At 43.9% G+C, this 288,358-nt stretch overlaps 1 long non-coding RNA gene across 1 annotated transcript; it reads right to left on the reverse strand.

Moving 5' to 3' along the window:
* Nucleotides 1-8,570: 8,570 nt before the first annotated feature.
* LOC144761567 (uncharacterized) lies at nt 8,571-232,657 on the reverse strand. Its single transcript, XR_013595791.1, has 4 exons — nt 232,529-232,657; nt 232,285-232,384; nt 179,502-179,541; nt 8,571-9,652 (listed from the first exon to the last, which is right to left on the reverse strand). It is a non-coding gene; the product is annotated as an uncharacterized LOC144761567 (long non-coding RNA).
* Nucleotides 232,658-288,358: the final 55,701 nt, after the last annotated feature.

Below are 288,358 nucleotides of genomic sequence, written 5' to 3' on the forward strand. Positions count from 1 at the left end.
AAAGTAGGCTAGATTATTTATAGTGATATGAGTTAAGTTTCCCTTTCGTTTGTGTGGGGGGTTTGATGTTTTTGTAATTGTTGAGGAAGTGAGGGGAGGGTGTGCCGTGGTGAGCCTTTCGGAAAGCGCGAAGGCGCATTGCTCTTGACATTTACCCGACGGTCTGCCTGGATCGTGGAAAGCTGCTCCACTCCACACAGTGTTCAGGAATTCTGCACTTGTGAAGACTGTGGCGGGTTTACCCTTTCTCGCCTATTCAGCACGACACCCCCATTGAACACAACAACTTCAACAGCGTGATTTCACCCCTACTCAAGGGTTCAAATTGACTAATAATTGCCACTACAACGTGCCGCCTACTCAAGGAAAATAGAATCATTCACCTTCAAGAACTTCAGGTACCAGCATCCCTGGCGACTTGACTTGCATAAACCACACCCACTCAGGGTGTTTCCAATTCAAATAAATGGCGTTTGAATTATAAAGGTGATGAAGGCATGTTTACTGTGTGACTGTCCATGAGGAAGGGGCGTTCTGGCCCCGAAACGCGTCGGACCTCAATTATTTTGATTGGAATGCGGCTGAGAAGTTGATCGGGAGCTGCATTAGCCCGGAGGGGAGGGTGTGCCGTGGTGAGCCTTTCCGAAAGCGCGAAGGCGCATTGCTCTTGACATTTACCCGACGGTCTGCCTGGATCGTGGAAAGCTGCTCCACTCCACACAGTGTTCAGGAATTCTGCACTTGTGAAGACTGTGGCGGGTTTACCCTTTCTCGCCTATTCAGCACGACACCCCCATTGAACACAACAACTTCAACAGCGTGATTTCACCCCTACTCAAGGGTTCAAATTGACTAATAATTGCCACTACAACGTGCCGCCTACTCAAGGAAAATAGAATCATTCACCTTCAAGAACTTCAGGTACCAGCATCCCTGGCGACTTGACTTGCATAAACCACACCCACTCAGGGTGTTTCCAATTCAAATAAATGGCGTTTGAATTATAAAGGTGATGAAGGCATGTTTACTGTGTGACTGTCCATGAGGAAGGGGCGTTCTGGCCCCGAAACGCGTCGGACCTCAATTATTTTAATTGGAATGCGGCTGAGAAGTTGATCGGGAGCTGCATTAGCCCGGAGGGGAGGGTGTGCCGTGGTGAGCCTTTCCGAAAGCGCGAAGGCGCATTGCTCTTGACATTTACCCGACGGTCTGCCTGGATCGTGGAAAGCTGCTCCACTCCACACAGTGTTCAGGAATTCTGCACTTGTGAAGACTGTGGCGGGTTTACCCTTTCTCGCCTATTCAGCACGACACCCCCATTGAACACAACAACTTCAACAGCGTGATTTCACCCCTACTCAAGGGTTCAAATTGACTAATAATTGCCACTACAACGTGCCGCCTACTCAAGGGAAATAGAATCATTCACCTTCAAGAACTTCAGGTACCATCATCCCTGGCGACTTGACTTGCATAAACCACACCCACTCAGGGTGTTTCCAATTCAAATAAATGGCGTTTGAATTATAAAGGTGATGAAGGCATGTTTACTGTGTGACTGTCCATGAGGAAGGGGCGTTCTGGCCCCGAAACGCGTCGGACCTCAATTATTTTAATTGGAATGCGGCTGAGAAGTTGATCGGGAGCTGCATTAGCCCGGAGGGGAGGGTGTGCCGTGGTGAGCCTTTCCGAAAGCGCGAAGGCGCATTGCTCTTGACATTTACCCGACGGTCTGCCTGGATCGTGGAAAGCTGCTCCACTCCACACAGTGTTCAGGAATTCTGCGCTTGTGAAGACTGTGGCGGGTTTACCCTTTCTCGCCTATTCAGCACGACACCCCCATTGAACACAACAACTTCAACAGCGTGATTTCACCCCTACTCAAGGGTTCAAATTGACTAATAATTGCCACTACAACGTGCCGCCTACTCAAGGAAAATAGAATCATTCACCTTCAAGAACTTCAGGTACCAGCATCCCTGGCGACTTGACTTGCATAAACCACACCCACTCAGGGTGTTTCCAATTCAAATGAATGGCGTTTGAATTATAAAGGTGATGAAGGCATGTTTACTGTGTGACTGTCCATGAGGAAGGGGCGTTCTGGCCCCGAAACGCGTCGGACCTCAATTATTTTAATTGGAATGCGGCTGAGAAGTTGATCGGGAGCTGCATTAGCCCGGAGGGGAGGGTGTGCCGTGGTGAGCCTTTCCGAAAGCGTGAAGGCGCATTGCTCTTGACATTTACCCGACGGTCTGCCTGGATTGTGGAAAGCTGCTCCACTCCACACAGTGTTCAGGAATTCTGCACTTGTGAAGACTGTGGCGGGTTTACCCTTTCTCGCCTATTCAGCACGACACCCCCATTGAACACAACAACTTCAACAGCGTGATTTCACCCCTACTGAAGGGTTCAAATTGACTAATAATTGCCACTACAACGTGCCGCCTACTCAAGGAAAATAGAATCATTCACCTTCAAGAACTTCAGGTACCAGCATCCCTGGCGACTTGACTTGCATAAACCACACCCACTCAGGGTGTTTCCAATTCAAATAAATGGCGTTTGAATTATAAAGGTGATGAAGGCATGTTTACTGTATGACTGTCCATGAGGAAGGGGCGTTCTGGCCCCGAAACGCGTCGGACCTCAATTATTTTAATTGGAATGCGGCTGAGAAGTTGATCGGGAGCTGCATTAGCCCGGAGGGGAGGGTGTGCCGTGGTGAGCCTTTCCGAAAGCGCGAAGGCGCATTGCTCTTGACATTTACCCAACGGTCTGCCTGGATTGTGGAAAGCTGCTCCACTCCACACAGTGTTCAGGAATTCTGCACTTGTGAAGACTGTGGCGGGTTTACCCTTTCTCGCCTATTCAGCACGACACCCCCATTGAACACAACAACTTCAACAGCGTGATTTCACCCCTACTCAAGGGTTCAAATTGACTAATAATTGCCACTACAACGTGCCGCCTACTTAAGGAAAATAGAATCATTCACCTTCAAGAACTTCAGGTACCAGCATCCCTGGCGACTTGACTTGCATAAACCACACCCACTCAGGGTGTTTCCAATTCAAATAAATGGCGTTTGAATTATAAAGGTGATGAAGGCATGTTTACTGTGTGACTGTCCATGAGGAAGGGGCGTTCTGGCCCCGAAACGCGTCGGACCTCAATTATTTTAATTGGAATGCGGCTGAGAAGTTGATCGGGAGCTGCATTAGCCCGGAGGGGAGGGTGTGCCGTGGTGAGCCTTTCCGAAAGCGCGAAGGCGCATTGCTCTTGATATTTACCCGACGGTCTGCCTGGATCGTGGAAAGCTGCTCCACTCCACACAGTGTTCAGGAATTCTGCACTTGTGAAGACTGTGGCGGGTTTACCCTTTCTCGCCTATTCAGCACGACACCCCCATTGAACACAACAACTTCAACAGCGTGATTTCACCCCTACTCAAGGGTTCAAATTGACTAATAATTGCCACTACAATGTGCCGCCTACTCAAGGAAAATAGAATCATTCACCTTCAAGAACTTCAGGTACCAGCATCCCTGGCGACTTGACTTGCATAAACCACACCCACTCAGGGTGTTTCCAATTCAAATAAATGGCGTTTGAATTATAAAGGTGATGAAGGCATGTTTACTGTGTGACTGTCCATGAGGAAGGGGCGTTCTGGCCCCGAAACGCGTCGGACCTCAATTATTTTAATTGGAATGCGGCTGAGAAGTTGATCGGGAGCTGCATTAGCCCGGAGGGGAGGGTGTGCCGTGGTGAGCCTTTCCGAAAGCGCGAAGGCGCATTGCTCTTGACATATATATATATATATATATATCCGCACTTGTGCTCCTGCTACCACGCCACGCCATCAATCCTCGGCTGACAAACGAGCAAGAACACGGAAGACCCAGAGTGCAGGTGAGTTTTTTATTTTACAGTACACCACGCCAGGATGACGTTTCGCCCTACACAGAGGGCTTGGTCACATGGCGCACTGAAAGAGTTGCGTGAATTTAAAGTGCTAGTGCAGTAACAACGACATCAATGATTGGTTGCAACTTAATTAGTGAAAATATGTAACACATTTGTTAAAGCAATCATTTAAAGGTGCATAAACGGGCAAAAAAGGCAATCTTAGGCTACCTCTTGATAATATCTGTTTGAATACAGTACTCTTTATCCGATAATATATGTAAGGTTATAAGATTATAAAGTTCGGAAATAGAGAGTCAACTGAGAATTCCCACAGTGCAAAATTCATAATGTTACACAATTCTGTAAAGATTTCATGTATTTACAGTTTGCTCACAATTGCAGCCGCACCGCTATACAAGATCTGGCTATGATGTACTCTCTGCATAAATGCAATAGCCCCTAGTGTACACTGTGAAAGCCCTCTAACTTCCTTATAAAATATATACAAAAATTTTATCTATATACATCTATATACAATAGGTATCTTACATAATATTACCAGTAATCACCTTGGAATATTAGCTGGTAATATAGAACCGGATAATAAGGAAAAGAGGCCTGAAATGACACATGTCCTAGATTATTAGTGCCAAATATGCCCATGACGTTGTTACTAACATCCTAACAAACAAGTGAAAATTTAAAAAGAAGAATCAATTCTTGCTAAGTTTGAAATTGTAAGGTACAGCTTTAACACAACTAATGGAGATCTGTTGCAGTAACTAATAGCATGGCTAAACATATATATGTTAAAACTTCATGGCATAAAGTACAGACGCACAGCCAGCAACATGCAGCACAGAAATGGGGGGTATCAGTGAAAACTGAGGAGATAGACAGGACTATAGACATGTATAACAGTCCTCCGTGGAATTGAGACCATTGGGGCTTTTGCTGTCCATCTCCAGGATGTATCTGGTCTCAAGAGCCCTTAAGATCCCTTCTCGATTGCCTCCCCTCCTGAGTGGACCTATAGCGTCAATAGCATAATATTTAAGGAGCCCACTGTTATTATTGTGGAACTCCTTAAAATGCCTCGCTACAGGGTATGTGGCATCATTTGTGTTGATTGCCCGAATGTGCTGGAGCACCCTTTTGTGTACCTGCAATTTGGTACTGCCAATGTATTGCAGGCCACACGGGCACTCCAGCACATATACCACATACTCTGATTTACAGGTTAACTGCTTAGTAATTTTCCGGGGCACTGTAGAGAAAGCTGTCAAGAACTCGGTCTTGTTGAGCCCCTGGGAGCAAGCCTTACAACTAGAACACTTCCTGAACCCGCGGCTCGCTGCTAGCCAGTTTTTAGGTGGGATCACTTCCGGGCTGGATTTAACCAGTGCATCTTGCAACGAAAACGCCTTCCTGAAAGTGATCGCAGGTCTGTTAGGCATGTGTTCTCCTATCACTGGATCTAAATTAATAAGATTCCAGTGTTGGTTAATGATTTTTCTCAGCGCCCCATGCTGACTGTTATAGGTCCAGATGAGTCTGACCGGTTGTTCACTGCTGGCTGCAATGGTTCTCTGGGGTTTCCTATGGGTCAGTGCATCAGTACGGGATAGGACATTAGCTTTCCTAATCGCTGTGTCAATGAGATGTTCTTCATAGCCCCTAGCAAGAAACCTTTGTTTGCTCGCTGCTTGTGCCACTCTGCAATGAGATTCTGTGCTACAGACCCGCCGAATTCTAAGCATCTCCCCGTAGGGGATGCTGCGAATTAAGTGCGGGGGGTGGTGGCTTTCAGCATGCAAAATAGTATTGCCCGCAGTGGGCTTTCTATAAAGCTTGGTTTCAAGTTTGCCCTGACTAACCTCCAGAGTGACATCAAGGAAGTGTGCTGTTTCCTGACTGATATGCGATGTGAAGGACAAGTTATATGCATTATTGTTCAAAACATCAATGAAACTGACAGCTTGCTCATAGGTTCCTCGCCATATCATTAGGATATCATCGATGTATCTATACCATCGAATGATATGGCGGGTGCAGATGTCTCGGTGAGTGCCATTGAGGACCTGTCTCTCCCAATACCCCATATGCAAACAGGCATAGCTAGGAGAGAAACAGGCCCCCATGGCAACCCCTCTGACTTGTTGGTAGTAGCGATTCAGAAACATGAAATAGTTGTGATGCAAACAAAAACTAATCATGGCAAGCAACATCTTATTATGTTCAAATAGTTCTATTGGTCGCTTGCCAAGAAAGAACTCTGAAGCCCTTAACCCATCTGCATGTACTATGCTTGTATATAAAGATGACACGTCAAGGGTAATCAACAAGTAATCATCACACCACTCTAAATCAATCAATTTCCTCATCAGATCACTGGAGTCCTGAATATATGATGGCAACGCCAACACATGCTCCTGGAGGAACAAATCAATGTAGGTGGTGGCTTTCTCCAGCAAACCCCCGCACGCCGAGATGATGGGTCTACCTGGCGGCTTGTTCGCGTTTTTGTGTACTTTTGGGATGAGGTACAACACAGGGGTGATGGGGTGGTCATTTTTAAGACATTTTAATTCGTCCATGCTAATAAGTCCGCTGGAACGCCATCCCATCAGGAGAGAATGAAAGTCTGTTTGCGCTTTCCTGAGTACATTTACATCACAATGTCTGTAACATTCCGGATCATTTAGTTGGAGGTAGGCTTCTTCAAGATATAGTGCTCTCGGCCAAAGCACGATATTGCCCCCCTTGTCAGATTGCCTGACTATCACATTTCCATTCGCTTTGATTTTTTTGACCAATTTCTGATAATTATTACTGCCCTGATATTTGCTGTAGTTAGATTTCAAGGTTTTCGCGTGTAATGCCTTCACCTGTTTCACAACTGCATCCTGAAATATATCTATGTTGTCAAAAGGGGTAACAGGGGTGAACGTGGAGCGGGGCTTGAGATTGCTTAAGCTACCAGTATGCATGTTATCCTGCCCTTGAGTGTTATGAGAATTTGGAGCTTCTGCACGCAGGGCTGCCAGATCCTGCATGAGAGGAACATCGTTCACCACTAGTCCCCCGGCAATATCTGTCGCCCCTGCCTTTTTACCTGCATTGCGCGATTTATTGTTGGCGAAATGCTTTCTTAGCTTCAATTTACGTGTAAATTAAAAAAGATCTAATCTGATGTCCACGTAATTGAAACTACTGGGGGGGCTGTACGACAATCCTTTAGATAAAATGTTAATTTCCAAATCAGAGAAATTTGTGTCAGTCAGATTAATAACCGATAAGCCAGTGTCCTGTGTTTGCGCCAGAGTATTTATTTGAGTCGTGCTAGTTACTGCTTTTTGTTGGCATTCCACCGTCTGTAATTTCTTTTCTTTGGTTTTTCGTTTGATGCGGCTTTTTCTTTGTTCCCGCCGTATTGCGTTTGGGGTTTTGTGGACGCTGGAAATCTTGGGCGCAGTGTTTCGCGCCTGTCCTGCCGGACACATTCCAATTCCTGCTCCATAGTTAACCGTGTAAACCGTGTAAACCCCAATTGATCTGTGAATCTACCGGCCTCTGCTTCAGACCCGCTATCGATGTATATATATATATATATATATATATATATATATATATATATATATATATATATATATTTATATTTATGTATATATTTATTTTTCTTTGTACTTCCAAATATATAAATATGTATATTTCTTTGGGATACCAATAGGTAGTCTATGTTTAGGTATAGTTGTCGTTGTCCTGCCTTCACATGTGCCTTAAAGGGTGTGGGGGGTTGATGTTTAATATAGGTTGTTAAGTGTGTAGGCTAGGATAAGGTTTGTTAGGGTAGTGTTAAGGATAATTAGGATAAAGTAGTGTTGTATAGTTAGGTTAAGACTTTAGCATATGGTAGTTAGGCTTAGATTTAGTTCGTTTCTTGTTAAAATAAACGTTTACCTTTTTCTAAGTTGTAGTGTCAGTATTGTATAATGTGGATCAGAGATGTATTTATCTAGGATTTTCTTACTAATAATCTGTTTTTCCAACTTGATTAATTGCACAACACGTGTGAGTGGCTTCATTATCTTGGGACAGTGTACAGCCGTACAGCCTATTGATTGTAATAATCATACATGAAAGCAATATCGAATTCAATATGTGCCTTTTGTCATTGCAATGGGATAGTGTGCTAAATAAGTTGTCCTGTACAAGAATATGGTGGGGCATATTTACAAGGGAATGGTGGAGCGTGGCGTCAAGCACAAAATGCTAATGCCAAGCCAGTCCAAACACACTGGGATGCGTTATATTTACAATGATACAGCGCACCTCTCCGTTTTCCCAAGCACCAAATTAAGTTGCATAGCTCCAATGCAGGCACCCTTGCACCGTAGTGCAAGGGTGCCTGCGTTGAGGGAATTATTGTTTATGTGCAGGAATGTGTATCAGGCATTGTGTCCTACATCCAGGTTTTGACATTTCAATGCCTTTCAAGAATCCAGAGTCTGCAGACATCAAAGTTTCAAATCAACTCTGTATTTGATGTAGAGGCTGCACAGGTTAGCCATTGTTGACACCTGTCCTGTTTCATGGTGAAAGAAAACACGCACCTGGCAACGAAATGTGCATTTATTTACAAGAGCAGTTCAATTTGGGTCACACAGGAACAGTTCACCGGATAACAACCCCAAAGGATGATTCAAGCCAGTGGAATTCCAGACAGAGTCCTTGCGGGTAACATGTCATGGGATATGTTGAGGATTAGAAAATTATCAGTCATGAGGATGATCGCAGTATCATTGGGAACGATGGGGCACATTGGCAGTCCACAAATGTCCAAGGTGAACACTGCAAAGCCATGATGAGGACAGTGGCAGATGAAGTTTACTGGCATGTTGGTGAGCACAGGGCTAAGCAGAAACTGAACATTTGACATAGACGAATGCTACCGCAGATTTTTCCTTTGGAAAGATGTACTGCACACATCTTCCTCCTCTGATGTGTGCAGTATTTCCTGTGAGGGTGGTGGTATACATGCGGCAGACGAGGTGGACACAGACACATCAGGAGCAGAAGATGTGGATGCTGTGGCTGCAGCAGCATTTATCTGTGCCAACACATGAGGCATCACTCCAGCGAGGAGGAGCTGCTGGTTTTACAACACAGCAGTAACGTAGCGGTGGTAGGCAGCAAAGGCTGCCATGTGGGAGTCCTAATCCGCTCCATGGTCTCCAAGATATTTCGGATTGCCCACTGTTCATTGACCACCTAGCTGGTGCTACTTTGCCTCTGCCTCAGGACACCAGTGATGTCAGCCAGGGACTGCTGGAGGCCACAGAACAGAGAGAAGGTGTCTCTAATGGCAACCGAGGTGTCCCTAATAGGACTAAGGCAACCAACTACCCTCATCTACTGTGGCTGCCACAGTATCCAACCCCACCGCACCTAATCTGCCATCTCCCACTGGACTCCTACCACAAGCAGTTAGAGGGAGACTTGTGGTTCCTGAGAGTCCAGGGAAGGGGCTGCAGTGGTAGGTGGTGCCTGTTAGTTATTTGGCAGGGCATATGGAGACACCACAATGCTGCTGACCCTCTTTGGGTCCGGAGATGGTATTCCTGTGGAGTCCAGGAGCTCTTGGAGGGTGTTGTGGTCGATGGTTGGAATATTTCATCATCATCACTATCATTGGCGATGTCTGGTACAGGGTTCTGACCAGGAGGTAAGGTTTCATCCTCTGCAATGGAAAGGGCAAAAACTATTGTTGCTGTCTGTTACATGTTGACATGTTGTTAAGTATTTGACCATCAAAGAGCATGACACTTTCCATTTTTCTGTGATACATGGTACACCTGTTACACTTAGCTGTGGATGGCAGTTTACGCTGTCCATAAATGTTACATGTCAGGAGTTCAGGATTATGACATACCACTGTGTGCCAACATGGAGTGGCTAAGGCCTATCTTAGTTCTTATATAGGAATCATTGACATCCATTCTATTTCATCATGTGCAGAGATGGTCATCTGCAGGGTGTGAGACATCTTAATCATTTCTTCAAAACACTTCTATGTGTGAATTGATCCCTCTGTGCGTTCAAGACAAAGGTCCAGTCAAAAAACTAACTGCCAAACACTTATGTTACCAAAATCATGGGTGGATTATCCTGTACCTATTACATTTGCTTCATGTATGGCTCTCCCCAACGGACTGATATTGCAAGCTGTAACGAGGTGACATATGTCATGCCGCGCCTCAGATGATGGATTTAATTGGGATGGTGAGATGTAACTACAGAGGGTCTGTTTGGCAAAATTGTGACAAGACATGGTGCTGCAGACCCTTTATCAATGCAAACCAGCATATTTCCATATATACAGGACAGCCACATACTAAGAATAAGCTTGCCCTCTCATTGTGTTTTCCCCTACATTGGCAACAATGACAACAGGTAAGCAGCAACACAGACAACTCTGAGGAAGGGTTCAGGAATGGCTGCTTTGCTACAAAGCTGACCTTTTTACAGCAGCACAGGGGTGTGCACAAGGATGTAACACACTCCATTGTGTATGTCCCTCCCAAACGTTTGTGAATGTATGCATGTTGACACAAAACTATCTGTGTGCATTTGCATCCTGCCATGTTTCACTTTACCTAGGGCCCATGTTCCATGTATGTTCTTAGGTAGCTTTCCCACCTAAACCCAGGGGCATAAATACAAGCCGATAATGCCACCAGACCATCACTTTTAGTGACGGTCTGGTGGCTAAATCCACTTATCACTATTTGAAATGCAGCGTAAGCCACTGAATATTGGATAACGCCACCTTGTAATTTAGGCCCCTTCACACGCTTCACTTAGCATGAAAGGGACGTGCAATGGATGTTTCAGTGAGCATTCCACAAGAACAGCCATTGCATTTGTATCATATCTACAAGGCTGGGCCACAAACCAAAACTGGGGATAGGTAAACACTGGGCCTTATTTCCAAGCCCCTTGTGCTGCCATTATGTCACCTTTTACCATTTTGAAAATGGCCCACCAGTAGCGCAAGGGGCTTGTAAATTAGGGACCAGTTCTTAGGATAGCGAATTGGGAACAATTTTCTACGCAGTTTTTTGCTCTTTCTGCTACATGCATAGGAACAGCAAAACACATGTAAGGATTGTTTATTTGCAGGAAGTGTCCCTTCCTGCACATCAACATTTGCCACTGCAGCTCAAACGCCTAAACAACATGGCACAAGGTTGGCTACGCTGGTGGTAGTCAATTTTTTAAACAACAACACCAAGGGACATGCAGGGGCGCATCGTATTTTTGTGCATACAGCACATCCCTGGATTTTTATACTGTTGGAGCACCACATTCCAAATGTTGTTGTAACACTGCACTCAACTAGATTATGGTATATATGCCCCATAGTTAGTACAGGAAAGCACCATATCTTGACAACAATGCAAATAGCTGCTATTATAATGTGTGTTAATATAAGCTGACTATAAAACTTGCAACACTGCCTAATGCAAACATTTGTGATACAGACACAACTGTTCACTTGATATTGTTTCTACGGATGAAGGGCTTATTTACAAGCCCTTTGCACCGTCGGTACGTGATTTTTTCCCGTGTTAAAAGTGATGCACCGGCGAAGCAAGGGGCTTGTAAATAAGTCCCACAATGTGGGAGAGAGCTGAGGCATAGGTGCCTGGACTTTATGTGACATATTCCCCCCCTTGTTCCGTGTTGGTACTTACCCTGTTGTTGATGTAGTTGATACTATCCTGTCATCTACTCCAACCACCGATCCCTCACAGATGACTGCAGACACCTGCTCATCCAAGGGATCGAGCTCCTCCTGGGGGGCTGGACTCCCACCTCTGGTCTGCAATGCTGCCTGTCGATTGCTTGCCAGTTTCTGCTTAGTTTTTCGCGTGGCATCATGCTACCGCTTTTTGCAGCATGTCGCTGTCCTCTTAACTTCTGCAACAGAGTAGCATTTTTGGTCCCCAATGACACCTTGGAGCCGATGAGCTGGTGTGGATTCTCCGTTACGCCCGCAATCAGGATCTCATAATCCTCCTGGCTGAATCTGCAATTCCTCTTCTTCTTCTCCCTCGTCTCTGACCGGTCATCCTGGCTGTTGTGTATGGGTGGGGGAGGGGGGGTTTGGAATGGTTGTTGTCCTGTGCTGAACTTGTTCATGGCTGCTCCATTCTGCATTCAGATTAAGTAACAAAGAGAAATGCCAATACTGATACCTCTTTCAAAATCCTAATCTGACAAAAAATGCATAGACAACTGTACAATGCATTTGGTGCTATTTAATAGCTGTTTTATTCGCAAAATTATTTTTACAAATTCTTTAGAATTTCAAAAACATTTAAGACAATATATACAAACAATGTAAGTGGACACAAGAAGAAATGCACATAAATCATACTTATACTGTCATTCAAACTAATTCAGTCGTTTCACAAACACACCTCAAACATTCATCCTGCACAGTGCTAAAACAAAAAGGGATTGAATACACCAGTTGGAAAAACACTAGGTCTGCCAACAAATAATATTGAAACCATTGGTTGTTTTGAATGTTTTAAATACACCTTAACCACAAACATATGCAAATTTGGATTGAATAAATGGTATGGTGTAATGTTGCCACAAAAATTGCAAGACAAATAATTGGCAATAAGGGCAACTTGGCAGACCCGATGGTCTACCCGTTTCGAATCCCTTAAATGGGTGGGATTCTCCTCTGGACCAACCACACTGTGGAAAGAAAAGAAATAAACTATGTCTCAAACCAGTCTTATGTACATTAACCAAAAAACCTGAACACCTAAAACACCAGAGTATAGCTTCAGCTTACCGAAGAACGGAATATTTGTCTTTTTAAAATCCATACAAGTAGTCTCATCAACTTGTCCAAAGGATTCTTAAAGAGGAAAGACAAACAGAGTGGGGAAACCCAATGAGTGTGACCGTATTATATGTTTGTCCCTAGCGTTATGAATCATGTGGGCAAACAAACGGCTTACCTATTATAAACTTGCAGTGTCCTGTACGGGCTGGGATTCTAACTTCGAACAGCATGCTTCCCTCTGCGCGGTGTAATGTACCCTATGGGCATGAGGAGAAACCATTATTATCAATATATCAGTCCTTATCTCACGAGAAAAAGCAAAGTCATTTATTCACGTAAAAACGTGTAGCCAGAGTTTAACAAAAAGGCACGACGCACTGGCTTACCTCCAAGCGTCAAAGGGCGCAGGGAAGCCTGGATCTTTCCTCTTTAGCGTTAGCGGATATACAATCACCAGTCTGGAGGAGAACAGGGAGGAAAGGATGTTGTTGAAATCTATGTCTCTCTTCACTGATCGGCAAAACCACCCTCTGGTGCATATCCGGTAGTGACTTACCGATTTTGAAGAAGCCTCGAAATGTGTCGACAGCCGCTGTCTGGATCAACCGCGGTCCATAGTAAATATGAATGTCGCTTGCGACCTGCGCATGCATGCTGGGAAATGTAGTATGCCGTGGCTTTCTCACGCATGCGCAGTAGCATTGCGCTCTGTCGGTCACGGAGAATGCTCCAATTTGTGCATGAAAAATGACCATGCATTATCCTGGGCATCCAAAAGGGGCCCTAATATTTCAAATATTATATGCAACATTAATTGGGGCTTGGATAATGTTTCGTGCCATCCAGAGCGGTCGCAATAGGACTGTGCATTGTACAAAGGAAACTGGGAATTGTAGTCCCTCCTTCCAACTGGCGTATTTAGGTAGATGGTATCTTGCTAGAAAGAGATTTTATATTTATTGATGGTAAAAAAGGGGGCCAAAGGATGGTCACAGGGATAGAATATGATGGTGTCATATAGTTACTGCTTACCTATATACCGTGTTAAGTTAGCATGAGCTTATTAAATGTTTAAATGCCATTTTTCCTTTTGCTGCTTTTGCACACGATACATAATTGTTATTTTAGCTTTCAACCTAGAAGAGTGTTGTGATTTACATGAGAATAATATGTTATTGCTCTGATATCAGCTTTGTTTGGTAAAATATGTCTGTACAGTGAGTGCTGAAGCCTCCAAGGATAACTCGACACAGTGTTGTTGTGAGGTCTGATCTTCGCACCTTTCTAGACATAACATGAATGCAGCTGCTGCCAAAATCTGGCTTTACGCGCGTTTTATATTGCTTTGCTTAGAGCACACGAGACACACTTGATGGTGCTTCGCATGCAGAGAGCTGGTGGAAGATGATGTGATCCTCTGCCACTGAGATTTTGAGGTATGGGCCCGCCCTGCTAAAACCCAAAGAGACCTTCATAGATATAATATCCTATGCTAGTTAGGGAGGGTGAGAATTAGGTGTTGCTAACTCCTATTCATTTCAGCATTTTAGCATGCTGTCCCCTTTTGCTTTCTATGAACTAGTAACTATGCTGATAACTTTGTTTCTTATAATATGTTTGCTTGTATTATATAAGATACTGCGTTTGAGAACCCTGCATTAGTAAATAAATATTTCAAATATGCACGTGTCCCCTTTTACTCCACCTTCTAGTTTGTAATGATTGTATAGTGAAAGAGTGTTCATGTGTTCCACGATACCTGAGGTATTCTAAGTTCATGTTCTGGTCTGTCTAAACATTGGAAGTTTGTTATGACCAATGAGACACTGTAGCTAGCTCGGTAAGGGGATTTTGGGTACTGAGGTGAGTTTTGGGCCACCCTAATTCACTGAGGTTCCAAATCTCTATGCACAGTTCTGTAGGAGAACGGAATTCCCACTACATGGCGCCCAACGTTGGTGGTCTTATATCATGACACTCGAGTAGTATATCATTCAATCCTTAACCCCTTCACTGTCGTTACCGGAAAGGGGAACAGCCTTTACGACGCGGCTGTTACACCGCGTGCCGTTACAACGCGGTTTCTTCAACGCAAGTCGTTACCACGACTTGCGCTGGAGGGCGCTGCAGGACAAGGAATTTTTTTATTTACTATCCAACACCTTCCCTACTGTACGCAGGCTGGTGTTAGAATAGTAAATTAAAAAATTCCTAAGCCGCACCCCTCCAACGCAAGTCGTGGTAATGACTTGCGTTGAAAAAACCGCGTTGTAACGGCACGCGGTGTAAAAGCACACATTGTAAAGCCGTACAACCTTCTGGAAAACGGTGGTGTCGGACAAAACCTACCTATTTTTGAAATAGGTCTTTTCAAGCTTGAATCTTTCTAAAACGGTTTCTTTGAATTACTACCCAGTTGTGCTACAAAGTTTACTTTGTTTTTCTACGTTCTTGTGCAGTCATGACCCAGCGAGTTGACATTCCCCAGCATAGTGGTGTTGCGGTGCGCAATCATTTGCAGACTTACCAAGTACCCTTGGAAGGCTTGGCTGTGATATTGGTGGTGAGTGCGGATGCCGCTTACCCATACGAACTGTTTTATTCGTGGGTGACGTTTCCGGCTGTGGACGCTACTTCTAGTGTGTTCCACACTTACACTCCCGCCGCTGTACCGAATGAGTATACTCCGTACGGGGCACAAGAAGTACCTATCGATACTTGGCAGCATTGCGTTTGGTTTGGTGGCGCCCTACCCCATTCTTTGACCGCTCCGAGGTTAGGTCCATTGTCCATTTCACGCGCTAATTGGCCTGTTTTGGCTGGATTTACTCCTCATCCTCAACACGGCAATTGTACCCTGGCGGAAGTTTGTAGACTACATGTTGTCTCGATTGCCGTGATTTGAGCTTTGGTACAATACATAGCCCGTAATCTTCCGGGTGGGCTCCCGGGGGGTGCGGCGCTTCCAGCCGGACAGGGCGGATTGAAGCTCAGTCCTGTGATGGTCAATGCGGTGATGGGCAAGCGTCCCCAGGAGAAGGATGATTTTCCTTTCTGGCTTGCCGAGAAATTTGACCAGCTGGAAGCAGTATTTCCTAATACAACTCCTGGTGACAAACACAGGATTTTAACAATTAGTTTACCAAAGGATTTGGCCCCTGAACTCGGTGACTGTGAGACCTGGGGTAAAACATTTGCGGCGGTCTATGCGAGGTGTTATGGCACTCCGTCTATGGCTGTCCTGCCTACGATCATTAAACGTGTTCAAGATGATCACGGACCGGAGGCAGCGGTTGAATTGGGTATGCGCCTCTGTGGCTCCTTTGATATAGTTTGCGATCCCATTCTTGCTAATGTCAAGGGGATGCAGTGAACTTTCAGGTAGCTAATGCTTTGCAGGCGATTCCCGATGCCGATAAACCCCGACAGTTGGCGAGGATTATTGTGGCCTCTTATAAAACCGTGTGTCGCAATAGCAAGGGTCTAAAACCTTTTTCTGTCAAAGAGAAAAAGCAACCCCAAGGGCAGAATTCGGAAACAGAAGTTCAGCCCAAGTCCAAAAAACAAATTGGCCTAAAAAACAGAAACAGGGAAAGCAACAGCAAAAACAGCAGACACAGGAATCTCGTCCTGCGTCTTTGTTACCTGCGCAAACAGACCGTGTTTATGACTTGCACGATCGCGCGAAGATTAAATCACCTGATCGATTTCAGGTTTCTGATCAACGCTCTCCTCGTTCCTTTCAGGACTCATCGGCCTTGAAGACCGGTGGTGGAGGAGGCGGAAGGGGTCGGGGTGGTCAGCAAGGACGTGACCAGCCCCGCCCGACAGACGGTGCAGGAAAGCAGGATGGCTCAACGCCGAAGAGACCGCAGTTTGCCAAGAAGAAAGTCGCGGCTTTAATAGTGCATCGATATGCCACAAATAGTGAGAACGCGGCTTCGGAATCTGACATGGGCTCTGACCTTGCTGCACAGCGCGGCGGAGATTACCATTGTGAGAGAGGCCCTGCGTCCACTACTGAAGGTGACAGCGACTGACATTTATGTTGTAATAGAAACAGCTGATACTAGAGTTGCTCCCCCTGATAGACTTTTTGAAATTGTCCTGTTAATCGAAGGTGACATACAACGTACCATAAAAGGGGTATTTTGGGAAAATCTTTCGTCTACGTATGACATTTTGCTTTCGGAGGCTGACTGGCCCCCGCCTTTTGTTCTCGCAGCACCGCGAGGGGAGGAGGTGATCCTCCCCAGTTTCGCGAACACAGTCTTGAAAGAGCATGCGCTACATTTTGCAGAAGAGTGGGCTAAGGCTCTAGCGCCGGCTCTGTACCGCAACCAATGTGGTTGGGATAAATTGTCCCCAAACCACGAGATTCCTTTACGGTCTCAGCCGCAACCTCAACCTCAATATCCCATACGTCGTGAAGCCAAGGCTTCCGTCGCGGCAATCCTTGAACAATTGGAATATCAGGGAGTAATTGACACGTGTGTGTCACCAATGAATAACCCTCTTTTTACTGTGACCAAACCTGACGGTTCATATCGTTTGGTGTTGGATTACAGGCATTTAAACTCGCATTGCCGGAACTGTGCAGTACAGAATACTCACGGCTCTGCCCTGGTGGATAGTCTTGTGCGTAAGCGATTTAAGACCACGCTTGACATTTCCAACGATTTTTATGCCCATCGATTGGATGGTCTAAGTTCCCAATGGACCTCCTTTACATGCGGCGGTGTGCAGAAACAATTTCGGTGTTTGCCTATGGGCTATAAGAATAGTCCTGGGATTTTTACCGCCCGCATTGTCTCTCTTTTGGAGAGAATCGACCCAGATGCATGCTCGTATGTGGATGACATATATCTCACAGACGACGAAATTTGGGAGCATCTGTGTCGAGTAAACAGTATTATTTGTAACTTTGCAGACATGGGTTGCAAATTTAACTTTGCAAAATCGCACATTGCGGAGTACACAGTGTTGTTCCTGGGCTACGAGCTCAACAATGAAGGTAGAGGTTTGGCTCCTCACTTCCTGGAGAAATGCGCACAACTGCACGCTCCTACAACGCTGAAAAAATTACAGTCTTTACTGGTTTTCTTACATTTCGGGATGACTTACATTCCGGAATATGCCCAGCGTATCAAGCCTTTGTATGCTTTGATACAACCAACTTTTTCCAAATCTTGCTGGCTGCCTGAGCACTCAGCCATTTTGCAATCCTTGCAGGCTGATCTGCTCGCTTCTAAATTCTTACTGACTCATGATAACCACACCAACCTGGTGATAAGAATTATCCCTGGGACAGTGGGTTTCACGTGGCTTACTTTTAATGAAGGAGACACTGTACCTATTGCTTACAAGTCACACTTGTACACTTCGGCTGAATTGCGATTTTCCACTGTGGAGAAAGTTTTAACGGCTATGCAGATGGCAATTCTTAAAGAACGTGCCCTGTCACAGGGAAAACGCATGTTGGTTGTTACCCCGTGTCCTGCCTTGGAGGCAGTTACGAAGGCCAGTGTACCAAACTCTAAAGATTTGCACCCTCGGTGGATTCAATGGGCTGCGTCCTTGACATCTCAGGATGTCACGTTTATTTTTGCCGCCACTTTACGGTCGCAGGAGTACTTACAGTATGAATTCGTTCATCCGGCTCCTTTAGCAATGCGACCTTTGGAGGATTTCCATTGCATCATTTACACTGATGGTTCGGCGCAGGTTGCGCATGGCTCTAAACACGCCTACGTTTCCGCATGCGCCATTGTGGTCGGTGCCATGGTGAACGATGAGTTCCAGTCCAGAGTTGTGCACCCACAGACTCTAGGGGACTGCACCGCACAATTGGCGGAGCTTCGTGCTCTCTTGCTCGCGTTAGAGTACGCAGATCCTAGTGTGACGACTCTTATTGTGAGTGATTCCTATTACTGTGTCCAGTCTTACAATGAAAACTTGTTCTTTTGGATTCAGAATGACTTTCGCGATTTCAAGGGTAGCACAATAAAACATAAAATGATCTGGGTTCGAGTGGCTGAGCTCAAAGAGCGGTTGCCACTCGTGTTTTTGATTCATACTCTCGGCCATCAGCGTGTTGGAGTTCACGCTGTCGGTAACTGGCTTGCTGATGAAGCAGCGAAATCAGCGGTATCTACATATTTAGTTGCAGCAGTTACACAGTCCAAAAGTAAGATTGATAATGACATCTTGGCGGCAGTAGCTGCCACTGAGAAGGGAGGTAAACATCCTACGGGGTTCCCTTCGAAGTACACATACCACTTAAGTCCCGATAAGGTTCCTTTTGTCAAAATTCTTAAAGTTGGAGAACGTTTAATTCCCAACTCGGATCTCAGGGCTAGCTTGATTACAGCGGCGCATGAAGGTGTGGCATCTGCGCATGCGGGCGTCTCGGCCACTGTAGCTCAATTACAACAACGTTTCTGGTGGCGGGGACTGTACAAACAGACGCGAGACTATGTCCTTCAATGTGACATTTGCCAGCAGATTAAGCCTTCGACTGCAGCGCGTCCGCCACAGACACAGTTGTACATATCTAATAAACCACTAGGTTGCGTTTATTTAGATCACTGCGGTCCTTTTTCTTCTGATACTGCGTATAAGTACATCTTAGTAGCAGTTGATTCATGCACACGCTTTGTGTGGGTATGGCCCCATCGCAGCGCTGATTCACGGACTGTCATAAGAGATTTGCGTGTCTTTGTAGGGATTTTTGCCTGTGGTACCTTCCATTCGGATCAGGGTCCGGCTTTCGCCTCTAAGGCGTATAAGGATGCCATGAATCCAAGTCAAGTTTTTGTCTCCATACAGACCTGAGGGTAACAGTGTAGTGGAACGAATGAACCGCGACTTAAAGCAATCATTGACAGCTCGAGTTATAGGCACTGGCAGAAACTGGCTGGCCCATCTCAATGGCGTGCAGCGTGCTCTTAATAATCTCCCTAGAAGGTCTCTGGGTGGGCGGACCCCATACGAAATGCTCTTTGGTATCAAGATGTTTGTCCCGGACCTTGACGGTCTAGACGGCGTGGCCCGCGCCATAACCTTTGACGTAGATGAACATTTCAATGTTTTACAGGATCTACAAAAGACCAGAGACAGTCTTGCAAAGGAACATTTGCCCTGCACATCGGATGATGCGTTGCAGATCCCGGTAGTAGGCTGGCTACCCCAAGTTGGAGAACTGGTTCGAGAGAAGATCAATAACAAGAAAGAATTTGGTCCTTCGTATCGAGCTCTGGTTCCTGTGCTTGGCGTGAAGGGCACAAGAACAGTCGTTTTACCACCACTTCCAGGTCCTAAGGAAAACAGGTTTATCTCTATTGACAATGTTAAGATACACAGAGTGGCCGATTCTTCTTAGTATGACTCCGGCGGTCTCCTGTCCTTCGATTGTGAGACATTCTGTTTTGGCCACTGCTTCTACTCCTATGCCTGAGGTGGCCCTCGAGATGCCTGCTGTTTCCAGTCCTTTATTAAGTACTTTACCTATTGATCATGTTGATGAACTTGATTACACTTACCCAACTGACTTATCGATGCCTGATTTGCAAACACGTTTGGCAACAGAATCCAGGTTCTCTTTTGACACTGTTTCACAAAATTCAAAAAAGCCCTCACGTTTTGCAATTTATGCCACGTTATTTAAAAAACATTTTTAATCCCCCCTTGGACATATATTTGGCTGGTACTTTTTTCAGTTTACCTTTTTATGTCCATTGGTTTTGTGTTTTTTTTTTTTCGCCTTGTCGATGGACACTATGTCGAGGAGAGAACATGCATTCGGCATCTTAATGGAACTTTGGCCCCCCTTTCCTCGTCACATTCAGCACACAGACTGAAGAGAGACTTGAATTTTGTTAACATCACTGCTTGGCCTGTTCTTGATGGGATTGTGTGGGATGCGGTTAAGTTTCAAATCCATGGCCCTAATGAAGTGGTTAATGTCCCCAATGTGCTCACAGTTAAGATGGGGGATGTGGTGAAACAAAACATACGTTCTGATGATTGGGATGTTCAGGCCGTAGAAGCATTATTCTCTGATTTGAAATATTATACTGCCTTTGATGCTGAAGATTTATACTTAGATTCTGCTAATTATGGTGAATTATTTTGCTTCCAACATTTTGGCAACCATTTTCTGTATAAAACAAGTTCCAGAAGGGGTACTGTAAATTACACTCAGTTGGAACATTGCCCAGCTCCTTTACAAGGCAGTCTGAGTACTTTCTTGAAAAAGTACACTTATTTTACCGACTTTAATCAGTCCAATCCTGAGTCTTTTTATTTCAAAATGACACAGAAGCCCATGTCCAAGGTTAGACTTACCGATACTAAATTGTTGTATTCGAAGTCCTTTCTAGACAAGTTAGCTGTAGAGGGCTACGAGCTATGGAAGGAAAACATTGACCTTAAATCAGTTTGGGGTTCTAAAAGTTGGCAGGTACAAGGCACTGAGGCTTTGCACCGTGCATGTCTCATCCCAAATCATATGTTGTTTTTAAATTCTACCATTTCACAAACAACATGCTTTGGATTGGCTACTTCTAAAACATTAAATACACCTGTTGTCCCTGATTTAGAAGAATATTCCGGTTGGAATAATGTTACACAGTTTTCCATTAAAGAATTGCAGGCCCTTTTGCAAAATGCATCCTTTAACATTTCCAGTTTGGATCCAAAAGGTTGGCTGCTGTGGCACAGAAGTTCAGATTCATGCCAACATCGTTTTCTGGGTTTAGCTGATGGATTTACACAAGTCAGGCCTGATCCCCGCTTTGATACTGACCATTCTGTCACCACTTATTCAGTAGGAAAGTTATGTCAGAATTGGCTGAAACATTCTACCTTGGCTGCGGTTAAACTGCATCTATCCAAGCTCACTGATGATGTAGATTTAAACGATTTCATTAAAGGCCCGGCTGTAGAAAAAGGGTCGGGCAGATCAGGTCAATTACCCCTTTTCAAGGTTTGCCCGGCGCTAGCCGCCTCTCACCCAACTCACGGTTACCAAATAAAGAGGCAGGCGCTGGAGACTGGAAGGCAGGAAACAGGAGTTCATTCCGACGGAGCAGAGCACGTCAAATCAGACAACAGGGTATCTTCTCGAGGTGCTCTAAACGCATCCTTGATGCCTGGCCTCCTATACACAGGTTTATTGCTTTATTACATGAAACACATTCTTGTCAATACTTTGATGTACGGAAAGACATCCTCGGAATCCTCACTTTGGGCCTGTTCCCACACACATTTACAGTAGAAGTCCCCACCCCGGTCACAGTAGGTGATGACTATCGCACACCAGGACATTCCGTCGATTCCCGGAATGTGTGTCTGATCGGATCTCATGGGGTGGGAGGGGCTTTGATCAGTCAGAGATCCTTTGAATCGGGGCAGTTGCTTACTGTAAGGGGGCCAATAAATGGTATCCGCAGGGCCAGGTGGCACCCTGGGAACGGGCAGGACGATTGGGCACAGAGGAAAGGGGGTTCATAAAAGGATGGGGAGGTGTTGGCCGGGAGCGGAATGCATTTCCGAGGCAGAGTTGCGCTGAAGGGGAGTTTTATGGTTCAGGTATGAGAGAGAGCGGGGGCTATCAGCGCGCGGGGGATGCTTGCGAGGTCAGAGAGAGAGACGCGCTAGCTAGCAGCGCTGGGCAGGGAAACCATGGTTTTTAAAATGGCTGCCACTGACGCGCACGAAGGTGCCTAAAAAAGGGACAAGATGGTGTGGCCAATGTTTCATGATTTTCACTTTACGCTCAACAGTGGCTATGGTGAACATAAATGAACGCCGCTTATGTATACCGATTTTAGTCATTTTCCACAGTCCCCAGTTTTTATCATGAGTTAGTTCATTTCTGTTCATGTCTGAGGTAAGGACGTACAAGCTGACATTTAGTTATACTAATAAGGGAAGTATGTGGCTGGGCTGTCTATTGAGGTCTTTGGTAGCCCATATGCATTACGGACAGATGGAAATAATCCTGCTATCAATGCTGACAGAATCGTACATAACCACATGTAGTCAATGCGATAGGCGAGGAGGCAGTGCATGCAAAATTACATTAGCTGTGTCATACGTTAGACCTTGGGGACGGGGACATTATTTAGACGATGTAGGAAATTCGTTCGAATACAAACATGATTTCATACAAAAATGTTCTGGCAGAATAAGGGCTATTATCACTTGAGGTCTGGACTCCATGGGGATCAAAACTAGACAGTATGTTCATGTGCATAACTGGTGTTCTACAATCATCATGATACAGAGTTAACGCTTTCTTAGTTATCCATGTACAGTTGAAAGTGACCGATGTAAGGTTTCGAAAGCTCAATTGGGTGATAATCAATACAAGTGGTTGGGAGAGAAATTCAAATTAATACAAGTGTCAGTCAAGGGGTGGCAATGTTCAAAAAGCGTTCGTCTTTCCAGTGTCTTATTACAGCGAGCCATCACTGGTAGGCTCTCATCGTTCTTCTTCTTTCGTTGGCACTGTTGAGCATCGGCGGTGGAGCTATGCGTCCAGCTCTAATGCAGATTTCGCGTTGCAGGGTGTGGCCACTCTTTGCTCTCGGACCACAGTCCTGGTTGTCCTGTTCCCTAACTAATCTATCATAGGTACCTTAGGTGGGGTACCCGCATTCCGTTCTTCTTTCGTGACAAACCCTACTCTATCTTTGTGCTGTGCTTCTTCTTCAAGTGAAGTTCAAAGAAAAAAACTCCGTATGGAAAAAAAGGGGCGATGGGGGCGTGCTTTGGGAGGCCGAGGGAAGAGAGGGTGGAGTGGGATCAGATCTGAAACGGACCAAGGAGGGCAGAAATTTCAAGAAAGTGGGCCCATCAATCGGGCACAATGGGCTGGGACTTTCGGCACGAGCTCATCAACATGCAGGGGCTTCTGGACAGCCCTTCTTTCCTTCACTTTCCACGTTGAGAATGGTGCCTCGTCCCGCAACTCTTTGCTCTGTGGCTCCACCTTGGTCGAGGTCATAGATACTCCCCGATCTGCAGACAGGCTGTGCGTCACGTCCGGCCCCTCTCCTCCGACGACTGCACGTTATCTTTAAATGAGTAAAAAAAGTCTTAGAGAACTGACAGGGGAAGACGTTTACACATTTTAATTTCTCTCCCAACCCCAAGTAGTTGGGGAAACGTTTATCGGTCATGATAGGGTGGAGGCTTATTTATCCTTACGACGGGGTATGCTGTTAATTCATAAATTATTGCTGTGGTGTAGGTTTGCGAGCAATTCTACGAATTTCCATAATCATGTCTGTTAGGTGTTGATTCCTGTTACATTCGAAATCATGGCAAGGAGTCTGGTGTCTATCAATTACATGGTCTATTAAATTCAAACCGGCTCCTCCGGTAGAGACTCGTTTTTCTAAAACAAATCCTCTTGAGCTCTAATTTTCTTCAGGGTCTGCTAATTTCATGAGAAAGTGTGAGGGGCTACTATCATGGGCTTATAGGTACCTTTTTCCAGGGAAGGACACACGTTAAGCATTTTTCTTTTCTGAAAGCAACGGCTAACTTTGATCAGTGTTAGACGATTTGTTTTTAAAAACAAGGTCATCAGCTATAGTCTTTAAGATTTTCTGGGACGGCTGGAACAGAACTGGGACCATTCTGGAAAAACGGGGACGTTTCGGACATTCTACTTTTGTGCAATGGGCGGTGGTAATCTGAATGAGGAAGGTGGTGTTACTAAAGCACTAAAACAAAAAGCCACTGACATATAGTTCCCTTTTAAGGGTCAGATTAGGGGACATCAGTCGTCTCACCTGTCCTTTCTTTCTCAGCCAATTAAGTTTCATCATTTTACAGAAAGGAGAGGCAGTAATATGGCAAAATACGATAGTTTTGTTTCTGTCAATTTGTTCGAACACTGTCGTGTCTAAGGCCAATTATACCTGTACCGGCGAGGTACAGTGTCGCCATTTATTCAAAAGGGAGCAAAGGAGCCCTCAGAGGGAGAGAGCGTCGTGCGCACCAAATAGGCCATTAGTACACGTACAACATAAGGAGAGAGAGAAAAACGTGTATGATAATAGGTTATTCAGTGCACACATATATAGAACAATACGGGTTGGTTTCACGTATAAAACACAGGCTGAGAGAAAACATAAATTCACAGTTTACGTACACACAAATACCGGATAGGGTGCGACAGTACATACATCAAGTGTGGAACGACTCCAGGCAGCGGGGATTGACGGCACTGCCCTTCTCTGGTTTCACTCCTTCCTTCGGGACAGGAGACAGGCGGTATCTCTTCCCCCTTATCAATCCACGTTCTCCCCTGTTTCCCACGGGGTGCCCCAGGGCTCCTCCATCAGCCCCATTCTTTTTAATGTGTATCTTAGACCTCTGATCACGTTAATAAAGGCACACGGGTTAAAAACAATTAATTATGCAGACGACACCCAGCTCATTCTCTCTTGGGAGGGAGAAGACTCTACCCCCCTGGCAGCCTTTCACGACTGCTTAAGGGAGACGGCTGGGTGGCTACTCACTAACTCGCTGCAATTTAATTCCTCCAAAACGGAGGTTCTGTACTGTGCGGGAAGCCGCATTCCCCGGCAATTCCCCTGCGATTTCTGGCCCCCGGAATCGACAGATAAACCTCGGCCAGTTACATCGGTCCGTAATCTAGGAGCCACGCTGAATGAGAAAATGAACACTGAAACCCAAGTTGCAAAAACGGTGGGAACTTGTACAGCTCTCATACGTTCCCTACGCAAAATTATGCCACTGTTACCCGCTCAAGCTCGGGAGCAGATAGTCAGGTGTACCATCCTCAGTCGCCTGGACTACTGCAACGCGCTGCTTCTTGAGTCCCCAGCTGCCCTGCTTGACCGACTTCAACGAGTTCAGTCGGCCGCAGCCAAACTAGTTCTAGGCTGGACTAGGAGAGCTTCCGCCACAGCGGCCCTAGCTGAACTACACTGGCTTCCGCTTAGGCAACGTGTGGCCTTCAAGTCCCTCTGCCTGGTATTTAAAGCGCTCCACGGAGCTGGACCTAAACCTCTGCAGGCTATGTTCACATGGTACATCCCTTCCAGATCTCTACGTTCTGCCTCGGCTCGCCTGGTGTTTGTTCCTAAATACAACAAGGTCAGGACGGGGGGCAGATCGTTCAGAGTCGCTGCGGCTAAATTGTGGAACAGTCTTCCTCCTGATATCCGGCAAATCTCACAGCTCCTCCCCTTCAGGAAACGCATCAAGACGTGGTTATTCCCTTAGAATTTCCACCCCCCCCTTGCTCCCTGCTGTTGTTCCCCTGAGGTACGAGTATTCGCCAGCGCCAGGAAACCTGCAAGGTGTCAGCCGCGCTTTACAAATGGAGAAAATAAAAATAAATAGTGTGAAAACCTAAGACAAAACACAGAGCTATTTTGGGCAAAAGGACTTTTTCATGCGTGTTGCGCATTCTCAGTATTTCATTTAATTCATTTGGGGGTCGTGCTCTTTATTCTCCTTCCTTCCTAATAGTGGACAATTTTTGTTGGTAACCTCGTTTTTGAAAATACTTAGTCCCTCTTAGTTGGTTGGACACTAGTCCAGTCGTGCTTATACTCACGGTGAGGCCTTCCAACATCTAGCAAATGATGATCCAAGCTGAGGTAAAGGAGGGGTGTCAGTCGGACGTGTAATGATACAATTCTGATTTTCCTACGAGGATGGAAGAAGAAGGGGTAAATCTAAAACATAACAATATCCCTAATTTCTGGGCTGAAGGGGATTTGGGATGAACCCCAACCCGGGGTACTCTTGACTTCTCTTATTTAGTCAGCACGTAAATTGACTCACTGGTGCGCATTATTTTGGGTGTACATTTGGGATATTGGTTCGGGTCCGAGGTACTACGATAACCCTTCAAGTTTCTGGTGTAGGTCACTCTCCCATTCACTAGCTCCAGAGAGGGAGAGAGTCGTTCCTAGGTAAGGTAAGTGCTATATTCTTTTCCGTCCTTCACATGCAGGTACCATGTTCGGGCTTATCTTTCTTATTCCATTAACCGCTCGATCAACACCTCCGTCATACAAAAAGCATTCTTTTATCGACCCAGACGTGCGCCACACATACGCATTCATACCATACAAATCAGGGCCCATGCGCACATTCATACCATGCAATTTTCATGCTCTCAGAGATAGCTCCTGCATATAATGTACCATCTCACAGAGCTGGCCTATTTTCCTCGCGTAGAGCATGGTGCGTTTTAGGTCCTCTCCATACTTCAGCTGAATTTCCGATGTAACCTGCAGAAAAAGAAAAGAGGGGGAGGGGGCAGTGTTCAAAGCACATCAGCGCGCATAAACATAAAAAATGTTTTTACCTACCACGTACCTGACTTATCTCTGTGGGATGCAGTCCCTTTTATCTCGGCATTGAAGCCCAGAGGAACCGGTAGTGCGGAAAAGATAACCAATGACAGGCTGTTCATTACATAGGTCGCCCGAGGGCGGTAGTACAGACCGCGTGTAGGGAGGGGTCAAAAGCCAGGGGCATTCGGTATAAGGTGGGGGGGGGTGACGGATTCACGTTTTCATTTGAGGAAAAGAAATGGCCTACGGTGGTATAGGGTCGTTCCTATTCGCAGAGCGTGGTATTTAAAAACCCTTACCAATCAAAGTGACTGTTATGATGCTAGTTTCATATATTTAAAAAACTTTATTGTGGAAATGTCAGCATTCAAATAAGGGCCCCCAACCATATAGGTCGGTTACGGAACAGACGGGAAACGCATGAGGTAAGGAGAGATTACACTGTAGTATAGAAGCAAGTGAGTCATTTAATTGAAAAAAGAAAAACCAAACGTGACAAACGGTTGCAGGATCAGTGAAGGTTGATTTTATAATTGAAAGTATAACAGGATCAGTTACAATAAAATCGTTCATACGCACACCATGGGCGAGTATCATGAGTAACATTACTTCGAAGCTATAATAATACAATAATCAAATAGTGAATAAAAACCAATATCAGTAGGGTTGTCCGCATGCCCAGTCAGTACCCTTCCCCGCCCGCCACGTGCTCAAGGACCGCTTACATATCCCATAACATCAAGGCTACGTAACTAAAACGTCATAAGGAGTTGCAAGTCCCGCTTATACTGGCGCCATTTTGGGGCGAGGCCGGGTGGGTCCAGAGTATAGTCCAAATGCCTCCAACAACTAGCGGCCGGACCAGAATCCCTTTCGGCAGTTCAAAAAAGTTCGTTAGCGCCAACAGAAAGAACAGGCTGCATGAACCGTGACTCAAAGGGGAGGAAGGCAAAAATCTTCCCTACCGGGTCACGCTGAGGTCCCACCGGAGCTGATCGAGTGTCTCTTGGTAATTCAGACAAAAGCTGGCGTCATCATGAGAGCACCATCCTCTCGCGGCAACGTCGCGGCCACTCCGGAGAGCGGGACAGCAGGCGTATCCCTCCACCAATGCGCTGAATCAGCCTCTCTCACGGCACCAGATGGGGATAAGGCGGCGGTCACCCGGGGCAGTGGCATATCCATGGGGGATAGTCGAGCAACAGTGGCGGTTGCCCCCACCGGAAGCCCGCGGGAGTCGAGGGCCAACGACTCTCGTAGAATCTTTAAAACTTGGACAATGTCTTCAAGAGTGTGGCTCATGCCCGAGCAGGCAAGCATTCGAGTTCCAGAGTAGTCCAGAGTCGTTCTAGTGGACCAGGCCCAAATCCAGGGAGCCGGCCGCCATTTGGAGCGTTCCGCGGCAGCAGCCGCTCTTCACCCCGGCCACCGGGTCGGGTCCCCCGGCCATCCAACCGAGTGGAACGCCAATGGCAGTCCTGGTACAGCCGTCCGGCAGGTGAAACGCTAATGGTTGTCCTGCTGCAGCTGACCGGCGAGGGAAACGCTAAGGGTCGCCCTGCTGCAGCTGACCGGCGAGTGAAACGCTAAGGGTCGCCCTGCTGCAGCTGAGGAACCTCCACCTGGGGAGGTGGGGGAGGCCCGTTCGCGTCGCCTCCCCCCAGGGCACCCCACGCCATCTCCTGGCGTAGATATACAAAATGGCCGGATCCACGACCCTGAGTTTAAGAGTCTCATGCTCGATCGATTGAGTTAGCCAGGCCCGGCAACGGAGGAGGGTGCGGGGGGTGAGGAGAGCCATCAGCAAGGCATCCCCCCGCACACAACTTGTTGGGCACCACCTCTGGACGTCCTGGGGACGGGCCTCGGCGCGTGGTGTCGCCTCCGGGCTATTCGCACAACGGTCCTCCACCCCAGGCCGCCACCGATGCTACCTCGCCGGCTGAGGGCTTTTGTAGACTTTCTAAAGCCCAAAAACCTACTAAAAAGTAGCCCAAAGTAGCCCAACATTGCTACTTTGAAAAAGGAGGGGCAGGGACAGCGTCAAGCAGACGGCGAATGCATTTGGGTTTGTTGTTGCAGCCGTTTGTTATGTAAATAGTTGTTTAATAAATAGTTGTATAATAAAACGTTTTAACATGTTACTTTGCTGGAGTGTTGTATATATGTATAATATTTGCATAGGGTTTGTCGTTATTTGGGCGGGGTGGGCGGTGGAGCTGAGCTGTCTTGCAGTCATCATGGCGTCGAGTTCGGCTCTTCTCACTAGTTTCATATTTCTCATGAGGGGTTGTTCCTAATGTTTCTTTTTTAGCAAGGTCAAAAAGAGATCTCATCAGTGGCCTACTGATTTTGCTCGATTCCTTTTGTTTTTCCTAACGATTTTTATGTTATTGTTTGCTAGCACGATACAGCGGCTAATCCGTATTTTTTATATATATGTCCTTTTTATTAGGGGTGTCCTCCAGTGGAGCCGGATGATCTACCTCCAATAAACGGTCCGGGCTGAACCAACTACCAACAAACGGGGCAAAGATAGGCATGACGGGTTACAAAGGGGACAAAAGTCTGCACTACCTATCCTTCACTATCCGCAAAGACTAAACAGAGTATTGCGACTCTGTGCTTATTTGTGAATAGAGAATAACCCAAAGAGAACCAATTCCGAACGATCAATGTTCGGTCAAACAATCAATCAAATGAGGGATAAAAATAGGCACGACGGATTACAACGGGGGCAAAAGCCTGCGTTACCTATCCTTCACTATCTGCAAAGACTAAACAGAGTATTGCGACTCTGTGCTTGTTTGCAAATAGAGAATGATCCAAAGAGAACCAATTCCAAAACAGTAAATGCTTGGATAACAATCAATCAAATGGAGAGGGAAGTAGGCGCGACGGGTTACAACGGGGGCAAAAGCCTGCGCTACCCACCCTTCACTATCTGCAAAGGGAGAATACTCCTATCCTTCCCCGTTTGTAGACAGAGAATCTCTCAGAACCAAACAATCAAATGCGTAATACTAGTATTTTCCAATGACAATCAAACAATCAATTCGCAATTCGTCGTGTTACACGACCTTACCCGGACCGCATGGACAGTTTCTCGTCTTCCGCTTCCAGCGCCTGATCGTCTTCTATTCTCCGTAATTGCTGTGGCACTCCTGATGGTTCCCAGTCAGGACCGTAGATCACTCAAGAGAGGTCTGCTCGGAACCGGTGAAGTTCGGATGATCGGCTGCCAGACGAGGGTCTATCGGGCAGGTGCACTTCCCGATCGTTTGCAGTCATTCACTCCATCGTCAGGACCTCTTCCACTGGATCCACATGTCGCTGATTGGCCCCACGTTTGGGACGCCAATTGTAGAAAAAGGGTCGGGCAGATCAGGTCGATTACCCCTTTTCAAGGTTTGCCCGGCGCTAGCCGCCTCTCACCCAACTCACGGTTACCAAATAAAGAGGCAGGCGCTGGAGACTGGAAGGCAGGAAACAGGAGTTTATTCCGACGGAGCAGAGCACGTCAAATCAGACAACAGGGTATCTTCTCGAGGGGCTCTAAACGCATCCTTGAGGCCTGGCCTCTTATACACAGGTTTATTGCTTTATTACATGAAACACATTCTTGTCAATACTTTGATGTACGGAAAGACATCCTCGGAATCCTCACTTTGGGCCTGTTCCCACACACATTTACAGTAGAAGTCCCCACCCCGGTCACAGTAGGTGATGACTATCGCACACCAGGACATTCCGTCGATTCCCGGAATGTGTGTCTGATCGGATCTCATGGGGTGGGAGGGGCTTTGATCAGTCAGAGATCCTTTGAATAGGGGCAGTTGCTTACTGTAAGGGGGCCAATAAATGGTATCCGCAGGGCCAGGTGGCGCCCTGGGAACGGGCAGGACGATTGGGCACAGAGGAAAGGGGGTTCATAAAAGGATGGGGAGGTGTTGGCCGGGAGCGGAATGCATTTCCGTGGCAGAGTCGCGCTGAAGGGGAGTTTTATGGTTCAGGTATGAGAGAGAGCGGGGGCTATCAGCGCGCGGGGGATGCTTGCGAGGTCAGAGGGAGAGACGCGCTAGCTAGCGGCGCTGGGCAGGGAAACCATGGTTTTTAAAATGGCTGCCACTTATGCGCACGAAGGTGCCTAAAAAAGGGACAAGATGGTGTGGCCAATGTTTCATGATTTTCACTTTACGCTCAACAGTGGCTATGGTGAACATAAATGAACGCCGCTTATGTATACCGATTTTAGTCATTTTCCACACGGCTAATGGTAAATCTAAAAGATGGATATATGCGATTTACAATGAAATCTGGAAGACGTCACAAATTGAGGCGGCTACACGCCTTAGAGCTATTGATCAAGCTAATTTAGAAAAAGTACTTGCAGTTGTGGATAACAGTATTAACATGCTTTCCTCCCGCATTTACACGTTAAATAACATTGTGTCTGCTGTTGTTGATATTGTGGAGAAGTGTGGCTCACTGGTTAGAGGAGGCAGACCTGGAAGCAGAGGTCAGCCCGGGACCAGGGTTCAATTCCCGGCTCGGCGGGGTCTTGAGTCCTAAAATGTCCATGGACTCGACAATTCTCGCTCCGGTGCCTACTCGATTCACGGGTTCACACTCTGCGACTCTGGGCAATAGCTTGCTTAATCTCCACAACGGCCCCTCGCGGCGGGATGCCTGGCTTTCACCTTGTGGATACCCTGCCGGGGTTATCTCACAGGGGAATACCAGGATGGGTTCCCTAAGCAAGCGCTTAGAAACCGCTTGGTGATTTGCGCTATATAAATTCCTGTACATTTGATATTGTGCAAGATGAAGTGTCTGTGTTATACCATGGTCAGAATCAATTGCGTTCCATTATGCAATTTGCGTGGAACCTGCAGACGCTTAAGTCTGGGCGGGTGCCTTGGTCATACATGAACGTGTCCTCCCTTTTTGCCCCTTTTAATTTAACTGACAAGCAGCGCATGCTTTCAATGCGGGATGCATCTTTTTCCATGTTACACATTGAGAGATTGGAGTCTTTGCCGTTCTCTGTGGCAGAAGCCACTGCTGCGACGTGGCTTATCCACGGGTTGATTACATTACCATTTGCGTTGTACAAATTTACAAATTGTATGCGATATATCGCGATTGGAAGATATGAACCACTAGGTAGTTCGTTTCTCCATGAGGCGTGGTTGCTTCCATTCACTTATCGATGCCTGAAAGACGAGAAAGAAGTTTATCTTAAAGGGGAGGACTGCACAGAAACACCAGATCACTCATTAATTTGTAGACACATCCAATTGCACGGTTCTTGTAACCAGGACCGGCCAAATTTAGCCTGTGTTTTGAAAGGTACTCCAGTTCCCGCTATCGTTCCTACTTTCACATTACTGGCAAACGGCAGTTATTTACTGTTAAATAACGAAGACTGTTGTGGGTTAATTAGAGGTATCACTTATGTGGTAACCGTATCAGAACGTGTGGTGTGTTGCAAAAACGTTCTGAATCCTCCTACACATGGGAATTCAGATGTTTCCATCTGGCCGCGTATCCCAACCTTGACAGCAGAGTTCAATGGTAGGAGTAGAATAAGAGCCCTTTTGTCTCAAAAAGAGGTGGCCCTGAGTTCGGCTCGAGAAACATTTGTCCTTCACATAGCTAACACGCGCACAGAAGTGCAAGAGCTATTAAATACTGATTTGCCATTGCATTTCAGTGAGCTGGTTCATCAAATCTTTAATGCCTCCTCCACTTCTGGCCTGGCACATTTTTTTAAAATAGTTAGCAGTGGTCTTGTTACTTCGTTCGAGAAAATATTTGGAGTCATCCTGCTTTCTTCCATTCTATATTCTCAAGCCTGTTTGGTGGCTTTCCGGTTTTGCTGGCGCTGGCTGCAGGCGTTCTGGTGATATTTTGTTTTATTAAAAATGGATGCCCGTCCTGTGTTAGAAGCCGCACAGCCCCACCTGGCACTGTTTCGCAACCGGATGCTTGAATACTATGGCACACTGCCGCTTGCGACTTTAAGCACGGCATTTGGATTGTCGTTTCGATTTTCTTATTTCACATGTGTCCAGCCTGTGTTTCATTGCCTGAGCTGCGATTTCGACTGGGCCCTTGATTTGTGTCTCTGCAAAACGGTGTCTCCTGGCATCGATTTTAATCACCTGATGAGTCCCGTAGTTACTCACGAGTTGGTTTGTTCTGGCGATTATGGCCTTGGCAGCGATGCATGGACTAATGGGTCATTGGAACATACTCGCAGCAGCGCAAGCTTTCTTGGCACAGAGCTATATTGAAAACCCACCGAGTTGTCCTCTGATGATGCTAGAGGCTCCGGTGCTGGAGGAGCACGTATGTTCTTTCCCACTAATGAATTGGATGGCTGAACTGTTTTCGGATGATGATAGTGATTTCATGCTGGAGGCTGTTGCTGCATATTTTGCATATTCAGTCCTGTCCTAAAAAACCTTTGAAACTTTTGCTGATAGCCCGTTCATGATTACAGGTTTTTTTGGACCTTTTGCGTACGAAATATTTTTACAAACCCAGACCTATTGACTTGAGTGAAAGTGAATCATGGATTGGCAGGCTGAGACCTTTTTAATTGACCTCTATATGGCCTTTTCACCAGATTTTGAAAATTAACCTAGCTCATTATTATCGAACTCTGCTTTCGTGATGTGCCCCTATTCTGGTCTTACCATTCCTCATTTTGTCCGTGCTCAGATCATTGGGGGGGTGTCATATAGTTACTGCTTACCTATATACCGTGTTAAGTTAGCATGAGCTTATTAAATGTTTAAACGCCATTTTTCCTTTTGCTGCTTTTGCACACGATACATAATTGTTATTTTAGCTTTCAACCTAGAAGAGCGTTGTGATTTACATGAGAATAATATGTTATTGCTCTGATATCAGCTTTGTTTGGTAAAATATGTCTGCACAGTGAGTGCTGAAGCCTCCAAGGATAACTCGACACAGTGTTGTTGTGAGGTCTGATCTTCGCACCTTTCTAGACATAACATGAATGCAGCTGCTGCCAAAATCTGGCTTTACGCGCGTTTTATATTGATTTGCTTAGAGCACACGAGACACACTTGATGGTGCTTCGCATGCAGAGAGCTGGTGGAAGATGATGTGATCCTCTGCCACTGAGATTTTGAGGTATGGGCCCGCCCTGCTAAAACCCAAAGAGACCTTCATAGATATAATATCCTATGCTAGTTAGGGAGGGTGAGAATTAGGTGTTGCTAACTCCTATTCATTTCAGCATTTTAGCATGCTTTCACCTTTCACTTTCTATGGACTAGTAACTATGCTGCTAACTTTGTTTCTTATAATATGTTTGCTTGTATTATATAAGATACTGCGTTTGAGAACCCTGCATTAGTAAAAAAATATTTCAAATATGCATGTGTCCTCTTTAACTCCACGTTCTGGTTTGTAATGATTGTATAGTGAAAGAGTGTTCATGTGTTCCACGATACCTGAGGTATTCTAAGTTCATGTTCTGGTCAGTCTAAACATTGGGAGTTTGTTATGACCAATGAGACACTGTAGCTAGCTTGGTAAGGGGATTTTGGGTACTGAGGTGAGTTTTGGGCCACCCTAATTCACTGAGGTTCCAAATCTCTATGCACAGTTCTGTAGGAGAACGGAATTCCCGCTACAATGGAAATGATTTGTTTATATGATGGTTGCCCATGGCACGATGTGTAAGCCATAGTTAGATGATGTGAATAAAAAGATGGTATGAATGAAAAGCCACAGTTATGTAAGAGCAGTGGCTCGGAGGGTTTCGCTGAATTGGAGTAAGAAGCATTGCTGATGAAAAAACATAGCTGATGAAAAAAACATGCCCAGAGCCACCAAGTGAACATAATGCAACGTCAGTATTTACAATTTGTATATTTCAGAAATCTCGTTAAGGCCTGACACAGCAGTGTCGAATGTAACGATCAGAAAAGCCTCTCTCTGGGATAATTTCGCCTCCAAGTCACCACCCCGGGGGATCTCGTTCAACCTTTGATATTACTGTCCATTTTAAATCTTTTATTGCATGTCCTTTTCTTGTCCAATGGTTCACCAGTGGCGCTGTCTCTACCTTGTTTTTGAGACGCGATCTGTGTTGGATTATTCACTGGTTTACTTCTTGATTGTTTTTGGCAATATAGAGTTGTCAACATGGGAATGTTATACCATAGATCACATATTTAGTTTTACAGTTACTGAAGGAGTCATGTTTTCAAGAGATTCCTCTGTGTGAAAAAACTGAGCCTTCTATTGTGAGATCACAGCAGACACATGTGCCGCATTTGTGATATCCCACAATTGGGGCGAGACTCATCATTTGTCTCAGTGAGGGTTGCGGATCTTTTTGGATGGAAGCTCTCACGATATAGTTGGAAATACTCTTCTCTTTTTTGAATGCAAACAGCGGTGGTGATTTTAGACTGGCTTCCAAGTTCTTCACTAGATGCCAGTTTTGGGAAATCACTTTCTTCAATTTATTAGAGTTGGGCAAAATGTGGTTACACATACTTGTCTTTGTACCTGCGATTTGATCTTTCTTTCCAGGAGGTATTCCCTAGGTGTCCATCTTGCGCGTTTCATTGCGTTTTTTTTTGGGTAGCCGCGCAATTTTGGTGCCAAATTACCAGCTTGTAAATTGTAATCCTCATTGAAAAAGCAATTTCTCTGGATTCTTAAGAACTGTCCGTATGGTAGGTTCTCACGCAAGCTTCTTGGATGGTTGCTAGAGAACAGCAAAGCCTTATTCCTATCCGTTGGCTTGGTGTATAACGTTGTCACCAACCTACCCTCAGCTGGATATACTTCAACATCTAAAAAAGGGATTTTGTCTGATGATCTTGAGATGCTAAACTGTATATCTGATGTTTTTGCATTTAACCAATTATAAAAAAGAGTCAGTTTTTGTGGCAACATTACACCATAGTATTTATTCAATCCAAATTTGCATATGTTTGTGGTTAAGGTGCATTTAAAACATTCAAAACAACCAATGGTTTCAATATTATTTGTTGGCAGACCCAGTGTTTTTCCAACTGGTGTATTCAATCCCTTTTTGTTTTAGCACTGTGAATGTTTGAGGTGTGTTTGTGAAGCGACTGGATTAGTTTGAATGACAGTATAAGTGTGATTTCTGTGCATTTTTTCTTGTGTCCACTTTCATTGTTTGTATATATTGTCTTAAATGTTTTTGAAATTCTAAAGAATTTGTAAAAATAATTTTGTGAATAAAACAGCTATTAAATAGCACCAAATGCATTGTACAGTTGTCTATGCATTTTTTGTCAGATTAGGATTTTGAATGAGGTATCAGTATTGGCATTTCTCTTTGTTACTAAGAGGTCCATTAGGATGGCGGACAGACAAAGTCCGTCCGCCATCCTGTCGGGGGCCGGTACCGTCCGCCACAAGGGCGGAGGAACCGTGCCCCCAATTAGGATGCATCCGCCACAGTGGCGGGTGCATCCCGCATTTTTTTCATTGCGGCAGAAGGTGCTTGAAGCACCGACCGCCGCAATGCAAAAAATGCCCATTGTACATTTCAATGCACAACATGACAGGCACCGCGCGGGGCCTGTCACGGTGTACATTGAAATGCTGGGGGGTACCATAGGTACCCCCCTTGTGCATCCCCCAACCCCCCTTCAACCTGGGGGCCCGCAACGGGTCCCCAAAGCCAAGACCGTATGCCTTTCCGTGGCGGCAAGGCATTCCTCACCGGCCATCCTCATATGGCTGGCGGTGTCTGATAGACACCGCCATCATATCAGGCCTTTTCCGCCGCGGTCGCAAGCCGACCGCGGCGGAAAAGCGGCCGACGGTCTTCCCCTCGGCCACGGTCCCCCCGCCATTGTAATATGGCGGGGGGAAGAAAGGTGACGGACGGGCAGGGATGGCGGACGGATCGCCACCGCCTGCATGGCAGTGGCGATCCGTCCGCCATCCTAATGGACCCCTTAATCTGAGTAGGCTCAGCCTTATTGATTAGAGCCAAACCCTGTTCTGCCATTCTGCATTCAAGTTTTTTTTTCGTTAGCGATGTATTTGTAAGCTTTTTTTCCTTCTAGATGCTGAAAAGTGATGTTTGGCTGACTAGTGCAATCCTTCTTGCCGCTAATTGGCCTGCCGGCACTTTTTTCAAGCTAAAGTGCAGTTTTTTTACGCATTGACACTAGCGTAATTTACCCCAGTCGCTACCTGATCCTAACGCCACGTAGCGCTGTATTGTAAATACGTTGCAAACATGGCATTAGGATTTGGCGAAGAGCAGCAGTAAAAAAAATTGCCGGTAAGCACTGTGAAAACTGCTTAGCAACAATCCATGTAAATATGCCCCAAATTTGTTTGAGCGCTCTTTCTCCTAACACCAGTGCTGTTCTCTCAAGAAATAACATTCTGAGCTTTCCGTGGAAGCTTAAGAACTTTGACAACAAAATCATACAGAAGTTTCAATAATATTTATACGGTTGCATCACTAATCAATTACCGAACTTGCCAGGGCAAATTATAGTCCTCTGTCACGCCATCCCATCGCCTGCCCTCCATTTACTACCATAAATGGGAGATAAAATAGAACATTTTTCAATTACATTTTAGCGCTAGATTTGGTAAATTGATTTTGTTTGGTTTCGCATTTTTTCAATTGGATCTGGTGGGCTGAATTCCTAAATTTCACGCTCTGCGAAGATCTGTGTCCAGGCCGATGAGAGTCGCCTTGTTAAATAGGTTGTCGGTGCAACCCTAGCAGAAAGAGATTAATTCAGGAGGCTGGCGCTTTCGCATTTCCCTCCTGTATTTCCTCCTCAAGTTAAGTTCCTCCTGCCTGGCCGCCTTTGTTTTCATTAATAGCTGCATAAGTCTTGATATTATAAAGTATTTCTCGCAAATAAGAATCTCAGTTTAAGTAACTTCACGTTTTTCCTTAAGATCTCGGCTGCCTGGGCCCTTTCCTGAAAACGGAAGTGAAGTCATGCATCCTTTGACACCCAGTGACATCTCACTGGTTGCCAGCCTTTTAGCACCTCGGCAGCTTCCTGTTTGTCGCTTAAGGGTTAGAGGTAAGGAGGAAGAAGAGAAACTACAGAAAGCAAATACGGTTGACTTATATATGACCCCACAAAGGCATCTGAATAACGTGAGGGTTGTACTGCCCTTATCGTGGTATGTCTGCTGCTGATTTCAGTGCTTAATTTGAGCCGGTGGTTGCTGGTGGGGCCATTTTTGGGGACCAACACTTATTTTTCCTCATCAGACATTTATAGAGCACAAAGGAGGAAAGAACACACACTGGGGGGGGGGGGGGGGGGGGGGATGGGGGGAGAAAGAGAAAGGCGGAAAATCTTCATAAAGGGAGAAAGCAAGAACCTAAAAAGAGTGAAATGAAGGGGCAGGGGATTATCTGGTAGTAGTTTAAAGAGGCATGAGGTGAATTCCAGGCTAGCAGTATTAAGTGCATTGACGTATAGTAGGGCTCCGAATTCTGAGCAGAGCTTTGGACACCAGCACTCATTGTTTTGCAAATTTAGCACTGGCCTGATTTGTACACATTTATGCTTTATGAGGTATGGTGAAGAAGTGTAGTATTGTGCTCTGCTTCTTTAATCTTATAGCATTACATACAGTGTACCTTTGCATAGCACCATGGTAATGGAACCTGGTGATTGTAGTGTGGTTTGTTAATAGAGCAGTTTGAGTTGACGCTGCATGCTGGATGGATAGGACCTTTTACTCTTGGAATAAACTTACTTCTTTCTCAACGCTGGATCCTCATATTCATGAATAACTTGATTTTACACACTGCAAAGGTACTTTACAGTTAAGTCAAGTCAAGTCAAAAGATCTTTATTCGGATTGTAGAACATCCATAAGAGTACATGTCAAACACAACAAAAGTAATAACACAGTCATAAAAGATAAAATATAGACAGTTAACATCCTGCAGAGTTACAAATTCATAACAATAAATAGCTTTATCATGTGCAAAAGGCAACCGCTAGTGCAAAATGTACAATGTGCAAAGAAGCATAATGCAAGTTACTCAGTCAATAAGTTAATAGCACAATTATAAAAAAGAAATATAAACAAATAACAGCCTGCAAAGTTACAAATTTATAGCAATGGATAGCTTTATCATGTGCAAAAAGGCAACCGCTAGTGCAAAATGTACAATGTGCAAAAAAGTGCATAGTGCAAATTTTCTCAGTCAATGAGCAGAGAAGCACGGGACCGGACAGCAGCTTTGAGAAAGCAACTCACTCTAAAAGTAGCTTCGTCCGTTTTTAACATCAATAAATCTTTAAAAGCTAATTTAAAATCCATCAGAGCATTTTTTCTACAGTACGGTATTAAAAAGTGCTTAGTGTGCATTCCATAAAAACCACAGAAAAAGGTAAAGTGGAGCAAGCTTTGTTTTCCACCAAGGTTACAGGGACAGCTTAGATTTTCCACGTGTTTATTGAAGCCTAACGGGAAGCAAAGTAGATTTATAATGCTTCCATCCCTGAACCGAAATAGCAAGCTCCTATTCCACCTGCCTAACTTTATGCGGAGATAGCCCTGAGGCAGGGCATGCGGCTTGTCACATGGCTCCATAAGGGAAGTATACCTTATTGTAGATGGCTTTGCCAAATCACACCTTTCCCTCTCTTTACAATAAAAATCATACAAAGCCCTTTTTATTAAATTCTTGTGCGAGCAATCAATTAGTTGGGGGGAGGTAAAAAGATGCCCCTGCCCCAGGCTTAATAGGCTTTTTCCACAGCCTTAAACCATGGTATAAAATTGTCCCTCTCACATTTTAAGCAGTCCGAGATGATGTCACGGGACAAAGAGGCAGCGGAATTCCTCCAGATTTTTATCCAGAAAAGGGCAGCTCTGGATCTTATAAAGTCCTCTATATAATGGAGGTTTAATTCCCTGTGACACACATAAGTTGGGGCTGTGATAACCCCCCCCCCAAAACCTTCCGACAGAATCTATTTTCTTCGATCTGTAGTTGGGTACAATTCGAATAACCCCAAACCTCAGCACCATAGGTTCCTACGGGTAAACATTGTGTTCTATAAATTTGTAACAATGATGTGATCACATCTGCCTGGATGGGTTGGCGGAGGGAGATTAAAGAGTTTATGGCTTTACTCAATTTGTTCCTTCCCTGGGCAACATGAGGCTGCCAAGATCCGGTATTGGAGAACAACAAGCCAAGGTAGGGAAAAGTGCAAGTGCTTTTTAAAATATTGTCCCCTGACAGAATCTGAGTTATTTTATAACTTTTTGGGCCGCATGTCATTATAAATGATTTCTTAAAATTGGTACATAGGCCCAAATCTGCCATATATGTGACAAAGCCAGAAATTAAAATACGCAATGCATTGGGTGTGCGGCCCATAAGGACCGCATCATCCGTGTAGAGAAGTGCGGGGATGGGTTTGCCATTTACTTGTGGGACATCATTAGTAAGATTGCTCAAAGAATTACTCAATTCATTTATATACAAGATAAAAAGCAATGGGGCCAGGACACAACCCTGTCTGACCCCCCTGCCAATTAAAATATCATTAGAAACTTTGCCGTCATTGTTAATGCGAACGCGGGCTTTCAAATTGCTATGAAGGTGGGCCAAAAAGTAAACTAAAGATTCATCTAAACCATAGTTCAACAGGACTGACCATAAACGGGAACGATTTGCAAAATCAAAGGCAGAACTTAAATCCATAAACCCAAAATATAAAGGGGATTTTTTGGCAATTGTGTATTTGGCCATAAACAGGTTTAGGTTTAGACATTGCTCCACCGTACCCACTTTACTTCTGAAACCTAACTGGCACGAGTGTAAAATGGTGTTTTCTTCCGCCCAGGTTCTGATTCTATTAAAAAGGACCCTGTCTAGAACCTTTAGCGTATTGTCAATTAAAGATATGGGGCGGTAGCACCCAGGGTCAAGTCTCTCACCTTTTTTAAAAATTGGCACAATTTACTAGTAGCACACTAGACCATGTTACCGGGACAGAGGTGTGAGATACATTATTAAAAACATTGCATAGCAAAGGTGCCCAAAAATCAGGTTCAGATTTAATTTGGTCGATGGATAAGCCATCGGGTCCGGGGGCTTTGTTCCCAGCACTTTCAGTAATAGCATCCTCCACCTCCAACAACGTGATGTTCAAGGGCCTAACTGAAAAAACAGTTTCTGAGGGGTAGCCAGAGGCATCATAGATCTTAGAAAAATGGTCAACCCACACATCCCCTGTTATGTTACAATTTGTAGGGGTGATGTTAGAGCCCAATGATCTCAGGTCTTTAACCGCCCTCCAAAACCCAGCTACGTCTCTTAAAGCTGCTGTGCGAACAAGGGAGTCCCAGTGGTCTTTTAGTAACTCTTCAGATCTGATTCTTAAGGTGTGTTTATATCTAGATCTCAGAGTCCTTACCAGGGCCAAATCACGCGGTTCAGCTGAAAGAGCGGCCCTAAGTTCCCGATTGGCTTTGGAGCATGAGGTGTCGAACCACCTTGGGTTACTATTATTATGGGCTAAGACAGGTTTAGAAATTTCCTTTTTTATGGCCTTACAAAGTTCACAAAATGAATTAACAATATCAGACCCAGGGATGTCAGTTGATAGGCAAACCGGGGCTAATATAGGGTGTTTTTTAATGACTCGAGCTAAAACGCCCTGGTTGTCTATCCCCTTCCAAGCCACCCTTAGCCTGTCTGTCGATGCCTTTAGGTTTTTTGGCCCAATTTCCCCTATCTTCCCATGTTTTTTAATGGATTTAAGACAAATTAAAATTGGGTAATGGTCACTATATATAGTTTTACCAACCTCTGATTTTAATAAAAGATCCCCGAGAAGAGGAGAAATGAATACATAGTCAATGGTGGTTGAACTCCCACGCCCAATATAGGTAGGAACAGGTACATTATCCGCTCCAGTGACTATGTTCTCTATTACATTAACTAGATCACGTGTAGCTAGCAGATTTAATAATTCATCTCCTCTTTTGCAGGGTGGAGTTCCGGGTGGATATGCGCATTAAAATCACCTCCTATGCAAATGCCATCAAACCTACCATATTTTTGTCCATCCACAACTTCGTCAATGAATTCGAACAATCTTAGGAAGTTGGTGTTGGGATGAGTTGTGAAATCGTTATTGTAGAAGTTAATAAAACATACCTTTATCCTACCAGTATATCTCAACGCCATGACATTTTTGTTGTTTGTCTGCAGTAGTTCGGTTTTGGCTGCAGCAGTAATTTTAACCCAAATAGATAAGCCCCCGCTGGGGCGACCCATAGGCGGGGAAGGTACAATTAAGTTATGGCAACTGTATCCTTCATGAAGCAGAGAACTCGTACACCAAGGTTCCTGCATCATTAGGACATCAAAATTGGATACCCAATCAGTCCAGGCCTTAATTTTCATTTTCGCGTTGAGACCTGCAATATTCCAACTCAAAATAGAAAGTTCGTCAGACAATATGGGGGAGATGTGACCCTGTGCACCTATTGAGAAGTCAAATGTCGCCCGGGGCCTACTGGGTAAATTGGGCAATGTTACAATAGGACAAATTGACGAATTCCCTGCAGTAACATGCATATTGGTGTAATCACTGACTACAGTGTCAGTTGAAATAACTGATGGTCAGTCCAGGCTACCTGTTTCAGCTAATGCAGTAAATCTATTATAAAGTAAAAAAGGCGGTAGGGCTTGGCGGAATGATCTTGGTGGGGGCCTATAGAAGTAGCTCAAGGGTAGTCGAGTAACAACAGTAGATGGGCCCGGGTAAATATTGTTATTGTTGAGTATAAATTTAGCAGTGCCAGGGTGCCTAAAATTGACAACAATACAGTCTCCATCGAAATTTTTACAAAGGGGGCCAAGCCAGCTCACTCGGCCGGCAGACAAAATTTCATTTGAGATGTCATGGCCTACCCCCTTATGTTTTGTCAGCCAGTCAATGCACTTATTGTGCAACTGGACCCAGGACTCGCCTTGTCCATCCCTAAGTGGTGGCGCGCCTGCCAAAACTAAAACATATGGGCAGGCGTCAGGAGGTAGATGGAGGGCAGGTTCCTGATGTTTTATGGGTCTGCTAACAGCCGGTTGTCCCTTGCCGCCATTGCTGCTACTAGAGGCCACCAGTTTCACATTAGTAATGGTAGTGGTAGGGCCCTCCTTCCGTGTATTACTAACTATAGTAGTAGTATGAGAAGGGCCAGCTGCTACGGGAGGAGTGGGCTTAGCTTTTGGGGCAGGTTGAATTTGCTCTACAGTGTCACAACTAGATGTAATGTTGGGTGTTGGTGTGCTACTGGTAGTTTTAGGCCCACCCTTAGATGTTGAGCTGCGGCTGATAATAGGCCCACCACACAAGATAGCCTTACTAGCAGACTCTAGATCTTTCAAAAGACGATCACCCCTCATTTGATCAAGGCTAATCACCCCTTTCCTTTTTACATCTTCCTTTTTTACAAGATGTTCTAATTTACCAAGTCTTTTAAAAACAGTATTAAATTGTTTGATCAATTGACTTTCCAATTGTTTAAAAATAGTATCAACAATTGTCTCAATAAAGTTCCCATTGGGCTTAGATTGAATGATACTTTCAGTTAAAAACTCAGTCTGTGTACCCACTGAGTTATGGTCTTCAGTAGAGGTGGTTGGGGGAGCGGCCACCTCTACAAGTTGCAAGCTTTCTATATTAGCTGTATCACCCCCAGATTGTTGATGCTTCCCTCTGGTCCACATACTCTGGGGGGTTGGTTGATTCTTGCTACGGGCAGGTTGCTTCCTCTTATTTGCTGTAAGTTTCAAGGGGCCCCTTTTCCTTTTTCCGTCAACAGTCTTGTTGCTTGGGGAAGGAGAGGCGATAACAGTCTGTGCAACGGGATCAGGCTGGGAGTCAATGATTATAACTGGGCTGCTGCCCCCAGGCAACACTTCCAGCGGGGTAGTCTCGGTAGTAGGCTTCAAGATAGTAATTGCTGGTGAAAGCGGTAGAGTGTTAATAGGGCTTACTTGTGATGACTGCAGGTGACTGGTACTACAGCCCAATGACATCCTCCTCTCGGTATTAGCAATTTCATTGGTGACCATATTAAGGGCGTTCTCCAAAAAGCTATCAAAGGAGGGGTGCGAGGCAGAAGGGTCTACAGAAGCAAGCATTGTAGAATTGGTGTTACGTTTCCCCATGGTAACTTTTCCCAGGCTCACCTCTTATGACACGTCTTAGAGAGGTGGCCCGCCCGACCTCTGATGTCCTCTGAGGACCTAAGAGGGCCCGCCCTTTGCCCGGGCTTTGCCTGGCGCCGCCCGCGCGCGTCCGCGATGCGGAGGGAGCTCTCGCTGTTTAAGCGCCTCCGGGCGCGGAAGAACAGGAAGTGGGCGGTGCTGTGAGCTGGGCTCGCTGGGAGCTGTAGTTCCCCCCCACGTCGGCCGTGCAGTGTGGAAAACAACGGCGCGGGGAAACAGACAGCGTCAGGGCCCCAGAAGCGAGCGCCGTGCCAAGTGTGGCAATGCAAGTAAGTCTCCAATGTCCCCCCTTTACAGTTCATGTCATTCGCTAGTGATATCATCATACATTTGTGCCCAGTAATGCATGTGCTAGGTACAGCTGAAGGGTGCATGCAGCAAGTCGGCTAAGAATTGATCAGCTTTGGAAGGATCAGGCACCACAACCTGAGGCGAATGGACAACAGAACGTATGGACATTTACAGCTTTGAACAGTCAATGTCATTAGCCCAATCAGAGTCTATGCTGTTGGATAGATTGGATAGAAGCCCCAGAGTAGTTTAGACAAATACCCATTTTAAGCTTTTCCTTCCGTCATGATGTCTTATTATCTTGTAACTGCTGCGTTGTAATTCTTGACTGGTTTATTATTTTTCTTTCTTCTCTTTATATAGATTTTTGCAAGAAAATGGCTTGTATATGAGTTTTTTCTGGCGGTTTTTATGAGCTACTGAACTTTACAAAAATAATCATAGGTTGTCGAGCCTTTTAAACTTTCTCTTCCAGATGCTGCCTTTATTAACCTTGAGATATGGGTAGCCATGGAAGTGCCAAGTGTACAAAAGGGTAAGACAGAGCTAGCAGATTCTACCTGTGGCTACCCTTCATTGATGTCTATGCTCTTGTAGTCATCCTGTGCTTATCAAGGAAGCAAAAACTGTGTTAAGGCACCATCAGTGTGAAGTCATGATACCCACTGTACCATGTTTCAATCACCCTTCATCTTTTGCAGGACCCACATTGTATTGTCCACCGTGCGGTTGTATATTTTACACATATATGCCACACTTGCTGGTTTCAATGTGTCCACCTTGTGGTTGTATATTTCATACACAAAAGTCACATTTGCTGGTTTCAATGCCTCAAATTCTATTTGTGATCATTGTAGTTGCTAATGTAGTGACATATTTCCTCGCTTGTTGCTTCATTATAACTCCTAATATGTTTTTCGCTGTTTGGATACTCAAAAGGTTTGACAGTCTACTAAAACGGCGATATCCATTGATACTGCTTTGTTTATGAATGCAACGTAATAGAGGTTTTTAGGCTTCCAAAGAAAGCTTCACACTTGACATTTGCCTCAAGATGGCCGCCACTTTGACACACATTTGTTACAGGTATTCTATCTGCTGGTTTATTCAACAACAATATACCATCAGAGTTCCAGTCTCCATTATTCCCAGTCTTTTCCCAGTTCTGCCCCAATGAGTCGCTGCATTAATTGCTGCCTTTACATTGCTTTAAGATAAGGGCGAATTTGCATTTTTGTTAATCAAAAGGAAATCAATTTTGAACTATCATTGGCTTTGCCTTTATAAATACTGTTAATGTAATTGCCTATAGCCTCATTTGGTCATCAACATTTCCTTTATCTAAGCTTGCTTATCAACACGTGCTAAACACCAAAGCATACAATTATAAAAAGAGTCACACAGATAGCTAAATGGTGCGATGCGCCACGACCCTCTTACCATTGTTTTTACCTTTGTTACTGCTCCTATAACTCGTTATGTGCTGCTTCAGCCTGAATGTGCATCTATTTTCCATTAGACGTGTGGGACTGGCTCATCTTTGAATATTTTGATATTCTCAATGCAGCATTATATGTTGAGATGCTGATGCACGCCTTTGCTCCTTTGCGTCCTACATATTTAACTAGAATATTTGTCCTGCAGGTCCATGTCTGGATTTCTTTTGCTTATACTCAGCACCAGAACTCTTTGACGGAAGGATAAATAGCGACTGGAAATTTCGGTGTAAGGAACAAAGCACTATCTGTCATGATGTCTACATCTTTGTTCAATGTTATAATGGTTTTCTGAGCCCCTGGGCTACTCTGAGGATTAACACAAGGTTGTATGTTATACATCCAAGCTTCTGCTTGGCCACTGCAATGTGTCTCAGCTCATGCTAAGAGGACCTTCCCTGTCACACATGGAGATTTAGTGATCTTCTTGCTGTGGTGCGAGCTGTCTCATATTTACTGGTTCCTTTATTCGCTCCACACACAGCATGCCAGTGTCAATGGTTTTGGCTGAGATAAGGGGTGCCCCAGGTCTAGTGGTGATGTTGAATCCTGACGTTTTTGTCACTTCCCCTGCTAACATGCAGCGGGCAGCATAACATCCAAAAATATATGGTGCCTGCAATGCTGGCAAATACAACAGCTGCTTTGTGTTCTCCAATACCCATATGCATGTGGAAAGTGGCAGTGCTGTCACGTCAAACCAGTCCATTGGATGTCTCTTCTCATGGGAGGAGACAGCCAACCTTAAGAAGATGCCCGGTGCCACGGCTGGATTCTTTTCTCGATTTTATCTTACCAATCTTTAGAGTCCTCGGTCGACTGAATCTTTGTTGTCTGCTAAGAAGTGTAAAGGGAAGATTTCCAAAGTCATACGCTATGACAATTTTACAAACAACCAAATCAATCCAATTTCGAAAGGACCACTGACCACTGGATAAAATGTAAGAGATTTATTACAAAGCCAAAAATAATTGAACATACAAACACCTCAGCAAGAGGTTCCAGAAATAAACCGGTACTAATACAAACATAATCCTACGCAAGAGTCTCAGACGACTCAATATAAAGAGCAAGGTTAATTCCAAAAGCGTCAGGCATACAATTACAGTCCTATCTTGAATCCTCGACTGCATTTGGTCAAAGAAAGAAAAGGTTAGTCTGTCCCTACACTAACTCTAAGGTGACATCCCTACTTAGCATTCCCTCCCAGACAAGAGAAAAGGTGTCAGCAGTGAAGACTTCCTAAGAAGTACACTCACTTTCCATAGGTAGGTAATCACCATCCCCAGGTCACATATAAAAAGCAAAAGGTTCAGGGGTGAACCTGCCAGAAGGGCCAAGTCCAACAGTAGGTAGCCTAAGCTACAGAGCTCGTTCTAAGATGCTCCTTCCTACACCCCTCTCCTGCCTGTCTCCCTCAAGTCTATTCCAAATCTGCTCTCTGCCTCGAGATCTGCTCTAAAGTCTGCCCTCCTCCCTCAGGGTGCTGTCCCTAGTACAAAATCCCAAAACAGTAAACACACCCTAAAACACACCTCTTCAGGCAGGTGCTTCCTTGTGGAATTTTGCAGTAGGCCTTCTGCTTCCTCCAAAAACCGTTGCTGTGTCCTTGGGTCCCAGGCACCTTCTCCGCCAAATGCAACAGTTGTGCATTCTGATTCACTCCCTCTGTACCCGATCCTACCAGTCTAACACCTAAACAAAGGATTATTCTACCTAACGAGCCATGTGTCCTTGCACCTGCAACATAAAGTGTATGAGAAAGAACTCTTATACACACACAAGATACAATTAAAACCTAACTGAGGACGGAACCTTCCCAAGGTAAAATACGTTTCAGGTCTACAATGTTCAGCTAAGCTAAGAAATTGCAGTTAGGCCTCTGCTGGCTTTTCACGTCTCAGGCCTTTACACCTTTAAATGCATTTCTAATACTACAACATACACATTACATTTTAAAGTCATCCTAAAGCATTATCATTGCATTTCTAAAACATTATTCTTTCTCATGTTAAAGCATTATTTTATTCATTAGTAGCCAGCCTACACGTGCAACTTTAATATGGCACGTTAATCCTAATGCAACATTTTACACACAAAGCATTAATCTCTGCATTACTTAAGGCATTTCTCGGTTAAAGCACTACATTAGTCTCCAAATAATATGAGCGCACATCTACAAATTGCGCAGATCCCAGCTTAATACTAAACCTTCAAAGTCACACATTAACCTGGCCCTCTAAATATGCGGGTGCTGACTACTGGTGATTATAATGCACCCCTACAATTTTCAGAATAACATGGCGCTCTATCACCGGTCAGGGCCATTCACTCTTAGATTGCCGACAGAGAGTGGTTGCTCTCTTTGACAGCAGTGTACTTCTCTACTTTGTATTGATCACTCTGGCATACTGTCACTATCTGATCTGGTTACTTGGTGATGCTGGCAGCCTAATTTAGGACAAAGTCTGATATTTGTTTCCTTATGTCACTTCTCAAATGTGGATTTAAAATCTGCAGGCATAACTGTACCCAGATGTACAATTTTGCATGCAGAAATTGAATGCAAACATGCTTTGGCACATTTACTTTTTTTCTATTTCTCCACACAGATCAATATTTGTGCTTTGAATAAACGTCTTCCCATCCAACACCATCTGCTTTGGGGATGTCACCACCACATTCCTACGATTCGTCGGCCAACCCCAAAACAAATGTATGAATTTGAAATATTCCCCAACTCCAAGGAGATAGTATCCTCCCGAAAGGGTGACCTGCTGCACAAATGCATAAATTCTGCAATAGGAAATCCAATTTGCAAGAACAAACGTCTTCTACTGCTATTTGTGTGAAATAAGAATGTAACGTTATCCTCGCGTTCCTTTTTGCACACCTCAGTTGATTCTAGGTCATCAAAAGCATTTATAAATCAGGCCATCAAACAACTCTTACAATCCCCTTCCTTTGTATAATGACTCTTAAGTGTTATTTTCTAAAACAGTGTATTGATCTTTGCTGTGGAAGCGGCATTAAATTACGAACGACTCCCTGTGGAAGCTTCCCAAATGTGTCTCATGTTAGCCAGAATGGCACTTTCAGAACACATTGCATCCAGATTTTTCGTAGGATTTAGTGATACTTAAGGGGATTTCAGTACATCCCATATTGTCACATCGGCTTACCAAAGAAGAGGGTAATACACTGACTCTAACAAGATTACAGAATTCGATCAAGTGGGTAAATACACCATGTTTCCAGTTCTAAGGTTATAATTTGGGGTATATCAAAAAGACATGATCCCATATCGCATAGTAATTTACACATAAAGGGTATCCCAAAATATTAAGGGGCAGATTTACAATAAGTGGCGCATCCCTGCATATCAGCAGGGATGCACCACTTATTGTGCGCCGCGGCTCCGCCACTATTGGTGCGCCGCATTTACAATGCGGAGCACCATGGGGCAAAAACTGCACAGATACGTGACCCATCTGTGCTGTAAAGGCGGCGCATTGCTGGAGTTGCATCGCAAGCCCGACCCAGCTCCAGCAATGCTCTGGGGGGCCCTATCTGTCCAATGCTGCGTCAATCCTTACGCCTGCTTCAAGCAGGCGCAGGGTTTTGACGCAGCATGGGAACAAAAGTGACTGAGTGAAATCTTGTAGATTTCACTCAGCCACTTTTAGGAGGCGTTCCTGCGCCGGAACGCCCCGCCTCCCCCTGCGCAGGAACGCCTCCTTCTGGCGCAGGGCTTTACAACGTGACGCATCTCCCAGATGCGTCACGTTGTAAATACCCCGCACCATGGCGCATGTTTTGCGCTGCCGCTGTGTCACAAAAGTGACGCAACGGCGGCGTAAAGGAGGCGCAAGGGGCTTGTAAATCTGCCCCTAAGTGCTTGGGTGGCTCATCAACCACATTTGCTCCATTTTTTTCAGTAGATTTTAATCTCCTTAACCACTGAGAGTGTTCTCCAACGAACGCAAGACCCTACTTGATACGTTTCGCATGTGCACATTAAAACCTCAGTACCTTAATTTTAGTTGAGTGTTACTTATGTCTTTCTTTTAGCAAAATAACATATCATTACAAAAAATAGGCAATCAACCTGATAGCCTTGTTTTGTGTTTTATTTTTTAATGAAAAGTGAGAAAAACTGAAAAATGAGTGAAGTCGATGCCGGGAAGGGAGAGAAAAAGGCTCACAAAAGTCTGTTACTGAATGTTGCCAGTAGATTACTTTCTACAAACAACACCGACGTTATTTTTAGATTTGTAAAAGACATAGCTTTTGAGCGTTCCAAGCCAGGTCCAGTTGATTAAAAATATCCAAATATATCATCACTTTTATGGGGGAAAATGTATGGTTTGGAGAATATCCGTTTATAGGTTTTAGCATTTACTAGAAAGTAAGAAAAATGTGGGAACTCAGAATATGTATGGATGTAGACGCCTAATTTAAATTTTTTATTAGTACACACAGTAGCGTTCTGTACTTATATCTTGTTCTAAAAAAGTACGAACTTATCAAACAGAAATAACTGTGTTCATGTGGAGACTCCGGGTGTGTATCTGTTATACATTTTTTTTTTTTAAAGAAGTAACGATACCCAAGACAGTGATTTTTATATTTGCTTGTGACCATAATTTACTCCAATCCAGTTCTCAAGTTAATGTTTTCATCTACTGCTTCATCAGTGGGGTACATTCTAGGCCTTTCATACAAGTTGAGACGGAAAAACAATGCGGTAATACCACACTTGCAATTACTGAAACAGTGGGACACACCAACAAGCATTGGCAAAGCCAAAAGGTCTTGCCTATTTGAGAGCTATTGTCTTTGCCAATGTCTTTTTAGCCATGTTGTACAGGAAAGTGGCTGCTGTTCAGAATGGCTAAAAGTTAGTGCCGTGGCCAAGAATAAAGTGGCATACAGGACAGTGGTGTAGAGGACAGTGGACTAGAGTGGCATAGAGTGGAGTGGCACAGTGTGGCATAGAGTGAAGTGGCATAGAGTAGAGTGAAGTAGTGTGGCATAGAGTAGAGTGGAGTGAGTAGCGGGCAGTAGAATGGCATAGAGTAGAGTGGAGTGGCATAGAGTGACAAGAGTAGACATAAAGTGGAGAGTGGAGTGGCCTAGAATGGAGTGGAAAGGCGTAGAGTGGAGTGGAGTGGCATACAGTTGGGTGGAGTGGCATAGTGGAGTGGATTGTCGTAGAGTGGAGTGGAGTGGCATACAGTGGTGTGGAGTGGCATAGAGTAGACTGGCATAAAGTGCGGTAAAGTGGCATTGTGTGGGGTGGAATAGAGTGGTGTGGAGTGACTACAGTAGAGTGGTATAGAGTGGAGTGGCGTGGACTAGAGGAGTGGTGTACAGTGACATGGAGTAGAGTGGAGTACAGAGGCATAGAATGGAACAGAGAGGCATAGAGGAGAGTGGCATATAATGGAGTGGCATGGAGTAGATTGGAGTGGAGTAGAGTGGTATGGAGTGGATAGGGAATACTAACATGAATGAGGTTGGATATTTTGGAAATCTTACAAAAAGTCAGTTTTTACAAGATGTCTGAATAGTATGATGCAGAAATATTCTCAGGTCGAAACCTAGCTGCTGTGTATGAACAACAACTGAATTTAAACCCGCGAATAGCATGTGGGCATTACATCCTATGGTTTAGACATTCCAATTAAACCCCACTTTTGGACGCATTTCAGTTGAATCACCCATTTGAATATCTCAAGGGCAGAAAAAATAAACAAGGAACCTCGTTTAGTGTTTTGTGGTAATGTGTAATCCTCTGATTTGTCGAGAACAAACTAGAAGGTGACGTTTCCTTCACCATATGCACAGTATGGAGAGGACAATTCACATGTAGTTTGCCCTCCAGATACCGAAATGTCTCCAGAAATGCGAGGATTGGTCATTACCACAAAATTGTAAATTAGATCCACAGATAAAGTACCATTTAAATAAATGATCAGTTTCTCTCCAAAATGTATAGTTTTGCTTTGAAGTACGTCCTAATCCTTAATAGAAAACCAGACTAACAAATCATCAATTAAATATTTGTAATGAAAGTCCTACAGACAAGAAGAAGAGAATCAGGGAGTGAGAGTATTTGCCTACATTTTCATTGACCAGATCAGAATGTTGTAAAGAAAGGACCGCATAGGAACTGGTTTTCATGAATGTGCATGTGAAGGACACCATCACCGAATTTGTGATGCAACTTTTGCAGAGCACATTCAAGTTAATATTAAATGGTTAGAGTCTAACTGCTAATATTATATGGAATATTATTAATATTATCAAGTTTATTAGAATTTACATTTCATGTACACATTAAAAAAGAGAAAATATCAATACATACATTTCATATCACATACATGCAATACCTTAAAACGTCTTACTTTTATCAATATTCTTTTAAAACATGCTAATGTTACACGAGAATTATTCTAAAGAAAAATGAAATTTCATTAGCAGCCCCAACCTTACAAATAAATTTATCATGGAATCATGGAAAAGAGCCCCAAAATAGTCTTTGAATTTTAAAATATTTAAGACATAACAGGAGAACAAGAGACGATAATGTATCGTTTGAGGTTTTGCACTTGCACCCACCTATATTTTTGTTCTATTCTGGAGGAAAAAGCCTCAGTCTATCTAGTATAGGCCTATATTCAAGATTCAGGGCAAATAATACATTATTACCAACAACTAGTGTCTTTTTTACGATCTTATCCACTCTATTGGAGATTGGAGTGAATCGAGCCGGAAACAATATCGTGCGGCTCTGAGCAGCTATAAATCTGCTATTCGGGTGGCAAAAGCGGGATTCTTTGAAGAGAGAATAGGCTCTGCGGCCAACTCTTCTAAAGAGTCGTTCAGGGTCATAAAGGAACTACTGAATATCCCCGAACCTCAGGTCATCCATGAGGACCCACGCAAAAAATGCATAGAATTGGCCTCTTTTTTTAAAACTAAAATCGACAACATACTGGCTTCCCTTCCCCGCCAGGGGGAGGTTTCTTCCTTGGAGGACAACTTCAGTTCCCAACTTAGGATGCGTTCAGTGGAGCTGGCCTCTCTTGGTCCGGTCACGATGGAGGAAGTTCTTTCGGTTTTGAGGACCATGAAGAGTGGCTCCCCGAAAGACCCAGCACCTATTAAATATCTTAAACAGGTGGCTTCTACCATCGGTGGCCCAGTGACGGACCTTGTAAACTTGTCCCTTACTCAAGGGATAGTCCCCCCCAGTTGGAAAGGGGCGGTGGTTAAGGCTCTTTTGAAAAAGCCTAACCTGGACCCCGCCGACCTCGCCAATTTTAGGCCGATCTCCTTGCTGCCGGGTATTAGTAAGGTGGCTGAGAAGCTGGTAAACAGTCGACTGTCGGACTTCCTGGAAGCTAACTCCCTCCTGGGCGATTCCCAAACGGGTTTTCGTCCCGGTCAGGGGACTGACACCGCCCTGCTGGCGGTCGTGGAGAACGCAAGAAGCATTCTGGATTCGGGGGGATCAGTGGCAGTGATCCTCCTGGACCTCAGTGCTGCTTTTGATACCGTGGACCATCAGGTGCTTCTCCAACGGCTGTCAGGGGTGGGGGTCACTGGTGTGGCTCTCAAATGGTTTGCTTCCTTCTTGGAAGGTCGGACTTTTGAGGTGTGGGAAGGCCATGGAAAATCATCTACAATCCCTCTCCAGAGTGGGGTGCCACAGGGCTCTTCATTGAGCCCTACTTTATTCAACATCTGCATGGCCCCCCTGGAGAGTGTGGTACTGCCGCTGGGTATTAAAATCATCAGCTATGCTGATGATACTCAGCTGGTGGTTGGCCTCTCCCAGTCGGCGCATCATCCCGACCGGCTGCACTCGTGTCTGCAGAAGATCTACACGTGGATGTGCAGCTCAGCGCTAAAGTTAAATGGCTCCAAGATGGAACTAATGCTGCTGGGGAACTCCTCTCCATCTTTGTCCCCCAGCAGCTGGCCTGACTGTCTGGGCCCGGTACCCACCCCCAAGCAGGAGATCAAGAGCTTGGGTGTGTGGCTGGAGCAGGGCCTCTCGTTTAAAACTCACGCTAAAAAGACTGCTGGCGTGTGTTTTGGCCTGCTCCGCTCAGCCCGGAAGATCTTACCTCTGCTTCCAGCGTCCACTAGGAGGCTCCTCATCCAGGGATTGATCATCTCGCGGCTGGATTTCAGCAACGCGTTATTCCTGGGCGCACCTGAATCTACCCTTAACAAACTGCAGCAAGTGCAGAATGCGGCCGCCAGGCTCTTGACGGGTCTCCCCAGGCGCCAGTCTGCTCGCCCGGCGCTGAGGGCTCTGCATTGGCTCCCTGTTAGGGACAGGGTGAAATTCAAATCACTCTGTATAGCCCATAAAGTTCTGCATGGGGTAGGCCCACCTATTCTGGGGGAGATGGTTCAGCCTTACAAGGCTTCCCGCTCTCTTCGCTCCGACCATCAACATCTTCTTCAGGTCGGGAGGGTGAAGAGGGCTAGAACCGGTGGCAGAAGGTTTTCGATAAATGTGGCCACTTTGTGGAATTCACTGCCCCTACAACTTCGCTCGGAAGCTAGTCTTCTCCGGTTCCGCAAACTTTTAAAGACGTTTCTGTTTCCTGTTTAACCCTGCATTATTTTTTGGTAGCGTTATTATCTGGCGAGCGCTGGGATGCCTATCTGGTAACCAGGCGCTATACAAAACTCAGAATAATAATAATAATAATAATAATTAACATTTTCTCACCCCCTTCATAATTCAAAGCCACCATAGAATTACAAAATATTTCAGGTGTGTGTTTTCTTTTAAGTGAGTCTTGTTTATCTCACATCCAAGAAGGTGAAATTTATTCCTGAAGATTTCCTGTTTTAAGACAACATTCAATAACTGGAGGCTATATTTTGAGGGCAGTACAAAGTCTATGACCCACATTTCACTAACACGAGCTCTAACTGACGCTTGACCGTTACTGCACAACATAGAAAAAAGACAATACCTGTATCTCTGCAGTTAATGACTGACAACCACACTCCATCATCAGTGCCTGGGTAGCAGTGCTCTGGGGCAAACCAACTGCTCTCTTTAGTTGTCTCGTCTCTAATCTATGTACATTGGCAGTTGATTCCAGAACAGTTACAAAGGAATCTGACATTGGAGAAGGACTCATCTTAGGCCTTTACACCTGTAGCAGTGGTTCTAGCCACAGTACAGGGTGGTAAATCACATTAACCCATCCCATCAGCATCAAGGCATTAGAAGCCATAACTTCCTTGCAGTTTTTCCAATTAAAGATATTTTTAAGAAAAACTGAAAAAATATTTATGTTCTTTAACAGTAACCTATAAGTTACAACGGTAACAAGACATAATATCGAAGTAAAAATATAGAATGAACATAATATCGAATCAAAAATATAAAATGGGCAAAATATCGAATGGACATAATATAGTTGTAAAAAATATCGAATTGAAGGTAAGTAATATCGATTGTCAAAATATCGAAGTTTAAAATATCGAAGTTTAAAATATCGAAGTATATAATATAGGCATGAAAATATATCGAATTTTTAATAATATCGATTTTTTAAAAGTGTTTTGTATGTTAGTATATGTGTGAAAAGTGTATATTATTTTTGTATTGTATGTTTAATTTTTTTAAGTAATGAATTTTATTGTATTTAATTTTTGCGTAATTTAATTCTGTAGCGGGATGTGGGTTTATAGGGGAATAGGGTGGGAAGTAATTTAAATATATTAAATTAAATATACATTTTTAACAATTATTCATTATTTTTAATTTAATTTTGCTTTTTAGTTCTGTAGCGGGTTGTCGGTTTATGGGGGAATAGGGTGGGAAGTAATTTAATTGTTGTATTTATTTATTGGTATTTATTTTGAATTTATTGTTAATCAATTTTTTAATTGTTAATTAATTTTTATTAATTGGTAATTAATTTTTAATAATTGATACATATGTTGATTTTATTAATTTGTTTTCCGTAGCGGGTTGTGGGGTTATAGGGGAATTGGGTGAGAAGTAATTTAATTGTAATTAAGTGAATATTTTTTTTTTTATTTATTGGTATTGATTTTTAATTTATTGTTAATACATTTTTAATTGGTAATTAATTTTTATTAATTGTTAATTCGTTTTTATTAATTAATTCTTTGATAATTATGATAATTGTATTAATTTATTTTCTGTAGCAGGTGGGTTTATAGGGGAATAGGGTGGGAAGTAATGTAATTGTAATTAATTGCATATTAAAAAATACTTTTTGTGTATTGATAATTAATTTACTGTTAATTAATTACTAAGTGGTATTAATTTGTATTAATAATTAGTTAATGATATTGAAAATTATGTAGTTGTTAATTAATTATGAATAGGTAATTGATTTTTAATAACTAATATTTTTTTGTATTTCTAATTAATTAATTATTACATAATATTAAATTGGTAATTAATTTTAATTAATGTTTTATTGGAATTGATATATTTTTTTTTTATTAATATATTAAATCATTACTTTTCCTACTGTTTAACTCACTGGAGTGGGAATAGTAAGTTTTACCCCTACGCTATCCAACGTTTTCTCTACTGTTGCACTCACTGGAGTGGGAATAGTAATTTTCACCCCTAGGCTATCCAACGCTTTCTCTTCTGTTGCACTATCTGGAGTGGGAATAGTAATTTTTTTCCCTCCCGCTATCCAACACTTTCCCTACTGTTGCACTCACTGGAGTGGGAATAGTAAATTTTACCCCTACGCTATCCAACGCTTTCCCTACTGTTGCACTCATTGGAGTGGCAATAGTAATTTCTACCCTCCCACTATTCAACGCTTTCCCTACTGTTGCACTCTGTGGAGTGGGAATAGTACATTTTACCCCTACGCTATCCAACGCTTTCCCTACTGTTGCACTCATTGGAGTGGGAATAGTAATTTTTACCCCTACGCTATCCAACGCTTTCCCTACTGCTGCACTCTCTGGAGTGGGAATAGTAATTCTTACCCTCCCCCTATCCAACGCTTTCCCTACTGTTGCACTCACTGGAGTGGGAATAGTCATTTTTACCCTCCCACAATCCAACGCTTTCCCTACTGTTGCACTCACTGGAGTGGGAATAGTAATTTTTACCATCCCACTATCAAACGCTTTCCCTACTGTTGCACTCACTGGAGTGGGAATAGTAATTTTTACAGTAATTTTTACCCTCCCGCTATCCAACGCTTTCCCTACTGTTGCACTCTGGATTTGGAATACTATTTGTTACCCCTACGCTATCCATCGCTTTCCCTACTGTTGCACTCTCTGGAGTGGGAATAGTAATTTTTACCCCTACGCTATCCAACGTTTTTCTCTACTGTTGCACTCTCTGGAGTGGGAATAGTAATTTTTACTCCTACGCTATCAAACGCTTTCCCTACTGTTGCACTCACTAGAGTTGTAATAGTAAATTTTACTCTCCCGCTATCGTATGGTAAAAATATTGTATATTTTTTATTAATATTACGTTAATATATATATATATATCCATTAAAAAATAAAATCGTATTTTTTTTAACTTACATTAATTATTTATTAATTTTAAGGTTATTTAAGTATTTTAAGTATGTTTAAGTTAATTATATTTATTATTTCATTAATTTTCAATTAATTTTAAGACATAAAAAAATTTGATATTTTGACTAACTATATTTTTTACAACGATATTTTTGATTCGATATTATAGTACTTACCTGTTTGTAGATAGGAATTCGATATTTTTGCATTCTATATTTTTTCGTCGATATTTTGGTAGGTCTATATTTTGGTATTCTATATTATGTCAGTGATCCAGTTACTACATATGGACTAAGTCAACTTCTTTTACATTTCTCAAATATTTTTTGACATAATAATTATCAATATATTAGCACTACAATGTTCCTCCAACAAGTAAACTTGACGTTGGATACCTGCCTTGGCGCTAGCCAGGGCCACAAAGTCATCACCAGACAAAACATGAGAGTAGATCGAAAGTTAAAACACCCCACACCTGAACCATACCTTTACAAGAAGAATGCAAAGAGAGCAAAGTTAGTGTTCCCTTTACCCTTTCATCCTCCTTACATCCATCTTTCATAAATCCTTTCACCCTTCTATCTATTCATCTGTCAATCCCTTCACCTTCACCTTTACATCCGTCCAACCATCCTTCTATGCAACCTTTCATATATCCTTTCACACTTACCATCTGTCCATTCATTCTATTATCTTTCAATTCTTCCACTCTTTCATCCATCCATTTTCCCATCCATCTACCATTGTTTCACCTTTTCACTCATCCTTTTATTCTTTTACTCTTCTATCCATTCATTCTTTCGCCCATCACCTTTTCTTTATTTCCTTTTGTTATTCTTTACTTTCTACCCCATGTTTTGTCTTATTCTTTTTTCTTTCTTATATTTCTCTCATGCACACTTTTTCATGCTTCACTCTCTCTTTGTGTTCTCTATTTGTTCATCATTCGCTTTCATGTGCGCTGCTGCATGCAGCACACATGAAAGTGACAGAATGGCATTTTATGTACAGGAAGGGACACCTTTCTGTACATAAACAAGCAATCGCATTTTGCATTTTCCCTGTGTGCTGCACAGGACAGCACACATGGAAAAAGCAAAAACGAGGAGAAATAATGCATTTCAGCTCGTTTCGCCATCTTAATACCAGTTTTTACCTGGTCTTAATTTTGGCGCTGCCTCCTATGTATGCCACCCTTTTACATAGGGGGCAGCGTCAAAATGAACAGGTGTTTTGGTGGAACACCCACCGCAACACCCACTGCCCAGCCCAGTCACACTAACCATAGCGTGAAAGGGGGCCTTATGTACAAGGCAGTGTTAAACCACTTCTGACTGCCTGGAGACCTACAATCAAATGTGACCTGTAGATGGCTCATTCTTTTGTCATTTTCTTGACCATTTGAATTATTTAAAAATTATCGCCTTAAGATTGCTCTATGGCTCTGTAAGCTAGAGTGTATCATGTGTGGGCTGTGGTTACATCTAAGAAAAGTTGACATAGTGAAGATTTAATTCTGAAATAAACAGCACTACTAAATCTTTATATAATATGGATTACTCAATTGTAATTCAATCAACTTTCTGTAGTGAGTGCTACGGGCCTCTGACTTCTAACAATAAACTCTGTAGCCGCTGTCACATTGACACTAGACACCCACTTACATCATTTGTATATTAATGGTCTTTTATTGTGGCATGTGGAATGGTGGTAATGTAAAGTGCTGCATGTTTCCAATCTCCATTTAACTTGTGGGCAGAAATATCATTAAAACATGGCGATTACAGAACCGTTCTTAGAACAGATTTTGCCACCAAGGCTGTGTTAGATTTCCAGAAAACTGGATCACATCATGTGTCTGGAGCAAGAACATCTCTGTCTTAGTGCTTTGCCGAAGTTTGAAGCCTATTTGAAAGGGATTGAGGCTGAAGATGTCACACGTGCCACTTTGGGAAATAGCCTAATATTGTTTCTTCTATGGTGCCTTTGCATACCATCCACCCTCAGTGCAAGGCGGCTTCTACGTATTTCTGGAAGGCGACCTAAATCCAAAACAGTCCTTGGCAACTGAGAAAAATCAGCCGGTGGGATGGGTGAAGACAACCACCTCTGGAGAGGAGAAGCAAATGGTATGCACAGTACAACTGCCCAGCATCTACAACGTAGCACATACCTACCAGTACGTCTCAGCCAATGATCAGGCTGAACGTTTCTGCTCTGCATGTTTCTAGGACCACATAGGGCTTCTTTTATGAGGTTTTGCCTTAGGGCAGCGTAGCAGGCTTCCTCCTGTGCTGCCATAAGGCAAAAAAGGGCAGGAATGTGCCGTAACGATCAGATACAGCACATTTCTGTCCATTTTCCTTTTACGAGCGCACAATGGGCTGCAGTGAGTCAACACATGCACATTTGCACAATGGTGCAAGGGTGCCCGCATTGCAAGGATGATTATTTTTGTGCAAGAAGGCAAACCTTTCTGCACAAAAAAAAATCACAAGAGGCTTTTTTCTCTTTCTATGTGTGCTGCAGAATGCAGCAGCACACATAGAAAAAGAAAAAAGAAGTAAAGATATCTCTCATTGTTTTGATTTGATTTGATTTGAATCATTATTTGTTAAGTGCGCGAATGCCGTGGCGTCTTGGCGCTGATTGGGGTACATGGGCATGAAGAACCGTGAATGAACTGTTAGATCGTAGAAAATAACCAAGTTTTCAGCTCCTTCCTAAACCTCGAGAGGTTCGGTTGGAGTCGAAGTGTGGACGGCATCTGGTTCCAGAGCTAAGCCGCACAGAAAGACAAAATACGGCCTCCTCCACCTTACCTTTCGGATTTTTGGGCTACAGATTAGACCCATTTTTGTGGATCTGAGTGTTTTGATGGGAGAATACCTAGATAACAATGTCTGTATCTCCCCAGGGATTCCTCCATAAAGGGCCTTATGCACCAGGCAGAGGGATTTAAAGCCAGCTCTTTGCTGGACTGGGAGCCAGTGCAAAGTCCAAATAGCATCCGAGGTGGTACGACCCTTGGGATATTCAGAAGCAGTCTAGCTGCAGTATTTTGAAGGAATTGCAGCTTCCTCCTCTGCGCCTTGTCGATTCTAACAAAGAGCGCGTCTCTTACTCCTACCCTGGGGAGGCGTACGTTTTTGGCGCTGCCTCAGAGTTACTATTTCTCGGAAATCTGGGGCAGTGTCAAAAAGCCATGGATGTTACTGGAAACGCCCCCAGCAACACCCATTGCACGTCCCTTTAACACATAAAACTGTGTAAAAGGGAATGATATTTACGAGTCAGCCTTATGCCAAAAAAAGTGGCTCGGTGCTGCTTGGTAAATATGGAGTGAGCAGGCTCCTGCGCCACGGAACGTCACAAAAAGTGACGTTCCAGCGGCGCAAGGGGCCTCATAAATGTGGCCCATAGTGTTTGAAGGAAACACATTCCTCGTTACTGTGCCTTGTGACTCCCCAGTATGTCCCTAAACATCTAATCAATCAATCATCGCATTTATATAGCGCACTACTCACCCAGAGGGTCTCAAGGCGCTGGGGGAGGGGGGTCCGCTACTGCTCGAACAGCCAGGTCTTGAGTTGCTTCCTGAAGGCGAGGTGGTCCTGGGTCAGGCGGAGGTGGGTGGGGAGGGAGTTCCATGTCTAGGCGGCGAGGTAGGAGAAGGACCGTCACCCTGTGGTGGCTCTTCGGATGCGGGGGACGGCTGCGAGGGCGTGGCTGGTCGATCGAAGCTGGCGTTTGGGAGCGTAGAAGTTGAGGCGGCTGTTGAGGTATCCTGGGCCTTGGTCGTGTAGGGCTTTGTGTGCGTGGGTGTGATGGAGCGGGATAGAAAACAAAAATTTGTTTAAACCCATGAAGTCACACTTCCATAAATAAATTAATAATGCTAACAATTTGTGATATGTGTGTGCTAATTCAACCTAGTTTAAAGTTGCATTTACACAGAACACGCGGGAAACTAACATGTGTGCTCATAAATGTGCATTATGTTGCATTCTCATGTATGTGGAAAATAATAAATTAATCTTGTCTATTGTCATGTCATAACTAATAGCAGCTGTTTTTGAAATAATGGCATGTGCTTATTGCTTCCCTTGTCTATGTGGTGTCACTATATTCTTTATAGGTGCATAAAGAACTCTGCTGGATTTATGAAGACTGGTAGATATAAAATGCTGCTTTATTTGTGCTTTACTGCTAGATAATTTAGACTAATGGGTTAATAATTAGCAATGATGGGAGGCAACAGAACAAACTGTATTTCTTTCATTAATTATTCTTTGTGTTTGTTTATATAATAGTTTTACAAATGAAGCTTAGAGATGGCTGCAGGAAAATTAGTACCCTTTTAAAAGTGACGCAGGGACAGTGGCGCAGAAAATTGACGCTCTTTGAAAAGAGGCCTAATGATGAAAATGGCTCAAGTGAAAATAATTCTGAGAAGGATGGAAAAGGCCTCTGAGCTTTTATTTTGAAAGGTTTTGGATTGAACTGCTAAAAGATGACTTTTTGGAGAAATTTGCTAACGTTTACTAACGTGCCACGGGAGTTCAGAGCTGACTGGCTCAAGGTTAAAAAGGAAGCTGTCGCTACAAAATGTAGCAGCCTAAGGAGAAGCTGCCAAGACTTCTACATGAACAATGGACTAGTGAATTTGCCCGGGCATGTAAGAAGGAGGTGTCACAGTTTACTGTGGTACGAGGTGGCTCAGCCAATGAAGAACTAGAATTCGTCTGCTGGAATGTGAAAAATAGTTAGCTCAGCTAAATTAGGGTATAAGAATAGGTTCAGAGAACACATAGTTGGCTTACGCTCGAGAATTCTGGAGGACGATGTTATGCTGATGGACTTTACACGTGAGGACAGGAGTTTTTATTAATTACTTTATTACTAGGTGATGAGGGTAGTGACAGAGATATAGTTAGGATTTTGGAAAATGCTTAGTTTTACTTATTCCTGCTAATGAATAATAATTCTTGATTTATGCTCTTTTTATTAATACTGAATAAATCTTTCTTTATGACATTTTCTAATGCTTGTTTAATAAAATACCAAAACCTAAGTTTTTCTAGATGTGTTAAAATAAACTTTCTAAAATGACAAGCTGGTCTTGATTATTGCAGATGGTTTAAACAACTATATTTAGATCTTATCGCCTCATGATTCAAGCGCTCTAATGTTGTTATGGGCCTAGTGTTGTAGTGAAAGTTTTGTGGTAGTAGATAGTGTCATTTGTGCAATATTTTGGTGAGAGCGCTGGATCAATTTCTGGTAGCCATCGGACGGTTTATATATGTTGTTTTTGACATACATGTTACATGCATGATACATATATGTTGGTAAATTCATAGGATTAAGTTTTAACACATGTTGAGTTTGTTTTATTTTGTGCTATGTGTGTACCGGTACAAAAACTGTGTGATGAGAAGGTAGTCATGCAGAATATCTGATCTGTTTCTGTGATATCGCCGAGTATCACTGTTGGTATCGCCGTGTACCAGAAGTATTGTCGCCGTGCAATACAGTGTTGTCGCCGTGCAGCACAGTTTTAGGGCTAGGTCTGAATCTTGTATAGTGAGGATTTTCTAAGAAATCAAAGCAGCATGAGAATAGGGACAAAGCGCCTTCCATAAAACTCACTGTGATAAGAGTATTAGTTATATTCAAGCTTGAGTGAAGGGCAGGGTAATGTCGGTGCATGATTATCTATAAACAGGTTAGAGTCCTGTACGGGTACATGTTTTATATCTATAAACAGGTGAGAGCCCTGTACGGATAACGGTGTTATTTTGCTAACGGTGCATGATTTCTATAAACAGGTGAGAGTCCTGTACGGATTTCATGTGTGTCTGAAGTTAGGGAATTTTCAGTGTGAAAGTGCGTGATTGTTTTGTAAGGTATGTTCAAGTGGAACTCTTAGATACTGTCACTTCGCGGTGCGTTCAGAGGAAAATGAGTTCATATTCTTACGTGTTAGAAGGGTAGGGTAAGAGTTGCTCTACTGGCAAATGGAAATTATCCTTAGTGTGAATAGCGCCGACTATTCCGAAGTGTGGATACTTGAATGTATGTAAACTATCCTAATTAGAGAAGCAGACAGATGAGTTTCGTTTTATGTATTCACTAAAATGTACCAAAAGTAATTTTAAGGTACTTAGGAAAGTTCAGGATAAAGTCTGTACCATTCTAAGACTTTTTATGATGTTGTGCAGTGTTTAAATACATTTAAAAGCTCTGCACGCTAATAAAATTCAATTCAAAAGTGTTCAGCATAGTTGAAAAGTATAAAAAGGTGAACTATGCTAATTTAAAACATTCAGGAGCATTTTAGAATGTTCTGTGTTAATTAGGCTATAATTAAGGTATTTCACGTTGATAAACATTTTTAAGCAAGTAAAAAGCGATTAGTATTCATTTTATAAACATTCCTCGCTCTAAATATAGTAATAAACTGTTCTCCGTAGTTTAAAAACATTAAAATGTGCCCCGAGAGAAAATTGTAAGGGAGGGGCTGGTTTTGCGAGTGAAACCGTGTGGGGAGAGACTGAAGCTGCAGCAGCTCCCTACGTCAGAGTGGCCGCGCTCTGATTGGGTAAGGCGTCCGGAGCGTCATAGTAAAGCTAGGCTCCGATTGGTTAAAAGCCAAAAGCCTCACAACAAAGCAGTGAGGGCATTATATTGATTTTGATGATTGTATAATTATTAATTGATGTATAACACCACTATTATCCAAATTGTTTATAAATTCAAGTGTCCCCGTTTTTAAGATCTCTTAACCCCTTCAGTGCTAATGACAAGGGTAACTCGTCATGGAGTTTCCATTGATTTCAATGGAAAGTCAATGGAAGTGCATCATGTGCCTTAGCAGCCAAGTGGTTAATTGTAAGCAATTTCACAAGTAAATAATGCCAGCATCATAGTTAAATTAAATTATTTCAATTTTAAAAGTACCCGATTTGTTCTTTCCTTCGTTTTGATAGGGTTAAAACAGCTGAACACGAAGGGAAGAGATTAAACTAAAAACAGAATTGTAAACGAAGGAGCCGCCTTTCTATTGGCTCAGGCCCCGACTCATCATAGAATAGCTGTGCACCCATTGGTTGGTGACGCGCAGCGTCATAAGGGAGCCGCGACCGGATTGGTTGAGGCTCGAGTGTGGGCTTTGTAATTATTGCCTGCCGAGAACATATTTGTATGGGCCAATTCCTATAAGGATCACACACCTGAGTAAAGAGATAGGTGTCCACTTTAATTATCCCTGTTGTAGTCGTGGGATCGTTTTAGAGGAAAGGCGTGTTATGACTAATGCTAACAAATAAATGCATGCTATAAAAATTATATACACACAAAATTAAAATAAATGAAAAGTAAATGCGCGCTGTGTTTATAGAAAAAGACTGAGCGCGAGTACGAGGGAGAGCTGCCAGCTGCAGCGGCTGCTTGCGTCAGCCGCCGCACTGCCATTGGCTAGAACGCCGTAGCGTCATAGGCAGACCCGCGCTGTGATTGGGCGAGGATTAGTGAACTGTGTCCTGATTGGATGAGGCTTCGTGGGTAAATGTCCCCGTATTAAATGATTATTGTTGGTAATGATGGGTAATTTCGAGATGTGTACTGGCCTCGGGCGTGGCATATACAAAGTGGAGCGCATGTGGAGGGAAACTGACTGCGGCTGTAAAGAGCGCTCGTCATAGAGGGAAACGCCCTTGTTTGAGCGCGTCATCAAAAGGCCGCGCACCGATTGGTTGTTGACGCGTAGCGTCACACAAAGGCCGCGACCTCATTGGTTGAGGCTTAGTGAGCCTCGAGGTCGTCTAGGCTTGACTAAGGAAGGCTCCGTGAGCCGCGCTGGGACTGGGCGAACTTCTCCCAAGTGTAAACAAGGAGTTGACTGTGACGTGTGTTGTCACGAGCTGTGATCTGATTGGTCAGACCTTCGTGTGTAAATATATGATTAGATTTTATCTTTAATTTTCAAAGAGAGTGTTGATGCGCATAGTGAAATCGCGCTAATAAAATTAAAATTTCCGATTAGGGGGACTGCCTTGAAAGAGACACTGCAGTGTCATAGATGTGGCTGTGACCGGATTGGTCAAGACTTCTGATTGGTTGAGCATTGTGTAGCCACACGTTGATTGGCTGAAACACTTGTGCTGATGCACATTGTTTACTTTTTGGTAAAGATTTAGATTTTCCACATTATAAATGCCCAAAGCTTCATTTTAAGCTTGATATTTACAACAACATTTTGCTATTAAATTAGTGAATAAATATAGTAGATATATTAGGCTAATTGTATCAAAGGAGATTATATGTTGGTATTATTGTTATAAATAAAAATATTACATTGCTACTGTTTTTGCAAATTCATATTTTTCTTTACAGGTTAATTACATTTAGTGATACAGGTAAATTAGGAGAAATATTAAATTGACCAAATTATAAAGTTTTCTACACCTGATAGTGTTAAATTAATTAATTAATTGATCAGCAAACGCTGCAAGGCAAATTTAAGAGTACATTTACCAAATTAATTAAAGAAAATGTCTTTCTTATACAAGAAAATGAAAAAGGTTGTAGCCAAATGTGAGAGTAAATTAAAGATTCCCAAATTAGTGAAAATAAATAATAAAGGTGTCAGAGTAGAAAATGTAGAACAGTGTACAATTGATGTTGTAAATATGGATCAGAACAGAAATTCACGAAGACCCCTAGAGCAAATTAATGCAACGCCAAAAGTGTCAGATCAGATTGATAAAGTGCCAGCTCAGACTTCTACTAAAATTGTTACGACAGAAAAGCATGATGAAATGATTGGTACATCTGGAATTAATATTCCTGATCATGTAAATTCATCAAATGATTTAAAAGAGTCCATGAAAATTATGGAAACAGAGATAGTCCCTGTACTTAGGAAAGATGAAATTAATTCCGCAATTTTAAAGGTCCCATTAATTGAAAGGGTTTATTCTATTGTACTTGAGATTGAACTGGTAGGGATCAAAACTCAGCAAGAAACAGAGATGACTTCAGTTCTGGTAAGTGAGAAGTCTGACATTGACCTAATTGAATTGACACAGTCAGACGAGTCAAAATTATGCTCAAATGAAAAAGAAACTGAGATAAATGAGTTGAATGAACAACTACAAATACAGCGACAGGTAATAATTCAAGAGATTGAGATGGCTTCATTGCCATTGCAAATTTTTGTTAATGAACAGATAGAGAATACAGATACAGGATTAAATAAAGAACAGGAAAACAGTCCAAAAGGATTAAATGCACTTCCAGAATGTTGGAATAAAAATGATGTTCTTTTGAGTGAAGACATCAAAGTAAAGGATACAATTGATCAACAGATTGAAACATTGACTTCTGCAGGTTCGCTTTTCAGAAATGCAAATTTAATTAGAAGATTGATTGATGATATTCAATTGGCAGAAAGGTTTGCTGGCGTGATATGTGCAGCACACAAAATAAATGATGAACATGCTTTGAGTTCACTAATACTAACATCTGTAGTTGAAACATGGCAGGTAGTCAAAGACTTACAAGATGAAGCAACTCATGAGGAGAAAAACACATGGTTGAGAAACACATGGTTGAGTGCAGATTTTAGACAGCGAGATGAGGATGAGATTTTGTCACACAAAGATGACAGAGTAGTTTTGCTAAATAGCATGATTACTGATATGGACAATATGTACCATAAAATTGCAGAATTTCTTTACCAGAGGTGTCTGACTTATCTGCAAGTGAACACAATTAAGAGATCAATTGTGAGATTGGGAACAGAATTACAGGAGAGTGGTTCATTGACCAGATTACAAACGGATTTCCGTGAGATGTCACTGAATGACAAACTGTGCTACATTTTTGTGATTTACTGTTTGATTACAAAATGGTTTGAAACATTTCAGATGCGACATGATGATAAAATTACTGTTGCAAATTTAGCAGATGGCAAAAGACATATTGAAAACAGACTGTTTCATTGTGCAGATAGACTAGAAATTTCAGATGTTGAGGAGCATGAGAATGTTATTATAAAAGACAGAGATGCAAAAATGTGCCTAGCTGCAGGTACAAAGTGGACAGATGTCCTTCCACTTGTTTTGATGTTTCTGAGAAACACTACTGATAAAAAGACAGATTTAAGTCCACGTAATATTATGATGGACAAGGTAATGAGACAGACATTCATACCAGAGAAGAGAATGATGACTATCAATGATGGCATCAATTTGGAGAACTGCAGGAATTTATCAGATGAAATGATTTCTGTGTTTGATAAAGATGAAACTGAAGTGCAAACAAGAGAAAAAGAGCAAGTACTTGATCTGTTACCAGGAAAAAGAATCAGGAAAAAGGTTCGTCTAAAAAGAAATTGTCTAGTGCCAAGGAGGCAGAAAAGGAGGCTAGTCAGTCTTGTCACAACAAATGCATGGAAGTGCAAAAGACTGAAGAGGTGGATTGACACTGGCCATACTTTTCGTGTATCTACACCTGAAAATCCTGATGAGGATAGTGTCACAATTGATGATTCAGATTCTGAAAAAGAGCCTGAAGAGAATCCAGATCTTGAAGATCGACAAGTTGGTCGACATCTGGTAAACAAGAATAGAAAACAAGCCTTGATTGAAGAAGACTTGAACGTTGTGACTGAAGACTCAGAAAATGATGGAAATCTGCCAGAAAAAGAAGCAGAAGAAGAATGTGATCAGATTGTGATTCAAGACCAGGAGAGTATTGAAAAGCAGAAGAGTAGCTCTGAAAGCAGGAACAGGAATTCTGAAACTGGGAAGTTGAAGGTAATCGAAGAAGAAAATGAATTGCCAAGTACCAGCTACAAAGATGACGTTCCTAACGGAGTGAAGCTGCCGAGTAAAGAAGTACCTGAGTCTGAAGTTGAAATTTCTGACACTGAAACTGATGAAAGTGATGAAGATTCTGAAATAAGAAAATTCAGAAAAGGAGCTTGGAGAACAGAATGTAATGTGACCAAGCAAAAGAAGAAATTACTAAGAAAAAGTGATAACTGGCAAGGAGAAAATGAAGGCCTAAAATTCAAATTGAGATACAGATCAAAGAAACAGATTGATGAAAAATCAAGTCAAAGAGATTATGTAAAGAAAAGTGAGGCAGGAAAGAAAATAGAAGTGATACCTGTAATGGAGGTAAATAGTTACAGTCAGAAAGAGATTGAAGAGAATAGTGACAATGATTGAAGTACATACCTGTTAAATTTTTAGGTTTTCTGTTTTTGGCATAAGGCTGAAGAAATCTTGTTAGATGACACAAGGTCGAAGAAATACTGTTAGCTGAAAAATTAATGTGACATTAGGTCGAAGAAAAACTGTTAGAAGGTTTAAAGAGTATAAAAAAAAAAATAAATAAATAAAAAAAAAAATTGAAAAAGGGGGGTGTTAGAAATTTTTAGAAAATTTAGGTAAAATTTTTAAAATTTTTGTTTTATTTTTCTTTGCAAGCTTAATGAAAATACATTCTACAAGCTCAAGATGCTTAATTTTAAAAATGTTGTAAGATGTCTCTGATATATATGCTCCTAATAATTCAGCTTTGGTTGATTTAGGTGGTTACTTTTCCTTTAGAAATTAACAAAGAGAAGTTTGAGGTCAATAGGACAAACAAAGTTTCAGCTAGTCAAGACAAACATAGTATAATACTGACATTTTATTAGTTTAAGTTTTTGCAACACATTTATTGAAGCTTAGTTGTATGTTACACAAGAGAAAGAAATAGAACTAGAGGGGGTTCTTAAATATATATATGAGAATTGTAGATAAACTGATGAGATAAGTCTTTAGAAATACTAACACAGGTGAAATTGAATCATGTTCATCTTAGATAAAATCTTTGCTAAAATAGTGGGTGGTGGTGTGGTGATTTGTTAATCACCAGATGAGGGAGTTGATGGAGCGGGATAGAAAACAAAAATTTGTTTAAACCCATGAAGTCACACTTCCATAAATAAATTAATAATGCTAACAATTTGTGATATGTGTGTGCTAATTCAACCTAGTTTAAAGTTGCATTTACACAGAACACGCGGGAAACTAACATGTGTGCTCATAAATGTGCATTATGTTGCATTCTCATGTATGTGGAAAATAATAAATTAATCTTGTCTATTGTCATGTCATAACTAATAGCAGCTGTTTTTGAAATAATGGCATGTGCTTATTGCTTCCCTTGTCTATGTGGTGTCACTATATTCTTTATAGGTGCATAAAGAACTCTGCTGGATTTATGAAGACTGGTAGATATAAAATGCTGCTTTATTTGTGCTTTACTGCTAGATAATTTAGACTAATGGGTTAATAATTAGCAATGATGGGAGGCAACAGAACAAACTGTATTTCTTTCATTAATTATTCTTTGTGTTTGTTTATATAATAGTTTTACAAATGAAGCTTAGAGATGGCTGCAGGAAAATTAGTACCCTTTTAAAAGTGACGCAGGGACAGTGGCGCAGAAAATTGACGCTCTTTGAAAAGAGGCCTAATGATGAAAATGGCTCAAGTGAAAATAATTCTGAGAAGGATGGAAAAGGCCTCTGAGCTTTTATTTTGAAAGGTTTTGGATTGAACTGCTAAAAGATGACTTTTTGGAGAAATTTGCTAACGTTTACTAACGTGCCACGGGAGTTCAGAGCTGACTGGCTCAAGGTTAAAAAGGAAGCTGTCGCTACAAAATGTAGCAGCCTAAGGAGAAGCTGCCAAGACTTCTACATGAACAATGGACTAGTGAATTTGCCCGGGCATGTAAGAAGGAGGTGTCACAGTTTACTGTGGTACGAGGTGGCTCAGCCAATGAAGAACTAGAATTCGTCTGCTGGAATGTGAAAAATAGTTAGCTCAGCTAAATTAGGGTATAAGAATAGGTTCAGAGAACACATAGTTGGCTTACGCTCGAGAATTCTGGAGGACGATGTTATGCTGATGGACTTTACACGTGAGGACAGGAGTTTTTATTAATTACTTTATTACTAGGTGATGAGGGTAGTGACAGAGATATAGTTAGGATTTTGGAAAATGCTTAGTTTTACTTATTCCTGCTAATGAATAATAATTCTTGATTTATGCTCTTTTTATTAATACTGAATAAATCTTTCTTTATGACATTTTCTAATGCTTGTTTAATAAAATACCAAAACCTAAGTTTTTCTAGATGTGTTAAAATAAACTTTCTAAAATGACAAGCTGGTCTTGATTATTGCAGATGGTTTAAACAACTATATTTAGATCTTATCGCCTCATGATTCAAGCGCTCTAATGTTGTTATGGGCCTAGTGTTGTAGTGAAAGTTTTGTGGTAGTAGATAGTGTCATTTGTGCAATATTTTGGTGAGAGCGCTGGATCAGGTGAGGAGACGGAAGGTGATTCTCTTGTTGACCGGGAGCCAGTGCAGGTTTCTCAGGTGTCCGGAGATGTGGCTGCGACGGGGGATGTCCAGGATGAGTCGTGCTGAGGCGTTCTGGATCCGCTGGAGTCTCTTCTGGAGTTTGGCGGTGGTTCCGACGTAGAGGGAGTTGCCGTAGTCCAGACGGCTGGTGACGAGGGCCTGGGTGACCGTCTTCCTGGTCTCGGTGGGGATCCACCGGAAGATCTTACGTAGCATGCGCAGGATGTTGAAGCACGACGAGGAGACGGCGTTGACTTGTCTGGTCATGGAGAGGGAGGAGTCCAGGATGAAGCCCAGGTTGCGTGCGTGGTCCGTTGGTTTGGGTCCGCTGCCTAGGGCGGGGGTCCACCAGGAGTCGTCCCAAGCGGCGGGTGAGGATCCCAGGATGAGGACTTCCGTCTTGTCCGAGTTCAGTTTCAGGCGGCTGTTCTTCATCCATTCGGCTACCTCTTTCATCCCTTCGTGAAGGTTGGCTCTGGCGGTGGCGGGGTCGTTGGTGAGGGAGAGGATCAGCTGGGTGTCCTCGGCGTAGGAGATGATGTTGAGGTGGTGCTGGCGTGCGATGTCTGCGAGGGGGCTCATGTAGACGTTGAAGAGGGTTGGACTGAGCGAGGAGCCTTGAGGAACGCCGCAGATGACTTCGGTGGCTTCAGATCTGAATGGAGGGAGGCGGACTCTCTGTGTTTTTCCGGCGAGGAAGGAGATGATCCACTCCAGTACCTTCTCCTGGACTCCGACGTTGCTGAGGCGTTGTACTAGGGTACGGTGGCAGACAGTGTCGAAGGCCGCGGAGAGGTCGAGGAGGATGAGGGCCGCTGTTTCTCCGTTGTCAAGCAGCGCTCGGATGTCATCGGTGGCTGCGATCAGGGCGGTCTCGGTGCTGTGGTTGGTCCGGAAGCCAGAATGCGAGGGGTCGAGGGATCCGCTCGTCTCGAGGAAGGCGGCCAGCTGCTTGTTGACGGCCTTCTCGATGACTTTTGCAGGAAACGGGAGCAGCGAGATGGGGCGGTAGTTCTTGAGGTCGGTGGGGTCGGCCGATGGCTTCTTGAGTAGGGTGCTGAGTTCGGCGTGCTTCCAGCTCTCCGGGAAGGTAGCGGTGTTGAAGGAGGTGTTGATGATGTCCCGCAGGTGGGGTGCGATGACAGCGTCGGCCTTGTTGAAGACGTGGTGAGGGCAGGGGTCGGTCGGAGATCCGGAGTGGATGGAGTTCATCGTGCGGACGGTGTCTTCGGTGCTGATCGGAGTCCAGGCGTGGAGGGTGGTGGTAGGGGGCGGTGGTTCGGTTGTGTGCTGAAGCTGTTGTGTATGTCCGCGATCTTGTTGTGGAAGTAGGAGGCGAGGGAGTTGCAGAGGTCTTGCGAAGGGGTGATGTCGTTGTTTCCGGCGTTGGGGTTGGAGAGCTCTTTGACGATGTTGAAGAGTTCCTTGCTGTTAACAAAACGACTCTGTTGCAAAACCAAAACATAAGGGGAAAAACAATCTTGTTTATTGTATGATTCATAATGTAGACGCAATCTTGTCTGAGTAAATATTACACATAGCCAAGAGCCGCCATCTTACACGCGTGGACGTTAACTACTGATCTGCTGCACTCAGTAAAAAAATAGCAGGGCTCTGGCAGTTTTTTGATGATCAGACAGTGGTTTTAAACCACAGATCTGTCGTGTAGATCAGGACTGTGACGATAATGAATAATGCATCTCGTACCCTAATTCAATAGCAAAACCTTCTCGAATGCATTCATATTAATGCAGTTCAATTGATTCCTGCCAAATGAATGCTGTGTGATTAATTGCATTTGAATATACAAATATCATCATGTACAGGCGCCTTTGCCGCGCCGCCCCTGGTTCAAGGACAAAGCGTAGCTGAAAGAAGGCGAGCTCTCCCAATCACGTCCGAGGAGACCACAAAGGAAGAGAATTTTTACACGCGAATGGCAGTATCAAAATGGTAATTTTTTAAAAATCAAAGTGTCGGGTGGATCATCGGTTTAAGCACCAAACCATGGCAACTCCTCCACCCCCTTGGTTTCCATCACCTTCCCATTTTGAAGAACCTTATTATAATAACAATCATTAGGCCATTGTTTATGAAAACAAGACCACCTCTCCAATGTGCTTCTAAAACGTTTATTTGAAAGCATGCAGCAAAAATGAGTGGCATCAAAATTCAGATTACTTTCTATGAGGTCTGTTTATGGGTCTTTGTTTTGGTGGTCATGTGTTCTGCCTCTGTCAAACTTCCTTACCTTTTGTATCGAGTCTCCCTTTTTACAATCAAGTTAAACACATTATGGACTGTGTTTTATTGGTAATTTGTGTAGGCAGCGCTATAGATTAGTGTTAAGTGGAGAATAAAAGGTGTTTTTTTTTGGTCAAGTAATTTGTAAATATGATGTACATTGTAAATGATTTTCTTATTTACGGGAAATGGCCTTTATAATGCGGGCTGAGCTACACATGCCATTTCCCGCAAGCGGAACCACGCTTGATGTACCCCGCTTCTAGAGGCTGGGGTGGGCGGGCACCGGAAGAGGAAGGATCGGGAGAAGTTGTGGTGTGGTAAGTGGGGTTTGGGGTCGTTTTTAAGGGTTGAGGGTTCTTTTTAGGGCTCGTGGGTCAGGGTAGTTTTTAGGGCTCGGGGGCAGAGAAGTTTTAAGGGCTCAGGGGGATTCAGGGTAGTTTTTAGGGCTTGAGATAGTGCTGGGGGGTCGGGTAGTGTTAAGGGTTTGGGATGAGGTAATGTTTAGGGCTCGAGGGGGGTCGGGTAGTGTTTAGATCTCGGTGTAGCGGTAGTGTTTAGGGCTTGTGGGTGTCAAGGTAGTGTTTCAGACTCGGGGGGTCAGGGCAGGGTTAAGGCTCAGGGGGGGTCGGGTAGTTTATAGGGCTTGGTGGGGAGTGGGGTAGTTTTTATGGCTATGGGGCAGTCAGGGTAGTTTTTAGGGCTCGCGGAGGGTCTTGTGGTATTTAGGGCTCAGGGTGGGGGCTGGGTTGTGATATTTACCACACATCCCTTAACCAGTCATGCCTTTACCACAAAATTGTATGGTAAAGGAATGCGTTGTTCAGACGCATTAGTTGTTGGGGCAGCATTGTAGAGGCACACGTGGTTTAGCCATGCCTGCCTCTGTCATACATCCCTCATTTACAGTACAACAGAAACAGTCATGATTATCCTGCAAAATATAATGGGGTTACTTGTTTCAACTACAGCAGTAAGAAGGGCACATTCAAAGGCAACGTAGATGTGACTGTTTCAGCTCAGGCTGTATTCATGGACGTCAATTTGCCAAAATCCCAAGGGTAGTGGAAGTCCCATCACACTTTGACCTTCACTTTCACTCACACGCACATGTTTACACATACACACACATTCACACATACACACACTCTGTCTCACTTAACCACTCCCTCACCCACAAGCACGCACACAACATACATTAAAAAAAAAATTGTACTTACCTAAACTGTCAGGGAAGGTCATATTCCAGCTAATTGTATTGCATTTATTTTACACTATTGGTGAATATTTGAATTTTATTTGCTATTAGTGTAATATAAAATTGATAGAAAACAAGGAGAGTGGAACCCCAAACTGACATCCATAATGATGAGCTGCCCCTGTGTACCTAGCACTAATTTTGCCACCTCTGAGGGCAGTGGTCACAAAGACAGACCCCTGGTGACCGCTAAATGACGTCCATGACCTTAATGTGATTGATACAGGAGATTGTAGTCGTTATATGTACCAGCAGGGACAGGGGTGCAGCCTGCATTGCCAGTGTGGCAGTGGCATAGATACATCTTTGGCCACCTGTGGTGGTCCCTGCGTTTGCTGCCCGCGACGGTTGTAGGTAAGAGACGGGAGGGCAGGGGGGTGCTACCATCTCTCACGCCGGTTGCAGGTAAGAGTGAGGGATGGGGGATTGCTGGCAATCCCTGCATTTGCCAGTTCGGCCGCAAGTAAGAGAGGGGGAGGCCGCCACCCCCAAAACTTGTGCCATCCGGGGCAGACGGCCCCCCCCTTCCTTGCTAAGCCACTGCAGGGTGGGAAAGGGGCAAGTTATAGAAAATGTCTGGTTCCAGTTGCAAACAAGTGGTTTGAGTGCCTGTCAGGCATAATCATGTTGCATTGATTCCAGTGCAGTGCCAAACGGCATATGTGGTAGCACTATACATTGGTCAAATCATGGAGAAATAAAATGGATAATTCACAGAAGATCGTGCGTTAGAAATGCCAAAACGCTAATAGGATAAACGTACCATGGCTTATCATGCGGACTCAAGTGCTTCTAAAAAAAATGGTCTAGTTCTCTTGAAAGAGATAGAAGGACTCTGAAATAGGTGATATTTAATGGTCCCTTCAGGAATCTGTCGGATAAATAATTAGCTTGAACAAATGCATGCATACAAATAGCAATTGTCAGCCCACGGTAAACAGCAGGATTCCGGTAGTTAGGTTCCAACGTAATCGTCAATTTCTGTGCCTTTTGTTCCATGGTCTGCAGGAATAATCTGATGATTGCACGGCTTATCTAAGTCAAATGATTTAATTGGTTCGTGCTAATGGTCTCACAAATTGTTTAATGTAGATTTTCAAATCCCCACCAACCTGCTCATTGTGAGAAACACCTCAGTTTTGCTGTGTGGGTTCTAAAGCATCTTAATTGATTCAGCCTCCTCTCTGTGTTTTTTTCCAACGCCTTTTCCAATCAGACCAGCTGTGGCTGGAATTAGGAAGTATATCTTGCCATGCCTTATCTTTAACCTTTGTCCCAGTATGTTTGCTGCACGGGTGTGCTGCTAATCTGTCTCTCCTGACAGTTCTGTTAAAATAGACACACACATATCTCTCCTTAAGCTATGTCAGCTATTTTCCGCCTTCAGCCATTGTGCAGGCCAGCAAGGAATACAGAATGCCATAAAAGCATGAAGGTGCTGTGTATAAAGAGCAAATAAAGATTAAAACCTTTATAAATTCAAATGTATACCTTTATATTAAGTTACCTTAAAATGGTATCCTAAAAATAAAAGAGTGAAAGCTGGTAATTATGTATTATCCTCACCATAACACAAAAACATCTACTAGCTGGAAACACTCTGCTATTACCTTGCATACCTGAAAAGCTTCAATGCGAAAAATAAATCTACCCCTTGTCATCATACTAAAGGAATCATGATATTTCAATGAACTCAACCACATCCTTGTCATTAACCTGGCAGGCCACCTGCTTTCTAAAATAAGCTGTCTATCTTATTCCACATATCATTCTATGTTTACAAAACTATCTGAGTCTACCTTTAAATGAGATACAGTGGATTATAATATTCACAGAAGTTTACCTCACCAGGAACGGCGCAAGGATGTTCGATGTTCCAGGTAAAACAGTTTGGTATTGGAGAGTTCCCCATCCACAAAGGAAAGAGCATGTTTTAGCTATTTGTGGCCACCAAACGGCAGCAACCTTGCAAATGTGTTAGACCTAAATATGTTGGTTTTTTTTTATTTAAACAATTAGCACAATACAGTTTTTAAATAATACATCTGCAATAATCGATCGCATAGAATAAGAAACTTGTTCATCATCAACATAGCCACTTCACCCTTTGATTCATGTAGGTTTATATTCGTCACCACTATCTTCGCTAAATATGTTTTTTAAACCACTAGCAATTAAATTCTCTTGCAATATTTAGTTTTATTCAGACAGACACTTCACTTTAAGTTTCTAAATTACCTTTTGTAGTGTTTTAAATCTGATACACATTCAAATGTGGTGCATGGGGCAACATTACTACTTTGTTGAAATGCAAGGTATAATAAAAAAGTGATCAAACTAACAGCTGCAGAATTTTACTCAAGAGAAGAAGGGATAATGCAATGCACAAGCCTGACTATGGCTCGCCTATTCCACAAACAAAGCTGTCTCCTCTGCACAAGTTCAGTTGGTGTCATTTGGGTACTCCTAAGAGGGATATTGAAAGTACAAAATAGAGGAATTAGATTCCCCAATTACGTTGCATTGCAGCCAAGGGAGCTTTGGGAGTGAGGAATCTAAAATAACATTGGTCACCTGAATATAACACACAAAGAGTCTGTGGCCCTGGTTTTTTAAAAGGATCCCCTAGCTGGTCCTTAAACACTCCCAGATGTCGTCTCTCAGGGTAACTTGCAATGTCCTTAGAATTATCAGCAGGCCCTCACAAACCTTCCACCAAGTCATTGAAATCTGTAGTCTGTCCTCAGAATTTCCCAGCCCACACTCAAACACCTCTGACACTCTCTCAAACTCACTGAACTGGCCAGCAGTCATCCTTAGTATCCCCTCAGAGACCTTAAGGCTAGGTCAACCTTCAGACAATATTATTTTATCATTAGCTACCTCCGTCAGCCCTTGGCCTACATTCAGACACACCCAGCTTAACAATGGATCCCACCACATGTTCTTTAAGACTGGCTGCACTCCTTCAGGCACTAGACTCTCTAATTCAACCTTGAGGCATCTCCTTATTACTCTCAGAGCCCCCTGCCCAACCCTTAGCTATCACCAGCAGGCTTTCAGCACGTCCCTTAAACACCTCCAATTGCTATTTAGACACTCCCAGCTGGCCTTCAGCGTGACTTGAGGCACTATAATCTGGTATTACACAATCCAGATGTGCTCTCAGAATTCCTTGTTGTGTTATTAGAATCCAAGAGAGGGTCAGCCCCTCAGAGTCCATTAGAGTGCCTTCAGATAAATCCAACACCCAAGTCAAGAGGAACTGAGTCTGTCTATAGTCAGCCCCAGCTGGTTCTAACCCTTCCCCAACCATTCCTTTAATGTGTTGTCAGATACCTCGAGCAGACTCTCAATAGAGTCTTGGCTCAAACTCATCGACCCTAAGTTAGGCTCAGGGTTCACCTCCAAAGACAACCAGCTCCCAAGAGAGCCATTCAGCCTTTAGAAAGACTTACTAACTTTTTACATCATGGTTGTGCCTGGTTTGTAGTGCTGCCACGATGCAAAATGCTAGTAGATATTTATAAAGCCACGCAAGGGGTGATTTGAGCCGACTTGTGTAACTTCGCAAAGATATCTAATGCAATGCAGCAGTTTGAGCTGCATTGCAATTCTTTTCATTCTGTGAGGAATTCCATGGGTGGAGCATGGGTGTTCCCGTGCATCCACCCATTGATTTCATGCAATCCCAGATTTGCAGAGGTTTTTAAACCTGGGATTGAGTGAAATCGCTACACCTCCCAGAGGATGGTTTACGGAAGAGAAAAATGTGTTTTTGCTCTTCTTTATTTCCTCTTTCTATGAGTGCTGCATTCTGCAGCACACACAGAAAGAGAAAAAAAATGCTTGAGGGATTGTTATGTTGCACGAAGCGTATTCCTTCCTGCACAAAAATAATTCTTCTTGTAATGCATGTACTCTTGCTCCATTGTGCAAGGATGCCTACACTGGTGCAAGGCTGCCTGAAGTGTGCCAGCACAATGAGAGTGCAAAAGTGTACCAGTAGATATGGCGCATTTATGCTATTTCCCATTGCGGCAACGCGGCACAGCTAGTTGCCTTCCTGCATTGCATTGCGTGAAAGGTTAGTAAATCTGGCCCTCTGTTTTGGTCCTCACACATCATTTCATACCGGTATTCATAGACTCTCAGAGATTTGTTTTTTTACTCACCAAAAATATCCTTGTTTTCAGTTGCTGAGGGAGCAGTGAGGGACAGTGCCCCTCCCTCCATGCCTTCTAACTCCATTTTGTGAAAATATTTAGGAAGAAAGCCTAATAGAGCTGGGTCCTGTCTGGAATATTAACCGTGAGATTACCAAGTCAAAAAGATGGCTCTAAGAGTAGAGAGTATTTTTCCTAATATATTGGTGAAAGAGCCGATTATGCTGAATTGGTAAAGAAAAAGAAGTTGTCTGCTATTCATCATATCCTTTAGCTATACCTAGCTCTCCCTTACAATTTGAATCCATAAACTTTTCCAGATTGTTTAGATTTTATGTCAAGACCGGAGGCTAACATTATTTCAATCTCTTTTATTTCCACCACTCACTGCAGCCTATTTAAACAGCTTAGAACACATACCACCAAAATTGCAACATAATGAAAAGGCCATGACCCTTTGTCCTCTTCCTTCATGTTTGTTGCTGCTGCTCCAGCAGATAAGTACATTTCTCATAACAATTTGGATTGAGCATGTTTGTCTGATGTTTAAATGGTGAAATTTGAGGCTGTATGTTGATGTTTGATGAGGATTGTTTGAGGAAGTATATTGTTGAAGTGTGTACATATATAGTAAGCTAATATTTCATTTTAAGTCTGAAAGAAATGTTGGAGCAATCGTTAGGAAAGTGCTCTGGTGTAGGGTGTAGTATTTAGAGCTTAAAACTTAGGATTTACATGGGTAATTTAGGACCGAATTATGAGTTTGGCAGTCCTCCCGCGGAGTGCCATGCCAGTGCTCTGCGGGAGGACCACCAAACCCGTAGTGACACTGTCCGCCGGATTCCAACGTAAATCCAGGTTGGGCGGAAGGTGCTACTGCGGTTCCTCGTTGGTGCCTTTCTAATGTTTAAAGGAGAGCCTTAGAAAGGAACTGGCGTAGGGCAACCGCAGCACGTTCCTGCATGAGAAGAAATGCACCATGTCGTGCCTTTCTTCCTGTGGAGGAACTAAGGGGTGCAATACCACAGGGACACACCATGTACCCCCCTGCATACACCATCAGCCCAAAGAGGGAGCTCCTGCCTCTCTGCCACCCTTTCCATGTCTGAATTGGGGTGATCTAGTGAGCAAAAAACGATGGATTTAGGCCCAGATCTCTGTACTGGGGTGAATGTATGACATTGTTCTGCATTCTGTCAACCAACTGTTGTTTTTGCATTTGTCACCCCGAGTAGGACTGGTATGCTCAGACGTGAGTCCCGTGCTCTTCAGGCCACTGGAGTCAAGCTATCCTGGTTGATGACGGCTGATAGCCAGAAACCGGTCCTAGGATACTTGATTCCGGTCCAGGGAAGACATGGCTTTTCAGTTCGGGCTGGACTGTTCCCATGAGGCACAGGGTCAAGGCTGATTTGCATATGGCCATGTCTGAACTGGGGTGGTCTGGTGAGCAAAAAAACGATGGCTTTAGGCCCAGATCTCTGCACTGGGGTGAATGTATGCCATTGTTCTGCATTCTGTCCATCAACTGTTGTTTTTGCATTTGTCACTCCGAGTGGGACGGGTATGCTCAGACGTGAGTCCCGTGCTCTCCAGGCCACTGGAGTCAAGCTACCCTGGCTGAGGACGGCTGATAGCCAGAAACCGGTCCTAGGATGCTTGATTCCAGTCTAGGGAAGACATGGCTTTGCAGTTCGGGCTGGACTGTTCCCTTGAGGCAAAGGGTCAAGGCTGATTTGCATATGGCCATGTCTGAACTGGGGTGGTCTGGTGAGCAAAAAAACGATGGATTTAGGTCCAGATCTCTGTACTGGGGTGAATGTATGACATTGTTCTGCATTCTGTCCATCAACTATTGTTTTTGCATTTGTCACCCTTTCCATGGCAGGCTCATCACCATGGAATGGCTGGCGAAAAAGCAACTCATAATAGTTTGGAGGTGCACAGAGGCACTGCCATCATATTACTGTGCCTGACCGCTGTGACACTGCCGCAGGATCACGGATCCCCGGCGGTTGCAGCAGTCCTGTGGCACTCCGACCACCACATGTAATGCGGTGCACGATGGCACAGTGTGGCGGTGGCAGGACTGCCACCACAGGTTCGGCGGTCCGATGGACTGCCAAACTTGTAATTAGGTCCTTCTTGGTTTTTTTTTAATTAGTACCTTCAGTAATGACTTTGCGGTGGTTCGCGAGGGCTCTCTTGCATTCGAGAATTAGCTCGCACTTCTGGCTGCGGGCTGACAGGGTGCCAGTAGGGCATGTCTGGGTGTACAGTTGCCAGTACATATTAGGAAGTTTACATACTTGTTTTTGGCCGCAACAGGGATCGGGCCGACAATCACCCCCTTTATTGTTGACATTGCATATGCGTAATCATCCATCTTGTACAATCACAAAAGTAGACAAAGGACTTCAAATAAGGCACTCCCACCTCACGTATTATGTTGAGAGCGGGTGGCCATTTTAGCTGGTTGGGAAAGGTACGTGGAAGTTAATAGCATTCATGAAATGACAGATTGGGATAGGTAGACACGTATTAACATCTGATTAGGTCAAATACGAACAGTCAGTCAGGCAATTCAGAGAGCTATTAAGGGCAAATCATTAACATTTGGTTGGTGTCGTATTGATTTAGAAATTGAAGTGAAACTTAATCCGGTCATTCAACTTAGGAAAATGCTAGTTACGGTTGGAGTTTAATTCTAGAAGTGGTTTTAGTTAGAAGTTTTAGGAGAATAGCAGAAACAAGTGGACAGAGTAGTAAGGAGATACTTTTAGAGGACTAAATAAGTGGTATGCTGCAGAAGTTTTCAAATGATGTAGATGTAAGAATTGAGAAGAAATTAGAGACTTTATTAAAGAATTAGAGTATGTTGTCTGATGAGAGGTTTTGGTCGTCTGGGGAAAGCTCTCAGACTAGGAGAGGTGGTAAAGTGGTAAAGTCCCCAAGAAAAGGAAACACATTGGGGCATATTAGCAAGAACCTCGTTAAAATTATCACCATTTTAGCGGCAGGACATCTAACCTGTGCTTTTATTGGAATTCTATAACGCATATTAGCAAGCCCATTATCGCATATTTAGCGGAAGTTTCCTGCCGCTAAAACGGCGATAATTTTAACGAGGTTCTTGCTAATATGCCCCATTGAGCCTAATGTGACACAGAGTAAGAGGAGAAAGATTACTGTGTTAAACTGTGGTTTTTGTGATTGCACAAAACATAGAGGTGTCGAGGATACACAGGGGGACCAGAAAAAGGTCCCAGAAAAAATAAGAAAGGTTTTAAGAGTGCTCGCAAATACTCCTTTGTACAATGTGACAAGTCTTCTGGGAGCGCAGACGTGGAGATAATTTGTTCATCAGAATTTGATCTGATAAGGAGGACAGGATTGTGAGACAAAAAGCAGGTCAGGTGGAGAACACCGTGAGCGGAGATGATGGGGTTTTGACTGACCCATTATGGAAGTTCTTGTTTGATCTCATGTTAAAGCATCCGCTATCTCCAGAATGGGCTCCAGCAGCACATGTCGCAAAATATGCGCAAACATGGTTGAGGAAGTAGATACCTAAAGATGTTCCATTACGTCTAAGATCTGAATGTCTTAGGCCTAATTTAGTGAATAAGGTTATGATGAAACTTGATTTGGATGCAGTTTTTTAGGTTTTCTGATAAATACAGTTGAGGGACAATTGAGATTGCCAAAGGAAAAGTTTAAAAGATATAAGGATTTTGAGTTGGGAGAAAATGTTGTTGAGAATGTCGGCACGTGTGGTAAATTTGTTGTCCTCTACAATTCAATCTATTTTTGTAGGACCTTTGAATTATCATGCACTTAAGAGATTAAAGGCAAAACACGTGAGGCAGGGATTGAGATATTCAGAGGATATTGTGCTTTCAGAGGAAGGCAAGGAGGAGCTTGGTTTGTGGTTAAGAAAAATGGAGGCTTGAAATGGGAGAGCTATTTTTTAAGCAAATCCAGAGATGAATATTGAATCAGATGTGAGATTGGCAGGATGGGGAGGACGTTCTAGTGTGGTTTCTACAGGAGAAAACATGGTCGGAAGAGGAAGGCAAGTTACACATAAATTGCTTGGAGTTTCTAGCAGGGTCCTTTGCAATAAGGAGTTATACGAAGGACAGGGTGAAGTGTTTGAATCTTTTGCGGATGGAAAATGTCTCTGTTGTAAGATATGTAAAGAAGTCAGAAGATCTTGCAGATTTGGCCACGGTGTTCTGGGAGTTTTGCTTGAGACAGAACATGGATGTGCGGGTGGCACATATACCAGGGTTGAGCAATTGTAGAGGCAGATTGGTTCTTGAGGAATTACTGCAAGCTATTAGACTCTAGACAGAGCAGTTATCAAGAGATCGATGGAACATTGGGGTTATTTTCAGGTGGACTTGTTTGCAAACAGATTGAATACCCAGGTGAAAATGTTTTTTATTAGGCATCCAGATCTGGAGTCAGCGGGCGTAGATTCATTCAGACAGGATTGGAGGGACCTCAATCCTTAGGCTTTTCCTCTGTTTCCTATGATACCTCAGGTATCAGTGATGGTACGCAAGTGGAACAATATGGAGGTGGTAATAGCACCTCTTTGGAAGTCTGAGATCTGGTATCAATTACTTTTGGAGTTGTCAGTGAATTATCCAATTCTGTTGCTGATATTTTGGGAAATTTTAGTAGGTGCAACAGGCGAGTTGCACAATCTGGTTTTGGAAGGTCAGTTTGGGTTGATGGCATGGAAAATTTCAGGTGAATATGGGAGGTGCTAGGCCTTTCACAGGGAGCAACAAATCCTATTAAGGAGTCCTGGGCGTCAAGTACTCGGAAAATGTATAGATTGGCATGGCAAAAATAAGTTTGCTGGCTGTATTTATTGGCCTTCCCTCAGAAGATACTGAATGGCTTTTTTTTTTTTTTAATTCTTTTTATTAAGCAAAAAGGAAAACAAAAGACAGTACAAAAAGAACTCAACTCTCAGGTGAATACATTCAGTTTCAAAGCATGGATTTGAATCGACACAATACAGGATCTAATAACAACGATCAGTAATAGGGTCAAGGGGAGTCCTGTTCTCCTAGGCCTAAACTCGTCGCGGGTGGCTCCCAAATTTCTCCACGATGGCTATTCCACGCTCCCCAAACTTTCCCCCACTTCTGCGGACATCCCCTAGCCACATACACCGATCTCTCCCGAAACATGTACCAATCAAGATCTTCCGCCCATTTATTAATACGGGCGGTTGACTGGCCCCCCAAAGTTGTGCGATATTATGTTTGGCCGCCATATAGGCCAGGTCACCCATTGTTTCTGGTACGCACCCAAGTCGGTCAGCTCCCACACATTCAGCAGACATCTCTGGGCCTTCGGTCGCATCTCCTCACCCAGAACGTCCCTCAACTCCTTGTGGACTTTTGTCCAATACACCTGGATCGCATCACAATGCCAAAGGATATGCATCAATGTACCGACTTCACCGCAACCTCTTCTACAGACTCCACTCTCAGCTCTCCCCATTCGCACCAGACAAGGCCTGTTAAGTAGGATCTATGCAGTATCTTTAATTGGACCAACCGGAGCCGCATCTGGACAGAAACTACCTTAGGGGACGACACTGCCTCCGTCCAGTCCTCATCATCAAACTCTAACCCATCTGCACTCCACTGAGCCCTAAGCTGCGTCAATGGGTCCCCGGAGCTGTTAACTAGTTTCCTATAGATCAAAGAGATGGTCTTCTCAGGAATATGACCATCCAACACACGGTCCTCAAGAGGATATGCCTCCGGAAGCCCGCGTCTTTGGGAACATGCGTGGCAAGGGCGTGTCGAACCTGCAGATAGCGAAAATACTCGTTTTGATGTAAACTATACTGCTTTGCAAGGGAATCAAACGTGAGTACCGAGTCTTTCCCCCACACATCTTTGATCTGGGTGATCCCGATGAGGTCCCATCTGTCGAATCCCTTAGTCCTCCATAAGCTGCCCAACCCATCGGAATTTAAGAGGGGGTAGCGAGTGTCAATCTGCCCTCCCACCCCGAACACCTGTTAGCTGTGTGCCACACCCGTATCGCGTGTGCGGACGGGCCTGTCAAAGGAAACTTCCCGGGCCTGGCGTATAATGCTCGATCGAACATCCCGCCCGGGGCCTGACCCCGGTCCATAGCATATCCCGGATCCCCGGGGAGTCTGTAGACAATATGGTTTACCGCGGCCAGCTGTGAGGCCCAATAGTACTTCCGCAAATCCGGAAGTTCAATCCCGCCGTCATACCACAGAAGGGTCAGCTTATTGAAGGCGATTCGGGCCCCACCGTCCCAGAGGAGCCGTTTCTGAAGAGCCTCTATCTCCCTGAAGTATGCGGCCGGCACCGGGTCCATTGAGTTTTGCAAGGCGTACAAGAACCGAGGCAAAGCCATTATCTTAAAAAGGACTGCCCTCCCGAGCAGGGAGAGCGGAAGAGCCTTCCAGCGCTCCACATCATTCCTGCACCTACTCAGTGGGGAAGCCAGATTATTATCGTATCGCAATATCGGATCAAGCATGATAAATATAACAAGATATTTGAACCCTATCGTCTCAATATGGATAGGGCACGTCGCGGGGATCGCCGGCGGGTCTCCCACCAACACAAAGAGTACCGACTTTGCCCAATTAATTGCCAACCCAGAATATCCACCAAAAACAACAAGTACATCCAGGAAGTTGCAGAAGGAATCCCTAGGGCTAGTGAGATAAAGCAGAACGTCGTCTGCATACAAGGAGATTTTGTCTTCCCATTCAGGCGTCCACCGCAAACCCCGTATTGATCTATCCCATCTAACCCAGGCAGCCAATGGCTCCAATGCGAGGGCGAAGAGCAGCGGAGACAATTGGCACCCCTGTCTGGTTCCCCTCCCCAACGGAAAGTCACTGGACTTACAGTTGTTGATGACCACCCTAGCCAGGGGGTTTGCATACAGCAAGTGTGCCCAGCTGATAAACTCATCTCCGAAGCCCAGCTTAGCCAACACTGCAAACAGATACCCCCACTCCACCCTATCTGAAGGTGGGTAAGGACTAAATCTTCAACGAATAAGTCCTCAGCCTTCTCGGGAATACCAACTATCCTGAGATTGTTCCTTCGGGCCCTCCCCTCATGATCGTCAAGCTTCCGGCACGTGAGTTCTCCGGCCCTCATGAGCTCCTGTATCTCCCCCTGTAGCACTGCCACATCATCTGTCAAACTCGTTGTTTTAATATCCAAGGATTTGACCTTCTCACTAGTTTTATTGAGATCTGCACGAATAAGATTAACTTCAATAGTTACTTTCTCGAGCTTATTATCAAGCAACTCAATTTTTTGTCCCAATGATGTTTTCACCCCATCTATCGCTGCCATAACATCGAAAAGCGTGGGCTCTATCAGAGGGCCGGGCAATTCCTTCCCTGAATCCTGCGACTTCTTAAGGTCCTGTGGGGATCCCCTGGACGTCGTGTAGCAGTCTAATTTATTGGACTGAACATATCGAGTTCCCCTAGAGGACCGAGACTGGGATTTCTCAGAGTCTGGTTTAGATGCCATCCCGGAGCTCCAGGCAGGGCTCTCAACAGCTAGCCAAAACGTCAGAGACGCACACCAATACGTCTGCTTCCTCCACACACCGGCCCACCACCTCACACAGTCTCAGTGTCTACCTTTACCTCAGGGTGTTGGACCGTCCCTCAAGCCACACCACTCGTCCTGCACCGGCCGCCCCCAGGTAACAATCGTTAGCAACACCGGCAGGCTGGGGAGTCCAGGTCTCTACAGTGCCCTCTCAAATCCTCCCTTTCTTTCTTGCCGGCTGCCAGGGAAGAGAGGGACTCAGAGCGGGGCAGGACGGCCAATCTTCTTGCACTGCCACTGAGGCAGTAGAGTGCACACACGTCCAGTAGGGCAGTGACCCTCACTTCTTGCGCCCTCTGGGCCGGTCGGAGTAGTTCCCAGCCGCAGTAGGCTCAACCGCCGGCAGCGTCCCCGGAAGCCTCCCAGCACTCTCTTCTCCGGGGGCTGCGTCTCTCAGTCTACCACTCCTGCTCTCGTTCCCACCGCGGAACTGGAGCCGAGTCCGCAGCACACCAGACCCATGAAATGGCCCTCTCGTGCCCCCGTCTCGATAAAATCAGCGGCTTCTCGCCGGTGCACCTGGGGCACCCCGACGGCCGGAGAGGTGGGAGCAACCGAGGGGGGGGTCCACAGCACCATATACGCGGGTCAGTCTCCCGCTGCTGGCACAAATTCAACATTCCCAGGATCCGGTCGGCCCTGCCGGTGTCAGACACGGCTCCTCATCAGGTCTCCACCAGCCGCACCCCCCACTCGAGCCTCAGGCTCAGCACTCCACAGGGCCTCCATTGGGCACGCACTTCGCTCTGGTCCCCGACCCCACAACGGGACCGGAGGTACATCAGAGGGTGGTGCGTGGGATCTCCGCCGATCGTCGCTGCCCACCACTCCGGGCACTGAGCCAAGTCCACCGCACTCGGCACCTCAAAGGGCTCTCACAGCCTCACTCGGCGCTACTAGCGGGGAGCGCAACCAGGGGGGTGGGGCGGTAGGGCCCACGCCAGGTATGTGTGTATATTCCGCTTTACTCCCGGGCCAAACCCGCGATCCTCTGTTCCGGCCGGCACTTCAGGTTTGTGGCCGCGGCTGTTGTTCGACTCACCGCCGGCCGCATCTCCCACGCCAGCCCCGGGCTCAGCAATCCAGAGGGGCCTAAATGTCCACGCACGTCGCTCCGGCCCCCGACCTCACAGCATTGCCGGAGTTGCTTCAGGGGGTGCGCTGGGTCTCCGCTGGACATTAGGTGGCACTGCGTCTCAGGAGTGAGTCAGGATATGGGGGCGAGGATTTCGTCCCGACGGAGCTGCTCACCTACTCCTCCCTGAATGGCTTTTTAAGTCCAGGATCCTGCTGGCATTGTCCTCATCGGTGCCAATATGTAATCAGTCCAACCCAGAAGAAACACCTAATGCAACAAATCACCACTGCCACTCTAAAGGTGGATGGTCACTATTGCTTTCCCCCTGTTCTTTACAGTCAGCACTGCTAGGTTAGTATCTTGGCACAGGAAGGAGCCACAGCAGGTTGGGTGACAAGGCGGCCATTATCTTAGAATCTCTTTAAATACTTTGAACCAGTGTCACTCACTATAATCACCTTTGCCAGGCAAGTCTTGCTCCATAAAGACTGTCATCCATTCCAGAGCAGTTCTTCCACCTGCTCTACCTTGGTTGAGTTCTCTGGGTCCTTCCTCCCATGGTAGAAAAACAAGCCCTCAAAGTGGAGCTGTACCTAATTTTCTACAGAAGTACCTTTCCAAAGGTCAGCTAACTCTGCTCCCTCTTAAATTATACATGTATGAAAAGAGTAGTTCCAAAGTACCTTTTACTGACCTTTAACTGGGAAAGACAACAATGAGATTTACAGTCTAATAACGATATGTTTCTAACCCTCCCCTAGATAAACATTGTATAACCAAACGGATAAAAAGTTATTCTGTGTGGGTAGTAAGAGCTTAGAATACATTTTCACACCAACCGAGACAAGCTCAATCCCTGGGTCACTTGTGAAAAGGATTGAAATCACTTTTGTTTTGCTGTTTTTCACAGCCACTACCATAGTTGTAACAGCATAGATACTGATCATTATTTACAGGACATACACATTAGATTTGACACTGAAATTATAACATGTACCTTACACACGTTGACGAAAAAAATCACAGAAACAGAGAAAATGTTGAATTAACGGCCCTGTAAAAGTGTGCTTGATTAGATAGAAACAGTAGGATTAACCCCTTCGATGCTCATGACAGAGCCGTTCCGTCATGAGCATCGATTGGACTGTGCTCATGACGGAACCACTCCACATGGCACCCACCTATGGGGGAAGCGCTGGCGCTCCTCCCATGGGCAGCCCATCAACACTTCCAGGCAGGGATGGCAGGGGAAGAGTTTCCGCTGCCACCCCGACCCCCCCTCGGCGATCCTGTGACGTCAGCGCGCAAAGCGCACGCCAACGTCATCAGGAAGCGCTGGACGCCTGGAAGCCATTTGCTTCGAGGCGTCCAGGAGGAGCAGAGGTGAGTGTTCTTGCTCCGGTGAGGCGGGGGCGGGGCATTTCACGGTGCATTGAGGCATCGGGGGAGAGGAAACAGTTTTTCTTCTCTCCTGTCGTGGGTCCTTGACCCACCCACGCGAGTGAGGTATCATTTTTATCGGGAGACCTGGGGCAACCCTAGGTGGGAGGAAATGTGTGGATCCACGCAGATTCCAGAACTTTCCCACACAGAAATTTGAGAAAAGGGATTTTTTTCAACAAAATTTGCGGTTTGCAGGGGATTCTGGGTAGGAGAATGTTGGGGGACCCCTGCAAGCCATAGCTATCTGGACTCCCTTGGGTGTCTAGATTCTAGAAATGTGTGGGTTTGGTAGGTTTCCCTAGTTAATCACCGAGCCCCAGGCCAAAAACTCATGGGACCTGCCTTGCAAAAGAAGGTTGGATTGTGATAGGTAATTAAGATATCGCCTCAATAGGTTTGCCTTTCACGGGTCCTTGACCCACCCATGCAAGTAAGGTAACATTATTCTCAGAAGACTTTGAGAAATGCGGGGTGGGTGGAAATTTGTGGATCCACGCAGAGTCCACCACAGAAAGGAGTGGAAAATGTTATTTTTTTGGACAATTTATTAGGTTTGCAAGGGATTCTGGGTAATAGAACCTGGTGAGAGGTAGTCAAGTCACCCCATCCTGGATTTCCCTGTGTGTCTAGTTTTCAAATATGTATAGGTTTGCTAGGTTTCCCTAGGTGCCGGCAAAGCTAGGGTTAAAAAACTACAGCTAGGCACTTTGCCCAAAAAGGGTCATTTTTCACTGTGAAATTGTGGTGTGTCCACGTTGCGTTTTGCGATGTTTCCTGTCATGGGCACTAGGCCTACCCACACAAGAGAGGTACCATTTTTCTCTGAAGACTTTGGGGAACGCAGGGTGGATGGAAATTTGTGGATCCACACAGATTTCAGAACTTTCCACCACAGAAATGTGAGGAAAGTGTGGGTTTTTTGACAATTTTTTAGGTTTGAAGGGATTCTGCATAACAGACCCTGTTGAGAGCCAGTCAAGTCACTCCATCGTGGATTCCCATTGGTGTCTAGTTTTAAAAAATGTATAGGTTTGCTAGGTTTCCCTAGGTGCCGGCAGAGCTAGAGTTCAAAAACTAAAGTTAGGCACTTTGCCAAAAAAGGGTCATTTTTCACTGTGAAATTGTTGTGTGTCCACGTTGAATTTTGCGCCATTTCCTGTCATGGGCACTAGGCCTACCCTCACAAGTGAGGTATCATTTTTCTCTGAGGACCTTGAGGAACGCGGGGTGGGTGGAAATTTGTGGATCCACGCAGATTCCAGAACATTCCACCACAGAAATGTGCGGAAAATGTGTTTTTTTTTTACAATGTTTTAGATTTGCAAGGGATTCTGGGTAACAAAACCGCGTGAGAGCCAGTCAATTCACCCCATCCTGGATTTCCCTGAGTGTATAGTTTTAAATAATGTATAGGTTTACTAGGTTTCCATAGGTGCCGGAAGAGCTAGGGTTAAAAAACTACAGCTAGGCACTTTGCCAAAAAAAGGGTCATTTTCACTGTGAAATTGTTGTGTGTCAATGTTGCGTTTTGCGCCGTTTCCTGTTGCGGACACTAGGCCTACCCACATAAGTGAGGGACCATTTTTCTCAGAAGACTAGGGTGAACTCGGGGTGGTTGGAAATTTGTGGATCCACGCAGATTCCAGAACTTTCCACCACAGAAATGTGAGGAAAATGTTTTTTTTTTTATAATTTGTTAGGTTTGCAAGGGATTGTGGGTAACAGAACCTGGTGAGAGCCAGTCAAGTCACCCCATCCTGAATTCTTCTGGGTGTCTAGTTTTCAAAAATGTATAGGTTTGCTAGGTTTCCCTAGGTGCCGGCAGAGCTAGGGTTCAAAAACTTCAGCTAGGCCCTTTGCAAAAAAAGGGTAATTTTTCATTGTGAAAATGTGGTGTATACACGTTGCGTTTTGTGCCATTTCCTGTTGTGGGCACTATGCCTACCCACACAAGTGAGGTACCATTTTTATCAGGAGACTTAGGGTAATTCAGATTTGTAAAGCAACTGTTATTACCTATTGAGTTTTGATGCATTTCTGCCTTCCAAATGAAAGACAATGTGTAAAAAAGAAGTCATTTTGAAAAATGACTGATAATTCTCATGCTAGTATGAGTATTCCCAATTTCAGAAATGTGCAAATATCTACTGTTTTTAAAGTCTATATTTTGATCCCATTTCAGAAATACATAGGTATCTTTCATACCGATTTTTCCATGTATACATTTTCCCCGAATAATTGCTATATACCCGGTACATAATAAAAAACCATTGCAAGTCGCTGCTCAGTTTTTGGCTCTGGGTTCGTCGAGTTCTTGATGAACCTACAATTCCTATATATCCCTAGAACTAGTAAGGTCCTGGGGATCTAAAAGCATATTGCTTTCAAAGAGCTTTCATAAGTAGAAGAAGTTACAGGTGAAAACGTTGATACAAAAGGCTGTTTTTTAAACTAATTTTTCATTTTTCTTATATTAACTGTTAACTATAAAGAAACCTTGAAGGATCTACACAAATTACCCTTTGCTGAATTTAGAATGTTGTCTACTTTATTAAAATGTATAGCTTTCCAGGATCCATTATTGCTTTTATACCCATTTCTACCATTAACTGGAAGGGGGTTGAAAGCATAAAAAACAGCAAAAATAGGCTATGTTCCAGTAAAATGCCAAAACTGTGTAAAAAAGTTTGGTTTTCTGACAAAAGTCTGTCCTTCCCTAAAAGCTGGGAAATGGTGATTTCAACCCCACAGCCCTTTTTTTGATACCATTTACAGGGAAAAACCAAGACGTTTCATTTGCAGCACTTTTTTTCCCTTTTTCCCCCAAAGAAACAAAATGTTGCTGTATTTTGACTCATAGCTGGGTCCCCTCCAGGGGAATCCACAAACCCTGGGTACCTTTACAATACCCATGGAAGAAAAGGACGCACATTTGGCGTGGTTACCATATGTGGTCAAAAAGTTACAAGGGCCTAAGCGCGAACTACCCCAAAGAGCCTAAAAAAGGCTTAGCACAGGGGTGGAAAGGACAAGCAGCAAAGGGATTAATCAAACAATAATAATAATAACAATATGTTATAAAGACTAATGAGAAGTTTAGCATTTTTATTGGTTTCAGTTGCAGAGTGTTTTCATAAACTCGACACTGGTGCAAATCAATATTGATAAGGGGTGCATGCTTGAAATTTTCAGTATAAGTACTTAACATCATAAAGAACATATATTAATGAAAACGATTTTGTTTTAATGTTTTTTAGAATAAGTTCACATGTTGCTACTTTTTGAAAATCGTGTGAGTAGGTCATATTTAGGGTCATTTATTTTCAATATAATAACTACTGACAAAACTATTATTATTTCTTAATATGAAAAATTTGATTTTACTTTCTTATGGTTAAAATAATTATTAATGAGTAAATTCACTAAAAGAAGATTATTCTAATGCATTGAAATTCTCATGCTTAGGCTGCATTATTTGATGGCCTAGTGAAATGAGCGTTGACTTGTCTCTTTCAAATGCTTTTCTAACTGTTCCTGCCTAATGTAACAATTTGACTATGAATAAAGCCGTATTCCTTGTGTGTGTGAACTGGTAGGCACCGATCCTTGTACTGTATGCTGAAAGAGCTACAAATATATTTTTCTTTTTGCAACCAACCTGTGAGGATGGCAAAGACTGTGGTTTCTCATGACTAGCTTGGGAAGTAAGGCTGGAGGAGCAAATGATACCTGACAAACGGAAGATGACCACACAATGGACAGACCACTGTGGTTCGATTGCTGATGTCACAACTGCATCATTGATACTATAAATACGAACTAACCAAAGAATGGGTAGAGACGCAGATAGAAGAGTTCTCTTAGTTTGGGCTGGTTTTGTTCAACAACTTGGGATGCTTTTTCAGCTGCTGCTGTAATTGCCAATTGATTTGGACTACTTTCCTTGCTGACAACCGGAACTTAATTTTAAAAATGTTCTTTTCCAATGAACTTTCTTACTGAACTCTTTTAGACTGATTTGGTGAGATACTACATCTGAACATTCCAGATTTTGTTCTTTCCCCATTTTCATAGACCATTCCCTAGAGGACTTTAACTTGACCATTTATCCCTTTTCTGGATGAAAATGTTCCCCTATTTTTTTCCTTTCAAACCATCCTCCTACCTTTATTGGTAGTGGGAATCTGAAATGCCCAAACTATCTTCTTTGAAAACCATTGATTAATTGTTTAATCCTACGCGCTATTTGCATTCTAACTGAACTACTTAAAATGTTGCTTGTATGCATTGATTTTGGATCATTAATACAATAACTACATTTTCCAAATGCCTGAGTCTGTTATTATGTCCTAATGTTCTTTCTTGAAACTGTGCTATTAGATTTGATTCCAAACCCGTAACAGAGATAGTCATAGATTATTTCCAGAACACCAAGTTCTGCGTCATTTGGTTTGTGTTGTGACTGCAGAGCTATTGGTTTTGGTTCATTTTGGTCAGACTAAACTTCTTTAGGAGGTTGGGTATTCCAATTGCAATCCTTTATTTTTACAATATTGTTCTGAGAGTAGTTTATTTGAACCTCATTTTGAGCTTGTGAGTTGGCCACTAATTAATGGTCCTCACTGAATGGCTAACTGGGGTCTAGACATCCTGAAGTCTCACCTCTAACTACGACCTAAAAAGACTTATCAGAGGACCAATGCCTCAGTGGATATAGAGTAAAATCTATGTTCAGCAGAAATACCCTGAAAGGATAGTCTTTTGGGCCCAGCACAGTTTATGAAGCAGAAAAAAAAGTTTCAGCTGCCACACAGTCAACTTGGATGCCCTGTGGTAAAGGCTACTCACTTCATATATGCATGTTCCAAATGCCACCACTCTTTACTTCTAGCACATTGCACCCCCTACCATATATGTAAACCTGGAGAGGTTGACACTTAATCTTGCAATATTTTTATGTAATGATTCTTCTTTTAGGATTTTGGACATCAGGATATCAGACTTAGCAAACAACAGTCTTTACTTCAGTGGTGATTTTTATGCTCTTACTTTTTTATAATGATGTATCTTTTAGAGGCTGCTTTATGTAAATACCCTTCTGCAAACTAACTATCCTCCATGTGCTACATGAGTCCACACATGTATTGCATAAGATAAACTATGAAAATGCTAGATGTTTATACTCTGGTTATAGAAAGGTTTCCTGTAAGGCATCTTGTATGTGCTGTAGCAAAAACAGAATGATTTCCATGCTTGGCATACCTCCAACTGACCTTAACAAATACAGTCTTATGCAGCCAAGCAATGCCAAAATCATCACACATGTATGTTGTAACTAGGTAGCATACAGCATTGACTTTAATTTCCACAGTGCTTAGGTCTTTCGTCTCGCCAATGGGGTGGGTCATATTGCATTGTCAAACTAAAGATAATACTAGGTTCTGGGAGTACCAAAAGAGACCTTCTACCGGGAAGAGGGTGACTGAAGTGTTCTAGGGCCTGGTGACATTAGCTCTGTTCTTGGATCAGAAGGCAGTGCTTGTTATGAAAGACAATGTGGTGACAGAGGCATTTATAAATCACAAGGAAGCAGCAGGCCCAGACAATCAGCTTTCAGGATGTGGTTTTCTGTAGAAGAATATCTTCAATCTCTGTAGTGCTACCTCTAAATGAGCAAAAAATGTACAAGTAGAGAGATTAATATGTTCTTACTTGCAGGGCTGCTATTAGCCTCTGATTTATGCAGGGTGTTTTGCCTCAGTGTTAGAAAGCTAATAATAGACTTATTTGCCTCTCCTGGGTATGCTCAATTGCGGGGTTTTGATCCCATATTCCAGGATCTCGTTGCATGGGTATTAGATGCTCCAGCTCTCCTGAGCAGGCTGCAGCCTGATTTCAAGATTTCCCAATTTTCATTAACCAAAGGAAGGCAGAGATAGGGATGGCAGTGGTGCTATCACAGTAGCCAAAAAGCACTTTCTTCCAATTATTGATTCTGATGCAAGCCGTACCTGTGTAGATGCTGCCTGTCCTCTAATTTCCAGTACATCTAACACGTTATTAGGAACTATTCCACAAATTCCTGGTTTGGTTGATTTGCAGATTAAACAGTAGGGTCTCTACAGGGAGGTTTGCCCAGGGAACTGGTCTTGGTGGTACATAAAGCATGTAGGTCAGATACGCTTTGATCATATGATAATCATTTGATATCTTTTCAGGTATGTTTGCATCAACTGGCATATGGCACCTAAAATATTCCTACAGAATTTCAACTCTACAATTTAAGTAAAAACTTTTATGGAAGGGTCTACAGATGGGGAGACCATGGAGGCCAAGCATATCAGGGGTTTGCTATGAGTTAACTAAGAGGAATTCCATTGATGCAAGTCCTTCTAGATCATCCGTTTGGAAACATTAGACTTACCTCAAGAGAACCAAAGGTTTTTGAAGACAGGGCCTTAAAAGGACCTTACTCACACAAATGTGGTTGATGTCCAATCCACCATATTAAAAGTGCATTATAGCCTATTGCACTTGTTATACAGCGGGACAGATATCCATCACATTATAACGGAATATCTTGTCCGTCACATTCAATATAGGGCCCATAATCTTTCTTTTGGTGGACCAGGGCACGCCATTACCAGGTCCAAATGGATTAGGTCTACTATCACATGTCTATGCTCCATTGCTGGTTGTTGTAAGAATGAAGGCTTAGTAGGGAAATCTCAGCTTATTGAGCTGGGGTGTGGGTTGTCCCATTGATAAACTTTTTCAAATTAGAAATATGTGTGACACTGCATACTATTGCGGGGCACTATTATTTTTAGAGATCCAAAATGTTGATGCACTAAAGATTGGGGTTGGGGTACTGATGATAGTCACTCGAAAAATGTTAGTATTTAGGAATCCAATAAAATAGACATGGTTCATCTGTACATTCCAAGTGCTGGAATTGCCATAGGCTCAGACGAAGCAGGATCTGTCGTATTCCTCATTTAGCAAGGATTAGGATCAGGAAGAAAAGTAAGGAGGTAATTCCTTTATTACTTTCTTATTCCGGATATAGCCTTCCTTAACACAGTCCTTATGACAAAAGCATGGTTGATTTGGCCTATTAGACTTTGGAAGAATGCAGATTATTTTCAGCGGGTAGGGGAAGAGATACTTTAAGGGTGCTCCTTTGAACTGGTGCACCAGTGAAAATAACGTGGATTGTTAGTAATCAATTTGCTATATGGCTCCTGTTGTGCAAGTGTGGCCTCTACTTTTTTGAAGGACTGTGATGATGAAGAATAAGATTTATGAAGATTACGTGTCGGTAGCATGTCTTTCCCTTTTTAAGTATTTGATTAGTTTCTTTCTAACACAGCCAGGGGATTAAATTACTATGGTTTGCAACATTTTAACATAAGGTTTTCTGAGGTCTTATGGGAGTGAGCACAGTATAAAGAACCCAAGTTAGTTAACTCTTAGGTGATACCCAAGATTCCTCTTCCCCAACGCAGTAAAGTCTTGCTCACTCCAGTGGGACACCTCTCTTTGGCATTCAGGGTTTCCATGGCTTACTGGGACATACAGAGTGCCTGAGTATTTGCACCTACAGATGAACTTCATACGCATGAAGAGATGGGATTTTGGTAATATGAGGCAAAAAGAGTGAATATGGGTGGAAATAAGCCAACAACACTTTTGAAAATGACTCAAAGTTGCTGCCTCTAAATCTACCTCATGCCTTGCCACGGTTATACTGTTAAACATCCAGGGGCCGTTTTTAAGATAACCTACTTGCGAGCAGTGTATGAGCTTGGGTAGGTGTGCGTTGAGCCTAGTTGCAAGGATTTTAGCATAGATTTTACAGTCCACATTTATAAGTGAGATTGGTCTGTAGTTTTTTGCCTGCTGTGTGTCTTTGCCTTCTTTGGGAATAACTATTATGTTGCCCCCCCCCCGGGGCGGCTCTTTTTTCCTTTTTTTCTTTTCATTTTCTTCTCCCCATGTATATGTATGCTCCATGTAAATATAATCTTTCATAAAAAATTACAGAAATAAAAAAAAAAAAAACATCCAGGGGCCGTATTACGCATTGTCATTGTTTGCACCCAGCAAAACAATGGGCCCTATTACCATGTATGCGCTGCCCTCAGGGCTGCTGTGAACTCGTGCTGCCCTGGGGGCAGCATATTCATAGAAAAACATGGAGCAGCTGCTCCGTGTTTTTACAGTGCATGCGGTTTCTGCCGGCACTTTAACAAAGGAATAGAGATCATCTTGCAGTCGGGTGCAGTCAGTGACTGCACCCACCTGCAAGGGGATGAGTGGGGGGGTCTATAGGACCCCTTTTTGCCCCTCCAGAGGGCTACTCTCAGGGGGCGCACTCACAGTGCGCCACCTAGAAGGTGGCACACCATGAGTGCGCCCCCTAAGAGCTTCTTTGCCTCTACGCTCATGTCTGTAATATGGCACAGAGGCAAAGGAATTCCCTCATTTGCATAGGGCACGCCTATAGCACTGGCGCTTTATGTTTGCCAAGGCTATCAGTATTACTGAAGGGGACGCACATTCGTCTGCGCCCCCTTCTGTAATACCAAAATTCCCCGGGGCATGCAAAGCGGGTGCAAACGCCCGTTGTGCCCCCGGGTCACTCATTGTAATACAGCCCCTGGAGGGTTGGTTTTAAAAATGATAATATACCATTTAAATTCAAACACGACTGTATACTCCTCTAATGGAATTGTGTATGCTATTGTAGCAGACACCACAACCACACTCTCCAAATCCCTGTGACTTTCTGGCCTGAGACAAATTGAGGGGTGCTGCAAAATCACAAACCACTCCATCTTCATTTAAAAGAATTAAAAGGGGTTAAAGGGGCTGATTTATTCAGGCTTACAACTGCCCGTGGAGTAGCAGAGTACCATCACGTGTGTCCAGGGCTTCTGCTGTAAAGGACTCCTGGAGTATGGACTCTTTCTTGTGGTTGCTTTTCATACCAAAGATCTTTGGATCACCCTGTAACTCCGCCAAGCTTCAGGGGTGGCAATTGCTGGTGTTGAGTCTCCTCCCACCATTGCTGTTATCATTATATGACCTGCATTTATTTCTTGTTGCATTTGTCAAGCACTTCATTGCTCAATCAGCCTTCAGCAGCTGATACCCTCAATGTATTTGGTAGTGCAGGCCCAGCTATTCCCTTTTTTGCTGGTGCAGAATTCAGCTTGACATGCTCCCTACATTTAGGGGATACGAGCGGTCAATGGTTCTGAGTCATTACTCAGAACCATTGGGCGCTCGTATCCCCGCAGAGGTACTCTGGTGAAAGGTGACGAGCGGAGAGTGCATGAATTTGAGTCATCTTTAGGCTGCTACCTGATGCTACCAGACCCAGTGGTTTAATTATCGTCCTCTGATTGGCCACAGGGGCCTCAGAATCTGTAACATACCAAGGTGGCTATGCTGCATGACCTTGTTTGGGGGAAATATCCAGTCACACGAAGGGGGCAATTTGCGATTCCTTAAATGCTTTTGCAAAATTAAGGAATCGCTAAATTAGCAATTCCTTAAAAATGCGATGCGAAAAAGGCTCATACATCGTTTTGCGAATCGCAGCGTTTGCGAATAAAAAATCATTTCATACACATGCCCACTGGTCATTATGTTTTAGAAAACTCAGTGGAGTGGGTGAAAAATACAAAGGACTGGGAGGGTGTGACAGAAATAAAGATAATACTTTACAAAATACCGGATATTTAGAATCCATATTTTCCGGCAGTGTGAATCAGTAACACTGAAAAGGTGAAAAAGGTGGCAGAATAGGTTTCAGCGAAGTTGCCGAGTACTTTTCTGCAACATTTGCAAAGTTCTGTGGAAAATGTATAACTGAGCAATGGCCAACTACCATATTCCTCCTCAGCTAAATGTCTGTGTGGGTTCTGGACTCTTGAAAGTAGAGTAGAGATCAGTGGCAGGTGCAGGTTTTTGTGGGAATTGGAGCAAAATGTGCCTTGAAGGACACCATGGTCAGTAATCACTGTAGAACTTTCAAAACATGAGTGTCGGAGTTTTGTAAATTTACATGGATTGGCAGCCTCATCTGCCCCAGCACACAGGACTTCCACACCTCTGCACAACCTCAACTACTATTTCCTTGCCCCATACTCCTGCCTTCCCCCAGGCTACAACATAGCTAACCCCACACCAATGGAAAAACATGAACGTGTGCTATCAGCCTCAGCGCTGCCAGACTCAGACACCGTGCAGCAGTCTTTCCATTGACCATGCCGTCTTGGACTCAGAGACCCCCGTAACAATTTCACTCCATCAGTTGCCCACCCCTCACCCTGAGCCCTTCTTTAGCCCCCTGACCCCGAGGGCCACAGAATTCTGGACATGAGGATCACCCTCACACTTCTCCATGCACCACAGTCCATCCTGCTGGACCACTATACCTTACATGAGAGTGCATTTGCCTGTCTCCTCTTCGGGGGCTCTCTCTCCACCTTGTAGCTGCAGCCCGGTCCCAGAGACACTGTCCCTGCTGCACTCTCTGATCTCTGACTGTACAGATCCGCCCCTGCCTGATGCCAGATTAGGACTATGCATGGGTCCTCACACAATAACAATCAAGGAACAAATAAATTGCACAGCATTTCCCTTAAAATGTAAGCAGTTTATAGGCAAAATTTTAGCTACCATTATCCAGCCTGGACCCACTTTTGCGAATAAATTGCTTACATTTTAATTGTAAATGTACGCAGCTTATGCTTGATAGACTCAGCTCAGCAGACAAGGGCACACCAGGAGGTTCTTCAAACAAAAGCCAAGCTTGGGGGGCCTTGGCATCCCATTTGCCACTGGTTTATATGACTATAATGTAAGCTCTTTCATGTACAGTGAATTATTGCACAGATAAGGAAGAAGGCTAGCTTCTGTGACACTACTGACTCCAACGCCTCTAGAGAGACTACCTTAGGGGGCTGTTGTCTATTTCATTCAATTACATTATAGAGAATGCCTGTTCAATCCTTCTCATCATCGCTGAGACCTCCCATGGGTATGCAAAAACTTTTTTTAAACTACAAAACCATTCTTTCATTGACATTATTCTGGTGAAACGAGCATCTGCTCAGGGTAAGACAGACAATGGAAACGTTCTTGCTGGCTAAATGTAACCCTTGGCCAAGAGACAGTGGGTCACGTGTATCAAAAAAGCATTTTGCAATTACCAAATAGCGATTTTTTCCGAATTGCTATTTGGTAACCACAAAATGCTATGGGCCAGATGTAGGTGGCCGTTTCAGGCCATTTACCGACCGGTAACGGCCGATTAAATGGGTTATCGGTATGTAGGAGCAATTTTTTACAGAATCGGTAAATTTACCGAATCGGTAAATTTACCGATTCTGTAAAATACCGAATCGGTATTTTTACCGATTCGGTAAATCTGAGATGTAGGTGGGACTCTTCTGAGTCCCAAAAGCCTTACCGATTCGGTATTTTACCATCAAATCCAATTTGATGGTAAAATACCGATTCCGGTGTGCATGCACATGTGTGCATGCACACCTATGCCATATGACAGGCAGACCTGCCCTTAGGGCATGTATGCCTGCCACATGGCACCCGAGCCTGTTTTGGGGGGGCCAGAGGGTGTCAAAGTGACACCCCCTGCACCCTTGTGAAAATCGGTATTTACCGATTCGGTAAATACCGAATCGGTAATGCCCATTCATTCCTATGGACTTCAAAGCCCATAGGAATGAATGGGCATTACCGATTCGGTATTTACCGAATTGGTAAATACCGAATTGTTCCGATTCGGTATTCCAGCACATCTGGAATACCTACATATCCACCCCTCAGATTTACCGATTCTTAATTACCGAATCGGTAAAATTCGGTAATTTTCGGTAATTAAGAATCTGTAAATCTATTCTACCTACATCTGGCCCTATGTATTTAAGTAATCACCAAAGATTTAGAGATTCCTTAATATTACCAAATAGCGATTTGGTAAATAGGTAATTGTTATTAGGTAATAGGCCCTTTGGAGTGAATGGTTTTGCATTAGGTAATTTGCGATGACCTAATTGGCAATCGCAAATTAGGTAATGCAAAGCCCAGTGTTCCCAGGGGCCTAAGGCCCCCCTGAAGCTCCCCCCCAAAAAGTGCCCTTTCTCACCTCCCCTGCCCCCTCCACCACTTTTATCTTTCCTTTCCCACCTCTCCTAATTGTATTGCCTATTTTTTGATGTATTGTGTAATTGCTGATCTTTTTCTATTACATTGTTGATTCTCTTGTAAAGCGCTCTGATACCTTCGGGTCTAGCCAGTGCTATATAAAACTCTTTAAATAAATAAATTAAGTGCACACATGCCATAGGAGCACACACACACATGCCATTGGGGCATGTGTGTGCTACATGGCACCTTGAAAAATGCATTTTTGTGCATTTTTCAAAATTTGCACATGGTAACCATCAACTTGGAATCGATGTAAGAAAATGTTCCTAACTGCACAGTCTGTATTTAGAAAATACTTGCTACATGTGCTAAGGCTATTGCAAATTGCGATTCCCTATTTTTAATCGAAATTTTAGGTAATCACAATTTATGCGATTACCTAAAATTGCGATTACAAATCCTTTCATACATCTTGAAAGGCTATTTCGCATTCGCAAACTGCCGAAATTGCCAATTCACACCATTTGTGAATGCAAAATTGTTTGATACATGTGGCCCAGTATGACTGTGTCCTCATTTCTGGATCTCACAGGTCTGGATGGGACAAGTCAAGATCTGAGGGTCTGGGTCGGGCGGACTGAAGTATCATGTCTGTATCATGCACGCCTGGATCATACAGGCCTTAATCCAAAAGGTCTGGAGCAGGCACGCCTGGATCAACATGTATGGATCAGGCATATCGGGAGCCGCATTGATTGGTGAAGCAGATCTGGATCAGACTGGTCAAGTTCGGCAGCTCCGGACCAGCAGGAAGATCTCAGTATCATCATCACAGTTTCACCTGATAATGAACGGTTCAGGTCATAGGAGCCACGTGACCAGGCTGGCGCTAGGTGCAGACTGTGTTTATACATGATAATGATACACACTAAAACACGACCAAGGCCTGGGGTGAAGGTAACGCGTCACGAAGAGCAGCAGAGCAGAAACCATTTAGTTGCTCGGTTTGTTTGAAAACAAAGCACTTATTTGCATAATGGAATAATTAGCTTCATAGCTGGCACCGAGCTGCTAAAATCAGCCAACAGTTCCATCTCGCTGCGGCGGCGCTACCGGTATGCCTTTCTTTCCATTGGAATAGGTCCCAGATGTCCTGGGATTTTAATGTACAAATTAGTGTTTTCTTTTTGAGCAGATCTAGGAGCTAAACAAATACAGCTCACACTTCCCCCTTATTTCATCACATGGAATTAGTTTCTGTTGAGTAAACAAGATAAGAAACACTAACGAGGCGACTACATCAAGGTCGGACATTTTGTTCTTTGGTTATTACTCACTTTGCGGGACGTTCAGAAACCCCATTACATATGATGCATTGTTATGGTTTAGTAGCCAGCAATGTTTTTGTTTATTAATAATTCACAACCATAAAATATGCTAGACGCTTTCTAGATCCCAAAGTACTTGGGGAACAATTGATATGTTTTTAAAAGATTTGCAGTTAGTGCACGTTTCTCTTGATCTATTCTATTGAATAGAACGTTTACTTTTTATATTGCACTCACACAAACTGGCTCCTTTTCTTCCATTATTTCATCCATCTTTCTATTGGGGAACATTCAACTGATTTATTAACAAAGGAATCGCAAAACATTAACAAACTGTCGCCAAAGCATAAAGATGAAAGGCATCGTGCGTTTTATGCTAATTAAGGAAACTGGCACCACTCTCTAGACTATCCATATTTTTCTGGACCAATCCGAATCATATGAGATATTCTAATAGAAACGAAGGCCTGTAACAAAAAAACAATATCGTAATAGAAGGAATGTTTGAATTAATCGCTGGCATCACTTGTGCCTTATTCCAGTCCATCTGTTTTCGCCCACTATGCTGCTCTATATTGAAATCAGCAATATGCAATCGGCTTTTGCCCATCTCCAATAGGAACAGTCCAGTCTAAGGTGCGAGACCAAGACCCTGCAAGACAGGAAGACAAGAACTCTCAGGTTGGTTTCATCCTACTTAGCAGCTTAGGGCCTTATTTACGAGAAAGTAACAGAGCGTGTTGCATGTTATTTGGCTGCGCCGTGCTGCGTTACTTTCAGAGCACAGGGCTGCATCATATTTATGAGAATATGACGGATCCCTGTGCTCTCCCCTGCGCTGGTGCACAATTGGCTGCCATGCGTCATCGCAGACGCCCTTGCACCATGGAGCAAGGCTGCCTGGTTGTGGGGATGATTGTTTTTGTGCAAGAAGGGAAACCTTCCTCCACAAAAACAATCACGAGAGGTGGTTTCCTCTTTCTATGCTTGCTTCAGAATGCAGAATGCATAGAAAGAGGAAAAAAGAGGAGAAATAAAAGAATTGCTCTTCGTTGCGCCTCCTTCCACCTCACCTGGGGAGGCGTAGTATTCTGACGCATTACTTGGTTTTCGAAACCTTGTAAATCTAGGAATGCAGCAAAATCCATGGATGTTGCATGGAAATACCCACAGCAACCCCTATGGCACACCCCTTTCATACAAAGTGCTGTGCGAAAAAGGTACGTACTTACAAGGACAAGAAAAGTTACGCATTGTGGCTTTACATGTCCTTGTAAACATGGAACACCAAATTGCACGCTGGTGCGTCACAAAAAGTGATGCATCTGCGTCACAAGGTGCTTGTAAATATGCCCCTTAATTTTGAATGTAAAGTGAGCACAAAAACTCATCTCTGTGCATATTCGCCGAGTAGCATATGGGTGAAAAATAATGGACTAGAAGGTGGCGCAAACAATTTAAGTGGGAAAATAAATCAACGCATCACTTAATTGTTTTTTTTACTTACTGCAAAGCTTCATTTCTATTGGAATACCTGATGACCTGAGGAACAACAGTGTGCAGCTACAAAAAGTATGTAGGCGCAGACAGCTGCACCTGTGTCATGTTTCAAAATAAAAACAAGGTCCATAGTGCATGTACCATGCGCAAGTCACCCCCTCCCACACACACACACACACACACACACTGGACATATCCCCTCCCAGGAGTAAAGAAAGATCAATACAATATGTTTTGGGGAAGTGGTACGAAAATGCTTTCAAGGAGGAGGGGCTTGCAGCTACTTGCTGTTTTGTTCTCCCCTCTCAAAAAATTAAAAAATGTGAAAAATGAGTGTGGGCTTAGGGGGTAATGGAGGAGCAGGTGGGTGGAGTGAGTAGTGGAGGTGAAGCATTGCACAAGGGAGAGCAACGTGGCATGGTGGAAGAAGTACACATTCAAGAAAACAGAATAGAGCATGTGGGAAGCAGGGAGAGAAGCACTCAGGGAGAGAATCCCCAAGGTCCACCTTGCTCCAATCAAAGCTGTGCTCAATCTTGCAGCCAGGCTCATCACAGACTGCAAACGCTTCGATCATATATCCCCAGCTCTCAAATCTCTTAAATGGCTCCCTATTGAAGGCAGATCTGCCTACACAACTGCCCGCATTACTCATAAAGTCCTCCACCAGAACACTCTGGAGTACCTCTGCAAGAAACTCCTCATTGCAGTCACCACAGGACCTCTGAGAAGCACCAACACCCTCCTTCTAATCCCACCACTGCAGAAAAAGAAATCCACACAATCATGCTCCTTCTCTGGTAATGCCCCTGCTAACGCGGGATTACTGGTTACTAATTATCTTACCAAATCCCATTTCCTGTCGACTGAATCGTTGGTACCTGTCTTGAGTAAAAGGTAATCTCGAAGTAAACAATCAATTTAAGAACTTACACCACTCTAAATGACCACTGACCAAAATGAAGTTTTAAAGATTTAATATAAAGTCAAAGATAACTGAAGATACAAACTTCTCAAGATGAGATTCAACAGGTATATCGGAATCACTATGAACATGAACTTCTTGAATAGTCTGAGTCTGAAGAACAAAATAATAAGTACAAGTTCGAATACCATCAGGGTTGCTAAAATGGATACAAGTTGCAACCTCAAAGTCATTACAGAAAAGAAAATTAAAGTTAGTCTGTCCCTACACTATACTAAATGACATCCCTACTTAACAAGATCTTAACCCTCTAGGTGTCAGCCGTGGTGACTTCCTAAGAAGATCACGCACTTCTCTTTGTCTCTTCTCTGATAATGGGTCTCTCCTGATCAGCCTATCTGCCTACCCATCCGCTTCCTTAGGCTCCCAAAATCATCTGCTCTGCTCTCCTCCCGGGTCACTTTCCCTAATACCAAATCACATTTCCAATAGAAACGCCCCTTGGGACGCCCCTCACGTGGTACATCTTTCCGCGGCAAACTCCATGATGGTACTCTTGAAGACCCTCGTTAAAGTTGACCTTGGTTCCCAGGCAGCTTCTTCAGTGCGCTGATACCCCCTGAAATTCCTGGAAACTCCTACAGGCCTGCGCAAGGCGCCACTGAACAAAGTCCCTTTCATTCGAGCTGATTAGGACCCTCGCACCTGCATACAGCTCTTCCTGCAGTGGGCCTCAAATTCCAGACTCCACCATATCTTAGGCCATAAAACACTCTCAGAGCTTCATACTGGACACCTCACGACCTCTCCTCTAACGAGCACATGACGATTTGAACTTCATGACATTATCGGCTCTGGCCTACTTGATTTACATGCAGCAGGTTCCTGCACTCTTAAAACGTTAACTTGATTTAAACAGCAAACATTCTTAACTAGCATACGTTTCTAAAATAACACATCTATAAAACATATACTTTTAACCCTAAATTCAATAGTACATTTTGAAAGAACCATGTCAACCTTGTCTCACATTATTTTAGCAGCACGTTTAGATTTGCTTGTGAAATAGCCATGAGGCCTACACAAAATACTGGGTTTTTAGAGTTACATTCAACTCTTACATTATTCCTTTAACATGAGAACATGAGGTTTTCATATTCATCCCAAACATTTCTACATTAGTCTCACACAGTTATGATTATCGTTACTCTACTTAAACATTCTATGCATTTCACCTCTAAATATAAACACTCTGTGTATTTCACTTCTAAATATAAACACTCTGGTGCAAAGTATATGTGAACCAACTACGTGCTTGTAAATATGGCGTACTTATACATTTTTTCCAAACTTGTGCTCTCTCAGTCCCCCCTTTGATGACCTTCAGGGGTCATCATCACCATGACACTAAAAATGTAGAACCTTTAAAGTGAAGTCAGGACAGTACCACTTCTTTTCATACTCTCTAATGCTTTCAGACTTTTGTATTGGGTGTCCTGCATCGCTGTCAACTCTTCTTCCTGTTTCTTCATAGCTCTCTGTAACCTATTTGCTCTATACCATTGATACAAACGCACCAATCCCCACAAAGTGATTACACAAATCACTACTATGATGATGGGTTTCAATATGTACCAAACGATACCCTTTCCTAAGTTGGCAAACCAACTTCCAACTTTACCCATTCCATGGCCTACTTTTTCCCACACATTTACCTTTGCCAGGTCCTCAATTTCGTAGTGTATGGCAGTAATGTTTTGTATATACTTCTCTAGAGGCTTTGAATTGTCTGGAATGTAAGTACAACATTCCTGGACCTTCAAGGCCCTACAGACTCCTCCCTCTTTTGCTAACAGAACATCTAAAGCAAGTCGGTTCTGAAGAACCATTGCCCTAATCGATTGCATCTCCCCTTCTATCAGCATCAAGGATCTTGCAGTACTGGCAGACAGTCTATCTACGACTGTAGCTAACCTCCTGATCTTAATGTCATTCATTATCAATCCTAAGAAAGGGAATGCAGCACCTATTACATCTCCAATTACTTCTGCTGCACCTAGCCCTCGCTTCCATCTAGTTGATATTTCTTTCTTAGGCGTCTCTAAATTCTCAACATGATATATTTTAGGGAAGACAACAGCCAGATAGCATGATCCGTACCAATTATCTGGTAACTTCACATAGGCATATCTTCCACATACAAAATATACATTTGGTATTGCTTGCATCCCTTTCATGAAGTTCTTAGAGTAGTACTCCAATTGAAAAGCATGTTCGCAATTGACTTGTCCTACAAAAACGTTTTCATAGTAGGAGTAACTCCTGTGAATGCACAGTTTCCCCCGTTTCTCCTTATCCAAAGCAATTGGACCAATACTTCCTTTTCGTTGTTGTGCCCTTTCCTCCTTGGTCCAATCTGTTTCTCCTTGTCCTGATGCCTTCAATGCCTTCTGCTTTCTGTATCTAGTATCTACCTGAGCTATAAACTTTTTCTCAACTTCTGATATTTGACAAGTCAGATTGTTGTTTCGAGCATGTGAAGTATCTAACGTTCTCCATGGAATAAACCATTTGTGTAACCTGTCTTCGCTTTTGTAGTAGTCCCATTTGTTCAAATGCTTGAAATTCGGAACCTCTGGCAATGTCGAGTCGAAATTCGAGAAGTAATACTCAAATCCGTCTCGTCCATAAAACATACTTAACAATAAACTGCACGTTATTCCATATGTCAACGGGAGATGATGGTATTTGATACCCTCCTCCACCGAAATTGGTAACTGCATACATACATAGCAGTCCTTTACCTCCATGGCATCAACATATTCATAAAGCAACTTAGCATAAGCATTTGACTTGTAATTCCCCTGTGATTCATCCATGTGTAACCTTTTTACTTCTGCATCTAACAACGCCTTGTCTTTCTCATTGATGTTTCCCTTCTCCTTAACTGTGGTAGTTCTCGGTGTTGACACTCCCTTATCCTCCTTAACTGTGGTTCCATCCCCTTCGTGTCCCGCTAGGAATGAAACAGTTACCACTAAAATTATAAGAGAAACCACTACTCCTAAAAATGTAACAGCTATACATTTTGCCCTGCGGTTCGGGTTGCCAGCCTCCATGTTCTCAAACAGTGTAGTTTTCGACTATCTTCCAGCATTCACTTCCTCTTCTTTTCAAACAAAGTCTTTCTCTCTTGCAATGTCTTTCTTGAAACATTTGGAAGCTTGACAATTTGTTTCCGCAAAACAGTTCAAAGTCCAGTAGAAATAGACAACCCTAGCCCTTCTCCATCCACTAAAATGAAACCCCTATCACTTTTCTTCTTCCACTCGGCGCTAGGTTATCTTGCAACAATTCACAATTTCTTTTCAAAAGTCTTATTTTCGTCTGAAGTTATGTATGACTCAAGGAGTGACACTACTTCTTCATAAATGTCCATCCGAAGTATCATTCCCTCAGGTTCTGGACAGTTCGTACCACACCATGGAAAGTCAACCTTTTCTAGGATTATTCTCCTTATTTCGCTCAAGACAAGTGGACGGACGAAATTGAGAGTTAGCGTTTTTTCAATTTCCAATCCTGGTACTATCAGTTCTATATCCACAATTACAAAGGGGTCCGTTCTAATCAAGATCACTTTCTTCACTTTTCCAGATCTGCACCCCTTTGAAGACATTCGTAGTATGATCTTAGTCCACAACAATAAGCACTCCTAGCAATTCTACTACTCGTTCTAGCATTTCCAAACGAAGAAGAGTTCCCTCCAATATTGGATATCGTGAACAGCAAACTGGAAACTCAACTGTCTCTAAAAGCAATTTTCTTATTCCACTCAGGAGAGCAGGATGAACGATGTTGAGTGTCAGCAACCTTTCGGTCTCCGCTCCTGGCAGTAGAAACTTTATTTGCACTGTGATGATCGGGTCAGTTCTGATCAGTTCCACTTCCCTGATCCTCCCTGTTCTGTGTCTCCCAGACATCTGCAACAAGGTAGGTCCAGTCGGGAGTAGAGTATCTTCTGCTAGGCACTCGCACCCTACTTGATCTTCTAAGACCCTCCTCGGCTTGATCCTGGATATCTTCTTCTGGATCTGAGTCTTCGGATATAGGAGTAAGTGTTTCTTCTTGGGCCGACCTCAAACTTAGCCTTCTTCTTCTTGTTGGCCAAGTGGCAGCTCCAAGCCTTATTCTCCTATTCCTTGTCCTCCCACTTGGTTCTTGATCGCTCCGATACGGATCTGAATCTGAGTCGTATTCACTTCTGCTCTCTCCTTCAGTTGCGTCTTCTGTCTCACTGCCGTCCTGCCTTCGCTCTTCTTCTGAATCCGATGCGTTCCCAACTTCTTCCGACACCCCCTCAGCTGCCTCAATCCCTTCTTGCGACTCTTCTCCCACTTCCGGGCTTTCGTCTGGGATGGGAGCTGTTCCTTCTAGAGGTGCTGGAACTCTTCTAGTATGGGATGCATGGATCCAATTTGGCAGCCCCCCGCACTTCACCGCGGTGTTTGTGATCAGGATTACCTGAAAGGGCCCACGCCAGCGAACATCTAGGCAGTTCTTCCGGACGTGTTTTTTAACCAGGACCCAGTCCCCTGGGTTCAGGTCATGACACAGGTTCCTCGCTGTTGGAACTTCAGCCGCATGCACCTGAAGGGACACAGAATGGATGGCGTCAGACAGTCCTTTACAATAATCCAAGATCAGATCATCTGTAATATTCAATAGAGCAGTAGTTGGAACTGTAGGAAGTCTCATGGCCCTCCCCATCAGGATCTCGTGGGGAGAGAGACCTGTCCTCCTATCAGGTGTGCTGCGCATGCTCATGAGCACCAATGGAAGAGCATCTGGCCAACTCAAGGATGTGGATGCCACTACTTTAGCCAATCTATTCTTCAAAGTGCCATTCACTTGTTCCACAATTCCTGAAGCTTCTGGTCGATAACTACAATGCAGCTTTTGATCGATATTCAGCGTGGAGCACAACATCTTCACTATTTCGCTGTTAAAATGTTTTCCTCTGTCCGATTCCAAAGAGGCAGGCACCCCGAAGCGCGGTATCAACTCCCTGAGCAACAATTTTGCCACTGTGAGTGTATCGCACCTACGTGTAGGGTATGCCTCAACCCATCTGGAAAATACGCATACAATCACCAACACATACCGAAGGCGATTGACTCTTGGCATTTCGATGAAGTCTAGTTGCATTCTATTGAAAGGCCCCCCTGACCTCCCAATGTGACTCAGTGTGACTGGTGTTCGTTTGCCTACATTCAGTTGTTGGCAGGTAACACATCGCTTACATACTGATTCTGCTGCTATTCTGAATTTCGGGCAATACCATGTCTGCCTAAAAACTCTCATCATAGCATCCCTTCCTAGATGTACTGGACCATGTATTTCTCTCGCCATGGGATTAGCTAATTCTTCAGGTAACACAGCTCTCCCATCTGCTGAAACCCAAAAATCCATTTCACTTCGCACACAGCCTGCTATTTCCCATGCCTTTTTCTCTTTTTCAGGTGCGTTCTCCTGCATTATTCTTAAATCCTCCCAAGTGTCTACAGTTTCCAACATCATACTTAATTCAGTCTTTTCTTCTGCACCTTCTATTTCCACCTTTGAGAAAGAATAACTTTGTTCCGCACAATAGCGTGCGACTTCATCAGCATATCTATTACCTTGTGACACAAAATCTGTATTCTTAGTATGAGCTACACACTTCACTACTGCAATATCAACAGGACCTTGTAATGCTTCTATCAGCAATCTCACAAATTCTCCATTTCGAATGGGCGAACCAGAGGAGGTCATGTAACCCCTCTGAGACCACAACTGCCCGAAATCATGAACCACACCGAAACCATATTGGCTATCCGTGTAGATGGTGACTCTCTTTCCATTTCCTGCTATGCAGGCACGAGTTAGGGCAATAATCTCTGCTACCTGTGCGGAATGTACTCCTTCCAGGCAAGCGGCTTCCACAACTCCAGTAAGGGTACAAACAGCATAAGCTGCTCTTAACCGACCAGTATCGTCTCTTAAACATGAGCCATCAACAAAGTAAATTTCATCGGGGTCAGACAATGGCTCATCCACTATATCTGGTCTGGGTTTCGTGCATAGTTCAGTCACATCAAGGCAATCGTGGTCTTCACATCCTTCGCCTTCTATTACAGTAGGTAATGGCATCAAAGTAGCAGGATTCAAGACAGAGCATCTCCTGAGAGTCACGTTTTCTGCGGCAAGTATAACTTGCTCATAACGCGTGAGCCTACTATTGGTCAGATGCTGCGTCTTCGTCCTGGTCATTAACAATTCAACTGAATGCGGTACATACACCACTACTGGATGTCCCATTACAATACTTTCGCTCCTTTCAATGCTGACACCCGTTGCAGCAACGGATTTGAGACATCCGGGCAACGCTGCGGCTACTGGATCTAATGTAGCCGAAAAATATGCAACTGGTCTACGGGCATTACCGTGGGTCTGTGCCAAGACTGACAAAGCACATCCCTCTCTCTCACAGCAATAGAGTGAAAACGACTTTTCATAATCTGGCATTCCCAGAGCCGGAGCACGACATAAGTCGTCTCTCAGCTGTAAAAACGCCACCAGACATTCTTCATCCCATGGTACCGGATCACTCACCTCCTTGTGCGTCAGTTTCTGTAAGGGCTTTGCTTTCAGTGAAAAGTTAACTATCCACTGTCGGCAGTAACCCACCATTCCTAGGAACATTCTAACCTCTCTCTGAGTTGTAGGCGCATTCATTTTCATTATCGCCTCAATCCTCTCTGGGGACACCTTACGTTTCCCTTTTTCTAACCTGTGCCCTAGATACTGTACTTCTGTCAGACAATACTGTAACTTGCTCGGAGATACCTTATGTCCATTTTCAGCTAAATGATTCAGTAAGGCAATTGAATCTACTTTACAAGCTTCCTCTGTTTCTGACGCAACAAGTAGGTCATCTATGTACTGTACCAGAACCGAGTTCTGTGGCAGTACTAGATTCTCAAGATTCTTTTTCAACAACTGATTAAAGATGGATGGACTGTCTGTGAATCCTTGTGGAATTCGACACCATGTTAGAACGCGATCTTCCATTTTAAACGCAAAAAGGTACCTGCTCTCTTCATCCAATGGGATTGAAAAGAAAGCCTGACAAAGATCTATCACTGTGAACCATTCTGCTTGACATGGTATTTGAAACAATATTACTGATGGATTCGGTACCACGGGACAACATGAAACGACTATGTTGTTAATCTTTCGTAAATCCTGAACTATCCTAAACTTCCCGCTAGGTTTCTGCAAACCCATAATCGGGGAGTTACAAGGACTGCCCACGATTTCCTTCAGTATTCCCTGCTGTATCATTGACTCGATCACAGGCTTTATTCCTGCAATCGTTTCCTGGGACAATTTGTATTGAGGCGTTCTTGGAAACTCAACATTTGGTTTTACCAGAATTTTTACCGGTTCTACCCCTTTAATCAATCCTATATCTTCTCCTGTGAAATCCCATACCTCTGACGCCACTGCATCTCTTAAGTCTTGTGGAAGATCTTCTACAGTCAGAGTAGGATATAGTTCTACACAGAATTTTGAATTGGCCACCTTAAAGGTAGCATCATCGTCGGTAGTCTGTACCTCCACTCCTTGTGGGGTGCAGTATATGGTGCAATTCAATTTGCATAACAAATCCCTACCTAACAGACATACCGGACTCGAGTCACAAACCACAAACTGATGTTCGTTCATGTGGTTTCCAATTTTCACAGACACTGGTTCTGTCAAGGGACTAGTCATTCTTTTATTTGCGACTCCTACCACCTGAATTGTTTCCCCTGACATCGGCAAGTCTGGAACCACCGCTGATCTCAGAGTCGAACGAGTAGCCCCAGTGTCCACTAAGAACGTAGTGGGACACCCTGCCACTTCTGCCTCAACAAATGGCCCTCTCTGATCCACTTCTAGAACTGCCCCGAGGGTACAGTCTTCTTCACTGCTCACCCGTTGTCCTGTCAATGGATCAATGTAATAACATTTTTCTTCCTCGATAAACAGAGGCATTTGTTTAAAGACCTTTCCTCCAGCTGCTATCTTCGGTGGCTGTGGGAATTGGGCCCGTGGAGCCGAAGTCCCCCCTTTGGCCACCTTACTGCTTGGGACTGTCACCTTTTGCACTGGGTCTTCTTGGACCTGCTCTTCTACTTCTTGCTCTCCGTTTTCAGGGTTAAAGGGACACTCGCGTCGCCAATGCCCCACCTGGTGACACAGATGACACTTTGTCGTTTTCTTTAAAGTGGCAAAGTCTATCCTAGGTCTCTGCCCTTCTTCATTATCTTTGTTCTGACCATTTGGTTTTCGTCCCATCCCCTGCTTCTGCTGGCCACCCTTCCCAGCGGACTGCATTTGCACCACCATCAATTTCTCCTTTAGATTCTTGGCTTTAGAATCTATCTCGTCACTGCAGTACCTCGCATATCGTAAAATCTCATCTAGTGGTTTGTTCTGCCAACAGATTAAATGTTGCTGTATCATCAAACAAATATCAGGCCTCAACCCCAATACAAACTTTGACACGAACTGCCCTATGTCTTTGGGATCCATTACATCTAATCCACTGTATTGCTTGAATGTTTTCAACAATCTTTCATAAAACTCGTGAACTGTCTCCTTGGGTTCCTGCCTTGTTCGGTCTATTTTTACCCAATCTATATCCTGTGGTGGTACCTTATCTTTCAGCCATGCTATTACCCTTTCATACTTTCGCATGACTATCTCAGCTGGTCCATTAGTTCGAACATCTCTCAATGGTTCAGCATTTGGCCAGTCGACACTAGTCTTACAAGGGGTCCACAAATCAGATGGGACCACGATGTCAAACAACGTGTTCAAATCTATCCACAGTACTTTCGAAATTTTAACAAACCTCTCTACCTGCTTATACCACTCGACTGGGTTGTCCCGCAACTTCGGGAATGAGTTGGTAAATGCGGCTAAGTCTCCTCTACTCCAGGGCACATGGACATAATTTCCATTTGATATTTCTCGTAAAGGGAATGCCTCCATCTGCATTACCCTTCCCTCAGGGGTCATCACATTTGTACTTCGCCTAACTGTGCCCTTTTTCGACCACCTTTCTTCCCATTTATCCAGTTCTCTCCACACTCTTATCCCTGTTACCAGCTCTCTTATGTGTGTTTTTAATCCAGCAGTTCTCTTCTCATCTAGATCTTGGTCTGCGTACTGTAATCTGTGGTTACTCTGTAATGCCCTTGTCCTAGACAAATCCACGGCATACTTGTCTGCCAAATCAGTCAGTTTTTCATGAACCGCTCTAGCTTTCCTAGTAATATCCTTTGCCATGAACAATAACTCATCCTGTTCATACAATTCTATCCTCTCCAAAGGCAATGTTCCATCTATTATCTCATCTACATCTGACTTTAAACTGGTAACATCAAGCCTTTTTGCCTTTATTTCAGCTTTCAAGACACTCAATTTAGCTCCTCCATCCGCATCTCTCCCATCCCAGCTCCGAGATCTACGTTTAGGTATTGGTGAATTATAGGGAGTCCTCCCCTGTTCCCATCTCTCTAAGTCCCATGCCTTTCCGTCTTCTCGGGGTGGGTGGTGAAACACTCCTTCACGCCTCCCAGCCTCCCTCTCTCCATCCTGGCTAGTTTCACGGGATTGAGGATAAGAGGTTCTATTACTCCCTCTTTCTTCCCTACTTCCCTGTGCTTCCTGAGTATTCGAGGCGTGGCGGGACCTATCGCTGTTCTCCTTTCTCCAATGTTGAACGTCTTCCCCAAGCGTATGATGAAGGCACCTAAACCTATTCTGAAAATTCCGTACCGCCTCATCTCCTCCGTTCCCCCAGAGACGGGACATTTCCTCACATTCTACAATCCTAGTATTTTGTTCCGGCTGTTCTCTCTGATTTGTAGGACCTGCATCCCCTCTATTCTCTTGACTTTGGCCTTCCCGGCCCTGACTGCTTTCGCTGGCCCCACAATGAGATACAGTCCCGTTACCCCTGCTTTCCCACTCTGGTTCCGTTCTTGTCCTGTTACTCGGAGATACTATGGACCCGTCCCATTCCCTCAAATCAGCTCTTAACTCTGAAAAAGATCTTGGCCGCGGTCCCCTTAGATCCATTGGTCCTCTCGGACCTCCCTGTTCTGAATTGGGACCGACAGTTGTGTCTAATGGGGTGTTCCACGTTACCGAACCTGGTAATTGTTTCCATGCATTCGTCACATTATTCCTCCTTTCCATCTCAATCCTTTCCCTATCCAATTGCCTTTGTTGTTCCCCTCTATCTCTCTCAGAATTATAGATCGAAACTATGGGTCCTATGGTAACAGGCACTTGAAGAGCGTCTGGCAATCCCACAGACTCAACCCTTTCTGTGGTTGGCGTTTTCTGCACCACAAACCTTCCCACTACACTCTGTACAGTGTTGTTTGGAGGTGTTTCTCCGCCTTTGCTAGGTGTCCATTCCGATATAGGGAGTGGTGTATATCCCTCTATCTCATTCCCATCTTCCCTTGCGAGCCCTCTATCTTCTATCAAACCCACTCTCGGAGGTGGTCTATCCATCAACAATCTGTTTATCAGATTGTCCTCCGACTCGCTTTCCTCGTCTTCTTCCATGAGGTTTCCTCCTCCTGACACCTCCCTCATCGGATACATTTTCTCCACCTCAATAGTCTGTACCCTCCAACGCTTTTCCTCCTCATCCCATTTGGAATCTCGCACTGCCCTTACCGATCGCGTCAGCCTTTGTTGACGCCTGTTCAAATTTCGGTCGTGTGCAGCCTTAATCCATGCATTAAGAGCCTCAAACTGTGTTGGTCTAGGTGAAGGTTTCAATGAGGACATGGTTGCTTTTAGCCGATGTAACACCTCTAACTTAAACGTTCCGTACTTTGGGAACTGCATTTCCTCATTTCCTTCCGTAAGCTTATTCCAAGCCCCAATCCATAATATCGTATGCAGCCCCACATTCGTTGCCATATAATGAGCTGGTGTACCCTCTGGCGGAGCCTCTTCCCCGTAATAATGTTCACTTCGTTTACGTTTAAAAATCCCTTTCAAACACTTAAAACACTTCATGATTTCTCTTTTCTCCGCGTTTGTTTACTTCCTGATGATATTCCACCAATCTCAGCGCCGTTCTCACTAACTGGCCTATCCGTACGCGACTTTCCTCCGACGTCACGCTAGCCGCCCAACCAGAGCGCGGCTCTAGCTAACGTCACACCAACCGCTCAATCAGAGCGCGGCTCTAGCCGACGTCACCCGTCCCCCTTCGCAGCAGTTCCCCTCCTTTCTCAGCTCGTCTCCTCGGTCATGCACGCATCCCATTCATACACTGAAAAATGATTACTTCCGTCCAAGCGATCACCTTTCTTTGACTGTACGCCCACAGTCTTTCTGTAGTTGTCCCCCTAACTTGGCGAAATGTCTTTCCGTTTACTTCCAGACAATCGCCTTCTCCGATAGGTTACTCACACGCAGTAACTTTCGACCAGCGTCCGTTACTCATACACTCACTCTTACACTCCCCCTATCTTGGATCCACGGCGGTCAATGGTACCTCGTGACCTCCGTGCTATGGTCGACAACTACCCTGGATGTTCGATACACCCAAAACCACTTAAGCTCTGGCCTGAACTTAAGATTTCACCAGTTCACCCGTTTACCAGGTTACCAGTTTACCAGGTTGCGCGCGCTCACAACCGTCTCTCATTCACACTACAGGCATTCAACTCCGCAAGACATTACAATACAAATACAACACAAAACACCGCAATCTGTTCACGCATGACCCTTTTTATACTCACTCTCCGATACTGCTGCTTTTCTCGCACCGTCTGCACCTTTCGGCACACGATTCTTCCGCTGCTCGTCTCTCGACGTCTCGGGCCTTGGGGTAAACTAACCTCTCTAGATTACCTTCCTCAAGAAGATAACCATCCTCTGCTACCAACTGCTAACGCGGGATTACTGGTTACTAATTATCTTACCAAATCCCATTTCCTGTCGACTGAATCGTTGGTACCTGTCTTGAGTAAAAGGTAATCTCGAAGTAAACAATCAATTTAAGAACTTACACCACTCTAAATGACCACTGACCAAAATGAAGTTTTAAAGATTTAATATAAAGTCAAAGATAACTGAAGATACAAACTTCTCAAGATGAGATTCAACAGGTATATCGGAATCACTATGAACATGAACTTCTTGAATAGTCTGAGTCTGAAGAACAAAATAATAAGTACAAGTTCGAATACCATCAGGGTTGCTAAAATGGATACAAGTTGCAACCTCAAAGTCATTACAGAAAAGAAAATTAAAGTTAGTCTGTCCCTACACTATACTAAATGACATCCCTACTTAACAAGATCTTAACCCTCTAGGTGTCAGCCGTGGTGACTTCCTAAGAAGATCACGCACTTCTCTTTGTCTCTTCTCTGATAATGGGTCTCTCCTGATCAGCCTATCTGCCTACCCATCCGCTTCCTTAGGCTCCCAAAATCATCTGCTCTGCTCTCCTCCCGGGTCACTTTCCCTAATACCAAATCACATTTCCAATAGAAACGCCCCTTGGGACGCCCCTCACGTGGTACATCTTTCCGCGGCAAACTCCATGATGGTACTCTTGAAGACCCTCGTTAAAGTTGACCTTGGTTCCCAGGCAGCTTCTTCAGTGCGCTGATACCCCCTGAAATTCCTGGAAACTCCTACAGGCCTGCGCAAGGCGCCACTGAACAAAGTCCCTTTCATTCGAGCTGATTAGGACCCTCGCACCTGCATACAGCTCTTCCTGCAGTGGGCCTCAAATTCCAGACTCCACCATATCTTAGGCCATAAAACACTCTCAGAGCTTCATACTGGACACCTCACGACCTCTCCTCTAACGAGCACATGACGATTTGAACTTCATGACATTATCGGCTCTGGCCTACTTGATTTACATGCAGCAGGTTCCTGCACTCTTAAAACGTTAACTTGATTTAAACAGCAAACATTCTTAACTAGCATACGTTTCTAAAATAACACATCTATAAAACATATACTTTTAACCCTAAATTCAATAGTACATTTTGAAAGAACCATGTCAACCTTGTCTCACATTATTTTAGCAGCACGTTTAGATTTGCTTGTGAAATAGCCATGAGGCCTACACAAAATACTGGGTTTTTAGAGTTACATTCAACTCTTACATTATTCCTTTAACATGAGAACATGAGGTTTTCATATTCATCCCAAACATTTCTACATTAGTCTCACACAGTTATGATTATCGTTACTCTACTTAAACATTCTATGCATTTCACCTCTAAATATAAACACTCTGTGTATTTCACTTCTAAATATAAACACTCTGGTGCAAAGTATATGTGAACCAACTACGTGCTTGTAAATATGGCGTACTTATACATTTTTTCCAAACTTGTGCTCTCTCACCCCTATCATCTGGAATGCCCTCCCAAATAACCTGTGCAGTAACCCCTCCTATTTCAGCTTCAAAAAAGACCTAAAAATCCACCTCCTCAATTATTACTGCGGATCATAACCTGTGACCTGCACTTAATCTCCAATTCACCATGTTATTTAAGTTCAGTAATATTTGTCCATTTCCTGAACATCCTCTTACAAACTACTTGATTTGTATAGTTCTTGCCCCTATTAATCTATTTGATTTGTATATTTCGCAGTTTGTTTTCATTATCTCTTATCTACTTGTATGGCATGTTTGGCCCAATTATTATTCAGGGTCATAACCTGTGACCTGCACCTGATCTCCAATCATCATGTTATATTTGTTCAGTAATTATTTGTCCTTTTCCCAAACATCATCTTCCTAATTACTTGAAGTGTATAGCTTTTGCACCTGTATATCTATCTTGATTTGTATACTTTACATGTTGTTTCACTATCTTTTTATCTACGTGTATGCCATGTTTGCTTTATATTATCTTCTCATGTAAAGCGTTCTGATACCTCTGGGTCTAGCCAGCACTAAAACTTTAAATAAATAAATAAATAAAATAAAATAAATATGCGGCAGACCACCGGTGTAGCTAGGGGGGGGCGAGGGGGGCGGTCCGCCCTGGGCAGCACTATTTTTAAGGCGGCGACGGCCGCACGGCACTGGAGGCCCGTTGCGGCCGCGGCCGCCTTTATAATTTATTTGGGAACAAACACAGTTGTCCCCAAATAAATTATAAAGGCGGCAGCGGCCGCAATGGGCCTCCAGTGCCGTGGACCAGTTTAACTTTGCAAAGCCACGCTGTGTACTCGAGTGGCATCATGCGACACATGCATGCACCTGAACTGACTGCTGCACAGTCAGGGACCGGCCTTTGAGTCCTGTTAACAACGTGCGAAGATCTGCATGGAGGTTAAAAATGTGCGTCTTAATAAACGATAAAACGTTATCACGAGACACCGCCGCCTGTCATGTGAGAACACCACAACATATGGAGCATTCCTACGGAGGGTACACGAAACAGCCTTTTAAAGTTGGATTTGAGACACGTGCCTAACACAGATATTAACAGAGCATTAATGCTTTGCTTCTGTGACTAATACATCGTTTGTGACTTCTCAACAAAACGTATTTCTTACAAGTGTTTTCATTGAAGCATTTGCATTTAATGCTAGAAGAAATAGGCATAGAACACATTTTACGAGTATTTTTTTGTTTGTAATATCCTTAAGGAAACCCAGAATATCCACCCGGGTGATGATGCCATAACATAGAGTAACATGATGTGCCATAACATTGCGGCATTTACTGTACTTTGGCGAGGCAGTATCCTGGTCTTTGCACCTACCTATATAGTTGTCTCGGAGCCTCTGCATACCACAGTTTCTCAGGCCCACTCTGCCCCTTACTTTTTACCGCCAGTGACCTTACTTTCATTTTACTTTGGGAGGTAACCGTGTATAATGTTTCATTGTCTCAATTATCAGCATCAGAGGCTGAATTCCAGGGTTATGTGTCCTAATATATGTTTGATGTTCAACCTTTTAGGGAGGTGTCTATTTAACCAGTTTAGATAACGTACAGGGCCTGGTTTAGCGTTTGGCAGACTGGGACTCTGTCACAGCCATGACCTTATTAGTGCCATAGCATATAATTAGGGCTCCCGGTTTTATGGTATTTTAAAAAAAAAACATTTCCATCTGTATTTATCCATATTTAGATTCTGGCCATTTTGGGTGGGTGGCTGAGTCTGTGGCTCATCCATAGCTGCCAAGGTTTCAGATTGTTATGTGTGACACTTTCAGAATTTCATTGTAATTATGAGTGACATTTCAACGTCTAGGAGTCACACTTTCTCACGGGTAAAAATTAAAATCACTCAATAAAGATCAAGGAAACATATGAATACCAGAAATGACACCCATTTGATTATGGGGAAACTCTAACATTTTGAAACAGGTGCAAAGTAGCTGATCTTTGCAGCATGCATTTTAACCCTATATGCACAATTTTATGGAGAGTCAAAACTGCTACTACTAGACAAGTAACTATCGAGCAGAAGCTTTTACACCCATGTCTAAGTCCATCATCCTGTCTTCCCGCTCAGTCACCGGTGTATTCAACTGAGTAGCCTTTGACCGTGTCATGAATGTGCATGTAACTTGCATGATCGAGGTAACTATTAGCGGCAATACTACGTCTCTCTCGAACATCTTTCAAGTGCTCGCCGTCCTTTTTCCCCAGCACCCCCCATTCCCCCAAGGGGTGGCAATCTGAAGGATAGCCCCGGGCGCCACAAGCTCTAGCTACGCCGCAACACAGGAGGTGGGTATTTGGCAGAAGAGGAGAAGCAAACACGTTAGAGCTCTCAAGGAGTGCTTAAGCAAAAAGAAAAGAGTAGGCACCAAAGAATGAACAGTGGAAGGTAAGAAAACTGGCCAATCAGAGTGATGGTAGAGATTCTATGCTCCAGGTGAGGAACAAACACAAGTTCGACAAGCTGAAATAAGAAAAGCCACCGAATAGGAAGCAAGCAAATGAGGGTGACAATAAAGCCAACTAACATTAACCAATGAGCAAGCAGTAAGCCCCTGTAAGTCCCTACTAAGTCGACAGTAGATCTTTTGCAACCAGTCAATCTGGTAGGCGCGACCTAAAAATAAATCACCTGAAATTCAAAAACAATTGCTAAAATAAAAGGAATTAAAAGACAACCATAACAAGCATTTAAACAATGACCAGTAAAAAGTGAATGTAGCAAAAGCAGGGTCATGGTAGTCCTCCTTTTTGAATTGCAAATACAGCTCCCATGAAGGATGGAAGAGACAATGAGCCCTTGAAGCTAGATGAAAAAAAAGGTAAGGGGTCGAGGAAAGGGGATAGTGAGGTGGTGTTAGCTGTTCCAAAAAGGTGTGGAGTTATCATTTAGGGAGAAAATATTTTGATAGAGTCATGGTTGTGGCAATATGGGAAAAGAGGAGGTGAGAGAAGTGAAAGAGAGGAGACTAGGGTAAACGAGAATAAAAGAAATGGGAAAACAAATGGGTGAGACGGAAAAGGAGGTTGGGACGGGAAAGGCGTAATTGATTAAAGACCGAAGAATCCTGAAATGGGGTGAGTACAGTGAAGTGGTGATTGGTGTGAAGTTGCAGTGCTTAATTTGAACTTCTGGCTGGACTTTTCCTATTCACCTCAGAGTGTACCTTTCAATGCTTTTGAAATGGTGCTTCCCTTTTCTCCCTGATAGCCATTGAGGCCTTCTCCAATGCACAAACTCTTGCCCCCACATGAGAGTTCACATGACATATCCTCACCCTGTTCTCCCAAAGACTGACTGGGAAATGAAGTTGCAGTGTGCACTACAACAGGTAAGAATAAAAAGGTTCTGCATTCTTCTTGCTGACTTGCCTGCCTTTAATGAAGCTCTTTCCCTCCTCCAAATCTCAAAGAATCACTCACTAGGTCCCCAGAATAAGTATCCTCTGTTGCCTAAATGGTGGCCTGTTTCCCCAGTGCTTCTATTTGGGACAGTGTATTCAAGTGTCTCTATTTTTAAATTCACCACCCAGTGCCTCCATTTGGGAAAGTGCCCTTCATTGACTACTTGTCAGTCTGACTCCTCCTGTGCTGACACTGCGTGCCCACCAATTCCATCTGTGCTGGTGTTTGTTTCTTACAACTACTCCTACGTTGGGTGGTGTGTTATTAGGTCTTTCTTTTTGTGCGTCATCTAACATGCTGTTGTAATTGCTATCATCCGACTTAGAAGAAGCAGCTCCCCTATAACTTGTTTGGGGCGCACTTGTCTTAAACATAAGCATAAAAATATGCCATTGTGCAGGAAAGTGCATTGCTGTTCTGTTATACAATTAACCTGTGTTCAACCCCCTGGTAGCTTGGCACAGAGCTGTCAGGCTTAACTTAAAGTACTTGAGCAACGCTTCAAAAAGTAAAACAGTGAAAACACCACACAAAAAGAAACCGACACCAAGTTAGAAAACAACAGAGCTTTCCTTAATAAATAAAAGAAGACCAAAATGACAAAAATTCATTTAGTAGAACTGGAGGTATGTGATTTTAAAGTGTTAGCTTAAAATAGTGCCAAAAAGCACAAAGTGCCAACTGTGGGCACCTGGTCGTGATGGACCAGGACAAAGTCACAAATTCAGACCAACCACCATCGATCATGGTTCAGCTACAGGGACCCAGTAAGGTCTGTTGACCAAAGTACTTTAAAATCCAGGTTGCAGAGCATTGCTTGGATCCATGTCGAAAAACGTTGCACAGTTGAGGTGATGCATTGGTTCCAAGATTCTGTTCCATCGATGTTGAGAATCCTGTCGACAAGGATCTGTTCCATCAATGTCGAGGATCCTGTCGACAAGCTTGCAGGCTGTGGTGGGGATGCACATCATTGCGATGGGTCCAATCCACACAGCAGCGGAGATGTGTTGGTTCTGCTTGGGATTGAGCAACACAGCAGAGGAGATGTGTCAGTTCCGCTGGATCCACAGAAGCTGGCAACGTACCTTAAGCCCATTTCCAAGGGTCCAGGACTGGGGTAGCACCACTTACCAGGGTAGACTCACAGATGGCAGAGTCCAGGTGCAGATGCAAGGTTGTTGGAAGCCTGTTATGTTCCTGAGGCTTCAGATCAGGAGGCAAGCCAACTAGCCCTTGGAGTCATTCTGGGTTCAACAGATACAGGTCCAGTCCTTCTCCTCGAGGCAAGAGGACAGCAGGCAGAATGTCAGCACAGCACAGCAGGTTATCAGTTCCAAAAGAGCTGCAGTCCAACTGAGTGGCAGTCCTTCTTCTTAGCAAAGTATACACAGGTCCAGAAGTGCACCGAAGTGGTGGTGTGTGAGGGCCTTCTTTTATACACAGTTGTGCTTTTGAAGTGGGTTGAAGCTTCTAGAGCAGAGGTCTCCAAACGTTTTAATGCCGAGACCCCCTTGTCAAACTTTTTTAGGGGTAAGGACTCCCTTCTGACAAACTTTTCTAGAACCTGCTACTCATCATCGACAACCATAAAAGCCCCCAATTCCCACAGCAAATCATTTTTACGGTGAAGAAGTAATTTTAAACAGTGTTTAGCAAACCAAAGGTCAGAGAGCGTGGGGATGTAGTCAAAGGTGTAGCTAAAATCAAAGGGCCTAGTTTATGAGGAATTGGTGTAGGGCAGTGCCGCAAGTCTTCTTGCGGCGCTTCCCTATCCCAATGTGAAAGGGCAGGAATGCACCATATTTATGAAATACTGTGCATTCTTATCCTTTTCCCTTGCGTTGGCGCACAAATTGCTGCCTAGCACCAACATAGGCTGGGTTGTTTCTGTACAGGAAGGGGCACCTTTCTTCATAAAAACAATCCCAAGAAACGTTTTCCTCTTTCTATCTGAGCTGCAGAACACAGTGCACATGGAAAGAGGAAAAGCGAGGAGAAAAGAAAACATTTCTCCTCATTAAGCCTCCACTGGGGAGGCGTCCATTTTGGGGGCTGCCCCGGGTTTACATGATTTTGTAAATATGGGACCACCTCAAATTCCACAGGTGTTGCGTGGGAACCCCACGCAGAGCCCATGGAACACCTCCTTGACGCAGAGTAAGGCAACGCAGTGGCTTGCACTGCTATATCTTACTCCATATCTATGAGGTCATGAAAAGCCATGCAGGGTGTCTTTGCACCGCCTCATAGGTATGGTTAAAACGCTTGCTCCACAGGTGCGTAAAAAAAGTGATGCTCTGGCAGTGCAAGCCTCTCATAATAAGCACCAAAATATTCTGTAGGTTTTTTAGGTCTTTCACCATCAGCTATCTACATATAAAATATTGGGCAGTGTATATGAAAAATACATTAAAAAGTTGATACTCAGTGGGAAATGCACTGCACTACATTCTGAAAGTTCTATTAGGTAATGCACTGCAGAGGTCTGTGTGTAACCAGAGAGACACATAATTAAATCTTGATTAGTGCAGTGGATAATTGTGATGTGTATTTTTTGTGCAACGAGGTCCCAGCCTGTGACAGAAAGATCTGTAAATATGCAAGTCATTATTTTATACTTGCATTACACACAGTGTAAGATAGAATGCTGCAAAAGGTGCACATAGTTTTACTATAAAATGGTGCTCTCAAAATGTAGATTTTAGTAATACCAGAGCGTATGTAATGCAACTTGTTTTTTACATTATGGTCCCTTCAACACCTTTTAGGGGTACTAACGGCTGTGTAAATGCAGTTAAAAATAAAAGCAAGCACTTCCCAGCCCAATTGTTAACTCTTTGCACTTCCACTCAAAGATTTGTTTTTTTGTCATCACAAACCTTGGAGTTATTTGATCAATTAAAGCAAGAACTGCTCATCCTTTACACTTGCAGATTAACTGAATTGCATTTCATTCAGGCAAGCTGCTGATACCGATCTAAATTAGCTGTCCCAGGACAGCTGTCCTTTTCCAAAACAAAAGCAAACCTTTTGGATTGCAGGGACAAGTGCAGCTGGCGAATGCACAACCTCTTTCCAGGACTCTAGGGTCCCCCTGGGGGTCACGCCCCACAGATTGAAGACCTCTGTTCTAGAGGCATGGCTTTGAAGTGCACAGAAGCCCTGCCTTCCCTGCAGTGGCCCCAGGCTAACTAAAGGGGTATGCGGTCCTTTGTGTGGAGACAGGACAGAGTCTAATCCCTTGTAAGTGAGGCTAGGTCTAGTTCCTCCCTCCCATCCTGCCAGTGATGGCCCAGTTAATCACACTTAAGCTCCCATTGTGTGTGGCTGTCTAGGAGGTATACACAAAGCCCAACTGCCAACTACACCCAGTTATGTGACCAGAGATAGGCTGCAGCACCAAATGGCTAAGGCAAGAAAATGCCAACTTTCTAAAAGTAGCATTTTCAGAACTGCAATTAAAATCTGACTTTACCATAAGTTAGGATTTTACATTAGGATTTCAGAGACAGGAAACATGAACTGGTCATCTCCTCCCATTTATAAATTACCCATATAAAATTTAATAATATGATTCCAACGTTATCCTATGGGAGTGTAAAAGCTTGCAATAGTGAAAAACGAATTTTAGAGTTTTTCACTGCCAGAACATGTAAAACATAAAAATACAGATCCAACTTTTTAACCCTGCTCTTGGGGCTGTCCAGGACCCATATCTACTAAAAAAGGAAGGTTTGGGCCTGGCAGAAGTTGTATTTTACCAGGTCGAAATGGCAGGTTAAAACTGCATTTACAGGCTCTGCAATGGCAGGTCTGAGCCATGTTTAAAGGGCTACTTAAGTGGGTGGCACAATCAGTGCTGCAGGCCCACTAGTAGCATTTAATTTAGAGGCCCTGGGCACATGTAGTGACATTTACCCTAGTCCCTATACTTATAAGTAAATTAATGATGCCAATTAGGTATAGCCAATGTTACCGTGTGTTAGAGTAAGAGCACAAGCCTAAGGCCAGCAACATCAGCAAAACAGGAAGTCTAAGGGCAAATAGTCAGGGGGAAATCAAACCAAGGATGCCAGGTCTAAATTATCCCCCCCTGCTGAAAGTGGGAATAAATACCCAACCCCTTTGGAGTTCTCTTCACTAAGGTGGAAGAACCTGGAGAGACCATCAGCATTGTCATGGTCTGTTCCAGGACGGTGCTCTGCCGCAAAGTCCATTCCCTGTAGGGAGAAAGACCCCCTGAACAATTTGGAACTATTACTCCTCATGTGCATCATCCATCTGAGAGATCTGTGGTCTGTCTGAGCCCGGAAATGAGCACCAAATATGTAGGGCCTCAGCTTCTTTTTCTCCCAGACAGAAGCAAAGTCTTCCCTCTTCATTGCATTCACCTCTATTCCCAGGGAAGTAACATCCTACTGATGAATGCTACAGGTTGGTCCAGGTGCTTTTCATTTAGCTGCGAATGCGCGGCCCCTATGCCATACTCTGAGGCATTTGTCTGCACAATGAATTATTGGGAGAAGTCAGGGGCCTTGAGCATGGATGTTATGCACATGACCTCCTTCATGGTGTCAAAAGCTTTCTTGCAGGCCTCTGTCCAGTTCACCTGACGTGGCTGCTACTTGGAAGTCAGCTCTGTCAAGGGTGCAACAATGGTGCCATACCCCTTGATAAATCTCCTATAGTAACCGGTGAGGCCTAAGAAGGCCCTCACCTATGTCTGGGTCTTGTGGCATTCCCAAACCAGAATGGTTTCAATCTTCGTCCCGAGGGGCTGCACCTTGCCTCCTCCCACCTGGTGACCCAAGTAGACTACTGACCCCTGCCCTATCTGGCACTTACTGGCCTTGATAGTCATGCCTGCCCTCTGCAAAGCCAGAAGCACTTCTTTGAGGTAGCACAGGTGAACTTCCCAGTTTGAACTGAAGACTGCAATGTCGTCGTGGGAGGGGTGTTCTTCAACCAGAAAGGCATTACCCAGAACAGGAAGTGTCCTTCTGGGATAGAGAACACATCCCTCGCTTTGGCTCCCTCGGTTAAGACAATCTGCCAGTACCCAGATGCTAAATCAAGCTCGTACCCGATCTATGAGCTCATCAGCTCTGGGCATCAGTCTTGGTGACGGCATTCAGCCCACATTATTTCACACAGAACCTGAGCTCTGGACTGTACCTGGAGGGGAAGCCTTGGGGACCAACAACACCGGGCTGGACCAAGGGCTGTTTGAGGGCTCAATAAGCCCTAACTCCAACATCTTGAGTTCTACTTCCTTAATGCTGGCTCTCTCCTTGTCAAATAGCCTGTAGATTTTACCCTTCCCAGAAAAGCTGTCCCCAGTGGAAATATCATGGGCGCACCATGTAGTGAGTCTGGGAGTAAAGGAGAAGAGTGAGGCGAACTGCCCCAACAACTGGTGGCAGTCTCTGTTGGTCTAGGGTCAGTGTAGGGGAGAGGCTGACACCCTCCAATGACCCATCCTGTTTCTCAGAAGTAAGGAGGCCAGGGAGAGGTTCACTCTACTCTCCCACCACATTGTCCATGACTAGGAGCATGGTCAACTCAGACCTCTCAAAGTGTAGCTTGAGGCGATGGACATGCAGGACCCTTAGAGGGTTTCTGGGAGTCTTAAAGTCCACCAAGTAGGTGATATCACTCTTGCACTCCTTCACCTCATAAGGCCCAGACCAGTGGTCTCTTAGGGCTCTGGGCTCCACAGGCCCCATAAATCACACTTTCTGGCTAGGTTTAAACTCAACCAGAGGGGCACTCTGGTCATACTGCCATTTCATGCCTGTCTGGCTTCTAGCTTTTCCTATGCTTGCTTCCAGAAGCGCTTTATCTGGTTACAGGGACTAGCATGTAGCTGAACACATCCTGTGGGGACTTCCCGTGAGCTTGCTCCCAGCCCTTCTTCACCAAACGAAGCAGTCCTCCCAAATGGTACCCGTACAGAAGTTCAAAGGGGCTGAATCCAACCCCCTTCTGTGGTACCTCTCTGTAGGCAAATACACGGCATGGCAGGAGTACATCCCACTTCCGCCTCATGGAATCTGATAGGCCCATTATCATGCCTTTTAGTGTACTGTAGAACATTTTACAGGCCCATTGGTTTGAGGGTGGTAAGGAGTAGAGAACGTGTACGTTACCCCACACTCCTTCCACATGGCGTTCATGTATCCTGACATAAAGTTGGTACCATAGTCTGGAACCACTACCTTGGGGAAGCCCACTCGGGTAAAGATCCTCATCAGTGCCCTAGCCACTGCGGGCGCAGACACTGTCTCATAGGTATAGCCTCCGGGTACCAGATGACATGGTCCACCAAGACCAGGATGAACCTGTTTCCCATGGCAGTCTTAGGGTCCAGAGAACCAATGATGTTGATGCCCAACCTTTTAAAGAGGGTGCCAATGACAGAAAAATGTTGCAGAGGAGCCTTATGCTTCCCTCCTGACTTGCAACTGGCCTTGCAAGTAGGACAGAATCTGCAGAACGCATCTGAGGCCCTCCTAATTTGAGGCCAGTAAAAGTAGGTGACAAGCCTATCAAAGGTCTTGTTCTGCCCAAATGACCTATAATGACCTACATCATGAGCCAGCTCCAGCAGGAAGGCCCTGTAGCACTAGGGGACCACCAACAGACAGGTTGCACCAGACTCACAAATCTGAGACTCGCTATACAGAAGACTATTCTCCCAGTGAATCCCAAGAAAGTATCACCAGCTGCAGTAAGACCACAAGAGTAGCACTTTCTCTCTGCGCCTTGCAGAACTTCTCCATGGTGGGATCCCTTCCTTCTGCCAGTTCGCCAGCTCAGGTAGGTTCTCCACAGGTTCAGGCTCCTCCCAGACTGTGGTAGTTTGAGGAGCGAGTTTCTCATGCCCGTTGCCCTTCCTTTTCTTGGCCGGCACCTGTGCCATTCTTCCTGGCTCCAGGTCCTCCTGACTACCTTCTCAGGCGGCCATGGACCGTGTGGCCGGCACACCCACTAAGGCACCCCTGACATCTTCACGTGGGACCTGAGCACCACCTCCTCCAGAAGGAGTGCTCCAGGTCATTTCCAGGCAGGCAATACACAGGCATGGACGGACTCACAACTACAGTTAAGGAACTTGAAACCCCTCCACTCAAAGGGAACCAGAGCCACTGGATAGTAACTCTCATGGTTGTCAGCTGGAACAACTTGGTGGAATGTATTAGGGACTACCTGCTCTGAGGTCACCAGATGGCATCTGATGGTTGTCATGAAGGGTCCAAGATCTCTCACAGCCTCCACCCTTTTCCCACTGATGGTGACCCAATGTCTGTATTTTCTAATATTACTAGGCATGTGAGTTCTCTGCACCATCTCCTGGTCACCCAGGGACACTAGGGTAACCTCCACTATGTCTCCCACATTGTCTGGGACAATCTCTTCCCCAATCGCTACACTAGCCATCCCCAGTGACTGCCCACTGGTGTGGGGCTGTGCCCACTTGGAACACTTGGCATCTCCCTTGGAGTGCCCTTCCTGTTAACACTCATAGCACTTGGGTTTATGACTTCCCTGAAGACTTCCTGTCAGGAAACCATCTCTTTGTTTTCTCGGTTGAGGGATAGGAGTCCTCACCAGTGGAATTAGCTTGGGGCCCTTTAAAGAACTCCTTGCTTTTTATTTGTCCCCCTTCATTCTTCTAATGGAGTCCCTACGCCTTCGTGCTGACCCAGCGGTCTGCCTCCATAGCAAGCTTCCTGGGGTCAGAGAGCTTACTGTCAATCAGGTGTTAGTGCTGATCTGAAAAACATAGTCCAAATATTTGCTCTTTTGCAATCAAATTGAACAGCCCCTGATAATGCTTTACTTCACTGCTCTTCACCCAACCATTCAGTGTCTTGCAAAATGAATCCACACAATCCATACAGGTCAGTTGGGTCAGTTTCTGGCTGTCCCTAAACTTCTGGATTTACCTTTCTAGGGACAGACAATGCTCCCTGACAAGGGCTTCTTTCATGGGAGATACCTCATCCTTTCTCCCTTCTCTGAGGCCAGTAAGGTGTTCTCCCTTCACTAGGGTTATGCCTCCATAGACTAACCCCCCACTCTTCTTCAGAGATCTTGTGCATCTGTAAGGCAATCTCATAAGCCTCAAACCACCTGTCAATATTGCACCTCACAACAAAGTCAGCCACCAAACCTTTAGCAATATGGACCCTCTTATCTCCAGAGGCCCCTGAAGAAATGCTGCCTGCATCACGGCTGGACTCTGCCAGTCTGGCTTGATATCCAGCTCCTTAAGGCTCCTCTCATGAGCCAAATGCTCAAAGGTAATTTTCTCCTCTTTGGCCAGCCTCTTTTCCATCTTGTGCTTGGCCATCGCCAGCCTTTATTTCCTCTCTGTCTTCCTTTCTGCCAGCTCCTGTGGGGACAGTTTGTGGGAGGACACACTGCTTCCTGGACAAGAGAAGATTCTCAATCCTAGTAGTAGGTTACCCACCCTTCCTCAACAGGATGCATTCCAAGACCCTTATGTAGGTCTTGCTCTAATCCTTCCTCATCCTTCCCTTCCTCCTGATCATCTTTTGGGAGTGGTGACTGGTGTGCCTTTGCCTATGCTCTCAAGGCTTTTTACAGCTAAACTTTCTTGATGCTCCTTTTAGCGGGCACCCCCTCTTCAGGCAAAACTCCTTGAGCTGAGCCACGGTGTAGCTCTCCAGGTTGACACCCTCAAACTCAATCTTTGCAGGTGAGGTCACAGACACAAACAGTCAGGTTGAGTAGGAATGAATTTAGAACAAAAAGGCCAATTAGGGAAAATGTACAACTCAAATTTTGTCATAGAGATGGAATCTTTGCGTACACCAAATCGGGATATGGCACTGCACAAATAAAAGTCCTCTCCTCACCGCTGATCACAAATGTTAGAAATTGAGTTACTGGTTGACTGGGATGTGTGCCCTGGTCAAGCAGTAACCACAATCATAGTCAGCGAAAGACAAAAGCACACCCCAACTTCACCCATGCTCAACCACCTGGTAGCTTGACAAAGAGCAGTCAGGCTTAAATTATAGAGGTTGGGGTGGGAGATAAACTCCACTCTGCAGGCAGAGTTTGCAGAGTTTTGCCAATCGGCGCTCTGCATGGAATGCAGACTTTGGCAAAAACTCCACCACCCTGCCAGCGGAGCAGAGTTTACTGGTATGCTCACCTCGAGTTTCTCAAATCCCGGGTTGGGGAACCTACTTCTGGCAACAATAGGGGTTCTTGCCTCCAACGTCCTTCAGCAGCCAAGGGGATTTAATCCCCCAATCAGTGGTGTGCCAGGAGGCCCCTTTGCTAAGTGCTTGAGAAAGGGGATGGGGCCTTCGATGATGTCTCAGCCAACCCGCTGCAGAGCACTTACTTATGGCAACATTAGGGTTTCTTGGCCCCCAATGACCCTCGGCAGAAAAAGGGACTTCATCCCCCAACCAGTAGTGCACCATGAGGCCCCTTTGTAAAGGGGGTGGGGTCTCTGATGACATCCCAGCAATACTGCTGTGGGGGACTTACTTGTGGCAACAATAGGGGTTCTCGCCTCCAACAACCCTCAACAGCCAAAGGGACTTCATCTGCCAGTAGTGTGCCAGGAGGCACCTTTGCAGAGTGGCTGAGAAAGGGGGCGGGCCTCCGATGACATCTCAGCAATCCCGTTGTGGGGGGACTTGCTAACGGCAACAATAGGGGTTCTTGGCCTCCAACATCCCTCAGCAGCCAAGAGGACTTCATCCACCAAGTAGTAGTGCACCAGAAGGCCCCTTCGCAAAGTGGTTGAGAAAGGGGGAAGTGCTCTGGTGATTTCTCAGCAATCCCACTGTGGAGGACTTACTTGTGGCAGGGGTTCTTGGCCCCCAACAACCCTCAGTTGCCACAGAGACTTTATTGTCCTACCAGTAGTACGCCAAGTGGCCCCTTTGTAGACAGGATCAGACTGGGACAGAAAATAGGCCCAGGCACCAAAGTGACTCCCATTAGTTTATTAGAAAGCTAAAAAAGTGGCCCACTTTGCAAATTGGGGCAGTTGTATACTTGTAGAGACACGAGGAATAAGTGAGTTGTGAGGTATTGAAGACTGCATGGATTTGAGCCTGCTGCAGGGAATGTTTGTGTTAATATCAGGCAAATCAGCAGTAAAAACTAGTCCACTGGACAATAAAACAGGCCCACAAACAGACATAAAATTGTCCCACACGTTGACCTTTTAGACCAGCCCATAGGGCACTGCTTGATTGCCCTAAGTGCCAGTCCAACCCTGTTTGCAGATTGGTTGAGAAAGGGGGCGGGCCTCAAATGACATTTCAGCATTCCCGCTGTGGGGGACTTATTTGTGGCAACAATAGACGTTCTTGGCCCCAATGACCTTCAGCAGCCAAGGGGACGTCATCCCCCAACCAGTAGGGTGCCAGGAGGCCCCTTTGCAGAGTGGTTGAGATAGGGGGTGGGGCTTCCGACGAAGTCTCAGCAATTCCACTGTGGAGGACTTACATGTGGCAACAATAGGGGTTCTTGGCCCCCAACCACCCTCAGCAGCCAAAGGGACTTTATTAGGAGTGGCCAAGCAACACTCTGCCCGCTCACGAAACTCTGTGGAATTTGGCAGAGTTTTTCTGCAACTCCATGGAATTCAGTGAAGTGAAACTCCACAAGCTCCGTCCAAACCTGCTTAGAGGCAATGTGTAAAGTATTTGTGTGAAACTGCAAACAGTGAAACAGTGAAAACGCCACACAAAAAGTCACCAAGTCAGAACAAATGAATCTTTCTTTAATAAAGAAAACAAGACCAAAATGACAAACATCCAATTTTATATGCAATTTCAAAGTTTGAGGTTTAAAGCACCAACTGTGGACATCTGGTTGCGAAAAGTCACAAGTTCAGGCCGACCCCAATGGAGTGTGGGCCAGCTACAGGGACCCAGTTTGGCCCACTAAACATTGTACCTTAAAATCTGGGTTGCGGAGCGTTGCATGGTTTCATGTCGAAGATGCGTCAGTTCATAGATGCGGTGAGGCTGCTGCGTGAGGTCCTCTTGTGCCAACGTTGAGGATTCCATTGAAGGGCTTTAAATTCCAGAGTCCGGCATTATCATCAAGGCTACCTGTGACAAGAGAAATGCGAGGGCCTGCCCGAGGATATGTTGTGTAGTGGAGTTTCCGAAGACCATGTGGGCTGCACAGGTGATGCGAGTCTTTGCAACAGGTCCAATTCATGCCGTAGCGGAGATGCATCGGTTCTGCTTGGGATTGTGCCGTGCAAAAGAGGAGATGTGTCGGTTTCGCTGGATCCACAGAAGATGACAAAGTGCCCTAAGCCTACTTCCACGGGTCCAGGGCTGGGGTGGCACCACTTGCCCGGGTAGACTTATACATGGTAGAACCAGGTGCAGATGCAAGGTTGTTAAAGGCCGGTACTAGGATGCTTGTTTTCAGTCCAGGGAGGACCTGGCCTGGCAGTTGGGGCTGGACTGTTTCCATTGGGCGCAGGGTAAGACTGATTTGCATATGTCTGTGTTCAAACTGGAATTGCATGGTGTGAGAAAGTGCCATCTTTCTTGCATTTGTATGCCCCCACTTTTTTCTGAATTGCTGATGTGCTTTGACATGAGTGTGCCCTGGGCTCCTACCAACCAGGTATCCAGGGCCTGTGTTCCTTCCCTAAAACTGTACTGAAATCAAAGACCCAATTGGCATCTCTGGCCACCTGTCAGCCCCTAGTAAATGGTACCCTAGGTACCCAGGGCATGGTGACCAGAGAAGACCCCTGAGGGGCTGCAGCACTTATTGTGCCACCCTCAGGGGCCCTGTACCCTGGCACCCACACACTGCCTTTGCAGGCTGAGAGCCTAAGTACAGAACTAAGACAAGAGTCGACATGGCACACATCTCTGTGTGCCATGCCCACAGAACCCACTGCCCTGGCATACTTCAGTCACCCCTCTAGCTGGGTGCCCTATGCCAGAGGTGAGGGCACAGGTGCACGAGCCCTGTTCCCCTACAGTGCCCAGGGCCATTCCTGGGCACTGTAAGTGCAGTGATGCCATTAAGAGTATATGGTGCTGGGAGGTTGTCATTACGAACTCCACAGCACCATAATGGCTACACAGAAGACTGACAAGTTTGGTACCAAACTTCTCAGCACATTAAACCGGCACTGATGCTAGTGTGGGATTTAATGTAAAATGCACCAGAGGGCATCTTAGAGATGCCCTCCAAAACCCAAACCTACACTCCACGTCTGGGCTGAGTGGCTGCAGAGGCTGCCACACAGCAGACATGTTACTGGACCCCTGGGTGGAGAGCCCCCCACTCTCCTGGGCCTGCAACAATGAACATCCTTGGTGAGGTGCTATGTCTTCTCCCCAGAATGGACAGGGGGAAGCTTCAAAGGTATGCCGCCTCTAAGAGCTTCTCCAGACCATTTGCTGTACCGCGACCAGCAGAGAGTAAGCTTTTCCGACACCCATAGACACCCCTGCACCCGGCGCCCTACAGCCCCCTGTGCCTCCATTTGGGGTACCTACCTGTTCTCCAAGATCCCAACTTACCTCTCGAAGTGCTGGTCGCCCCTGGAGAGTCTCCGTCCCCGAGCCTGCAGCCTTTGTTCCTTTTTGACCTTTCTCATTGGATAACATTGAGCGCCCGATGGCTCAACAGCACCCTGCACCCAGCCGCCCGAGTGCCGCTGGCTGTGATCCCTGTGTCCTATCCCACTTCCTCCCTTGCCCTGAGCAAGTGACCAGGAGCCCAGCCCCCACAGCCGCGTGACCTGCTAGCCAGCAGCCACCTACCGAAGGCCCCCCTTCCTCTCATTGGATAACATTGGGCCTACCTACCTCTGCACCCGGCCGCCCGTGTGTCGCTGGGATTGAACTAACTGTACTTACCTGACCCTGGGGGACCCCTGAGTCTCTGCCCAGAACCTCAACTTCACCAACCAAGTCCTCACCTGGAAACCGGTAATTTACTTACCTGCCATTGGATAACATTGACCCATTTTGACTCGAACATTTTCTAAGTGTGAAGTATTGAAAACTAAAAATATTCACATAAAATCAGCCAAAGTCCGAATTCCGAAGTACTCACCTGTGATCAGGGGAGAAGCCAGTACTGGGACGGGTATGCCCAGACGTGGGTTCTGTGCTCTCCATGCCACTGGAGTCAAGCTATCCTGGCTGATGAGGGGTGAAACCCCAAAACCGGTCCTTGCATGTTTGTTTCCAGTCCAGGGAGGGCCTGGCCTGGCAATTCGGGCTGGACTGTTCCCATTGGGTGCAGGGTCAAGACTGATTTGCATATTGCTGGGTTCAAACTGGAATGGCATGAGGAGAAAGAAAATGATGGATTTAGGCCCAGATCCCTATAATGGGGTGAATGTATGACATTGTCCTGCATTCTGTCCATCAATTGTTCTTTTTGCATTTATCAACCCGAGTGGGACAGGTATGGCCCAGACGTGGGTCCCGTGCTCTCCATGCCACTGAAGTCAAGCTATCCTGGCTGATGAGGGGTGAAACTCTGAAACCGGTCCTCGGATGCTTGTTTCCAGTCAAGGGAGGAACTGGCCTGGCAATTCTGGCTGGACTGTTCCCATAGGGCGCAGGGTCAAGACTGGTTTGCATATGGCTGGGTTCAAACTGGAATGGCATGGGGGAGCAAAAAAATGATGGATTTAGGCCCAGATCCCTATAATGGGGTGAATGTATTGTTCTTTTTGCATTTGTCACCCCAAGTGGGACGGGTATGCCCAGACGTTGGTCCCGTGCTCTCCATGCCACTGGAGTCAAGCTATCCTGGCTGATGAGGGGTGAAACTCCGAAACCAGTCCTAGGATGTTTGTTTCCAGTCCGGGGAGGACCTGGACTGGCAGTTCGGGCTGGACTGTTCCCATTGGTTGCAAGGTCAAGACTGATTTGCATATGGCTGGGTTCAAACTAGAATGGCATAGGGAGCAAAAAAACAATGGATTTAGGCCCAGATCTCTGTACTGGGGTGAATGCATGACATTGCTCTTCATTCTGTCCATCAATTGTTCTTTTTGTAACTTTCTAAAAGTGGCATTTTTAGAATTGCAAATAAAATCTGACTTTACCATAATTTTAAATTAGGATTCCAGAGACACCAACATGAACCTGTTATCTCTTCCCAATTGGAAAGTACCTTTACAAAATGTAGTAAGACAACTCTAATGTTATCCTATAGGAGAGATAGGTCTTGCAGTAGTGAAAAACGAATTTAAGAGTGAGTTTTTCTCTACCTGGACATGTTATCCTTGAAAGTACAGGTCCAATGTTTTTAGTACACTACACCGTACCCTCTGGGCTCTCTATGGCCTACCTGAGGGGTGACATATTTATTAAAAAGGAAGGTTTGGGCTTCACAGGAGGTTTATTTTATCAGGTTGAACATACAGGCAATGGCAGGTCTGAGACGTGTTTAAAGGGCTACTCAAGTGGATGGCACAATCAGTGCTCTAGGCCCACTAGTGGCATTTAATTTATAGGTCTTGGGCACATGTAATGCACTTTACTATAGACTTGTAAGTAACTTAAATATACCAATTGGGCATAAGCCAATATTACCACTTTTTAGAGAATGAGCAGAACCACTTTAGCACTGTTTAACAGTGGTAAAGTGTGCAAAGTCCTAAGACCAGTAAAAAAGAAGTCAGCAAAACAAGAGATCTTAGAGCAAAAAGTCAGGGAGAAACCATGCCAAGAATGACAGGTCTAATACTACTCTGCTGTCAGCGCATTGCTTTTATGGCACTAAGTTAATTTTAACTAAGTTCTGAGCCTTTTCGATGGGTGTGGAACAAATTCATCTGGGGGCTCACTGTGTTCTGAGAACATTAGATCACCTCCTGCTAACCTAAATAATGTTGAGGCCTTCCGTGGGCTGCAGTGCTCCCACCATTACAATGAGGAAGCCTGATGAATGTGTGTCTTAATCAGGTCTTTTATAGGGAGTGGCGGCCAAACTATCCCACCTAATGTGGCCTTGCTTCTTCACAAAGTATCTCTTGCCTAATGTGTTCACCGCTTCCTGCTTTTATCCCATCATCCCATGGCAGTGAGGGGCTTTGCTTAGCATGTTCGATCTTTTTATGTACTTGGATTGTGACTAATTTGTGCACTAAATCTAAGTATTATAATGAACACAAAGAATTACTACTTGTACGTGTGTTCTCATTTGAGTGTGTTTATAGACAATTCACCAATTTCAGTAACCCTTTGTTTTGTGCTTTTAGTGTACATATCGCACTCTGTATTCATCTATTGCAGTCAATATAATTTCTAATTTTCACATTGTGCAGACGTCTAGGTTTCACTGAAAACTATTGAGCATTACTTCTTTGGCTGGGTGGTGAATCCTTTACGAAAACATTAATAGCAGGAGCATTAAACTATTCCTTGGTTATATGGAATCTGAGCTTCAATGAGCATCGGTAAAGATAATATGCAAATGCAATTGTAATCTACTCAAAAAAGGACTCTGAACTGAGCTCACATCAGCCATTGGTTATTGCCAATGTCATTTGTTACATTAATCAGCCACTGGCTGACTGTAACCATCAGTCATGACGTATGGAATGTTGTCAATGCACATTTTTACAAGACATGTCGCCATTCTATTTGTGCAGCAGTGAGATGAGCCTTAACAGGGATGTATGTCAGAACCACGCAGGCATTTTTTCTGCATACCTTTACAATGTGGTCCGTACCCTGAGCATATCTTTACAATGCATTCCATTACCCTACACGTTGTTACGACTTGCCTTGGGGAAAGCGTTGGAGTTGGAACGGTATAATTTACTATTCCAACTTCAGTCTGTGCAACAGTAGGGAGAGTGTTGGACTTAAAGTCCAACATCAATCCAAGAACGCTTACCTTATGGCAAGTCGATGTAATGAATTGCGTGGTGAATGAACGCGATGTAATGACACAACGTGGTTCAAGCCATGGTTTAAAGGCTGTTTTGCCCTCCACAGAGGCTTACTCAAGAATTTGTTTTATGCAGCTGTGTTTTTTTTGTTTTCTCACGTGGAAAACATTTTCATCAGTGGCCATCAGTGCTGAATTGGAGCCACAATTAGGCCCGGGCAGCCCAAAAAAGTTGCCCACATTCACAGATCTCAACCTTTTGCAGTACACTGCTTGGTTATGATCAAGGAGCTAAGTGTGGGTAAACATTTGCGGTAATTAACTAAGGCTTATAGGGCAGTACTCAATAGCAAAAAAAAAAACACTGGAAGCTAAGAATTATGAAAAATACTAGGAACTAATGTTTAATTGCTTTTATAAAGCAAACAGAATGAGATGATGGACGGAGCACTGAAACTTTTCAGACGCTCACCCCCAGTCACAGATCTGGGTTGAATCCATCATCGTTCTTTAGCTCCCCAGTTCAGACATAGCTATATGCAAATCAGTCTTGACCCCGTGCCTTATGGGAACAGTCCAGCCCGAACTGCCATGCCATGTCTACCCTGGACCGGAAACAAGCATCCTGGGACCGGTTTCTGGGTAACACCCGTCATCAGCCAGGCTAGCTTGAGTCCAGTGGCAAAGTGAGCAAGGGACCCAAGTCTGGGCATACCATGCCAACTTAGGGTGAACAAAGCAAACACAAGGAGATGATGGACGGAGCAGCACTGAAACTTTTCAGACACTCACCCCCAGTCACAGATCTGGGTTGAATCCATCATCATTCTTTGGCTCACTTCGCCACTCCAGTTCAGACATAGCTATATGCAAATCAGTCTTGACCCTGTGCCTCATGGGAAGAGTCGCGCCCAAACTGCCAAGCCATGTCTTCCATGGACCCGTAAATAAGCATCCTGGGACCAGTTTCTAGTTAGTACCCTTCATCAGGCAGGCTAGCTTGAGTCCAGTGGCAAAGTGAGCAAGAGACCCAAGTCTGCGCATACCCTGCCAACTTAGGGCAGACAAAGCAAACACAAGGAGATGATGGAAGGAGCACTGAAACTTTTCAGACACTCACCCCCAGTCACAGATCTGGGTTGAATCCATTATCGTTCTTTGACTCACGTCACCACCCTAGTTCAGACATAGCTATATGCAAATCAGACTTGACCCTGTGCCTCATGGGAAGAGTCCAGCCCGAACTGCCAAGCCAGGTCTTCCCTGGAACAAACAAGCATCCTGGGACCAGTTTCTGGGTAACACCCTTCATCAGCCAGGCTAGCTTGAGCCCAGTGGCAAAGTGAGCAAGGGACGCACATCTGGGCATACCCTGCCAAATTAGGGCAAACAAAGCAAACACAAGGAGATGATGGACGGAGCAATGAAACTTTTTAGACACTCACCCCCAGTCACAGATCTGGGTTGAATCTATCATCGTTCTTTGACTCACGTCACCACCCTAGTTCAGACATAGCTATATGCAAATCAGACTTGACCCTGGGCCTCATGGGATCAGTCCAGTCCGAACGGCAAAGCCATGTCTTCCATGGACCCGTAAAAAAGCATCCTGGGACCAGTTTTTAGTTAGTACCCTTCATCAGGCAGGCTAGCTTGAGTCCAGTGGCAAAGTGAGCAAGGGACCCAAGTCTGGGCATACCCTGCCGAACTGCAAAGCCATGTCTTTCCTGGACCAGAAACAAGCATCCTGGGACCGGTTTCTGGGTAACACCCTTCATCAGCCAGGTTAGCTTGAGCCCAGTGGCAAAGTGAGCAAGGGACCCACGTCTGGGCATACCCTGCCAAATTAGGGCAAACACAAGGAGATGATGGACGGAGCACTGAAACTTTTCAGACACTCACCCCCAGTCACAGATCTGGGTTGAATCCATCATCGTTCTTTGGCTCACTTCGCCACCCCCGTTCAGACATAGCTATATGCAAATCAGTCCTGACCCTGTGCCTCATGGGAAGAGTCCAGCCCAAACTGCCAAGCCATGTCTTCCCTGGACCGGAAATAAGCATCCTGGGACCAGTTTCTAGTTAGTACCCTTCATCAGGCAGGCTAGCTAGAGTCCAGTGGCAAAGTGAGCAAGGGACCTAAGTCTGGGCATATCCTGCCAACTTAGGGCAAACCAACCAAACACAAGGAGATGAAGGATGGAGCACTGAAACTTTTCAGACACTCATCCCAAATCACAGATCTGCGTTGAATCCATCATCGTTCTTTGGCTCACTTCGCCACCCCAGTTCAGACATAGCTATATGCAAATCAGTCTTGACCCTGTGAATCATGGGAAGAGTCCAGCCCGAACTGCCAAGCCATGTCTTCCATGGACCGGAAATAAGCATCCTGAGACCAGTTTCTATTTAGTACCCTTCATCAGCCAGGCTAGCTTGAGCCCAGTGGCAAAGTGAGCAACGGACGCACGTCTGGGCATACCCTGCCAACTTAGGGCAGGCAAGGCAAACACAAGGAGATGATGGATGGAGCACTGAAACTTTTCAGACACTCACCCCCAGTCACATATCTGGGTTGAATCCATCATCGTTCTTTGACTCATTTTACCACCCCAGTTCAGACATAGCTATATGCAAATCATTCTTGACCCTGTGCCTCATGGGAAGAGTCCAGCCCAAACTGCCAAGCCAGGTCTTTCCTTGACTGGAAACAAGCATCCTGGGACCGGTTTCTGGGTAACACCCTTCATCAGCCAGGCTAGATTGAGCCCAGTGGCAAAGTAAGCAAGGTACCCACGTCTGAGTATACCCTGCCAAATTAGGGCAAACAAAGCAAACACAAGGAGATGATGGACGGAGCACTGAAACTTTTCAGACACTCACCCCCAGTCACAGATCTGGGTTAAATCCATCATCGTTCTTTGACTTACGTCACCACCCTAGTTCAGACATAGCTATATGCAAATCAGACTTGACCCTGGGCCTCATGAGATCAGTCCAGCCCGAACTGCCAAGCCATGTCTTTCCTGGACCGGAAACAAGCATCCTGGGACCGGTTTCTGTGTAACACCCTTCATCAGCCAGGTTAGCTTGAGCCCAGTGGCAAAGTGAGCAAGGGACCCACATCTGGGCATACCCTGCCAAATTAGGGCAAACAAAGCAAACACAAGGAGATGATGGACGGAGCAATGAAACTTTTTAGACACTCACCCCCAGTCACAGATCTGGGTTGAATCTATCATCGTTCTTTGACTCACGTCACCACCCTAGTTCAGACATAGCTATATGCAAATCAGACTTGACCCTGGGCCTCATGGGATCAGTCCAGTCCGAACTGCAAAGCCATGTCTTCCATGGACCCGTAAAAAAGCATCCTGGGACCAGTTTTTAGTTAGTACCCTTCATCAGGCAGGCTAGCTTGAGTCCAGTGGCAAAGTGAGCAAGGGACCCAAGTCTGGGCATACCCTGCCGAACTGCAAAGCCATGTCTTTCCTGGACCAGAAACAAGCATCCTGGGACCGGTTTCTGGGTAACACCCTTCATCAGCCAGGTTAGCTTGAGCCCAGTGGCAAAGTGAGCAAGGGACCCACGTCTGGGCATACCCTGCCAAATTAGGGCAAACACAAGGAGATGATGGACGTAGCACTGAAACTTTTCAGACACTCACCCCCAGTCACAGATCTGGGTTGAATCCATCATCGTTCTTTGGCTCACTTCGCCACCCCCGTTCAGACATAGCTATATGCAAATCAGTCCTGACCCTGTGCCTCATGGGAAGAGTCCAGCCCAAACTGCCAAGCCATGTCTTCCCTGGACCGGAAATAAGCATCCTGGGACCAGTTTCTAGTTAGTACCCTTCATCAGGCAGGCTAGCTAGAGTCCAGTGGCAAAGTGAGCAAGGGACCTAAGTCTGGGCATATCCTGCCAACTTAGGGCAAACCAACCAAACACAAGGAGATGAAGGATGGAGCACTGAAACTTTTCAGACACTCATCCCAAATCACAGATCTGCGTTGAATCCATCATCGTTCTTTGGCTCACTTCGCCACCCCAGTTCAGACATAGCTATATGCAAATCAGTCTTGACCCTGTGAATCATGGGAAGAGTCCAGCCCGAACTGCCAAGCCATGTCTTCCATGGACCGGAAATAAGCATCCTGAGACCAGTTTCTATTTAGTACCCTTCATCAGCCAGGCTAGCTTGAGCCCAGTGGCAAAGTGAGCAAGGTACCCACGTCTGAGTATACCCTGCCAAATTAGGGCAAACAAAGCAAACACAAGGAGATGATGGACGGAGCACTGAAACTTTTCAGACACTCACCCCCAGTCACAGATCTGGGTTAAATCCATCATCGTTCTTTGACTCATTTTACCACCCCAGTTCAGACATAGCTATATGCAAATCATTCTTGACCCTGTGCCTCATGGGAAGAGTCCAGCCCAAACTGCCAAGCCAGGTCTTTCCTTGACTGGAAACAAGCATCCTGGGACCGGTTTCTGGGTAACACCCTTCATCAGCCAGGCTAGATTGAGCCCAGTGGCAAAGTGAGCAAGGTACCCACGTCTGAGTATACCCTGCCAAATTAGGGCAAACAAAGCAAACACAAGGAGATGATGGACGGAGCACTGAAACTTTTCAGACACTCACCCCCAGTCACAGATCTGGGTTAAATCCATCATCGTTCTTTGACTTACGTCACCACCCTAGTTCAGACATAGCTATATGCAAATCAGACTTGACCCTGGGCCTCATGAGATCAGTCCAGCCCGAACTGCCAAGCCATGTCTTTCCTGGACCGGAAACAAGCATCCTGGGACCGGTTTCTGTGTAACACCCTTCATCAGCCAGGTTAGCTTGAGCCCAGTGGCAAAGTGAGCAAGGGACCCACATCTGGGCATACCCTGCCAAATTAGGGCAAACACAAGGAGATGATGGACGGAGCACTGAAACTTTTCAGACACTCACCCCCAGTCACAGATCTGAGTTGAATCCATCATCGTTCTTTGGCTCACTTGGCCACCCCCGTTCAGACATAGCTATATGCAAATCAGTCCTGACCCTGTGCCTCATGGGACAAGTCCATCCCGAACTGCCAAGCCATGTCTTCCCTGGACCGGAAATAAGCATCCTGGGACCAGTTTCTAGTTAGTACCCTTCATCAGGCAGGCCAGCTTGAGTCCAGTGGCAAAGTGAACAAGGGACCTAAGTCTGGGCATATCCTGCCAACTTAGGGCAAACCAACCAAACACAAGGAGATGATGGACGGAGCACCGAAACTTTTCAGACACTCACCCCAAGTCACAGATCTGGGTTGAATCCATCATCGTTCTTTGGCTCACTTCGCCATCCCAGTTCAGACATAGCTATATGCAAATCAGTCTTGACCCTATGCCTCATGGGAAGAGTCCAGCCCGAACTGCCAAGCCATGTCTTCCATGGACCGGAAATAAGCATCCTGAGACCAGTTTCTATTTAGTACCCTTCATCAGGCAGGCTAGCTTGAGTTCAGTGGCAAAGTGAGCAAGGGACCCAAGTCTGGGCATACCCTGCCAACTTAGGGCAGTCAAGGCAAACACAAGGAGATGATGGATGGAGCACTGAAACTTTTCAGACACTCACCCCCAGTCACATATCTGGGTTGAATCCATCATCGTTCTTTGACTCATTTTACCACCCCAGTTCAGACATAGCTATATGCAAATCAGTCTTGACCCTGTGCCTCATGGGAAGAGTCCAGCCCGAACTGCCAAGCCAGGTCTTTCCTGGACCGGAAACAAGCATCCTGGGACCGATTTCTGGATAACACCCTTCATCAGCCAGGCTAGCTTGAGCCCAGTGGCAAAGTGAGCAAGGTACCCACGTCTGGGTATACCCTGCCAAATTAAGGCAAACAAAGCAAACACAAGGAGATGATGGACGGAGCACTGAAACTTTTCAGACACTCACCCCCAGTCACAGATCTGGGTTAAATCCATCATCGTTCTTTGACTTACGTCACCACCCTAGTTCAGACATAGCTATATGCAAATCAGACTTGACCCTGGACCTCATGGGATCAGTCCAGCCCGAACTGCCAAGCCATGTCTTTCCTGGACCAGAAACAAGCATCCTGGGACCGGTTTCTGGGTAATACCCTTCATCAGCCAGGCTAGCTTGAGTCCAGTGGCAAAGTGAGCAGGGGACCCACGTCTGGGCATACCCTGCCAACTTAGGGCGAACAAAGCAAACACAAGGAGATTTTACATCCGTAGGTCTGCTGTGGATGTTTTGAATAATGTCCACTTGGAAACAGGAAATGGCACAGACCTAGACTGCCTTTAACACTCACCCTGGGTTTTTTAAATACACACTTTATTTTTTACAGCACTGAAGTGAGTGTCTCCAATGCTAAGAGACTAACGAAAGATGTACCTGTTATTTTTTTTTGTTTAACTTGTTGCTAGCATCATGTGTAAGTTCCAAAAAAGGGAACCATTCTAGTGTGTACATGCAAAACGTTTTGGTAAAATGGGGTCACTGTCCTCACATACATGCAGTTTTAAATAGCATGGCATTGGCTCAGAGGCATCAGAGTGCTTTACATGAGCACAAGATAACATTACTACAAATGGTCAGATTCATTTTTTGTGATATGTATTTTAAGTGATTTGCCTGCAATCACATGATGTTTTGCTGACATACCCCTTCTGCACTTGATTGTCAGCAGTAGCTGTTGACCAGCAATTAAAGGCTCACTCCAAGAGAAATTTTAGATAAAGATTAGTGAACACATCTCATAACTCAATGTGCATTCAGCAATGTCAATAAATCAATGGCCAGTCGAACACTTGCTTTTACATGAAAATGAAGTATTTTATTTCTAACTCTAACTCTACCCATGCAAAGGAATAACAACAGTCATATCATAATGCGCATGTGTCAACTGTATGAGTCCAGAGTCTGCTAGTCATGTGACCACCGCGTATGCCTGGTGAGATTGAGCCAGAAAGAGTGACGATATGTTTGTACGCCATCTAAGGTCGCAAAAGTTACATATCCTGGGAACAAGCATCGAAGTCTTCTGGATCAATAGTCATACATGGAAAAATAAACAATTGTTTCTAATAAGATGTGAATATGGGTGGGAATAATATTTTTTGAATAAAAATTAAGGGTTTGGATTTATAAACAATGGGTTGATATACTAAGACAACACTTAAGCATGGTGTGATGATCTTCCCCCCTTGCCTGTTCAATTAGAGTTAGTGTTTTCACAATATTAGAACATTAATGGGTGGTACATGAATGTCGAACAGTATAACTGAGGTAGTCTTAGTTAGTTAGACAGAGTTTTGCTGAATGCTGCAGAGCTCCGGATGCTGTCGGAGTCACAAGAGATGCTGATGAAGAACTGAATACAGAACCATTTATCCTAAAAATGAATTGATTTAAAAGAAGATCACAGAAGAATTTCGTGGAGGAAGAGAGTGCCAGAGAGGGGTGCAACGCGAGCGTCGGTGCTAGAGAGGTCATCTATCCTGTCCTTAATCCTGTCCTGAAGCCTTTGTTGCCTGATCTTTTCCTGGGGTCCCTTATCAGCTCCTTGGTCAGAGGGTTAATTTTCACACCATTCTAGGTAATTATTATTTCCATGAATATGCAGATGTTCTTTTCTCTCTATCCTCACCTTTCTGAGCATAAGTCATTTCAAGAGATAAGGTGCGTTTGATGATTGATTAATTGAATCTTTCTTCCTATGAGTGACGGAGACTGTACTGTACTTTGTAAGTGGTTCACATGAAATTAGTTTAGATAAAGTTTTAAAATATTTTCCAGAGTCTGTGGTCATTTGATAATTCTAAGAAGAATATTTCATGTCATTTCACCATCAACTAGTTCAACTAATGGTCTTTTGACCAGAACAAATAACTTTTTAATCAGTGAAAGATTAGTTGAGAATAGGAGGAGACTAATCTTGAAATGGTAGAAAATCATAAACTTTGACTCCAGCGGTTTTTACCAGGTTGTGTGTGTAGGTGTATTTATGGGCCCATGTGAGTATATGGCATTGGAGTACCTGTTGCTGGTGAGCCACTGGATCAGTTTTCTGGTAGCAGAGGGTGGTTAATATTGACTAGTTTGGTGATAAGTGTTGACTATCGATTATTGGTTTATGTTTAACATGAAGAGTTAATGTCCCGTTTTATGTTGTCCGGAAAAATTCCTTGGGGGAATGAATAGCGGGTGGTGATAGAAGCCATACTGCAGTGAGGTTACTCGTCTGTTGGAATGGCACTGAGAAGCTACGCAGGGCTGGCAGTGTTAAATTAGGGACTATTTCGTATAAAAGTTGAGTTGAGTGAAAGAAAAAGTGTTAGCTGGTGAAACTTTGGTTTTATATCACCTAGAAAGCGTAATACTGAAGGAGTAACAGGTTCTCTCGGGCTTGAATGAAGGGTAAACTGAGGTTTTTACTCACATCAAAAAGAGGAGCAATTCTGAGTATCCAAAGTAAGTTGAAATGCTATCTTTTGTTTAGCAGGACAGGCAGAGTAGCAAATGTTTTTATGTTATTACAAACGGATTTTATTTTAAGAAAGTAAAGAAAATAAGCTCTCGTATTACCTTGTGAAGGGAGGGTCAGTCGCCGGAGAAATACTGTTGTCACAGGGTCACGCGCTGGGATTGGTTGAAACAACGGGCATGAGACAGAAGTGAATTGTAAAGGAGGGGTCAGTAGTAAGGGGTCACTGATGTCAAAAAAAGGACGCGCTAGCATTGGTCAGACCACAAGTGTGAGCATGAATCTGGTTGGTTGTTCGATAGAAGCTGCACTAGCATTGGCTAATTAATCAGTGAGAGCCTGAGGCTCTCTCTGATTAACTGATTGGACATTCGATAGAAGATTTATTAGTATTGATTGGAGAGGAATTGTATGCCTGATTCTGATTTGACTACGGGTGTGGACCACACTGACAGGAGACTTCAAGAGTTTGTGGAGTATTCTTTTAAACATTGTTTATCTAAAATGTATGGAGGGAAAAGAGAGATGTCATTAATAAAGAAAAATAAGAATTTCTTTAAGAAGGATAAACCTGTGATGACTAGAGAGGGAATTCTTGTTCCACCACTGAAAACGCCTGCTTCTTTTATGATGATGGGAAGAGGATATCATACTTGTGTGTGGTTGGAGAATTGGATAGAATATACAAAAAGGGATGGAGTTTTAGCTTTCCCAGAAAATGGTACATTTAATGGAAGAATTCTTCAGAATTTGAGATTGAGAATGAATGAGCTGGAACCAAGACCTAGATTAATCCAGTATGAGGCATTAGAAGAGTGGGAGACTGAAGCATTTGAATGAGAGAGAAACAGGAGTGGGTGATATTTAGGACCTTTTCCTTGATATTTGCGTATGTCACGGGAAGATCAGATGAAGCAATAGAGGAGAACTATGGTATCAGAAGGTTTATATCCAGTGTTGATGGCTGAGGAACAGTCAGGGAGAAAGTGTAAAGAGAAAACAAAACACCTGAATGTGACAGGGTATAGTGAATCAGATGATGAATTGCTGGAGGATATTTTAACTAAGAACCCTCCACCGTATCAAGAAGGACCCAGTAGTGTCACCCCGAGTGCACCAGTGATGGGAACACCCTTAATTCCATAAATTTTACATGAGACATCAGTTAATATAGTGCTTCAAGACAGAGAGAAAGAAGCATTAAATAAAAATACGGTAGAGTTAATACAGAAAATAGGCCAACTAAAGTTGAGCTGCGAGCGGAGTGCGAATCGATAGGTAGTATTCGCATCTCTCCTTTTTATGTATATATGTTTACTGTTTGCAACAAGAGAATGCGAGTAAAAGGTTTTTGTATCTTGTATGCACAGTAGTTTTTGTGTTATATGTTGAACGTTGTTAGTCCTTGTCACATATAAGTTTTGCGTACACTGCACCATTCACTGTCTCCTTTTCCTTTGGGTTTCGGACACGTTTACGTTAAGCTAGGTGACACCGATGATGAGAACAGGGCCATCCTGGTGAGTACCAACCAGGGGTCCCATTGGTGGTGCGCCCGTGAGGTGTCATCTAGCTATTCACACAGTTTTTTCAAATGTTGTCCTTCTAGTGGATGTATGTACTGTGTTGTCTAGTTACATGTTTATCAGAGAATGGCTACCTTTTATTTTGGCAATAGACTGGAACATGGTAATAATCTCTAGAATCAGAGGTGTGATTGGAATGATCTTTTAGCTATCCACAGATGTTCACAGATCCATAAGATTAATTGCCCTTAGGACCAGGTCTTTTGTGATTATTGATTGACTGAGTGGAGGGCGACCTAGTCCTGTACTTCCCTCTTGACTCCTAATATATGGACAACTAAAGTTGAGCCCTGGAGCATTGTCTGTACCAGTGACTATAGGTCCTGTTATTTCATTATATGGAAATCAAATAAATTGCCCAAAGCCCCAAGTTGTAACAACTCCTGTGACTAATTCTAGGAAGGAGGTAATGATAGCTGACGAACAAGCCAGGGAGTGCGATTCAGTCATTTCATTAATGGATCTACCTATAAGAGAACCAGTAAGTGAAACCCCAAAAAGAGTTACACAAAGTAGGTCAAAAGAGAAAAGATCTGTAATACTTTCAGGATCTAGAAGCTCAGCAACAGTGACTCCAGAAGATTTGGAGAGATGGGCACAGGGAATAGAAAAGCAGAGCACACCCCCAAAGATCTTAGACACTTATAAATTGAAAGTAGAATTGAAAGAGATGATAGCTGAAATGTAGGAATAGACCGGTTGAATCATTATAACAAAGAAGAACTGCTGTTTGTGTGAAATGCCAAATTGTTTCATGAAAAATTGACAGAGCTTGCTTCAGAGATGTGAATAGATATAGGTAGATCAAAAGTATTACACAAACCTTATTGAGTGGAATTTGCTGATAAGGATTTGGAGAATATGAATGTATCTGGTAAGAAACTTCAGGTTAAGGAGTCAATGAATATTTTGCAAAAATGGGGGACATTGACAAATGGAGAACTAGGTGGACAAGAAAGAAGGAGGAGGAAGCTCAGGCGAAGGAAGCATTGTCTGCATTTTTGTTGGAGGAATCAGAAAAAGCAGAAAGATTTGTCCCATGAGAGAGATATGTGGTGGTGGCTATGTTCATGTTCCATGGAGCAGACAGGATATTTTGTCATTTACAAATGATATCCCTAAACTGAGAGAGAAACCAGTTGAATGATACAAACAGGTTGATGGGTTTGTGAAAGTTTCAAAGGTTCTGTTGAAAGACTTGGATGGTTTGTTTGATATAGTGGTACCTGCTGATTTATGGACAAAATGTAAGATTAAAGTTGATTGGCCAAGTGAAGAGTATCCAAGAGACATGAAAACAGGAGCACCCTCATATGATGTGATGAAGAAATATCACCAAGTAATTACTTTCTTGAAAGGGAAAATCCCTCCTAAAGAAACAGATTGGGTAAAGATAGATAGAACAACCCAAGAGCCTAATGAATCTGTTCATGCGTATTACGGGCAACTGCTACAGGTGTTTAAACAGCATAGTGGCTTTGAGAACATTGGAGATAAGGATATGGGACATTTTGTGTATCGGTTTGTGTACGGTTTGAAACCAGTGATTAGTCAGATGATTCAACAGCACATGTTGTGTTGGCAGGGAAAGCCCATTGATGACTTTCTAAAATATGCAAAATATTGTGGGGATGATACTGAGGCGAGACATAAAAAGTTAAAAGAGAAAATGATGTGGGCACAAGTGAAATTGGTAGAACAACAGGAACTTAAATTAAATAGTCAGACTGATGGTCAGATGAAAGAACAGAATCAGAACAAAAATGAGGTGAATGGTGGTAAAACAAGAGGACGAATGATTAGAGAGGATGCAAAGAAGAAGTTTAAGAGTCATGGGTGTGGAAAGCTTGGACATTGGAAGTACGAGTGTAAGAATATTCAGAATAATAATGGACCAAACCAAAATTTAAATCCACAGACGCAGAATGAGGTTGCTTATGAATCAGCCACAGCAGGTAGTTAATCAGCAGTGTCAGGTGTCACCTGCCCCTATGCCAAATTTTGTGAACCAGCCAAAGTACAATGCGGATGCTGGATTTCAAGGAGGAAGTGGTAAGAACAATTCTGTGACTTCACAATATCTTTTACAGAATAACAGTGAAAGTGAAAATGAGCAAGACAGTTCTTGTGAGGGGAGAAAGAGGAGTGCGTACTTGGAGCATCGTTGCCGGTAGACCAGTCAGGTCCATTTATAAATGGGAAAGTGAAAGGCAATGATATCACTTTTCTGTTGGATACTGGTGCTACCTGTTCTACTGTGAGAACAGCAGACATCCCAAACCTACCCCTCTCGGGAGAAGTGATCCAAGTAGTTGGAGTATAAAATCAACAGATTAGAACCCCAATTACAGAAACTATGGAAGTGCACGTTGGGCATGTTAAAGACATGCATAGATATCTAGTCTGTGATTCAAGACCAGTGAATTTATTAGGGAGAGATCTGCTATGCAAAATGAATTTCACAATTTATAGCACTCCGGGTGGCGTTGCTCTTCAAACCCCTGATGAAGATATTGTTATAAGATAATGTTAGCTAAACAATGCACAGAAGTAGATGAAATGTATTCTTTAATGACAAAAGATGACTTACCAGAAGAGCTGAAGACAACTGTGAATCCAGAAATATGGGATTTCACAGGAAAGGAAATAGGGTTAATGGCAAACGTAGAGCCGGTGAAAGTGACAGTGAAAGAAGGTGCAGTTTACCCCAATACCAGACAATACAAAATGAGTCCAGAAGTGAAAGCAGGAGTGGCTTCAGAAATTGACCGTATGATTAAACAGGGCATTTTAAAAGCCATAATGAGTAGTCCTTGTAATTCACCTATAATAGCACTCAAAAAGCCTAGTAGAAAGTACAGGAGAGTGCTGGATTTGAGAAAAATTAATAAAATTGTAGAGCCTTTTTGTCCTGTGGTGCCAAATCCAGCAGTGATTCTTTACCAGATCCCTTGGAATGCAGGCTGGTTTACAGTAATTAATTTGTGCCAATCCTTTTTCTCTATTCCCTTATATCCAGACAGCAGTATCTTTTTTCATTTATATTTGAAGATCGTATCTGGGCATAGAACCGAGTTCCTCCAGGGTAAACAGAAAGTCCCTCCATTTTTAATTGAATACTGAAAAAGGGTCTAGAGAAGTTAGTTATGCCCAGAAATTCAGTTTTAGTGCAATAGATGGATGACTTACTTGTGGCATCGAAATTCTGAGAAGACTGTGTTACTGATCCAATTGCATTGCTAAATCATTTGGCTGATGGAGGACACAAAGTGTCAGCAGAGAGATTCCAATTTTGTCAGACAGGAGTAAAATAGTTGAGTCACAAAATAGAAAGAGAAGTGAGAAAAGTGACCCCTGAGAGAATTAAAATAATAAAAACAAATGCAGTTAGCGCAGACACAAAGAAATCAGAATGTTTCTCGGAGTGGTGGGATATTGTCGACAGTGGATTGTAAGTGTTTCCCTATTAGTGAAACCATTGATTCAGAAGACACGAAAGAGAGTAAAGGATCCAATAGTTTGGGATGATGAAAGTGTGGAAGCAATTTTAAAACTGCAAAATTGTCTATGTGAAGTCCTTGCTCTAGGTATGTCTGATTATACAAAAGAATTTGTACTGTTCTGATGTGAAAGAGAAGGTTGTGCGCTTTCATTCCTGACTCAGAGACATGGATTAATCCGACATCCAGTCGCATACTTTTCTGCTAATTTGGATTCTGTGGCTTCAGCATTACCTGGTTGCTTAAAAGCAGGAGATGCTACCTGTATGAGTCCAACACAGAGTGAGTCAATAGTGATGGGACATCCAGTAAAGGTTTATGTTCCACATTCAGTCGAGATTCTTTTAACAAGAACTCAGACACAGCATCTTACCCCTAGTCGGGTGACTAAATATGAAAGAATAATGCTGAGAGCAGAAAATGTGACAATGGTTAGGTGTACAATGGTGAACCCAGCTACTCTATTGCCAGATCCACATTGTGAAGAAGTGAAAGATGAAGCAGATCATGATTGCTTGGACGTGACTGAATTGTGCACTAAGCCTCGCCCTGATACACAGAAAGAGCTCGACCACAAACTATTTATCGATGGCTCTTGTTTAAGGATTGAATGAGGAGGACTGAGTGTTGCTTATGCTGTTTGCAAAGTATCTGGAGTCATTGAAGCATCCAGTTTCCTGGGAGTCAAGTCTGCAAAAGTAGCAGAATTGATAGCTTTAATAAAAGCATGCAAAATTGAGAAAAATTGGAAAATAACCATATTTACTGATAGTCAATACGGTTATGGGGTTGTGCATGACTTTGGTCAGCTCTGGATGCAGAGGGGATTTCTGACCTCCTCAGCATCCCCCATTCAAAATGGGAAATTTGTGAAAGAATTGTTGGAAGCCAAAGGAAATATCCGTGGTCAAGTGTGCTGCTCACCAGTCAGGTAATAACTATGTGGCAGCAGGTAACCAATATGCTGACCAAATTGCTCAATATTGTGCAAGAAATAATGTGGCATTGAATAAGAAAATTTAAATAAGTGGAATCAGCTGCCAACTCATGCTATTCTCACATGGGACGAGTTGAGACAGTTGCAGGATGAGGTAGAAGTGAGTGAAAAGGAAAACTGGATAAAATCAGGCTGTGAAAGGAGAGCAGACGATGATGCGTGGGTGTACCCTGATGGCAGACCAGTCATGCCAGACTGCTCACTTTCTCAAATGGCAAGAATGTATCATGGAGGCAAACATGTAGGCAGGGATGCAATGATCAGATTATTTAGACAAGATTGGTATAACCCAAGGTTTAGGGTAGTCACAGAAAGTCTTTGCCAGAGATGTTTAGTTTGTCAACAAATAAATCCAGGAAGGAAGACAGTGGTCAGTTGGGGAAAAATCGGAAAGGCAGAAGGACTATTCATAAGATTACATCTTAATTTTATAGAGTTACCACCAAGCAAGGGAATGAAGTACATCCTTGTCATAGCGTGTCTGTTTTCACGATGGGTGGAGGCATACCTCACTAAGAGAAATGACAGCATAACAGTTGCCAAATTATTGTTGAGAGAGTTAATTCCGCATTTTGGTTTTCCAGTAACTTTGGAATCAGAATGAGGACCTCATTTTAATAATGAAATAATTTGATTAATCCGTGAAGCATTCAAATTGGACAAAAACTGCACCGTACATACCGCTCAGAGGCTTCTGGAGTGGTCGAGCCATTGAATAGCACAATCAAGTCCATTGTATTAATGGGACTCCAAAGTATTCCTGACAGAAAAACAGGATTGAGTTCCCATGAGATACTTACAGGAAGGGCAATGAGATAAGCATGTATACCAGGACATAAATTACTGAATAGAACTGATGGTCTGGTATTGGACTATTGCAAAAGTTTGGCTGACCTAGTGCATTCTGTCTCTCACCAGGTTGGAGAAGACGCAGTGCCAAGGCAGCTGGATCAGGCGCATGATTTGAATCCTGGAGACTAGGTGGTAGTGAAGATGCACACCAGAAAGTCGTGCCTAGCACCCAGGTGGGATGATTCACGGCAGGTCATACTGGTCACTACTACAGCAGTGACGTGTGCAGGTTTGCCCAATTGGATCCATACAAGTCACACAAAAAGGGTTCCAGCCCCTACTGTAAAGAGATCACAACTGACTAAAACAGTTGAGATTGCTGAAGGTTGTGCAGTCAAGGAATCTAGAGTGACAGATTCTGAAGTGACTGACAATGAACAACCGAGCACAAGTCAGGAAGGCTGGATACGAGTGGATGACATACCTGAGGTGGTTACTCAAACAAGAAGTAGAACAAGATTAGAAAGACAAGAAACTAGTGAGGACCAGATATGTGTAAAAGAACACGCTCAGGAAGAAGTGAACAAAGCTACTGGAGACCCTGAGCAGGATCAGTTAGGGAATGAAGAACATACTCAGGTAAGCAGATCAACCAAAAGACCAGAGCAGGGAGAGACAGGTATAGATGAACACATTCAGGCAACAGAAGAACCAATTGCAGTGAGACCTGAACAGGACCAGTTAGGAGAAAAAGAACAAGTTCGGGCAGAAGAAGATCAATTTGAAATAAGACCCGAACAGGAACTGATAGAGGAAGAAGAACACGTTCAGGTAGAAGAAGCCACAATAACAAGACCTGAACAAAGACAGATAGAGAGTGACACTAAGAATGGAAACAAATCAGATTGTGCCACAACATAAGAAGAATAAAAGAGCTCTAGAGGGAGACAAGGAAGGTGAAAGTGCAGTGCAAGTTAAAAGGGTCAGAAAAGGTGATAACTGGCCAAGTGGAGTCAAAAGGTTAAAATATCATTTAAGAAAAACAAGTGAAAACCCAGAACAAGTGAATGAGGTTACTAGTCAAACTCAGTCTGAGCAGTCAATTGTGAAAAGTATTTGAAGAAGTCCAAGGCTGAGAGTCTTGAACAATAAGTTCAAGGGTCCTAAATGGACCTATGTGATACTAGAAGAATTTGAAATTTTAGATTTGAGTGGAGAGACAGACGAAGAAGTAAGTGCGGAACAGATTGATGAAGGGAAAGTGAGGCCTCCTTGAAGTATTGAAGATTCTGATTCATATATAAAGAAAAGAAAAAAGAGGAATCTTCTTAAGTCAAAATGGCTAAAGACAGAGTGCCCGATTCACAGAACTTTCTTAAGACAAAATCCTAAACTTACTACCATTTTGGTATTCACAGAAGGCACTTACTCATTCACAGAAAGCATTTAGGAGTCCTAAACTTAGGAGTCCTAACTTTACTACAACTGAACTGAGAAGAATCCTAAATTTAAGACTTTCGGTATTCACAGAAGGCATTTAGGAGCCCTAAAGTTAGGACTCCTAACTTCTGTGAATACCAAAATGAGTAAGTGCCTTCTGTGAATACCAAAATGGTAGTAAGTTTAGGATTTTGTCTTAACCCCTTCGGGGCTGATGACGAGCTCAGCTCGTTATGAGCGTAACCTGCCGTGCGCTGATGACGAGCTGAGCTCGTCATGTAACGCGGTTATTTGAAAAACGCAGCGCGCAGCGGGAAAACCGCTGGCGCATGCGGTTAAGTTAGTTCTGTGAATCGGGCCCAGGGTTGCTGAAAGACCAAAACGAAGTTGTATAAAGAAATGCTGTAGGGCTTGCATGTGTAGCAATTTATTAGTGATCCTAGTATGGCTACTTCTAACTATAGCAGTTCCTTATCTCATAATAACAGACAAGAAGAATAACACAGACACTAATGACAAGACAGCTACCATGAAAGGAGATAGAGCAGAATTAGAAGCAACAGATGAGATAGACCTACATCACACAGTAACAGATAATGACATTTTTAAATGTATTCACAAAATTATTGTTTCAATATGGGGACACAATGGAGATTAGTGATTGTAATGTTTGTATGAAATTACCAGCTTCAGTAGCAGAAGGAGCCACATACCATCATTTACCTTTAACGTATGGTATTTCATGTAGCATACTGATGAGTACATTCTATAGAACAGGAAAAGTTCAATATTATTATTCAAACCTAGATGTAGTATTTTCAGAAACTCCTATTCAAAATAATATGAATTCAGTGCTTAGTAGTCCAGATGCGCAGTTTATGGGTGATTTTTTCTTAACAATGAAGTCAATAGATATAGTGAATACACATAAGAATAAAGTGTTTTTGAATTTAGTTGAAGAGAGGAGACAAGATTTCCAAAGAAAAGCTGCTGAACAGAGAACCCATATACCACCATGCGCTGAGAAAGAGGTAATTTATACAGCTGGCAAAGCTCATGCTGCGATGTCACTAGACTTTGTGAAGACAGGGGAGACCTGCCTCCGTAGATTAAAGACAGATTAGACCAACGTATTTATTGGTTCCAGTGAATGTGAACATAACTTCCTAATTCTGGGAGGTTGAGGACTAAAAGGGAGAGCTGATCCAGTATTTCTTGGAGTTTACTATGTGTGTGGGACTAATGCTTATTATAAGCTGCCTGTACGGTGGTACGGTAGTTGCTATTTCGGGATTGTATTTACCTAAAATTTATCATGTAAAAAGAATCACTGGAAGCAATGAAAACACTACTGAACTAACACGAAGAAAGAGAGATAGTTTTTCGGAAATAATAGGTGTCATATTTAGTGCATTGATACCTTCAGTGGGAGCCGTTCTAAATTCACATAGAATCTGTCAATTGTCAACAGTAGTTGATCGTCTTTCGACCGATACTGCTGGAGGTTTCTTGATGATTAATACAAAAATGGTTGCAATTAGGTCTATGGTTTTGCAAAATCGACTTGCGTTTGATATATTATTGGCAAAAGAAGGCGGAGTCTGTAAAATGTTGAAAGTGCAACATTGTTGCACTTACATATCTGATAAAAGCAAAGACATTAGAGGATATATTAGGAATATTACAACACTTCAAGAAAATTTGAAATCACTGGATTTGACACTGTATGGGAGAGACTAGGAATGAGTATTTCCTAAATAGGGACCTGGTTTACTAATCTAGGTAAAGGTATTATAGGTCAAGTAGTCTTCCCATCAGTTGGTATAACAATAATAGTTTTAACAATAATGATATGGTGTAAATGTTCTAAAACAAATGGAGAGGAAGGAAACATAAAATAAATGGAAAGGGAAGGGAAGGAATAGAAAATATGAAGAGATTCAGCTAGAAGAAATTAAAGTAAAACTATACAAAAGGATGAAAGATTTGAAGAACAAAGATAAGCGAGAAAGGGAAAGAAATTGAGATATGCTAAAGTTGGGATTTTATTGGGATGGGTGATTTTTCTGATGGCTCAAAAATGCCATCAGAGAGGGGTTTGATGGAGCAAGGACTCGTAGAAAAGAGACTTGGTCGGAAGCAATTCTCTCATTTAACTTCTAAGGTTGTATTAACTACGTATTGTGTACATTGATTCGCACCACATTAAACATAAGAGACAGAGAAGCTTGCTTAAGTGTTTACTAAATAAGTAACGCCAAATTCTAAAATGGCTGCTAACTGGAAATCTTAATTGTGCATGCGTCAACTGCATCTACGCTGTATAACGAGCTGACGCTTGGAGGGAATTTTTTGCGCATGAGCAAATGATATTAAGATGGCGGATTGAAAGCTCACATGCTTGGCATCTGCTTTGCTGAAACTAACCCAAGCTATTTTACTTATGCTAATGCGGGAAAAGCATTAATACATTAATGGGATTAGAGTAGAGATAGGTGGTATACAGTGAAACCATTTATTTTTTAAATTAACATTTTTTGCACATTTGGGCCTCTCGTATGAGTTCAGAGTCTGTTAGTCATGTGACCACCGCGAATGCCTGGTGAGATTGAGCCAAAAAGAGTGACAATATGCTTGAACGCCATCCAAGGTCGCAAAAGTTACATACCCTGGGAACAGGCATCGAAGACTTCTGGATGAATAGCCATACATGGAAAAAGAAACAATTATTTCTAATAAGATGTGAATACGGGTCGGAATAAAGATTTTTGAATAAAAATGAAGGGGTTGGATTTATAAACAATGGGTTGATAGACTAAGACAGCACTTAAGCATGGTGTGCAGATCTTCCCCCCTTGCCTATCCAATCAGAGTTACTATTTTTACGGTATTGAAACATTAATGGGTGGTACGTGAATATCGAAGAGTATAACTGAGGTAGTCTTAGTTAGTTAGTCAGACAGAGTTTTTCTGAATGCTGCAGAGCTCGGGATGCTGTCGGAGTGACGAGAGATGCTGATGAAGAACTGAATGCAGAACCATTTATCCTAAAAATTAATTGATTTAGAAGAAAATTGCGGAAGGATCTCGAGGAGGAAGAGAGTGTCAGAGAGGGGTGCTACGCGAGTGTCGGTGCTAGAGAGGTCATCTATCCTGTCCTGAATCCTGTCCTGAAGCCTTTGTTCCCTGATCTTTCCCGGAGGACCCTTATCAGCTCCTTGGCCAGGGGGTTGATTTTCTCACCATCCTAGGTAATTATTTCTGTGAATGTGCAGATGTTCTTTTCTCTCTATCCTCTCCTTTCTGAGCATAAGTCATTGCAAGAGATAAGGTGTGTTTGATGATTGATTAATTGAATCTTCCTTCCTATGAGTGATGGAGACTGTGCTGTACCTTGTAAGTGGTTCACATGAAATTACTTTAGATAAAGTTTTAAAATATTTTCCAGAGTCTGTGGTCCTTTCATAATTGTAAGAAGATTATTTCATGCCATTTCACCATCAACTACTTCAATTAATGGTCCATTGACCAGAGGAAAGAACATTTTGATCAGTGAAAGATTAGTTGAGAAAAGGAGGTGACTAATCTTGAAATGGTAGAAAATCATATACTTTGACTTCAGTGGGTTTTACCAGGTTGTTTGTGTAGGTGTATTTATGGGACCAGGGGGCATATTATCAAGAACAGCGTTAAAAATTACGGTTTAGCGGCAGAAAACTGCAGCTAAAAAGGCGATAATGGGCTTGATAATATGCCCTTGAGAATTCCAATAGAAGTCCATGTTCTGGTGTGAACATGGGCTTCTATTGGAATTCTCCAGGGCATATTATCAAGCCCATTATCGCCGCTTTAGTGGCAGTTTTCTGCTGCTAAATCGGCAATAATTGTAACGCCGTTCTTGATAATATACCCCCAGGTGAGCATATGGTATTAGAGTACCAGTTGCTGGTGAGCCGCTGGTGAGCCGGCAGGAGCAGGCTTTCTCACGAGCAGCACTGCTGGCTTTCCCCAGTGATCGGTGATGCTCTCAGTCTGTCTAGATGCAGTAAGGCAATATTTCCCACACAGTGGTAGCGCTGGTCTTCCAGCACCATACCAGAGCTCAGCGAAGGTTCAACGTCTTCCTCCGTGTCCTCCAAGGTCTTTGTGGGTTGATATGGGGCAGATCTCGATGCGCGGGGTCAACAAAATGGTCGCAGCCTCACTCTTGTCCTGAGCAATGACCCAAACTCTTTGGCAACTTATTACCAACAGCCCCTCTTGGAATATGGGGTTGCCGTGGTACCTACAGACAAAACGCAGACTCCTCCGGAACAATCACACAGTGGCGCCTCCTGTCATACAGGGTTTCCTCTAAGGATTTCACGAGTCCTGGCATGCTGGTCCCACAATTTCTTCAACATTGGCCCCTCAGTCATACACAGCCACAGTAGTGAGGCAGTACAGTCTTAGCGCTCCCCACACAGCACTCAATGCACGGCTCAGTCCATCATGGCCCTCTCTTGCCATACGGGGGTGTCGCTGTATCAATCTTACCTACAGTGCACAGCCGTATTCTCACACCTCGCACTGGTAGTCCTCTCAGCATGACTCCCCACTGTACTTCGCTCTCTCCAATGCTCTCCTCTTCTTCACAGGGCACACTGGGATTGACAAGGACGAAGGCACTGGTGCTTCAAGCTCCAGGGCAGGCGGTCTAGGTTTCCCTGGGTGTTATTAAGAAAATAAATAAAATTATATTTTTCTAAAAATGTTGTGATTTTGATTATGTGATCCGGTTTCTGGTCTCAGTGAAGCTCATCCCTGCATTGTATAAATATATCTAATCGAGCCGCTAGATTAACTACAGGGGGCAGACTCTTTTTTGTTTTTTGTTTTGGTTTTTTTCCCCTGCTTGTCTGCCTTATATCACTTGTTCCAGGGGGCCCCTCCTTCTTATTGGTTGTTATCCCCTCACCTAGAAGGGAAACTAGCAGGCCTTGGCCCCCAGTCCTCGCCACAGGCAAACGTTTTGCAGAGCTTCCCCTTCTCACACAGCCCATCATGCTACTTTGGAGAAGACAAAGTTTGGGGTCTCAACCTTCCCTTCTTATAGTCCATTTCCAGACACCAAATGTGGTTTAGGGTCTGGGTCTTTGAATTTTTATGATGGGGTTCTGCTTCTTTCAAAGTGTGTACTTTTCTCTCTCCTCTTTCCTCCAGAAGGAGAGACTCAGATGGGGATTGTCCCACACCACAGGCTATGGGAGTGACCAAAGTTCACACCTGGATGTAAGTCACAGTGATATGTGCATCAAAAGGTTTATCCCGGATTCCCAGCCCTACTCTTTTTGATTCCCTTATCAGCCAATCTTCATTCCTGAGATGTGTCCAGGCCCCTTCCTTGTGGTCTATCACTGAATCAAACAGCAACCTTTTGAACTGTATAGAGGGAGTCTCTTTCTCCCTTTCTCCAGTGTGTCCCACCCAGCTCCAAGGAATGCAGCAATACACAAATGCGCCTGGGGTATTCCTCTACATCGCATGTCTTCACCAGGCAGGCATCAGCTTCCCAAACTAGAACCCAGGGACCTCCATGTAATGTACCATTGCAGGTACACTTGCACTTGGTGGAGATACACAGCATGCATACTGTACAGCACTGTTACCTCCAAGTATTGTGCCACCACAGACACACATACATTCAGCAGACACATTCAATCTGCAAGCTCTGTTCAGTGCCATAGTTTCTCTTTCTCGTAGCACGGTGTGCTAGTTGCAAGCACACACTTTGTTGGCACACTCACTCACCATGTGCGTGCTACACAACACTTTCCCCTTTATGTAATGCACTTCTTGCAAGCCCACATACATCCAGCACAATGCTTTCATTGTGCACACACTGCACAGCACTACATCTCTCATGTACTGTATTCCTCGCAGGCATAGATACACTCAGTACATGCACTAGCCATACATGTACTGCATAATTGTTCTCTATCCCTGTATTTTACCCTTCCCAGCACACATACATCCAGCATAGTCACAAATCCTGCTCTGCTCAGCTCTCTACATCTACCTAATGTAGCCAAGGGTTAGTTAAGCACACAGCAGCTGAACTTTAAAAAGGTGAGTGAGCCAATAGGCCTCACTCCAGAAGCACAAGGTACAAAGCACCTGCTCACACCAACTGATCACTGCACAGTATGCTGCCACCACCATCCGTGTACTGCTTTACTCTTGGTCAAGGCGGTAGCCTTCCATCACATTGAGGGTAGCAGTTTGAGTGCCATTTCCAAGGTGTTTGTACCGAACATCGATAAGAAAAATATCGATGGACAAAATATTGTGTTAAGAATATCGTGGACGGGGCGTGGCCAGCAGCATGGCCGGTTAGGAAGTGCCTTGCCGGAGCTCCTGACGAGCTGCACCCAGATCCGCCGTTACACTATTCCCAAAGAAGCACAAAACCGATCAGAGGGAGCCGCAACACCCTGGGGGCGGCCGGAGGTGCATCTACTGTAATAACTACGCGGGGTTTCGAAGAATTCCAAGTTTGTAGCCCCGACTCGGCGCTTCCTGGCGAGGCCAAGATGGTGGCCGCGGCACCCGAGGATCGCCGAAGTGCCTAGGAACCCTCCCGAACCCTTGCGGAGCCAGTGCCCGCTGCCTGAGAAGACGCTACACGAGACCCTGTCCGCGGTGCCGTCCGCCTGGTGCACAGAGGGGCGAAAAGTGAAGCACCGACCACCGGCCGCCTTTACCAAGATGCCGGCCGGCGAGACCCAGAGCCGGTAAGAGGGAGCCGGGGCCAGTCACCGCCATTCCCCCCTGGCCGCGCGACCCGCAGTCTGCGGAGTCGGGTAGCGGAAGAGCTCCGGTGCGCTTCCCGAGGGGGGGTGATTATGGTGGAGGCCAAGAGACACTGACGCATCGAGCCCTTTCTACAGACCCGGATCCTACACCAACATGGCGGCGGTGATCGGGGGACGCCCAAGGGGGCTGAATGCCATGGGAGCGTTTGGATTGCGGTGGGAGGCCTGAGTTCGCCCCCCCCCCGGCCTTCCTCCGGAGGGCTGCTCGCTTGACACCCCGATTGCCTGCCCATCTGAATGGGGACCCGGAGGGCCAGTGGCGAAGACTGTTGCGGAGGTCCTAGGCGCCTGGCGGCGCTGTACCCATCGGGGGCGAAGTGGCAATCGCGAGGGGACCGCTCTCACTCCGTGGCAGCCGGTGGGGACACATAGGAGCGGGCACAGAAAGCGGAGACGAGTACATACAGAGGAACCGGCGTCCACTGCTAGCGGCGGGGCGGTCGACTAGGGAGGCAGGGGGTTTACAACCTCCACGAAACACCAGCGCAAGGAGAGGAAGGAGGGCCCCCCCCGCTCGGCGCCAGCCATACTTTCGGCGCGCCAGAGGTTTGAGGTTTGCGTCCTGCTCCGGGGGTCCCCGCCCGAGAAGTGGGCAGCCATGGGGAAAAGAGACGGGATCCCTAAAACTACGAAACAAGGCCGCATGGACAACTTTGCGGCGCCAAGACACACGGCGGAGCACCAATTGGTGGCACCCGGAGCGCGGACAGACACGGCGCTGTTGATGGAGGCCATTCAGGCTTCCAGAACGGACATACAAGAGTCTCGGGCGGCCCTGGAGGTGAAGATCGGGGAAGTGGGCTCCGAGGTTACACTGCTACGGCAAGATTTCCGGAAACTGTCCGATAGGGTGACGGCGACAGAAACTAGGATAAGCGACAATGATGCATCGATATCCGCCTTGAAGAATGATATGGCGGAGTTACACGCCGCACATCGCCAGCTGCAGTGGAAGGTGGATGATGCGGAAAATAGATTGCGACGCAACAACCTACGTTTCGTGGGATTTAGAGAAGGAATTGAGGGGACGAACATGTCATCATTTCTCCACGCTTGGCTGAAGACCACCTTCCCGGATGCACAGTTCTCCCCGTGTTTTATCATTGAAAGAGCACACAGGGCCCTCCTGGCGAAACCTCCGGAAGGGGCGAGGCCGAGGCCGGTCATAGCGCGCTTCTTGAACTTTGCGGACAGAGATCTGATCTTGAGAGAAGCCAGAAAAATGGGGGAGATACGTTCGGAGAATACGACCATAATGATTTTCCCGGACTACAGCCAGGAAGTTTCGAAACAGCGTCGCTCGTTCGACTCAGTGAAGGCAAAGCTGAGGACCTTGGACATTCGATACATGCCCCTTTTCCCCGCTAAGCTCAAGGTGCTCTACAAACACAAGTCTATCTTTTTCTCACACCCGGAGGACGCGTGGCAGTGGCTTGAGGAACGCCCTGTACTGAATAGCAGAGAGGTCGTGGGGCGAGAAGCACTGGAGAGATCACTGCGGGAAAGGACGCGCTGGGAGGTGCCGAAACCACAGAGACGGAAATCACGAAGGGTGAGGAAGCAGACACCGGCGACACCGTACCAGACCCATGGCAAGGGTGACAAGAGGGGTGGTAGATCAACATCACCGGGAAATGCATCAGTGGCAGACTCCAGGTTCAGTTGCCTGCGAAATGGTACCCGCTCAGAAGGAGATGACGAGGAAGAATCGGAGGGCCGCGCATCTGGAGGAGAGGAAGAGGTAGAAGTGGATTTGGAGCAGGACTCCTCGGGGCAGTCCGGCGCACCCGTAATGGACACACAAGACTCGCACTCCTGAAAGATGGTGCTCTGGGACTTTGGAGATGGCAGCTCGACGTATGGGAGCACGCAAGTTGACACGCCCTTCTATGTTCTTTAAGTTTCTCTTACTGTTTTTGGGTTTGTGAAGGGAGGGATGTGTGGGAGAGCGACAGGCCTTCACCAACGGATAGTTTGGTCCTATGTTAGGATGCGACTGGAAGGGGAGGGAGGTGGGGAGGTGGGTGGGAGGGGGGAAGGTTTCCGAACTCTCTCAAGTTGGGGAACGGGAGGGTCGGGGGGGGAGCCACTTCCGCAGAACTCGTGCAGCAGCGCACATTGAGCTCACGAACCACATACACATACCAGGGCTGGACCATATGCAGCTACCACGTAGTCCAATGGCGAGTACCGTAGCCGCACCACTAGGGGACGATAGAAGATTGAGCATCCTGACATGGAATGTCAACGGTCTGGGATCTAAAATCAAAAGAGGCCTGGTGAACGCCTACATTAAAAGGGTGGACCCAGACTTTACCTTCCTGCAAGAAACACACCTCAAGGGTACTCTATGCGCCTTTATCGCTAGGGGTAGTCACAGGGTATTGGCACATGCGGGATACACATCTGACTCTAGAGGGGTGGCAGTCATCGCTAAAAAAGCCTCCCCATTCTGCATTACCCGCACTTGGCTTGACCCACAAGGCACTTACGCCGGAGTGCAGGGCACCTGGAACAGACGCACCTACACGCTTATCTCGGTATATGCACCACCCAAGCTGCAGCCCCGTACACTCATGGCGCTCAACCGCATACTCTTAGAGACCTCTGATACAATACAAGTGGTGGGAGGAGACTTCAATGATGTTATGAACACCAGACACGATAGATCAGCAGACTTGACGAGAGGCGAACACCAGACACCACTCTACAGCCAGATGTCTGCCATAGGACTCACAGACATTTGGAGGTGGCTACACCCGACACTGCAGGCATACTCATACTACTCCGGGGCGCATAAGGTGTTCTCGCGCCTTGACTACGTTTTTATGTCCAGACAATACCTGAGGGCGGATGATGTTGCAGAATACAGGGCTCGGGGCATATCGGACCACTCGCCACTGTATGTAAGAGTAGGACAGGATCAGGATAGACACGCGGGATCTTGGCGCCTAGCGGCTTGGGATCTACAAAACGCGACTCTACTTAGGGGTATACAGGCTGACATTAAGGTGTATCTAGCTGAAAACGAGGGCACGGTAGACTCGAGGGTTACTCTGTGGGAAGCCCTGAAGCCGGTCCTTAGGGACAGGATAAATTCAAGGTTGGGTGAAGAAAGATGGAGACTCCGGGCTGAGGTGACCGCCCTAGAACAGGCTGTCCTAGAAAGGGAAAGGGACCATCTGGCCCAAAAACACGACGAGACCCTCCGAAAGCTGCTAGATGTCCAGAGACAATATAGGGAACTGGTTAACGAAGAAGCGAAGACCCAGGCCCTTGCCACCCTTCACAGGCTGTACGATGTAGGGGACAAGTCGGGGAAGCTCCTGGCGTGGCTCAGCAGGAAAGAAAGGGCGGCGAGATGGATTGATAGTGTAAAAGCCGGAGACGGCAGTCCTGTCAACACTGATAGGGAGATAGCCGAAACTTTTGCCACGCATTTTCAAGCATTCTATGCGGCTCGGGACCTTGCTACGCAAGAGGAGGCGCTACAATATTTAGATGCAACGGTCCTGCCGACCCTCTCCCCCGAGTCCATGGAGGCCCTAGAGGCGACCATAACGGTGGATGACATCACCGAGGCCATTGCCAGATTGAAACCAGGCAAAACCCCGGGACCCAATGGCTTCCCGGCGGAGCTCTTTAAGCGGGCAGCGGACCTACTGTCGCGCCACCTTGGGGGACTCTTTACCGGTGCCTTTGAGGAGGGAGAGCTGCCCCCTGACCTAGCTAGGGCTACAATTGTCCCGATCTATAAAGAGGGCAAACCACGTGAGGATTGCACCTCATACCGACCCATCTCCTTACTGAATACGGAGGTGAAACTGTTGGCCACCATCCTGGCAGCTCGACTGCGAACAGTTATTACGGATCTGGTACATCTAGATCAATCGGGCTTCCTACCGGACAGGGCCACAAAATTGAACCTCAGAAGGACCCATAACTGGCTACAAGAAGTACGGGACCGCGCCGATCCCAATTGGTTCCTCTCCCTAGACGCCGAAAAGGCGTTTGATGCAGTGCACTGACCCTTTCTCTTTGCAGTTTTATGTAGGTTCGGTTTCGGTCCGAATTTCATTCGGTGGGTACGGCTCCTCTACACTGCCCCGAGGGCCAGGGTGCGGGTGAACGGGACTTTATCCCGAGAGTTTCAGATTCAGAGAGGTACTCGGCAGGGCTGCCCCCTGTCTCCCCTCTTGTTCACGCTTACAATAGAGGTGCTCGCCGCCAGGGTCCGACAGAACAATGACATTCGCGGTTTTACAAGCAGTGCCGCTGACTCGGTGCCTGAAAAAATCTCGCTCTACGCCGACGATGTTTTACTCTATATAACGGAACCAGAAACCGCAATCCCAGAGCTCTTCCGAGAAATAGAACGTTATGGCACGATGGCCGGCCACAAAATAAACTGGCACAAATCAGTACTCTATGACCCGGGGGTCGCAATCGTTGGGGGAGTTTACCAGAATGCCTACTGACAACTACCGAGGGCTTCCAATACCTCGGGATATTCATTACTGTGAGCGAGGCCCTCTCCTTCAGTAGAAACGTAGAAAGGATCATACTTAACGCAGTGGCGGATATGTACCGATGGAGACAGCTCCCGCTGACTCTCCTAGGTAGGGCGGCCATGTATAAAATGGTCATATTGCCGAAATTCTTATATGCTTTGCAAAATGAATACTACCCGATACAGGCATCGGTCTTCCGCAGGATCCATGCAGACTTGCGATCCTTCCTCTGGTTAGGGAAGCATGCCAGGGTGGCTCTGTCCACGCTCCAGAGACATCAATACAGTGGTGGGATCTCACTTCCTAACCTAGAGGCCTACTACTGGACAGAACACTTAACGCCAATAAATGACTGGCTCCATGCCCCAGCGAACCACCCGACATACGCACTGGAAAGAGCGAAAATGTCGGCCTACTATGTTTCCTTTATGGCACTCCTGGACGGACCTCCCTGGACGGACCTCCCTCGGACGGACCTCCCTCCTCCCGGCCACGTCAGTGACGCTGTCCGCGTGGACGAAGGCTAACCGTCGCATGGGATGGGATAAGAAGCCCACACGACAGACACCATTGTGGCATTGCCAGTGGTTGGCAGAACTCCACAAACTGAGAGGTTTCCAAAGATGGGACGACATTGACATCTCCACGATAGGGGATGTAATTACCAAGGGGGAGCTCAAATCATTTCAGGTACTTAAGTCAGACTTCGGGCTTCACGACACACAACATTTTAAATATATACAACTTCGGCACGCCTGGAAGGCCCAAAATATCGCACTCATAGATATTCCTGAATATGCACCTCTGGAGGGGAGGCTCCTACAGGAGCAGCTGCTGGGAAAGGCGGTCTCCCTGACATATAAAACGTTAACTAACCATATGCTGGAGGATTTGGCAAAGCTCAGGGCCACTTGGGAGGCGGAGGTGGGAGAGATGGAGGACTTGGACTGGGACACAGTACTAATGCATACCCGGGATGTGGCAATCAAGTCCCGATTGCGACTGATTCAGTTGAAAATACTCCATAGAACCTACTATGACAGACAGCGGCTATGCAGAATGGGGAAGGTAGAGGACCCAAGTTGCCTTAGGTGCCTTCAGGGGGTTGGGGATTTCTACCACACGATATGGTCTTGCAGTATCATACAAACATATTGGACCCAGGTGTTCAAAGAATTGGAGGAGGTCCTAGAGGCCCCGATCCCACGAGATCCCAAACCAGCTCTATTGGGCATGACCAACGAGGTAGACCTGACACGGCCCCTTCTTATCTTTCTGGTCCTGGCACTGGTAGTGGCAAAAAGGGATATTGCAAAGCACTGGGGAGCGCCAGACCCCCCCGACATGGAGGAATAGAGAAGGGGGCTTGATATCTACTGGCAGCTGAAAGGGTAACCTATAAGGCCAGGGGATGTCCCAAAACATTCCGCAGAGTTTGGTCCAAGTGGAGACGATACCGTGGACTAGAGGGGGGCTGTGAGGGTGGGCTTCCCGGGATGAGTGTGAGACGGGTGGCCGGGATCATTGGGACACTGGCACTGGGAAGGTGTTAATCAATACTGCACTTGTGGACCGTCGTAAGGTGCCTGCGAGTTGTGACGCAGATCTGGAAAGGACGTATCTGGCATGGGCGGAGGGGCGAGTGGGTGGGAAGGTGTGGCTGCTGCTGAGTTTTTTCTGTATGTAATCTGATGGAAGTACATAACCTGTGTTCTTTATTGTTCATGGGGGGGGGAGTTTTCAGCAAAAGAAAAACACTGCAGATGTTCGGAATGTCCCTTGAATTGCTCAGAACTATATACTGGTTTCCACCGAAAGCGCTCGATTGAAAGTTGCCGCCCGACCTCAGGGGTGTGGGCTAAATGGCCGTGTATCCAACTGCTATTGATGAAAGACGCTATTGGTGGCTATTGTTGGGAGTACCTAAGTATTTGTTACTTGATCACGGTGAATCTGCAATAAAAATAAAATAAAAAAATTAAAAAAAGAATATCGTGGACAAAAATATTGTGAAGGTAAGTTTCTATAGGTAAGCAACATTTTACTATATATAACTCCACATATATGTACCTTGCTGATATATATATCTTCAAGGAACGTAGATGTTAAGTTAAGAATAGTACATCTATACTTACCTATTTGCACTTACCTTCTCGCTATTTTGGTCCTGGATATCAGTGATCCCCTCCCAGTCCAAAAAGACCACAATCCGTCAGACAGAGCTATATCGGGGTGAACACACATGATACACATTTGCCTATGACAAAAAAATCTGAATTAGGGATACAGACAACAGTACAGTTGGGCACTCAGTGCAGGGATACATATCTTTTACCATGCAGAGGACTTTTCCGTCCCAACAAAAGGTGTGCAGATATATATACCTCAAGGCTTTTGTAGCCGCACATGTAGTACTGTTACTGTGCCACTTCATCTGGAAGTAGCCATTCAACATCAAGGGACTCGTAGCAGCAGCCCATGGCAGCTCATGTTCTGTGGCACTGGGAAATCTTGCAGATTCTGTACAGATATTCTAAATTTTTCTTGGTGGTGCATGCTCCCATGCTGTGTTAATTTTGTTAAGGAAGATAAACCATGTAGTGGACCAGCATATTAATACATGATTATAATAGTAAGCATTTTACAGTGGGAATAGTTTTCAGTATATGTTATGTTTGCAGTATCTGATGACTTATTGGCTGCTCACATGTCCCATTACTTGCAAGTAAATGTTATCAGTTCTCTCCCAAATGTCTAATTGTCCATATCAATGCCTTCATCAGTTTCAACATTCAAAGACACTCTTAATTAGCCATTTGAGGGGCTGGATCATAATGGGCTTTGCTGGCGCAGAGTTGAGCACCTGTTTCATGCACCTGCAGGGCGTAAAGTCAATTAATTAAACCCAATTTTTCTGAGTTAGTGCTTTATTTTCAGACAGTACAGCTCTGGCACAGAAGGGTATATTTACGAGAAAATGTCGGAGCGCGGAGCTGCGCCGAATTTGGCAGCTCTGCCCTCTGCCATTTTCAAAGCACAGGGATGCGCCGTATTCATAAGAATACGGCGCACCCCTGTGTTTTCCCTAGCAGAGGTGCTAAATATAGCTGTCTAGCACTAACGCAGGCACCCTTGCACCATAGTGCAAGGGTGCCTGTGTTGCAGTGAATGATTGTTTATGTGCAGGAAGGTGTTCCTCTGGGACATAAACAATCACTAATGGCGATTTGTTACTTCTATTTGTGCTGCAGAATTCAGCACACATAGAAGTAGCAAATCATCGTCATTATTTAATGATTATTTATGCACAGGAAAAAACACCTTCCTGCACATAAACAATAATTAATGGCATTTTTCTCTTTTTATGTGTGCTACAGAATGCTCAACAAAAATGCGGAGAAATAAAATAATTTCTTCTCGTTTCACCACTCTAACACCTGCTCTTGCATGGCATTAGTTGTTGGCGCTGCCTCAGATTTCCACCTCCTTATAAATCTTGAGCAGCATCAAAAGCAGTGGCTGTTGTGGTGGAATGCTCACAGCAACACCCTTTGCACGCCCCATTCACGCTAAGTGATGCGTGTAAAGAGGCCTTACTTACAAGGTGGCGTTAAGCCTTAAAAAGTGGCTTAACGCCGCTTTGTAAATATGAAGGAGGACATAGCGCCACCAGAACGTTGCTAAAAGTGACTCTCTGGTGGTGATATCCCCTTGTAAATATGCCTCAGAAAGAGGCAAACCTTATTCACTGTTTCCGAGCTGTGCTACCTTAAATAAATATTGGATTACATGAATTCCCTTTACACCGTGCAGCTGCATAAAATTGGCACTCGGCTCTGTGCTGCGCCAGCAAAGCCCATCATGATACGGCCCAAGGGGTCTATCATCATCGCGCCTACATAGTTCCGAAGCATTGGACCCCAGGTGTTCCCTGAGATACCTCCTCAGTTAATCCTTCATCGTAATGTGGGAGACGCCATTTCGGCATCAGCCAATTTATCAGCTCCATTCTCCAGGTACAGATCTTGCAGGCAATTGCAGATTCCAACGCCCTCGCGATTCGTCTCCTGGCTAGCAGTGTCGATAGATGGCTTCCATCTACATTCAGATTTTGTTTTCCTTGTTCTGGACCTGATAGTTAATGGATGCATTTTAGGTGTTTAAATATTGCCTTTATCTGCTAGTGCTGCACTTATTTTGGTAATTCTAACCACTGTTGACAGTCTGACATTGCTGTGAGCCCCCTAACCTTGAGTTTTTCCAAATTTTACCTAATGTCATTTAAGATCCACAAAGCAATTGCCCAGGTGTCCATTGTTTGATTAAGTCAAATGTTATACTGATGTCCTATGGTCAATGTCAACACTGTCACTAAGTGGCAATTCTAAGCTGGTTCTCTTTGTGCACCGGGTAAGAGAATACCTAAAATACATTGTTCCAGTACAGAAAGCTTAACAGTACTGATGCATTTTGAAAGGCTGATCAAATGTGCCATCATCTGTCTTCACTCTCTGGTTCAACATTACAAGCTCCGCAATGTTGGCAACACAACATCTCTTGAATACACCCCCTTCCTGTTCGAAGTGCTGTTTATGAAAATATTTTATTGTGTTTTCATGCAGACTTGAAAAAGCTCTAGGGAGACCACCAAGTAGCGAAATACATTTTCATTGTGCCACTAGCAAACACCTTCAGACTTGCATTGTTTAAAACACACATCTAACATCAATTTTCTCACAACTCTAGCTGGCTTTATCTGGCTAAATGAAATGGCTACTCAGAAATCGGAGCAATCAAGCAATCAGAGAGTATCTATATGTTGGATATCGAAGCTCTGGGTTTATCGTTGGATTTTCTAAATCTGCACATTATTACGTTAGGTTTGGGGATATGGAGGAACACCTCCTTGAGAAACTGTAGTCGAAGAGAGATGGATGCTGAGATTGGCTAATGCACAGTGCTTAATTTGAGCCAGTGGTTTCTGGTACTCGGCACCGGCACTTAATTAGCAGCACTGGCGCTTATGACAGTCTGCCACATGGTGGGCTGTTTGTTCTATTTAGAGGGGGCACAACAATACTTGTTTACTAAATCAATAAACGGTAAAAATTACTATGCCCTGCCACACATGATAATCTTATAGCTTTGGGGCATTGGTAGAGCTAGCAGGAGCAATGGGTGGTGTTGGCTGCAGTGGACGCCTGATGAGGGCCCTGGCACTTAGGGGTCGATTAGGATGGCGGTGACTCCACATCCTCCGGGCCGGTGGAAGCCACCACCGGCCCGGAGGATGCGGATTCACTGCCTCGGTCCCTGTAAACACCACCCGCCAGATCAGGATGGCGGTAGGATCAGCGGTGGACGGCAGGTCCGTCCACAGCTGATCCGTGGGGTGTAGCCTGCTATTTGGTGGCGGTGTCTGCAAGACACCGCCAGCCACATTAGGAAGCATGTGTTGACATGCTTTTTCGCGGCGGTTTTTCCGCCGTGGAAAAGCATGTGGACCTTTGCTTCTGGGGGGGCCCCAGGGTGAAGGGGGGGGTGCACATGGGGGGTACCTATGGTACCCCCCATGTGCACCCCCCCTTCACCCTGGTCACCATAGGTACCCCCCTGCATTTGCATGCACAAAGCGGCAGGCACTGCGCGGTGCCGGACACTTTGTGCATGCAAATGCAATGCATGCATTTTTAACATTGCGGCGGGTGCTCTTGAAGCAGCACCCGCCGCAATGTTAACGATACAGGATGTGACCGCCATGGTGGCAGTCACATCCTAATTGGCATGGAGGGAACGCCGCTGCCCTTGCGGACGGTCCCTCCACCTCAGGGGTGGCGGACGGACGCAAGTCCGTCCCCCATCCTAATAGGCCCCTTAATTTTTTACAAATTAAAGCACTGTTAATGTATGAAATTGTGAGTGATCTTTGACCATGTGCAACAGCAATTCACAGGGCTGACTACTTGTTTGTGAAATAAAATGCACTAATGTGCACTTAGGGAAATCATTTTTTTTTTTTTTGCAGTTTTATATAGCGCAAACTCGACCCGAAGGTTACATGAGCACCCGTTGCAACACAGACGGACACACCCATATATATATTTTTTTAGACATGCGGAGATTACGTGATTTGCCCAGAATCACAGGATGCTTGACCCTCCCGCCAGACTTGAACCAGGTTCCCCAGCTCAAAGTCAACCGCTCTGACCGTTAAGCCACATCCTCTACTTACTACCCTTCTCTCAGGCTATCACTGAGTGGCAAGAAACCCTCTGTGATGCTACTAGCCAAGTGATGACAAGAGAATTCGCCTTGAGCACAATCACAGTCCAAACTGCTTCCAATGACCTGAGGGCTACTTTTAAAGGAATCGTATCCTTGTCTTCATCTGCAGACTTTCATGAGCTAGAACTATTGATTCTATGAACAGCATATGGCACAGTAGCTGGTCTATGTCTGCATTGTTCTCGGCATATCTTATCTTATGATACTTGGTGTGTTGTTCTTGGTTGAGAGGGACACCCCAAGTGAGTAGTCGCTACTAGATGTTCTTCTGCATTGCATCCTCTATAGCAAATCTGGTGTGTCTGCCTCTCTATCCTTCCAGACCTTTGAGCATGCCAGGAATACAGCCAAAATAATGAAATACTACCTCAACGCAGTCTTCCTCATTAAATGTATTACACCACGAGGCATGACAGACTTGGAAAATCCTGTTTTCAGCAAAGAGTCCGTCTTCTTTCTTAGCGGCTCTTCCTGTGCTCCAAACACCGCTTTCCTCCTCTGCCATAAAACGGCGGTGAAAGCATGATTTCTGTCTACTCTATGGGTAAACATCAACAGATGCTGTTAGGAAAGTTGTTCTGCTGAGAGCCAGGCACCTGGGTGGCTGTAGAGGTGACACGACCAGAGCAAGAGATCAAATGGCCGCTTCAAGTCTCTCTCTCATAGATTCCGCACTTCGTTTGACTCCCGCTTCATTGTGGTGTTTCTGGGCTTGTCCTCCCTGTTCTGCTGGGTCAGGCAGAGGCAGCGGCCAGACATCAGTACCAGCCTATTCAGCAGCGGATACTGGGTCTGCGATGATGCATCCAGCCATAAGTGGCAGCTTTAACAGGAGGACAAGTAAATCCCCAGGTATTGGTTTCCCTGACATGTATTCGCAAGTCTGCAGCTGGGAGAAGATATTACAGCAGCTCCAGTTCCCACTCCCCCTTCTGCTCCCAAATAGCATTGGTGGAAGTCTAAGTCTGATGTTAGACACTCTATGGCTTAAGCTCCTGGTGAACGGCAGTCCTTTGCTGATAGAGCTGTGCAAATACAGTACTGGCCGATCACTGTGGCAAGAGTTTCCCTCCCTAGGGCTCAGAGTTTGATGAGGTGCTTCCTGGCTAGAGATCTGGTTTATCAGGTACTGTCTTATCTGCAGGACAATGTGGCTAGCCCCCTGCGAATCTAGATGGGACATTTCACTTCGGGGTATGACTTGCACCCCACCTCTGGTTTGCCACTCCACTAGCCCACCTAGATTGTCATATGGAGGGAATGGAAGGATCCTGAAATACTGGACATGCCCACATTTATTGTCAAGTTACATCCTGTGGATGGTGAAGACTTGGGTCCCGTGCTCACTACGCCACTGGAGTCAAGCTATCCTTGCTGAAGAGGGGTGAAAACCCGAAACCGGTCCTAGGATGCTTGATTCTGGTCTAGGGAAGACGTGACCTGGCAGTTCGGTCTGGACTGTTCCCATGAGGCACAGGGTAAAGACTGATTTGCATATGGCTATGTCTGAACTGGGGTGGCGTGGTGAGCAAAATAACAATGGATTAAACCCAGATCTGTGACTGGGGGTGAATGGCTTTGCTGTTCGGGCTGGACTGTTCCCATGAGGCACAGGGTCAGACTGATTTGCATATGGCCATGTCTGAACTGGGGTGGCAGAGTGGGCTAAAGAACGGTGATGGATTAAACCCAGATCTGTTGACTGAGTGTGAGTGTTTGATTGGTTCAGATGCTCCGTCCAGCACCCCCCCCTTTTGTACCGCTTTGTCGCCGTAAGTTGGCAGGGTATGCGCAGACGTGAGTCCCTTGCTCACTTTGCCACTGGATTCAAGCAAGCCTGGCTGAAGACGGCTGGAATGCCAGAAACCGGTCCTAGGAAGCTTGTTTCCGGTCCAGGGAAGGCATGGCTTGGCAGTTCGGGCTGGACTGTTCCCATGAGGCACAGGGTCAGACTGATTTGCATATGGCCATGTCTGAACTGGGGTGGCAGAGTGGGCTAAAGAGCGGTGATGGATTAAACCCAGATCTGTTGACTGGGTGTGAGTGTTTGATTGGTTCAGATGCTCCGTCCATCACCACCCCCTTTTGTACCGCTTTGTCGCCATAAGTTGGCAGGGTATGCTCAGACGAGAGTCCCTTGCTCACTTTGCCACTGGATTCAAGCAAGCCTGGCTGAAGACGGCTGGAATGCCAGAAACCGGTCCTAGGAAGCTTGTTTCCGGTCCAGGGAAGGCATGGCTTGGCAGTTCGGGCTGGACTGTTCCCATGAGGCACAGGGTCGGACTGATTTGCATATGGCCATGTCTGAACTGGGGTGGCAGAGTGGGCTAAAGAACGGTGATGGATTAAACCCAGATTGTTGACTGGGTGTGAGTGTTTGATTGGTTCAGATGCTCCGTCCACCACCACCCCCTTTTGTACCGCTTTGTCGCCGTAAATTGGCAGGGTATGCTCAGACGTGAGTCCCTTGCTCACTGTGCCACTGGATTCAAGCAAGCCTGGCTGAAGACGGCTGGAATGCCAGAAACCGGTCCTAGGAAGCTTGTTTCCGGTCTAGGGAAGGCATGGCTTGGCAGATCGGGCTGGACTGTTCCCTTGAGTCACAGGGTCAGACTGATTTGCATATGGCCATGTCTGAACTGGGGTGGCAGAGTGGGCTAAAGAACGGTGATGGATTAAACCCAGATCTGTTGACTGGGTGTGAGTGTTTGATTGGTTCAGATGCTCCGTCCATCACCACCCCCTTTTGTACCACTTTGTCGCCATAAGTTGGCAGGGTATGGTCAGAAGTGAGTCCCTTGCTCACTTTGCCACCTGATTCAAGCAAGCCTGGCTGAAGATGGCTGGAATGCCAGAAACCGGTCCTAGGAAGCTTGTTTCCGGTCCAGGGAAGGCATGGCTTGGCAGTTCGGGCTGGACTGTTCCCATGAGGCACAGGGTCAGACTGATTTGCATATGGCCATGTCTGAACTGGGGTGGCAGATTGGGCTAAAGAACGGTGATGGATTAAACCCAGATCTGTTGACTGGGTGTGAGTGTTTGATTGGTTCAGATGCTCCGTCCATCACCACCCCCTTTTGTACCGCTTTGTCGCCATAAGTTGGCAGGGTATGCTCACACGTGAGTCCCTTGCTCACTTTGCCACTGGATTCAAGCAAGCCTGGCTAAAGATGGCTAGAATGCCAGAAACCGGTCCTAGGAAGCTTGTTTCCGGTCCAGGGAAGGCATGGCTTGGCAGTTCAGGATGGACTGTTCCCATGAGGCACAGGGTCAGACTGATTTGCATATGGCCATGTCTGAACTGGGGTGGCAGAGTAGGCTAAAGAACGGTGATGGATTAAACCCAGATCTGTTGACTGGGTGTGAGTGTTTGATTGGTTCAGATGCTCCGTCCATCACCACCCCCTTTTGTACCGCTGGAGGTGAATGTTAGACAATGTTCAACATTCCCTTCATCATCTTTTTGTGTTGCACTTTCACCCTGAAATACTGGGCATGCCCAAATATATTGTCAAGTTATATCCTGTGGATGGTGAAGACTTGGGCTTGTCAGACACTACTCTGTTGATTCTATGTTCCCAAAGTGAGTTGGAAGGCTGGTGGTGTTAGCGAAGGATATGTCTCCTAAAGAAACAGTGTTGACCACAAGGTGGAAGCTATTGTGAAAAGGGTCTATGCATGGTCCAAGCTGTTCTTGAGAACGGGTGCGTATGCATATGATGTCAAGTTGTTGAAAATGGCTTCCAGTTCTTGCTTGAGCTTATCGAAGCTGGCATGGAGTGTTCAGAAGTTTTTATGACAAAACAATAGATTGATAGTTCGGCAGATGTGTATTTTCACAATGTTTAAGACCCAACTTTCATTTGTAATCAACTGTGACTGCTAAATACAGCTGGCTCCAGATCTGGGACCTTTTAGATCCTTAGATTCAATGAACACTCACGCAAGCTTTCTGGTTGTTTTCAGTCATTGACTCCTTATTCCTTTTGAGGGATGACTGCAATGATTCAGGTCTTTCTGGCACCCGTTTCTTTCAAGCCGTGTGGAGCTTGTTACTTTCAAGCCCTTTGGATCCGTTCCATCATGTCCATTGATGCCTGTATTTAGGACCAGATGTACTAACATTCGCAATCGCAATTTTCAAATTACAATTTTCTCCGAATCGCAATTAGTAAATCACAGTTCATTATGTATTAAATTTTTATTTTTAAATTACTGATTCCTAGTGGGTGTCAAATCACCTACCTCATGAATATTAATGAGGTACATTGGAGTTTGTGAACAATAGCCATCACAAATATGGGGGCCTACTGAGGCAGCCTGTTTTGCCTAAAGGAAAACGGGATGTGTTTAAAAAAAATAAACTTTTAACTTTAATTTTTTAACTGTAGGCAGTGATTTGCGGGACCATTGCCTACTCTTAAAAATATATATTTTTTAATTCTGAAAGGGGAACGGGTCCTTTGGGGACCCCTTCCCATTGGCAAATTACTTACCACCTCCTTTGAGGAGGTGGTAAAGTATTACTGTTTTGTGACCGAAATTTCGGTTGCAAAACATTAATACATACCATAAGGAATCACTGATTGGCAGGAACACCCTAAACACGTCCCTTCAAAAAGTGATTCCTTGTGAATTCATAAACCCATTTAGCGATTCGTTAACATGTTACAGATTTGCTAAATGGGTTTAGCACATTTATACAGGTTGCAAAACTGTGATTTAGTGAAACGCAGGCTTTGGAGCCCCTAAATAACTCCATATATCTGACCCATAGTTCTCAGCCTCTCAGAATAAGGGTTTCTCATCATGTCTCTTCCCGGAGATCCAGTCAGGAAGCTGGTACTGAAGTCGCGGATATAAGACTTAGTGGACAAGTGAGTGCACGTATTGCTTACTTGGAGCGAGTGGTGTTGTTGGTACTACTCTATAAATCTCATGGTCCCACAGGTGACTGTCAGGTTCAAGTTGGTGCTGAACCTCAAGAATCTGAACTTCTGGATTCACAGCATGACTTTTAAGTTGGACACCCTGAAATGTATCACTCTTCTGGTGCACCCTAACATTTCATTTTTCAGTCCTCTCTGGATCACCAAAGCTTATAACCACATGTACTAATCTGGCCTCCTTTCTAAAATGTCTCTGATCCACCACGTGCAGCAGTCATTTCCAGGTCACAGCATTAGCTGTGGCCTCAAGATAGAGTCCAGGGTTTTCAACAAGGCCCTGGAGACTCTGGTGGGGTAGCTGCATGCAGAGGGCATCATTGTACATCCCTATTTAAACGAATGTATTCCTCATGCTACTAGCCTTCGGGTGGCAATGAACCATATGCAGGGGGTTTTTGTAGTCCATCATGTCAAGATTCATGGTACTGAATGTTGGGCTTATATAATACTAATTCAGATATTATTCATTGGTATTGCTCAATTCACTGTATGAAAAAAGACGGCAGCTACAGTAGACAAGAATATGAAACAACAGGGGAGAGGGTTGATGCTCTAGCAATTCACAGAATCCTGCTGAATGAATATAGTCAAGTCTGTACTTTGTTTCTCTCACCTTTCCAGCTTCAGGATACAATAGCGGAGAGTGCTGAGGTCCGATGATGGGTTGTACTGAGGGTCTGTTTTATTCCTTCCTCCATCCTTCTTGATATCTCATGGCCTGTATAGTATCTGCTGGGGGTTTGGGGTGGCCTTGCGGATTCTCTCTCATTGGCTTCATTGTAGTTGTTTTTCCTGTTTCTGTCTATGGATGTGGGAAAGGTGTGCCTACTGCCTGTGGTACTCACACATCTTCAGACTTCACTGTTGAAAGTTCCCCAATTGCTCCATCTGAGGTTGTTGGTTTAAAGGCTGAGAGGCGTAGATTGAGTCAGCTGCTCTTTGTTTTGCAGCAGTTGCTGTTGCTTAGCACTCCAGGAGATTATCGGCCAGTTGGGCCTTCACTTACATTTGGATTTCCTTTATGTATTGTTCTCTGACTAAGAGTGTGCAGTCTGTTTCCTGCCCCTGTGATTCTTGATTTCATGCTGGAAAGGTTCCATAAAGGTTTGGTGGTTTCTACTTAACTGGGCAATGGGGGTGCAATTAAAGGTTTTCATGACACCTGGAGGCGCCTTTGACATTCTATGCTTTCTGCTTTCCCATATGTTGAAAAGTTTCTGCTTGTTCCTCCATGGTTTGGGCCATTGGTGTCTAGCCCAATCATCCTTTTGAGCTTCCCAGACAGATTCCTATTGATCTATACAAGGTGTTTTACTAGCCAATCCCTCCGTGACCGATTTGGATGACCTGGGTTCTCTTGTGTGTGCCCCCTGTGTGCTCCTGGATGCATTTATTCTTCATCTTGGTCCTTCTTTTCTGCCCAAAAATCCTTTTGGGTTTCCATCTGGATCATGAGGTGGTGATTCCTGTATTGGGTTGGGTTGACGTTTCTTTGGCCATGCTCGATGTCAATAGGGCTGTAAAGTCCTATTTAGAGCACGTGTCTGGGTTGTGTACCCATGACGCTCTTTTGTTCATTTTGGGTCCTCCAAAAGATATTCTAAACCAGATGTGGCCACTATGAGAAGGTGAGTTCACTCACTCATTGCCAAAGGCTATGATTTGGAAGCTGCTGTGCATCCTCCTATTCTTCAGGATCATTTCACGCATTTCACGCAGTGGGTAACAGCTTCTTGGGCTTCAATATCTGAGGTCTCTGTAGTTGACGTGAGCAGGGCTGGCCTGGAGGCTTACCCCATCACTTTTTTGGATCACTATCTTTGAATGTACTAGAATATGTGGCTGAGACTCTGAGTAGAGCTGCATTGTCTACTACTGCACCTTGAACTCATAAAAGCTGTGTGCTTTTGCATTACTTGGTTGTTGATGTTTTGGTCTGGTTGTTTCATGTCACAAAAGCTACTAATTTTTTCTGGGCTATAACCTCAGGCTGTAATAAATGTCATAAGAAAGAAGCGGTAGTAATCACTGGATTACTCATGATATTGCAAATTATGGCTGGCCTCCTATTGACATTATATTCTTGCCTTCCCAAAATCCCACCCGGGATGGTTGTAGTATGTGTTATTGATATTTTTAGGACGCTGTCATCATTGCTGGCTTATTATGGTCAAGGATGGAGGCAGTGCTATGCCCAGGAAGGGGGGTGAAGGAAGAAGGACTTACCGTTGAAGCCAGGGGCACCAACATCTGTCATGTGGCATTCCTAAGGGTGCAAAGAATGTATCAAATAATTATGATTACCACAAGTAATCCAGAGAACTATTAAAGTAGTGCAACCATCTACACAATATACTCGCCTCTCTAATAAATTAGGGCAATCAGCTAATAATCAGTGGGAGGTGATGACCCTCCCTTGTTAGGTAATAAACATCCACACACATGATGCAATCCGCCCACTAGCCCCTCCCTTGGTGAAACAGGGGAAGCAGAATGGACGTACATATCCTGTCTACAGAAAGGACCTTATTACATGTTTTCTGTAATCCAGTTTACAAAACATATATAACATACAGCAGTGTCCTCAAGGGCAGCTTCCTCAGAAAAAACAAGTCTGTATAAAGCTCTACAAAGAATGCTGCTGAGATTATAGTAACAGAGGGAGGTTGTCTGGCCGCAGTCCTATAAAACCAACTAACAAGCTCTGAAAATGCTGTTATATTTTACTCACTTGAAGACTAAAGCCCTAGAAATTCCTTGTAAAAAATCTAAGCCAGATGCGACAGCAGTGGGTCTCTTCACAAAAACATTACCGCAGCCATGGAATATTAAACCTGAAGCGCTGAGAATGTTTATTTGCCATAAATGCAGTGTTGTTTTTCTAATGATTACATCACGTTCCGAACATTAACTGTGCTCTGTTTTGCTCACAGCGCACAACTGCAGCTGCAGTGCTGTTTGATCAAGCTTCTAGGCTAACCCGTAGTACCAACTGCAAATACAGAACTCCAGAAAAACGAAAAAAATAACTACTCTAGGAAAATATGTTAAAGTAAATGATTACTGATCGATTACAGCTGTTTAATCAGATTACAGGTGTGATTACAGAGATACACAAGTATGTAATTCAGGTGCAGTGCTTTTTAGTAAGATATGGACTAAAAGTGGGGTTCTTCAAAAAAATAGGTCTTCTTCCTGTCAACGTGTAATTTAATGTGCACTTGTAATTGCTTTGTGTAAGCATCGGTTCCACGCATTTGCTTTTCTGAAAGATTTCAATTAGAAACATTAACAACCGACCTTGAAAATTAGTAGGACTTGCTCTAAAGTTTTCCCCACTGCGGAATTTATTTTCATATTTCAGAGATAGGGCATTCCTGTAAATCCTTCGGGGCAGATTTACAAGCCCCTTGCGCCACTTTTGCGTCACTTTTCCCATGTTAAAAATGACGCAAAAGTGGCGCAAGGGGCTTGTAAATCTGCCTAGTCGCTATAAACTGCAATACTTAAAGGTGAGTAGCATAATGCAATTAAATTGCGTAATCTCCCACTGCATTCCTCAGGGTAACACCTACAGTCCCTCTTTTAAATAGCATTAAAACCCTCCCGGGTTCTGATCATTGTTCCAGTAGTTGTCACTTACATACTTCGAAATTCAAATTGTCTCTCTCCAGAAATATTCTTCTCACAATTAATATCAGAGCTAATAAGACCAGCTCATCAGCAGTAGGTACCCATTCGAGGTGTGTGAGATATTTAATCTCATTCGCCAGGGGGCGCCTCTTTCCCATTTGTGTGAATGTGTTGGCATCATTGCCACTTTCCTTGCTTGTAGGCAGTGAACCCTGGCGGCCAAAGGTGGTCCTACTTCTGTTTTTGCATTGCATTCATTTTCTGTTCTGGCCACAACTCATTCTTTGGAATTGTTCTAGTTTGGGAAAATATTCAAATCTCTTTCTCTGAGGATCTTATTTTGTATGGGATTTGGCTTCTTAATTGCCTTTTGCGCCCTGTTATTTTTTTAAGCACCCACTCAGCAAGGGGTGAACAAAGATGGTATAATCCAGATTACATACTCGCACTTTTTGTGCTCCTCAAGCACATTGTTATGGGTTTTCTTAATGAGACGTAGATTTTTAGCTGAGGATTAGTCCCTGAACATGGATAGTAAGTAACCACACACCTCCCACAAGCAGGGGAGGGTGTGGCAAGATCAAAATTGACCTGAGCAAATGAGCCTGCATGCCTTTTTAGGTCTTGCTACAGACAACTCAAAATTTCTGGGAGGCCTCATGAAATGAATTCTTCAAAAATGCCAAGATGAAGAATTGACAGTCAGAGGGCTTTGGGTCAGCCCCCTTCAGCCATACGTTTTCATGTGTTTTTACATGGTTTGCCATTGCTTGGATGTTTTGTTCATTAGGCCCACGGTATTTTGTGGAAGGCTTAATTGCCTCATTACTGTTACCAGTACGTTTTGATGACGGGCTTCAATAAGAAGGCTAACACATCTCATCTAATTCACTTCCTGACTTTGCTTCTCATCCCCGTTCTACTGCCTTCCACACTTCTTTTTCTTGGCGGAGGGTTTGTATAGCACAAACTCGACCCGAAGGTTTAAGAGCGCCGTACATGAATTGTTAGGCAGGGGGTGATGAAGTGATTTGCCCAGAATCACAGGATGTTGAGCGTCCCTACCGAGACCTCAAACCCAGTTGCCCAGATTTGAGGTCGACCACTCTATCCTTTAGGCCACATCCTCATACTTCCTATTCCAAACCTGCAAACACTCGCTTGCACTCCAGTCTAACGGTCCATAACATCTCACATTCCCCGTCATCCCTGCCTCCTTCTCTTTCCTTCCTTGTTTACTTACCTCACCCCATCACCCGTGCCTCCATCCTCTGATGCTTTCCCTCACTGCATCGCCCCCTGTGACTTCTTCATCACTCCTCATTCTCTTCAATCCATTTGATTTTCCTTTGCTGTCGCCTTGAACATATTCAACCTACAGTTCAACTAATTCTCAATTAAAGCATTAAACATTATATAATTATATAGACTAAAGTATACTATCAGAACTTAGAACACATTCAACACATATTATCATACAATCAGAAAACATATTAGCATAAAAGTAAACAACAGTTGCACATAAAAAACTAAATATGAGCGTTGTGGGCTGTGTAGGAACGGTGGGCGGATGGTGGCATTTGATCAAATAACACAAAACACAGGTGACACAGGTAAGCAGGTGTGAACAGCCATCCTTGCCACATTTTGATGGACATATATCAAAGCTCTATGTCCCTCCCTCCACCTGCCGTATATCTGCTGATACTAGTTCTAACCTCCCAATTACAAACACTATATACAGTAGCATTGGAGACCTCTTGCCTCCCAGCCTCTCTCCTTAAAACACTCCTTATCTCACTGCCTAAACCAGTCAAGGACCCGGAAGCGTTGGGGTCCCACCACCTGCAGGCACTGTTGAACATGGACCACAAGATCCTGGCAAAAATTGGGGGGAACCAACTGGCTCCACTGGTTCCGAAACTGATGCATCCAGACCAAAAATGGGTTTGTTTTGGCCTGTACAACCTCGCTCAACTTCGACGGCTCCTCCATTTCATGGAATAGGCCACTATCGAATGGCTTCATGCAGGCTGTCTGGTCCTTGACCTAGAAAGGGCTTTTGTTTCCCTAGAGTGGCCCTTTCTATTTGTGGTGCTGGCCCTCTATGGTTTTGGAGACAAGTTTCTGAGACTCATTGCTTACTGTATACACTACCATTGACCCGATGAAGACTGGCTCCCTCATTTTCGGCCCCATTCTTATAGGCAGGGGCACACGCCAGGGATGCCTGCTGTCCCCACTGCTCTCCTCCCAAGCAGTGGAGCCACAGACAGCTCACCTATGGGGTGTACCCATAGGTGATGGCATGCACTTGATCTCCCTTTTTGCGGATTATCTTCTCATTTATTTGAGGGACATTTCTTCTATCCCTGACGGGATCGCTTGCACTCTCTGACACTTCGCTACGCTTTCTGGCCTAAAAGTCAACTGGGCTAAATCCTGTCTTTTCTCACTAGCTTCGACCACCCTTAGTCCGAACACTGACCTGTTTGCCACCCCCCTCGTTTGGCAACCTAGCACATTTTGATATTTGGGAATACAAATTTATCAGATCTCCTAGACGGTAACCTGAGGCGGGCTGATGCTTCGCTGAAAACCCAAATGACATTCCGCTGGACCTTACCTCTATTCGTCCGCGGCAGAGTGGCTCTGCTCAAGATGGTCATGCTCCCCTGACTCCTGTACTATTTTGTCAACTTCACCTTGTACATATGCGCCTCCTTTTTACACTCCTGTGAGAGAGAGGTCAGAACCTTCATTTGGACACCTCCTGGTGCCACGTAGCACTCTATAAACTTTACCAACCTACAACCTATGGGGGTTTGGCAGTCCCCAACTTTGAGCAATATTATTTAGTGTCCCAACTTCAATGGGGGTCGAGATGGCTCGCTCTTCTACAATGAGCAGACAATGCCATGCTGTTCCCGGTCTGGACCTTGGCCAGCATATCTCAGCTGTTCCACCCATGTGCCTGACCGCTACTGCCCAAGCTAGCGATTTTATTGATGGCGCATCCCTGCTTCAGATGAAGTCTCTACCTTAAGCAGCAGACTACGCCATATATGGCAGCCATGACACTCTTGGTCACACTGTGCGGCCAATGCTAAACCACTGAAACTAAGCTGACCGCTTGGACTGCGGTGGAAGTCCATATGGTGGGAGATCTCTATAGAGACAGTGAGTTTCTGCCCTATGAGCTGATGGTGGAAGAGGACGATCTCCCTCCTGATCAGTTCCTTCTCCACACATCACTAATAGGGGCAATAGGACAGAAATGGGGAGACATGACCCATGAGGTACCTATGCATCTAACTAGGCAGTATATATATGTCATGGGCCAGGGCAGGCTGCCTTGCCACCTCTCAGCGCTCCCACACAACTCCACCGCTTGCATCCCTGCATGCATGCATGATGGGAGGCTAACCTTTCCTGTCCCTGTATGAATGGGGAGTGGTCCACCATATTGGAGGGTCCAACTCGCATACCTCACAATGTCCGCTTTCACTTGATTAAGCTGTACATCGTACATAGGGCTTACCTTACTCCGGCCAGCATCACCAGATACTTTCCCTGTACAGACTCCACATGCCCTCATTGCTGGCTGGTGAATGCAGATATCATATATATGCCCTGGGCTTGCCTGCCTCTGCAGCGCTATTGGTGTGGAGCGCAACCCCACTTTGGTGCATTATACTGAGAGAGCTCTCTCTCATACATGGGAGGTGTGCATACTCGGCCAATACCAGCAAGGGAAAAAGCACAAAGTCACATCTCACTTCGTAGATCTGGGTCCAATTGTAGGCAAGCGGCTGATCACATGGAGATGAAAGTCACCTGACCCTCCACACCTCACAGCTTGGATGTGGTCGCTTATAAACTGGGCACAAGCAGTGAGTGTTGCGCTACATAGGGAGATGCCATGGTGCTCAGTAAATATCCATTGGCCAGTAGCTGGGATGCGGCCATGGTTGACCTTCACACTGATATACCTGATGCACCCCCATCAACAGAAACCCAACCATCCTCCGAAGACAAATCGGATGGCAACGCGCATGAGCCGCTGCCTCCCCATTGTCGCTTCCATTGGCAAGCTCAACGTGGACGACGAGCTGCTGTTTTCCCGATAAGGGTTCCACTGATATGATGCCTGGGGACAGACATGAGTCATTCACTTAGCACTAGACAGCGGTGGGGTTCGTTAGCAGGGAGGGGGGAGCAAGGGCTGGCATGACAGTTACTACTAAGGTTTTTTCTCCACACACGTTTTCATTGTTGTTTTATTGAGACCCTCAAATGTTTATTTCTGTCACTGTGTATTATTACTTGTTGTGAACGGTGTATGCTCATTTGATGTAAAGAGCAGCCATTTTGCAGTACCACTTCTTATGATTAGCATATACATCTCCTGTCAGACTACCTTCCATTAACATTACAGGTACTCGGAGTGGCAATGTCTTTTCAGTTTCTATTCAATGTTGCCAACAATGTAATTTATCAAATTGCTATTGCAAATTAATAACATACAATTGTTAACTGACATTATCACTTTAAACTGTGTTCCTGTAAATCCTTTTTGTAACTGTAACCATAAAAAAGCAATAAACAGATTTAAAAAAAACACGTCATCATTAGCAATTTTTTTAGATATGACAACAATTTTGTATCAGGGAGGTGGACATGTTTGGTGTGACCTTGCACGCATTTTACCATTATATACCCACAATGAGAGTTGTTTAGAGTTCTGGGGACGTTGAACATTTCCACCCTATTTAAAGTGTATACATTGGCATGACATCCTCTACTTTTTGGAAGTTTTCCTGGATCCACCTAAAATAACCCCTAAAGTGTATTTAAAACGTATATGTATACACTCCAAGCAGGGCAGAAGGGACCTCAGACATTTTTTGGCAGGTGTCCCACATTAGTTAAACTATGAATAACCCTGAAAAGTACTTTTTTAAATTTCCTAAATATTTATTGCTTGGTGCTTCAAAAATAGTTCCTGACACTTTTTCAATATTGGAATTGTGGGTGAGGACACCATGGCCAATTATAACAAATTAGCCGATGGTTTTTATTATAAGAACCTTCACTTTCTAGTCCAACTGGCTTGTTTTTCATAGTTAATTATTTTCTGAATTTTATTATATGCCTCATTCCAGGTCGTATGTTGCGGATTTTGTTCACAAAACCATGCCCCCAAAATATCGGTGGGATGGTGTGATATTCTTACTAGGTAATTTGTCAAGTTGTAACAGTTATCCAGTTTTCGAAAATTGTTAACATTCAGTTTCAGCCCGGGGACAATCAGAAGCAAGACTGTTGGCTTGCAACAGGACTCTGCGTAATGAAGCTGAATGTGTACACAGCAAGTTTATCACCATCCACACATGAGACATTTTCTTCATGTAGTCCTGCTACACTTGGAACATAGACACCCTACGATGCAAACATGACTGAGGACAACAGGGGACAAACCAATGTAATCTCTGAATGGATGTGTATCTCATATGATATGAAGGTATTGGAGCACTTTGCATGAGCACCAGTTACATTACACATGGAAATATACAATTTTGTTAGGCAAGAGGAGATTAAGTGATTAGCCCAGAATCACAGGATGTTGTGGTCAACGCTGGCCGTTAGGCCACATTGTATGTGACTCGACTTCCGACTGGTTATTCTGATTACATTGAGTGGAAATTGCCCTTTGTGTAACACTAGAGAAAGATAATCTTGTGACACTCTAACGTGTTTTCTGGAACTGAAAATGTAAATCACCCAGTGGAATCTTGCTAACTGTAATACCACCACCGGTTTCCGACTGTGGTAAGCCTTTCCAACATGGTCCTGCCAGCCATTACACGCGTCAATATATGAATGTATTAAGGTACGGAATAGTATCCTGAAACATTAAGTCCATACTTTGTCTATTAGCTTGTAATTAGTATTTAACAGTGATATCTAACTCCAGTTTTGTAGGTTAGTCGCTTTACCTTTTTATGTAACAGAGTAATGACCCTACTGTAAAATCCTACTTGAACTGGTTATGGGTGTTCTGCGAGTCCGAACGACCGATTACGATGATACCCTACATCGTTCAGTCAGACTCGCTTGACTTCAATGGGAGTGTGTGTTCCAAACAAGAACACAGGCTTCCATTGAAAAAATTACCATTTTTTTATTTATGTATTGGTTTTGAAAATAGCGTAATTAATAGCTTTGTCATTTACAATGCAAATAGTTTTAACTTTCGCAAATGTGACACCTATAGCATTTGTAATGCAATATGTGTTGTATTTACGTGACTTAAATGTATGGTTATTACAAATAACAATGGCTTTAATTTTTTTTAATAATTAATACTTAAATAAAAGCTATTGTAATTTATAATGGCAATAGCTTAAACTTTTGTAAATAACTTTTGTGAAGATTATGTTCAGTGTATTTTATTGTGACGAAAATTCAAGAAAAGAAGTGAAATATTAACATCTTTTTGTAACATTTGTAATAAAGCTTAAAACATTGAGATGAAGAACCGGGTTTTCTTAGAACCCAGCTGCGCCAGGGACACGCCCAAAGTCTTCGGGTTCTCCTGTCTTGGAATACAGAGACACAGAATACTTCTGGATGGCGTCAAAGATCAAATTTATTAGCTGCAGCTAGTAACAGTAATCCCAGCAATACAACATGGTGTACAACTCAGGAAACTGCTCAATTTCATAGAGCAAGACATCACTTTTTATACACCATATTCTCATTATAAATGTACACCCACTGCGCAAAATTCTGACCAATAGGACACATTTTCTAACTGAGTATCACATTAACAAAAACCCAATTTACAGTAACCCAACCCAAAAGTCAATTATTAGGACTGTCCCAAATTCAATTTCCACAAGCCGGACAAACCCATAATTGAAAGCACTACCCATGTAATGAAAAGTCGTAAGGAAAGAAGTAATTCAGATGTTGAGTAGGATAAGATATGTGCAAGAAACTAAAAGTTAACGATATCCTGAACATTGATTGGCAATTTTAGACAACGATCAGCCAGAGAAATTGGCTTCGTGAAAGGGTCAGTTTCAGGTGACGGGGTCAGCGTCCTGCAGTTCACTCACAAGTCCGAAAAGGGCCTGTTAATGCATACATGAACAATGAGGCCCATACAACTTTGTTTGTTCGGTTACCTCCACGGCCTAAGTGAGGGCAAAACAAAAATGGCGTCACGAACAACTAAAAAAAAATGGAGTCTGGTTCGAAATCACGGAACCTCAGACCCTCCTTTTGCCATTACGTAGGCAATGACCTAAACTCACGTCAATCTGAATCCAGGTCTATATCTATTCTCATCAGGTCATCAAGGTGTTGCTGTAACATCATCTTATTATCCTTCACTTCTCTCGGGACGGGTCTTCTCACACAGATCGTAGCACAAAGGCCACAAATGGCGGGACCACACTGGATGCATAAGCAACACGAGAAAAGGATCGCTAAAGCCATACCAAGAAACATCAGAATCTTCCATCCCCATTTGGACAGCAGTTCCCAAAACCACTCTACCAATGACCAGTTCCCTTCGTCTACATGTATAGACTCAGCGGACTTATGTAACCTCAAGATGGCTTGGTACACTGTCGGGGCATTATCTGGTATGAAAACACAGCAACTAGACCCGATCAATTTACATACTCCACCTCTATCTGCAAGTATAATATCTAAAACAAAGCGGTTTTGTAATGTCATAAGGCGATCCGCTTGAAGGTCAGCTGTAATATTGCTAAGGGCACCTGCAGTCTCATTTATAGTGGCCTCGACCACTCTCGTAAGATGACGAATATTTCTACTATTAGCCATAGGACCCCAAAAGGGCAGAAAACCCTTAAAGAAGTCCCCAACTTCTTGAGCGACAGTATCTTTCGCATCGATAACACCTCTACCATATCTTGTCTTATGGTAATTGAAAGCAGCTGTGTATGTAGGGGGAAGCATAAATGCCACATAACATGTGCCTGAAAAATCAGAATGCAACCATGTATATGCTCTGTTGTAACAAACAAAATACGTGCCTATAGCTGGAACGAACGGTGGAGATTTCTGGGAAGTATAGACATAGGTGTGATCACACACACTCTTACCAAGCTGAGCTCTCGGATTCTGACCATTACCTTGCAGACAAAAATGACCTCGGTGGGGTACAATCCAAATAGGGGTAGACCTTTTTTGTCTCTCCTTCTCTGCCAGGCTAATGCTATATCCAGTCTTGTTCCAACCAATAAATGCTCGTACCTCATCTTTAGGGATAGCGTTATACGCATCGATATCTCTGATCATATCTACTATTCCCTGTATCAAGGCATTATTACTCGCATTATCTTTGACGGAACGTACAAGAGATGCTTCATTCGCATAGATAAACTTTGCTTGGAGTGCCCACACTGACCCATTAGGCGAAAAAGGCAAAACCAAATATGGCATTCCCTTATCTGTCGTATGTGGCATAAGACCACAAACCCAACAATTCGTGGTATTTACGACTAGCTGGTGCTGATGCAACATCTGTATAAACGAATTGTTCACAAATTCTGATCTTCGTGTCTGTTCATGTTCAGGAAACGTATGAAATTCATGTGGAGAAACAGTAGAAAAAGAAAGAGTAGGTTGGGACGTAGATGCAAGCGTCTGTTGCGTAACATAGACAATCCAACCCACACAAGCTAACGTAATATTCAAAAGCATTAGAAAACACAATATCAAAAAACATTTGCTACGAATCAATATACATATTTTCACCTTAGGATCAGTCCTTTTAACACCCTTATCTGACTCAAAAGACTCCATCCTCTAACGTGCTGCTCACGGCTATTACCTTCTTCACTTAAGTGTGCGTCAAGATCGTACTAACGACCATGAACCACAGACCTTATGTCAATACGCGGCTCACCCCTTAAGGCTGTACCGCGACCCTGCAGCTGAGTCCGGATGGTGACTCGAAAAAGAAAAAAAGTTAAAAAAGTCTCTTGATCTGACAAGGTGTAATTCACTACATTAAAAAATCAATCTTTATTTGTCCATTGGTTCAGTCTTTCTCGGTCTTAAATTGTAGCGCTCTTTACCAGGCACAGTTTGATCCTTAAAAAGTGTTTCTGGATTCGTGGTGTCAAGTTTCAAATGCGAAGGCACAGCAGCTTGCAGAATGTCATCATCCTCGCGTTCTGACTGAGTCCATGTCAAATGTGCATCACTAAAAGGTACAAATCTAGGAATCCTTTCACATTCGGAATAGGCTATTCCATCCCTCACCCACTTATCATACGGTAGGGGCAAATGAACTCTTTTACAATGGGTGGCATGCACCCAGTTTTTTTTACCAGCTACTCTAACAGCAGTTCTAGTGGCCAAGAGGACCAAATGTGGTCCAGTCCATCTCGGCTCCAAGTTTTTGGTTCGTTGAAAATTCTTGATCAAAATGTACTCTCCAGGTTGAATCGTATGGCCTGGATCTGCAGTAGCTGTCGGCAAACTGTCATAGACCTGTTGGTGGAGAACACGTAATTTAGCAGTCAAGTCATGTAAGTAATCCACCAACATAGGGTACTCAATGTCACTATATTTCTTAGGCCTCGGCACACCCCAAACATTAGCCGGATGACCAAAGACGATTTCGTATGGGCTAAGTCCCACACGAGAATGCACTGTCGTCCTTGTTGACAAAAGAGCCAACGGCAAGGCATCTGGCCATGTAAGACCAGTGCTCGCTTGTATCTTAGCCAATTTCAATTTGAGAGTGCCATTATAGCACTCGACAAGTCCAGCAGACTGGGGGTGATACGCAGCATGGAATTTCTGATTGATACCCAAACCCGCACACACTTTCTTCATGATTTGACCCACAAATTCACTCCCATTGTCGCTCCATACAATTCTCGGCAAACCATATCTAGTGAAATACTCCTTGAGCAAAACCTTGGCTGTAGACAAGGCAGTATTATCCTTTAGGGGGTAGGCCTCTATCCAGCTGGAAAAGGAGCAAACAACCACAAGGACATACTTCAAATTATTGCATCTCTCCATGTGTATGTAATCTAACTGCATCACTTCAAACGGATAAGTTGGAGGAGCAAAATGACCAGCTGGAGTTGGAGTTCCCTTGCCAGGATTGTACTTCAAACAAATCATACAATGTTTCACCACATTCTCAGCACATTTCGGAATTCCAGCATTCTGCCATACTGGAGCCAACAACTTGCATATCCCTTTCGAACTAATGTGAGCCATTCCATGAGCCATTGTAACCACTGGGAGCACATACGCGTCTGGCAACAACCATCGCTGGTGTTCTGACAACTCAACCCAACAACCTGTCGAATCCAACATACCCGTAGTTTCTCTCCACACACTCACTTCCTTTTCCGTAGCTTCAGCCTGAATCATCTTCACACTTTCTATTGTGTCTTCACACATTCCACTAGCCATAACCCAATTAGCAGGGCCTGCAACATACATACGGCTCATCATGTCTTTCGCCGTTTCCTTCGCAACTTCATCCGCAAATGCATTTCCTCGACCTACATCATCCACAACTTTCTTATGCGCACTACACTTCACAATTGCAATCTGCTTTGGGAGAGTAAGTGATTCAAGAAGTTCATTCACTAACTGCCCATGCTGAATTTTCGTGCCATGGGAAGTAAGAAATCCTCTTTCTCTCCACAAACGCCCAAAACTATGGGCAACACCAAACGCATACTGGCTATCAGTATAAACATTCACTCGTTTTCCCTCTGACCACACACACGCTCTAGTCAATGCAATCAACTCTGCTGCTTGCGCAGAATTCTGTGCTATGCATGCTGTTTCAACAACTGTATGTAAAGTTGTGACAGCATATGCCGCAGTCGTCTCACCATTCGGAAGCTTGAAACACGAACCATCTACCCATAAGGTACCATCAACATTCGTAAGAGGAGTATCTTTCAAATCAACTCTAGCCTTCGTTTCTTTCGCTGCCCGAAGAAAGCAATCATGCTGTTCTTGAGCATCTGTCTCTACAGAAATCGGCAACAACGTAGCTGGATTCAACACATTGCACCTTTTAATGTGCACATGGCTTGCCAAAAGAGTCAGCTCATAACCTGACAGACTTGCTCTAGTAAGGTGCTGAGTCTTTTCCTATTCAATAAGGTATCCACTGCATGTGGGACCATCACAATCAACGTATTATCCAATACCAAACCAGCAGACTGTCGGATAGAAACAGCCGCTGCCGCTGTAGCTCTCAAACAGCTCAGCAACGCTTTAGCTACCAGATCTAACGTCGCTGAAAAATACGCACATGGGCGTTGCTTGTCTCCAAACTGTTGAGTCAACACCGACAATGCACAACCTTCTCTCTCGTGAACATACAACGTGAAAGGTTTACTGTAGTTCGGAGTACCCAATACCGAAGCCGAACATAATGCATCACGTAATTCAGAAAAACTTTTCTGACACTCATCAGACCAAGGGAGAGGATACGGAGTATCTTTAAGAGTCAGCACCAACAGAGGTTTCGCTAGCAAGGAAAAGTTAGGGATCCACTGCCTACAATACGAGGTGATACCTAAGAAGGCACGCACTTCTCTCTGTGTGGATGGCACACTCATTTGCGCCATCGCTTGAATTCGTTCTGGGGTCAACCTTCTTCCCTCCTTCGACAAGAGATGACCTAAGTAGGTTACTTCTTGTCGGCAATACTGTAACTTGGAAGGTGACACTTTATGATGAAGGTCAGACAAATGTCGTAACAAAGAAAGAGTAGCCTCTTTACAAATCTCTTCGTCATCAGCAGTAATCAGCAAATCATCAACGTATTGAATAAGAGTAGCACCAGTAGGCAACACAAAACCATCAAGCTGAGTTTTCAATGCCTGACTATAGATGGAGGGACTTTCACAATAACCTTGAGGAGCTCTCTTAAACCGGAAGCTGCGGCCTCCTAATGAGAAGCCAAAAATATCTCTACTCTCCTCGGCAATCGGAATACTGAAGAAAGCATTCTTTTTTTTTTTTTTTTTTTTTTTGTCCTCATATATGCCACCAGTTAATGACTGCTCTATAGTAGGCGCTCTTCAAGCCACTGTCACAAACTGTCCTTTCCAGCCCTCGTGTTTGTGGATAGCTGTAGAAGATTGCCCAGAGGAATGGTCGTTACCCGTCCAACTTCCTTTCGGATTGATACTTGCTGCTAAGGAAGGACAGGACCACTTACCTCTGGCATAATCATTGGACTATTGTTACTTTTCGATCCAGGCATTCATTGCTGACCACAACCTGACAGCTTTATCACCCCCACATAGAATATCAAATTTACTCACCGCGACGATGTATTTAAGACACTCTGCAAATTTCGGGGGGGATACAGACTTCCATGCTTTGCAGATCTCTCTTCTGGCAATGGTCATTACATAGAAAATAAACTGTGACAAATTACTATTAAACACATAATCAGGTAATAGGCCGAAGAAAACCAATCTGGGTGTACATTGAATTGGGACTGACAGTACCTCTTCTAAGAATTTGCACAATTGTTCCCAAAAATTAGCTATGTTAGGACATTCAAAAAACATATGAATGTCATTTGCGCTCATTAGGTTACACCTAGGGCAAAAATATTGCGCCCCTGAGATCCTAGAGAGTTTCGCTGGGGTCCAATATACTCTGTGCAATGTGTATAAGTGATTTCTTCTTAGATTAGAAGGCTTGATTATCTTTTGGGATAATGAAAAAGAATCAATCCATAATTTCTCTACATCCTCGGCTATCTGAACTGTAGAGGGGTCCCATATTCTTGCAATCTCTATTTCCAAATTGTCTTTATTATTCAATAATATATTATACCATTGTGCCGTTTCCCTTTTCATTTCTCTAGGCTTACTAAATAGTTCTAGGAACGGTTCCTCATCATTTATGTCCCAATTTTGACTACCCCACCAGGCCGATAGTTGATAAAACTTAAACCTTGTTAACGTCCCTCCAGTTATGCCCTCTAGAAATTCCCACTTTAAAGCTTTCGATTCATCGCATAAGTCCCCCCATTTCAGGAGGCCTGCTCTTTTTAAGGGGAGAGCCAATTGGTCCATTAAACATTCCGGGGTGCCTGGTGAGTCCCAAATTGGGGAGTATTGATGGTAATATTGAATACACAGCAACCTACACATCTGCGACCAATAGTATAAAGCAGCCTTTAGAACTTTCAGCCTGACTTTTTTGAAAAAATTTTTGTCACCAAATTTAAACAGAAAATAATCAGTACCAAACGGGAGATCCTGCAGCATTGCCTGGAATAGTAAACTATTTGAGGTAAAATCCAATTTATTAGCTAGTATCCTAAAGTTTTTAAGCTGGAAAGCATAACAGTAAAATAATAAATCAGGGAGAGCTAAACCACCTAATTTTAATCCTCTCCTTAGCTTCTTCCAGGCTATCCTTGGAGATTTTGTTGCCCAAATAAACGACCCTATTCTACCTTGCAAATTAAGAATATCTTTTCTGCTGAAAACTAAGGGGATAGAATTAAACAAAAACGTAACCTTGGGAAGAATGATCATTTTGACAAGATTCACTCTGCCATAGATGTTTAAAGGCAGAGTGTTCCACCTAGACAGAAGTTTTTTAATCTCCTTTATCACTGTTTCCCAGCTAACCTTCGGAGTGTCATCTATATTCTGAGTTAAATAAATACCTAAATATCTCATCTTACATTTGGCTTCTGGAATGGGGAGTAAGTTATTCCAACACATTACCTCGGTTTTCTCCTTGTTAATAGTATAACCTGAAATCGAGCCAAAACTCTCCGCAAGCATAAATAGCCTAGGAATTGCTACAAGGGGGTTTGAGGTATACAACAGAAGATCGTCTGCATATAGTGCTGTCCTAATTAATAATTCCCCAATTTTAAATGAAGAAATAATAGAATCATGCCTTAAAGAGCAGACAAAAGGTTCAATGTAGATATCAAACAGCAGTGGAGACAAGGGGCATCCTTGCCTTGTTCCTCTGCCAACACTGAACCATTCTGACAATCCTCCGTTGACCAGAATCTTGGCCCTGGGACCTCTATATAAAGACACCACACTTTTGATATAAATTTCAGGAAAGCCAAATTTCTTCATCGTTGACCATAAATATTTCCAGTTTACTTGGTCAAAGGCTTTCGCAGCATCTATTGCGACTATGGCCAATGGTTTTTTGTTTTGAACTGCATAGTCGATAGCTCCAATTGCCTGAAATGTGAGTTCATTTAATTGTCTGCCCGGGATGAATCCGCGTTGGTCCGGATGTATAATGGATTTAATCACCTTAGCGAGCCTGTTTGCCAGGATACCTGAATAAACTTTTGAGTCTGAGTTCAGTAAGGATATGGGTCGGTATGATTCTATCCTTTGTGGGTCTTTGTTCGGCTTCGCAATTAATGAAATGGTTGCGTCCAGCCAAGAAGACGGGATTTGCTGACCTTGAATGAAGATTTCATTGAAAAGTTTACGCATTGGAACAATAAATTCATCCAAATTATCCTTATAGATTTCTGTTGGGAGCCCATCCGGACCTGCAGCTTTCTTTCTTGCCATTTTCTCGACTTGAGATCTGATTTCCCCCTCGGTAATTTCTTTTCCTAAAAAATATATTTCTTCGTTGCTCAAACAAGTTAAATTTCTCAGAATGTCTAGGTTTTCTATTTCCTCCGATGAAATATTCACTTTTTCACGATAAAGATCTTCATAGAAAGATCTGGCCTCCTCTTTAATATCTTCATCCTCAGATAGAACAGCGCCAGTTCCTCGTTGTATTAGAGTTTTAATGTTGTTTCTGGACCTGTCAGATCTGGCTTTCCAGGCAAGTAATGATCCACATTTCTCCCCATATTCAAAATTACGCAACTTGCTTACCTCCCACTTATCTCTTAGTATTTTTTCAGAGTGTAATCTATGTTGAATTCGTAGGTCATCTAATTCTTTTTCCAACCTCAATATTTCAGTTCGATCATTAGAGATGGCATAGAGAAGTTGCTGCTCTTTTATTTTAATTAAGTTGAGGTTGTCTACTTCTTTTCCTTTAATTAGCTTTCTATTCAAGGCCATTTGAGAACCGTATATACCTCTTAAAAAAGATTTAAGAGCGTCCCATATGATCCGGTTCGGGGCTGAATCATTATTAAATAGGAAGAACTCTCCTATACTTTTCTTAGTGCTAGTATTGAAATCTGTTTTTAGTAAAATAGTCCTGTCCAGAGTCCACCTGTATTCTGATGGGTTCCTTTTTTGCATGCTAATACACAACTTAACCACGGAGTGGTCTGATAATCCATTCGGAATATATGCAATAGAATGTATATCTGATAACATCGCTCTATCAAGCAAGAAATAATCTATCCTGGAGAATTGGTGGGTTTTTTTGCTGTAGAACGAGTACTCTCTCTGGGAGCCATGTTTGATTCTCCAGACATCGCACAGCGCATACTCCTTAATAATATTATGTAGCATACAAATCGATTTTTTTGGGCTGTTGTATCTAGCCTTTGAAGTGCAGTCTAGATCTGCATCCAATAACAAGTTAAAGTCTCCCCCTAGCACTATAGGGATAGAAAATTTTAATAAATAGCTTGCTAGTTTATGAAGGAAACATGGATTATCTTCATTTGGGCCGTAATAAACCCCACATAAAAGTTTAACAGTGCCCACTGATACCACTACCGCCAACCACCGCCCTGACTGATCTGTAGCCCAATCATGGACAACTATTCCTTTATTGGCACGAATAATGATTGCCACCCCTCTCGTAGTACCCGATTGTTTTGAGCAAAAAATTTCCTGAACCCACTTGTGTTTTGTAAAAATATCTCTACATTTATTTGCTTCCAAGTGAGTCTCCTGTAGAAGAATTAATGATGCTCCAGAATTTTCTAAGAAGTGAGAAACGTTGAATTGTTTCTTATAACTCCCTAATCCATTCACATTCCAGGAGAGGATTGTAGTTTGGCTAGCTTGAGTCATACTCTAATTTTTAATTTTTAATGTGGCTAATAGCAAAACGTAGTACCTTATAAAAATAATAATTATTAACAAAAGTAAAAAGCTTTTTTATGGTGCATGAGCATTCTTCAATTCGATAACAGAAAACCAGGCTGCCGAAGCACGAATCAGAGTCAACAAAGCAGTGATATCAGGGACAACAGGAAACTGTGGCACCCCAATCTTATTCACTTCTCGAAGATCGATCACAAACCGATACACAGGTGGCTGAGAAGCATCAGTACGCTTAAGGACAGGCAAAACAGGACTGTTACACACGTTACCTCTCGTTTCTTCAACTACACCCTTCTCAACCAGATCATAAATAATCGCCAAAAGAGCTCTCTCGCCATCACTAGATATCTTATATTGTGGAATACGAGGTAGCCTAGCATTCGACTTGAGAGTAACAACACAGGGTGGAATCTGCAAGAGACCTACATCATTGGGACCTGTAGCCCAAAGTGTATCAGGAAGAGAACGCAATTCCAGTGGAAGACAATCTTTAGACAAGTACATCGGAGAAATCCCTTTCTTACCCAAGGTAAGATGTACTCCCGAAGGAGAACAATGTAATGGCACATACAATCTTTTCAGCAAGTCGAAACCCAACAAATTCTCACCACAACCAGTCGTCAGAATAAGTGGAGCTTCCAATTCACAAGGACCAATAGAAAGGGACAAAGGGCTAGAAACCGGGTTACAAACTGGGGCGCCAGAAAATCCTACTGAAACATTGGTCAAGCCAGACAAAGGTGCGCCAGGAAGTTTAGAGTGCATAATAGAACTCTTCGCCGCACCAGTATCCAAAAGAAAAGGTTCTGCCACACCTAATGTAATCACTTCAACATAAGGTCCACTCTGGTCTACTGGAACTGACACTACTCCCCCTCTTTGCCCATGGCTGTCCTAACTATCATTATAACCAGCACTCTCACTCTCGACATAATAATCATCAACATAGTACTGTGCAGATTGACCACTCGGAACATTCTGTCTGTCAAAATAATTTGCAGAATTCTGAAGGGAAGAGGAACGCTCATTCTGGGGTAACACACCACGTCCCCTACCCCTAGGAGCTTACTGGAAACCACCACGACCTCTCTGACCAGATACGCCATTCGCACGCTGTAACAAAGCCGGGCAACTATTCTTGAAATGACCTTCCTCTCTACAGTAAGCACACTGATTAGGACCAAGAAAGAATCGGGGAGCGTAAGGCTCAGGCTTCTGTAACAATCTCTGAAACTGTAGAGGTTGCTGAAACTGAGGCTGATTCTGACGAGGCGGATAAGCTTGCTGCAAAAAAACTTTCGTCTTTAGATCTTTAGTTTTCTTCTCTGCTTTATCCTTCTCATCTTTATCCCTATTCTCATAATATTGCGCAGTAGCCAATATCTGGGCCGATGAAGAAACAGCCCATGAACTCTCAGAGTCTTTTAACTTATTAGAGAGTTCGGGAAGCAAATTTGTCCACGAACAACCTTTGACCACCTTCCGTACTCATGTCCTGACCACTATGATTGATAAACGTTTCTTCAAACCTCGTGAAGAAATCAGACACACTCTCGTCTTTCTTTTGTTTCCATGCTACTAACTTGTCCCAATTTACTCGTAAAGGTGGCATCATAGTTTTCATTAAATTAATAATCCTACCAGGTAATTCTGCAACTAAGGGCTCAGGTTTGGCACCTCCTACCTGCCGACCATCTGCAGCAACAATATTAGCCCACGTATCTCCCAATTCTGCCGCATGATTCTCATGACGAATCTTCGCCCACAAAGGTTGAGGAACTACATTACCCATCAACATATCTATGTCAGCTAAATTCATAATACACGCATCATCTGTCTGGGACAACTCTTTGTAATAACCAGCAGGATTCTTACGGGGGTCAGGTAAGGTCTGCTTAAGAGCCAAGACCTCTGCTCTCTTCCAAGGAACATGTACCCATACTCGCTGAAAATGGGCCGGGACGGCATTAATGTTATGAGCGGCATCCACCTGAACTGCGTCTCTCCATACAGGAGGAACCTCTCTCATAGGATACTGCTTCACTTTCCTCCTAACAGAGGAATCAGGTTCGTACAATGTCTGAGACGGTAATCTAGACCTGAAAGCAAGTATCGTCTCTACGGCTTCCTCAACATCAGACTCCACTAGCGTCCCTTTAGCAAATTCGGACTGAACATCAAGCACTTCCTGCGGAATCGGACCCAACTCATTATCTTCCCATTCCTGACGCAAAAAGGTACACATTACATCAAAAACGTACCTTTGCTTAGGCGGCTCCCACTGAAAGAAAGCATCCATACCCGCTTGCAAATTATACCTAGAAACATTTAAAATCCATCTACGAGCCAACAAATCCAACACTGCTCGCTCTTCGGAACTAGGAAGCTGACTACGACTCTGCTTTCGTTCTGAAACAGGGGTCATACTCAGTGACCCAAACAATTGAGACAACAGATAAGCAACAGTCTTGGGGCCCGATGTAGGTAGGAATCATTTACCGATTTCTAATTACCGAATTTTACCGATTCGGTAATTAAGAATCGGTAAATAAGAAGGGGGGGTTATGTAGGAACATCCAGATGTTCCATTTACCGAATCGGTAAATATCTGTATTTACCGATTCGGTAAATACCGACCGGTAATGCTCCATTCATTCCTATGGGCTTCAAATACCGAGTTTGACAAGGGTGCAGGGGGTGTCACTTTGACACCCTCTAGCACCCCCAAAAAAGGTTCGGGGGCCATGTGGCAGGCATACCTGCCCTAAGGGCAGGTCTGCCTGTCATATGGCACAGGTGTGCATGCACACATGTGCATGCACACCTGAATCGGTATTTTAACATCAAATTGAATTTGATGCTAAAATACCGAATCGGTAAGGCTTGTGGGACTCAGAAGAGTCCCACCTACATACCAAATTTACCTAATCGGTAGAAATACCGATTCGGTATTTTACAGAATCGGTAAATTTACCGATCGGTAAATTTACCGATTCTGTAAAATATGTGTCCCTACATACCAAAGCTCAAATACCGGTCGGTAACGGACGAAAATACCGATTTTCGGCCGTTACCGACCGACCTACATCGGGCCCTTGGTCATTCGTTTTCGAGCAAAAGGAGAAGAAGCAGACATAAGAACAGGAGAATGAGTATATTGAGGCAAAAGAGATGTAGAAGCAAGAACAGTAGGAGTCCAAGATGCAGAAGTTGAAGGCAAAGGAGTTTGAGGCAAAGCTGGTAGCAAAGCTTGCGACCCTAGAGTGGGTTGCGCAGTAGGAGGCAAAACCATCTGTGGAGCACCGGGTGGCTGAACAACAGCAGGAGGTTGAACAACAAAGGGTGGAACAACCGGGGGTAATGGAGGCGCAGTAGCACCCTGCACATAAGGGGGTGGCAATCTCAGTAGATGAGAGATCAAAGGATCTTTTTCAGGATCTTCAATCACTTTTGGAGGAGAAGGTGGCAAGGCCGGATAACATTTATCGATGGCCATGCAACGTTGTCTATCTGAGACTTCACTCGCACGCTCTTCTCCATCTTCCCTAAACTGCCTTGCAGCTTGTAGTCCTGACATATTCTTATCTTTCCTATCTCTCGTTGCTTGCTTAATTTCTCGCTGTTTGGCTTCCTTTTGCCAAAGGCGGAAAGAGTCAAACATTGCCGGCCGAGCTTTCTTCTTAAATAGCGCAACTTCCAGATTATCTAAAATATTTAATTTGAAACTACCATGTTGGGGCAATCGTAAAACACCATCTTTCTTTGTATAGCGGACCCACACTTCATTATAAGTGATAGGACCCACTCCGTGTTTTGAATAGAGCTCATAAGTCGGAGTTCCAACCGGAGATATCGGACACGAATCCTCCAATCGGGAATCCCTGTTGCAACCACAACTAAACCATTTCCTAATTTTGCTAAGACCAGGCATCTTATAGCTCACTAATCTAGCTTCAAACTTCAAGGGGTTATCAACTATCGATACACTCGTAAATATACGAGCCCCTCGGCTTCGATTTTTGCAAGAACCGAATCAAAACCAAGAACCAAAACAAAGTCGTGGGAGCGACCCACTTATACTTAACCAAAATGTCTGTCACGCCACCAGAAGACCGTCTATCGTCTCGCTTTACAAAGGATCAATCAAGGGTCCAAGACAGGGCGACAGTCAGGGCAGCAGTCCTTCGTAGCCGTTGGAAAGCGGGAAGCCTCGCAGAAAAGACCTTTGGTCCACGTCGACATGCAGGGGTCAATGAAGTGGCGGCCTTCCTCCAGAATTTCCTCACGTGGCTCCTCACGGTCCTCGGGCTTGGACCGGTACCGCTGAAGTCGCCCCACCATTGGGCGCCAACTGAAGAACCGGGTTTTCTTAGAACCCAGCGGCGTCAGGGACACGCCCAAAGTCTTCGGGTTCTCCTGTCTTGGAATACAGAGACACGGAATACTTCTGGATGGCGTCAAAGATCAAATTTATTAGCTGCAGCTAGTAAGAGTAATCCCAGCAATACAACACGGTGTACAACTCAGGAAACTGCTCAATTTCATAGAGCAAGACATCACTTTTTATACACCATATTCTCATTATAAATGTACACCCACTGCGCAAAATTCTGACCAATAGGACACATTTTCTAACTGAGTATCACATTAATAAAAACCCAATTTACAGTAACCCAACCCAAAAGTTAATTATTAGGACTGTCCCAAATTCAATTTCCACAAGCCGGACAAACCCATAATTGAAAGCACTACCCATGTAATGAAAAGTCGTAAGGAAAGAAGTAATTCAGATGTTGAGTAGGATAAGATATGTGCAAGAAACGAAAAGTTAACGATATCCTGAACATTGATTGGCAATTTTAGACAACGATCAGCCAGAGAAATTAGCTTTGTGAAAGGGTCAGTTTCAGGTGACGGGTCAGCGTCCTGCAGTTCACTCACAAGCCAGAAAAGGGCCTGTTAATGCATACATGAACAATGAGGCCCATACAACTTTGTTCGTTCGATTACCTCCACGGCCTACGTGAGGGCAACACAAAAATGGCGTCACGAACAACTCAAACAAAATGGAGTCTGGTTCGAAATCACGGAACCTCAGAGAGAACATATTTGAACCTGTTGTTGTTGAATGGTTGCACAGATTGATGCAGTGGTGGCACTTAGTGATGTTGTGGTGGCGACGAGTGATGCTGTTGCATTCAGTGATGCTGTGATAGCACATAGTGAGGTTGTGGTGCCCCTGAGTGATGCTGTGGTGGTGCTGAGTGATGCTGTGGTGATGTGATAGATAGATAGATAGATAGATAGATAGATAGATAGATAGATAGATAGATAGAGTGCGATAGATAGATAGAGTGAGGGCGGATGTGGTGGTGGACGTGGTGGTGGTGGTGGGTGTGGTGGTGGCGGACATGGTGGTGGTGGACATGGTGGATGTGGTGGTTGTTGACATGTAAATGTAAATGTAGTATACTTGTAAAGCGCACAGCTGCCCCAGCAACGGGGCGTCCCGGCGCTGTATAACTCTGGGGAACCCGTCCTGGCTTTCCCTGTGGGATGGTCCCTTGCTGGGAGTCCCCAAGGTGGAGCTAGGCATCCCCGGAATTGGTGGGGCCGTTGTGGAGATTAGGCAAGCTAATGCCCAGAGTTGCCGAGTGGAACCCCTGATTATAGTAGGCACCGAAGCGAGAATTATCGAGTCCGCTGACCAAGGTCCACGACCCTGCCGCGGTGGTGGTGATGGACGTGGTGGTGGAGGACGTGGTGGTGGTTGACATGGTTGAGGTGGACGTAGTGGTGGTGGTAGTGGTGGTGGACGTGGTGGTGGTGGAGGTGGGTGTGGTGGTGGTGGATGTGGTGGTGGTGGACATGGTGGTGGTGGACGTAGTGGTGGTGGATGTGGTGGTTGTGGACATGGTGGGGATGGACGTGGTGGTGGAGGACGTGGTGGTGGTTGACATGATTGTGGTGGACGTAATGGTGGTGGTAGTGGTGGTGGACGTGGTGGTGATGGAGGTGGGTGTGGTGGTGGTGGATGTGGTGGTGGTGGACATGGTGGTGGTGGACGTAGTGGTGGTGGATGTGGTGGATGTGGTGGTGGTGGGTGTGGGGGTGGTGGACATGGTGGTGGTGGATGTGGTGGTTGTGGACATGGTGGTGATGGACGTGATGGTGATGGATGTGGAGGTGGTGGATGTGATGGTGGTGGACATGGTGGTGGTGGACGTAGTGGTGGTGGATGTGGTGGTGGACGTGGTGGTGGTGGGTTTGGTGGTGGTGGACATGGTGGTGGTGGATGTGGTGGTTGTGGACATGGTGGTGATGGACGTGATGGTGATGGACGTGGAGGTGATGGATGTGGTGGTGGTGGACGTGGTGGTGGGGACATGGTGGTGGACGTGGTGGTGGTGGATGTGGTGGACATGGTGGTGGTGGTGGATGTGGTGGTGGTGGATGTGGTGGTGGTGGATGTGGTGGTGGTGGTAGTGGTGGTAGACGTGGTGGTGGTGGTGGTTGGTGTGGTGGTGGACCTGGTGGTGGTGGTGGAGGTGGTGATTGTGGATGTGGTGGTGGTGGACATAGTGGTGGTGGACGTGGTGGTGGTGGTGGGTGTGGTAGTGGATGTGGTGGTGGACATGGTGGTGGTGGTGGGCATGGTGGACGTGGTGGTGGTGGATGCGGTGGTGGTGGTGGTGGAGGTGGTGGTGGCGGTGGTGATTGTGGATGTGGTGGTGGTGGACGTGGTGGTGGACGTGGTGGTGGAGGTGGTGGTGGGTGTGGTGGTGGTGGTGGATGTGGTGGTGGACATGGTGGTGGTGGTCGACATGGTGGATGTGGTGATGGTGGATGCAGGGGTGGTGGATGAGGTGGTGCCCAATGTTCAGAGGGGACTGGCCCCTTCACGCAACAATAGTTGTGTTTACACAACAGAGCTGCCGGTTGCTCCGTCAGTTGTTGTCAAGGATTGTTTGGGTTTAGAAAACGGTTCTGCGGCACTTCAAACAAGGATATTGTGCTGCGTAATTAAATACTTATAAGGTCCCAAAGGCGAGACCTATTGGCTCTACCATTGCCTGTTTTTATTTCTGTTGCAGGCTTTTTAAATGTTTTAGTCGGTACTCAAAAGGCACACCAAACATATTAGCTTTGCTGGTTCTTACTGCTTCTACCTTGCAAGTCATCCCAAAAACAAACTCCCGGTCTACCTCACTTGTTTGCCTGAACATGACACTAACAGGTACATTGATGCCGTTTGATCTTTTTTGAGACAGGCTTTATTAACTTCCAGCTGCAAGATGCATGCATTACATGGAATCTGAAAGTCGCTTGGGGCCACGTTTTGAGAGTCGTATTCCAGAAGTTGCAGGGGCTGATTGTTGGGGACTCATACCTGCTGCTCACATTACACCTAGTACTAATGCTCGGGTTTGAAAAACAAACGTAAATAAAAAAAACAGAAATGGAAGTTGCTGTCACAAAAATGCACCTTCATCGTGGCCTCACTGATTGGGTAAACGCAGTCATCTAAAGGTGCTGCATCAATCAACACTGGGTGCAAAACTACGATTATCTGCAGATAAGCCAAGTGTCACATCTGCATTAAGAAAAAACACACAGAACGCCACACCTCCCTTCTCATCGTGCACTGTTTGGGGTTACAGCACAATCACACCTGAGGATCTCTCCCCCCCAAAGTGAAGGGCTCATCATCAATTAAGGGGCCTAGACGGCGAAACAGAGGGCTGCCACGTTCTCGAGTAATACTTTAAGTGAACCTTGAAAAGGACAGGAGCGCCTATCGGAGCAGTTGTCTCCGCTGTCATTTATCAGCTCTTATCAGGGCTGTTTGTTTAGCAAGATTAGCTCCCCTGCGGCACACAGGTATTTATTCCCAGCTGAAGTGCTCCAAGCACACTGGGCTGGTCAACTCTGAATTCAAGGGGTGGTGCTGACCAGAGCACCGCCGATAAACTGCTCTACGAAAACAAGCCTCTGGGGGTTCATTGTGGTCAATCAACACGAGGAAGGAGGGTGGAAAGACAAAGGAGAGCAGAAGAAGGGCTGAGAGAAAGGGTAATACGAGGGTGTCTGAAATAACGGAGGACGGAGGAGGATTAAAAGGCTGTGAGTGGGAGGAGGGCGGGGTAAAAAACTGTGGGTTGAAGGAGAGGGATTGCACCCATGCGCTCTCTAAGAGTGCATTACAAATAGTAAAACAAACATTACCTGCCCAAATAAAAAAGAAGAAGTAAATATTTTGTCATTTTTCTGTAATATCTGATCACATTAGAAAACATGGCCTGTGGCACCATTTAGTGGTGAAGCGGCATAAGGCGCCTCATTCGAACAGGAGTTGTGAGGGAAAGTGAAAGACATTGCGCGTGCTTGTGTGCGTGAGAGTAAGCTGGTCGCCCTTTGGAAGCACTTCCAAAAGCCAGTTTACTAAATTTCTCGCTGACAGGGCATGCGCGCTGGATCAGCAAGACCTAAAAAGGGGTGGTTGGGGAAAACCTTGCACCCTCTGGTGGGCACCCCATGGTGCCTGCCCCATTGTGCATGGTTGGAAAGAGGGGTCCCTTGGGTACCCCCACAGGCTCCAACCGGATGCCTCGGGGTGAAGGGGGGCCTGCTACAGGCCCCCAAAGGCAGATTCCGACAGCTGTTTCATGTTTGGCAGACCATATCAGAATGGCTGTCTGAATCGATCATCGTAATTGCCAGCTCGGAAACTGTGTCCATAGAGCGATTCTGGAAGACTCGGTCTGCCCGAATGCCTTTTGGAACTGATTGGGACAGCCCGAACAGTTTCCAGGTATCGTAATCGGTCATTGGGAAATGTGTACAATTCGGTCAGAAACAAAGGTTCCGAATTGGATTCTGAGATACCGAATCCCATTCGGAGCCTTTCCGAATGACATCGTAATCGGACGCATTGACTGACGTTTAACCCCATCTATGGAGCACAGTAAAAGTGCTTACTTTGAAAAAGAAAAACAGTGCTTTAGAAAAGGTTTCACGGGCCCTACTGCGCCAAGTCAAATAAACCTCCCAGGCCCTGGTCTAGTAGTAAAAACAGCTATAACTCCGGAGAAGTGGGCCATTAAAATCCAAGGGCCCAAGTGCCACTACGCCGGCTGCATTTCTACTGGTAGCTACGCCCCTAAACAGAAAACACCACGACATTTCTATTTCACTCAAGCGACCCTATCGAGGGACGTCTGTTTCCCCGATTTTCATAGGATTTTCACTTCTATTTCCCAGGTAATATTTTGAAAGCTGCAGCCACTGCACACTTCACCGGTTCATGGAGTGGTAGTCTGCGATTTTCTCAAGGCTTTGTCATGGGTCTGTGCTGAACAGCACTCACTAGGCGTGCAGTGCAAGCGGGTCATACAAGCATGAAGTAGGGATTCACTAGGTCAGGGACACTTAAAGTACAGCCCGGGGGGCGCATGCGGCCCTCCTGACCTTTACATGTGGCCCCTTGATCAACAGCAGCACTGGGCTCCACTCAGCACAAACATTAAAAAGATGCTAAATAAAAAGCAATCCTTTATTGAAAGGATAATTGAAGTAAAGGAAAGGAAGTAACTAGGTTGTCCTGCACTGCTTAACCTTTGGAACATCTTCATTTTTAAAGACATCTTGCAGCAAAAGTGTAAAAATATGATATGGTCTCTTCAAAATTCAAAAAGTGTATGTCATTAATATGCAGAACCATTTCACCTTAGTATATCAGATATCATGCATTGAGAAGTTTTTAAAGTGATAGTTTTCAATTATGAATTTAGAAACATTAATTCATACAGTGCCAATAGTGAACTGAAAGGCAAGTCAGTTGTTATGCGCACTCTTAGGGTGCCTTAGGTTCCTATTTTACATGAATAACATTATAGTAAAGTCCACATTTGTAAAGCGCACAATCACCCGTAAGGGTCTCTAGGCGCTGGGGGCTGTCGGGAAGATTAAGCGAGCTATTGCCCAGAGTCACATGGTGCTGGGCTAACCTGCTGCCGGAGCCGGGGATCGAACCGTGGTCTCCAGATTCCAGCGTCAGTCGCCCTGGCCGCGGCGCCACACCTATAGTTCGTTAAATCAAACACAGGAAAAGCTTTTATACAGCGCACATTCTGAAGTCCTGTATTTTGAAGTCCTCATATGTGATAATGAAGAAAAAAGAGGGAAAGTGTAATAAATCAATTGCCTAGGTTCACACAATTTGGTAAAGTGAGGGAGATGGGATTGATCATATTGTGCAATCCAGCCACTAGATGTACATGCTTTGCTTCCCCTATAACCACCTTACCACCCCCCTCCTCCATCAGACCACTCCCCTGCTGGCATTGGATCACTGACATATTATCGAAAGACACATTATCGAGATACTAAAATATTGACACAAATATATCGGAAGCATTAATATCGACATCCTATACTTAACTATACATATACCAAAATATCGGAAACATATTATCGATATACATAAACACCGATGTCAAAATTATCGACTACATACATATCGAAGACCATAAATATCGATCACATTAAAATGTATACACAAGTACTAAAATATCGATTTCACTAATATCGCCAACAATAATATCGTAATTTAAAATATATCGATAATATTAAATATGTATATAAACATAATTGCTATCGCCAAAATTTATTATTTTCTATAAAATAAACACCTCTCATTTATTTATACATTTTAAATAATTTTTTAATTCAACAACATATAATAATTATTATTTATATTTCCAAAATATTAAAAAATATTTATTTTATTTACTTGTAATCATAAATAAATTACATTAACCTTATCTAACAACATGAAAATCCTAACCGAAATTCAAATCTACTAACTAACCAATAAACACACAGAAATACTAAATTAACCAATAGCAAACTAATTGCTAATTACAATACTCTATATAAACAATTATCCATTAAACACAAACCACATGCTAAAAAAAACGAAAGGAGACACATCTATGGATGAATTGCACTACAACGACAAGAACATCAAAATTAGAAGAATTGATTCATGACTTTCAAGTAAGTAAATCGAATAATATAAATATATTTTACTACTAAAATGTAAATTAATTACTAAATATGCACTTTTCCATTTCTCAATTAACTATAGATTAGTATACTAAGATATACCACACAACTGATTTATAATTAAATAAAATGCTAACATTTGTAAATATATTGTCTATATTTAAAACACATTTAAATCTTTTTAATAAAATACAAACCATATTATTAAAATCCTATACTTTTTTATTTCTCTTCTAACGCTGCAGATAACTATCCTAACAAATACAAGAATACAGAACTCAAACATAAAGATACAACTAAGAAAGTAAGTATAATGACTCACTAAATTAAAAGCTAAAATCCAAATAAATGAGGACATTTTTTAACTAATTATACATATCTCCTTTCTATGTTTTACTACCACTACAGACAATTCGACAGACAACAAACAGAGAAAAATACTCAGAGAACGAAAGATACACAAATCTAAGTAAGTATGTTCAACATCTTCATTAACTAGTAACATGTTTAAAATGAAACACTGGTTTACATTTCTAAAACATAGGAAAATTTGTATTTCAGAAACGACTACATAAGACTATACTACAAAAGAACAAACAACAACATTATACAATCAAAAAGAACACTTACAAAGTAAGTACCTCCAAATACAAAACTAAGAGTTAAAACGCCAAAAACAGCACATGTTCTAATTAATAACAAATGTCTACTTTTTTCCCCTCCTAAAACTACAGAAAACTCTACTGTCAAAAACAAGAAAATAAATTACCAATTCACAAAGATATAACAAAATAAGTGTGTATATATAATAACGAAAGTAACAGATAAAATGTTAAAAACCTAAAGACATGCTAACATTTCTAATAAATCTTTTTTTTTCCAGATACTACCACAGAATACTCTACTAAGAAATAACAGACAACTCTACTCCAACGTCCTATCTAAAAGTAACAAAGTAAGTATATTCACAAGTTTTTTTAATATCCTAAAGTTATTAGCAGCCAATTTTATTGAAAAATTGGCCCTGAAACTCTAAAAATCTACAAAAGCAAATCATTAAAATTACTCTTATTTTTACCTTACAGATCAGAGACAAACAGAAAACACAGTCAACAACCGAAGAATAAAGCATATCAAAATATTTCACAGATTTGAACAAATTGTAAGTATATACTAAAGTATTGTTTAATTAATCATTTTTATACACAAACATTACCATTTACATAACTAATAAATATATCTCTTTTTTTTGTTGAAAATTTTTATTGAGCGGAACAGAAACCAGGTACAGGACGGATAAAAACCAATCTTTACAAAAATGGAGAAGAAATCAAAAGAAAAATACAGCTTCTTCTAAAAAAAAAAAAACAAAAAAAAAAAAACCCACAAACAGTCAGGCAATCCATATAGCTATTACTTGGTAGAAAAAAGAAAAAAAGAGATGCAAAGTCCATATTTTGCTTTTCCAATCTAAAGTGCAAGTATACAAACCATTAATACGTTTTTCACTTTCTAAAGTGCAAGTAAAATACAGTACAATACAATCTATCCAATAGAAGCAAGTTGCAGGATGAGTAAAAAGCAGCCTCCTTTTAACACCAAGAGCAATCAATATAGCTGTTAATTCACATACCAAACATATATGCACAACCCATAAATTACTTTTCGATTCTAAAGTGTATGTGGAAAAACCATACATTAATTTTCAATTACTACAGTGCTAATGCAATACAATACGGTACAGACCGTCGGATTCAACTAAACCTCTGCTATTTAAAAATGCAAATATAATACAGCACTATACCAATTTAACAGTCCTAAAGTGCAAATGCTGAAGAACCCTAAAGTGCTCTATAGCCCAAAGTGCTAGTGCATACCCACCCATTATATTCAGCTTGCCCCAGCCTTGAGACTATTTAATACTCCTGGTTTAAGCTCGCAATTAAGACCCCCTTACATCCTTCAAATTCTCCAAATAGTGCCAATGCCTTTCAAATCTCCTAATAGCCCCTACTCTGCTTGAATATGCTTTCTCAAAATTTCGTGCCCTTCTCATTTTGTTAAGCCATTTCAGGTGTGATGGGGCTTCTTTAGATTTCCAATTTTGTAGGATTAAAGATCGTGCAACTGTGCAGGAAATAAAAATGAAGGTTTCCTCATCATCTTTGAGCCACCCTCTATTATGACAAATCCCAAAAAGGGCCATTTCGGCTGAGGGCAAAAGTGCTTTCCCCAACGCAGCCTCAATGTCTAGAAAGACCGTCTCCCAGAAACGCTTCAAGTGGGGGCAGGTGTAAAAAATATGGAGCCAGCCACCCTGGCCGTCAGCTAGACATCTAAAACATTTATTTCCTAACTCAGGAAACCTCTTTCCCAACGCTTCCGGAGTCCAATATGCTAGCCAACGAGACAAAAAGGACATTCTCTTAAAATTAGCGGCACGCAATGACCTATTACCCAGCCGACTAATCGTTTCCCAATCTTTACGTGTTAGGTTGCATTGTGTTAGGTCATTAATTTTATCTAAATGGCTATCTATAATTGGGAGTTGTCCTTCACATGAAAGCTTCTTGTACCAGTTTCCTATCCCACAACTTTTGGCTTCATACAACAATTTCATCATCCCGTTTGTTGAATCTAAATGATCCCCTATATTATTCCGTAGAAAATGTGCAATTTGTAGATATTCAAGAAGCAGCGAAGACCCGGGAGTACTTACTCTACCCAGAACTTCTTGCCATGTGATTATTCTATCCTGGACAAAGAAGTGCCTTATCTCCCGAAATCCCATTCTTTCCCAGTTCATTATGTGGCTACTGCTAATTTGGAGGCCCAAACCGCCACATTCTCGAATGCTTAGAAACTGAGAAGCTGAGGAGCTAAGATTTTTTTTAAAAAAAGACTGTAGTCTAAATACATAATCTTTAATAGTCTTGTATCTTGTCCTTTTCGGTAGCTTTGCCACCTTTAAAAATACCTGGACTTGTGAGTCAGCCTCCTGTACCATTTTTTCCAAAAAGAAGCTATCATGATTATTCTTTGATCCTATCAGGCCTGCCACTATGTCAAGAAAGGCCGCTTCATAGTATGTTTTTATATGTGGAAGAGCAAGACCCCCCTGTTCAGCTGATAGTTGAATTACAGATAATTTGACCCTCGAAGCTTTCCCACCCCAGATGAAACTCCTAATCAAAGATTCAATTTCTTTAAAAAAGCGGGAATTAAGTTTAATTGGAACGTTACTAAACAAAAATAATAATAAGGGTAAAATTGACATTTTTATCAGTGAGACTCTGCCAATCACTGTGAGCGGGAGAAGAACCCATTGGGCAAGGAGATTCTTAATTTTATTTTTCATCCTCACATAGTTTAGCAGGAAAAGCTGATGGAGATCACTGGTAACATATATGCCTAAATACCTTACAGGATCTTGCTTTGAGGCCTGTACACGTAGCCAAGATGGAAAAGAACTAAGGCTGGTATTCAAAGCAAGAACCTCTGTTTTCTTGGCATTTATTTTATACCCACCTATTTGTTCATACGCTTTAAATTCCCTTAGAATATTTTCTATATTTCCTTTATCTGGTTTCAGATATAGGATGATATCATCTGCGAAAAGTTTGAGTTTCGCCATCCCTGGAATGGGGGGGGTGATAACAGGGTTATTTCTAATCTTGATCACAAGGGGTTCAATAAAGAAAGTAAAAAGTAACGGAGACAGCGGGCAGCCTTGTCTCGTCCCACGATTAATTTTGATTGAGCCTGCCTTACTTGAGTTTATTATTACCTGTGCTGAGGCATTTTGATAGATATTCTGCAACATTACAATTACCTGCTCCGGAAACCCGAACATAACCAAGGAGTGGAACAGCGTTGCCCAGTTGACAAGGTCGAACGCTTTTTCCGCGTCAACCATTAAAATACATGCTGGGGTTAAATTTATGTTAAAATAATCCAAAGCCTGAATCAAAAATTCCGTATTTGAAGCCATTGAGCGGCCTGCTATAAATCCTGACTGGTCGTTGTGGATAACTTCTTGTGAAGCGCACACAAAACGGAGAGCCCAGATTTTCATAAGGATTTTATAGTCAGAATTTAGCAGGCTAATCGGTCGGTAGGAATTAATGTCCTCAGGATTTTTATCTTTTTTGGCAAAGGATATAATTGTGGCTTCTTTGAATGCTGAGGGTACCAATCCTCCTAGTTTTATATGATCGTATAAATTCTTTAAGGGAATTAAGAGATCTTTTAGAAACAATTTATAAAATTCGATTGGAAACCCATCTTGGCCACAGGCCTTCGCCCCAGCCATTGAATTAATAGCCAGTGCGATTTCCTCTATAGTTATTAAACGTGCCATTTGCTCAACCCGATCGGCTGAAATCTTTGGAATTTCTATATCCTCAAAGTACTCCTGTATTTGATCTAGCCCTGAAAGATATTCAGTGGAGTATATTCGTTTATAGTGGTCCAAGAAGGCCCTTTGAATTAAATCGCTCTTGACAATTTCTTGGCCATTTAGGGGATCTTTTATTTTAATTATTGAGGCAGATTCCTGACGTTTTCTTACGGAATTTGCCAAGAGCTTCCCAACCAATTGGCTGTCCTCATAGACTTTTTGTTGATAAGTTGTGGAGCTATTAATTTCCTCGAGAAGAAAAAAATCCCTTAGTTCCGCCTTTGCTTGGACCAATTGATTCGGGCATAGCTGTAGTTGTAAAACATATTCTTTGTCAACCGCCCTTTGCAATGTTGTTATTTTCTGTCTCCTCTCCCTGGCCACGACCGAGGTATAGGATATTATTTGGCCTCGAGCTGCCGCCTTGAATCCTTCCCAAACTGAGAAAGGTTCAGCTGTACCCTCATTGATTTTAAAATAGTCCGTAATCCACTCTCTAAAAGCTGTAACCCAGTTTTGATTCATGAGCAGGGTACGGTCCAGCTGCCACCTAGACTGATCCCTGCTCGCTACTCCCAAGCCCACCACGAGTTCTATCTTCCCATGGTCTGAGAAGGGGTTTCCTCCTATCGAAGAGGCCAAAATCTGGATGGATCTTGAAATAAAAAAAAAATCGATCCTGGATGCTGTTTGGAAGCGATGTGAAAAGCAAGTGTAAACTTCGCTTTCTGGATTCAACGTACGCCACGGATCTATTAGTTGGTATTCAGCAATGAAGGAGCCCAGGGCCTTTTTAGTATTAGGTTTTAACTGTTTTTTGTTCTTACTGGAGGTGTCTCTTTTTATGTCTTGTAAATAGTTAAAGTCACCTCCCATAATGATCTGCCCAGGAGCCCCCCTCAAAAGGTCATTGATTTCAAGAATACTAGATACCTCATCCACAACCTGACCATAGTAGTTAACAAAGTTCAATACTTTTGACAGAATTTTAACACACACCCAGAGCCACCTCCCCCTGGGATCCCTTCTAATCTTCACTTCTTCCCAAGGAATTCTTCTTGACAAGAAGATAGCCACACCTCTCTGTGCTACTCCGGCTGATGCAAAAAATGCATGCGAGAAATATCTTGGGAGGAATAGATTAGGGGTATTGGACTTTAGGTGGGTCTCTTGGAGCATTAAAACATGTGGGTTTTGGGATACTGCCCACTTAATGAGAGCGCCATATTTCTGTTTATTCAACACCCCATTGGCATTCACTGACAGGATACTACATTTAATCATTTCCATCAAGACATTTTTCGCTTTTTTACTCCAAAATCCATTTTTAATTTCAGTCCCTGCCTAGCCCTTCCGCTCTTTTTTACTGCATTTTGCCCCCCAGCCCCCTCCCCCTACCCCAAGGAACCCCTCCCCTGGGATGTGTATCTTCCCTTCCTTCCCACGCAAACCACGTCCCCCCTCCCCCCTTGTGACCTGGGTGTCTTCTCATCACACCCTGCAGGACCCTGTGAAGCCCCCCCCCCCATCCGCAAAACAGTTAGTACGGTACATTCATGAAATGCAAATTTATATAACACCCCCCTAGAAAAAGCGTTCTTGAGGCTAGGAAAAACCCTAGCTTATATCCAGATCTCATAGATTGCTATACTTGCAATGTTTTTTCTGACACTAGTTAAACCCCCTGTAACCGGCTGCTATTCCTTAAGCTCTAGCAGTTGTCTGTGATGAGATCTCTTTGAGGAAGGATTGAGCTTCCTGGACGTCCGAGAACATATAAAATTTACCTTTCACAAGGACTTTAAGTTTGGATTGTTGCGCGATTGACGCTTGAGCGCCATTTGACTTAAAGAGATGGAGAATTTTCACAAATTCTTTTCTGCGGCGCGCCGTTATGGCTGTCATGTCGGAAAAAATTCTACATTTTATTGTCTCTGTAACCGAGAACTGTCTCTGTTGAAATGCTTTTGTGAGAATTTTTTCTTTGATTCTATAGTCCGCGAAGTTCATTAGAATAGTTCTCGGGAATGCTGAATTTACAAATCTCTGTGCCGGAACTCGGTGGGCTCTCATAATAGTTAAGTCCCCTTCAAATTCGGGAAGGACATTTCGATGGATGAACGAGTTGACCCAGTGCAGCATGTCACCCTCTTCGAGACCCTCAGGGACACCTACTATCCTTAAGTTTGATCTTCGTGAGTTATTCTCAAGTTCATCAAGCTTAATTTCCAACTTTTTCTCAAGGTCGCTTTTTTTACTTGCTGTTTCTCTGGCCTCTATATTTGCTCTATTTGTTTGGTCCTCCAGAGCTGATATTCTCTCCTCCGCCTCTTTTAATCTAATAGGAAGGCCCAACATTGACTCTTCAAATTTTTCTAATCTGGAGTGCAGGGCGGCTATCTCGGCTTGTTGATTCACCTTAATCTCGCGGATCTCATCAAGAATTAAATTCAGCATCTCGCGGATATCCATTTGATAGCTCCTACCCTTATCCAGATTGTCCATACTCCCTTTCTGAGATGGAGGTAGTGGAGTTGCAAATGCTGATTTTGAAAGAGCAGGGCCCCCTGAAACATCTTCTTGCAGTGGTGTTGAAGGAGACTGATTGAATACTGCTTCTGACCTTAGCTCCTCCCTCAAACTTGTCTCTGCCTCTGCCTCATTCCCAGGAATTCCATTAGTTTGGTCGAGCCTGCCAGTCTCTTCCACATGGTTTATCAGAGGAGAGTGTAGTCTCTCAGGTAAATTTAAATTTAAAGAGTCTGTGTGTGCCTGTTCTAGCTCGATTGTGGGAGGTGAGAGAGGCATTGAATGATTCCCTTCCAGGGGGACAGACAGCATTTGTGGCGTAGGAGGGATTTTCTTTTCAAACAGAGGAAAGGTTCTTTTTTCTTTTATTCCACTCATGCTATTCTCACTTGGAAGGGGCCCGGTTTCTGCTCCCACCACCACTTTTTCTATAGGGCTGTTTCCCAAGGCACCATTTGCACAACTTGCCACCCTGGTTACCTCTTGCACCTTTTCTTTTGGCGGGGAAGTTAAATTGACTAGAGAGTCATCATCCGAACTATCCATCTTTTTCTTGAGGGGAGATCGTATTCCCTTCTCCCTTATTGGCTTTCGCTTTTTCCTTCGCCTTAGCCGCCATTCGGGCAGCTTTCCTGGCTAGTGCCAAGCGAGTTTTACTTTTCAGACGGGCTGAGTTTTCCATCTTATCAGCTTTTTTTTTCTTTTTACCCCCACCGACTCAGTTACTGGCTTGATTGCTTATTTGCTAGGTTACTTCTGAGCCGTGCTCACTTTTCCCCTTCTTTCTTCCCTTTCTTTCCCCTCCCCTCTGTTTTGTCTTCTTGGGTTTTGGAGATAAAGAGAGGAGAAAAAAAAAAAAAAGGCACTGGGAAAACGACTTCTTTAGTGCAGCCTCCTCCCTATAAAGAGCAAAAGACCACCGAATTTATTGGAGAATTTGTGGCAGGCAGTGCTGTCTTTCTGCGATCCAGGCTTTACTGGCAATTGAGGCTCCCCCTCGCTCAACCAGTTCGAAAAGCGTTTCTAGGATTCAAAATCTTCAAAGACCCTCCTGGGGCTGCAGAGAAAACAGTGCCAGCACGCCTCTGCAGCCTTTACGCTTTTGCACCTAGAGGACACCTGCAGTCGCAAGGGGGGAATTATTGCCGAGCCTCCTCAAGACAGCGTCTCTCCCCGACTGCTTCTGCAGACGGTGCTCACCTTTTCACAGTTTTATTTCACCATCGCCGCCGAATTTCTTTCTTTCTTTTCACTTTTAAAGCAGTTTCTTTCTCGCCGCATTTACTGCTGCCCATTTACTGCTGCCCATCTGCCGAGTTAGGACGGGTTGAAGCAGACACCCGTGTTCAACATCATTCCGCCATTGCCGAGGGCGGGGTCACAGGTCCTGACGGCTATCCGGAGGCGTGGAGCACCGGAGCCATCCCCGCTTTAAATATATCTCTTGTAGATTTACAAACAACAAAATGACTGAGGGAGCAGAATTTGTGACCAGCCAGAAAGGAAAGCTATTACTCTGCTACATGGGTTACACTTATACCCAGGAGAAACAATATGGGTTGAAAGTAAATTGGAAATGTTGCAAATATTATTCTAACAAGTCTTATGGAAGGGCAACAACTAGAGAAGCAACTGTACTTTATACAAGGGAACACAACCACCCACCAAACATAACAGAAATAGAAGTTAGAACAGCATAAGAAAACATAAAAGAAGCAAGCACAGGTTCCCAAAAACCAACCAGTGTCATATTAAAAGAAGAAATTCCCAAAATTCCTAAAACAGCAACAACACAGATGCCAAATGTTCGTGCACTAAAAAGAACTATAGCACAAACAAAAAAAAGTACTACTACTACCACAACACCTCCAAGAACATATAGTGATATAAGTTTAAATGCCAACCAAACCATAACTCTAAACAAACAACCATTTATCATTTACGACAATGAAAGCAACGATAAAAGACTTATAATTTTTGGAACAAATCTTAACTTAATAAAACTTCAGCAAACTCAATATTGGATGATGGACGGGACTTTTAACATTTGTCCCAAACCATTTTTCCAATTATACACCATACATGGCCTATATAATAACTGCAACATACCTCTTCTTTATGCACTACTACCAAATAAAACTAATTCCACATATATGGAATTATTAAATATAATCAAACAAAAAACTAATGACTATTCCCCAGAAAAAATAATCCTAGATTTTGAACAAGCAATGCTTTCAAGCATATTGAAATTACACCCCCATACCTGCATTCAAGGCTGCTACTACCATTTAAACCAGTGTATATGGAGGCATCTACAAAAGACAACCTTAAGTATAGAATATGCAACAAACTCATCTTTTGCATATCAAATAAAAAAACTCATTGCACTAGCTTATGTCCCAGAAACAGACGTAGCAGAACACTACAACATTCTAATAGATAGCCCCTTTTATAAACAAAATGAAGCAAAACTGAGTCCATTTTTGGACTACTTTGAAGACACCTGGGTAGGCAGACTCCATAGATCTGGCCACAGAAGAAATCCTAAATTCCTAATACCCTGGTGGAACGTTTACAAAAGCACCTTAAACGGAGAATCTAAAACAAATAACACAGTGGAAGGTTGGCACAATGCCTTTATAAAATCAACTGGCAGAACTAAACCAAGTTTAGAAACATTCATTAAATGCCTTCAAAAAGAACAAAGCTACCAGGAGTTTAGAATGGAACAATCCATTACTGAACTAGTCCCTAAAACATCTAAACAAACCAAACAAATGCACAAATACCTAGAACAACAAGTAAAGTTATACCCTAGTACTAAAGGAATTGAATACCTAAACTTAATTGCCAAAACACTACTCTAAATAAATAATACCACCAAACAAGTACATAAAAATGGAACCTAAGCAATTAAAACAACATCAAAATCTTTATTTTCAAAACTCTTAAATGTATGCAATATATTTCATATTTTTTGACATAAATATGCACACATTACATACAATGCATTACTATAACACAGAACCAAATTTATAAATACATTACCCACCCACAAAATATAAAAAAAAAAAATAACTCACCATGCATGTCGACAATCCAGGAAATCCTTCTCCCCCAAAATAATCCAGGTAGTGTAAAATGTTCCCAAAAACAAATGCAAAATTGCAAATGTACCAAAAATCGATAATCCATCCAACGAAGATCCTTTGGAAAACCATAAAAATCCCGAAAATTGTTCAAAAATAAAATAAACGCTCCAGGAAAACCGAAAAGTTTGAAGAAGTGTTAGAAATGCAGTAGTTAATAAAACTAAGAAACACTTCCTTAAAAAAATACGCTCCTTCCGAAATGGCAAACACCTAGAACAGAAACATATAAAACATACATTCCCACCCACATAAAACTACACATAAACAACTACTAACATTAGTATTAACATTATATTCCTAATACTTATACTTTAAACATCTATATAGTAACTCTCCAAACAAGCCTAAAAAACGGTAAAACTACGTGTACCTACCACACGTAAATAAACAATAATACATCCTGTAATACCACTCACTTAAATCTAACAACAATAAATATCACCACACTAGTCTCAAAAATAACATTAAATACACATAAAACATATAAAACAAACCTTACCTTAAGCGACGTTAAGTTTCTCCCAACCGCGAGCTGCTCTCCGTCCAAATGACACAAAACGACCTAACCCGGTTACAAAATAAAAGACCCAAAAGCAACAAAATAGTCCATAATGACAAATATATTAATTACTCTGTGTAAAATGACCTTCAATATTTGCAAAATTAGTACAATATTTAACACAATGTTTTTTTTCTCCTTATATTAAATAATTATGAAATATGTAGTAAAACTGTAAAAATAAATATAACAAAATGTTTAATATTAATTTAAAATATTTGAAAAATGTAATGTAATGTTACAAAATTTTGTTATGACAATTTTCAAAATGTATATAAAGTAACCTATGTTAAAAATAAAATGTATCGAAATACATTGTTTAAATAATTAATACTAATATATTAAATATTAATATTAATACAATAATTGCATTTACTAAGAACATATGTAACACTATAAAAATGTGATATGACATTAAACAATACTATGTTTTATTTTTCTCATGTAAAATTTTATTTTACATTTATATAATGTTTTTGTTTCAAAAATATAAATATTTCACAAATGTCAATAATATATGTTGAAAATAATTTACTCAGCAAATGATACAATACCTAATAAATTTATGTTGTTTGAAAAAATGTATAAAGTGTGTGTTTTACTATTAATATCATAAAAATGTTTTTTTCCCATACACAAAATATAATATATATTATTTTATTATACATAAATCAACAACTCTTCCCAAATTAATCCACATATATATCAATTAGTTACTGGACACTAAATAAATATAATTTACTATTCCCACTCCAGTCTACATTAAATTGAAGTAGGTGCTGGACACTAATTAAATATAATTTACTATTCCCACTCCAGTCTACATTAAATTGAAGTAGTTGCTGGACACTAATTAAATCTAATTTACTATTCCCACTCCAGTCTACATTAAATTGAAGTATGTGCTGGACACTAATTAAATATAATTTACTATTCCCACTCAAAACTGACCCAGAACCCTAAAAATACCCCTTTACCCAAAAACTGACCCTGAACCCTAAAAAGACCCCTATAACCAAAAACTGAAAACTGACCCCGAACCCTAAAAATAGCCCTTTACCCAAAAACAGAAAACTGACCCTGAACACTAAAAATACCCCTTTACCCAAAAACTGAAAACTGACCCTGAACCCTAAAAATACCCCTTTACCCAAAAACTGAAAACTGACCCTGAACCCTAAAAATACCCCTTTACCCCAAAACTGAAAATTGACCCTGAACACTAAAAATACCCCTTTATCCAAAAACTGAAAACTGACCCTGAACCCTAAAAATACCCCTTTACCCAAAAACAGAAAACTGACCCTGAACCCTAAAAATAGCCCTTTACCCAAAAACAGAAAACTGACCCTGAACACAAAAACATACCCCTTTACCCAAAAACTGAAAACTGACCCTGAACCCTAAAAATACCCCTTTAGCCAAAAACTGAAAACTGACCCTGAACCCTAAAAATACCCCTTTACCCAAAAACTGAAAACTGACCCTGAACACTAAAAATACCCCTTTATCCAAAAACTGAAAACTGACCCTGAACCCAAAAAATACCCCTTTACCCAAAAACTGAAAACTGACCCTGAACCCTAAAAATAGCCCTTTACCCAAAAACTGAAAACTGACCCTGAACACTAAAAATACCCTTTTACCCAAAAACAGAAAACTGACCCTGAACCCTAAAAATACCCATTTACCCAAAAACTGAAAACTGACCCTGAACACTAAAAATACCCCTTTACCCAAAAACTGAAAACTGACCCTGAACCCTAAAAATACCCCTTTACCCAAAAACTGAAAACTGACCCTGAACTCTAAAAATACCCCTTAAAAAACAAAACCATATAATTTACTATTCCCACTCCAGTCTACATTAAATAGAAGTAGGTGCTGGACACTAATTACATATAATTTACTATTCCCACTCCAGTCTACATTAAATTGAAGTAGTTGCTGGACACTAATTAAATCTAATTTACTATTCCCACTCCAGTCTACATTAAATTGAAGTATGTGCTGGACACTAATTAAATATAATTTACTATTCCCACTCAAAACTGACCCAGAACCCTAAAAATACCCCTTTACCCAAAAACTGACCCTGAACCCTAAAAAGACCCCTATAACCAAAAACTGAAAACTGACCCCGAACCCTAAAAATAGCCCTTTACCCAAAAACAGAAAACTGACCCTGAACACTAAAAATACCCCTTTACCCAAAAACTGAAAACTGACCCTGAACCCTAAAAATACCCCTTTACCCAAAAACTGAAAACTGACCCTGAACCCTAAAAATACCCCTTTACCCCAAAACTGAAAATTGACCCTGAACACTAAAAATACCCCTTTATCCAAAAACTGAAAACTGACCCTGAACCCTAAAAATACCCCTTTACCCAAAAACAGAAAACTGACCCTGAACCCTAAAAATAGCCCTTTACCCAAAAACAGAAAACTGACCCTGAACACAAAAACATACCCCTTTACCCAAAAACTGAAAACTGACCCTGAACCCTAAAAATACCCCTTTAGCCAAAAACTGAAAACTGACCCTGAACCCTAAAAATACCCCTTTACCCAAAAACTGAAAACTGACCCTGAACACTAAAAATACCCCTTTATCCAAAAACTGAAAACTGACCCTGAACCCAAAAAATACCCCTTTACCCAAAAACTGAAAACTGACCCTGAACCCTAAAAATAGCCCTTTACCCAAAAACTGAAAACTGACCCTGAACACTAAAAATACCCTTTTACCCAAAAACAGAAAACTGACCCTGAACCCTAAAAATACCCATTTACCCAAAAACTGAAAACTGACCCTGAACACTAAAAATACCCCTTTACCCAAAAACTGAAAACTGACCCTGAACCCTAAAAATACCCCTTTACCCAAAAACTGAAAACTGACCCTGAACTCTAAAAATACCCCTTAAAAAACAAAACCATATAATTTACTATTCCCACTCCAGTCTACATTAAATAGAAGTAGGTGCTGGACACTAATTACATATAATTTACTATTCCCACTCCAGTGTACATAAAATTGAAATAGGTGCTGGACATAAATATAGGAAATGTTTAATTGTTATATATGAAAAAACTTCTAATATTATAACAGTTTTAAATTAAAACTAAAAGACTATAAAACAAAAATATTTTTTAAAAATATTATATAAAATATATATATATATTTTATCATTTTTATACAAATCTAAATATTTAATGTAGAAATTTAAAATTTACAAATCAAATATCAAAATGCGAAATTTAAAAATTTTAAAATAAAATGTAACAATATTTATAATTATTAATACATATATTTGTAAAATTGTTATATTTATTTAATAAAAATATATGTATACATTTTTTTTAGATTTTTTAATTTGTTATATATTGTATTATATTTCTAATGATTATATATGTATTAATAAATATATAATCTATATTTTGGAAATTTTATGAATACATATATTTTTCAAAATCTTTACATATTTTATTTAAATTTCTAAAATCTAATTTGGATTTTTTATTTGTATTTTGTAAAATTTATAAATTTTTTATATTAATTATATATATATTTAAATTATATAATAAATATTTCGCAATTTTTTTTAATACATATAATTTTCCAAAATTGTTAAATATTTTTTTTTAATTTCGAATTTCTAAAATCGAAAACTTTTAAAACATTTTAATATGTTTTTTTTAAATTTTATAATCATTATATAAATATATAAATATTTAAATTATATAATCAATATTTCGAAAAAAAAATGTATACATATATTTTTCCAAATTAGTTAAATATTTTATTTAAATTTCGAATTTCTAAAATCGAAAATTTTTGAAATTTTTAAAATTGTTTTTTTACATTTTATAATCATTATATTAATATTTATAAAAATATATCATATTTTAGAAATATAATTTTTTTTAAACATATATTTTTAAAACACTCCCCACCCTTATCCCCTATAAACCCAATAACCCGCTCCTAAAAATATATATGTATTTATAATTATTATAATATAAACAATATTTCGAAAAAAAATGTAATACATACATTTTTCAAAATTTGTTAATTTTTTTTTTTAATTTCGAATTTCTAAATTCGAAAATGTTTCCAAATTTGTTACATTTTTTATTTAAATTTCGAATTTCTAAATTCGAAATTTTTTTAACATTTTAAAATTGTTTTTTTAAATTTTATAATCATTATATTAATATTTAAAAAAATATATCATATTTTAGAAATATAAGTTTATTTAAACATATATTTTTAAAACACTCCCCACCCTTATCCCCTATAAACCCAATAACCCGCTCCTAAAAATATATATGTATTTATAATTGTTATAAGATTAAAAAAATTTAAAATATTTTTTGTTCAATAACATTAACTGATTTCAATAAAATATTAACTTAATATGCATATTTTTTACTATTATTTACTATTATACGTTTTTTTTTTAATTCGATATTTTGTCTTCCGATATAATTACTTTCGATATTATGATAAACATACTATTTACGATATTTTTGTATACGATATTTTTTAGTTCGGTATTTTTGACCTACGATATTTAATGTTCGATATTATGTCAGTTCGATATAATAATTTCGATATTATGTCTGATTACCGCTGGCATTAATGCGTCCCTAAGTCAGATCACAGACCAAACTTTGTGGCCCCTGTGAAAATGTTGCCGAGTATCCATGCACTATGCAGTACCTGGAACATTTCTGAAGGGTACCCTCAGAGATGCTCCAGTGACCGCACAGCAGACAAATGGGGAATTACTTGTATGAAGGTGCACTCTGTTATGCAATAACTAAAGCATATCTGAATCATGCGTAGCAGACTAAACTTCATAATAGTAATTCTCTATATGTACTTCGCGTCTAATCGGCATGTATCCAGTAGAGACCCATGACCAAGACTTGAGAAAGCTCCAGGCTACCAAGCCATGGAGTGCAGCACGTCTTGGCTGAAGCTTTCAAAACATGAAAAAATAAAGCAAATGCCTGCTTTATGAAGAGCACCGGATTATGCAATTAGTATTTTTATTAGCTACTTATATAGTGTAATATTAACAACAACTGAATGGCTTCATTTTCCTAATTGGTAATTGTGAGTACTGGGATAAGGAGATCCTAGTACCCACGCAGTGTGACACTACTATTTCAACAGTCTGGATATAATTTCTTTATTTGCAATAAATAACAATATGCTATCCTCCATTTTGCCACCCTCTGCTATCCATGTTGCTCTCTTGACCCATGGCGGAACCAGTTTCCCTAACTTTCTTATAGCCTCATCTGCCACCTTACATGGGTCTTTGAACGCTTTCTCTAAGTTTCCTACACCATTCTTAATAGGGGCTGCAGTTTGCTCAGCAAGCACAATCGGCGAGGGTATACTTGCAACACACTCACTCTCTGGTAATTTTGCGGCGATGGACACACCTCCAGCACTCACTCTTAACTTTTTAGGCCTCATATAGATTTTGCACCCTTTTCTTATCCTTCCACTCTTTTCTTTCTCGTCCTTGTGGCTTTGCAGAGATTGGAAGGGGGTGTATGAGTTTGTATATTTCAGGTAATAATACATCCTTCATTTTCCATAATTGATACAAATTCTGCTTGATTTTCCTGTGATGTGTGTTGCGCTCACTCTCTTAAGAGGTAGGTGCTCTCGTGCCTTTAGTGGCACGAGCGGGCCTGTTTCCAGGAAAAGATTTAGCAGGTGCACCTCCAAATTTCAATTGCACGTTGTTTGAAATCTTGACCTTTGTCGTTACTTCCTCCACAATCCATGTATTCAAAGGCAGAACATTTCGTCTTTAAGTGATCCAATCTGCGGCGTAATCTGCAAATTACAGGTTGCACTAGATACACAAGAGAGCCTTTGTTGAGGCCTCTTGTGAAAGTGACAGGTGTTCTGCTCCTAAACTACCTGCAGAGTTAGATTGAAGAGTAACCTTATATTTTCGTTTGACGCAAATATATAGTATTTTGTGATTCCCCTCTAACTTTTACAGACTACTAGTCAAGAAAATCTCAATCAAACCTAACTCAATAAAGACGTTGTGCATATTTAATGTTATCCTAAATTCGGGTAGTTTCTGAAATTAGGGCTTGTTCTTTAATCAGTGGTGGTGCTGTCTCTCATCCCCCTCCTCGATTTCTCATCCACAAGGAAACACCAACATGTCTCAATGCCTAAATACAGCAGTGGCGGCTGGTGTATTTTGAAAGTGGTGTGGCAAAAAATGTTGTACTTGGGCTTCTCCCCCGCAAGAAAGTTTTTAAAAATGGATTCAAATGGTGGCTTTTACACCACTTATTTACTGCAAATTGAGGCCAATGTAATTAAGGGTGTGGTTCAAACAATTAAATTAAAAATCTAATCCTAGCATAGTGTGCCAACTGACAATTTTGCTGTCTATTTCTACTATTGCCTCCAGATATACAATACAACAACTGGGCCCTACTTCCACTCTATGGTGTAGGTCTCCTAGTCTTGCTGCTGATGGCCACAACGCGCTCTTTCATCAAAAGTCATCCTGATACTAAGGCAGACTATGGACAAAACGTGAAAAGACACCCCCACCAAACTCAATCATCCAAAGATGGAACAGCACAGCCACAGGCCCTGGTGTCTCCCTAGAGTAGAGGTTAGTTTATGTATTAGATGGGTTTCTAGTAAAACAAACACTCCTCCCTTCGTGTGCTGCTTGAAACCAGGAGGAAGTCCTCCATACCAACTGGACTTACCAGAAGAACCGTGACACCGCAGCCCGCATCTGAAAATTCTCATCCCCTGCTCTCTAGCCCTCACACTACGTGGGGCTTATCACATCTGCACCCTCTGGCTCGCTCATACATGACACCCCAGTAATCCTTCTTAGAGCTCTGGAGAGAGAGGAACAAACCGGACAGTCAAACAAACACTGCACAGCCGGCTGTGGAGGAATACAGGTATCCCCAGGCAAGGTGCAGCCTAGCGGGTGGTTGAGGCAGACTTCGGGCAAGAGGTGGAGGAGGCCGATGGCAGGATGTGAGTGGGCTTGTTGCAGGAGGTGCAGCAGCTGGAGGCACGCTACCCGCCTCTAGAGGTGACAACACTAACTTGGTGACTGCAGAAGGCAAACCACAGGGTTTCGAGCAGGTAGACTTGAGGGGAGGAATAGCTTGTCTGACCACTACAGGGGGAGGCAGTGCAACAGTGGTAATCACAAAATGAAAGGGCCCCGTGAGGAATGTAACGAGGGGACCTCAGCCTTTCATATCTCATAGATATTCATTGGTGTTGAGCTGAATGGGCCCTCCTTGTGCTCCAGGGACTGCAGGGGCTTGTGTTATGCCTCTCGGGGAGGGTTAAGCAACCTGTGGGTGCCAATAGGAGACAACCTGTAGGAGCCACTCTTTTCTGTGTAGACCAAGGCCTAGGCATTTTCTTTGAAGTTTTTTTTTTATATAGCGTAAGCTATCCCGGCTGAACATGGCTGATAGCCAGAAATCGGTCCTAGGATGCTTGATTCCGGTCCAGGAAAGACATGGCTTGGCAGTTCGGGCTGGACTGTTCCCATGAGGCACAGGGTCAAGGCTGATTTGCATATGGCCATGTCTGAACTGGGGTGGTGTGGAGTGCAAAAAAACTATGGATTTAGGCCCAGATCTCTGTACTGGGGTGAATGTATGACATTGTTCTGCATTCTCTCCATCAACTGTTGCTTTGCATTTGTCACCCATCTCGCCCCTGCACACTAGCTTTCCCTGAAATACAGGGCTCTTTTCCAGTCCCTTTAGGAAAGTTCACAGTAAGCTGAGGGAGAATGGGATAAGTGGAGATTTTGATGAACAACAAGGCAAAAAGAAGCACTCTCCCATGCCATGATGACACCCCTCCACTCATCTCAATCTTCTGCACCACCGCAGGACCCTTTTTTCTCCTCTGCACAGCTTTAGGCAATCTCTACTACAGTCTACTTCGCAGGCCGATGTCAAAGCGGATCAGGCTGGATACAGCCACTAAGCTTCTTTGTCGGTCTTAAAGACACCATCCTGGCTTTATATCAATCGATTGACCTTAGGAGGCACTCATTCCTCACTTATTTCTTACCTGGAAGCCCCACGTGTGCTCAAACAGGATATATGACGTTACAACGCATACTTTTACCACGCCTACCATTACCACGCATTTTTTACAACGCATGATCCATTACAACGCATACCATTACAACGCATGTATTTACAACGCAGGTACCTTTACAACGCATACCATTACAACGTAAGTATTGGTAAGTATATAATATTTTTTAAAATGTAATTTAATTAAAATTAATTTAATGTAATTTAATTTAATATAAATAATTTAATTTAATTTAATTTAATTAATGTAATTTAATTTAATAAATTTAATTTAATGTAATTTAAATTTAATTATATTTAATTTTTACCCTATACCCCTTTACCCAAAAACCCAAAACTGACCCTAAACCCTAAAAATACCCCTTTACCCAAAAACCCAAAACTGACCCTAAACCCTAAAAATACCCCTTTACCCAAAAACCCAAAACTGACCCTGAACCCTAAAAATATCTCTGTACCCCAAAAACCCAAAACTGACCCTGAACCCTAAAAATACCCCTTTACCCAAAAACTGAAAACTGACCCTGAACCCTAAAAATACCCCTTTACCCAAAAACTGAAAACTGACCCTGAATCCTAAAAATACCCCTTTACCCAAAAACTGAAAACTGACCCTAAACCCTAAAAATACCCCTTTACCCCAAAACTGAAAACTGACCCTGAACCCTAAAAATACCCCTTTACCCAAAAACTGAAAACTGACCCTGAACCCTAAAAATACCCCTTTACCCAAAAACTGAAAACTGACCCTGAACCCTAAAAATACCCCTTTACCCAAAAACTGAAAACTGACCCTGAACCCTAAAAATACCCCTTTACCCAAAAACTGAAAACTGACCCTGAACCCTAAAAATACCCCTTTACCCAAAAACTGAAAACTGACCCTAAACCCTAAAAATACCCCTTTACCCAAAAACTGAAAACTGACCCTGAACCCTAAAAATACCCATTTACCCAAAAACTGAAAACTGACCCTAAACCCTAAAAATACCCCTTTACCCAAAAACTGAAAACTGACCCTGAACCCTAAAAATACCCCTTTACCCAAAAACCCAAACTTATAATATTTTTAATAAAATGATATACTTACCAATACTTACGTTGTAATGGTATGCGTTGTAAAGGTACCTGCGTTGTAAATACATGCGTTGTAATGGTATGCGTTGTAATGGATCCTGCGTTGTAAAAGTTGCGTGGTAATGGTAGGTCGTTGTAAAAGTTGCGTTGTAAAGGTTGTATACCGCTCAAACAGCCAAGGAGGAAAGACCCAATCTTTAGACAAGGAAACATCACCTACCTATCCCTACTGTGCCTGTTCTATCTTTGGCCCACACCCTGGACCTGGAAACACAGAGCGAGGAGTTCCAGGTATCCCAGACCGCCTGGTAAAGCAAGTGCATGCTGGTGAAAACTGATCTTGAACATAACAAACATAATAATAGAGCTGTTTTAAATGCAGAATAGAGATAGCTTGTCAATGGTAAAACCAATCAGTGTTAGGGTTATTTCTTCCACCACATACAAGAGTTACACTCAGAGTCTTGTTAATCACTATCACCAACCAGCAATAAGTAACAAGCATTGGCATTGCCAATAGGTCTCGCCTTTGGGGCCTTATAAGTGTTTAGTTATCCAGCACAATATCCTTGGTGCAACAACATCACGTGTTGCTTTGCTAAACATTTATAAGGTCCCAAAGGCAAGGCTTATTGGCTATGCCAATGCTTGTATTACTAAAGCACCCCGGCTTAACACCTCAGAGGCAGGATATAAATAACCTCCCGAGATGTGCCAATGACATCACTCTACTGAGCATCAAAAGTAATTACTCAAGGTAGTCAGTCAAACTGTAACTGCGGACGTCCGGTATCTGGACAGCAGTTTATCCTAGGCAATCTGTCTTTCTGTACATTTACAGAACTATGAGTCATGGAACACAAATTAACTCTTACAGCTTGCCATGCGCCCACAACTGGACCCTGCCTCCAGCCTGGGCACAGGCCAAGATGTTTATGTGGGGATGTGAGGAGGGGTGCAGGGAGACACTTTCTATCCCGGCTGATTAAATAACTGTGTTTTGCATGCAAGTGGGTGAATAACGGACCTAGCACCCGCATTTCATTTCCCACAACCCTTCAACGGCCTGTATTCCGGGGTTATAAGGATGCAGATGCTGGGAGGGGTGCAGGGTCGTGCTCCGGAAGCATTAGGGGCGGTAAGCTTTCATCCACTCTTCTGCTGGGTTGCAGGCACCCTGGGAACAGCCAGTTTCGCAGAGCAGCTTACATTGTGGTACCCAGGTATGAGGGCAAAGCGTGGCAGGCAGATGTAAGCACGCCCCAGCTCCATTAGCGGGATCGCCACAGACCGCGTACGTAAGGCTCACCAGGCCTCAACTTGCTGATAGGTGACTGTAAAGATATAGGGAGACCCTTGGTACGCCACGTCGGCCAGAAATGTGTATTTCCGGAATGGCTTGTCGGGGTTGCCCCACCATGTCACCCCATATTGTCCAGCTGCTGTGATTTTGTGTGGAATTCCCGAAGGTATCTACAGAAGGAACACACTAGATACGTCATTGCACAGAGCTGTGTATCGGGCAGACCAGCAAACACTGCAGCACCTTCTGTCCGCGCCATGCTACCGCACGGTTTCAAGGAGGCACAGTGCCGGTGTGAGTAGACCTCTAGCCGCTAGACCGAGACAGGTCTCCCCAGTGGATCCTTGGGTCCCGCAGCTCTTGAAGGTGTTCATTCCTCGCACGTCACACTGGCCTCCCTTAGACTCGCGCCCTCTGCTTTTGGTTACACGCAATTAACGAGCCCACGAGTGGTGCGCGCGCCACCGCAAGCAATCTGTTTTTAATTATCGCACCCGTGTCTGGGCACGATAATTGAAAACAGATGTGGCCTGTGCGGGTAACCGCAAGCAATAGGCTGTGGGCGGAGCAAAGGCAGGACTTGCACCCGCCTTTGCCCAATTGCATGCTGTCTTTCTTAGAAAGATGCACGCAAAGTCCAATAGCCTATTACACAAACAAAAACACACGACCGTGTGGTGAGCTTTCTCAAGCCCTTACATAAAGTCGAGCAGAGCAGCGCATGCGCGCTGCACTAAGCTCGACCTAAAATATCATGGAACTTGTGAAACTATTCAAATTGAGACGTCACCGATCAAAGTATTGATACTCAGCCACAGAGTGCGCTGTGTGCCCAGTACGGAAGTGTGGTGAGCGAGCGTTCGGAGCTCTTGGTGATTTTGGATTGATGGGCCCACTTTATGGCTTTGTATAAATACTTTGTTGGTGATGACTCAAAGTGAGGATTATATTAAAATATTTTGGAATTGTATTTTATTCAGCGCTGAAGAAGTTGAGGCATATTGGCCTGTGCGAAACACATGTTAGTTAGAAGCGTGTTTGTTCATTCGAGAAAGTAAAGAACTACCTCTATACCCTTCAGCAAAGAGAATCTATGTGTGTTCATCCTTAACGTTCACAGTGAACGTAATCAATTTGGACTGTGTTTTGGAATTTTAAAGAGGTTTAAGGTGGCCACACCTTTCACCAATTGGTGCACATTGAGGAGTTTTGTTGCAAAATTTTAAACGTGGAGGTGTTGTGCACCGACATATCTGCTCTGGCTACCTTTTTGACTTACTTAGCTTTTAGTAGTATTTAAGACATATATTTTTGCTATTTTTATATTTTACTTTGTGTGTACTGCCTCCTAACTGATTTGGAATGTACTTCAGCGTTCACTGTATTCCCCATTACTTTTGTGTGGTTAAGATTGGCCAACGCTACCAAAACAAGGGACACCATTGAAATCCTTTAGTGAACCACAGTACAGATCAGGATTTTAGTGTTAGGAACACCAGGTTAAAACGCACTACGCACCTGGTTCTGATTCTGTCCCTATTCCATAATTATAGAAGGCTGGGTGTAGTGCTGTGAAGCGGTAAAGTGTGAAAGAGGGGGGCAGTGGGTGGGTTAGAGAAACTCAATTATCAGGGATTCCGTAGTGCACCAAGCATCAATAGGTCATCACAAAAAAGAGAAAATAAATCAATCCTAGTGAGGTTTATGTGGCTGAAAATACATGCTGCCCATGGAGGTAATATTCAGGAAGAAATGGAGGGGTCTGAGTAGAGGGTACTGTTAAACTTATACGAGGGTGGGGTGACATATTTTGTCAGACAGGACTGGGGAACCAAATGCAGCACAAGCAAGAATGCTCAAACCAGCCCTGATCCCTTCATCTCTTCCTGCTCTCTCTACCTATCCATCCATCGATCTTCTCTTTCGCTCTCCTTGTCCCCTCTGATTGCTTTCTCTCTACTTTCTCCATCTCTCCCTCTCTTTTCCCCGAAGCCTCCCCCTGCCTGCTGCAATTAGCCTAGGGGAGCTGTGGACAGAGGCAACAAGAGGTCCTGGACTTTCAAAGACGGTCTCCAAGGCCTCCAGCCCACCAGGGAAAGGGCCAGTGTAATAAAATACCTGATTAGCCATGATTGTGATGGGGGCAGGGTCAGTTAAATTTTGTAAGAGATCGTTTTATTGCAGTAAAGGTTGAAGGCAAGGCAGAGTGTGGTTGCTAGAAGATTCTGGGGCATATTTACAATGAAGTGGCGAAGCATGGCGTTAGTCTCCTTGGCTTAACGACACGCTGCACCACTCCTCAAACGCAGGGCTGCACCATATTTACAACAGTATGATACAGCCCTGCGTTTCCCCCGGCGCTGACACTAAATTTAGCAGCCTAGTGCCAATGTAGGCACCATCATGCAGGGGTGTCTGTGTTGAGGGGGAGATTGTTTATGTGCTGGAGGGTGTCCCTTCCTGTACATAAACAATATTTAAATGAAGTTTTGTCACTTCCATGTGTGCTGCTAATGCAGCACACATCGAAGTTACAGAATGTCATTTTTTTTAAAGATTGTTTATGTGCAGGGAGGGTCACCTTCCGGCACATAAACAATCAATGGCAATTTTCTGTTCCTATGTGTGCTCACAATGCAGCACACATGCAAACAGCAAAAACAAGGAGAAATGAAGCATTTCTCCTTGTTTCGCCATGTTAGACAAGGTTTTCCCTGGTCTTAATTTTGGTGCGGCCTCCTATTTATGCCACCCTTGTAAATAGTGGACAGCATTAAAAAGGAATGGGTGTTGCGGCGGAACGCCCACCACAACACCTATTGCCCTCCCCTTTCACGCTAAGTGCAGTATGAAAGAGTGCCTTGTTTACAAGGCAGCTTTGAGCCACGCTAAGTGGCTTAACGTTGCCTTGAAAATAAGGCGAAGCACATATCGCCACAGGAACGTCACTTAAAATGACGTTTCTATGGCGACCAGGGCTTGTAAATATGACCCTCTGTTGTTTGTGAGATCATGCGTAGGCGAAAATACGAGAGAGGTTGGTTGTTCCAACAATCTGTAGATTGGTACCTGGCAGATTTAATAAGGGGGAGAATGTGGGTAAGGCCTGAGCTGCCCAGTCTCGGCGTCGTCTCAACATCCTCGGATTCTGGACAAATCACTTCATCACCTGCAAAATAAATAAATAACTAAATTTTAAAAAATGAAAGAGTAATGTAACTGGGGCTCATCTAAAGCGCTCCAATATCTTCGGGTCGAGTTCGCGCTATATAGAATTGCAAAATAATAATAATGATGGGAGAATGCCACCTACTGTTCTTAATACTCCTGGGTAGTGGAAATAATGTCGGAATGTCACAGAGGGCGAGAGTTCCAGTGTGAGGTGTTGTTTTTACAGATCTGCCGTGGCTGCGTGCTTTGTGCGCCACGACCTACCTGTTCTGTTCCTCGTGCCCACTGACAGTTGATGCGTCACCCGCACGCACAGTTCGCGCGCCTCCAGCCAGGCTCGCGCGCCACCCAGTCTCTCATGCGGAGTCGCCGTGATGCACTTGGCAGCACACCGCAGCAGATGCTCGTGTGACAGCTCGGCGCTCTGCATGAAAGGGTTCATGAGCTCTCAAGCACGGAGCCAAGCCAAGCATGTGCCGGGGGCCTCGGCTTGGAAGCGGAGGGCGGAAAGAGGTGGGGGCTCCGCAATCTGTACTGTGTGCACTGGCTGTGGAAACATCCCTCGGGGCACCAGTGAGACTGGGGCTTGTGTCACTTCCACATCACAACAGCTGTCAGTAATCGCATGTCACGGGTCTCGAGCGGCAGAGTTCACAGCCTGCAAAACGGATTGCGGGGAAGCGCGGGTCAGGCTGAAAACAAAAAGGGGAGGAAATCGATCTTAAAAATAAATAAATGGCTGGCTGGAGTCCCCAAGATAAAAAAAAAAGCGCCGCATTCAGATTTGTCCCGGTCTGTTTACGAATACCGTGGGATTTCTTAAAATAGAATCCGATGATAATCGCAGATTTCACGTACAGAAAGCATAAACAAACTGATTAGAAGGCGAATAACACCGGCAGTTCAGGGGGCTCGGCACCTTTAAGACGCCAGAAGGGCCAGGCCTGCAAGGAGCCCCACAGAGACTTGACAGAGACTCCTGATAGCTTCCTTTTCCCTCTCCCTCTCCCTCTCTCTCTCTCTCTCTCTCTCTCTCTCTCTCTCTCTCTCTCTCTCTCTCACTCTCTCTCTCTCTCTTTCTCTCTCCCCCTCTCCCTCTCTTCCCCACCACCAAAAAGTCATTGCAACGGCTTCAGTGCAGCACTTGTAGGTGTCCTCCAGCCAACCATCAGTATCATGGAGAGCCAGGGATCAAATGGAGAAGAGAGAGGAGGCGGGAAACCTAGGGGCACATTTACTAACTTTTGGCACTTCACAGCCCATCAACCAAAGTAGCTGTCCTGCACTGTGTCCAACAGATAGAGAAAAAAACCTGCACCATATCTGCTAAAGTATTGTACTATTTTTCTCTCCGACTATACTGGAATACTTTTGGCTGTCCTGCACCAACACATGCATTCTTGCACTTTAGTGCAAGGGTGTGTGCCTTCTTTCAAGCTTAGGTTGCATAAGCTCATGGAGGCGTACGTTTTTGGCTCGAATCCATGTCTACCAAAGTTAGTCTGAAGGTATTTGTGCCAAAATTCACAGGTGGTGGCATGGTGTACCTCCCATGGAAAGCACCTATGACTCAAAGTAGTGTATAGCAACTTTTGACAACCTTCAAATGCAAATCAGGATTTACGTTGGAAAGTACACTCCAACACAATTTTTTGTGATGCAAATCTGGTGCAAAGTGTTTGTAATTCTCAGCTCTACTGTGCATTAGATTGCAAAAAGGTCACTCTTCAGAGCTCAAGAGTCTGAGTTTTTATCTGGGGCATAGCTATCAATGGTGCAGTAGGTGCGGTGGCACCACAGCAGAGGTGCTTGGGGAATCCAATGCCTCTCAAATGCAGCTGGTTTTGTCTCCCAACCCATTGAATGGAGACCTATTTTCCTTGCTTACTTTAGGGCCCAGAACACCTTTGCTAAGCTACTGGTTTGCATACAACTGTTTCTGATAAACGGTTTCAATGGGTACATGTTAAAAATGTAGGCATATAGTGCGCGCACTTGCAATGTCTCCATCCTCAGAAGCGGTGGCGCTTTGAAAGAAGGGTAGCTTCAAGAGGTGCATCTACTCTAAGAAAGTGCCGTCCTCACATCTCTTTGATCATCAATTTTCCACAGGTTCGAATCATGGATATTACCCACCTCCGCCTCACCACATCCTGCAAACAGGGTCGGACGGGTCTATGTGAAAAAAGATCTGGTCTGAAAGCAGCACTCAGCTCCAATCAGGGACTAAGGGACGTAGCCCTGACTCCTGTGAGGCACCACTCTCTGCCCCTTGCCTCGGCTGCTAAAGAGTTCATTTACCAGCATTCATGAAAACATGCCTTTCATGTTTTCATGAACACTGTCAGTGCAGGGGGTTAGCCCTCTCCACATCTTCTCCAAGCTCCTGATGACAGGAGGAGGAGGGGGCGGATGGAGTGTCCAGCCAACGAATGTTGATCCAAAATACAACCCTCTCTAGCTTAATGTGTGGATTGCGCATGTCTAAGGTTAGTAGTTAGGGTTTACTAAGGGTGTAGTGCAACTTCTGTCCCCTCACACAGGCACAATCAATTTTGTTTAACATTCTGCGCATGCCTCAGTCAGCACAGTATATCTGCTAAAATGTGTCTGCCAGAACACACATCAGTGCATCCCTGAGGCAATGAGGAGATACACAGTGCAGCAGGGGGTAACATCCCAAGCACCGTGCCAGCTGCTTATAGGGCTGTGCTTGCAGTCCCATCAAAAATGCTGGGAGAGGGGCTGAGGTGAGACTTCCTCTTTTCAAACCTGCCTTGCTGCTCCATCTGGCCCTTCATTGGGAATCATGGCTTGTTCGTTTTTAATGCCCAGCACCAGATTCCTTCTCTGCTGCTGCCATGGAGCCTACAAGTTGCCATCAAAAGAAGCATGGTATGTACAAAAAATGATGTTTGCCTGTTCATGTGTGTGTATGTGTGAGTGTGTTTGTGTGTGATTGACAGTGAGTGAGATTCAGTCAGTGTGTGAATGTATTTGAGAGTATCAAAGAGAGTGAACGAGAATGGGAATCTGAGTTTGAGAGAGTGTATGAAAACGTTTGAGTTATTGCAAGGATGTGGGTGAAGTAATGCGAGTGCATTATTAAGGGTTGAGTGATTGGAGATTGTGAGAGCGCATGGAAGGGAATTAGGTGTATAGCTATCAATTGTGCAGTAGATGCAGTTGCACCAGAGCACAGACTCATTGAGTGTGAAAGAATGAGTGTGTGTGTTAGTAAGTGGGAGTGCGAACCAGTGAGCAGTAATTAAGTGGGAGTGAGTATGAGTGACAGAGTGTGAGTTACAATGGGAGAGGGGGAAAAGAGTGATTACGAGAGTGAGTAAGTATGATTGAGAGTGTGAGTGAGTAAGAGTGTGTTTGTTTGCGTGTTTATGATTTTGAGTCTGTTGCTGGCCATGGCATACTCAATCACATTCTGCTCTTATGGCAGTACCCAAGGTAACATGCTGAAGCTGGCATATTGGATATAATTCATACCATAAGAAAGGGCACCCATGGCAAAATGCAGGTCGTGACACACTAGCAGCAATTCTTGGCATGGCCCTTGTGGAAAAATGCTGGTGCTTGCATACTGGAGGAATTTCTTGGCATGGGGCACCCGTGACGCTTTAGCTAGGACTGTGGAGGTAACTCTAAGTAATACTTGATATAAAGGGACACCTATGGCAAAATGTAAGTGCTGGCATAGAGGAAACAATTCTTTACCTTAGAGTTGGTGGCCATGGCACATTGAGGATGGGTGGGTGGGTGGGGGGAAGCAAGCTGTGATAAAATACTGCTTCTGAAATACTAGAGGTGATTTTAATATATGGCCATTCATGGCATTTGGGCAATACCAGTGGCAAAATTCTGGTACTGGAATATTGTATGTATTTGTTGATATAGGAGGTACCCATAACAAAATGCTGGCATTGGCACAATGAAGGTAATTCTTAACATATGGGCAACTCCCAAGGCAAATTTAGAATAAAATGGCATGAACTCCTGGCATGTGTTATACCGCACCACTTTTATGGATCACCGCTGTCTGAGAGGTCCATGGGTGGGTTATTTGAGGGCTTGTTGTGGTGGGTCTGTTTCACTGCTGATTCCTCAGATATTACCACAAAAATTGCCTGCAGCATGCACATATGAATGCTGTCTCTCATACCTTGCAAAATACCTATTGATTTGTCCTTACAAGTCCAAAACTGCACCCAACTGGAAACGCATTAAGGGTGCAAGGGCCCACATGTTTTTTAAAACATGAAGGGTTTATGTTAGGCAAAGCAAAGGTCAGTCTAACAGACACTCTTCATGTTCGGGTCAGGCAGCTAGGCGCTGTACATGCAGTAAATGTGCAGGCTGCATGGTAGCCTGAGCCAAACTTTGTCGGGCTAATGATTTCACAGCCTTGTGGCACTGTGGGCATGACCTCCTCAGCCCAGCAAAGCGCTGTGAGGTCCAACCCCTCATTATGCGGAGGGTAGGTCACTGATAGATTTGAACCTGGGTGCTTCAGTTTTAAGCCCTTAAGTACCAAGAGCAGACTGTCTAACAGTGAGGCCACGCCACAGAGTGGTATGGGGTGTCACTGACACCCGCCCACTCTGTGACGAGTAATGGAAGGTCCTCTCATTGGCTGACCCATGACAAAGTCAATCAATGAGAGGAGGCAATGGAATCTTCTGCCAGTCCCTTTCTTGAAGTCTCCAGGAACTACCTAGATTCACTTCAGCCAATCAATGTCACCACCGTGGGCGGGATTTTTTTTATAGTATTGAGTGCTTGTGTGTATGTATGAAGGTATATATATTTCATAGGTGGGTGACCCACTGAAAGCTCAATCCAGGCTCAAGCCTAAAGGCTGGCTCTGGCTCAGCTCAAGGTACCGTTGGAACCTTGAGCCTAGTTTTCATGTGGCTTTTGCCTGCCACCCTTGCTATACTCAGGATTTGGCATTAAGGCCAGAGCTGCCATCTTTGGAACTCGATGTTGGCTCAACATCTTTTGGTTCTGCGCAAATCACTTGATCTCCCAGTGCCTAAAAAAATCAATATGACATTGTGTAATGTAACTGGTGCTTATGTAAAGTGCTCCAATACTTTCAGGTTGAGTTTGCGCTGATTAAAAACTATTGAAAAAATGAGCAAAGATTTAAAAACAAAGCATTAACCTAAAAATGAGAGACAAATAGATGCCTATTAAGTGACTAATTATTACAAAGTGAAAACAGACACCTTGGATTAACCATGGCTGCCCGCTTAAATTGTGTGATTTTATCCTAATATTTTATTTTATCACTCCTTTTTCTTCATGATTGCCTATGAAAGCATTTTGAAATACGTGAGTTCAGAATACCAGCTGTACAAAAACCTATTGTGCTTGATTAAACAGGCTATAATTTTGCTTGATAATGATCTGGACATATAGGGTGCACATGACAAATGTCTGTCCTCTTAGCTCACTAACTGCTCTGTCACCAGTGTGGAGGCAGAGCAGGAATGCTTCTATACTGTGGCATACTAATGGCAAAGTAATACACTTTTTGAATTTTGAAGCGACTTTATTATATTTTACATGTGTGTTCTATGATTTACATAGCAAATGTTTTTAGGGCTCGGCTCATGCAAGGACTATGAGAGGGAAGCTCAGCTCTGGCTCAACGCACCCTGTTAATCTGTTGGCTCGCCCGCCTCTGTGACTGGATGTGTGCGTGAGTATGTGTTTGTGAATGGTGGGTGAATGTTTGCATGCTTGTGAATATTTGCGTGTGAGTGAGTGTGCATATAGACAAATGTTAGCATGTTTGTGCAAGTGGCCCACCTCCTTGCTCAGGCACATTACCGGATGCCACTGATATCTGATTTGCTTATGGTGGCCTCTTTTATCATTCTGCCCTGGAATTTTTACTGTTCCAAGCTGACCCTGTCAGTAAGCCACCTCGTGTTAATTTGGGATTAAACACACCTGTTGTATGCAGCAGTGCTCCAAACGGCAGTAGTGCGGCAAGCCTGTCTGTCTGTCTGTCTGTCCGTCCGTCCGTCTGTCTGTCCAGCTTTCATGAGGCACTGGCATTGATGTCCTGCTGGGAGTAAATGACTCTGCTCTTACGTGGCCTGACAGTTCGGGCTGGACTGTTCCCATTGGGCACAGGGTCAAGACTGATTTGCATATGGCTGGGTCCAAACTTGAATGGCATGGTGAGCAAAGAAAAAAAGGATTTAGCCCCAGATCTCTGTACTGAGGTGAATGTATGACATTGTTCTTTCCATCAATTGTTCTTTTTAAAATAGTGTAAGTGCAGCTCAAAATGGTCCCTCAGTCATAATAATAATAAGAATCCTGGATTGTCCCGATTAAAAAAAATAAAAAATCATATACAATATACAGTCATACACTGGTTCTGCAGAAGGTATAAGTAAATAAGTTGCTTTGGTAATAGAGGTTACTCAAGCTGAACATTATGCAGTCTTGGTGGTCTTTTCAGTGTTGGAAGTATAGAGAGGTTGAATTCAGAAAAGTATACCATACCTTATTCCTCGACATCTGCATTCACTGTACTCTGATAAGGCAGAAACATTTGGTGTAGGCTTTTATTTTTTGTCTTTGCCCATCATTGGACATATACTCGTGCACTCAGGTTATATTGAGCTGTTGTGTTTGTACTAGTTGCTTCAATGCCCATTAGATTCCCCATGTTAGACTAATGTTCTGATTTGTTACCTTTGCCTCAAATTGTAAAGCGCTCTGATATCCTTCGGGATCAAGTTCGCACTATATAAAACTTTATAAATAAATAAATAAATACTCAAGGCCTGCACCTATCCTCAAGAGCTGACCTGGCTCAGACCCTCTTTCTTTCTGCTTTGTACAACTCTCCGATGACCGGGTTCAGGTTACAGCAGGTCCAAAGGTCAGGACATCTGATACTCATGCCTTCACCGGGAGATAATGACAGTCATTGAAGCCTCTCCGCCCTCGCTCAGAGTCCGTAATTGTGCGCTACTGTTTCACACTGAAAGCTGCTGCCAGTAAACACAGATATCTCAGCGTGTATTTTGCGTGACAGCTGCAGAGCTGTTAATGAGACGGCTCTTGTCAGTGACATGGTGCACGGATGCGCATCACCTGGGCATCGCCCTCCTCAAAAAAAAAATGTAAGGACTGCGTCACAGGGACAGTCTAATGCATACATTATATGCTTTGAGTACATGAGAAGGTAAGTACTTCAGTGTCTACTGAATCGTCTCTAGGCTCCTAAGGCTGAACATAAGACACGTTTTAGAACCAGTGTCTAGGTGTCTAGGTATTGAGAAGAAATGATAATCAGTGATATAATAAAAAACAATTCACCCCCTTCAGAGTGTGAAGAGTGGTCCCTTAGTCTGTCATATCTCACAGATATTCATTGGCCTTGAGTCGAATGGGGTCCCTTGAAGGGTTGAGGGGCCACCAAAGGGTTGTGGTCCCATTCTTTGCATCAGAGGGGCTGCAGGGGGCAGTGTTACATCCCTGATGTTAATGACACCCCTATAAACAATATTGTTGAAGTTAGTTGGTATTTATCTACTCCAGAGTGCCATAAGCTCAGATAGTCCAGGGATTACTTTCGAAGAGGTTCCCTGGTTTCCATTGTTATCCAGTTAGTTGGTGTGTAGTGTGAAGTTGAGTGTGTTTTTGTCATCAGAATGGGTGAGCTTTAATTGGTTGTGTGGTTTCGAATAGGAATAGACCACACCGCTTGGGTATCTTTTCTGTAGATAAGCATGCCCATCGCCCGGCAGATGTATGTACACGTGGTAGGCAGCTGGTGAAGTTTGTGCTGGTGGGTGCCTCAGTAGCCTGATTTTTGTAAATTTGGGATATGCTGTATGTACATTCACAGTTCTGCCTAATGCATTCTTTTGTGGGGCGGTTTACTTTGATGAAGTAATGCTGTTGACACCCACGTTTATGGCATGCATGGGCTGTATTTTGTATGTGTGTGTATTTGTGGGATATTCTGCCTCAAGTATACTGTGGGATGTAAATCATGTGTAGACATAGTGCCATCGTGTGTCACACAATCTTAACTTCCTTCAGTCTTCTGGAGAAGAGCCAACATCACACATTGGCATAGAGTGGGCACTTAACCCCTGCAGAAAGTGGGTTTCTAGTTGATGCCAGAGGCTCTGGGCAGCTGATGTCCATCAGGGTTTTTACCATTCCCCTACACATTGGCAGCATCCTCAGATACATGTATTTCTTTTTTGGGAGGGTAGACTCGAGCACTGTCAGACACTAAGCCCAGACCCGGACCCCTCCATGGCTGGTCAGGTGGTTGCTGATGGGCTCAAAGCCCTTCATCCCACTCCCACCCTCACCACTTATAGGCCCATCCCACTCTCACACAATAAAATAATTGTCAAAGTTATCAGGTCTGCGAATTTCAAATGATAGGAATTTGTACAACAGCAGATATCTAACTATATGGCTACCTTTGCTGCATGTGTCTGCAATGGTCTGTCTAGTGTTTGCTGTTGGAAGTATTGTGTATTTCACATGATGTATAATTAGTAGGGCCACTGGAATTATGCGGTTTTGCGGCTGCTGCTTTTTTCACATAATTATGGATTTGCTGCATTCGCCACATAGTCCCTCATCTGCTGCATAATTTGCAAGTGTTGACAAAAAAGATATGTTTCTCACACAGATCAAAAGTTACCAAAAAGGTTGTGACAGGTGTTGCTACTCAACGGAATGCACTTCGCAAAGGTTGACTGTTTACTTTTCAGTTGCATATTGCTGTATTTTGGTGTTATACTAGTACGAATGGGGTGAAAACTTTGTCCAGGAAGTGTTAAAATGTGTAAAAATAACAAAATAATGAACTGATACAATCACAAAATGTACTGTATTATGCCACATAATGTGTATTTTTTTGGCCGCATAATTTAGTAAACCCTCCCACATCATTTGGTCCTCCCTTGCTGCATAGTTCCATTGGCCCTGATAATTAGTGATGTGTGCTGTTGTGAGCGCAGTGTTATTCAACTATATGGCATATATGTGTTGGACATATGCTAATTTACCCCGTGTTCGAAGAGAAACGCAAAATAAAATGCATTCCAAGCCTTGTGTTGCTAAGTAGGATTGCTGAAAATTTAAAAGGGGCAGGAAGACAAGGAAAGCAAATTTGTACTTTACCATCCCAATCCGAAGAAGGAAAGATGTGCAAATTCATAGGTGCTTCGTCAACCCAAGCACTCCAATTGTCATTGCACTGGAGTGAAGGGTATTACTTCTGCGGCTGGCATCGTGTGGTGATACAGCAATGCTCGGAAGCTCAAATGACATCCTGGACAGCTAAGTTCTGTACGAATACCATAGTATTCCGGAGGAAGACGTTTGGGTCAGTGATTTGTTGGCAGACATCTTACCGCCTGACCTGACCATGCGATTCCAGTGAGTTTACTTTCTTTTTTTATCCTACTTGCCTCACTTGGCTATTCTCCTTTGGCCATCGACCTGCTGACCTGCCACCTTCCCCTGAGCAAAGCAGATCAAGGTAAACAAGTTCTGTGGGTCCCCAACCAGTGGACTTCAATGATATAATACATGCAGGAAGAGAACTTGCCTTTGAGCCCACTAGCTCCTTCTTTATGAGACCCTCTGTTGACCCTTTGCAGACCACTGCTATTGTCCATATAAACCATCCCTATATATGCAGATCATTTCCTAGCATCTTTATGGTGCATTTATCACAAGCAGTGGGTGAGTATTCCAAAGGCAGGACCATGCCATGTTGATAACTGTAACGTAGCATTATGGTTAAAGAGGGGCGTGAAGTCAACACTGGGACTGAGTGTAAGAATATGGATAGCACGTTTTGGGATGCAGTGGAACAGAAGAAGATCGTGGTTTCCTTTTTAATTATCAGTCATTACAGCTCTAACCTGAATATAAATGTTAGACACCCCGAGGCTTTAAATGAGATGTAGGCCGATCCCTGATCCTGGCTGGGACTGGTGTGGTTTGGGTGGAAAGATTGAACTCCATTGCTCTGAGGACAATTTGGATAGCATTCAATTCTCTACGGTCAGACCAAGCACCTGATCAAAAAAGCATGGTGCAAGGTGGATCTTGGAGGAAGGAGATTAAAACAGCACTAAAGGTACATTCATTTTCAGTTGGATCTCCCCCCAAGAACTGATATCTGCAGCACCCCTGCATGCTTACACCCCCCCCACACACACGGTCATGCTCACCAGCATTCTTCCCAACAAGCTGATACACCCATATAACCCATTGGACTGTCCTTTCAATGTTAAAATCAGAACTTTCAAGCTAATCAGCAGTGCAAAGTCTTTAGAAGTAATTTCAGGAGGTAGCTTGGTACTGAAAACAGACTGCCAGGCAGGGCCAAGACTGTGCTGGCCAAAGCTACAAGGGTCTGGAGGAAATCAGAACTCATGCTGGTCTTGCCATCCTCATGGCAGCCATCTGACCAAATCTGTTGTGACGGTATATTCTAAATGTGTCTTGCACAGAGTCATCAAAGTGACTGCAAAGTGCTTATTACTGTTTAAGGGAAGAGGCTCTTGAAATACAGACCCACATGTGACAGGGAACATGGAAAACTCTCATTGACTCTACTGATTGTATTGTGGGCAACTGGAATGATACACTTCTGCTCTTTTCTGCACAGTTACTGCACTTTCGGCATAATCCTCCATTTGCTCCACAATTTGTAGATTTTAGCAAGAAAATTGTTTCAAGCTCAAACAGACCAAAGTTACTTTTTTAAAAAGTGCCACATAAGTGCTGCATGTGATGCCGCTCAGTGACAGTCTCTTTGCAGCGTTTAACTGGTCACCTTTCTGCTGCAGATTACTGTATGGACGTGCTAAAATGGTGCTTAAATGAAAAATATTCCTGCAACGATTTGTGTCGCACTTTACCACATAATTTGCTTTATCTGTAAGGCTTAGTCAATCATGTCACATAAGTTTGTATTCTTTTGTTAGATAATTCCAGTGGCCCTGGTTATATTATTAAAAACAAATACGTAAACTGGTTACACTATGTTGCTTAATCCCTGATTACATGTTCAGGGCTTAATTCCAATCTCTTAGCGGTCAGGAGTTTGCACAGAGATTGGAATTATGAGTTGTGTGAAAACTGTCATACCCTCACAGTTTTCCCCCTGATAGATTATGACAGGTCAAACCTACCAAAATGTATCAAGGCAAAGTCCCGAAAGAAAGGCAAAACAGGAGGAATTTGGTGTGTTAAATGCCAATTCTGCATGTTGTGCCTCATTTTCTAGTTGGATATTCTGAATAAGAGATATTTATCACACCCAGTAAATACCTTACCATGGGGTAATGATACATACTTCACCCTCTACAGCATAACTTGCAATCAGGGACAAAGTCCTTGGAATAATAGACCTAGACGGGGTTCCAGACAAAGGCGAGATTAGAAGGATGGCATGAGATCAGTGTGGCAGTGGGGTTAGGGTCACAGAAGACACGTGCTAGGTTAAAAGTAGGACAATGTAGTCAGTAGTACCACTGAATTAAAAGACCAGTAAAAGAGAAGGCAACCTGCACCTATGTTAGCCCATCTCCTTGCTTCGTGTTGTGCCATAAAACTTTGCCTCCTTGCCAGATGTATGGCACAATTTTGAGTGTCAAAATATTGTCCTGCTATAAAGGTTTTTTAGCTATTTATTAATATTCCATGGAGATGCTTTGACTTGCCAACTTTCTACAGTTCTGTCTTGTATGTCAGTTTTGCACTTAATTTAGGTATCTTATATGGCAGATATTGTTGTGCAATGTATTTGTATTGTTCTTAACTCTGTACATTTTATGTGGCCCTCTGCTGAGAGCCAAAACATAATAAAATAAATTGAATTGTCCTGCTATAACATTGTATCAGGTATATCGACTACCATAATAATGTGAAGGTGAATAGATGTAGGTAAGAATAGATTTATTATTCCTAACGTCACAACTACGCACCGTGAAGATAAATATTTTGTCTAGGTATGTGAATGTTGATTTCAGAATAATAAATCTACACTTACCTAAACACTTTTGACAAGACAATACTTAAAGCGTGATATTGTGCTAAAATGCTCTTGTTGCCTTGCCTATGTTGGGCTGGGCTTTCCTCATCTTTGCATCATATTTTTCTTTCCAGGGTCTTTTCGTGTTTGCTCACCTGCTTTCCCCTTGTTTTTCGGTTCCCTTGTGCCTCATCATTTTCTGATGCTTTCTTGTCCTTATCCATGGTTAAGTTCCTCTCATTTACTTACTACTCCATTTCCTTACATTTTCCATCCTGATTTGAAGCTTTGCAACACACCTGATTTGGGAGATGTAGATGAGCAGTGAGGGTGTCAGTGCTTACTTTGTGAAAGAAAGATTGTCAGTGCCCGAAGCTCTGCTCAGAAGCTGGTGGCTGGTGCAATTAAATGTCGGCGTACCGAATATGAAGGCTGGTAGTGTTCAATCCACTACCCAACACTCTCTATCCCTTTTTCTCACTCTTGCAGGCTCCCACTTTTTGTTTGTGACGGTTTTGCCATCTTTCTCTTCCTCAATGATCTGTGAGTTTTTAGGTCTCGCCTGTCGATGCGCATGCGCATCGAGCAAGCGAGACTATAGGGGCTCATCGACTCTTTATCTAACTTGCAAGGAATCGTGGCGATTCCTTGCAGTGCCCATGACTTTTAAGCTCAATGCGCATGTGCATTGAGCTTAAAAGCGCGTGCACAGCCGCCCGCATTCCTCCGACACCTTTGAAGTGAAGCTTAGCTTCACTTCAAAGGCCCGGCTTCTTCACACCCACATGCCGCTCTGCCCCGCTCCGCCCCCTCCCCTGAGTCATCCTGCCTGCCCCTTCCCGCCGTGTCGCATTTCTCCTCCCCCCTCCCCTCTCTTCCCTCCGTCTTGTTTCTTTTGGCGATGTTCTTGTTTGTTTAAGCACGTGAGGTTTTGTTAGCTGTCCCGATGTTTTATAGCCTTACACGTCTTACTCGCCTTTAAATCTGTAAGCAGACACTCGTTGTGTCACGTATTCAGCGCGGCTGCTGCTTGGGATCATGTGTTTTTTTTAAAAACAAGCAATTTAGTTATAGAAAGAGGAGGGCTCTATATGCTTTGTAACCTGTGTCGGACGTATTTCGCATGTTTGCTGCTTGGGATCAGGAGTTTTTTTGAGGACAATATGCTTTTAAACGTGTTGTACCCCCTGAATATAACTATTGTAGCTGATGCTAATTGAAAAGGATCGAGGAGGCTGCGCTGTTACAATCTAAATAGCAAAGTGCTCGAAATTATTATTAATGTGCAGCGCTACTCCGTGTGATATTTTGTTAGCAATCCCGATGTTTTATAGACTTTTTGGTAAAAAAAAAAAAGACGAGTGCCTTACTCGCTTTTAAATGTGTAAGCAGACACTCGTTGTGTCACGTATTCAGCGCAGCTGCTGCTTGGGATCGCATGTTTTTTTTAAGAACAAGCATATTTTAGTGGGCAGGCACAGGAGTTATTTTTACAATTCAAGCAGCGCTAAACATTTATGTGTGAGGTAATATACGGAGCTAACTAACAAACAGCACTTACGTTTATTACATTCCTAGCTATGGTATATTACAGATTTGCACTTTAAAATGTAAGGTTTTTAACTGTTAAACGGTGTGCGTCTTTATGCAGGTTTACTTATTGCCAATTTCACCCGTAGTTGTAACCGTGCTTTTTATCAGCACTATTTACATTACCTAAAACATATTTGTTTTGTTAGCACGGAATGATGTCTTTTTTGTACTGTGTATGATGTGCACAGATACAAAGCTACGCGCACAGAGGTAGCTAAAACTGGATTTGGTATCGTTGCCGCCACATCCCTTCTGATTTAGCATAAATGTAGTTTAAACCGCTGCCATGCAACTGAGGAACCGGTTCGGCTCTCTGGGAAACGCGGGCTCTATTGGTGCTGCACACCGGTTGGTTATTTAAACTATAGTATTTTCACCTCCTGCAATTGTGTTTAAAAATGTTTGGCATCCCGACAACATATGTCTACACCCTGTGGTATAACATACATTTTAAGTAGAGCTATGGCTGTGCATTGCGAACACGCCACGGTGATCTGTTTATTTTTACAGCAGAGACTGATGTTTTACGCATAAGAGCTTTTTATATTTACAAGTAAAATCCGTAGTACTGCTAGCGAAGAGCTCTGCAATAGGACTATTTAGTTTAAAATAAGCAGTCCGTGTGCGTGATAATTAATAAAAAAGAAAACATATAAATGTAGAAAACAAGTATATGCTATATAATAGTGTACTCCTTTGCCCTGTGCGTTTTGCACATGTGATACGTAATGCAAAGTAGCTTGCATGGCATGCTTTCTTGAGCACAGACGCACATCTTTATTGCGCTTCCTGGAGATAAGCATAAGTTTTATATTATGCTTTTGGTCCACCATAAAATTAATTGTGTTCTCTTTAGAAGTGGAGCTGGGGCGTGGGTTTTATCACTTTTCTCGCCGTTTGTTTACAAACCTGTTGCAGAGGTTAGCTGCATCTGGTACTTTGTTATAAATGTTGCGTTAAAGATGTATTGTGCGATAAATGTAGGCCTTATTTTCCTATGTCTTTTAATAATTGTGTATGCTTGGTATATAGTATTATACAGCTATTTGTGGTTTAACTGTATAGTTAAAAAATATACTGTTACAGCTTAAACAAAATATTGCAGAGGTTATGAGGGATTTTTAAACGTGTGGAATTTATCTAAAAAAATCTAGAGCCCCACACTCCTTTAAACCTGTAAGCAGACACTCGTTGTTCAGTGCATACAGCGCGACTGCCACTTGGGATCCGATGCTGTCTTTAAAGCATCAAATGTAGCTTTTAAAAACGGGGCCCCACACACCTGTCAACCCATATGCAAACACTCGTTCTGCAGCGCATACAGCGTGCCTGCCACTTGGGATCTAATGTTGCCTTTAAAGTGTGTCATTTAACCTTTAAAAAACGGGGCCCCACATGCCTTTCAAACCATAAGCAAACACTCGTTGTGCAGCGCATGTAGCATGTCTGTTGCTTACAATAAAGCAGCTCCCAGCTATGCATAAGTGGTTTTATTAATTACCCACCACATTATCACTCAGCACCACCACAGCACCACTCAGCAGCACCACAGCATCACTCAGCACCACCACAGCACCACTCAGCACCACCACAGCACCACTCAGCACCACCATATTATCATTCTGCACCACCACATTATCACTCAGCACCACCACAGCATCACTCAGCATCACCACAGCATCACTCGGCACCACCACAGCACCACTCAGCACAACCACAGCACCACTCAGCACCACCACAGCATCACTCAGCACCACCACAGCATCACTCAGCATCACTCAGCGCCACCCCAGCATCACTCAGCACCACCAGAGCACCACTCTGCACCACAACAGCACCACTCAGCACCACCACAGCATCACTCAGCGTCACCCCAGCATCACTCAGCACCACAACACCACCACTCAGCATCACCACATCATCACTCAGCGCTACCCCAGCATCACTCCGCACCACCACATTATCACTCAGCATCACCACAGTATCACTCAGCACCACCACATCACCACACAGCACCACCACAGCATCACTCAGCACCACCACAGCACCACTCAGTACCACCACAGCACCACTCAGCACCACCACAGCACCACCACATTATCACTCAGCACCACCACAGCACCACTCAGCAGCACCACAGCATCACTCAGCACCACCACAGCACCACTCAGCACCACCACAGCACCACTCAGCACCACCATATTATCATTCTGCACCACCACATTATCACTCAGCACCACCACAGCATCACTCAGCACCACCACAGCATCACTCGGCACCACCACAGCACGACTCCGCACAACCACAGCACCACTCAGCACCACCACAGCATCACTCAGCACCACCACAGCATCACTCAGCATCACTCAGCGCCACCCCAGCATCACTCAGCACCACCAGAGCACCACTCTGCACCACAACAGCACCACTCTGCACCACAACAGCACCACTCAGCACCACCACAGCATCACTCAGCGTCACCCCAGCATCACTCAGCACCACAACACCACCACTCAGCATCACCACATCATCACTCAGCGCTACCCCAGCATCACTCCGCACCACCACATTATTACTCAGCATCACCACAGTATCACTCAGCACCACCACATCACCACACAGCACCACCACAGCATCACTCAGCACCACCACAGCACCACTCAGTACCACCACAGCACCACTCAGCACCACCACATTATCACTCAGCACCACCATATTATCATTCAGCACCACCACAGCACCACTCAGCATCACCACAGCATCACTTAGCACCACTCAGCACCACCACAGCATCACTCAGCACCACCACAGCATCACTCAGCACCACCACAGCATCACTCAGCACCACCACAGCATCACTCAGCACCACCCCAGCACCACTCAGCACCACCACAGCACCACTCAGCACCACCCCAGCATCACTCAGCGCCACCACAGCACCACTCAGCATCACCACATCATCATTCACCGCTACACCAGCATCACTCAGCATCACTCAGCACCACCACATTATCACTAAGCACCACCACATTATCACTCAGCACCAACACAGCAGCACTCAACATCACCAAAGTATCACTCAGCACTACCACAGCATCACTCAGCACCACCACAGCACCACTCAGCACCACCACATTATCACTCAGCACCACCACATTATCACTCAGCACCACCACAGCATCACTCAGGGCCACCACAGCATCACTCAGGGGCACCACAACATCACTATGCGCTACCACAGCATCACTGAACGCCACAGCATCACTCGTCGCCACCACAACGTCACTCCGCGCCCCCACAGCATCAATCTGTGCAACCATTCAACAACAACTGGTTCAAATATGTTCTCTCAATGTTTCAAGCTTTATTACAAATGTCACAAAAAGATGTTAATTTTTCACTTCTGTTCTTGGATTTTTGTCACAATAAAATACACTGAACATAATCTTCACAAAGGTTATTTACAAAAGTTTAAGCTATTGCCATTATAAATTACAATAACTTTTATTTAAGTATTAATTATAAAAAAAATAAAAGCCATTGTTATTTGTAATATCAATACATCTAATTCACGTAAATACAACACTTATTGCATTACAAATGCTATAGGTGTCACATTTGCGAAAGTTATAACTATTGGCATTGTAAATGACAAAGCTATTAATTTAGCTATTTTCAAAACCAACACATAAACAAAAAATGTGTCATTTACAATCCCCATAGCTCAAACTTCCCTAATGCGAGACCTATTGCATTGCAAATGCTTGTTCCTTCACTTGCATTCAGTAAATATCTGATACGGAAAAATAAGCGTTGGCCTGCAAAAAATAAGTGCTGATGCCTTCCACTGACAACCGCCGGGTCAAATTAAGCACTGCAGTTCATATTTCTCTGAGTTAGCACTTCATGACTCTGTGACTGCTCTGCTCCCCCAGATCTTCTATTTTTTCCCTTCTTTTAAAATACTCTATAGAGATCACTACGCTTGTATCCTGCCAACACCCTCTCTTGTTTTCGCCAGTAGTGCTCTTTTCGTAGTGACACATCAAGTGATCTGCTGCCTTTGTAATACAAGTCACCTACCCTTCAGGATCCCCTTCATTCCAGGTTTACCCACCATTTTATAACACTGAGGGGCATATTTACAAGCACCTATCGCCACAGGAACGTCATTTTTGCAGATGTTCCTTTCGCGATACTGGCTTCGCCTTATTTGCAAGGTGGCGTTAAGCCAATAAACATTAGCTTAACGCTGCCTTGTAAATAAGGAACCCTTTCACGCTATACTTAGTGTGAATGGGGTGGGCAATGGGTGTTACTGTGAGAATTTTGCTGCAACGCCCATTGCTTTTTAACGCTGCCTCTATTTACAAAGGTGATACAAAAGGGAACTCTGTTTTTTGCAATTTTCACCCCGAGTGGGCTGGGTATGCTCAGACGTGAGTCCCAGGCTCTCCACACCACTGGAGTCAAGCTATCCAGGCTGATGAAGGCTGATAGCCTGAAACCGGTCCTTGGATGCTTGATTCCGGTCTGGGAAAGACATGGCTTGGTAGTTCGGACTGGACTGTTCCCATGAGGCACAGGGTCAGAGCTGATTTGCATATGGCCAGTGTCTAACCCAGGGTGGTGTGGAGTGCAAAAAAACGATGGATTTAGGCCCAGATCTCTGTACTGGGGTGAATGTATGACATTGTTCTACATTCTGTCCATCAACTCTGTTTTTTTGCAATTTTCACCCCGAGTGGGCTGGGTATGCTCAGACGTGAGTCCCAGGCTCTCCACACCACTGGAGTCAAGCTATCCAGGCTGATGAAAGCTGATAGCCTGAAACCGGTCCTTGGATACTTGATTCCGGTCTGGTAAAGACATGTCTTGGTAGTTCGGACTGGACTGTTCCCTTGAGGCACAGGGTCAGAGCTGATTTGCATATGGCCAGTGTCTAACCCAGGGTGGTGTGGAGTGCAAAAAAACGATGGATTTAGGCCCAGATCTCTGTACTGGGGTGAATGTATGACATTGTTCTACATTCTGTCCATCAACTCTGTTTTTTGCAATTTTCACCCCGAGTGGGCTGGGAATGCTCAGACGTGAGTCCCAGGCTCTCCCCACCACTGGAGTCAAGCTATCCAGGCTGATGAAGGCTGATAGCCTGAAACCGGTCCTTGGATGCTTGATTCCGGTCTGGGAAAGACATGGCTTGGTAGTTCGGACTGGACTGTTCCCATGAGGCACAGGGTCAGAGCTGATTTGCATATGGCCAGTGTCTAACCCAGGGTGGTGTGGAGTGCAAAAAAAAGATAGATTTAGGCCCAGATCTCTGTACTGGGGTGAATGTATGACATTGTTCTACATTCTGTCCATCAACTCTGTTTTTTGCAATTTTCACCCCGAGTGGGCTGGGTATGCTCAGACGTGAGTCCCAGGCTCTCCACACCACTGGAGTCAAGCTATCCAGGCTGATGAAGGCTGATAGCCTGAAAACGGTCCTTGGATGCTTGATTCCGGTCTGGGAAAGACATGGCTTGGTAGTTCGGACTGGACTGTTCCCATGAGGCACAGGGTCAGAGCTGATTTGCATATGGCCAGTGTCTAACCCAGGGTGGTGTGGAGTGCAAATAAACGATGGATTTAGGCCCAGATCTCTGTACTGGGGTGAATGTATGACATTGTTCTACATTCTGTCCGCCAACTCTGTTTTTTTCTGTTTACAAAGGTGGCGCAAATAGGAGGCATCGTCAAAATTAAGACCAGGGAAAACCAGGTCTCACATAGCGAAACAAGGAGAAATGCTTTATTTCTACTTGTTTTTGCTGTTTCTATGTATGCTGCACACATAGAAACAGCAAAACACCATGAATGATTGCTTATGAGCAGGAGGTGTCCCTTCCAGCACATAAAATATCATTAAAAAAATGATGATTTGCAACTTCTATGCGTGCTGCACAATGCAGCACACATAGAAGTTTCAGATCGCCATGTGTGATTGTTTATGTGCAGGAAAGTGTCCTTTGCTATGGTACAAGGGTGCCTGCGTTGGCGCTAGGCAGCTTAATTTTGCACCAGCACCTGGGAAAACGCAGGAATGTGCTGTATCTTTGTAAATACGGCTCATTCCTGGGTTTTTGGAATGGCGGAGCATGGCGTTAGCATTATGTGCTTAACGCCACACTCCACATTTCGCTTGTAAATATGCCCCCATTGCAAAAGCCACCAGGGCAGGACTGGCTACCGGGCGGTTGTGTGTGCTGCCGAGCTGGGGGCTAATTTCTCTGCAGTGGGGGGTGATTTTGTTGATGGGGACCTGCGTGCGTTTTGAAATAAAAAAACAAAACGAATTTTGTTCAGCGCATGCAGGCCTCCATCAACGAAATCAGCCCCCAGCTCGGCAGCACACACAACTGCCCGGTAGCCAGTCCGGTCCCGAAAGACACCATTTCATACAACTCCCTTCATTTTTTTCTCGTTTTTCTTCTCATGTCCTTTCCCTCCGGTCCCAAGCCCACTATCACATTCACTTATCTTTTTGAGCACCCATTGTATCCCTGTTCTGCAAATTAGAGGTATCTTTCAGCAAAAGACTGCACAGGCCCCCCTCAAGTGGCCTACCAACGAGAGCAAGACAAAGCTTGCGTGCTGCACTGCCCCCACACAACCAAAACCCTCCCCAGATTCCACAACTCTTTTCAATATGCAAAAACCGTCAGATGGAAAAAATGTGGGAGCCCTCTTTCTGAATCCCCGCTCCCTTCCCCACTCAGATGAAAAATTGCATCCACTCTTATCCAAGATCACACCAATATTCGGGGCCCCTGCAGTTATGCAATTTTGCAGCTGTGGCGTTTTGCGATAATTATAGAGTTGCCGCATTTGCCACACAATCCATCATCAATGCGTAACTGCGGATTTTAACAAAAAAAGTGCTTTTCTAGATCAACCGGATCAAAAATTACGTGTTGCCACTCCTGGAAGGGACTCTGCAAAGGATGGCTGGTCAACTTTCCGTTGCTTATTGCTGTATTTGGGTGTCAAACTGGTACTAATTAGGTGATTTTTTTTGCCCAGGTAGTGTAAACGTGTAAAATGTCAAAATAATTAGGTGATAGTATCACAATAAGGGTTGCATAATTTATGCCAGGTAATTTCCCTTTTCTTGCTGCATAATTTATTCAGCTCTGCCGCATCATTTGGTCCTCCTCTGCCGCATACTTCCAGTGGCCCTGACAATATTGTAAAGCGCGTGAGCAGGATTATTTTGTTACCCTGGTTTTAAGGTTCTAGCCTCAGACGTTTAAACAAAGTCCGCAAATGTAGAACATGAGGCAAAAAGTCGTCTTTAACTTTGCCATTCTCATCTTTAAATTCAATTATGCAGCCGGGTAGGGCTGACACTACTGCGACGGCGTCATCACAAAATAAAAAACAAAACTACGTGGTGACCCTTCACCTGCGACGTCGGTCTGCAGTCCTGAGAGCACGCAATGCTCAGGTCTCTGCGCTCACCGTGGTATGCAAATATGTGTAATCCATATGCAACGTGCTTCCACTGTAAGCAAAATATTACCATACATATGCATGATGGCTTTTTCTCAATCAAGTCTGGTGTGTGACTTTTCGAGGACTGGAGGGGAATTCCGCCGCATTATGCACATTGTTTTATTGGCTGAATCTGATTACTAAGAGGGATCCGTGCTCAGTAAATCCAGAGGAAACTTTAGAACATTTCAAATTGCAGGCGCGTGGTGCCAGCCAGGCGCTCTCAATTTAGTGTGTTGATAGGTAAAATTACAGTACTGCGGCAAAAAATTGAGAGTCACCGAACGCGGCTCGCTACTGCCATCTTTTGGCCAAAACAGTATCAAAGTAAGTTTCCAAAAAAACGATTATTTTTGCGTTTGCCAAAATTAATGAGGCCTTCCTGTCAATGCTTGCTATTTCAGAATTAATACCCGGAGGGAAGAACGTAGTTGCGGCGCTCGCGATTATGGAAGATAAAGTAAAAAGATTCTGGGAGGTGGATGATTTCCTTACGATGACACATTTTGCTTAAGGGGAGAACCCCCAGAGTTTAATACGGAAAAAAACGAAGCGCAGAAATCCTATTCCGGTATAATCTTTATTTCTGGGAAGTGTAGGTACTTTCCAATTAAAAGTATTGTATTACTCCTGAAAAGTGCTGGTACTCGCTCAAAATAAAGTATTTACTTTACCTTTAAACTGCAATACCATGGTATTATAGTTGGCAATTTTATCAACGTAACCTCAATATTTACAGATGTATGCCTGGATTTAGCACAGACATAACCAGTGTGTAACCTTCTGGGGAAAGGAAGGTCCATGGAAGTCGATTCATCAAAATGCCAGGTGTGGTTGAAGTTTGTGAAAAAACAAGTGCTGGCCATACAATAGAAATTTTGGGTCTCCTTCTTTTGGAGAGACAAAATAAAGTTTTACTTCAAAATTTGTCTGGTATTATTTATTTTATACCCTTCTATTTTTTGTTTTCAAAATTCAACAGATTTGTTGTACAAAAAAGACATCCCAATTACATTTGTCATACAATATACACAACAATATATAAAAAACATTACACATAACAAATATATATCTAAATTTCATATATACATTAACACAAAACCATGTGCATCAACATCATTAATCATAGTTGCACGAATTTTTCTTTAAAGAGAAAAAAATTCTCTATACTCAAAGATAAGGGGAAATCAAATGGAGAAAACAGTCTATGTACACAATAATGCAAGTTAGGCTGAGAGAATTAATCCAAAGCTCAGTCCAACACAAAGATAGTTGGTTTAGGCAATTATCGAATGCTTTTCTCCAAATGGCCGACGCGTTTCGAACTCGCTATTTTACTTAGCGCGTTCTCGTCAGGGCAAAATGACTTTATCCTTATATTAAACGTCACTGGTAGCTGGGGTTCACTGTGCGCTAAAAGATCCCCGATCGTAATATCTGCGAGTGTTCGCGTATCTGTTCAAGTTTAGTTTGAAGTTTTGCCTTCGTGCACCGGGGAGCCCCCCTAAGTGCACTCGAACCTTCGATTTTAGTTTTAGGAGTAGTCGACAGGCCACTCAATCTTGATTATTTTACTTCGTGACAACCAGTGTCTCCCAAGCAAGCGTCCGGGTCCGCGCAGTGGTAGCTATCTAGTTCCCGCTGTTCAGTCTGCATTCATCACTCGTTCTGGCAATCCATCAGTGCGCACTGATGGATTGCCAGAACGAGTGATGAATGCAGACTGAACAGCGGGAACTAGATAGCTACCACTGCGCGGACCCGGACGCTTGCTTGGGAGACACTGGTTGTCACGAAGTAAAATAATCAAGATTGAGTGGCCTGTCGACTACTCCTAAAACTAAAATCGAAGGTTCGAGTGCACTTAGGGGGGCTCCCCGGTGCACGAAGGCAAAACTTCAAACTAAACTTGAACAGATACGCGAACACTCGCAGATATTACGATCGGGGATCTTTTAGCGCACAGTGAACCCCAGCTACCAGTGACGTTTAATATAAGGATAAAGTCATTTTGCCCTGACGAGAACGCGCTAAGTAAAATAGCGAGTTCGAAACGCGTCGGCCATTTGGAGAAAAGCATTCGATAATTGCCTAAACCAACTATCTTTGTGTTGGACTGAGCTTTGGATTAATTCTCTCAGCCTAACTTGCATTATTGTGTACATAGACTGTTTTCTCCATTTGATTTCCCCTTATCTTTGAGTATAGAGAATTTTTTTCTCTTTAAAGAAAAATTCGTGCAACTATGATTAATGATGTTGATGCACATGGTTTTGTGTTAATGTATATATGAAATTTAGATATATATTTGTTATGTGTAATGTTTTTTATATATTGTTGTGTATATTGTATGACAAATGTAATTGGGATGTCTTTTTTGTACAACAAATCTGTTGAATTTTGAAAACAAAAAATAGAAGGGTATAAAATAAATAATACCAGACAAATTTTGAAGTAAAACTTTATTTTGTCTCTCCAAAAGAAGGAGACCCAAAATTTCTATTGTATGGCCAGCACTTGTTTTTTCACAAATATTGTAGAGGGTCCAGCTGACCATACGTCCCAAGGACCTATCTCCCTCTTACCCAAAAAAAAGGTGTGGTTGAAGTGACATCATATACCCTTTGACCTTATCATATGACCTTTGACCCTGCATGGTCCCAAGAAGTGATGTCGCATAACCTTATTTCAGATGACATCACAATAATTAACATTGCTGAAGTTACATAATTGCATAATTAATATTATATATTCTTCTAGGGGAGAACAAAGGGTGGGGGTTTCTCTTCCCTGATTTTTTTTTGAAAAAAGGGTTTTACTAATGCATTTTAATGCACCATTTTCACAAAACTGTGCTAAAAAGCCATAGGCTCTAAAAAAAACACTCACTAAATATTCAAGTACTTTCGTGGTGTGCCAAGCTACTGAAACCTGACAGTCCCCACGAGTTCACTCAATTATTTTTTTTAAATGTCCTATGGGTGCCCCCTTATATAAAAAAAATAACTCCATTGCTAGGACCAACATTTTGCCATGGTGGCCCCCTTTGCCCAAACATTACATACAATATGCCAGTGCTATAATTTTACTGCTTCTCTGGCACTTTGGAGGTCCCTTATGTCAAAGGTTATGTCTAATATGTCAAGGACCACATTTTGTCATGGATGGCCCCATGAACTTGCTACAGTGGTCTTCCCGTATGCCAAGAATTTCCTCCAATGTGCCATCACAAGTAATTTGCCACAGGTGCAACTATGCGAACAATTTCCTCCAGGAGGCCAGCGCTGGCATTTTTTCATGGGTGCTCCATGCCAACATTTACCTACAGAGTGCCAGCAGTTGTATTTTCCAGAGGGTATCCCATATGCAAGTATTACTTCCAGTATTCCAGTGTCAACATTTTGTCAAGGGTGCTTCTATAAGCCAAGAAGCATGCCAGGTCCAATAGTGGATTTGCAAGCATTGCAAGACATGCTCGCTTACATTCACTCATTCACATTCATTCTATCATTAGCACTGACTTGCACTCATTCATTTTCACCTACCCTTGTGCACTCACTCACACCCTGAATCACTCATTCCCACTCTATCACTCACTCTTTCTCTGACTCACTTATCCTTACTCACTAATTTTGACACACACAAACACACATCCACAATCCTGTATACAAACATACATGCTGACATATATACATGCTCTCTCTCCCAAACTCACTCACCCACATGCACATACACAACATACATTAAAACCATTTTATTTTCATATTCTAAGATGCCAGAGATCTTACTGCTTCACTTTTTTATTACACTAATAGCGAATAATAAACTAGTATTCACTATAAATGTAATACAAATGAGCAGAAAATGAGGTTAGAGCCTGACTCTGATAATGCGAGACACCCCTGTGATCCTGGCACTAATATTGCCACCTCTGAGGCCAAGAGTCGCAAAGGCAGTGCCAGGGGTAGCAAGGGGCAATCTAGGAGTCGCAACTGCGACCCCTAAATGACGTCCATGGGACTGTCTTGTTCAAAGGAGAACATTTGTTTCTAATTTGGATGTAAATGTGCCCATGTTAAAGTGCCAACGCCTTCAGATTCTTATACTAATGGTACAGTCCTGGTAAAGTTATGGCTCATATGTAAAAATAAACGAGAGGAACAAATGTAGGCAGTGTGACACCGTTTGTTGCTACTGTCCCTGCATGTTTGCTCTTGGGCTGCGCAGTGAACGGCGTGGCTTAGATTTACCTTGTCTGACTCGATCTAACATTTGGTGATGTGATGGCCTTGGAGTGTTCACATGCATACATCTGCACCCCCTGCCGGTGAAAAAAGCAAATACCACACAGAGGCGTAGCTTAGTGAGATTTGGGAGTGGGTGTGAGTCTCAAGTGTCTACTAAAAAAGCAGTGGCCACTGGGTGGAGGGGTGAGATGAGCAAGGTTCAGGAGCAACTGTTTCCATGTGAAACAGGGTCAGAGCTGATTTCCAATAGGTGGGCCTCTGTCTAGCATGGTACAATGGTCGCAAAACAATAGCATGGGATGCTACTCTGACAATTATCAGTAGTTGGACTATTTGCAAGCATTCATCCCAAGCACCTTTTGGGTGTTTGATTGCAGGTATGTCTGGAAACTTAAGACAAGCACAGCTTTCCAAGCCTACTACTGCCAACGTTTGTGAATTCCACACATTTGTAAATGTGCACCCATTCAAGGAGAACTTCTGTGGGTCCAAGGAATGGGCGCGAAGGCACCGGCTGCCCAAGTGGTTGTAACGCCTTGGGTGCTCAGGACGGCCCCCAGCCGTCCTACGTCACGGTGGGCGTGTGCTCAGGACGGCCGGGGCCATCCGAACGCCGCTGATTCACCAGTGCGGCACAAATTCCCCGCCTGTGCAGGAGAATTCATTACGGGGTGGATTTCGGACGGCCCCTGGCCGTCCTCCGCACACGCCTACCGTGACGTAGGACGGCCAGGGGCCGTCCTGAGCACACAAGGGGTTACACCTCCTAATTAAATCCCTTCACACGGCGGAATTTGTGCCGCAGGAAAGGGGTTAAAATAACTATCATGTGACTATTCTTTGTAGTGAACATGGCAGCTGAGACTGCCAAAACCAGTCTTGACATCGCAGCCGAAATTTTGGATAAAATAAATATTGGAGTTTAAACTTACGAGCCTGGACAGTGTCGGTGCCTGTTTAGTATAAGAGACGGGAGTTTGAGTATGTATATATATATAGTTAAGATCCCCGTCCAATGAACAAGTTAAAACCTCTTAGTGAAATAAGTATCGCAAGAAAAACCAACACAGACACAGCAGACACGACTCATGGCCCCCACACCCAACTACCAAACCAAGAATGCATTTGATGGGTGTCATGCCACAAACACCCCCACTGAAGCTACTACCCTGACTATCGGACCTTGGCCTGGTAGTTCTCCCTAGGAACTCATGACTATGGTCACCTACAACACAATGGCCTGTAGTCCTTGCCCTGGGATCACCTATTTTAAATGTATTTTCCTTGCATCACTCTTCCGCGTCTCTGCTACAAGAAGTTTTTGATGGTAGAGTTGTCAAATTGTTGCATGTGACCAGGGCTCCATGTTTCTGGTCCTCACCCTTTGCAAATCATGTTAGTAAGTGACTGACAGCCCCATGTACCAAGCCTGAGTCGCAAATAGAGGAGGGAGAATGGACAAATTGACAGGACGAGCTGAGCCAGAGCCAAGCCGGGAGTCTGTTTACAAGCTGAGTCATGAAAATGTTTGGCATGCATATTGTGCAACAAATATAATGTGAAAATATTATAATTTTAATTGTATTTATCTAGCACTTACTACCCCTAACAAAAAAGTGTATTTCTTTAACTCGTGGAAGCAGTTCATCTTAGTACATCAGATTATAATACTGCATAGACAGGCATTTATTAAAACAACACTGCCATTAGTGAACTAAGAGGCTAGTCAGAGGTCATATAAACCCTAAACATGGAGTAACATACTATGAAATCAAATATAAGTAGTGCTTGTACAGCGCACATCCTGAACTCAAGTATGTGAAAGTGTGCTCAAATGTGATAATAAAGAAAAAAAGGAGGCTCTCTGAAAATATTTGCCTATGATTGCTCAATTTGGAAAAGTAGGGAAGCCAGAATTGATTCCATGTCTAGTTTCACATTTTGAAATTCAGCCTCCAGATGGGTGTCTCTGTCTCTCTCTTTCCCGTTTACATCAAAGGTCACTGTTTTGTCTTTCATTCTTAGTTCAGTGCAAGAAAAGCAGACAAAGATATAACAGGCCGGCTCCAGGCTCCCAGACCCAACTATATGCATTTATCTTGGGGGGAAGGGGGTCACACTTCATACACCCACCCTCCTGAAACTATGCCCCTGACAGCACAGGATCATTTCTGGATCGTCTGACTTGAGGTACAGAGCATGTCTAGAAAGAACTTTCATTTTTCTCCTGAGAGTGGATTATGACCCTGTGTGTCTTCTCCACTGAATGGTTGCTGGCAATTCTAGAAGGACTATAAAGGAGAATCAGTGTGAGAAAAGTTGAATGCTTGCATCTATATATATAAAAGAAAACCCACTGAAAAAGCAAGGGCTGTGGAACCCGGTAGTCAGTGATTCCTGAAGGGGAAGGGTGACTGCTCAATATCATGCTGCACAAAATCCTGTTCGAGCAATCTTCTCATTCGATTTGATATCTTGCCTATCTTCAGTTTAACCAACATGGAAGATCTCGGTGGCCATATTTAAAAAATACTTGGCATATATGAAAGAAACCGATCTGGCAATGAGATGATCATGTTGGGTGAGGATGTTCACAAACTGTTCTTCACACTACAGAATGTAGGGCCTACAAACAGCTTTGAGGCAGGTTTTTCAGCCCTTTAAGGGGAGTTTAGAATACAGTCAAATCTGAACTTTGAACACTTTAAAGTGAGTCAGGCAAAGTAGGATCACAAAGAGCCTTTTGATGGATTGTACACCTGTATCCACACGTCAGCCAATATATGAGAATTAGCACACTGAGGTAGACATTTGGACTCAAATCATACAGGCAAGCTAGTCCTCAAAATTGAAAAGACTGATTCTCAGAGAGGACACAGTCTTACTGCCAGCCATCAAATATGAAGGATCAAGGCACCCAAGTCCTGCACCCATCAGCACAAAGTAAAGAGAGTGAATTGTAGTTGCAATGGTGCAATGAACAAGAAGTGCGACCCTTCTTCACTTCTAAGAGGGGATTATTTCCAAAATGATCACATAAAAAATAGTGGTTCAGCACTCAATGTTGAAGATAATTTAATGTACATAATGAAACTTCAGTCTATAGTACACAATTTGTAATTGTAAGAAATCGGCATCCTGTGGTCTCAATAAACAAATGTCAAAGTGATTTCTTCTTCCAATAAATCTTAATAAATCATCTTTTTTTCTGTTTAAATCACATCAATCGTGCAGTAGCCAATGCGCTTCATCCCCCTTCAGGGCTCAGAACACATGTTGTCATCTTTCAAATTCTTGGTTTGATGAATAGTGATATTAGTTGTATATAAAGATTTTAGAGTGCAATTGCTCTGGTGGAATATCAGTGTGGCGTCCGATTCAGTAGAAAGACCTTTAACATTTGTTTATTGAGACCATAAGATGACGATTGCTTATAATTACAAATTGTGTACTATAAACTGAGGTTTCATTCTGTACTTTAATTATCTTTGAAATTGAGTGCTGAACCACTATTTTGTATGCACACTACCAGCCATGTGCACACTTGGAAGGTCATTCAAATTGTCAGAAGGGTGGCACACATGGAGGCATTATGAAGGCATCATAGGAGGTGGACCTCATGTTGACAATTTGCATTTTCTGTACGATTACCTCAGATGTTTTGCCTTTTTCTGGAACCTATATTTTAGCTGGCTTTAGAACTCATGCACTTACCACTGCCAACCAATAGTCTAGTGCCTATGCTCCCCCTTTAAACATGGTTGTATTGGCTTATTCCTAACTGGCATGTTAAACTTGCCTATATATTCCTAATAGATGGTATTAAATGTGTACCCAAGGCCTGGAAGTTAAATGTCCCTGGTGGACTGAAGTACCTATTGTGCCATCCACTATAGTGGCAGTGCAAATATGGCATCAGGCCTACCTGTGTAACCTGACTATTGCATTGTAAACATTCACTGCAACTTGTCAAAACAAACACTTTTGACAGGTAAAAAATCTCCCTTTTAAAAACTAATGCCACCCCTATGTAGGCATTGCAGTCCACTAGACAGGGTGCATAGTATTTAACCCCTCCCATGCTCGAGCCTCGGTGGGCTGTGCTGGTGACGGAACGGTTCCGTCACGGCCCCCTCGCCGCGCCGGCGCTGATGTTCTAAAGAGCGGGCCGGGCCATGACGGAACCGTTCCGTCACAAGCACAGCTCACCCGAGGGCCGTGACGGAGCGGTTCCGTCACGAGTACGGGAGCGCCGCACGGCCCCGCCTCCCCCTTAGTGCTGCGGCGGAATAGCCGCCGCAGCGAAGGGGTTAAAAGAAGGACATGTAGAAATTTAAAGTTAGCAGTTTCTTACTTTGGTGTTCAGCGGTAGGGTCCAGTACTTGTGTTTTGAAGTGCAAAACAGAAATGTATGTTGAAATTAAAAATCCCTTTCTAAATGGACAAAAAAATTGCCTTTTTAGATTTTTTTTATTGGCTTTTGCTTTTTAATTGGATTATATTTTATTTTTTCCCTAAATTCATTCTTGGAACATTGTAGTAGATCTGGCTAAGAGGGAGAGCCTTAACATGACAGTGCTAAGGAGCATGTGCAAGCAAAGGGGAGTGGTGTTGAACAAGCAGTCCAAAAAAGAGGGGTATAACATTGCCCTCGGAGCCTTGGATGAAGTTATTCAGCTACAGTGCACTTCAGAGGAGAATGAGGATAAAGTTGAGAAGAGAAATGAGGATGGCATGGAGGAAGCGCCAGTGCCAGAGGAGTGTTTTACCTTAGGGACAGCATTGCCTATATTGCCCACTGCAGGGAGCAGTGTGTCCACGTGCAGTTTTTCTCCATCAAAGTTAGAGGAGAGATAGTGTGGGAGAGCTTTGAAGTTGCAGCTAGCTACCTTTGTCTCTGAAGCGAAAAATGTAGCTGCTGAGGAGAAGAAGGCTGCCCAACACTTCAGTGGGATGCCCTGAGTGGGATGGGTATGGTTAGAAGTGAGTCCTGTGCACACTGTGTCACTGGGACCCAGCTATCCCTAGCTGATGGGCCCTAACATTAATACCTTGTGCCTTAGCCATGCGCACTGTTGTAATCAATTATGTCATTTCAAATGTCATCAGTGATCTTATCATTGATGTGATTTAATATGTCATACGTGTCGTAATATATGACGTTATAAGCAGTGCATGCCGGGGGCACAAGTAATAGTTGCTTGAGTTAACTATACCCAGGGAATTTAAAATGTTACATTTTAACTGATGTTTTCACCTAACTATAATGTCACTTTATCCTTAGGTTCTTTCAAATATTGTTTTGTTTTTCTTAATGGGCAGTAAAATATTATTTTCAGACCTAACTATAACATCACTATAACCATTGTTTTTTTTCTGTATTTTTTTTTAAGCTATGTAAGAAATTATCGCCACACCTAACTATACCCTCACTTTTATCTTTGTTTATTTTCAGTAAATTTCTGGTACTTTTTAACGTAAAGTAACATTTTATTACCATATCTAATTATGCCGACTCCCCAACATACTTGGGCATCGGCCATGCTCGACTTGGACTTGACCAATGGGCCTGGCCTGTTGTCATGCCTTGTGCCTACCCACCAGAGCCGGTCAACCCCATCAGACAGTAACACCCCTTTTTAAATAAAATTTTATCTCCGGTCCCACAGGTGCCTGGGGTGCTGTGCTGGCTCCTGTGGCACTCCGACAGGAGTCAAAGGGACAGCACTGGCTCCCACAAGTTCAGCGGTTCAGTGTACTCCTAACCTGCCTCCTTATACCTTAATTCTTTTAATTTTCAGGGTACCGGTGCCTGGGTCCTCTAATGGCAGCCACAACATTTTTGTTCAGATTGGAGCCAACCAATCAGAGTGCAAGATCCCGCAGGACACACTAAAGCATCTTGTTCCGGGACTCCCTCAAACCCTACCATCCATCTATAAATATTGAACATTAATTTCTCATAAACCTCTGAACAGATTTACATCAAACCACAAAAGGCAAGCTTTTTAGGTAAATATATATATATCTTTCTGCCACATTAGGTGTAATTCTGTTCAGCTGTTTTGTCTGTGGTGCTGTTAAAAAATTCCTGTAGAAACTGTATTGGGAAATTGCTTTTTGGGACCCCCCTTTTTGCTCTGCCCACACTTGACCATTTGCCCCGAAATGTTCCAGGGAGGAGCTGAGATCAATTATCTTTTTTTAGAAAGTTATGTCAAATGGCGCCAAAGTTATTAGCAAAACAAAACATCTATTTCCTATGGTAACTTGGTCCTAACTATAACTACACAGTGTCGACTGCACACATCACACACATGAGGGATACTAAAATATATTTGCTGTTGTAAATCATTTATTAATGCCACATCGTCATGCATTGCATCTTGGATGCTACAGCTGCCATTGGAAAAAACCTTTCCTGTTAGTCACCATCAAGAAATGTGAAAATCCCGAAAACCTCTAATCAGGAGGTGCCTTTCATAGTGAAGAAAAGACACTCTGCTGACACAGTCCGAGAAAAGCAAACACAAGGAGATGATGGACGGAGTGCTGAAACTTTTCAGATACTCACCCCCAGTCACAGATCTGGGTTGAATACATCATCATTCTTTAGCTCACTTTGCCACCCCAGTTCAGCCCCAGCTATATGCAAATCAGTCTTGACCCTGTGCCTCATGGGAACAGACAATCCCGAACTGCCAAGCCAAGTCTTCGTTGGACCGGAAACAAGCATCCTGGGACCGGTTTTAGGGTAACACCCCTCATCAGCTAGGCTAGCTTGAATCCATTGGCAAACCTCCCGCCTGGACATAGCTTGCCAACTTAGGGCGAACAACGCAAACACAAGGCGACATTTCAAACCATCATCCCCAGTCAAAATGTTTGATTCTGTTTGCTTTGTTCGACCTAGATTGAATGCAGTGTTGGATTCTATGTAGAGTCAGTTAGTCATCCTTGGCTCTGCTCTACTTGATGCACTTCTGTCTTCCATACGTTCAGGCTCTCCCACTGACTCCTGTCATGTCCCAGTAATTAAATCCATATTGGAAGTTATTTGCTCGGTGCTAAATCCTTTGATTAACAATATTTTTTTCTCCGGGTGCTTTCCTAAAGCTTGGAAGAGGGCTTCAATCTTGCCCCTTCTTAAAAAACCTACTTTAGATCCTACTGATCCGGGCAACTATCTGTCCACCTCAAGACTCCCCTTGCCCGCAAAAATTATCGTAAAGCCCATGAATGCTCATCTCAGTAGTTTTCTTCATGACAACAATGTACTTGATCCTACCCAATATGGGTTTAGAGCTGAGCATAGTACGGAATCTGCCCGAATTAAATCCTGTGAGGAGGTAAGGGAGGCACTTGACTGTGGTGAGAAGGCGATACTAATTATGTTAGATTTATCAGCAGCCTTCGACACGGTCCATCATAAAGTCTTGATGGACCGGTTGTCAGAGGTGGGGGTAAGGAAAGTTGCCTGGAAACTCCTTTACTCCTTTTTATTGGAAAGATCTCAAACAGTCGACTTGGACAACAACAAGTCACAGCCTTTCAGACTGCCTTGTGGGGTACCCCAGGGGACGTCACTGAGCCCTACGCTCTTTAATATTTATGTGATATTCCTGGCAGTCCTGATAAGATCGTTCGGTTTTCCGTTTACCTCGTATGCCGACGACACTCAAATTGTGCTGTCCTTCAAAGACGGTCAGGTAAAAGAAATAGGGGCCCGTTTTTATGAGTGCATGAGGGCCATTGCACGTTGGATGTCGGCAAACTGTCTTAAACTGAATTCCAACAAAACTGAGGTGATAGTTTTTGGTAACAACCCTCATGTTTGGACTCCAGATTGGTGGCCAACTGAAATGGGAAACCATCCTGTTCCAACCCCTAAAGCGAAACCTTTAGGAGTAATGGTTGACAACAGATTGACCTTTTGTTTTCACATTAGCTCAGTTGTGTCTCCTGCTTCCTGATTTCATGAACTTTAAGGAAATTAAAACCCTATCTCTCGGACGTCAATTTTAGGACGGTAGTCACAGTCCTGGTACTGTCACGCCTGGACTACTGCAACAGCATTTTTCTGAATGCCCAAAAACAACTTCTTAATAGGCTTCAGATGGTCCAAAATGCTACCGCTAGACTCCTGTCCGGTACATCTAAATTTGTTTCGGTCCGAGGAGAACTCACTAAGCTACACTGGCTTCCGATGAAACAAAGAGTTTGTTTTAAGGCTCTTTGTATAGCCTTTAAGGCCCTTAATGGTCCCATCCCCGTCCATCTGAGGCAAGGGTTTAAATGGTATACCCCCACCAGAACCTTGCGATCACTGGGAGCCAAATATGTTCAAATACCCATCTTTAAGAAAGCCAGTTGGGGAGGAAAGAGCTTTGTCACCTGTACTTCGAAGGCTTGGAACGAACTGCCGTTCATCTGAGAAACGCAGATAATCTTCTATCTTTTAGAAAGGGTCTGAAGACCTGGTTGTTTTCTCACTAACCGCTTCAATCTACGGTTAGGCCGAATCTAGCGCCACCCCCAAGGGTAATCGCGCGCTTCCTATAAATTTCATTAACATAACATAACACTCATCTTTCATTTAAATCTTGTTATTTCAACATAGAAAAATATACTAATGACCTTTTCACTGCTGTCCCTTTAAGGTTCATCACACACATGCATGCACTGATGACTCCAGAACCATACTATAATAAAAGGCACTTCTGGTGCGCAAGCAGAAGTGCAGAGCTAGATACTATTATGAAGCACAAACTGGGTGCCGCCTCCCTAGCCCTAACACAGGTCATCTACTTTCTGCAGATATTGACCACCATACCATAGACTTCATCCTTACAGTTCATGAATTGAATTGAATTAAGCTTTTATATAGCGCATCTGTCACCCTACGGGTATCCTGGCGCTCAGACTTAACTATGACTATTTTGTGTGTATCCCAGCTCCAGCCTTCTTGCTGCTAAACACTACACCACCAAAACATGTTACAGGGCATTTCTAGTTTTTAATTACACAGTCTAACATTAGAAAGCACTACTGAAATTCTGCAATTGTTCTTATAATGTTTCTGAAGCAGAACCTGCAATTCTTCACATAAATGTAATCTATGTATTACTTCTTTCCAAACTCTTAGGTTATTATAGTTCAGAATACATACATTCTAGTGCCCAATTACACCAATGCGACAAAATAGCAAAAACAGTGTTTCTAAAAGCTAATTTTCGTGAAAAATGCATAATTTTGGTATCAAAACCACGAGATATTAAAATATCTTCGAAAATAAATGGATTTAAAGAAAAATTGTAATAAATAAAGCACACTCATCAAGCGGCAATGAAGAAAATCGTCGAGCTTACTGAAGTTTATTGGCCATGATGAAGGAAACATATTCAGTAACAAAATTATCTCCCTCAAAAATTAATTTCGTGGTTAATAACGTAGGGATATATGTCCCTTTGTGTCCTGTAGCTCATTCTGAGAAGATCTGCAGTGCAAGCACTAATCCAGTGCATCAAGGAACAAAAATGCATGCGACTTGGCCTGACCAAACTGATAACATCTTTCCAGGACAAGAATACGCATGAAAGTAACCAGTACCCAAATTCAGTTATTATCGAAAACAATTTACCGAAACTATAATATTTAACAAAACAATCATAACTTTTCTAGGCTGTTTTCCACATTTAGTACATTTAGTAAACTCAACTTTAAAGTGTTTTCCACTATTGTGTATTTCAGTATTAATGTTCTGCACCCAAGCCAGGCAGTCTCAGAGAACGGTAGGTCCAATATGGCATTAACCCCATGTTACAGCCTTATGTTTTGGCACCTTGGGTGTACGTCTTGGCATTCGCCTGGCATGGAGTGCTGGCCAGCTTCAGCTCCAATCAGCCTCCTGGCTATTGAAGTTGCTCTGTAATTCAGCTTGGCAGTTTGGCAGCACTGCTTTTCAATGACACAGCGGCACACGGTCAACGGGGCTTCGGTTCTCTGCTTCCAGAAGGCACAGGGGTATATTTCCAATGGGACAGCAACGTTCTTTTGATGCTTTGCCTTTCTCTATATTCACAAAGCGGTGTTAAGCCACTTTGTGTGGCTCAACGCTGCCTTGTAAATACGGCTACTTTTCATGCGTCACTAAGTGTGAAAGTTGCTGTGGGCATTCTACAGCAACACCCATCGCTTTTTGACGCTGCCCTCCAGATTTACAAGGATGTGTACATCTGAGGCACGCCAAAAATGAATGCCATGCAAGAGCAGGAGCTAGAATGGCGAGACGTGGAGAAATACTTTTATTTCTCCTCGTTTTTGCTTTTTCTATGTGTGCTGCATTCTGAATCATGCCTAAAAAGAGCAAAACGCCATTAATAAATTGTTTATGTGCAGGAAGGTGTCCCTTCCTGCATAATAAACAATCATTAAATAATTACGATTTACTACTTCTATGTGTGCTGCATAGAAGTAATAAATCACTGTTATGTGCAGGAAGGGGTCCATTCTTGCACAGAAACAATAATTCCCTGCAACACAGACACCTTTGCACAATGGTGCCTATAATATTTTAAAAGGTGAATGGCATTAAGTAGTCAGACATTTCAGGAGCTGCCCTGGCATTAAACTATGTGGGTTCAAGCCAGATAGAGGCCTTAAACCTACAAACATTTATCTCTAAAAAATGCAATTAGCAAGATGAGGATGACAAACTAAAGTCCCTACTTCTTCCTGATGTTTTGTTTCTCTATCTGATGGGAACCTACCTAGTTTAATGCCAGAGCAGCCCCTGAAATGTCCGCTTCGGCCTCCGCACATTAGCTGAAAGTGCCTAGGGGTAGATTACCATCCCCAAACTCTGCCAGGGGTCGGGAAAGAGTAGCCCTGCCTGAATAGCAGGACATTTGAACTGAAAGAATTCAATGGACACTGAATGGCAGTGGGCACCTGCCCAAGTGTTTGGCTATAGAAATGCAAGCTGGAGCTGCCAGGAAACTTACTAGAAATCTTTTGATGAACTAACCCTGCAGTACATGCTGAATCTCTGCTGGCCTGCCCTGCTGCTGCCCAGCTTCCATGGAGACCACAGCCAGCTCTAGAAGACCCGAAAAGCAAGCCAGCACATGGAATTCTGCTCTCCTGATTACCCAGAGATTGGAGCGAGTCTGCTGAAACCTCCACCGCAACAACTGATTACCACATATATCCCTTGAGCACTTCTGACCTCTCATCAGAGTCTGAGGTGGGATGAACGAGAACTCCACTGCCACAGATGCTGGTGAGATGGGTGATGACTTTGCTGGGGAGGCACGCCCCTCCCTCCATCAAACTGAAGGTTTCTATGCCCCAAGTGTGCTTGTAGGCTTGTGTGCATCTTGGTACCCGGGGGTCGAAGTCCTTTCTAAGTCTCCATAAAGACAACATGCACAAATTCTGATACTGTCTAAATATTTATTGTGGCAAGTGCCCCTTGACACTGCAAATTATAGTTTTTTGTTTTTATGTGTGTTGTTTAAGTATTTTTGAACCCTTTGGGACACAAACCTAAACCAATACCCAAGTGATGCAAATCAATGCATTTTGTAGAAGACTGCAGTCCTCCATTTTGCTGCAGGGTTCCTTTAAAGTTTGTGACAAGAGACAGTTGTGAACCTTATGTTTCCCTACCTGCATTGATACTGTGCCTTTCCATTACACGTGTGTTCTGAACTACACACAGATTGGAGAACACTGAAACTTCATGCATATTGAAGCTTCACAAACATTATATGAAGAAGGCAACCCCGAGTCATGGTTTCATCATCGTATTGAGAGCTATTTGATTTAACTGGGTACCAATTTCTCCATGACATCCCAGTTTCCACTGAGGAGAAGCATTTCAGTGTATCATTACCATTACATTTGAGTATTTCCTTTACTATTTTTGGTTACCCTTTATTATTTAACATATATTTAATATATATGAGATGTTATTAATAGAATTGTGCAAAAACGAATCTTGGCTTTGCATTCAGGCTGTGTAGTATTGCACTGTACCTAGAGCACAGCCATGGCTACTTGCTATCACCTAAACAAAGGAACGAAGAGGCTTACATGAGGTCCACTCTCTATTGTGAACTTAGGGGCCAATTATGATTGCGGAAGGCCCATCACCGCCAGCCACGCAGTGGTGGTCCTTCTGCAATCGTACCGCGATTTCCCCCCGCCACATTACGATGGCAGGGTGAATCGCGCTCGGACCGTGGCGGACACAAAGACCACCTGCCACGGATCCGCCAAAAGCAATCTTACAGATTGCCTGGTGGATGGTCCCTATGGCTAGAAATGGTGGCGGAGTCTAGCAGGCACTGTCTACCAAATCATGATGCTGACTACAGCCGGCATTTCTATGGCGGCGATGCCGCCATGGAAAGACTGGTGGGGATTTAAGGTGGGGGCACGTTGCTTGCCCCCCTTGTGTTGTGGGGAGGTGAGGATGCACTAGGGGGTACCCAGGGTACCCCCCTAAATTTCACAGCACTATGTGGCAGGCACCGTTTGGTGCTGGCAACATAGTGCAGTGAAATACACAACATGGCATTTTAACATCGCAGCGGGTGCTGCTGTTAGCAGGACCCGCCGCAATTTTAGGATGCTGGATTCGTCCACCATGGTGGTGGTCGCATCCTGATCAGGTGTGCGGGACCACTGCATGCATGGTGGACGGTCCCAGTTTACACCAGGATGACAGTCGGACTCCAGTCTGTCGGCCATCCTTATGAGCCCCTTAGTATCTTAGACCCTGGTTACCAGGGACGATCAGCTTCTCTGTTTAAGTGAATTAAGTAGCCCCAGTGACCACATGACTCAGAGAATCTGGGATGATGGAAAAGAAGAATGGGTTTCCTTTAGAACAAAGAAAACTTTCCTCTAAAAACAAGCAGCATGCCAAAACTCGTGTTGTGATCAACCTGCAAATTTGGGTTACACTCGTGTTGCAGGCATGCAGGGGTTGTAAATTAAGATTGGTCACTTGCCAGTGGCATGATCTCAAGGAAAAGGAGGCACAGGTTCAAGAGGTGTACAACTGCTCTGCTGAGATGTACTTACACCGCTGCTGCAAGTTGTGCCCCCGATTGCGCATTGCGTAAATAAATATTACAATAATCCACCAGGGGGCATGGCCAAACTGCAAGTAAGATGGCCAAAGGACCTTAAAGTTCCACTCGGCGTCATAGGCATTTCCTGACTATGGGCAGCGGCGTACGCTGAAAATGCATCATTGATAGATAGACTGGTGTGTGAACGAGGGGAGACGAGGTATTCTTCCTATTTTGTGGCTTTTTTAAGCCTTTTACTGCGTTGCTGTTACCCAGCGTTGCGCACCTCAGAATCGGTGGTTGTGGCCACCATTTTGTCTAAATCACAGTACATCAGAGCCGGCTTTGTTTGCCGGGTTGCGCTGAATTTCGTGTGGCTCCTGGGATTTAGCAGCAACAAGGAGCCTTGGAATCTACATTTTAATGTCATTTGCTGCTCACTTAGGGGTCTATTAGGATGGCAGACGGATAGCCGCGATTGCAACCCGGTACACCGCCGGTCCCATTAGCATGGCGGTGACAGTGAGATTTTCCGCCTGCCACTTTTCCGCTGGTACCAGTCCACACGCCTGCCTAGTGGGAGGAACTGGACCGCTACAATAGTGCCGGTGCAGGGCCAGGCTCTGCCGGCATGATAATGATGCCGGCGGTAGCCAGCCGTTCCGCGACGGTGGGACCGCCATGGAAAGGCATGCCGAGGATGTCTCCGGGGGCCCATTGCGGGCCCCCAATGTGTTGGGGGCATGTGTGGGTGCACTGGGGTGTCCCATGTCCCTGTACCAGGTGTCAGGTACTGTGCAGTGCTTGCCACACAGTGCAGGGATATGCAGGACATGCTCCTGTCGACATCGTGGCGGTGCTGCTGGCAGCAGAAACCGCCGCAATGTTTTGACTGCGGAGCATACTAATTGGACCGGCAGTTATGCCGCGGTCCTGGCGGGTGGTCTTTTCCCGCTACCATGGCGGTCTGGGTTATTTCCCAACCGCCATCCTAATAGACCCCATAGTGTCAGTTTAATGTCAGCTGACGTGCCAGGTATTTGATACACTCATACATGAGTACTTAATTCCTGTCAGGTTAAATATTCTGGTGATACAGCTGTTTGTCAGGAAGCCTTTAGACACTGTTTTTTTGCCTTTTTTGCCTGCTTCTGACAGTACATAAAAATAAACTAAGTAGATATGCCCGGCATATAGTGCATGTCATTTATGAATACTTCTGGAATGCATTTACATCAGCAGTCTAACGGATGGTTCCTCTCATGTTGACTCACCTCTATACATTTTATCTCATATGTTGTTAATTGAAAGGTTAACTCTATTTCTGAAGCCATTTCCACAGTAATTTATTTGGGTCAGTCTTCAACTTTTTGGGCCATACTTGATATTTTTGAATAATGCACATATTTTTGAAATCTCTTTTTTTGTGGTACACGCTTATGGAGTCCTCTCCCTTGTCTAATCTGAAGGCTGCTACCTCATCTACAGTCATGCCTACTGCTAGCAAAGATTCAAACACTCCTACTAAAAGACAGAAAAATGATGCTGGCTCCCCTACAAAGTCTCCTCAACCTTTGACCTTATGGAAAAAATTAAACATTTGAAACCTTTTGTCATGGAGACTAACCTTACACTTCAACGTATTGAGGAAAAGTAGTCTACTTTGGAGTCCAGGGTGTAAGATGTTGAACAACGGATTAGTGAACTGCAGGATGCTGCTACCAAAATTGATGGTATGTCTAAGGAGATAGCGCTCTTGAAGCAGCAGAGGGAGGATTCAGAAAAACGGAATAGGCATAATAATCTTCGAATGTATTAATTTAGACATGCTTGCCTTTCTTGAGGTACACATCCCCAAGCTGGTGGGACTTAAAAAAGGAACACATCTCAACTTACAGCGTGATCACCGTATTTGGCGCCAAACCTTCAAGTACTTCAAGTTCGGGCCGCCCTAGGGGAATAATTGTTCTTTTTCTAGAATATCCTGAGCGTCTGATGGTGTTATCAGCAGCTAAACAAAGAAAACAAATGCTTTGGTCTGGTCAGAGCATATTTTTTTCTCAATATGTATCACGGGCAACTTTCGTTTGTCGGAAGGAGTTTTTGTCCTTCCAGCCAACTCTACGATCAAAGAATCAAAGATTAGGACTGTGTTAGAAATGGGGGTAAGCCTTGCAATAGTGAAAAATGAAATTGCCTGTAATTCACTATCAGGACATGCCACACACACCAGGCCATGTCCTATCTTTCACATGCAATGCACCCTGCCCATAGGGGTGACTCACATGTAGAAAAGGGAAGATTTAGGGACTTGCAAGTGGGTGCACATGCCAAGTCGACATGGCAGTCCCAGACTGCACACAGGCTCTGCAATGGCAGGCCTGAGTCACATTTTACAAGCTGCTTCTGTGGGTGGCACAACCAGTGCTGCAAGCCCACTAGCAGCATTTGATTTACAGGCCCTGGGCACACATGTTGCACTGTACTTGGGACTGACAAGTAAATCAAATAACCAATCATGGAATCACTAATGCAGTACAACAATTTACAATAGGGAGCACTTGCACTTTGGCCCTGAATAGCAATGGCAAAGTGACCAAAGCATCTAGACCAGAAAAACATAGCAAAAACATAGGAGGCAACAGCAAAAAAAATGGATGGGAGACCCACGCCAATGGTGCCAGGTCTAACAGACTGGTACACCCATACTGTTTTAAAGTCACATATAAAGACTGAACATTCTCATTTGATTGTCCAGATGGCCTGAGGAAATTTATTCTCCAACACAAGGGTGAAGCAATGGATCTTGGAAAATTCTGAACTCCTTGTTTTTTGCTGCTTCATTTGCTACAACAGTCTTCATCCTTTGTTTCTGAATTGAATTGAGTATATATCTTATTTCAAGTACTTAAATATCTCGTTATTAATGGTAGCAGGGGAGCCTTGAGCCGGGTGCCAGAGAATCATGTATCTCCAGAGCACTGGGTATCCTATTTTAAGACCCAGTTTGCAATTACAAACCCCTCCCAGGAAACATTTGACTTGCCACTTTCTGAATCGTTTCTGTATTTAGGTGGAAACAGCACTAAAATCAGTCCCAAGAGGCAGGGCACCAGGGTTAGACTGTATTCCGGCGGATCTGTTCCTTCACGATATTGATATCTGGGCACCTTATATCCAGCTGCTTGTGAATGCTATCGCTAGTGGAGCAACCATGCCCGATACTTGGTCAGGAGCGGAAATCCTTCCGATTTTTAGAAAGGTGACCTTTCTAACCCGGGAAACTATAGGCCAATAAGCCACAGTGACTATAAACATAAATTTTCAGCTAGAATGGTACTGTGCCGAATCCAGGCCTGGATTAAGGAATTTGATATTTTGTCACCACTTTAGGCGGGTTTCCCTTCATGTACCAGCACTATTGACCAGGTTTTTAGGTTTATTTTAGTTTACTGGCGCGTGGTAATTTTAGGTGGGGGTACAATTTATGCTGCATTTGTCGACCTTAAGTTGGCTTTTGACCTTGTTGCCCGTGCCAAAATGTGGAGAACCTTTATGGAATTAGGTATGCCACTAGAAATTTGGCCTTTTTTGGTTTCTCTACATGATGCAAATTATGCACAGGTACGCTGGGATACGCAAGTGAGTGTTACGCAAAGGTTTCCTAGAGCTAAGGGGGTTCGACAGGGGTGCATTCTAGCACCAACCCTCTTTTCATTGTATATTAATAGGGTAGTCCAATACTTCCAGAATTTCCCCACTGATGCTCCTACCTTAGCAGGCCTGAAGATCCCCCTGCTTGTGTTTGCAGACGACACCCTAATACTTTCCAAGACTCAGAAGAGTTTACAGTCTGCTTTGGGGAGATTTGAGGAGTTTTGTCAGGACCATGATCTCCTGGTGAATGTTGTGAAAACTAAATTTATGGTCCAACATAAGCGCAAGGTGATAAATGGTAGAGTAGAAATGAAGTAAAGTATTCTGGAACTGACTCAGAACTTTACTTATTTGGGGGTAACAATTGGCAGTAAACTTAGTTGGAAGCTTCAGATCAACCTACTGACTCTTACGCATGCTCAGCTGTCAGGTGCCCTGTTAAAGGAGCAGCGATTTTCATACACCAAACCTGTTGCTCCAGTTTTAAAAATTTACAACACAAAAATTAGTGCCTCGGTCTTGTATGGGGCCGAATTGTGGGGCTCCGCCAATCTTGTCCCCCTTATAACAGCCCAAAATAATTTTTTGAAGGCATTGACTGGTCTTCCTAAGTCAACTCCCTTATTGCCCCTATTTTTAGATCTCGGCTGTTATTCTATCGAAGATATGGCGCAATTTAGACCAGTAGCATACTGGAGAAGACTCTGGGTCACCCCGGATTTGACCCAGTATGCACAAGCACTTTTGTAAGTCATGGAGGCTGATAGCATGCACAAAACTCCATGGCTTAGACGAGTAAAAATTACTCTGTCAGAGATGGGGATGAGTAGACTGTGGGTAAATCCCGTGGAAAACTCCTTTCCTTCAAAGAGTGAATATAAGGCAGCATATTGGAATATGATCAAAATTAAGTGCTACTCTGCTTTAACAAGATCATCGTTATCCAGGGACTTTTTAGAACATAAGTATGAAGTAGAGTAGGAAAAGTACTGGGATTTCATCACCTCCAAAAAAGATAGGAAACTGTGCCATCAATTTAGGGTGGGATTCCTTCCCACCAATTTATTCATCATTAAATGGAATCTTTTGAACCACAGCAAATGTCCATTTTGCCCCACACAGAACGAAACACTGGCACACATTTTATTTGCTTGCCCAGCTTATAAAACCCCTAGGCATAGATGGTTAAAACCTATCTGTCTAATCCTAGGGACTAGGCTAAGTAGCGAAGCTTTAAGGATTCTAAAAACAGCCATGAATGAATCTACTGTGGTTGCTGGCGCCAAATTTCTGAGCTGGATGTGGGGAGGACGTGCTAAGGAGAGGAGGCAACATACATTTTTTCTCCGTGTATATTGCTGGGGGCGATTAACTAAATGTACTGTGTTGCACCGACTACAGTGTATCTAAACTGGCTGCCTATTTATAGGATCATATGAATTTCATGCTAATCATGGTGGGAGTTTTTAAAAAAAAAGATTTTTTAGCTAACTTTACTATTTATTATTTTAAGTATGTTCTAACTGTAGACCTGTTATCTTTTTGTACACCACTGGTCAATGCAAATTTTTTCTAAACACCCATGACTATGAAATTTATAGTAATTGTTAATGTTATACATTGATGTCAATCAATAAATCAATCATTTGTAAATCGCACTACATTCCCGTGAGGGTTTCAAGGTGCTGGTGGGGGGGGGCACTACTGATCGAACAACCAGGTCTTAAGTATCCTCCTGAAGGTCAGCAGGTCTTGGGTCTGTCGTAGGCTCAGTGGGAGGGTGTTCCATGTCTTGGAGGCGAGGTGGTAGAAGGATCTCCCACCGTTGGTTGTTCTTTGGATGCGCAGGACGGTGGCGAGTGAGAGGTCGGCGGAGCGTAGCTGGCGGTTGGGGATGTAGAAGGAGAGTCGTCTGTTGAGGTAGGCTGGGCCAGTCTTGTGGAGTGCCTTGTGTGCGTGGGTGAGGAGCTTGAAGGATATCCTCTTGTTGATGGGGAACCAGTGCAGGTTTCTCTGGTGGGGGATGATGTGGCCGTGACGTGGTACGTCGAGGATCAGGCATGCCGAGGCGTTTTGGATGCGTTGTAGTCGTTTGATGAGCTTGGTGGTGACTCCCGCATAGAGGGCATTTCTGTAGTCGAGTCTGCTGCTAACGAGGGCCTGGGTGACTGTCTTTCTTGTATCTGTCGGGATCCATCTGTAGATCCTGCGGAGCATGCGGAGGGTGTTGAAGGAGGTGGAGGAGACGGCGTTGACTTGGTTGGTCATTGAGAGCGTTGAGTCGAGGATGATTCCCAGGTTGCGTGCGTGGTCGGTGGGTGTCGGGGCTGCCCCCAGTGCCGTCGGCAACCAGGAGTCATCCCAGGCTGAAGGGTTGGCGCCGAGGATGAGGACCTCCGTCTTGTCCGAGTTCAGCATCAGACGGCTGGTCTTCGTCCAGTCGGCGACGGCTTTCATTCCTTCGTGGAGGTTGGCTTTGGCTGTGATGGGGTCCTTGGTGAGGGAGAGGAGATTATGTTGAGGTTGTGCTGTCGGGCTACGTGTGCGAGCGGGGCCATGTAAATGTTGAACAGCATCGGGCTGAGGGAGGATCCCTGGGGTACGCCGCAGATGATCTCGGAGGCTTTGGAACGGAATGGGGGGAGGCGGACGCTCTGGGTTCTGCCGGAGAGGAAGGAGGTGGTCCAATCCAGAGCCTTGTCTCGGATCCCTGCGGCATGGAGGTGTGCGCGTAGCGTGCTGTGGCAGAGAGGCCCAGGAGGATGAGTGCTGCGGTCTCGCCGTTGTCGAGCAGGGTCCTGACGTTGTCGGTGGCAGCGATGAGGGCAGTCTCGGTGCTGTGGTTGCTGCGGAACCCTGACTGGGAAGGGTTAATGATTCTGTTTTCTTCAAGGTATCGGGTTAGCTGTCTGTTGACGGTTTTCTCGATGACCTTGGCTGAGAAGGGGAGCAGAGAGATGGGCCGGAAGTTCTTGAGGTCTCTTGGGTCTGCCTTAGGTTTTTTGAGTAGGGCATTGATCTCGGCGTGTTTCCAGATGCCTGGGAAGGTCGCGGTCTCGAGGGAGAGATTGATGACGTTGCGCAGGTGGGGTGTGATGTGCTGCTTGCTCCGTTGAAGACGTGGTGCGGGAATGGGTCCGACGGAGAGCCGGAGTGGATTGAGCGCATGGTCTTGATGGTGTCATCGATGCTCACGCTGGCCCAGGCTGGCAGGGGGTGGTGGTCAATGGTGTACAGAGGTTCTGTTGTGTTGCTGTCTGTGGGGCTGGCTGGGTGTTGAAGCTGTCATGGATGTCAGCTATCTTGCGGTGGAAGAAGGTGGCGAGGGAGTCACACAGGGCTTGCGACAGTGGGATGTCATTGGTGTTGGAGCTGGGGTTGGAGAGTTCCTTCATGATGTTGAAGAGCTCCTTGCTATTGTGTGCATTGTTGTCGAGGCGGTCTTTGAAGGAGGTTCTCTTGGCCGCCCTGATGAGGTGGTGGTGGTTGCAAATGGCGTCCTTGTGTGCTGCGTGGCTGTCCGGAGATTGTTCACTGTGCCATTTCTTCTCTAGTTTCCAGCAGGCTTGCTTGGAGGCTAGGAGTTCTGGGGTGAACCAGCTGGCCCTCTTGCTGGTGTCTCTGTGGGGAGGTTTCTTCAGCGGGGCGAGGGTGTTGGAGTAGTCCTCGATCCAGCATCTGAGGCTGTGGGCAGCGTCGTCGGTGTTGGAGGGTTCGGTGGGTGGGCTGAGAGCGAGGTTTGCGTGTAGTTGGTTTTCGGCGGGGGATCTGTTGGGTGCAGTGGTGTGTGGTGGGTTTCTGGAAGGCGAAGTGGATGCAGCAGTGGTTGGTCCAGAGGAGTTCGGTGGTGTGGCTAATGGAGACATACGGGCTTGAGGAGAGCACTGGGTCGAGCGTGTGGCTGGCAGAGTGGGTGGGCATTGTGACGAGTTGCTTCAGTCCGAGGTTGGTGACGTTATCAATCAGGGTTGTGGAGTTGTTGTCGTTGTTGTTCTCAAGGTGAAAGTTCAGATCTCCGAGAAGGATGTAGTCGGTGGAGGTCAGGGCGTGCGTGCTGATCAAGTCAGCGATGGAGTCGCTGAACTGGGGGAGGGGTCCGGGGGGTCGGTAGACGAGGGTGCCTCTGAGGGTGGAATTAGGGTCTGTGTGGATCTGGAAATGCATGTGTTCGGCTGTGCTGAGCGCGTCGTCGGTGCTAGTCGAGACCCTGATGCTGTTCTTGTGGACAATGGCAATTCCTCCTCCGACTCCGTTGGTGCGGTCTCTGCGGGTGATCTGTAGCTGTCTGGGATGGCTATGGCGATGTCGGGTGCGGAGGAGTAGTTAGCAACCGACCTATCGATGTATTTCAATCTTTTAATATGGTTCTAAATGGTATTGTCTTTTATGATTTTTATTCGAAATAAAGACTTAATGACATTAATGGTAGTATGTTAAATTGTTAACGGTTTGTTTTATGGTTGTTGACTTTAGTTAATTGGTCTAGTTTTTTAACCTTGCTGGATCACTGACATAATATCGTCAGTCAGAATATCGAGGTACCAGAATATCGTGGTCAAAGTATGGATGGACAAAATATCTCCATAAAGGTAAGTACCAAAATACTGATACCAAAATATCGTTGTTAAAAATATAGTTGTATAAAATATTGATTTATTTTAGTGTCTTAAAAATAATATGAAATAATTTAAATTATAATTATAATTAAATAAAACTGTTTGAATTATTAAAAAACAATAAGAAATGTAATGTAAAAAATATTAAACATGCATGATTTTTATACATATATATTAATTTAATAATATTAATAAATAATTATTGATTTTAATTATAAATGTTAAAACATAATTAAAATTATTATTACATATATATCTAATTAAACCTGCAATATAAATATTAAAATGTATTTTAGATATAGTAAATTAAATTATTACTTAAAAAAAAATATTTCACACTACAATAATTATAACAGTAGGGAAAACATTGCATAGCGTAGGGGATACAATTATTATTCCAACTCCAACAAGTGTAACAGTAGGGAAAGTGTTGGATAGCGGGAGTGTAAAAATTACTATTCCCACTCCACCGAGTGCAACAGTAGGGAAAGTATTGAATAGCGGGTGTGAATAATTTACTATTCCCACTCAACCAAGTATAACAGTGGAGAAAGTGTTGGATAGGGAAGGGGATTCATTTAGAATTCCCACTCCTGCAATATAATTAACATTAATTAACAATTTATTTATTTAAAAACATAATTTGCCTCCCACCATATTCCCCTATAAACGCCACCACCAATATTGTAAAATATTAATCAATTAATATAATGAATTATCAATTAATTAACTAATAACAATTAACAATTAAATTATTAACCATCAAATATAAATTAATTCACACAATTAACACTATAAAATAACTTTAAATAAATATTATATAAAAAATATTTTTAAATGGAATAAAAATTGAATGACTTCCCACCCTGCTCCCCTATCAACCCTCAACCCACTCTTAAAAAAAGTACACAATTAAAATATTAGCAAATTAATTATTAATAATTAATATTACATTAAAAACTAATTAACTTTTTAAAACACAATTAACATAATTACCAATACACTATTATTATTAGTAATCAATTTATAATTAATTAGTAATTGATTAATTAACGCAATTAATAATATAAAGTATTAGAAACAAAAATATTAATTAATGTATTAATTAATTAATTTCAATTCAATTACTTCCCACCCTATTCCCCTATAAACCCACAACCCACTACGGAATAAAATTATGCAAAAATTAACATATAATTATTTACCTGCATATCGATATTCTGCACCACTACATTTTTGAAAGTCGATATTCTGTCCTCTCGATATTTAAAACTCAATATTTTGCCATCTCGATATTTAAACTTCAATTTTTTACCGTTTACCTTTCCGTATACCCCCCTTCCTACACCTATTGTTGAAAAATTATCCTCCTGTTTGGTAAGTTGTTTTCATGGATCATTTATGTATAATGCATTTTTAATGTTGTTTTATTTGTCTTGTTGATCTTAGTCACACAATTTGTTGAATTGTGTTTATTTCTCTCCATGCTCTCTGTTTCTTTTTCATGATGATTGTCTCTGATGCTGTTGCTATTCTTTTTAAATAGATTTTTGTTTGTTGTCCGTCTTTAGTTTTTGCGCTTCTCCACCCCTTCATCATATTCTCCTCACATTGCATGAGTTTTCTTTTTCCTCATGATTAAAGCTATCTGGCTTTTTGTCATCTCTATTATCTCTATCAGAGTGGCTGTTTCTTTCCTTGTTTACATTTCTTTTCTCTCTTTTTCTTCTCTCTCTTGCATCTTTCTCTTTCTCTTTTGTCTCAATACGTTTCACAGTTCTTCATTGATTATCATGATTAGATCATTTCATGGCTATATATTTCCAGAAGGGTTGTTGCGCTGATTTCCTTTTTTGGATGTATTGGTTCAGTATATATGTTAAAATATTACAATGGTAAACTCCCTTAAGGTTATTTCTATGAATGTTAAGGGCTTGCATAATCCTATCAAACAGCATTGAGTTCTGACCCATTTAACGCAGCTTAAATGTAACATTGCTCTATTGCAAGAAAGGCACTTACTTGACAAAGATTTAAACTCACTGCGCAAAAATTGCTTTGGTCAAATTTTCTGTTCCCCAGCCCTTCACCATAAAAATGGGTTTATTATTCTGGTTCACAAATCCCTTCCCTTTGAAATTGAGAAAGTGGAACGAGATGTGGATGGTCGATGGGTTCAAATTCATGTCACCATACACCATACGCCCATTTCTATACTGAATATTTACGGACCCACAGCTATGGATGTACATTTTTGGGACCAAATTTCAGTTCTTTTATGCTCCTGTTCTAATGCAAATATAATAGTTGGTGGTGACCTTAATCAAATTGTTGACCCTTTCTTGGATAGAAAATCTCCGGGAAACATCCATTACAACGCGGATGTTTCCCCGCGGTGCTGTTACGACGCGTCCGTAACAACGCAAGTCGTTACCACGACTTGCGCTGGAGGGCGCTAGAAGATTAAAATTAGTAAATTTACTATTCCAACACCTTCCCTAGTGTCCACGGGGACTGGTGTTAGAATAGTAAATTATACTATTCGACATCCGCGCCCCCAACGCAAGTCGTGGTAACGACTTGCGTTGTAAGGGACGCGTTGTAACAGCACGCGTTGTGACGGTACGCGTTGTACCGTCATACATCCAAAATCTCCAGTTAAATATGTTACTAAGAAAATGCAGAAAGCATTTACACATTTTATTCATTTCATTTCAAGGGAGTAGTTGATGCTTGGAGATTATACTCTCCGGACACATTGGAATATACCCTTTTCTCACCAACACACAAATCCCAATCCAGAATTGATTACTTATTTCTTTCACCACCTCTAGTTGCTACACTTACACATGCTGAAATTGGGTCAATAATCATTTCAGACCATGCACCGGTTATAACAGTTTTGGATTTATTGCCTGAGATTTCTAAGCCCAACAGATGGCGTTTCAATAATAGCCTATTGAAGGATAGGGAGCAGGACAGCAAATTTGGAATCCCATTGTTGAGCCTCCCCCCTATCAAAAAGTGGACACAGCGAGCCATACAATTGAATGCCCTATCTGTTGAGTACAACTTGAGAGCTGTCAACGGACGGGCCTGTTCCGACGCAAAAGGGGCTAACACTTACAATAGGCTCAGTTGTCCATCACGGATTGACTATATTTTCCTAGACATTCGACTTTGGGGAGATCTACTGGATATGAAAATGAATCCTACCCAGGATAGCGACCACAACCCACTCTGCATGCAAGTGAAAAATAATTGGACGAGCTCCAAGCCCTTAAATCCGATGAGGATGTTGACAAAAGAGGTAGTCCCGTTCTACTGCAATCACCGCCTCAAATGGAATAAGGTCGCACTCCAGGAGGATAAATTGGCAAAGATCATAGAATTCATCGAGCAGAAATCAATAGAGCTCGAGGCGATCAGCGCTATAGGGTCTATAGAGCCCTCCCCGAATGCTACCAGAGGATTATTGAGGGTCTGGGGGAGTTCTTCGCCAGTCCGATCTCTAGCAATCAGAGTACCACTAAGAAACAGCTTCCCAAGCCTTCCAACCTATGGTACTCAGACGGTTGCAGGGAAAAGAGGCGTAGTCTCTCCTTGGCTTTAAAAGGGATAAACCCTTCCCTGGTCAGAATAGCGAGAAAAGAGTATGCAAGGGCAGTTGATCAGGCAAAACGTAACTGGGAAGAAGACCATTGGCAAGAACTCAAAGCCGCCTCACTACTAAAGTATTCTGCAGTATTCTGGGGAATACTTAATAAAGGTAGGAGGAATGGATCCGATGTGATTCCAAACCATATTACAGAGCATGAATGGCATGCCCATTTTCTTGCTCTGTACTGTGATGCCGAAACATCTTCGGCAGGGACCAATGGTTCTTTCCCAGTATCTGCTAGGAAGTCTAGCTTAGACCATCTACTAGAGGGGGTTACTATAGAAGAGCCCTTTGAGCTCAATGAGGTTTCATCTGCCATAGCCGGGCTAGCCGCAGGTAAGGCGGCGGGTCCTTATGGCCTTCCCGGGGATTTGCTCTTGCAGGAAATAAAAGTATGGGCGGACTTTATTCTGCTCTTAATGAACCTGATAGTCAGAGGCCATCCAGTCCCGGATTCCTGGAAAGGGGCAGAGGTGGTTACGATATATAAAAAGGGCAATAAGGAGGATCCTGCCAACTACAGGCCAATTAGCTTAATCGACGTAAAGCAAAAAGTGGTTGGCAGGGTCCTCCTAACGAGAATGAGGTCCTGGATGGATGAGGCCAATGTCCTTTCGCATTTCCAGGTGGGATTTCAGAAGAAAGTAGTATCTATTGGGATGGGCAGCCTATACTTGGCGTTCATCGAACTTAAGACCGCATTCGATCTGGTTCCCAGGGCCAAGTTATGGCAAGTCCTGCATGACCTGGGGATTCCACCTATGATACTAGACTTTACCAAGTGGCTCCATGAGGGGAATTATGCCAGGATTAGGTGGGGCACACAGGGCCAGTTAACGGGTAGGGTGGCAGTGAATAGGGGGGTCCACCAGGGTTGTGTTTTGGCTCCAACTTTGTTCTTCCTCTTCGTAAATGGGGTGGTAGACCATTTGCGAGAGGTTCCATCAGATGCCCCAACCCTGGCCGGGGAGAAAACACCTACCTTCCTATTCGCAGATGATACGTTACTGGTCTTAAAAACACCGTCGGGCCTACAAAAACTGCTGGATTGATTTAGCCAGTTTTGTTATTCACTGGGTTTAACAATTAACACTGACAAAACAAAACTGATGACTCTCTCCCCTTCCAAGCGCTTCAAGAATACCATCAACCTGAATGGTACCCTTTTAGAAACTGTGGTGTCTTTTGATTATTTGGGGATCAGGCTGAATAACAAAATGAAGTGGATACCCATCTAGCCAAGATGCTCCTCAATCATAGAAGGGTAGTGGGAGCCATCCTAAGAGAGCAGAAGCTCTCGTCTAGTAGACCAGTAGGCCCTGCTCTCATGGTCTACGATGGTAAGGCACTGCCTTCGGCACTCTACGGGTCGGAGTTATGGGGGTTCGAGGAGGTTTGTGAGTTAGAAAGATCAGAGAACAAGTTCCTCAGAGGGCTTGTATCCACTGTTCCCAAGAGGCGGCGCGCCTGGGCGCGCGTGCACTTCGCTACCCCCAAGCGCGCAGTCCCATGTGTGGAGCGCGCACAGAGGGCACATCCGCAGAGAGTAATCGCGCCGCCGCCGCTTTTAAAAGGCGCGCGGCGCGAAAAACTGGCATTTCCAGATTGCGGCGAAAGGAGTGTGTGCTTTTTCTATTGCCCATTTGTTTGCTGTAATGTTTCATTAGTAACGTGAGGCTGCGGGGGAGATTGAGTGCTTTTCTTTAAGTTTCCATGTTAATTGCAGCCTCTTCCCGAGCGGCGATTAACATGGATACTTAAATGAAAGCACTCAATACCCCCGCAGCCTCGCTTTGCCGGATTTGAGTGCCCTCCTATTTAGGTGAAAGTTCCAGGTAAGGGAAGACCCCTCCCCTTTCCACCTCTTTCAGCAGACAGGAGAAAGAGGCATTTAGGGGTCGTAGTTGCTCTGTAGATTACTGTAAAGGTCAGGCACAATGGCCGGGTAAAGAAGCCAGGAAGGGTTTTTTTGCGAGGACACACTCAAACCACGTTTCTGAGGCAAGGGATAGGAGGTGTTGGGCTGAGGAGTGCTGTCCTGGCTCTTGATGAAGGTCAGAGAAACATCAAAATACGGAGCTACCCTGCCACTACCCTACCTCGTTTGGGGAATACATTGTATTTCTTTTCCATCGGTGTCCCTCGTATTTGCGTGTAATTATGTTCCTGTGAGTGTGCAAGTTAGCTCAGGGTTCTAAACGTCCACAGGTTTGGGGCCGCCCGGTACTTAGCGGATCAATTTCAGTTTGTTGCATAAACCTGTGCGGCATGGAAGAGGTTAACTGCGCGGCTGCGAGGAGTAGATGTTTATTGTGAGCAATTCGGGTTTGGCCATTAAGGTACATTAATAAATGCAGGAACATGCTAAAAGTAAACTTTGGATTTAAAAGCTGCTCGCTGCAATGTTTCACTGTTCACAAAATAAGTTTGTAATTTAGCGACGGCTAGTTCCAATGCATAGCTGGCAAGGTTTCAGATTGCCATGTGTGACATTTTAATAATTTCGAGTGACATTTCAACAAATATGAGTGGCATTTTTATACGAACAATATCGAAGAATGAAGATGAAGGAAACATTTAAAAATCAGAAACTTGTTGGAGGAATGAGAAACTCTAATATCTTTAAACTGTTGTAAAGCAACAGAAATGTAAGGGCACTAAACTATTAAAAACAGTTACAGCTAATCCTCATGAAATAAATGCAGTGTTTCGAACCTGCGTGGGTCATGTCAGTTGACCGATACTGTGAAAGGCTATAGTTTGTACGTTTCTCTTTGTCAAAGAAATATGTCCAGGGTGTTAGAAAACCCATGTTTTGCCTAAAATACAACGCTTTTCCAGCTGAGAGGCCATGAATGAGGCCTGTAGACCTTTTTCCCAGACTCCTATCAGGCAGTACCTGCCTGTGCCTTCTCCAAAGTGTCACATTAACATAATACACAACATCAAAACTCAGAAGTGCAAAATGGACTCAAGAAACTGCAATTTGCTGCACTCATAATCAACTGCATTCTTTGCAAACAAGCAGGTGCGCGAAGTGTGCCTATATAATGGTCAGCTGTGAAACGTGGCCATAATTAAAGAGGAATGTATAACCGCACGGGCTGTGCGTGGAAGCACATCAAGTCATTAGGATATTAAAATAGAGGTACCTCAGGGGCTACATTGGGCACTTCCAGGCGCGGTGCGTCCATTGGGGCGTAGGGACATTGCTGTTCTCCTGTTCTCACCTCACGCCCAAATATCGGAGTCCGCGGCGCCAGGGGGTGGGGCTGGGCTGAGCTGCTGCAGCTTGAGTGACAGTTTAATCACTCCGCTGCAGCAGCCAGTAGTGCACAACTGCGCATGTGTATTTATGGGCATTATTCAGCCCGCACATGCGCTTACTCTTCCCCCTTAGCGAGGGACCCAAGGGGGGTGCTGTTTCATACAGCACCCCCAGGGCCGCAGTCCCCAGGGTTGATAGGGGCGAATGGTATCTGTGCCCCCCTAGCCAATCCTGGCGTTGCATGCAGCGCCAGGATTGGTTAGTCCCAATGGTCCACTGCGCAGCAAATGCCAGGGTGTCAGGGTGCAAAGAAGTAAACAAGGGTCAGCCGCCTCCCGTCGCATCCAGTCTCCTGATTTAGCAGTTGAGAATTTGCAAAAGGAAAGAGCGGGGAGAAGTTAGTTCCACCACGTTGCAGAACAGAGCAGAGGAGACGCACAGGATCGGAGGAGAATGGAGATGCCCGGTAAGTTTATTTTTGTATTGTATTCATTAAATTAAGGGCTAGAAATTGCTGCCACGCACTCAGTCTACTCTAAGTCTAAGGGCCGTCATTAGTAGGGAACTCCATACCGCACTCGGGAGTCTAACTGAAAGAAGCACGATGAGGATTCCTTTACTTTTTTCGCTACACAGACACTGATGTTCGCCGCCAATCAGATTGCAGAAGTAGGTGAATGTTCCTGCATATGACTGTGGCGTGGTGAGGTAAGTTTTGCTTGCTTTTGTTTTATATTTAATTTACCCCCCTCCCGTGCGACATAACTCCCCCCAACCGACCCCCCGCGAGCCGTGACTGCTGTTTGGTTGCTGCTTCTGGACAAAAAAGGGCCTACGTGCAGTAGTCGTTCATTGTTTCAGTCACATGGACTTTCAATTTGATTGGGCCCGAGTTTGACAATGTTTCGGCTAACTCCTGAGGCAGCAGATCTTCAGAGTGTACAATGTCTGGTGCTTCCTGTCACAGCCACAGAACTTGCGCTTTTTAACGTGGTATATAACACATAGCAAAAGGCTTTCTGATTATCGCTGCATCGATTGAACAGCTAGTCAGAACACTAACTCTTTCGGGCAGTTTAGACCAATTCTCAAGTATTGGGTATCTGCTAACAAATGGTTGTGAACTGGGCAGATTAGTCTTCGGTACAGCATCCCGCACGGCCCTCCTGCCTGACGCCAGTGCATTGCACATGACTAAGCTTAAGGTATGCCGGCTTGAGAGCAGAAGAGAGGCAGGCCACTTGAAAATAGAACAGTGCACATATTCACGTGACCCACGACCAACTGTTTTTATGTGCTTGTGGGTGAGATAAAAGTGGACATCATTAAATGTTTTTCATGGACTTCGGTTTAAGATTGTTCTAGTTAATTGAATGTGTACATATGAGCTCTTTAATGAACTAATCAAAAGTGTGTGCTTGGGCAGATATGCAACACACAGTGAAAATGTGTCTAACAGTAAGCACTGGGTATTGTGCAAAATAGATGAACCTGCCTGTAGCACAATTTTATAGGAATTAAAAGTAAATTGTTTGAGAGATGTATGTTTGATTTAATTATTTTTACGTTTGAATAGCGCATGAATCAATCTAATAGTAGCATGAGAGGCTCACGTTAAAACAATGTTCATTATACAATATGTATGTTCTTGCTTTACAAAACGTAAAATGTGTTTCTCAAAAAATGATAACAACGTCCTCTCGCATGAGGCTCCTTCCGTTTGTCATTGAAAAAAAAACGTATCCAGGCTATGAATAAATATAGACATCTGTGAGGTACTCAGCACTGTTATCTCAAAGTCTGTTTTGAAGTACTTTAGTTATACTGAATAAGCAGCTACCTATGTCATTAGCATATTAAATCTCTTAATTGATCTCATAACTACACTTTCGCAATTGCTTTATTACCCCTCTTGCTTTCTTAAATTTGCTTGAAAATGCACCATTTGCCCACTGTATTTTACATTTTTTCTTGGGGGAGAACCCACGCAAGCGCCCTTTGATGGTTGGACTCGCTACGTTCACTCGCTACAGGGAACTCATCCCAAACTGTTACGCCCCACCACTTTGAAATGTCACCAGCCACCACTGGGCACTACCTGTTTCGAGAGCCAGACTGGTGCTGACCGGCCTCCACAAACCAACTCAGATCCCGCCCTCTGCTAGGTTGACGCCTGGCATGATTGAGAGTCGCGGGTCCCCAAAAGGATTAGGCAGGCCTCTTGCATATGACAAGCAGGAGCTGCCTCTGA

The sequence above is a fragment of the Lissotriton helveticus genome, chromosome 6, assembly GCF_964261635.1.
Source record: "Lissotriton helveticus chromosome 6, aLisHel1.1, whole genome shotgun sequence".
Classification (NCBI taxonomy): domain Eukaryota; kingdom Metazoa; phylum Chordata; class Amphibia; order Caudata; family Salamandridae; genus Lissotriton; species Lissotriton helveticus.